A 234,635-nucleotide genomic window follows, 5' to 3' on the forward strand; every position below is an offset into this window, starting at 1 on the left:
AAAGGACCGCGTGTGAGAAGAGTGCCGATGGTAATTGAGGGTCTAGGCTGGTATAAAAAAAAATAGATTGGCAGAGAGTAGGGAAGAGGTAAAAGGTAAAAGAACGGGAAGAGTGGGAAGGACCGGCAAGCTTTGACTCCTCAGCCCTCTTTAGCTTTTAATCCATACTAGTGTGGGAAGAGTGTGTGGGGGGAGGGCCAGAGGAGATAGAAAAGAAGGTGAAAGTAGAGGCCTGTCATATAAACCTAGGTGCTGATGTAGCTCCATATTCAAAGCTGTATTAAATAGCCTAAACCACGTTTTGAGCTTTGTAATTTATTTGATATTTTCTGATTGTCAGGGGAGTTTGGGTGGATGCTGTCCCTCCTACAACCTTAATTGAAATTAAAAGGAGGAGGAACAACCTAGAGCAGATGTTAATAGATGGATAAGTTCCTCCGGACACTCATCTGACATCTTGTTTGTGAGAGGAAGAGCAACACAAAACGTTCATGATCTTGTTAAGGATCTCATCACTCAGTTGCCCCAGTGAGGTTGAACCTTTTGTTACAGAACTGGAACACTTGACTCATCAAAATCACCAAACCTTGAAATAGTTCCCCTTCAAAGCCAGTTATTTTATTGATGTGTTTCCAACACATGCAAGTGCACATAAATTAAAGGTATACTGTGTAAAATTGGGAATTTTCTAGATTGTGATACTTACTTCTGGTGGTGAACGAGGCAAACAAGAATTTAAAGAAAGCATACCTGTTATTTGGTCACTTCTGTGGTACTGTAGAAACATGCAAGATTCAAAAATCCAAGATGGTGGAGTCCATAGAGTGGACTCTCCTTAATGTATAGATAAAAGGCTTATTCTAAGTAAACACTGTACCAATAATAACAACACTAATCAACACTGTTTTTTTCATGAAAATATTTTATTTTACAAAGTTTGTTCAACTAAATGCTACTAGGCTAAAGATTACACACTGTACCTGTAACTTCAGCAGTTCTAATAGTGTTGGGAAATTGACTTTTTAATGTCATCTGGTATGAGTGTGTCCAAGTATGTAAAAAAATGTTCAGCCTTCTACTTTGGAGCAAAACAAAGTGCAACAGGTTCTTTGCAGATGGCGTCATGCAGCGGCAGGAACCTCCAGATGGGGGGCAAGTGGGGTTTTCTGCATAGAGAAATGCTACCAAAAGGCCATGTTTTGAGCTGTTTATGACTATGCCAGGTGTTCAAAGTGCAAAAATTAAAACATTTTTTAATTCTTAAGCTGCTTTTGTGACCTAAAAGCAGATGTAGAAAGTAATTCATTACATTCACTCAAATTATTGTAATTGAGTAGCTTGTCCTTTTTTGAGTACATTTCAAATTATACTCTTACTTACGTTAGTTTCAACCACAGTAATTGTACTTTTACTTTAGTACAGTAACCGTTAACTTTTTCCATCTCTGTTGACAAGACAGTAGCAAGTAGAAATGGGGTGCATGATATTAGAAGCTAAAATCAGTATCAACAGATATGAACATTTCTGTCATTATTTACCACCAATGCTTTGGCCATAAAAATCTGCCTAGATCAGCTGTAAATATCTACCATACAAATAAATATGTTGGGGGTTTTAGGATGGACTAACAAATCTATGTATGCTGAAGTCTTCTTCTTTATTCATCATCATTCCTTACATTTTAAAGTTTTTTAAAGACTGAAATGTGTCACTTTTTCCATCCTCAAACTTTAAATTGTGTGTTTTAAGGACCAAAGTTTTAGGTCTAATTTTAATACCGGTATCAATATCCATATCAGCTAAGGATCTTGGCAGAAATCCAGTATCATACATTCCTAATTGCGAGTGAATGATTCCACTTCACATCCCAAAACAGTTGTATTTTACTTTATCACTGAGGTTTGACTTAACTTGAAGAACCTGGTCAGAGATCCATTCTCATAGATCAGTTTTTGCTGTCCAAATCTGCAGTTTCTACTCAGTACTTAAAGTGAACTTTAAATGCTTTTTACTTTTAAAGTAATTTTTAACCAGTGTAACTGTACTTTACTTGAGTACAATATTGGTGTAGTTTTTCCACCCCTGCCCAAAAGTAGTGAAATATTCAGGCAAAAAAAAAGTTAAGAAAAACTCATGGTGAAACTGCAGTGGACAGAAGTTAGAAATCCTTCCTCTAAAGCCTGGACAAGTGGCGTCACACACTGTGTGATCCGTTTCCACAAAGCGGTCTGGTTTGGTTTAGTGCAGTTTTGCCATGGTTCAGCACATCAAACTCTGATCTTACTTGGATTTCCTCATTGGATATTGGCCCAGCCTTGCTCGTGTGACAGGAAATGCATCTCTTATGAGATCCAGATCATTTGACTCAGCTAAGTAGAGCTGGATGTTTGGCTTCCAAACTGCTCTTCATTTGCTACCAGTCTAACTTTATAAATGTTAATTGAGTAATGACAAAAATGGAGGAAAATTGGCGCTGGTATACAGTGCTGTGAGTATTTATCACACTTAAATGTTATTATCAAAAAATGGTATCATCAAAAAAATAATATTTCACAAAGACAACCAAAATAAATGCAGTGTCTGAATGATTCCTTGATTTTTTAAGGGGGGGGGGGAAATCCAAACTTATCTTGCCTTATGTGAAAAAATAATTGCCCCCCCCCCCCAGTTAAATCATGAGTTAACTGTTAACTACAGGCCTCAATGGCCTCAGTTAAGGTCAGAGTTCATGACTCAACCATAAGAAAGACACTGGGCAAAAATGGCATCCATGGGAGAGTTTCAAGGCCAAAACCACTGCTGACAAAAAAAGAACACAAAGGCTCGTCTCACATTTTCCAAGAAATATCCTGATGATCTCCAAGACTTTTGGAGAAATATTCTGTGGACTGACGAGACAAAAGTTGAACTCTTTGGAAGGCATGCTGCCCGTTACATCTGGTGTAAAAATAACACAGCATTTGATAAAAAGGACGTCATGCCAACAGTCAAACATGGTGGTGGCAGTGTGATGGTCTGGGGCTGCTTTGCTGCTTCAGGACCTCGACCACTTGCTGTGATTGTTGAATTCTGCTGTCTACCAGACAGTCCTGAGGTGGACGTCCAGCCATCAGTTCTTGCCCTCAAGCTCAAGCACTCTTAGGTTGTGCAGCAGGACAACGGCCTGAAACATACCAGCAAGTCCACCTCTTAGTGGCTCAAAAAAAAAAAATTAAGGTTTTGGGGTGGCCCAGTCAAAGTCCGGACTTAAATCCAACTGATATGCTGTGGTGTGACCTTAAATGGGCAGTTCATGCTGGAAAACCCTCCAATATGGCTGAGTTAAAACAATTCTGCCAAGAAGAGTGGGCCAAAATTCCTCCACAGCGATGCCAAAGACTCATCACCAGTTATCACAAATGCTTGATTTCAGTCATTGCCCCTTTAAAAATGAAATAATCATTCAGACATTGCATTTTTTATTTACTTGGGTTGCCTTTGTGATATATAAAAATTGGTTTGATTGTCCGAAACATTAAAGTGTGATAAATACGCGAAAACATCAGGAATCAGAAAGGGGGTAAATACTTTTTTACGGCACTGTAGAGCTTTAAAGTGCTAACTTTCCTGCATTTCTATTCATTCCTAAAGGCTGTCCCCTACTTCCAGACCCCCAATGGACATTCGCTCATCAGCAACAAGTGTCTGCAGAGAAACTCAAACAATACTGATTGATGATTTCCTTAAATTGTAAAATGCTTGCAACCACTGTGGGCTTGAAGCTGCAGCAGTGATTATGGCTCTTGTGTCTGTAGCCTCACATAACCCTGGTGCTGCTCTTCAAATCCTTCTGAGACCTTCGCACAGGCTCTCCCTCTGGTAATTCATCAGCTAAAGATGCTAAGTTAAGGTATGCACAGCTAAAATCTCTTATTCACACTTTTATAATTAGAGTTATACCTAATTATTGAACCACAAATATGCCTTGAAATAAATGTTCATGCTAAAGGAATCCTCTGTTAAATTAAGACTTTATGTGACAGTTTTTTTTTTTTACTTATGCTGATGGTGACATCTTTATAGCCCTCTTCCTGTTGGATGTTATGCTTCATATCTATACAGGCAACAGCCTCAGCCCAGAGGTCAACGTGAGCACCTTACATATGGAGCATTACTTAAAAAAGCATAAGTATGTGAGCTAGGGGCTGAGGTCAGAAGATATCTTGAGGTAAGCTACTGAAAGTCTGCTGTTGCTCTTTTGACCTGGCAGCCATTACAGCTGGAATTTAAGCCTTTTGAGAAAAGGGTGGGGGAAAAGGTGGCTATTTTTGGACACACATTAAAATATTAAAAATAAGATACAAACATGCAAATGTACAAGACAGCAATAGTATTTGGCTTCATGAGGGATACCTTGGGGTCCCCTTTCATACGCAAGTGTGATGATATGTTTGTTCTTGTTTGCCCTGTCTTGCAGATTGATAGCAGCCTTGTTGAAGTAATCAGATTAGACAGGTGAGGCTGTGCTAAACTGATCCGCTGCCTGCAAGCCTCTTAGTGACATGGCTAACAGCACTGACAGAGATCACTTCAAGCAAGGTCAGACATAGCCATCCCAGTTCAACACAGAACCAGCTTGGCCTACTGCAGAGGCAGCATCACTGCTATGCACAATGCTGACAGAATACGCACCCTTTTGACCTGTAATTTTCTTATGATAGTAAGCCTCAGGTAGCCTAGTTTTAGCATTACTTTAGATAAGATCAAAGATTATGCAAACCCACTGAGGTACTACACAGTGTTTGTCCAAAAGTATATATATATATATATGCTTGACATATTGGTCATTAATGGCATTTGAATCCTTTATTCGACATGTGACCCGGGCATGTGCATGGTCACATGACCTCAAAGACGTTTTTTTAATTCAGTGATTTAAAAGTATACTTCTCTTGGAATAATTTACTTTCTTTAGTGAAGCTTTTTGTCGAAATTGATTTATCAGGTACTGAGCAAATAAAAAAAAAGAAAAAACAAGTGGGAGGAGCAACAGAGAAGCTTAGACATTTGCCTCCTCCCTGACCCGACTTAATTGATCAGGTGAATTAATTTGGCCGCCTCCTACGTTTGACGTCACAAAGTCTTTTCTGGATCTCAGAGTCAGAGCTTCAGGAAACCAGGAAAACTTCCATGAAAGCGTTTGTGCGTGTTATTTACATTTGGTTGTTACATAATAGTTAACACCCTGTTGTGGTTACTTGAAAGTAAAGTAGTTATTTTATGCCAGAAAGCTGGGACCAGAAGAGCCATGTAAAGAATGCAGGTCCTGCAGATAACTGGTCACAATGAAAAGTACAGCTTAGGGGTGCAGGTGGCCTAGTGGGTTAAGGCGCGCCCCCTATATGTGGCCGCATGCAGGGTTCGAATCCGGCCTGTCTCACATGTCTCTCCCCTAGTCTCTCACCCCTGTTTCCGATTTTGTCCACTGTCCTCCTGTCAAAGGAGGCATGAAAAGCCCATGAACTAATTCTTTAAAAAAAGTACAGCTTTATACCATGGATGTCAGAAATAGGGTATTTCTTTTGAGTCTCCTGAAGAGTCCACTTCAGTGCACTTTAACATTAACCATTAAAATCAAAAAGCAATTTCCAGTTCTTATATATAGTCAAGGATCATTATGAAAAACTATTGTTATCAGAAAAATCAGAACATCAAAATTGATTAGATCAATTGCTAACCAAACCATCTGTATATTTCTTTTGTACGTTAGGAAAAACTCATCTGAACATATATCCCTGAAGAAACCTGTAACTGTCTGTCAAGTCCAGCTCCAGCTGTGGTCTATCAGAGGCAGCAGCACCCTCTGGTGGTTGAGGGGTTAAAGGTAGCAGAAGTCTCCTTAACTGACACAGGTTTACCTTCCTTTTGGAACATTTATTCTAGGATAATTTTCATATTTAAAACAACCACAAAATTGTATCAGGAATTAGAATTACCCCATGGCTAGACACTTAAGTGGAGCTCACAACACTATTAAATCTGAATTGTAATGGGCATTACATCAAATCTGACAGAATCCAGAGAGTCAGTCAAAGGAAAGCATGCTGGATCTGACTGGAGCCAACTTGGCTTTCATTAGGAGTTTTTTGCAAACTCCAAGTAGACTTTCATGCTTTTTTTCACTGAGGAGGGGCTTCCATCTAGCCACTCAGCCATAATACCAGATCGATGGAGGGCTGCAGTGATGGTTGTCCTTCTGGAACTTTGTCCCATCTCCAAACAAGATCTCAGTAGCTCAGAGTGGTGTCAAATTTTACATCTCTTACTGCTGATGTGTACGGACGACATATCAGCAGAAATTTTCATATCTGCTTCCTTCAAATCTACCTGGGTTTCCATTGATCTCTCTCCAGCATGTAACAGGTCGAAATGCCAAGAAGGTAGACCTACTGTGGTTACATCTGCATTTGATGTCAATGCACATACTAACAAGCTGTCAAAAACAAAAACAAAAGGCTCCAAATCACTTTTTTAAATAGGAACCACAGAAGAGTTTATTAGCCAGCTGGGGCTGTGCAAATTCTCTTTCTTAGTCCTCTGTGCTGTTCAAGGTAAGTAACATTTCCATCCATCTTCTTCCGCTTTTTCAGGTCAGGTTGTGGTGGCGGCAGGTAAAGGAAGTTGATCCCAGAAATCTCTCAATATTTTCCTGTCCTCCTGAGAGATTAAGAGGCACATCCCAGGCCAAATGGGATATATTAACCATCCAAAGAGTTCTGAGACTGCCCTGGGGTCCCCTACCAGTTGGACATGCCTGGAAGACCTCCACAGGGAGGCGCCAAGGGAGGCATCCCTATCAGATGTCTGAACCCCTCAGCTGGCTATTTTCGACGCAAAGGAACAGCAGATCTACTTTGGGATCCTTCCAGATGTCCAGACTCCTCTCCTTACCTCTAAGGCTGAGCCCAGACACCTTCCTTAGAATCTCTTTTCAACTGCTTGAACCAGCGAGGTCATTCTTTCGGTCATTACCCACAGCTTATGACCATAGGTGGGGGTTGGAACATACATTGACCGGTAAATCAAAAGCTTTGCCTCCTGGCTCAGCTCTCTCTTCACAGCAATGGGCCAGTAAAATGCCTGCAACACTGCACCAATCTGCCTGTGAGTCTTACTGTCCATACCACCCTCACTCATGAACAAGACCCTGAGATACTTGAACTCCTTCACTTGGAGCAAAGCCTTGCTCTAGGCTGATCGCTCCCTCAACAGACCCTCATGAACTGGACACCAAGGACTGGAGTTACCTCGCCAAGAAAGGGGAAACCGGGGTGTCCCCCTGGAGCCAGACCTGTGTGGTAGCACAGTTGCAAGTGTCTGGTGGCCCTCTTTCTCTCCATGTGGCCCAGTCGGGCTCAGCCCGAAAGGACAGCATGGAGCCGCCACCCTATTGGCTCACCACCCCAAGGATAGGCATGGGGGCATATGCAGACCGGGTGGCAGGAAAGGGTGGAAGCCTAGGCATAATGGAACATAAAGGCAACTAGGGACATAAAGACCCCAAAAATCTTTAAATTAACAGACTTTCTTCGCAATCATGGTGCAACAGATAGGTCACAACCCATGTATGTAAGCTATAGTGGACTGTCCAGGTTTGAGCTCGACCTGTAGTTCTTTTCCTTTACATAATTCCTCACTCTGACTTCCTGCTCTGTCCTTATGTAAGATAACACAAAAAGCCCAAAAATAAATCTTGGAAAAATTAGCTGACTATGGCTTAAGAGATGGATGTTCCACTCGAACAGCAGAACAGAGACTTCTGCATAGTTAATGTGGTAAAGCTTACATCAACAATGACTTCACGGGTTATCAGAGAAACACATTAAAATATTTTCTCTGAGGTGATAAGCAATTCATTTTCCTCACTGTCACTGCGCTGCACTGCATGAATGCAAAACTGTAACTGGTGAACTATCTCAAATATTATCAATGTGACGTTTAATCAACAGACATTCCAGTTTATCTTTGTGCAAACACTGATTTTACATGTAATGGTAGGACAGTTCCTGCTGATGTTAAACCTGAAAGACTATCTATAACCCAAATACGCACACTCAGAATTACGTTTCTGCTTTTATCTCTTTTGCAGCTATAGGAGGGATTATAACAGTGTTTTTGCTTGTGTTTGTGATTAGATGCACATGCCACACGTGTAATGGCAAAGATAGTGTGATAGAGTAAGAGAAGTAGCACAAACGGTTGTATAATGACCTAAAAGGTTGGAAAAATTTTTGGGGAATAACCCTTACAATGACACGGTTAGGTTTTTAAGGTTGGATGTGCTTTGCCTCGGAGACTGCAAGTGTAAACCGAAATATTATTTTGCAAATAGGGCCCACGATTGAAAGATGTAGGACCCTGTTGGGTAGGAAAAGCATCTTGTGAGTTGCTCATGTTTATGAGAAAAAAAAACAACTAAACCCCAGGGATAATTCCCTTTAACAGACATGCATTTATGCTTACTGAACTAGCTTAGTAGGTCAAAGATATCATTTATCTATTCTGTTCAACTTAGATAATTAAAGACAGCAGTCTTTTAGATATGCTGAAGAATAAAAGCATCCTTTTCTGGATCACTGAGGGTAAAAATCATTTAATTGTAGTCCTTAAACTCTTGGTTAAAGTACTGGCAGAGTGCCATGAAGCTAAACAGTTGCATGAATAAACAAAGTTCTCAAATGATCAAAGGGAAGTACCACAAGCAGTTGTGGTGGAGGAGGAGCAGCGTGGGAGGAGCACAGTAAATAAAAAGTCATTTCTGTGAAAATAAAAGAAGGAGTAACCATCTCTACAAGCCTTTATCCGTTGTACTACAAAGGAATCCTGTCCAGGAGCGAGTTCTGCTGCAGAATGCCTCTCTCTGATGCACTGGCCGTCATTGGGGGATTAACAGTTGTTTTCTTTGCCTGGAAAGTTTGGTGTGGATTTCGAGAATTTGTCCTGTCACAGTTTTGGCAGGAGGATTTAAGGAAATTTGGGCAATGGGCAGGTAACTTCAAATCACACTTATTTTTTCCTAAAGAAACAAAACAGAAAGCTTAAATTTATGCCAGTAATGACGATTTTACTGGCTAGTCTGTGGAGCTGTGTGGCCATGGATAAGTAAGTATATAAATTCAACATTTTTGGACCTGTAAATGAGAATTTGCAGGTCTAACAGAATTGTAGACTAAACAAAAGAGTGCAGAAAGCTAAGGTGTGGTAATGTTTTGGTTTTCTGTCATTGTAAACAGCATACTCCAGTCGTCCTTTCAGTGAGGGTAGGTTTAATAAGCACTCCACATTCCTTCTTGATGGGACATTTCCATGTCTTTGCTTGGAAAAAATGTAATCCCCTGTGTCCACATATCAACTTTGAGTCCCTCTTCACCAATCTTTACAAGTACTTTTCCACATGACAGTTTAACAAAAGTGATTTTTATATCAGCAAGTGAACCCTGAGTATAAATAAAATAAAATTGAGTGTTCTGGGATTCAGTTTGACCATGAATTTTAACCAAACATTTGCATAAGATGTTGTCTTCAGTTCAGATACTGTCAGATGTTTGGTGAAGCCAAGTTTTTACTTTGGTTAACCTTTCCCCTTGTGGGACTAATGAAGGAATATCTTATCTTTCTGATTACAAATTGTGGTTGTCTTGGCTAAAAAGGTCCCACAGTTTTTTAAACTGGAGTCATCTTAAAGTTTGTAATTTTTTTAATGCATGTATCAGATCCACAGGCATGGGCCTTCTGGATGTCCCTTGTTCCAATCATAAACTTAGAGGTGACTAAACTTTTGCAGTGAAAGCCCCTCAACTATGACTACTAACTATTTTGATTGATTGAGTGATGCATGTCACCAATGCATGTTGTAGTTAACACACAAATATTTTCATGTGTGTTGGATGGTGAACAAAAGAGCTACATGTGGCTTCCTGTAGCAACTAGATAAAGAAAGCAGCAGTCAGACACTGAACTGATGTAAATGAAATTTAGACAACACTGTGTAAAAAGTCGAGATCACTGGGTGGCTCTCCAACTATGACCAAATCCTATAACTCAACTAATTTTTGGCCGAGAGTGTCATCATGCAAGTGAAACTGGAAAAGATTGACTGTGGTATCTAGGCAATTGTACTGTTTCATTTAGTTAAAAAAAAAAAGGTGCAGTTGACCAGCATGGAAAACCTCTTGTTCTTAATACTTTTCAGGGCAGCCCCTTCCTTAAATGTGTTTAAGTTCAACCTTATTGAACCTTAAGCAAAGAAATATATCTACTTTCTGTTCTCTGGCGAGATATTATAGTTTTCACCTCCAAAGGTATACTTTTCTACAAAGACTCTCAGTCTTTACAATACATCATTTCTAAAGTCTTACAGCTCTTTTTATATTCAAACTAGATGTGTTCAATGTTGAGAGAGGAGTTCATTTAATTTTAGAACATCATTCCCTATTTACTCTGGGTGTCACTCAGACTATTAGCAAATATTTGCATTGGTTTGTGATTGGGCTCTAATAACATGCAAATTTTGTAGAGGATCAAACATTGCATGTAAGTTACAATACTTACTGATTTGTGGCAAATAACGGAAAACTTCTCTCTGACCTCTAATCATCAAGGTGTTTTCACCACACCAACCAAATTTGGAGGAGATAAAACAAAGCCCAAAAGCAGTGGTGTAAGATAATGTGCTATAAAGAATAGCAATAAAATAAAAAGGCATTATTTTGAACATTAATGAAAATTTCTGACTTTTTGTTGGTTTTTCACCATGACCACTTCGACTTTTTTTGTAGGCCTTGACCTGGTAGATTTGTCTGCCAGCTTTCATACATGTAGGTGATCCCCACCAAATCTTGATGTCTTTGTGCCTGCTATAGGTTGAGATGATGATGATGTCAGACAGCAACGAAGGACTTCAGCATAGAGGAACACTACCCAAAATGCTGTGTTTTGAGCTGTTAAACTAAAAACATTCTTAATTCTTAAAATACTTTTGTGCCCCAAAAATAGTGAAATATATTGTGGACAGGCAGAGTCACACAATGCTCGTGTATGGTCTGTTTCTTCAGAGTGGTCTGGTTTGGTTCAGTACAGTCTGTCTTGATTTAGCACATTAAACTCTGATCTTGCCTGTGTTTCCTTAGCTGATGTCTGTCCACTCACATCTGTTGTGACAAAAAAATCTCTATTTTTAGAGATGCAGATAATTTAGCTCAGCTCAATAGAGTTAGTTGTTTGGCCCCCAAACGGCTCTTTATTTTCGAACAGTTCGGCTTTTTAAATGTGCATCAAACAACAAAAAACAATGGAGAAGAGGAAAGCAGCACTCAAACAGGAGCTAGCCATCACAGATAATGTAAAAGAGTTGTTTTGTAGCACAGGCTTGTTCGTGGATGGCACATTTTTACTCGGTGGATAGTACATCACGGTTTCAGTTGAAAGCATGTTTTGACAAAACAAGTAATTTTTTATATTTCAGCTCAGTTAGCCTCTAAGCTCAGTAGTAATTTGTAATATTTATTGCTTGCACGGCAGGTAAATCCATTAAACTGTGGAAAAGAATCACTTTTTTGTGATGATAATTGCAGTGCATGGACCCATTTGGAGCTTCAAAGTCTTAACTTTCATCTGTTCTCATTCATTCCTAATTGCAGTCCCACTTCCCGACCCCTAACAGACATTCGTAACCACATGATTGCAAACAACCTATAGTCAGTACTGAAGGCATTATGTGGCAGGAGCTATCTTCTGATTTAAAGGCTCAGTGGTTTATATCATTGGCTCAGTGACAGGAGTCTGTCCATCCTGGGCATTTGTGTGAAATTGATATCTCAAGAGCACTTACAGGTTCTCTTCGAACTTTACACAAATGTCCACTCTGACTCAAGCATGAACAAACTAAACTTTGGAGGAAGAACGTCAAAGTTATTTTGGTCTTTAGTCTTGTAATCAGTGTTTCAAGAATGCAACAAGGGATTTTGTCAAATTTGGCAAAAACCTCCTCTTGGACTTGAAAGTGAACTGATTAGATCTTAGAAAACAAGGTTCCTTATTTTTAAGATTATTTTGGAGGCTTTTATTGACTTTATTTAGATAGGATAGCTGAAGAGAGACAGGAACTTTGGGAAAAGAGAGCAGGGGGAAGACATGCACCAAACAGTGCTGAGACCAGAATCAGTCCCATGACCAGTGTGTTGAGGACTACACCCTCTGCATGTGGGCAGCTACTCTACCCACTGAGCCAAAGTGGCTCCTAAGGTTCATTATTTTATGCATTAGTTTAATCTTTGTTCATTCACTAGATCTACAATCTAAAGTTCATTACAAGAACACATAAAGAAATAAGAATCTTACCAATGACACTACCACAACCGCTCCTCCAGCCTTTCTTCCTGACCCATCAAAATATCATTTTCACCAGGTCTGATGCATGCGTAGACTCTGTGAGTTTAGTGGCATGTTAAAGCCACAAATATGAGATTCACTGGGGAATCAAATAATCAGATTAACAGTTATAATGTCTTGTCTTCCAATGGGCCCCTCACACTGCTTCCAGTGCATGAACCTTATAAGACACACGAAGACAGAAAGAATAATGGCATCTTTTATAGAAGGACAGGGCACTTTTTAAACCAGAAAAGTTGGACTATAATATCTTGAGAGTAAAGTCTACATCTTTAAAAACTCTCTTGACTTGATTTATAAAAATGCACATTGTTTAAAAAAGTTTAGAATAGTTAAGAAATTATTACTTTAAGTGACACATCTCTTTCTCTTTGCATAGTTGTTACAGGTGCAACATCAGGCATTGGTAAAGCTTATGCCAGTGAGGTGAGTAACTTTCATATTAAACAATTTCTACTTATAGTTATAGACAGTTGGTGGTTTTCAGACCTACTGTATTATCTTTCACTGTATTGTATTCTTGGTTCAGAGAACTGCCAAACCTGTCTGTTCACATTTTTCTTTTAGTTGGCACAAAGAGGCCTGGATGTTGTTTTGGTAAGCAGATCTGCTGATAAGCTTCAAGCCACTGCAAAAGAGATAGGTGAGCTATGTCTAAATGCCGCAGTTGTACTGCTGTTTTCCTTTTACAGTTAACAGCATGCATTCTCATGCAAATAAGGGGAAATCTTAATGAAACAATCTGATAAAGCACCAAAAAAAGCAATAAACCAAAAACGGAAATACATGAAACTTGTTTCTCTTTCAGAGGAAAGTTATGGACGAAAGACTCGCACCATCCAAGTGGACTTTACAGATGGCCACAGTATCTATCCTACCATAGCGAAGGAACTACAAGGACTGGAGATTGGAATTCTGGGTAATGAAAACACCAAATACCAGAGTAAAGCAGAAATAGTAAACTAGGCTTCAGTATAGCAGAAAATGTTTCAAGTGTTGTACATGAAAAGAAATAAGAGAAAGAGAGTAAAGAATTCTGTTATTGCAAACTGGCTGGAAAAAGACCATCACCTGGGCACACAACCTGGCATGCCAGATGGAATGTTTTACATACCACAAGATACACACTTTACAAACAACAGTATTTGACCACACCTGTAAATTGTTTAATTCAGGTGTTTCAATCAGATCTGTTGCCACAAGTGACTAAAATCATGCACCTACACATGCAGTCTCCATTTGCGAACATTTGTGATATAGAATGGGTCATTCTGTAGAGCTCAGTGACTTCAAGCGTAGTACTGTGATGGACACCACCTTAGCAGTAAGGCGGTTTGTGATATGTAATCCCTGCTGGAATTCCAAAGTCAACTGTATGTGATATTATTAGTGGAAGGGTTCAGGAACAACAGCAACCCATGCTAAGTTGCATGGTGCTTAAAAGTCACCAACACTCTGCTGACTCAACACAATCAGCAGAGTGTTGGTGACTTTTAGCTGAAGGTTTCTGAAGTGGCATTAATGTAAACACAAAAACTGTGTAGTGGGGGCTTTACTGAATGGGTTTCCATGGCCGGGTAGTTGCATGCAATCACCATGTCCAATGCCAAGAATTGAAAGGAGTGGTGTAAAGCGCACAGACGCTGGACTTTGGCGCAGTGGAAACATGTTCTGTGGAGTAAAGAATCACACGTCTCTGTCTGGCAGATGCCAGGAGAATATTACTTGCCTGACTGCATTGTGCCAGCTGTGAAGTTTAGTGGAGGAGGGATAATGGTATGGGGCTGTTTTTTGGGGTTCTAGCTAGGTCCCTTATCTCAAATGAAGGGCAGTCTTAATGCTTCAGCATACCAAGACATTTTGGACAATGCTATGCTTCCAACTCTGTGGCAACAGTTTGGGGAAGGCCCTTTTCTGTTCCAACATGACTGCACCCCAGTGCACAAAGAAAGGACTATAAAGACATGGTTTGATGATTTTGGTGTAGACGAACTTGACAACACATCGGGTACCTTTGGGATGAACTGGAATGGAGATGGATGGAGATAATGGAGGCTGTTAAAAGGGAGGCCAACTCCATATTAAAGTACATGTATTTGACTGCAATGTCATTACAGACCCTGTTGGTGTAATGGTCATGTGGCCAAATACTTTTGCCCATATTGTGTATTTCCATCTGGGCAACAGGCCGCTGCTGGTGTTTGAAAGGGCATAACCTTGAAAAAACCTCAGAGTTATCCTGTCTATCACATTTATTGCAGGCCTACCAGAGCAACCAATCATATGACATAGCAGACATGCGCTGCCTCAGATTATTAAAGACATGGCCCGAGCTTGACATTATTGTTGTTTATTATCAGTGGAGCAAGTTGGTAAATTAAAGTCTTGCTGAAGCCAGACAAAGCAAGAGCAAAGAAAAGCTTTCAGTGTGGCTCTTTTCGCTTTCTTTACTAAAGAAATGTTCGGTTCTGATCAAATTACTGCTTTAGCTGCATCCAGGCTAATCTTTTCAACACTCTTCACCACAGGTCAGCAGCACAACTAAACCTCGATGACAGATTTCTTTCCAGATGACACTGACTGGTCCAGTCATTCTCAGATAAAGGACAAGGGAATCAGCTTGAAGCTTTGCAAGATATTCGCATGATGATTGAGATGGAATCTGGCAAATCCATCTGCTTTTTAAGGTTACTGGGCACTGAGCCAGTCACCACACTTAAAGTGACTGTTGACAAAGACAACATGAGGCAACCTTCCATGACTTAACTGCTGCCAGAAGAATTAGCTTTGGGCAAACAAAGACAACAGGGTGGACATGTAGCCTTATGTCTAATGATGAGCTTTAAAGTTCAATAATTAACACAATAAATTCTGTTTTATTCACATAAAAATGACACCACAGGTTAAAATAACTCCTGTGTAGAAGGCCTTTTCACCAGGCTTCTCTCCTCTTTCTGTGTTTTCTGCTGACTCTCTGTGGATTTGTGCCTCTCTGACTCTGGTGACATGTTACACTGCTGAAAGGACACTGCAGCGTGTTGGCGTGTCCATTAAGGGCAATGCTGCTTATGCCTTTGTCAGGCCCAAGCACCTACCTAGGAACATGCTGATCCTGCGTTCCCAGCTCTCACCATAGATCAGTAGCAGTCAGAGAAATCTGAATGCTGATAGATGTATGACTAGCTGCCTGACTTGTCCAATTTTAAAAGCCAGTTTTTCACTTATAAGGACATTGGGATTCCTTAAAATCAGGGTTCTGGATTTGGCTGGCTTGAGACTCATCAAAAATCAAGTAAAGAGCTTCTCCAGTCCTTGGAGGAGCCATCAGTGATGCTATTGTATATTAGGTTCTCCATAAAACATGGTGGCTGCAAGGTCTCAGAAAAATGCATATCCAAAAAGTTTTGCATTGACAGGAGAGATTAATGTAAATAGATACAAACACAGAAAACAGCTACAACATGAACACAAACACATGTTTGTTTGGTCTTGTCTCAGGGATCAGCGGAGGAACCCATCTTATTGGTTCTATTACATCCAGGCATGCTTGAAACTCATCCTTTCTGCACTGCAGTAGGAGCCTATCCCAGCTGCCATTGGGTGACATAACCTTGGACCAATGCTGGACTGGGAAGGAAATTTGGCCCTGGCATTTTTTATGCCTACCAGCCTTTTACTTCTGGTCAAACATGACATAACATGACTTTGACCCCTTTAATAGCACTACCCAGTTATTCCCAAAAACTATTAAAAAGTTGAGTATTAAATCCATTTCCCATCCATTTTCTGTACCACTTATCACATTGGTGGTCGCAGGGGGACTGGAGCCTATCCCAGCTGTCACTGCATGAGAGGCAGGGTACACTGGACTGGCCACCAGTCAATCGCAGGGCTGACATATAGACGCAGACAACCAGGCATGCTCACACTCACACCTACAATATAGAATCACCAGTTAACCTGATGAGCATGTTTTGGTGGTGGGAGGAAGCAGAGAGAACCCAAACATGCACAGGGAGAACATGCAGACTCTGCACAAAAAGGCCCTGACTGGGAAGTGAACCAGGGGCCTTCTTGCTGTGAGGCAACAGCGCTAATCCCTACGCCGCTGTGCAGCCCTGAGTAGTTGCTATTAACAAATAAAATTATGAGTTCTCACTCTAATTTTTCTGATCCTTTGGGTGTCAGAGGTGAACATAGTGGAAATTTCCTCACTCAAGTAGACAAACATAAAAAGTAAGCAATCATTACGACGACAAAATAACATCAAACCAGCCCCAGAGTGCATCATCCCACTAGGAAAATCCCCTGTGTGCCAGAGTACCAGTCCAACCCTGCCCTGGACACATTAACAGCCAATCACAGGCCTGACGTATAGAGACAAACAACCAGGCATGCTCATACTCATACTGTACCCATGGTCAATTTAGAGTCAACAATTAACCTAGTGAGCCTGTTTATGGGAAGGAAGCTAGATTGCCCAGAAAGAGCCTGTCTGACTGGGATTCAAACCAGGTACCCTCTTGCTGTGAGGAAATAGCATCAACCCTTTCACCAGTATGCGTAACCACAAAACCTGAGTCCTAAATTATATTGTATCTTTCTTGACTGAACATTAACGACATAAACCCTGAACTGCATTGTATCCCTTTTGATGTCCTGTCTCCTCAGTTGTACAACTAGTTGTATAGATGTAAAAATGATAGTATGAAGATAATAATACAGCTTAAAGCCCTGAATTTAGACAAATACTTATTAACAAGGTTTTTCTTGTTTGTGTTTTTGTCACCCACACAGTAAACAATGTCGGAATGATGTACTCTGACTCTGTCGACTATTTCTTGGATGTCCCAGATGCTGAACAGGTGAGTTTTTCATTCTAATATCATTTTTAAACAACTAATTGTTAAAAAAAACTGTTTAAAAATGTTTCTTCCTTGTGTTTTTATGACCAGAGAATCACTGAAGTCATCAACTGTAACGTGCTGTCTGTCCCTCATGTAAGATATGCACAAGTATCTCCAGTATGAATGTTATGTTCTTACATTTTGTTTTCTGTTCACTGCATTATAAAAGCTGTTTTTTTTTTATCATGCACACAGATGACCCGACTAGTTCTTCCAGACATGATAGAAAGGTATTGTGAAAAACAGCCAAACAGAAAAATGCAAATGTAGTGATGACTGTTGAAGGGCTGATAAATGGATGTTTATCTAACCTCTCTTTCTAAGAGGAAAAGGCCTGATCATCAACATATCCTCTCTAGTGGGCAGCCGCCCTCATCCCTTGGTGGCTCTTTATTCCTCTTCTAAGGTACTTTCTTCTCCAGCTTAGTCTGTTATGAGACAGTTTGGTTTGAGAGGCTGTATTTTAACACTCACTACATTAAAATGCTTTGCACTGATTGGTCAAACGAAGTGCAAGTCTCACATCTTTGACAACATTTTGGTTAGTTTGGACATTGCACTCTACAAGATAAGAGGAACCTTATGCCTCTGTGGTGTAACCAAACAATGACACAGCACAAGTTACAACCAAACTGGTTTCAGTGAGTGGCATTACATAAACTTGTGTATGTTGCTTTCCGTGTTTTATTGTTATTGTTGTTTTAAAAAGCACCATACAGTGCCGTGAAAAAATATTTGCCCCCTTTTCTGATTCCTGTGTTTCTTGCATATTTATCACAAATGTTTCAGATCATCAAACCATTTTTTATTTTCCACAAAGACAGCCCAAGAAAATAGAAAATGCAGCGTCTGGTTTGGGGGGGGGGGGTCAAACCTATCTGGCCCTTTGTGAAAAAGTAATTCCCCACCTCGTTAAATCAGGAGTTAACTGTGATTAACCACAGTTCTTGGAAACCTTAGTTCAATTTCACTGGCCACACCTAGACTTGATTACCACCAGATTTGTTGAATCAAGAAACCACTTTAATAGAACCTGTAAGACAAAGTGAAGTAGGCTACAAGATCTCAAAAAGAAACGCATCATGCCACGATCCAAAGAAATTCAAGAACAAATGAGAAACAAAGTGATTGAAATCTATCAGTCTGGAAAAGGTTACTAAGCCATTTCCAAGGCTTTGAGACTCCAGCGAACCACGGTCAGAGCCATTATCCACAAATGGAGATAACCGTGAACACTGGTGAACCTTCCCAGGAGTGGTCAGCCAACCAAAATGACTCCAAGACTGCAACGACGACTTATCCAGGAGGTCACAAAAGAATCCAGAACCACATCCAAAAAACTACAGGCCTCACTGGCCTCTGTTAAGGTCAGAGTTCATGACTCAACCATAATAAAGACACTGGGCAAAAATGGCATCCATGGGAGAGTTCCAAGGCCAAACCCACTGCTGACAAAAAAGAGCACAAAGGCTCATCTCACATTTTTCAAGAAACATCCTGATGATCTCCAAGACTTTTGGAGAAATATTCTGTGGACTGACGAGACAAAAGTTGAACTCTTTGGAAGGTACGCTGCCCGTTACATCTGGTGTAAAAATAACACAGCATTTGATAAAAAAGAACATCATGCCAACAGTCAAACATGGTGGTGGCAGTGTGATGGTCTGGGGTTGCTTTGCTGCTTCAGGACCTGGACCACTTGCTGTGATTGATGGAACAATGAATTCTGCTGTCTACCAGACAATCCTGAGGGCCAATGTCCGCCCATAAGTTCATGACCTCAAGCTCAAGCGCTCTTGGGTTATGCAGCAGGACAACAACCTAGATATTCCAGCAAGTCCCCCTCTGAATGGCTCAAAATAAACAAAATTAAGGATTTGGAGTAGTCAAGTCAGGGTCTGGACTTAAATCCATTTGATATGCTGTGGTGTGACCTTAAATGGGCAGTTCATGCTGGAAAACCCTCCAATATGACCGAGTTAAAACAAACCTGCAAAGAAGAGTGGGCCAAAATTCCTCCACAGCGATGCGAAAGACTCATCACCAGTTATTGCAAATGCTTGATTTCAGTTATTGCTGCCAAGGGTGGCACAACCAGTTATTAGGTTCAGGGGGCAATTACTTTTTCACATAGGGCCAGATAGGTTTGGATTTTTTCCCCCCTAAAATATTAAACTAGAAAAGCACTCAGAGAGCGCAGACCTCCGCCATCAGCCCTATCTCCCAATAGTGAAGAATCCTTTAAAAACATTTCTGGATTCACGGTGATCCGGATCACTCCCAAAATCTAATTCGCCGATTTCTCACTCCCCAGTGGGGAGGAGACACGGTGAGGCAATTCATTGGCTCCGCTACGTGTGGACCACATGGCGGAAGCACCCATGGTCTCACCGGACGACCAAAAGTTATGGCAGAGGGTGAATATTCCACTATTCCTCCCAGCATTGTGAGTATTCTCGCTACAATTCGCTGTCCTTCTCTCTGTTACACTCCGACTTGTCTCCTTGACCGGGCGTGTGTCTTTCAAACTCTCTAAACTCCAAAACTTTGACTAAGTTACTCATGTCCACCATCTCCTGGTATAAAGTGGTAACAGTGCAGACATCTCCCAACAGTACAGAATCCTTTAAAAAATTCCTGGATCCAGACAGTGATCCAGATCAGTCCCAAAATCTAATCAGTTTTTTCTTATGCAATTTCTGACATTTCCTGAAAATTTCATCAAAATCTGTCCATGACCTTTGAGTTATGTTGCTAACAAACAAACAAACAAACCCACCTGATCACATAACCTCCTTGGTGGAGGTAATAATCATTCAGATACTGCACTACACTTTGTGAAATACTTGGGTTCTCTTTGTGAAATATAAAAATTGGTTTGATGACCAAAAACATTTAAGTGTGATAAATATGCAAAAACATTAGGAATCAGAAAGGGGCAAATACTTTTTCATGGCACTGTATATGTTTGGGCATATAAACAGTACATCCTGTTTTGGAAATTTATCCTGGCATTGAGAAACCTGGTTCTGCTACCTGGAGAACTCAGAAAGAAAACAGGGTACCCCTTATCTGTAGTGTAATGCTGGCATTTAACAGTGCTGAGTCTGTAATAAGCTGTAGTGGTCTCATATTTCTTAAAAATTGCTGAAGTTTGTGTTAAAAACAGAATGAACATCAGATGCCTACACAGTCAAGATGTGGTCATCTGAAACTAGAATACATATTTAATACACAGTAATATAAAAAGGGATATGGTATTTCTGTACATATTTCTGTACACATTCCGTAAAACACTATATTCTGCATATAACTAAAACCGGGATAAGACTCATAACTGGGCTACTCAAGTCCATGTTAACCCACTCACTGTAAACACACTCACTCAATCATATCTGGTGCAACAGGCCACAGATACTGCCATCTGTATGTATCTACCAATTAATCCAGTCAGTACGATCACAAGCACAAATTTCCCTGGTTATTGCTCATCGTGTCTCTCACCCACTGGTCTGCTTTTTTGACTTACCCTGTCTTCTCTTTTCCTTAGAGTTTTGTGTCATTTTTCTCTCAATGTCTGCATGCTGAGTACCAGTCAAAGGGAATCACTGTTCAGGTAAGTTTGTAAAACCCTCAAAGGTGATATTCAAATATTAAGTCATCAAATAAGAGACAAAAAAGCCGACCACCACAGTTGATGTCGTAACTGCAGTCATCTTCTGAATGCAACAGATGCAGAGATTTGATCAAAAGTCCTGTCTCTGACAAGTCAGGTAGCTTTAGTTTGTGGCATTTGGTGGCCAATTAGTAGCCCCTGCAGTTTGAGAACCACTGATTTAAGGTCACTTCTTTTTAAGGCCTTTATAAGTCAACTCTCAGATGCTTTTATGTCTTTTATTAAGGCAGTGGGTAGACTAAAGCCAGAAACTGGGGAATGACATGTGGGAAAGGAGCCACAGGATGGACCCGCTTTGAGTACAACAGTCTATAAAAGTATGTTGGATGTTTTACCCTTTTATTGACTTTGTAAATCAATCATTATCAATATTATTTGCCTTTTTTGTTTAAAACATTACTGAAGTACTCTTTAATATTAAAATTAAAACAGACTTCTACAAAGTATTGTCAAAAAATACAAATATGTAATGTAAAATAGTAACTGTATAAATACTCAGTCCCTTCAAGTCAGTATTTAGTAGATAGACCTTTGGCTGCAATCACAGCGCTGAGTCTGTGTTGATAGGTCTTAGTCAGGCTTGCACATCTGCTGAAGCTCTGTCACGTTGCAAAGGGATCATGTGTGAACAGCCCTTTTCAAGCCCAAATTCTCTGTTGGACTGAGGTCTTGGCTTTGACTCGGCCACTCCAGAACATTCACCTTGTTGTCTTTAAACCTTATTTCGCCATAGATATTTTCATTTAATTGGCATTACTTTGTAGAGGTCTTTTTCACTTTGACATTTAAGAGTTTTTTGTTTGTTTGTTTTTTGGTCAAAAAGATATGATAATATTGACCATGACTGATTTGTAAAATTAATTAAAAGGATAAAACATCCAATGGGACGAGTGCTTTTTATAGGTGCTGTACTTACAGTGTTTTAGCAGAAAGGTGATAGGCATTCAGGGTGCTTTTGAGGTTTCTGTGTGTCCTGGCAAAAGCTAATTTGAAAAGTGTTATTTACTGTCTGAACAAACATTAAACAAATAGAATGAACCTTTACCCCATGCTGCTCTCATTGGCTCAGGTTGTACTTTTTTTTTACTCCATTTGAAGCTTCATTAGACACACTGTGGTTCTTAGGTAACAAATTCACTGATAAAATAAGTCATGCACATGTACTGATCAACTTTAACCTATCTGCAGTGTGTGGCTCCCTTCATGGTGTCTTCCAACATGACTAAACATGTGGAGAACAGCTTCGCGGTGATGCCTGCACCAGTGTTCGCTCGGAGGGCTTTGAACACCGTGGGTCTGTCCAGCTACACCACCGGCTGCCTATTCCACACTCTCCAGGTCAGAGATATAACAAACTGTGACCACTCCTAGCTATTTCTCTGCTGCTGTACCCTAACACCTCTTCTTCTCTCTCCCATCATCCCACAGAGCATGGTCCTAAGAGTACTCCTGCCTGACTGGCTTCGTCTGTCATCGTCCTTTATCAAAAAGCAATACGCCTTCTTAAAAGTCCTAAACAAAAAGTCAGACTAGTGAGAAAGATGGAGATGTTTCTGCACCTGTGAAGAGGATGGGGATCACCAAATGGAAGATGATCAACATAAACTGATTATTTTTCCAACTTTATTTATTTGTTGTTGATATCAGGAAACATTAACATGTACAAAAGAGACATACACTTCCATCGTTACAGGAAGGCTGGACAACCAAGAAAAAATATTTAAAAGACAACTTAAGATAAGTGAAAAAAGAACAAAAACAACAATAGGAACAGTAAAATGAAATAAGTTTATAAGGATGTATAAATAAAGAGTATATATATACAGATGGAATAAATATTGAGTAAAATGTATGACAAATAAGGGGCACATAGAAATAAAAAACACCTTCCAAGCAGATACTCACATAAATAGTTAAATCATTGCTGTATGTTTTTCTATACATCCATGTGACATAGTTTTACTGCAATTATTTGAAAGTTAAACAGGCTTATAGTTCAGCTTGTAAGGCTGCAATACTGTCTGATATTTAGAGTATAGGGGCTACAGTGATAAAGAGAAGACAGCTTGTAATGTGAAATATTAATTCTATTTTTATAACTTACTGTGACTCTCTCATTTCTATATTGTGTGCATGGTTTATGGCGCTTTTTAAATAATTATCTAACCAAACGATAAGAAACTCTAGTCACCAAGATGGTCACTTTAATTTTTACTTTTTAATGCCAGTTTGTAAATTTAAATATCGAATTGTAGGATACTGTAACCTTGCAAAGCAGATGGATACGCCCATTTCCTTGTTTTTCACTGCCGAATCCATCTTGTTAAGCTCCCATTTGAACCGTTTGAACCCGTTTAGAAAGTGGAAGGACCAATCAGCGACGAGGGGCAGTACTTTCAGGCACGGCAGAGTCGTGACGTAAACAAACAGCAACAAGAGGCCAGTGCAATTATGGCATAAGAGCTTAGCGTGGATGCTGCTGAAGCGTAAGTTTTATCAGAACTTGACGACATTTCTCTGTTAAAAGAAGAACAAAGAACAGCAGTGAGTTGTTTTGTTTTCAAAAATGACAAAAGTCGAGTACTTACATGTCTATATTCGCCATGTTTTGTGTTATTCCTCCATAGCTGCTACGTCCTGTGTTTTGTTGCTCTGATTGGCTTGTAGAGATGTGACAGAACGTTCATCCAATCACTGAGTTTTTTCAAAGCCTCTGCCTTTTCTCAAACGTTTCCTTTTGAAGCCTTCCCAGATGGATGTGTGAAACACATCCATCTGGCGTGTCAGGTTAAGGATACTGTCAATAGGAGAAAAAATGACAATAAGCATCTTTTTCCCTCATAAAAATCCTAGATAGGGCATCAGTATTAACACTATTATTAAATATGATACACACATGCACAAACTGCATCTGATGATCATGCACTAATGAAGAGAAATGCCAGGACCATTTTAAACTTTAGTCCTTACCAGAGACTCTGAACCAGAGTCCTCCCAGTTCCCATCCCAAGCCTCAATTTACAGCAGCCACTGTTGCCCTTAATTTACAGTTTTTCTCCATTGGTTTGGCTCATTTCTTGAAACCGAAATTACATTCTCAAAATAACATGGACAAACCTCCAAACCACTTGGCAATTGTTCACAACAGAATTGAATTTCTCAGCAAATGTCTCAGTACATATCTCAATGTCTCAGTACATCTCTGCAAATGATTAAGTACAGATAGCCTGCGTTTAGCATAATTCCCAAGTGAATAGACCTTGTTGATCTAAACTGATTGTTGACTTCTCAGCCTAATGGTTGTTCTCTCCAAAGCATGTCAGCATCATTTCATTGTATAAGTCATCACATGCACAATAGTCTGTTCAATTGTCAAAACTAGTCAAGAACAAACTGTAAAACCATGAAAAGCATACATGAATCTCTTGGAACATTGGATAAATTAATTAATTGACAGTCAGGTGAAACTAGAACTTGACTAACGAAGGAGGAGTTTCACACATCTCAGATGACCAATCAAACAGTGTGTTTAGTTACCTGATAGGTGCTGTCCATGATTGTGAATGCTTCCAAACATGTATATATGGAGCTTGTTTTTTGTTTATGTGTTTATATTACAGATTGTTATGCTGTATGCGTTTTCTTTTTACTCTGATGTATGGAAGTTACTTAATGTATGTGGATAAAAAGTTACAATTTCCTTGGCAGTATGAGTGCAATGTGTGATGTCAAACCTTGGAGGCTACTCTTACTGTGAAATCCTATTTTCTTTTTTTTCCCAGTTTTTCACACAATTGTATTATGTCAGCGAGACAAAAAAAAAAAACTAGCACAGTAACCATTGTCAATGAAGGACTGGGCTAAGACTGAGAGATGGACATGAGGGATATTTCAATGGTCATCTGCCATGGTGACAAAACATCAAAACATTTTGATTTGCAGTGCTTACACAATACCAAAGGGACAATGCATTTTGGGGGCACTGACTATTTATGAGAATAGGATTAAGTTTTGAAAAATGAGTAAACAGTTTTGGGAGAGATATGAGCTTTTGCAAGTGAACCATGGTGTTGTGCTGAACCATCCAGGTTATTTTGGCAAAAGCACCAAGAGTGTTGAGAACGTCCTGTCTGTTTTAAGAAATGAGCCAAAGCAACTGAGAAGGATCTTTGCATTTTTGGTGGCACTGGCTATTTATATGGGAAAGGAATTTAGCTTTGAAGCATGAGTGAACAGTTTTGGGAGAGATACGAGCTTTTGCAAGTGAGCTATGGTGTTGTGCTGAACTGTAAGACTGTTTTGCCAAATAATCTTAGAGTTTTGAGAATGTAATTTCGGTTTCAAGAAATAAGCCAAACCAATGGAAAAAAACTGTTATAAGGAGTAAATTTATAGCTTCCATTAGAACTGAGTGGCCTGCTTGGCTTTCATGTGAAGTTTTTGCAAACTCCAAGCTGGCTTTCGTGTGTTTTGCACTGAGGAGAGGCTTCCGTCCAGCCACTCTACCATAAGAACTAGAGTGCTGCAGAGATGGTTGTCCTTCTTGAACTTTGTCCCATCTCTACACAGTATATCTGAAGCTCGGTAGAAGTGACCATGGGTTCTTGGTCACCTCTTTTACTCCTCTTACGCCTTTCTCCTCAGATGGCTTAGTTTTGTCAGGTGACCAGCTCTTGGAAAAGTCCTGGTTGTGCCAAACTTGTTCTATTTGAGAATTATGGAGCCCACTGTGCTCTTGGGAACCTTTAGTGCAACAGAATTTTTTGTAGCCTTCCCTAGATCTGTGCCTTGCAGCAATCCTGTCTCTGCATGCAGTTCTTTTGACCTCATGGCTTGGATTTTGCTCTGATATGAATTATCAGCTGAGGCCTTCTTTAGAGGTATGTGTGCCTTTTGAAATCATGTCCAATTTAACTTACCACAGGGGGACTACAATCAAGCTGTAACATCTCAGCAAAGATCTAGAGAAATAAGAGGAACCTGAGCTAATTCAAGTGTTTTTGCAAAAGAGTCAGAATGCTTGTGTAATGTCATATCAGTCATTTGCAAAAATGTTTCAACTGTAGCATCAGGCTGCAACATAAGAAAAACAAAAAAAATGAAAGGGGTCTGAATACTTTCTGAATGCATCATACCCACTAGGCTACCAGCACCTCATTGGCGTGTTTTCTTCATGAATGCATGCTTAACTTTGTTAGTGATCTCCGGGTCTCCTCCCACTTGGTGACTCTAAATCGCTTGTAGGTGTGACTGTTAATTTACCTGTGACTGACAGGTGACCTGTCCAGGTTCTACCCAGGCTTTTACCTACTTTTGGTTCCAGCACCCCCAGGACCCAAAATGGGATTATTCAGAAGATTATGAACACATAGACTGCACACAATACACATATTTACTCCTTTGACAAACAGCCGTTTATTATGTACATCTACAGTAAAGACCATTAATAACAAATGTCAGTCCTTCAAGGCTTTCTCATTTACTATTAAATACAAGTCAAGGTGGAACATGACAAAAGTGCAGATGGATTTGTTTAGCAGCTATTTGTGATTTATCTAAGGGTCCATGTGATTGCTGCCACATGATAAGAGCACAGTGACATCTTTGGGGAATTGTATATGTAAATATAAGGAATTGTGTAAAACTTGCTCTGGTTTCTAATGTTTTTTTTTTTTTTTTTTAAATTTGGTCTGCATCGTCACTGGTCTGAGCCCTGACTGAGCGTAACAGTAGGACAGAGCTCACAGTAACTAGTACACTAACAGTAACTAGTACACTTCTTACAGGTGTACGTCTGACCGTCAAATATCAAATTGTTCTTTTTAAGTTAGCAAATAAAACAGCAAAACCAGCTGTTCATTATTTTGAGCTCAAATATACAAAACTGACATGTGACAAATTTAACAACAGAAAAAAGGAAATAAGTTTGCAGAAGTGCTTCAAAATGAGAATCAGTACAAAGCTCAGAAACAAAATGTCTCTGCATTGTTGGTCCTGACACCAGCAGAAATGTGTAAATGTAGAGGCAGGCAGAAAATGTACACAGAACAATTAGCAGTAGCACTAATTCATTTAAAAACTGAACCAGGACAGAGGTGTTCACTATGATGAATACTCAGCGTAAATACTACAAATTCATAATTTCATGCCTGCAAATTATATACAGACAACTCCATTTTTAATACCCTAAATAATCCCAAAGACTGTTTATCTCTGAAGGCCACTCTCCAAGACGGTTCATCTAAGATGCTGTAAATCTCAGAACAGAAACACACGCTAAAACTTTTGAAACAAAATTGGCTTAAAGTTCCGTTAAGTGTTAAGGAAAGGATTAAAGTAACAGTTAAGATACCAAAAGTAAAAAAAATCTGATAACAAAACATTTAATAAGGCAAAGTAAACAGTCTGCATACAGGAGCAAGCATAGCTTATGTAGCTCCATTAGCTGTGCCAGTTACGTTACAAAGCAGCTACATAGCCTCTGTATCTACATTATCTATGTAGTTAAATTAGCTTTAGTCAAGTTTGCTAAACCTCACATTGCTAAAAATAACTGAGCTATAGATTACAGAGCTACATAGCTAATGTAGCTAAAGCTAAGCACACATGAAGCTATGTCAGCTACAAATGCTAAATGTCTACATAGCTATGTTAGCTTTAGTTAAGTTTGCTAAAGCTGATGTTGCTAAAGCTTAGCTCACAAAGCAGCTACATTAGCTATGTATCTATGTAGCTACATGAACTTAAGCTAAGTTTGCTAAAGCTAACTTAGATGTACATAACAAAGCTATGTAGTTAACATAGCTAAAGCTAAGCAGACAAAGCAACCATGTAGGCTACACAGATACGCTAGCTATGTAGCTATGTTAGCTTTAGCTATATTTGCTCAAGCTCACATTGCTAAAGCTAACTTAGCTACATTGGCTTATGCTGTTACTTTAGTTATGTAGCTAACATAGCTACAGCTAAGCTCACAAAGCAGCTACATAGGCTGTTTATCTACATAGCTAGGTTAGCTTTTGTCGTGTTTGCTTAAGCTCATGTGGCTAAAGCTTACTTAATCATTAATAACAGAGCTACATAGCTAACGCTAAGCTCACAAAGCAGCTACATAAACTACATAGATACGCTATCTATGTAGCTATGTTAGCTTTAGTAACTTCTCTTAAGTTCACTCTGCTTAAGCCAACTTGGCTACGTTGGCTTATGTAGTATTGTTACCTATGAAGCTAGAGTAGCTATGTTAGCTTGAGTTAAAGCTAATGGAGCTATATCAAGCCACAGTTTGTACAACTTCTTCTAAAACAGGTCTATACAAAACTTCATCCTGAATTATAACACTGGTCTTTTTCTCTGTTAAATTAATGAAATGTTTTTTAGTCTGTAATGTTTACCATGTGGTTATATCATGGATGTAACTGCTAGGCTTTGTTTATGTATAAAGTTAAATTAAAAAAAAATCTAAAAACTGGAAATCTGTTGTAACAGCAAATTACACTTTCATTTCTGAGATATATGGCATCTCATATGAACGGTATGTGAGAGTGGCCATCAGAGATGTACAGTATGAAGCCAGACCCCTCTCAAATAATCCGTAATACTCAAAACAAACTTTGATTTTGTCCAACAGTCTTGGACACAGAATTACTACCTTGTGTTAAAAGGAAAGGCCTAAAGTTAATGAAAACATGAGATTACAGTGATGTTAATCAGGCAGACAAGCATATTTCCCCGTTCCTTGGCTTAATCGCCAAGCCAGTTCAAGTATTTGTAAACAGGACCCATCCTCACTGAATGCAAAAAGTAGCATTGAGTGGTGTATTTTTAAAAATGCATTCAAGTGTGGTCTGTTCTTAGCTCCAGTAAAACATATATCCCCTAGCATCCAGCTGTTGCTAAGTTTTGTGTTAATTTGACACAATAAAGGAGTTTATACAGCGCTAAAATGAGTGGACAGATGCAATGCTGTTTCGTGTACATTATCAAGTGATAGAACATGAAAGTTATGACTGCTCATGCTCACAGTCCAGTGTATGTGACTGGTGTGACACCATGAATCAGCAGTGTCGGCCCCAGATTATTGGTGACTGCCTCTAATTGAGCCAAATACTGCTGTGAGAGGTTACGTTGAGCAGGAGGCCGCGGCAGGTACAGGAAGCACACAGCAGATTGTGAGCTGTGCTCCAGCAGCATCGAGTTCACTGCAGACAGGAAGTCCTCAGACAGAGTGTCCTTTGGTTCTCCAGCTGGCTGAATGTGGTGCTGCACCACAGTGTCCCATGGCACGATCTTTATAGACGCCCTAATCCTCAGCTTCCTCAGCAGCTCTCTGAACGCCTCCTCATTTACCACCCAGCCTTGGTCGTTGGACTCTGTCTCCACATTCAGGAAGATTCTCATCCTTGCACGGCGCCACTTATTGGACATGTTGAGCACGCAGGCCATCTGAAGCAGGAAGAGGCTGCACACATCCTCGTAATCACGGCTGCCAGGCTGGAGTAGGTTGAGAGGCCATATGTCTATTGTCCGATCGGAGCCATCTACTTTGCTATCTTTATCCTCGCCCTCCAACTGGAAAAAGTAGCGAGCGAGACACACGTTCTTCCCCATTTTTAAGGCGTCAGAGACAATGCCGACATACTCCTCAGGGGACAGCGAGTGCGGGCTCTCAACATGTCGCACTGGCGGGAAGTGAGCCTGAAGAGAAGGCAGGTCAACTCCAAAATTATACTCGTCTTCACTCCCTCGTCCCATGGAAGAGTTACAGAAGGCCGTGTCCTGCAGGAAGAAGTCGTCTGGGGTGCAGCTGTCATAGAAACCCAAAATCAGGGTGTTGGGCTTCATGCCACCTTTGGGAGAAAATAATAAAAACTTTCAAGTCTTTGGGTGAAGCGAGAGCAGCAGCATGATGGGAAAAGAAATCAGAGGCTTACCTAGGCCTGTGATTCGCAGCAGATGCTGTGTTCCTTGTCTGACAGAAGGAGATAGTGAGAGGTCAACAAAGGCCTTCACATCCAGTTTATCAACCAGGCTCAACCAGAAGTTGTACTGCTGCTGCACCGGGTCTGTAGGCAGGGTGTCTAAAACAAGGGGGAGACAGACAGATGTTAGGAGTATGAAGGAGAAAAGTGGAGGAATCAGTCTTCAAGATCTTCATCTACTTTGGCAGCACAGTGTAACGCACATATAACATCCACCAATATCTTTAAGGGGGGGAATGTATAGCCTTCAGCATTAATAAAGGTACAATATGCAGAATTTTACACTGATACAGTATGTCCCTTTTAATCAAGAAATGACTGCCCCTATGATATTTTTGAGTAATTACACTATCTCAAAGATTTCCAATAGTTTTGAAAGCCAGATAAAACCTTAATTTTATAGTTGTAACACTTGTCTTATCTTGCTTGCTGCCTGCCATAACAGAGCCACAGTCACACACATGAAATGTTTATCATCACTGTTAAAACACTACATGTTGGACTGCTGTACAGGGATTTTTGTTTTGTGCTGTTCATTTGTGATGGACCATCACTATTCCCTGCCATCGCCTGTGTGTTCTGTCACTCAAATCCCCCCCAAAAAGCACTCCATACCCGCAGCCTCTGGCCCCGGTAAGATTGTTGTGGCCACACAAGACACAAACGAACCATGTAAGGACAAGTTACTCAGCGTCACCTTCCTCTACTGCTTTGTTTTTAATTTAACCAAGGACTCTATTAGTTAAAAAATGCCCTCCATAACGTACATTTATTAAACAATGAAAATACCTGTTTTTGTTTCATGGATGAATTTCACATAATGGGGGAGAAAATCTGTTAAAAGTGGCCTTCTTGGCGAACAATGTGAGAAATCCATCCATGAAAGGAAAATGGGGGTTTACTTTTCAGTAAGTACATCTTATGGAGTGCGGTTATTGATGAATTCAGTTCTCAGTTCATCACAGGAAGTAAACAGTAGAGCTGGACAGAGCTTGGCAGAGAGTCTCCACATCATATTCTGTTTTGGTTTTGACAGAGGGCATTCTGGAATTAACATATACTGTTAACAGAGTGTGCAAGATGCAGCAGTAAAATCATATTAACCTATACAGAACTGTACAGAACTTTCAGGATATTTGGGCCTAAAGTTGGCCGGCCTGAAGGCATGGGATAATAACTGGCTGAAAAAGTCCACACCTTCAGAGTGGAGTTGATGTGCAGACCTGGGTCAAGGCACATCGGGTCCCGTGATGAATCTTTGGCACCCTAAATACCTAAAATGTATGCACAAGACTGGACATAAATATAGAGATATGCAATAATAATTTTACTACACTGTTTATACTGATGTAGTGACAATAATCAACGATTAAAATCACTTAATCTACAGTTAGTGATTTGTTCTTCTTTTTTTAAACATCTCTGTCTTTTTTTAGAATGAGAAAAACAAAGTATACAAGATGTCAAATGAACAATTCTTAAGGAAAAAGAAAGGAAGTAATACAAAATACAATGAAAAAAAAAACACAGATCAGTAGTCCCACAGACATTTAACTCTCTTCATCAGTCCAAGCTTCACTTGATAAACCATTACTGCCAAGAAATCTATTAAAAAAAAAAATTCCATACATTCCAAAACTTGTTGAGTTCATTCTTTGTAAAATAAGTGAGGTTTTCAAGAGCAAGAAAAAGGGTCATTCCTTTCAACCACTGAGAGACACCACAGGTTGGTCGTTGTTTCCAAAAACGAGCAATACATCCTTTAGCCTCCAAGAAACACACATTAAGCAGTGACTTTAAATGGTTTGATACTACAAAATCATCTGGGTAGATGTTAAGAAGGCATAGTTTGGGGTTAAGAGGGACTTCTTTACCAATAATTTTGCTGCATATATTTACAACACTTTTCCAAAAACTAAATATTAATGGGCATTCCCACATGCAATGAAACAGAGACCCCTTCTGGTCACCACATTTAATGCACGTATCAGGAATATTTGGGTTAAATTGGTGGTCTTGCTGGAGTACTGTATTGTCTACTAAACCATTTATATTGCAGTAATTTGGACTGAATATTACCTGTTTGAGTTTGAACTAAAGAACATGCCTCTGACCATTCTTCCAGTGTTATGTCCACCTGTAAATCCTTTGTCCACGCCCGTAAAATTTTACCTGATGATGCATTGCAACTGCACACAAACATATCACACAGTCAAGACACCTGACCCTTAGCCTCCAGATTTTCAAAAGTTATGTCCTCTAAAGAGGAGAGAGGGGGGAGCGCTAAGCTATGCTTTTGCCTGGACATTATAAAACTTGTGTGTGTTTACTGGGAATTTGGTATACAGCTTGAAGTTCTATGAATGACATAAATGTATTTCCAGAATAAAGATCCAGTTAGTGATTTGTACCTGTTGGGGGAAAACAGCTGGTGACTCATGGGCTAAACCAGCGTTTCAGAACTTTTCTGCCAGCCCCCTCTTGGCAAATGAAAATATTTTCAAGCCTCCCCACACCTCTTACTATGCACATCAATCCATAAAAGTGCATCAATACTTACAGAAAAATCCACTGAAGACAAATTTTCTATCCCTACACTTGCCTGGAAGTCCACTCACAAAGCTTATCCTCCTCTTATAGTTGTGTGAAATAGCATCCCATATATTGTTTTTGTTTGGTCTTGATGCAGTCTTTGGTAGTAGGCTGTACTTTTAGTGTTACTGGATTGTCTTGTCTCAAAATCAAATCAAATAAATCAAATAAAATCATACAACTTTACATTTACTACAGTTTTAAAGCAGCCGTACAGGTGTAAAAGATGTTCTTTGGAAATGTCAAAGTAAAAAAAAGAAGTGAAAAAAGGATTTCTCTTTCTTCCCTTTCTACCTTAAATCACATGTACATGATCTTATTTCAAGGATTTAATGTTGTAATGCTTCAAACTAGACACCAGGAGGCAGTAAGAGAAACTGAGCTGGTGAGAGAGTTAGGAAAAACTGTTTGTGTAGCCTTGACTCTGTATATTTTCACAGAATTTGGTTGTAAGCAAATGAGAAGGAAGACATCTGTCAAGTGTAAACTCTCAGGTCTGGTTCTTTAAAGCAAACTTGCTATCTCATAAATAATGTAAGGAAGCAGCAGATGGAAAGTGAAAACCCAGGAGGAATCCTTCCATGAGGGTGCCTGCAGACCTGAGCTGGTTTATACTGTTATAGCAGTAAAATTAACTCTGTGTCTTCCTCTTGATTAGTTGCTAAAAAAACTATGTCTTGATTCCACGTTGATTCAATGCATACATGAAGAAATTACAATATCAATTCACTTATTCCCTGTACTCTGGTTGGAAATTTCAGAATTACTGTTTTCTATTTCAGGGATTTTTTTTTTGCCTTTGACTGTAAATCAAATGCTGACAGATTATCTAAAAGAAAGGCAGATTTGGGGATTTAATTTTCATCACTATGAATCTCTCTGCCCTTAAGGAGGTTTATAAGGAGCTCTATTTTTATATTTTCAAATCCAGATTATTATGAGACATTGTTCACATGTTTACTTGATCTTGGAGGGGTCTAATGTTAGTATTTACTCATAAACAAAATGAGAGAGAGAAAATTATTTTTAGCACTTCATTCAACTCAAATGCCCTGGCCCTCTGTAGCATCCTGAAAGAAGAAATTATGAATTACCAAATGACCAACTACAATAAGGTTGCTATTGTTTCATCCACACTTAAACCAGTCTGAATAAATGCTTTACATAGTTGCAGCCCTATTGAACCTCAACAGTTTTATGAATTTCTAAACCCACGCGTTATGACCAAAGGGGGATTCATTTATATTTTTTTCAAAAAATTCAAATAGAAGTACTTTGAAATGATTTACTAGAAGAATAATTACCTTTAACCCAACACTATTTGATGCATTTTTACCTTTTTTTGACTTGTTTAGGTCAGTTAATCACCAACAGCCTCCATATCCATCTCATAAGTATTGCATCATGTGGCAGGGTGGAGCTTTCTTTTCAGGCGTTCTTAAACACAGATTTCAGCGTCACACTTCGACCAAAGTGCAAAATATCAATTCATTAAAATTCCAGCACAGCCTAGTTTTTCCCCCTGGCATTGAGAACAACACATTCATTAGGTTCAGTGATGAAACAATTGTTCTTGATTGCAGTTTTAATTTGGCATTTTATAATTCCTTATTTCAGGCTCAGTTCAGCTGCATTAATGGGCACCAAGAATTGAATTTCCCTCATTTAAATGTGCATTTTAATGACTGAGGGGTAAAATGATCACACGAATAACAACAGTTTAAATTTAGCCTGGATATGATGCTATGTATTTTATTTAAGAAAAACAATAAATTTGTGTTTACTTTAACTGAATAAAGCATTCTTAAATTATTTGGTGAAGGAAATTTTACTAGAATGCAGAATAAATCTGATCCTTTATTTGACCGTTTTCATCTTATTGGACCATTTAGCTACCTTTGCTCAAGGGTTGTGTGTGCCACTAAAATCCCACTCCCAGAAAAACGTTGAGACACTGATTAAAAAGTAAATAACAACAGAATGTGAAGATCTAAAAATATGGGGAAAACATATTAAAATTGCACTTTCATTCATGCTACTGTTGTTTAAATTCATTTTCTCTCATTAATCCACAGCCAGTATCCCATAATGACGAGATGAAAAAAGAATTTTAAACATTTTTGCAATGTATTAAAAAATAAAAAAACCCTGAAATATCATGTTGACATTAGTATTCAGACCATTTGCAACAATATTTTAAATATTGCTCAGGTTCCCTCTATTTCTCTGGATATTTGCTGAGATGTTTCTACACCTTGATTTGAGTTCACCTGTGGTAAATTAAAATTATTGGACATGATTTGGAAAAATTCAAAATAACTGATGATAAACTAGCTAAATATACTTGTGTGCATTATCTGAGGCCATTTATTCATAATATCCTCTCATTACTTGATATTACAAGTAAGAAGATTGATCATATCATCTCGTTTGATGTCTGAAAGATGACATTAATACCAATTTTACCTCTTAATTACTCTAATAATTAGGATTAGCATCTTGTTGCTATTTATAATGTTACTCTGACAGAAGACACATAGAATTCACGCAAAGCATCATGGAGGCTAGGAATAAGGTGGAAACATGTTAGTGACATGATTTGGTGTGTTAAGATCATCCCAGAGAGGCTGAGTCTTCCTCTTTGAGGACCAGGACAAGTTCTGTGAAAGACTGCTCTGTCCCAGCCTTTCTGGAAGTTGCTGCTAGCATCATGCTCCAGATGCCTATACTAGAATTGACCCTTTGTCCAGCCATGCCTTCCAAACGTAATGATGCAAGGTCAGATAGAATATCTTGTGGCAGGGATCCTTCCCATTTGACACAATTGAAAATAACCTGGGATCTGAGTAACCACTAATTATCACATTCTGTTTTTATTTAAATTATCCCAAATTTTTGGAAATGGGTTTGCATCTATCAAAGCCCCCCTAACATAAGAGGCTAAAAGCAGCCCTGGTGGAGGGCTGAACCATGTGGGGAACATGATTCAAAGATAAGAATCTTTTAATATTGTTAGCTGCAAATTGCCATCACAGACCATCCAAAGAGAATTACCCAGATCTCCCAGCTGCACGTGGCCCAACACGAACAGTCCTCCCTTTTTTAGCTGGTTGACGAACAGGATGAGCTGACAGGAAGAGCGAGGGTTGGCCACCATTAACAGCACTTGTGGCCGCCAGAACTTCACATGGTCCTTCCTCACATCGAGCATCAACAGATACTTCCGCACCTGAGGAAAGAAAAAGATAGAGCTGCAGAAATACTGTGGCATTTGTTTGGATTCTTTGCAGGCATACTACCTGAGGAAGTAGGTACAACTCAATAATGACAGAGACTTTATTGTAAAAAGACCAGCACCTCTGACATTTTAAATTTTCTTGGACTCAGTAATGACCTCATGTTACAGAAATATAAAACTTGTCCAGCAGTTATGGTTACTCCCAGCAAAAATCTAACAAACCTCCATCAGCACCTGCAGCACAACCTGGAAGAACTGCACCATAAAGAGCAGAACATCAAGTTCAAAATGCCTATGCTGTACTGCACTTGTTTCATCTATAGGTTTTGTCATGTGTGGTAAATGTGTTTTTGGTTGTATTTTGGCCACAAAGGTGCATCACCACTGTCAAAACTGTTAGAATTATCTATCATCAAATACTTGTAAACCCGAGACTTTGTTAATCTGAATCTGACTCTAATAAGACAATTCTATTTCCTACTGAAGCTTTTCTCCATTTCCCTCTCTCACTTTTGATGGCTTATATCAGACATGTATGGTTTGTAAAACTATAAATGTTTGCAGAAGTTATACATTTGCTGTACATAAGTGCGCATAGTTTAGGAAACCTTAGTTTTGCAAACTATGGACACAGTTTCTGTACTCCTTCAAGCCTTAAGCTATTTTTTAACCATTTTGTCTCACCTGGACTTATTGTCTTAAAAAAACATCACTCCTGTGTCAACAGCTCTAAATGTCATATTTCTCACAGACAACATAGACAAAGTAAACAATAATTATTAAGACTTTTTGGCACAAACTTGTTCTCCCATCTCTTGGAGACCAAAACTGTAAACAGTATTCAGTGACAAAAAATATTTAAAATATTTACAAAAAAGTTCTTATGCTTCTTTGCATTAGCTCTATTTGTGCCATTATTCAAAGCAGTTCCTGTCTGCAGTGGTACATAAGGCCATATCACAGGCTCTGAGGGCCATATAACAGGCTCTGAGGGACACATCATAGGCTTACTGTCGCTCTTTCTCTCTATTCTGAATATTCTATTGCTTGCTAGTGGTGAATTCTCTTAGATATTAACTTCTGCATTCACACATCACTTATCTCAAATCTGAAGTCTTATCAAGGGGCTGGCATGAAAAACTTAAGTTAAAGCAGCTGATACCTGATGGAAAATGAGTGCCTGGCTGATGTATCCCCAGCTGCTGGTGGGCGATCTGTAGTGGAGGAAAAGCAGCAGCAAAAGAAGGAGGACAATACTGCCCGAGGAATATACAGGGTTAATGACGAACATCATCACCAGACAGCTCAGGATCCCCAGCAGGCAGGTGTGCCAGGAAAAGAACTGGAAGGTCGGTCTGGTACACAGAGAAAAAAATAAAGCTGTCAGACTGAGAAAACAGAGAGGAGGTAAGACAATCAATAACACATTTAATTTATCATAGAATATTTGATTAGGGATGGTAGCAGCTCAGTCAATAAGGATGGGTTGGAAAATAGAGGGTTGCTGATTCAAGTCCTGGACCAAGTATGGCTAGCAGCTGGAGAGGGGTGAGTTCACCGAGCATGGTAACAAACCAGACTGCTCAGGGCCTCTTTATCTGCCCCCTCACTCTGACATCTCTCCATAATGCATGTCTGTATGTCCTTTCAGCATGTACTGTGTAGTTAAAGTTGTTATTTCACTTGGGATTAATTTAGTAAATAAAACAGAATTTAAAAAAGGCATTTAGAAAAAAATCTAATGGCATTACTGTCATCTATGTGACAGTAATGGTATAAAAAAAATGAGAAAAAAATGCCAGACTTTTGGCTTTCTAATTCTACATTTTAAGCCGGCACTCACTGAACCAGAATACCTCAAGCTACCCCACCTTCCAAGTTTTTCTGGAACCACTGGGCCATTCTAGGGTTTTCTTCTTACATCTTAAGCCAGAGTGCATGACACATAATGCTGAAATACGAGTAAATAAGGGTAATTCCTTTTAGATTTTTACCCAGAATGAAGGATTTTCTTCTAAATTTTGTTCTGACAATGTGGCTTAATTGTTGGATTAGTGGACATTTTTTTACGTTGCAATATTCACTGGCTGACTGATTCTAAGATTTCATTTAAAGTCTTAAATGGCCAGTCTCTTACCTTTTCTAAACCAATAGGTTTGCTGTATTCTTTACTAGGTTTTACTGATACACAGCAACAACTCAGATCTGAAGCTCAGTTCAGACCAAAGATTCACGACACAAAGAGACTGTTTCAAAGTATTGCAGGGAACAGTTGCAGCCATTTAAATTAAGCCACTGTACCTTAATTCAGGCTGATGAATAATTCTGACTGAGGGAAAGTTAACGGAAAAGAATACTGAACTGCCAAACTGCGAGAAAAGAAAAAAAACTCTGCAGGTGTAGCGATGTAGTTAGTGCTGTCTTTCTTGTAGAGACACACTGATCACACAGTATCTTAAATAATTCACTTTGAACTGATAGACATAACTGTTTACACAGATGGAAACCATGCATTGTCTCCCCCAATGGCAGCAGTGTGAGCTGACAGGCTTTGAAAATGATGCAGCGCTGCCAGTTGCAAGCAGCTGCAAGTTTTGCTTTGTTTGGTCTAATTTCTGAGTTTAAATCAGTGCATTTGTCCAATTCAGTGGTTCTAAACTTTTGGATCAGGACCCAAAAGTGGGTGGAAAAAATGTGACACAGAGTCTATTCAACTCTATAAAAACATGCCAGTTTTTTTTGATTACCCATATTTTTTAAACTGTCTTAGGCTGAAATTGTAGTATTTTTCATTGAATAAATCTGACTGATTGAAAAATCTCATCAGGCTTCTTAATTGGCAAATTCTCATAGATGATGGTGGGTCTGAGGCTAGACCAGTTAAGAATCATTGGTCTTAATTCTGTCTTTAAATATTTCATTGTACATATCTTAGGCAGACTTCACCTAACAGATGAAAATCTTAAGCATGCAAAATAAACAGTAGATTGTCTACAATAAACAGGAAAATTACTGCTGGGGAGGAAATCATATTTTGCTTGTCTTGAAATGAGATGAGCTGTCACTACATCTTAATTTCAAGAAACCACGATAACTTCCATCTTCAACTGATATCTGCATTTATTAACAACAACACAGGCCTTATTTAGTGTGTTTTATATCCAGAAATATGATTTTTATGTGCAATTGTCAGCTGAATGTGGCTTTTGCGAAGGGAAATTAGTTATTTCTATTACACTGGCTAAGATTTGCTTTTTTGCAGTTTGTATGTTTGGAACTAATCCATCTGTTCATGTGGTTTTGTTTTACAATTTAACTAGTATGTGTGTGTGTGTGGGTGGGGGTGGGTGTGTGTGTGTGTGTGTGTGTGTGTATTTTACCTGAAATTTGGAGCAGATGCCCATTCCAGAGCCAAACAGGCCAGATCAACCGCAGCGTATGCGAGCAGGTAAAACACAGTCACCATGGCTGCTACAGAGTTCAGCTCACCTGCAAATACTACACACTGAAACACAGACACCACAAAATAAACCTCAGGATACTGCTTGTAGTTTAATATGATAGTGAGCTGCAGAAAATCTACTCACCTGTGCCAGACCCCAGGTGTACAGCACTGCCACCCATGGGTTCCCCGAGCTTGACGTGATAGCAGCAGGGGCTAATGGCAAACCTGTGAGGATATCAGAAGTCTCTTTAGAAATAACTGTAAGCTAAGAAACCATTATTGAGTGGAGTTGTATCTTTACCAAAGAGGTGATCCACAGCGAGTGCATGGAGGATACGAGATGCTCCGATTAAGGAGCACATAGCAGCTGAGAGAGAAGCACAGTATATCCCGATGGTGACGAACGGGGGCCAGATGTTTATTTTCTGCAGGAACCCGTAATCCTGAATCAACATGGTCCTGAAGGAAAAGAAAAAAAGGCTTATTTAAAATATTTATGCGTGTAGTAATATCAGCTCACGCTATAATGACACTCGTCATACCTGTCACAGGTGGCGCTGACCATGAGAAGTAGGAGGACGTACACTGTGAATGTGTAAAAGACTGCTGAGATGGTGCCTTTAGGGATGGCAACACTTGGGTTCTTCAGCTCCCCTGCAGAGATGTAGGGAAGAATAAATGTCAGAAAGAGCGTGTTGGTGTGTTAAAGCAACATAACAGTGCAGATGCATGATCAGCAAATTATATTTGATAAGGGACAGGCAAAATATCCATGCAGCAACACACTTTCCTGACTTGTGTGACACAATTATCCAGTTTCTGGTGCCAAAAAAGGCCTTTTTAATTTAGAAAAAACACCACCATGTCACTAACTCATGACTCTTTATTGTAAATGTGGTGACAGGAATAAGGGGAACATGAATGAAATTTGATAAACAAAAGAGGAAGAAATCTAATAGTAAAATTAAAGAAGATACAGGAGGAGGGAAAAAGATTAGGTGTGACAAATGGTTAAGTAAATCCATTAATCTTGTTTTTGACCTTTTTAGGAGCATTTTATGTCCTTCACAGTTATTAAAGAATAATGTATTATAACATAATCATAACATGGGCCACGTATCATGAACTGTATCATGTATTCCATTGCATTATGTAACAAATTTTATTGTTTTGTATTATACTGTATTGTAACATATAGTAATGTAACATATTGAACTGTATTGCATTAGAACATATCTTGACGTATTGTGGGGTATTGCATCACATCATATGGTGTTGAATTCCATCATCTCATCCCTCTGATTTGCATCCCTAATGACTTAGGTATCAAAAGAAATAGCATTTGTTCTTCAAAACTTCTCTTGAGTTGAAATAATGAAACATTGAAGTGGTTAGTTCCTACAAAGCAACTCAACTGGACAAGAGGCTGATAAAGAGTATGTATTTCTAACAGATTAAAAAATATCTTTGTCGGCACTATTATTAGCCTTTTAAATAGCTCACTATGTTTTCTACTTATCATATTAATTTACTGCTATTTTTCTCTCATGTATTATATTGCATATTTTATTCATTCCTTTAGTTCATATGATGGTTTATGTTGTAATCCCAGCTGTGAAGCAGTGTTATTTTACCAACTAAAACTATGACTGAAAATATTAGTTGCCTACCCTTTTTCCATGTAGATGAGACTAAGACGAGTTAAAAATACATATTTGATGACAAAAACTCTAATGAGACTAATAATGAATCAAATATCAAATGTATTTTAGTTTTTGTTGGATAATTTAAATCCACAATATGAGAGAGCACAAGCTGTTAGGTAGGATCAATCTGTAGCTTTTCTGCTTTTCAGATGTAGAAAGCAGAGATGCAAGCAAAGTTTTGCATCTGTATAGAAAAGTTTGATTTGGCACCAGATTCAAGCAATGCGAGTAAACGTTTTGACTAAAATGTAAGGACTAAAACTAGACTAAAATTATAGAGAGTTGAAATGAGTGTAACTAAAGCTAAAACATATTTTAATCTAAAGATTCTGCTTTTTTAAAATGCCGTTGCTTGACGGATATTAAACATTTCCTTTGATCCTTGAACTAAAAAAACTCGGCTTTAGCTGCTTTAAAAACTCTTAGTTAATATTAATTAATGAAACAGCAGGACACAGGTTCAGCTAAGTTTGTAAACAAGGTGCCCCATGTAAAGAGCCTGCAGTCTTCAGGTTTAACTCCCAATCCTGGAGCTATTTGGTGCATGCCATCCTACTCCAGTAGCTCTTAACCCGTTTCCTCTGAGCCCACTTATTATACCACCTACTGTATCTACAGAGAGCTAAGACCTTCAGGACCCAAAAGGAAAAGAGTCATATATTTCTGTCAACAAAATGCAGCACTTTTTTATTGTTTTTATATTTTACTCCAAACAAAATAGCCATCATAGAAGTGTTTTTAACAAAATATTGTTGTAAACTATTCATAAATGTTTCATCATTATTCTAGTTAGTATGAGTAAATCTAATTTTAACAACCTTAGAGCAGACAGGGATTCATGCCCCCTGAAATCACGGGTGCATCCCAAAATGCGTCTCGGACCCAGGTTAGGAACCAATGCCCTATTCCACCCCAACATAAACGCATTTCCTGACTATTTTCAGCTGCCCTGTCAGATAAAGGTTAAAAAGCCTGAGAATTCATATGATAAGGAAAATGTTTCAACTGTCTACATCTACATTTATCAGGTTGGTACCTTAAGTCACATGCTAACAATGCAACTGTCAACATACTCTTATTTCATGATGGAGAGAAATGGATTCATGTTTAAAATAGTGAGTAGCCAGTCTGCAATACACAAAGAAGAATGAGTGCAGGACAATTTGTGAGTGTTGGTTGAAAAGAGACTGTTTATAATCATGTTGGGGCGCTAGTTTTGATAGTGGAGCCAAATAAGTGATTAGCGATAACCTGATTTTACTTTTTACTACTTAATCCTGTCTCAAACCCGGTTTACCGTGAAAAGAGCGAGCTTGAGAAGTAACTCACAAGTGGATTTGTGTGATGAATCGAAATTAATATAATACCAACATTCAAACTCCTGCAGTGATCGATGTAAGACTAAGCTTTTACCAGACATATTGGCTCCAGCCATGATCCCGGTGCAGCTGGTGAAAAAGACGGCAAACACAGTGGCAAAGGACATGACCGTGTTGGTGCTGTAGTCTAAAGAGTAATCAGCTGCAAGAACATAAAAAGAGGAACAAAGACAAGGATTTAAATAGATGCTCTTAAATTTAAACCTGCCATGTTGCCTGTCTTGTAAAATCGTTATCATAACTACAACTCCCTCCCAGTGGTGCGTCACTTACAGTCTAGGTTTTTCCTCAGAGTAGCAGAGCTGAAGCCCGTGAAGCTGGCATTGTACTGGATGGTCCCATTGCCAGGCCCTGGATGGGTTATGATAAAATCAAACGGTTTGACTGCAACAGAACTGATGAAAATGGACAACAAGGACACAGTGACCACCAACAGGATGACGAAGGCAGTCCGTGAGTAGATGTGGGCCCCCACAAGACACACAATCAGACACAGTAGAAGGACTACTGAGGAGTACAGCACATTGTACCAGTAACCATGAGGGAGCAGTCGGTACCCCTCGGCAACATGTGTGTCTGTTACAGAGGAAAACACAAGAAAAGTAGTATTATTATTTTCTTGAATAACTGAAATGCGATAAAGGTAAACATGCTAAAAAAAAAAAAGGAACAAGAGACAGAACGTAAAAAAACCTACCAGGATTTGTCCCAAATACATCAAGTATGGCCTCAACAAGTCCAAGAACATACTCTCCACATGCACACACTTTGGCTAGGAAGAACATCAAACCAATGCTTCCTCCAAATTCTGGGCCCAGGGATCGGCTGATCATGTCTGGATTAGTTTAGTCAAGGTAGATGTTTCAAGTGAAATTTATGTAACTGTAGGTAGAGTTGTTCCATATACTTTGTATCGTATCGTTCATATCGTATCGTACAAACCACCCAGTGGCTGAAGTCAAAAGAGCCACATGATCCGAAACAAAGTATAGATGCAAGTCAGTGGAATTCATCTCTTTCCCATGGTTCAGCCTTGAGATCCTGTCCATGACACTCACAAGCAGAAATGGTAACAAGGTGTTGTTTTGGTGGAGGCCAACACCCAGGAGCTTGTTTGACTTCGTGCTCAGGATGCTCTCCCTTCAGTTATACAGGGAACACATGCATGGCCCTGAGCACAACAAGCAAGTGCAAAGACTATCCAAATCAAGGATGGAGTGTACATTACTCCACCAACATCCAAGGTGTGACATCTCACCAGAGTCTACCTTACAGCACCCTGGAATAAACGAGCCCTCCTCTTCTGAGTCTTCTGATGGTTTGCCAGAACTCCCATGAAAAGTCTTCCCACAGGACACTGTTGTTTCTACAACCATGGAAGCTACAGCCACTCTTTGCAACCAGGTACTTTTCTGTTGCTTCCGGAGTCCTCCTTCTTCAGTCTGCCATTACCTTTAAACAAGTTCTTAGTTTTCAGGAACCAACAGCTGCTTCTACAATGAAGGTTTGGATCATGGTCCACTCAAATTCCATGTCCCAAACCTCCTCCGTGATGCAAAATAAGTTCTGGGAGTTAAAGACCTGGAACACCCCTTACCTGTTCTAGGGCTGGTTTTAAAGCCAGTGCTTAATCTAGCATGAGTTTTTTGTTTTTATATAGCCAGGGAACTGGCTCTGGGCCAGAAAAAAACAGTTCCAGCATGGCACCAACTCCTTGCTGGTCCAGGGAAAGAACTGGTTTACGTCTGAGCCTTAGTGCTTGTGACAGGGGCTGGACGCTTATGTCTTCAGCTGGGGGTGGGTTTGGAATGTACAAATAACCAGGAAGAGCACCATCAACATGACAGCAAAGCAAAGGTGCAAAACACAAATAGATGCAAAAGCTCCGGCATGTGGATAAGCAAACCAGTTCTGAGACGTTTCTTAGATCCAACCAAGTCTCTACTGGCTCCATTACTAGCCCAGTGCTAGCCCTTGAAGTGGCTTGATGGTAAATGGTCAACAGACAGGGAGCTCAGTCAGATGTTCCACATTTACCCCCACTACATGTGTAGGTTTACCAGACAAGTCCAGCAGCCTCCCACAACTTCTAATCCAATTTACTGCCAAGTGATGACCAGTTTGCTTTACTGCACCTCCATTCATCCAAGTGTCTAAGACATGATACAACAATAATGTTGTCCAGAAGGTCAAAGATGGCAGCAGATGCAAGATAAGTTGAAGAAAATGAGTAGATGGAGGGCATGTTGGTTGCTATGTTGGATAGCTTGTGTGAGATAATATTATAGGCCTCTAAATACTTCCTGGAAATTTGTATCAGTAATTCAATACAGAATAATTTCTAATATCAGATCAGATGTTACACTAGTCATAAAATCAATCTAAAGCAACATTCTTTCTAGCACTCACAGAATTGACCACTTTTAACTAAGAACAATGATAAAGTTGTTTTTGTAACAGCTACAATTGTAGAAAAAATCAACTGTCATTAAGAACAATGTCTTGAATATTTGCGTAAGGATACAGTAGGCGCCACCACCCTGCACAGCCCCATTGGTTGAAATGGCGCAGATGGATAGTATTGTAAGAGATATAATGGTGTAAGCAACAAACACCATTAAAAGTCCCTGTAACATCCCCGCATGACCCACCACAAACCCTGCAGAGAGAGATCACGTCTACATTAGTCACAACTGTACAAATACAATGACTCATTCATAGTCAAACATACAAACACACACTGTCTGCAACCCAAATCAGCTTTTTGAATTAATAATCTTTCCATAAATGTACCACTCACCCATTCTCAGGAACAGAATGATGCTGAACATGGAGAGGATGGTCGGCACCATGACGCCAAAAAATGTGTCCAGTTGGCGGGGGTCTTTGGTGGGTGTTTCAGAGCTAGAAACTGGTGGGGAGTCTGACTTTGCGCCACATGCTGCTGCGGCCACATTCAAACCACAAACCCCTGAGGGGATAAGAGGGGTGCGCTCGTTCGGCATGGTTGCTCTGATTTTCCTGTGATAGATAAATAACATAAAGATGAAATGAAAAATAAGACATCAAACTTATCTCTTGAAATGGCAAAAATTCAAACATGCAACAGTTGATTTCCTGGTATACACGCTACATTTATGAGTGTTTCTTTGTGAGCTTTGTTTGTTTAACCAAAAGCTTTCCATCCTTAAGCCTTCATGGAAAAACGCATTGCTCAATTCAATTCTAAAGCACACTTTATTTCCACCAGGCGTGTTGTGGTGAATACAAGAGAGTCCTAAAGGTTAAAGTTAAGAAATGCATGCACAAAGTACACTTTTAATATGTTTTTTCTTAGTATTTAGTGCTTTGTGTAACATTTCCTCTTACTTCAGAGTCCATTTATTCTCAAGCTGAGGTCAGACTAAAAGTTTTCAGCACAATTATAGCTCCAAAGTCTTTGGGATTCAGGATTTGTTGGTAGGGTTGGGTTTTTTTTTTAAGTTGGCAGCTGAATAAAAGCTCTCTCTGTATCATTAATGATTCAGAAATAAGATGCCAATAGAACTTAAAAGTAAAGGGAACAGGTGTAACTTCTTTATGTAGCATATTTTCATGCAATTGTGCAGGGATCATGTTGCGGTGGCGAGGTACAGAAATGAAGCACTGAATCTGTCTTGTAATTGGTACGGTGGGTATCAAATATGTTGGTACCGGGTTTCAATTCTCATCTCTAGCTGCTGACCCACAAAGATCTGTCATTTTGTCTCATGAATTGTGTTTTAATGAACAACAATCAAAAATATGTCTAAAACATCTCCCCACCTACTCAAAGGGAGTCTACCATGTTTGATTTCTCTCCTGCCTCCTAAGATTGGTCTGAATACATCAGTAATGCTGACCAATAAGAGCACAGAGCAATCTGCATACACAGCAGTCACAAATGTCAACACCAAACAGCAAAGCATAAAAAGAGAGATGAAGTTGCTGCCATGAGATGTTAATGTTGTTAAGTTAATGGTTTACTTGAATACCGTTCTCCTCTTTCACCATGCTTTTCAGAGATATTCAGAAAATGCACACATTTTTAAGGGAGATTTTATTTAGGGGTGCACAATAATACTGGCATGATATCGTTATCTGCAAGACATTAGCTCAAAAGGTTAGTTATGAGCATCAACAAGTAAAGTTTTTCCTGATATATGCACAACCGCTTTATATTAGATGATAATATATCGGCCTACATCAGCTGTAAATATTAGATCAGCCGTAAAGATCTGCCTATACTCACCAGAAATATTGGTCTTAATCAACTGTAAATATTGGCTTAATGACCAATAAATATCAGCCTGTACAAGCTTTAAATATCGGCCTGCATCAGCTGTTAATACCAGCCTATATCAACTGTAAATATTGGCCCATATCAGCTGTAAACGGTGGCCTATTGGAGCTGTTCAGTTTGGTCTATATCCCCTGTAAATATGGGTTTATATCACCTGTAAATATCGGCCTATATCAGCTGTATATATTAGCCTATACTGAACATAAATATTGATTCCTTCGACTGCAAGTATTTGCCTATGATAACATTAAATAACAGTCTACATAAGCTTTAAATATACACCTTAATCAGCTGTAAATATTAGCCTATATCATCTGTTAATATCAGCCTGTATGCGCTGTAAATAATGGCCTATATCAACTGTAAATATTAGCCTATAAAAGCTTTAAATATCGACCAATATCAGCTGTAAACATCAGCATATATCTTCTGTAAATATCAGCATATATCTGCTGTATTCATTTTCCTAAATCAACAGTAAACCTTGGCCTATATTGGCTTTAAATGTTGCAAATTTTGGCCTATATCAGCTGCAAGTATGGGCCTACATCAGCTGTTAATATCAACCTATATCAACTGTAAATATTGGCCCATACTGACTGTAAATATTGGCCTGTATCAGCTGTAAACATTGGTGATATCGACTATATATATATATATATATATATATATATATATTTGCTGATATTTACGGTTGAAATAAGCCTTAATCAGCTGTAATTATTGGCCTTTATCATCAGTTAATATTAGCCTGAATCAACAGTAAATATTGGCCTAAACAGTGCCGTGAAAAAAATATTTGGCCCCTTTCTGATTCCTGATTTTTCTGCATATTTAACACTCTTAAATGTTTCGGATCATCAAACCAGTTTTCATATCTCACAAAGACAACCCAAGTAAATACAAAATGCAGTTTCTAAATGATGATTTTATTTATAAAAGGAAAAAAAATACAAACTTTTCTGGCCCTGTGTGAAAACGTAATTGCCCTCCTTGTTAAATCATGAGTTAACTGTGATTAACCATAGTTCTTGGAAAGCTGAGTTCAATTTCACTGGCCACAACCAGGCCTGATTACCACTAGATTTGTTGAATCAAGAATCCTCTTAAATAGAAGCTGTCAGACAAAGTGAAGTAGGCAACAAGATCTCAAAAAGAAATACATCATGGTTACAAAAAGGTTACAAAGCCATTTTCAAGGCTTTAGAACTCCAGCAAACAAAGTTCAGAGCCATTATCCACAAATGGAGATAACTGGGAACAGTGGTGAACCTTCCCAGGAGTGGTCAGCCAACCAAAATGACTCCAACAGTGCAACAATGACTCATCCAGGAGGCCAAAAAAGAACCCAGAACCACAGCCAAAGAACTGTAGGCCACACTGGCTTCAGTTAAGGTCAGAGTTCATGACTCAACCATAAGAAAGACACTGGGCAAAAATGGCATCCATGGGAGAGTTCCAAGGCCAAAACCACTGCTGACAAAAAAGAACACAAAGGCTCGTCTCGCATTTGCCAAGAAACATCTTTGTGATCCCCAAGACTTTTGGAGAAATATTCTGTGGACTGACGAGACAAAAGCTGAAATTTTTGGAAGGTGTGCGGCCTGTTACATCTGGCGTAAAAATGACAGCATTTGATAAAAAGAACATCATGCCAAAAGTCAAACATGGTGGTGGCAGTGTGATGGTCTGGGGCTGCTTTGCTACTTCAGGACCTGGACCACTTGCTGTGATTGATGGAACAATGAATTCTGCTGTCTACCAGAAAATCCTGAAGGCCAATGTCTTGCCATCAGTTCTTGCCATCAAGCTCAAGTGCTCTTGGGTTATGCAGCAGGAAAACAACCCGAAATATACCAGCAAGTCCACCTCTGAATGGCTAAAAAAAACCCCACCAAAAACAGTGGTCAAAGAAGTGGTCAAGTCAGGGTCTGGACTTAAATCCAATTGAGATGCTGTGGTGTGACCTGCTGGAAAACCCTCCAGTATGGCTGGGTTAAAAAATTCTGCAAATAAGAGTGGGCCAAAATTCCTCCACAGCGATGCCAAAGACTTATCACCAGTTATCACAAATGCTTGATTTTAGTAATTGCTGCCAAGGGTGGCACAACCAGTTATTAGGTTCGGGGGGGGTAATTACCTTTTCACATAGGGATAGGTTTGGATTTTTTTTCCTCTAAATAAATAAAATAATCATTTAGAAACTGCATTTTTTTAATTACTCAGGTTGTCTTTGTGATATATTGAAATTGGTTTAATAATCCGAAAAATTTAACTGTTACAAATATGCAAAAATCAGGAATCAGAAAGGGGGTAAATACTTTTTTTCACGGCACTGTATGCTCACTCCTAAGACAAATCTCAAAGTTTTTTCTATGGCCATCCTGTTGGGTGGTAACCCCTGGAGTCTGTTCCACAGACTTACCATGCTGACCCTCACATGTCCCACCCCAGTCTCCAGAGTCTCCACTGACTGTAAGAACCAGTGATGATTATGGAACCCCAAAAAGAAAGTAATTACATGATTGTGGACATTTTTATTCTTTTATAACCCCATGCTCAAGACATACTTTCTAAAATAGGACAAACAAGGGTTTGATGCAATTTGAATTATAACATGGAGACATGGAAAGATTCAACTATTGTTCACCAACTGTATCAATTTCCATCAGACATATTGAAATGTCACAAACACATGCTTTTTGGCCCTCTGAACCAGTGATTCCCATGCTTTCTCACCCTCTCCGGCCCTTTCTGAAGATCATGTGCACAGTACCACATGTCCTGCGATGCAATGTGAACGCCTCTTGCCTCAGGTAAACAATTGTTTACTGTAAAAAGTTTTGAGGCATTGGAGTAGAACATAATCCAAGCTTCTGGTCAGATAATATGTGCGACCATTTTTCACTTTTTTGGCTCGACACTGGCATGAAATAAAACAAGTTCAGCAGCACTCAGTCCCAGTCATCTGATGCTGTAAGCAGTTTTACCATTAGACTAAGGTAAATAAGTGTCTGAGACCTAGTGCTCCAAGAGGCTTCTACATACAGTCATTGCAGGTGTGTACCACATATGAGACATAGGTGTAAAATTAATTGCAATGATTACGGATTTTATTTTGAATATAAATAATGGGTCAAGAGTGACTAAAACAACAGCAAAATGGATTTAGAGATGATGCTTGTAGTTTACTAGCTTTTCTACCTGCAAAGAGATGCTTCAACAGATTTTGTTCAATTGCATCAGCTAAATGGTGTAGGGAATATATGCTGGTCTTTGCCTGGGACCCCCACATTAACTCAAACCAACCTTGCCTGACGCTACAATGAGGGATAGTTCCTCTGATCTGTTACATTTTTTCCAATCACTTTGCTTCTTTTTGCCTCATGACAGCCAAGCTAAGTCTCAGTAATTTCCCACTAGAAACAGTCTGTGATTGAAGTTTGAGTCTCTTAAAATGAAAGCTTCAGCTCGCACCTCACGCTGGTATTTGCAGTCAGCTGATTCACAGCAGTGTGTCTGTTTTTACACACGGCCTAAACCAAAAAGCCGACATCTCAATGATATGTGCTCAGGCACCTTGTCTGTTTAAGTTCACCTTTACATTGTCTCTTTGAAGGAGGCAGTTTCCATCAGTGAGGCCCTTTGCCAAAGCTGCTTTAGATCCACTACAGAAATCACAAGATCCCCGACTGGCACATTTTACACAACAAAGCATGATCGCACATGACGGACATAAGCCCCTAATAATTGTATGTTTCACACCCAGTAACTCATTTTTTGTCTACAACGGGTGTTAAAATTATTTTGACTGACTCTGATGGATTAATCCTTGGACAGAGCATTGATTTGTGCCTTGATCGATAATTTCCTCAATAAGAAAAGCACGTTTCAAGCAATTATTTTAAAGAATGGCCAACGCCAGCTGTTCAAGACTTGTGACTTTTCTTTGCAGCTTACCATATTCATCTGAAAATATTAAAGGCTTTTGGTCAGAAAGCTCAGTATGTTAAGACTAATTATAAGTGTAAAATTCAACAGATATTTGCACACTTCAGGTGAGCTTACCTTCTCGCTGTTCTGTCCACAGCTGGTTGACTTTAAAATATTTAAACACTTATTTTGAATATACACAGTGTGTGCAATGGCACAACATTCCTAAGTATTATGACATGAACATTTAATGTGAACATTATGATAAACGACTTGTTTGCTGAGTAATATCCAAACATTTTATAGAGATAATTCAAATCCCCCACTTATGACAGAATTTTGTTTACTAATCTCTTTGTATTTTACTTGAATTGCATATGTATTGTGCACTTGCTAGTCTTGGATATATGGAATAAATTGAGGTAGAGCATTGAATGAATTATGTAATTATGTTTTCTGTATGTTTTATATGATTCCCTCTCAGGGACAGGCATTGGAAATTAGCATAAGTTACAAATGCTGTGGTGTAGTACATGGAAATTGTTGTTCAATTCTCTGTGCATCTTTCCCTGCCAAATAAACCAATAAAAAAAATAAAATTAAAATTAATTGTAATTTTACTTTGTAGAAGTCCTTTTAAAGAAATATGTGTATCTAGAAAATACATACATAAAGGTGAGGCTAAATTTAAAAAGTTAATCATCCACAGTAACAGTGTTAGTCCCGGGTTAATGTCCTGAAGGTTTGTGATGCATTTAACAGATGTTCATGATGAAGAAGCAGACTGGCCCTCTCGAGGTCCGCGGACCGTACTTTTTTAACAAGTCGGTTACCAAAATAAATCACCGTTACCGTCGTAGTTACGCAGTATTGGGTGGAGTGACTGCGGCAGTCAAACTTTGCGTTTTTTAGGTCATATTTCTAAATATAATGCGACACATTTTCAGCTACATCCTGGGTAAACGTGTGTTTACGTTTGGAGGCTGTGTCAGGAAGTGCCCGCGCAAGCTGCTCGCGCGGCTCTCATAAAACCGGTTTAAAGTGCTCGAGCCTTGGAGTCATTCAAACAGCAACATCCAGGTTATAAAACGGCACACCCAGAGATGTTTCATATCACCGCAGAAACAATGACAACAGCCAAACTTACCCCGCTGAACCTGTCCCAGACAGTTTCACGCACTTCCTGCTTGTTTGTGCGTGTGCCCAGCTGTCTCTGCGTGTTTTCTCTGCGTGCCTCAGCGCCGAGCCTCCCGGAGAAGATGTCCCGGGTCTGATGCGCGGAGGACGTTGTGCTGTGACCGCAGCAGGCCGGTGGACGGGGCTGAGCTGTGTTTGAAGTTGGATGCTGCTGTGAAAGATGTGCTGCCCAATAATGACACCGCAGCCATGGCACGCCTCGTCCCACTGTTATTTGTTCTAAAGTGTCACGGGAGAGCTCAAACAGCCCATGTGACTGCTGAAAGGGGAGGGCGAAACCTCTCAAATATGAGCAAAGGTACTATTTGTCAAAATTAAACCCCGCCTCTTTACTGTAAGACAATCAAACTTCACTGACGCAGGATAACTTTGCACTTAGACATAATAGTGCATATTATCAGTTGTATGCACTGCGACCCCACTCGTCAAAACATAGTCACACATCCAGTGTGTAAACATCTGAAGCTAATGTAAAGTTGTACTGTAGTCTGGGATGTGATAATAGAAATACTCGCCAGGGGTCACTATTGTGATGTATTCAACAATGTGGAAGGCCTAATTTACAGTAAAATGAATCCTGCAGGCAGTTTGACTTGTTTAATGGCATGTCTTTTATATTGGCGTTGCACGAAGAAACGCTCTGAATACATTCACGAATTCACGTGTAGGCTGTCATTGCTGTATTATACTCTCTGGATAGTGATATCTAACAGTTGCATTTCCTTCCCATGCACATCTTTCTAATTGTACTCACATTCATCTACACTATAGGGACAAAAATATTTGGACGTCCAACCATCACACTAACAGGGACTGTAATATTTAAATACATACATACATTTTAATATGGAGTTGGCTCCCTTTGCAGCTATAACAGCCTCCACTTTTCGTGGAAGGCTGTACACAAGATTTTGGAGTGTTTCTGTTTGAATTTATGCCCATTCATTCTGTTGAGCATTTATGAGGTCAGGCACTGATGTTAGACGAGAAGGCTTGGCTTGGCATTCTCCGTTCCAGTTCATCCCAAAGGTGCTCGATGAGGTTGAGGTCAGGGTCCCAGACTGACCTATGTGACTGCCAAGCAGAGAAGGATTCGCCACTCCCCATGTTTCCACTGCTCCAATGCTTGGCGTTGGATTTGGTGACGTGAGGCTTGCATGCTGCTCAGTCGTGGAAATCCATTTCATGAAGTTCCAGCCAAACAGTTTTTGTGCTTCGTTAACGCCATTGGAAGTTTAGAACTCTTCAGCTGTGGAATCAGCAGAGTGTTGGCGACATTCATGCATCATGTGCTTCAGCAGTTGTTGACCTCACTCTGTGATTTTAAATGGCCTTCTGCTTCATGGTGGAGTTTCTGTTGTTCTTTAACGCTTCCACTTTCTAACAATATCACTTACAGTTGACAGCAGGATATTCAGCATGGATGCTAATATCCCAAACCGCCCTATTGCAAAGGTGGCATCCATCACAGTACCACGCTTTAAGTCCAATTTAAATTACAAATGTTTGCAAATGGAGACTACAAGATCAGGTGTTTGATATTATACACCTGGTAATAGGTCTGAAGGTCAGAAGAGTCACTGTTTTGTGTTTAATTCATTGGTTCTTTGATTAAGGCTTCTTATAACCCTTAAACTGCATGATTTTTTAAAATATTTTAAGCTTTTAAATCATATACCCCGTCTTTCCCATTTATTCCCATCCATTTTGAAGGGAATTGTTTAATGAAAAATCCCATCCTGCTTTTTCTTTTAAGCATTTAATGTATAACTGATTAAAAACCTTTGCCTTGAAAAAAAATTAAAAACGTGTCGCATAATCACCCTCCTACCCTCTGCAGCAGCTTAACCTCCTACATCCCAGCATTCTCATGTGGGGAAATTAAATTTTCCTTGCACAATTATTCTGAATTTTGCTGTTAGCCCTATTGGTGGACACTTTGTCTGCCTTCTTGTGGTCGCAAAAGCACATTGTCAGTGGACCTTCAGTTTGGCTGCCATCCTAACCAAAATGTTCTACAGCCAGTCTCAACACAAAATTGGTCAAGGTACAAATTTGATGATTGAAACTTGGTCATTAATACTTGGTAGTATTCATAGTTACCTCTTCCAAGGAGGTTATGTGATCGGCAGGGTTTGTTAGTTAGTTTGTTTGTTAGTTTGTCAGCAACATAACTCAAAAAGTCATGGACGGATTTTCATGAAATTTTCAGGAAATGTCAGAAATGGCATAAGGAAGAACTGATTAGATTTTGGGAGTGATCTGGATCACCGTCTGGATCCAGGAATTTTTGGAAGGATTCTTTACTATTCGGAGATAGTGCTAATGGCGGAGGCCTGCACTCTCCAAGTGCTTTTCTAGTTTTATATGAGATGCAAATTGAACAAACACTGTCAACAGTAACAAGCTCCACACTATTCAACAGCAAGTACTTGTATGTGGACATTGGGACTTTGTTATTATTTAATGCTCAGCATAGCTTGGGTAGGTTTTGGAAAGAAACCAACAGTTTACAAGTGAAAGTGAGTTAAAATGCTTGTTGCATGTGTTACAAATAAGTCTATATTGATTTTATTAGTATAAGGATACATTTCAAGGCATATTTCTCTGTCAAGAGTGGAAAGATTGCTGAATGCATAGAATGAGAAAAATCTGAGGTATCTCATTCAGGAGATACTTCATGTTGGGTTGTTTGCCATTTTAATTCTAAACAGCCATGTTCAAGAGTGTTCCTGCTGACAAAAATTACATTTAGCAGATTTTATGTATTGTATACATTATATTTTGGTGCTATATGTGTCTCAGCTAGGATTTCACATCTGGACACTGCAGTTTTACTCCATTCTTCTTTGCAAAACTGCTCAAGCTCTGTAAGGTTGTCAGGTGCACAGGGATCAGGTGACAGCCCTTTCAAGTCCAGCCACAAATTCTCTGCTGGATTGAGGTGTGGGCTTTGACTCGGCCACACCAGAACATTAACCTTGTTATCTTAAAACCATCTATGTGTTGCTTTCGCTGTATGCTTTGGCTTATTGTCTCCTAGAAAATAAATATTCTCCCAAGCTGTAGTTCTTGCGTGGTAACTCAGTTCATGAGGAGGATGATGGATTTATCAGGGGATGTTATGTGCCTTGGAAAATTTTGTGTATCTATCCCCTGACATTTACTTTTGAATATCTATATCTCTGAGATGCTTGGGGTGTTATTTTGACTTCATGGTGTAATGGTAGCCAGGAATACTGATTAACCAGTGACTGGACCTTCACAGGTATCTTTATACTACAATCACTTGAGACACATTCGCTGCACTCAATTATCCCCATTTCACTAATTGTGAGACTAGTAGCACAGGCTTGCTTTATATTGTGACACATTTAGGGGAAAAATCTTAGGAACCTGTGACTATACAAAGCAAGCTTTCAATATGCAGGCTTTAAAAAAATAAGCAATGAATACTTTTTTCTTTCAAGATATTTCCAAATCCATTTTTGCACCAATTTGGTTGAATAGTCTATTTTGTGCTAGATGATGGTGTTCTTGCTGTGTTTTACTGTAAGATAGACCCACTGTCCTCATATGAGGACATCATAAAAATACTACTTGTTGAGATAGTGTTTAGTTATAGGTATGTTAAAATCTATCAGAGATGCATTACAAACTAGAAGGGCACTCATAGAGCGCAGACCTCCACTATTAGCCCTATCTCCTAATAGCACAGAATCCTTTACAAAAATTTTGGATCCATCCCCACATGCCCCCCACCACAGCATTTGCCAATTACACCCTCCCCGATGGGGGTGGAAACATGGTGAAGCAGAACATTAGCTTCATTATGTGTGAACTGTCACGGCATAAGCATTGCCTGCTGATGCCAACAGATGCACTGACAGTCTCAACCATGGTCTCACCGGACAACTGGAAGTCATGGCAGAGGGTGAATATTCCTCTATTCCTCCCAACATTGTGAGTATTCTCGCTATAATTCGCTGTCTTTCTCTCTGTTATGCTCCGACTTGTCTCCTCAACTGGGCGTGCGTCTTTCAAACTCTATAAACTCCAAAACTTTGAATAGAAACACACCCAAAAATGCTGCTGGGATTGAAGTTACTCATGTCCACCATCTCTTGGTGTAAAGTGGTAACAGCGGAGACCTCCACCATTAGCCCTATCTCCCAATAGTAAAGAATCCTTTCAAAAATTCCTGGATCCAGTGATCTGGATCACTCCCAAAATCTAATCAGTTCTTCCTTATGCCACTTCTGACATTTCCTGAAAATTTAATGAAAATCCATCCATAACTTTTTGAGTTATGTTGCTGACAAACTAACAAACTATCTAACTAACAAACCCTGCCATCACATAACCTCCTTGGCGGAGGTAATAAAAGCTCTGGGCTCAGGAGGTTCAGACATGGGTGTAGCACGGGGGGGGGGTACTGATTACCCTGGCCTACAGTAGGGAGGTGCCCTTGAGGAGCCTGCAATGGAAAGTGTTTTTTTTTTAGTAATTAGTGTCATTATTGAATCAAAAGTGACTAAATGAATCAGTTAAAAATGTCCAAGTGCTGTATTCCAGTGCTGCAAAATAATGCAAGTAAATTTAGTCTAACCATAGTAAAAATACTGATCATAAATGGGGAAATTATGGCTGAAAAATACATCAAAATGCATAGATATCTGTAAAAAAAAACAAAAACCAACAACAAAACACAACATTTGTTGCTTGGCTGGCGATTAAGGGGGGCCCTGTGTAATATTCTTTCTCGGGGCCCAAAATCCATAGCTACGCCCCTGTGTTCAGACACTAAAAATAACAATATGGAGACTGTTAATGTGCTAATTGTCTTGTTTGATTTTGCAGGTCATAAAGAGGCATCGAAAATAATTTCAGTGTTTCATAACCAGCTAAAAACTCCTCATAGGAGCTTTAAAGTCCATGATTAGAGCATCCAACAACAAGACAAACTCAGTCTGCTTAGACGAAACAGTTGCCTAAATGTGTAACAATAAAGGGGCTAAAGCTCTACGTAGCCTGCAGAGCGGTGTGATCAGAGGGGGGTCATGGGATTTATTAGTATTTAAGAGATGGGTGTGGTTGACACATGCTTTATGCCCGGATTTGAGGATCCTCCTGCAAGCGCTCACCGCGTGATCTGCTAGCCTGATTCTCAGTGATGATATTAAAAAAAGGAACCGTGTGGATGAGTGACCGAGAGGGCAGCTTCTCTTTTAACTGACAGAAAGCCTAACTCAACCTTCACCGGCGCCGTTTGGTTGGATTTTTCTGCAGGTTTTTGTTCTTTGATTGTAATTCTTAGCTGTGTAAAAGGCTTAGCATATCTCCTGACTTTTCATAGTGGGCTTTGGAGGCGTCTGTCCTGATGAAGTGTCGGCAGGGGAGGGAGGAGGAAACCAGAGAGAGGAAGGAAGCGAGGATAACGTCACGAGAAGCATACTCGGAGTAAAACGGACTCTGTGCTGTTTAATGGACAGTCCTTGATGCGAGCCAGGCTCTGAGCTGCTTCTTTTTTGGGGGGCGAATTGTGTTTATTTACGAGGATGTTTTTGTGAACTTCCCGGGCGTGAAAAGGGAGGCTGATCGGAGAGGAAACGGGCAACCCAGCAGCAGATTTTCATCTCTTTCAGGAGCTCCACTAAAGCAGAGAAAATGGAAATGTGTGGAGCCCTCCTCCGTTTGCCTGCCTGCTGAAGGATTTGGTTTTAATCGTGACACAAGTGGACCTTCCCCGTTGCAGCTCCTTTTTTAATGACTGGAAGAGACGTTTAGATTAATCCTACGTGGGAGTTTCGAAGTGGACTTTTTTGACGGCGGAGGAAAAGCAGCAAAATCATCGGGAGAATTAACAGGTAGCCGCCCATTATCAAACGCAGTGACAGCAGCTGTAGGCCAGCCTATTGAGTGTAAGATGGCTGGGTGATGATGTGCCTATTCATGGCATCATTTCGACTAAATTCATGAAGCTACATCCGCATTTTATAGGGGCTGAAACAAGATGTGGCACAAGCCTTCATCAGCCTCTGTGCTGATCAATATGTGATGTAGGCTGCGTTCATGGGGCCTGAGTGCCTGTTTAGGGAGCTTTCAGTGCTGCAGACACAGAAATACAAGGCGACATTTGAATCCGGCTTGTGCTCGCTTTATTTCTCTCCCTGCGGCTTTTATTTCCTGCCTGTGTTTGTTAGTTAACCGAGGAGTGAGCAGCCTCTCTCACCCTAACATTTACTCTTGTCAAACACGCAGTGGATGGAGGCTGACTGAGCTCTGACTCTCCTCCAGCTGCAGCTGTAGCCGTGCCATGTCGGTGTAGCTGCACATCAGATGTGCATCCAAAAGGGGTGGGGCCACTTGTACACTTTGCATCCTGTTCTTTGACTTTATGTCTGCTTTGGTTGCAAAACATGCACCCCTTAAAATGTTCAGGCTCTGATGCTTTATTCTAATCCTCTTCTATAATTATAGCCTCTTGTATGCTGAGGCTATGCATCAGTGCAAGTAGGGCTGGGCAATATGGACCAAAAATCATAGCTTGATATTAGCTGAATGGTGATCAAAGACGAGTATTTAAATCCAGTACCAACAGGCAAGGCTGCCGGTTAGGGGGCATAGAGGGGAGAGTTTTCCGGGGCCCAGCTACACTGGGGGCCCATGGAGAGTTAAGCCGTGATAACCATATTTTATTTTCAACCTGAATAGCAACCACTTTTATCAAAGCAGAGAAAAAACAGATTTGCAGCCTTTTGTTAATGTAAACCTCTACTTATAACAAATTGCCATTTTATTGATAATGTTAACAATCTAAATGGGCACTGAAATAAACCATTAGGAAAGTAATGTTAGAGTTAAAAAAAAATCGATACATGGTTGAAACGTGGCAAAAATGGACAAAGAGCTGCAAAAATAGGTGAAAAGCGGCACGAATGGGTTAAAAGTGGCAATACTGGGGAAAAGCAGCAAAATGGGTAAGAAGGGGCATTAAGAGATGCAAAAATGGATTAAAAGTGGCAGAACTGCGCCTAAAGAGGCAAATGGGGTTAAAGTGGCAACACGCAAGGCAAAACATGTTGCACAAAAGAGGCAAACATGGATTAGAAATGGCAAAATGTAGGAAGAGTTTCAAAAATAGGTTAAAAAATTCAGTGATAAGCAGTACAGATGGTTTACAAGCAGCAAAAAAGTGGCAATAATTGGGAAAATGCATAAAAATGGTTGAGAACGGGCGTAATAATGTGGCAAAAAATGGAAGGATAGCAGAAAAAAAAGGGCAATAGTGGCAAAAACGGTTGAAATGGGTGAAATTGCATCACCAAAGAGGCAGCAATGCATTAGAAATGGAAAAGAAATAAAGGAAGAGTTGCAAAAATGCATCAAAGGTGGTAAAAAGGTGAAAAAGCAGCACTAGTAGGTTAAAAGTGGCAATAATGGGTGAAACAAAAAAAAAATGGTTGGAAGGGGCATTGGGAAGTGGTGAAAAAAGGATGGAAAGCAGCAAGAATGGGCAAAAAGTGGCAATAAGGGGCACAAATGGGTTAAAAGTGGCAATAGGAAGTGGCTAAATGGGTTGAAACAGATTTTGGGCAGGTTATAAAGTAGCATGAATATATATTTTTAACATCAGAACCCAGTACAGTTTCGACACACTTTTCATCTTCATGACTATCTAACATACATACATTGATATAATCAATAAATCACAACTGGTTAGGGGGCAAGCCAGTCCTTAGGGCAGGCCTGCTAACAGGTACCAGTACATCCGATACCTACCGCAGTGGTCCCCAAAGTGGGGTTTGGACCCATGGGGAGTTGGGAGATGCCTTCCAAAAAACAAAGAATACATTTAAATTATTTGAAATTGTACTTTTTATCAGTTATTGTAGAAATATATTCCTGGAATTAGTTCAGTTTAATATAAACCATGGTCATCAGTGATTTAATGCTAGAATTAAAGTAATGTTTAAAAAAATCCTAAATATTTAAGTCTGCATATGACTGTTTTTTAATGTGTGCTGCTGTTTACAAATATGTTTGAACCACGTCCAGGGATAGTGGGGGTCCTGGTATCTGGTATCATTATTTTGGGGGTCACATGCTTAAAAGTTTTCGAACCCCTAATCTACTGTACCAAATTACAAGACAGATTTCTGTGCTTCATTTCAGTACCCCTTCACTCCAAAGAAATGCACAAAATACATAATATAAAGAAATTAGACCTGTTTTTTTAAACTTTATTATCAACCTATTTCTTAGTCATGTACTCAGACAGCTTTAATTCAGGTGCCAACATTTATAACACTGTTGATTCACTGTTTAGGCACTTTTAAACAATATTGATTAAGCATCTGCATTGGTAAAAACCCAGATGATACCCAGCCCTAATGGTGATCAGTGTTAGGCAGTGTTACTTTTAAAAATACCTTGTTTGATTACTGCGTTACATACTGAGAAAAAAACTAGCATGTCAGAGTCCCTCTGTGTTACCAAATCTAAAAACCATTTAACCACTCGTTCCACTTGTTGGGTGTAAAACAAAACAACATATAACAATAGGGCATCTGCGTTTGAATGTGTCAACTCTACTGTCATTGTTCGGCCTGGTTTACGGCCATATTCTGTAACTCTACAGCCTGATAACAACACTATCAGAGGGATAGCCAGACTCCTTGTCTGACATCAGGCAAATCAGACTTGCAAGCTCTAATCTGAAAAATTGTACCCGGTCTATAAACGAATAGAGCATTAAGCGTCATTTAAGAACCAGGTGGGAGCTATGGGTGGGGCTTAGTTGTACAGCAAGCTGGTAAACAATGGCAACAGGTGTAGCGATTAGCTGGATGTAGCTGTAGTATAGGGGCAGTTTTTATCAGAACTGGAAAACATGTCTTTATTAAATTAAAAGAAAGAATTGCACTGAACGCTTCTGGGCAGAAAAGACCACCTTGGCTGTTCTCCTGACCGGCTTTCACGCAAATTATTTTCTCCAACTAGCTCCAATATTAGTTAGCAATGATAGCTACTACTGTATTTAGTTCACTCTGCAGCTGGATACACTTCCTAGGTCATATGTTTTGTTGCTCTGATTAGCCTGTAAATGATGTGACAGACAGAATGTTTGTCCTGTCCCCCTACCAAAAAGTTTCTGCCTTTCCCAACAACAGACTATGGTCTGTTGCTCACATGGATGTGAGATATATCCCATGCAGTGGAAATGTGAAACAGTCTATCTGGTGTAGCAGCTTAGCTGCTGGTATTCAGGATATCAAAATGGTAGATACTTTGATGCTATATGACACCCTAAGCTTTTAACCATACAATTTCATTTATTTTAGCTATCAACAGTCTCATAAGGTACTGAAAATTAAAAAAGATTTTTGGATATTCTGGTCATATTTTCAGCCACAAGAGGAAGAGAGTGCACTGGCTAAATAGCAAAAAAGCTTTTCCCATTGCATAGATGTTGCTAGTGTATTTGTACAAATTAGACAGTGTTTAGGAGTTTAGCAGCAAACTTTGCTATTTAAATCCAGGTAATAATTAATATTAGGTACCTATGACATATCTGTATTGCATGTATCAGTATAATATTGTACGGATATCCTACTGAAATTTAAATTCCATTATTGAGACGTCCCTAGCTGGTATCGATACTGAAACAACTCTAACTCACATGCATCAAAAATATGCATGTAAGCATCTGGCCGGACCCATCCAGGCCTGATCTCTGATGCATCACCCCCCTCCATGCTGGCTAAATGAGCAGCTGTGCCAGGAGACTGAGACCCATGATGATACACCCCTTTTGGCCTCCATTAGTGCCGTGTGATCCATCTGGTCGCAGGTCCCTCCAGGGAACAGTGACCTACTGTAGCTAATTGCTCTCTCTCTGTGCAGCATTCACTGTATGCATGTTTGCTGTGCCGCCTTATCGTGGGTTTGAATTGCCTCTCATATGCAAATAGAAGCTCCCTGTTTGAATGTGTTACTGTGCCCCTGACAGTTACAGGAAACGCTGCTTCCTTCTGAGGGTGTGATGTGATGTACGGTGTGCGTGTGTGTGTGTGTGTTTGTGTGACCTCAGCTGGCCCACAGCTAAAGGATCTGCTGCCAGCCTTTGGCATATTTGCATGTTATGCAAATCTTTCAGAGCCATGGTGCCTAAGATTACCAGACAACTGTAAAGATGTCTGTGTGGCGTTAGCACGTGTTTTGTCTTTGTACACAACCTGCCGTGGGTTCATGGTGTAACAAGTTCCCTCTGCTTTCAGAAAGGGAGTGTTCGCTCAGTATCTGCTGCTGCCTGGTAGCGATGCTGGCTGCTCGATAGCAGCTTAGTCAGATTATTCTCCTCTGTAAAAGCAGGCATAGCTGCACAGACATAAACAGATTACAAGTTTATTTCTCACTGCGTGGGTCAGTAAACCTCAGAGATTAATATGTGTTTTTAATTAAGATATTCTCTCACAAATCTGGAACAAATGGTATTTAAAGCAAATTATTCTTTTAATTGGTTCATTTTTGCTAAAAGTGGATTCCTGGATTACTGGATTATGAAAGGCATGAATCCATCCTAATCCTAGCTAGCCTCCCTGATACATATTAACAGTTATTTTTATGCATTTTTAGATGATGCTTAATTTAAGTCCATGCCTGTTTATTTTAACAGGTGACTGCAGAGACAAATCCAAAATGAGTGAGCTGGAGCAGCTTCGCCAGGAGGCCGAGCAGCTGAGGAACCAGATAAGAGTAAGCTGTATATTTTAATAGTTTGTTTAGTTTTCATCTGTAGAACGCAAATACTGATGATTATTACAGGTTGTGTTTGTTTTTCAACCTGTAATTCCGTCTTCATCAGGATGCCAGGAAAGCGTGTGGAGATTCAACCCTGACACAGGTAAGAACATCTGAATGTGCTAAGAGATGGGGTCTGATACTTGGCTTCAAAAACTGTCTTTGGTTTTACTATTTATTAGGAGTGTGCGTTTATACATAGCCATTGTTTCAGAGACCATCATTGTGGTAAGACAACACAAAACATGTGCAGGGATCATGATTTATAACCTTGTAAAGCAGATGGATGCAGACTCCCTGTCTGTTAGGCAAATCAATCCTTATGAGCTCCAATCCACAATGTTTGTCCTGAACCAAGCACTGTTCAGTCCAATCAGAATCAGAATCTTTGGCATGAGTTTATGACTGTAGTGTTAGCGGGTATCCAGTGGTTGCTGCTGTGGATGTAGCTGTCGGAAAGCGGCAGTTTAATCGAAACTGGATCACATTTTCTTTAAAACAAGAGCATAGAGCAGGGGTGTCCAAACTTTTTCCACCCAGGGCCACATACAGAAAATTTCAAGGATGGTGGGGCCACTTTCATATACCTCCCTGTTATGAAATCAAAGTAAGTCTGTCCTGTCCAATTTAGGTAATCTGATGTGCTTTAAAGTTACGTCATGAAAAAAAATACATTATGAATTGTTGTGTCAAAATGTTTGTTTACAGAATTAGCATGGTAGCCTTTCCTAGTGCTGAAAGTAAAACATACACTTATCCATATAAATTCATACTGTCTTCACAAATGATAATTTTTCTATGCTTTCTAACTGACAGACAAGTGTAGTTTTGTGTTACTTTCTCTTTACTTGTCTGTCAGTTAGAAAACAGATCAACTATACCCCACAGTAAAGCTCTAATGTGGGCTATTTTTCATTAATGTTTTACAATTTGCTGCAAGCCAATTAAAAATGGGCCAAGGGCTGCATTTGGCCCCCGGGCCATAGTATGGACACCCCTGGCATAGAGCCTTACCCAAAGCTAGTCTTAACAGAGAAGACATTTTTGCACATCTCCCGATTGGCCTAGCATCAATTTTATTCTCGGAGTAGTGCCACTATGAACTATCTGTGGCAGCGGTAACCTGTCAGCTCAAGAGAAGTGCATGTGTATGATGTCATTTTATCTTGTTCTTATTGGCCCGTCATGAATGTGACGGACCGAACCTTCCTCCACTCACCTTCCAAGAATTCTTTGAAAAGCCCCGCCCTTTCCAAATGCTTCCTTTGGGAGCTTCCCCACATGAATGTGAAATACATCCTTGCAAAAGTTATATGAAACAGTCCAATTGGTGTGTCAGGTTACATGATTTAATGACCTTGAAGTAAGGCTGTCAGAGTATGCAACACTTTATAATACTTAAAGATTCCTGTAATACATTCTAATACAGCAGGTTTTAGGGTCAGGATGCACACTATTATTGGTGTGATATTGGTAAAGGCAAATAATAGCGATAAAAGTGAATTATATGGGCGCGGGTGTTGCTCAGTCGATAGAGGGCCCCCATAAGCAGAGGCTATAGTCCTCAATGCACTGGTCAAAGGATCAATCCCCAGTCTCAGTGCATTGTTGTTGCATGCCTTCCCCCATCCTCTCCCCAAATTTCCTGTCTCTCTTTAGCTTTCCTATAAAAAGGCATAATGCCTAAAAAATAATCTTTAAAATAAACCTGAATTATCAGTTTTGGCAGATATGAACATTTCTGCTGGTGTTTACTACTAATATTTTGGCTATGAAAATCTGATTATATCAGCTATAAATATACGAACACATTAGTTAGTGGAGTTTTAGGCTGGACCAACTTTTTCTTTATTTGTCCTTATTTTTCAAACTGTAAAGTGTGTTTTGAGGACTGAAATTTGTTAATCTGTTTATCCTCAAACTTCAAATTCTGTGTTTTAAGGACTGAAGACTTAAGTCTGAACTACATTTAAATATCGGTATCTGTATTAACCCCTTAAAGCCTGTTGCATCATATTTGATACATACTTTTATGATGCCTCTGTCTAATCAATATGATCGTAAATTACTAAAAAAACTTCTGAATACAATCTGATAAATGATAAAAATGCCCTCAAGTGGATTACCAGTTACCAAAAACACCCACATGTATCAAATGAGATAAAAAAAAAATAATTTTAATGAAATTTGTTTTTTGGGGGGGTTTCAGTAGAATGTGAAATAAACATTTCAGTTCAAAAAATTCAAATTTTCTGGCTATAATGGGTTAATATTGGTATTGGCTTAAATTAATTTGTAAATATTGGTATATTGAATATCAGCAACGATCCAATATTGTGCATCCCTAATTTTTAATACAGTAAAGTCTCCTTTATATATTGACTAATATTAGGTTTAGAATAAATTTACTCAACAAGATATGGTGTCAATCAATCATTTGAATAGCGCCAACTCATAACCAAAAGTTATCTGATGACATTCGACAAAGAGGGCAGGTCTAGACAGTAACTTTTCATGTGGCCTATTATAATAAAGACCAGCATTAATCACCATGAGCTCAGCACTAGCAGTACTTAGCCTCGTTACAGTGGTGAGAAAATCTTGCCTTTAAAGGGCAGGAATCTTGAACAGAACCAGACTCTTGTCTCTTGACAGTCATCTACTGAAGCAATGCAGGGTTTGGAAAGGAGCAGTAGGACGGGTAGGGGTTGGTGAAAAGCAGGAAGAGAGGAACAAGAGAAACAACAAAACAACAAATAGAAAACAAATTTAAAGCTGCCGTGGCCGTAAATGTATCTCCCATTTTTAATGATATGGCTTTAACACCTATAATTAGGGTAGCAATATGTGAAGAATTAGCAGTGGGTTTCCATTAACTTTTTCCAGTAAGCTCTTGTTCATCTCAAACTAATTTTGAACCCCCAAAATTCAAAATATATGATACTCTTTAGACTGAACATTGAGCCCATTAATGCTTTGTTGACCACATTAGATGATGCAAACATTGAATGTGTCCAAAACATAACATACCTGAATATCTGGTTGGATCCCAATCTGTCTTTTATGTCTCACATTTCATTTTGAGTTGGGGAAAAAAGGCCTCAGCTGGGTTTTCTTTACAGGCTGAAGTCCTGCCTTACAGTGAGAAATAGAAAAAGTCCAGGACAGACTTTTACCAGTTTTAGGCTATGGGGACACTCTTTAAACACATGCAGCTGCTTCTGTCTTAAAGCCATTGGATGTCATATATCACGGTGTTCTTTGTCTTGTCACTGGGGATATTAGTCTTAGTCTAGTCTTTCTAATGGAAAAAGACTGTCAACAAACATTTTTAGTTATAGTTTTAGTGGATGAAATTAACACTGCTTTGATCTACCTATAAAAGCAGGCCTGTGTCCAAACAGGAAGGCAATTACCCTTGGTTTAAGCCTTTAGAAAAATCAAAAGTGCCAGCCCAAAAAACATTTTGAATGCAAAATAGTGGAATTTTTAAAAGTGTGGTTAATCACAATTAACTGCAGAATTTCTGAGATTAAGCACAATTAAAATTAAATCTTTTGACAGCCCTACTGAAAATAAGTGAGATTCACAGGCTCGCTCAGAATACAATGCAGCCCATGATAAAAACAATATGACATTACAGTGATTCTACAAGGATGTGTGTAATGAAAGAACCATTTAAAGGTGTAAATGATATCTGATGAACTAAAGAATATAAAATGTGCAGTATTACTGTGTCTGTTCACTTCAGCTTGGTGTCAGTTTCACCTCTGATTAGGTTTTATCTCCTCTTATTTCCACTGCTGTCTTCTTCTTTTATCTGTCAACTTCTTTTCTGAACCTACTTCAGTTCACATTATCCTCTTTCATGTCGCTGTGCAACTGTGAGGAGTCCTGAAATAGTGATAGTGACTCAAATTGGCAGGGAAATCCAGTTAGAATCTGTATTTTTTTAAGAAAATGAAATATTAGTATTTGACACCAGTGATTTGAGGATGTATCACGCGACAAGTTGATATTTTAGTCCACACCTGATCTCAAGAAGCGTAACCGCAGATCCCCCCATCACAGCCACAGTTATTAACTGAAGGGTGAATTTCCATTTTTAAGTTTCCTCTCTGCACTGTCTCAGATAACAGCCGGTCTGGATCCTGTTGGGAGGATTCAGATGCGGACGAGACGCACCCTCAGGGGCCACCTTGCTAAGATCTACGCCATGCACTGGGGATCAGACTCGAGGTGAGTTCATACTGGCTCAAACATTTTCATGTGTATCAGTATGTGTTCAAGCTTTCATCTGAATGTTTTGACCTTGTAAAATTTTGGTGTAATGCATTAGTTTTCATACATATGTATAGCATTCAGAAAGTATTCAGACCCCCCTCTCTTGTTTCAATTATGTTGCAGCCTAATGCTATAGTCCTTTAAACTAATTTTTTTCGCCTTAATTTACACTCAGGACCCTTTTAATGACAAAGTGAAAACAGAATTTTAGAATTTTTTGCAAATTTTTAAAAAAGAAAAACTGGAAAAATCCCATTTACATATGTATTCAGACCCTTTGCAGTAACACCAAATAGCTCAGGTTCCTCCCATTTTTCCCAGTCGTTGCTGAGATGTTCCTACATCTTGATTGGAGTCAACCTATGGTAAATTAAATTGATTGGACATGATTTGGAAAGGCACACACCTCTCCTCACAGCTGACAATGCATATCAGAGCAAAAACTAAACCATAAACCACCCTATTGAACATCTCTGGAGAGACCTGAAAATGTTCGTCCACCGACAGTCTCCATCCAACCTGACTGAGCTTGAGGGGATTTAAGAAAATGGCAGAGAATCCCACAATCCAGGTGTGCAAAGCTTGTTGCATCATATTCCAAAAGTCTCAAGGCTGTAATTGCTGCCAAAGGTGCCTCAACTAATAACTGTGTAAACGGTCTGAATACTTATGTCAATGTGATATTTCAGAGTTTTGATTTTGATAAATTTGCAAAAGATTCTGAAATTCGGTTTTACTTTATCTTTAAAGGGTCCCGAGTGTAGATCAATGAGAGAAAAGGAATTCAAATGATTGAAGCATCAGGCAGCAACATAATAAATTTGAAAAAGTGAAGGGGGTCTGAATACTTTCTGAATGCAGTATAACTTGTTATACCAAAGCCAACGGTTTGTAACTTTTGACTGTGTAACTGTTAAACGCTGTTTGCTTGGTCAACAGTAAGAGTTAGAGACAAAGATAAGATAAGGATGTTTGATTTTATTCTTCTGCAGGCTTCTGGTTAGCGCCTCGCAGGATGGAAAACTGATTGTCTGGGACAGCTACACCACTAACAAGGTAAGAGCTACTTCTCACCAGGTCATCGGATAAATAGTCACTTCATCTCAGCCTAAAATGAAAAGGTTATTAACTCCTTTTGTTAGAGTGTGTTTGAATAATAAAACAGCTTCCTTTGACTCATTGCAGCATTATCAGTAGAATGACCATTAGCTTCTCAGTGTAAAATGAACCTACTTTTATGTCCTTATTAAGCCTTTACCTTAGCTTCCCTTTTATTCCAAAGGTTAATTACGTGTCATTTCTGACACCTCTCCTGTTTTAGATCCATGCCATCCCCCTCCGCTCGTCCTGGGTGATGACCTGCGCGTATGCCCCTTCTGGGAACTACGTAGCCTGTGGAGGCTTGGACAACATCTGTTCCATCTACTGCCTGAAGACACGTGAAGGCAACGTCAGGGTCAGCAGGGAACTACCTGGCCACACAGGTGAGAGGACCTCATACTCTGAGCCACTTCTATTTGAGTCTTCCTGGGAGTCAGGCTGAGGACACGTTTCAGTTAAGCAGCAGTCGCCGGTCTCGTGGGAGACTCCTGCTCCCAAACCCCTGAACAATAAAGATTTCATTTACATGGTTAATTAATCGCAGGGCAACACAGTCTTAATGAGCTGAGACATCCACTCCTGTCTGTGTGACTGTGGCTGCTGTAAGTTTAACACAGGTACTGCGACTGATGTGAGCATGTCTGCAAAACAAAGTCCACAAATGTATAGAAAATCAAATCATACAATGAAATGCATCACACAATGCACAACATCCACTCTGCACCGGGAAGAAATCTAATTTTTTTACACATGCCTGAAATTTTCTAACAATTTTCCCTGTGAGCTAACATTGCAAAGCAGATGGATTTTCCTGTCTCAACATCTGTCAAGCAAATTGGCCTTTCAACGCTCCAATGCTGCTCCGAAAATGGTCTGGACCAATCAGCTTCATTTGAGGAGAACGGGGCGGTAGCTATGGGCAGGGGTTAGCTGTTCTGAAAGCTGGTAGCAATGTCTGCCACGCGGCTCCCATCCATGCCATTCATACACATTTTGCACAAGGAAACATGGGTTAAGTGTCTTACCCAAGGACACATTGACATGTGACTGGACCTACCACTTTGCAAGGTGATCCACTCTACCTGCAGATCCACAGTCATCCCTAGATCAGCCAACCAAGATTCTTAATGACTGGTGTCTGTCTAGTGATCTATCAATGGAAAGCTGTGATGAAGGCTATTTTTTCTTTAGTCACTAAGAATATATTAGATTGCATTTTTAGATTGGTTGTACTAACATTAATACAAAATGTTAGGTAGATCAAATGGCCCCGTCATCCTGATATTTTCCTGTATGTGGACCTCAGTGAAAAAAGTTTGGACACCCCTGGTGTTGACTGATATGTCTTTTTTTTTTTTTTTGCAAAACAAAGTATTTCAATCCATGTCTGCCATCAGGCAAATCCATCCTGCAAAGCAAGACACTGTTTGTGTCAGGCCAATCAGTGTTGTTTGAGGAGAACAAAGCAGCAGCTATGGGCAGCATTAAGTTGTACTGGAAGTAGGGCTGGGCAATTAATCGCAAATTAGATTAAATCGCAATTTGACATGCTGCAATTTTCAAATCGCAGACAGTGCAATATTCCTGAAAAGTGTCAAAATACCAATTTGATACAGTCTTTTTTCTTTTTTTGTGCTTTACACATTATTCAAACATTCATTTCAAGTGTTTAACAGTAGTTCTACTTTTCATCCCCTTCAATATAGCAATTGATATCAAATTGGTTATACGGGCCAAAATCGTAATAAGATATATTTTTGTTTAGTGTTTATCCCTAGTTAAACTTATTTAATATTGAGCTTGTTATAATATAGAATGATTTCTTGCTTTTGTTTGTCAAACAACACATAAAATGAGGAATCTAAATAATTGCATATTAAATCGCAATCGCAATATTGCAGGAAAAAGTTGTAATTAGATTATTTTCTCAAATTGTTCAGCCCTAACTGGAGGCTGTTAGTAGTGGCTGTGCCTAGTGCTGCAATTAGCTTGGATGTAGCTTTAGTATAGCAGCAGTCTCATCACAACTGTGCCGCATTTCTTTATGGAATAAAGAGCAAAGAAAAGCACTGGAAGCTTTTCATGATGGAAAAGGTGTTTTCACTCTTCTGAGCTGCTTTGGCATGAGTTTGCCAAAGTTACAGGGGTGTTTGTTACAGTGTGAATTGGTGCTGGTGGAGAGATTAGCTAATATGCAGCCACAGCGTCAGATTTATCACAATTAGACCATTTACTTATTAAAACAAGAGTAAAGAGCCATGCTTAAAGCCTGTCATGATGGAAAAGATGTTTTCGCTCTTCTTCTGACCTGCTTCGGCATGGGTTTGTGATCATTTCAGGTGGGGTAAAGTTGTTCTGTAAGCTAGTGTATACAATAGCTGGTACCGCTAAAGCTCTTAGCTCAGACATAGCTATGAAAAAGCATTAGTTTTATTGAGGGCTGGGCAGTAAATCGCAAATTAGATGAAATCGCAAATTTTTCAAATCGCAGAAGGTGCAATATTTCTTTAACCTGAAATTTGTGTCAAAACACCATTTTAAAACTTTTTTGCAGCAGAGACGTTTTGCATTACGTATCGTGCATTCATTCTAGTGGCATAATTTTAGAATAGTGTACAAAAAAAATCATATTTTCTTCTTTTGGATGTTTTTTTTAATTATATATTAGAATTTTATTAAAAATATCATTCCCTTTAATACAACAATTCATATCCAATTTGCAAAATGAGTCAAAATCATCACAATTAGATATTTTTTTTCAAAATTGTCCAGCCCTAGTTTAATCTAATATTGGGTTGGTTATAGTATAGAATCAATTATTGCTTGTTTTTGTTGGAAAATTCATGGGATGAGGAACTTAAGAAATATAGTAAATAATTGTATATTAAATCACAATTGCAGTCTTAAGTAAAAAAATCACAGTTTTATTATTTTCCCAAATCGTTCAGCCCTAGTTCTATCAGAATTGTGCCACTTTTTTTTTTTTTTCTTTTTTTTAAAGATTTATTTTGGGGCCTTTATTGATAGTGGAAGGACAGTTGATAGAATCGAAACAGGGATGAGAGAGCTGGGGAGAGACATGCATGAAAGTGCTACAGGCCTGATTCAAACCCGGGCTGGCCATGTACAAGGGACGCGCCTTAAACCACTAGGCCACCTGCGCCCCAGTGCCACATTTCTTTATTAAAGCAAGAGCAAAGAGCCACACTGTACACTTCTCTTGACAGAGAAAATGTTTTTGCTCTTCTCTCGACCGACCTCGCCATTAGTTTTATCCATATCATGTTCCAATGGTAATATATTACAGTAGTGTTGTATCGGAGCTGCGCGTGCATGCAACCTCATTTTATCTTGTTGTTCTGATTGGCCTGTAGTGACTGTGACAGACAGAAAATTCATCCAATTACCTACTGAGAATTTTAAGAAAACTCTTCCCAAATGCTTTCTGTGGGAGGTATATGTGAAATATGTTCATGCAATAACCCCTCTCCCTCTCATCAGCAGAGAGAGAGGGGTTATTATTATTATTGGATGGACACCTTTCCATGATGTAGTGTGCATCTACACAAAGGATCATTATTTTTCACCCCCACTAATCATATATTATACATTAAAATATCTAAAATATGATATGAATTTAATTTCAGATAATATGAAGTCAATATACGTTTAAAGACAAAGTTGGAGTCATGTAAATAAAAATGTCTTTGTTTGAGTACTAGGCTGCCACCCTTAACAAACAAACCCAGGGGAAACTACTCTGAATTTTACCAGGATCTGATTGTGAACTCTCTGTCACCTTCTCTTCTCTCAGGTTATCTCTCGTGTTGCCGTTTCATTGATGACAATCAAATAATCACAAGTTCTGGAGACACCACATGGTGAGCAGCAGAGAACAAAACACAGAGGTAAAAGTTAAACATGTTTTTGTTACCTGATCTGTGTCTTTACTCTGCGTTTTCCGCCCCAGTGCACTGTGGGACATTGAAACGAGTCAGCAGACCACGGTTTTCTCCGGCCACAGCGGCGACGTCATGAGCCTGTCCCTGTCGCCCGACCTTCGCACCTTCGTGTCGGGAGCCTGCGATGCCTCGGTCAAACTGTGGGACATCAGAGACAGCATGTGCCGGCAGACCTTCACGGGCCACGAGTCGGACATCAACGCCATCTGTGTGAGTGCGCTTGGGGCGACACGGGGGATATAATTAAACTACAACTTGTAAAATTGTATTCTTTTCTTTGAGATCACAGGCAGCTTAAAGGGTTATTTAGCAGTTTTCTATGTGACCTGCACTATAACATCAGCCTACAGCAGAAGCCATTTTTTTCTGTGGATGCTCTGCCTGGTCCTAAAAATATTTCTGATGATGTCATGGGGGTTATCTCTACTTGATTTATAAATTAATAACAGAAAATTAACTTTAAAAGCCATGAGCATTTACAGCATCAGACAGATCTAACAGCAAATGCCCTGGAGTTGCTTTATGGGAAGAGCGGAGCCTCCTTTTTTCTTTCTTTTTATAGATTTGAGTTGGAATCGCAGAGAATAAAAGAAGATTGGACAGCCATCTTTGCTTTGATAACTTGCACGGCGATCCCTCTCTTCTACTTCTTTGATTACAATCATAAAAACTAAGAGAAAAATACAAAAATAGAACATGAGGTGATTTTCCATTCATAAAAATACAGAAACACCAATGGACAAACAGGTGTTTATAACTGAGACAAACACATTTAAACAGAAGATGGTCATATAGGGGAAATTCCTCCATTTTTCTCAGCCTCAGCACTACAGTCATCATTCTGTACCTAAATTCATTCTATATATTCCATAAATTATTTCATATCCATCTTCTATGGATGGGGTGACCGGCTTGTTGTTTCCTTCCTGGCAGCTCTGATCAGTATCAGTATACTGGGTTTCAGACTGGAAAGGACATCACTTTGTCTCTGCTGTGCTTAATTTTTCCATTTTAAAAAAAATCTGTTTCTCATAAACCAACTAAGAGACTTCAGCCAAGATCATGATTTTCATATCTGTTACAGTGGTCATTATATCAGACTAGTTAAACAATGAGCCATAAATTCTAGATACAACAGATTATACTGAGATGCGCAATCAATCACTGCGACAGATGTGATGTGTTTGAGGGTCAAGGGGCTGAGATAGACTTAAACTTTTCCTGTCTGATACACTATACAGACAAAGTATTTGGCATCACCCGTTTATTGTTGAATTCAGGTGTTTCAATCAGACCCGGTGTATAAAATCCAGCACCTAGCCATGCAGACTCTGCGTGCAAACATTTGTGATACTAAACGGGTCGTTCTGAAGAGCTCAGTTACTTGAAGCATGGTATTGTGATGCCTCACATCACCAGGTCCAATGCCAAGCATCAGATGGACAGGTGTAATTGCCACCAGCACTGGACTGTGGAGCAGTGGAAACATGCTCTTTGGAGTGACCAATCCTGCTTGTCTGTTTGTCAGTCAGATGGGTGAGTCAGGGTTAGGCAGATGCAGGGAGAACATCACCTGTCTGACTGCATTGTGTCAACTGTGAAGTTGGGTGGAGGAGGGTTTGGGCTTGGTCTCTATCTCCAGTGAAGGGCAATCTTATACTTCTGCATACCAAGACACTGTGGACAATGCTGTGCTTCCTAATTTGTGGCAACAGTTTGGGGCAGGCCTAACCTGACACGCCAAATGGATTTGTTTCACACATCCATCAGGTAAACCTTCAATAGACAGCGTTTGACAAAGGACAGAGTGTTGGATGAACGGTCTGTCAATCTTTACGGGCCAATCAGAGCAACAAAATACTTGACGTCGTAGCCCCAAACCAAGGTCTGCACTACCAACGAGTAAAATCAATGCTGATCTTTGTTCTTCTTTTAATGCAGAAATGTCATCAAGTTCTGATAAAACTTAGATTTTAGCAGCATCCACACTAATGTCTTCCACCATACTTGTACCGGCCTCTTCTTGCTGCTTGCATATGTCACATCTCTGCTGCGCCTGAAAGTACTGCCCCTCAACACTGATTGGTCCTGCCACTTTCTAACCGGACCCAAACGGTTCAGATGGGAGCTTTGCAAGATGGATTTGCCAGTAAGAAACTCTGAAACGGGCGAATCCATCTGCTTTGCAAGGTTAGGGAAGGCCCTTTTCCATTCTAACATGACTGTGTCCCAGTGCAGTGGGTCCCAACCATTTTTCCTGGCGTCCCCCCTACTTATACCTAAGAAGAACCGAGCCCCCCTAAGAACCACAGGAATGAAAAAAATGATAGAGTACTGTCAAAAATCAACATCAATTTTTATTGTTTCATAGACAAAACCCAACAGAAGTAGGTTTATATATGTTTTTACACCAAAAGACATTTGTATAAACTATTTAAGCAAAAGTTTGCCATGATCTAAGTTATATGCCAATCTAATCTCAACAACCTCAGGGCAGACAAAGCCTCGCACCCCCCTAGGGTGTCCCAGGTTGGGAACCAATGCCCTAGTACACAAAGCAAAGACTATAAAGACATGGTTTGATGAGTTTGGTTTGGAAGATTTGACTGGCCTTCACAGAGCCCTGACCTCAGCCCATCGAGCACCTTTGGGATGGACTGGAACAGAGATTGCATGCCAGGTCTTCTTGTCCAGCATGAGTGCCTGATGTCATAAATGCCATACAGAATGAATGGGCCCACATTCCCACAGAAACACTCCAAATCTTCTGGGAATGTGTGCCCATGCCTTTCAAGTAGAGAGGAGGCAACCAGGACTCTTCCAAGAGCTGGTTGCATGGCCAAACTGAGCAATCGACAGATACGGGCCTTCGTAAGAAAGGTGACCGAGAACCAAATGATCACTCTGGCTCCGAATCATGTCCAAAAATATATTTAACCACAGGTGGAATCCAATCAAGGTGTACAAACATTCAGAAAGATCAAGAGAAACTGGAGGAAGCTGAGCTAAATTTCAAGTGTTTTTACAGAAAGTCTGAATACACATGTGAATGTTATACTTTAGTTTTTATCATCAATTATATCAAGAATGCTAAAATTCTGTGTTCACTTTGCCATTATGGGGTACTGAGTGTGGATTAATAAGAATAAAAAAAATAATTTTTGGATTGTAGCATCAGGCTGCAACATAACAAAACTAATGAAAGTTAAGGGGGTCTGAATAATTTCTAAATTAAATGCACTGTATCCAAGTGAAAACCAAATTTCACTGAATTGGCAGTGTGCTTGAGATCATTGTCCTGCTTAAGATGACACCGCTCACAATCAGGCACTTTTCAAAAGACATGGCATGATAAATTACCAAAAAACAACAGATCTCAAGGTAGCCTAAGACTTTTGCACAGTAACTGTGTATAATAAATAATTTGTTCTGCTTATAACAGATGCTTAGTTAGAATCATCCATTTCTAAAAGGGTCTGTGGATCTCATCTTCACAGCAGTCTTTAAGCCTTATCTGTCATGTCGGCTGTCCCCCTGTCCTGTGGTTGGTTTAATACACTATCATCAGAGCGGCTCCAGGATTTGTCTCGACAACGTCACACGCTGTCTTGTCTCCAGCTTTGGGAGGGATTTAACCTGGGAGCACACTAGAGGATTAACAAGATTATCAATTAACACCATATCTGAACATCTGCCATCAGTCCAGACTCCAGCTGAGACCGACTCATGCTGGAGTCTGGACTGAGGCACACGGCAGGTTATCTGATCAGTGGCACAGTGAAAGATAATCTCCTTCAATCACTCATAAGTTATTTATTCATCTGTCATTATCCTGGAATATCTAAAGAAATACTGTTTGATTCACCTCCTCTCCTCTTCAGTTCTTTCCCAACGGCAGCGCCTTCGCCACTGGCTCCGACGACGCCACCTGCAGGCTGTTTGACCTGCGTGCAGACCAGGAGCTCAGCGTCTATTGCCATGACAACATCATCTGTGGCATCACCTCTGTGGCTTTCTCCCGCTCTGGCCGCCTGCTGCTGGCCGGTTATGATGATTTTAACTGCAACATCTGGGACGCCATGAAGGGAGACAGAGCAGGTGGGTGGGACAGGAAGTGGCTGTGTGAAGGTGTGATGTCAGAAAGCTGCTCTATAGTGTGTTATAGTTGAACCTGAAGCTGAGGTAAGGAAGTAATTAATAGAGATTTATTTGATCCTCTTAATCTTTTTTGTTTTGTGTGTGTTTTTTTTAAAAACATTTTCATATGGTTGGTTTTTCCAAAAGAGACAGAAAAAGTTCTATGTAATAAATTTTCATAGCATTATACCATTTTAAAATGATAATTAAAGAACAAAAATATAAAGCCACAGCCATCAACAAAAACAAATCACAGAGACAAAAACTATTAACAGTCACCATAATTGATTTCATTTAATAATTAGTTCTTTTTCCAACGCTTGCAAATGGGGAGCAATTGAGGAAAAAAAATGATTGAAACTTTTTTTAACCTTTACAAATTACCCAATCAAGATTCAGGAATTTAAAAAAAGAGACCATTTATGGGCCTTTCGACTTTAATGGATAAGACAGCTAAAGAGTAAAAGAGAGAAAATATAGGAGAGAGAGCACCAAACAGACCCAAGATCCGGATTCAAACCTGTGACCAGTGCATCTAGGACTGTAACCTCTGTATAGGTTGTTTGCAATCATGTGATCCTGAATGCATGATGGGGGTCACCCATTAGGAATGAAGGAAAGCTTGTACTTTACAGCTCTAAATGGACCCCTATACTGCATTTATCATCATAAATTTCTACATACATGTGATTATTACCACAGTTTCACAGATTTACCTGGCATGGAGGCTATCAATATTGCAAATTACCCAGTCCTACAGAACTCCTAGCTTCTAATGTTGTCTAGCCACATGAAGGAAAAAAACAGTCTAGAGGAGTCTTGTGCTAAGATGCTAGCTGAGCCCCTCTGACATATGAAAAATAATATTCTGTCACAAAAGTGCTTTTAAAATGAAAGAGTGATGTACTATCATCTGAATAAACCTTGTGGGGCAACTGACCAAGTGTGCTTTATGCTCTTTCATATGAGCCACGGTAGTTAGCTTCCCTTTGAGTGCCAGTTTCCTTTCCTTCTCCTTGATGCTATTTAATTCACATTTAAAAGTACCAAATGAAGAGCTGTTTGGTAGCCAAACAAGTAGCACTACTGAAATTAGCCAAATGGTCTGGACCTTTAAAAAGAGACGGATTGGCTGGATTGGCATCCCACGAGGAAAGACGGGTAAGATCAGAGATCAAATGTGCTAAACCATGGCAAAATCAGACAAAAACAAACTTGACTATTTAGAGAAAACAGACTGTACACCAGTGCTGTTTGACACTGCTCATCCAGGCATAAGACAGCGTCTTTTTTACTTCCTGCCTGCTGCTGTTTCTCTGAGTTTTTTTCTTTTTGAAAACCTTTTTTTCTGCCTGAATGTTTCAATACTTTTGGGACACAAAATAGCTTAAGAATTAAAGATGTTTTTTATTTTCACATTTTAAATGCTCATCCCTTTGGTAGCGCTTCTCTATGCAGAAATCACATCTGCCCCACATCTGGAGTTCTCCACTGCTGCCTCACACCATCTTTAAAGAACCTGAACAGCGCTTGCTCTAGCAACTCGGCTAAACTGGCACCAGAACATTCATACCTGTTCAGTAGCCAGTTGCAGACAGAGCAGGTTTAAAGATAATTTATCTCTGTGTCTATAGAGCTTTTATCAAATCAGTCTTTATTTGTATAGCACTACTTCATAACCAAAGTTATCTCAAGACTCTTAACAATGAGGGCAGGCCTAGACTGTTCTCTCAGTTTTGATATTTATATAGACCCAACATTAATCATGATCATGACCTCAGCCCTGAGCATCATTTATCAAAGACAAGGAAAAATTAGGGATGCTCGATATTATCAGTCTAATGTCCGTATCAGAGATATTAGCTGAAAAAGTTAATCATCAGTATTGGCAGATGTGAAGAGCTCTGCAAATATTTTGTCTAATCAAATCTGCCATTATCAGCCGTAAATATTTGCTGTACAAAAAAAATAAGTTATAGGGATGCATGATATGGATTTTTTGCCGATATCCGATATGCCGATATTTACAGATTCATGTTAGCAGATACCAATATCGATGCTGTTATTTAAATTTTCTTTTCAGACAAGAAATATCAGTCCTTTTGGACATACTATAAGGTTTGAGGATGACCATGGAAACAAACTTTAGTCCTTGAAAAACGCTTTAAAGTTTAAAGAATGAGGATAAATAAAGAAAAAGACCTCAACTGACACAGGTCTTTAGTATATATGGACAAAAATGGACAATATATCTGCTGATACCAGACCAATAATATTGTGCATCCTTAATAAGATGGATAAGGATGTAGCTACAGCGGCAGTTTATCAGAACTGGACGACTTGTCTTTGTGCAAAGAAATGCACTAAAGCTTTTCTTGGAGATGCACATGGCTACCATGTCATATGCTCTATTACTCTGATTGGTTGGAAGTTAATGAGACTAACAGAACATTCGTCCAATCACCTTCTGAGATTTTTCCACCCTTCTCAAACTCAGACAATGCCTAGATGAATGTCTACTTGGAGTTTCATGTTAGATAAAAACTGTCCACAGGAACTTTTAAATATAGTGTCCAGAGTTGTCAAGCAGAAATCTGTCTTATGCTTTGCACAAAAAAAATGCTGTATTTTGATACAAAGAGCTTAAAGTGCAAAATAAAAGGGACAAAAAATGTTGTGGTTTATTTCTTGTGACTTAGTTTGGTGGATTGGAGCTCCATGGCGCGCTTACCAGTGCATACAGACGTCTCCAGTGCCTTTTTTAAAGGAGAGAAACAAATCTTTGTTCAAGCATCATACTCTGTGTTAAATGTAAAAGCAGTAATAAACACAGGGTGGCTTTGTGTTGTGTGAGTGTTTTGAAAGTTGGTTCATAGTCTGGAGTGCAAAACATTTGACAGCAACAAGTCTTCTTTTGTTTCTCCTGGTTTCTCCTGCAGGAGTCCTGGCCGGCCATGACAATCGTGTGAGCTGTCTGGGTGTGACGGATGACGGCATGGCGGTGTGCACCGGGTCCTGGGACAGCTTCCTTAAGATCTGGAACTGAGCCATGCACATAAACCGCACACACACCCACACATGCACACACTTTCAAACATGCACGCACACGTCTGACAAACAGGCACCACTCCCACAGCTCGGGACACAGTTTGCACCCTGTATTCACTGTATGTAAGATCCAATCGGCGACATTTTACTGTACATAATATATATGACTTAGGTATGAGTTTACACACATAAACACAATGCTGTATGCAGAACAAGCCCTGAACACGCACATACTACCGTCAAATGATTTCAGTTCAAGCATTAGTTCAATACACTCTCTTACTTTGGTATGATTTCACACAAACATTTGTAAAATTAAAAAAAAAAAAAGTGACCAAAAAAGTTTGATCTTCAGCTGCTCAAATGAAAACACAAATGCCACTTTTACCTGAAGCCTTTTAACACGTCAAACATGCTCATTCACACATAAAGACACACTTTTCCTGAGAGACACTGCTTCTCAAGTTAAAACGGGGGGAGAGACGTCATTGGACAATTCTGTCTTTGTTTACAATGAAGTCCAAAATGCACTTCAGACAAATTTTTTTCGTGACTATTTTTGTCTTGGTACCGTGCGTATCTCAGCGAATGTGAAGGAAGAACAGTGTTGTTGTCAGAGAATCATGTGAGTCCTTATACTGAAAACAAAACAACCACTGACAGACGGGCCGGGGCGATGATCACAGCCTGAGGGGGAAAAAAAAGTAAAAAAATAAAAAAATAAAAAAAATCATCTCCTGTTCTCTACTGGCTCCAAACAGCAGTCAGTGTTTTTATAGATATGTACCCCCTACATACAGTACAGTACATCTGCTCTTAAGTTTTTCTTTTATACTTCTTTTATTCATGTTCTCCCTGTGTGCCTCAGATACACTTTAAGGATTATTAATAGAGAATATTAATGAAGTTAAATTAAGGAAAAAAAAAGATTTGAGATTCAGAAGGTAGGTGAAAATTAAAGCATTGTAAGACGCATCTTAATAAAGCAGGAGCCAGTGATCATACTTTGACTTTGTCAATGTATTGTCCGGACATTATGATGGTATAATTGTACATAATATTAATAAACGAAAGCCTCTCCTGCCAATGCTTGTGGTTCCTTTTTGAAGCATTTGAATCCTTAGAATACTTGAGTTAAACATTTATGTATTAGTGCAAATCTAGTCCTCTGTTATGGGCTGCTCCAGCTATTCAGCATAGCATAAGTTCAACAAAAGTTCTACCTGAAGGAGTTTACCCGCTACTTATACTCTTTAAAGTCTATTGTATCATGTTTGAAACATACTTTAATGAGACCTCTAATCACCATCATCATCATGAAAACGTTTGAATATAATCTGTAAATGGTAAAAAAAAAAAAAAGCCCTCCAGTAGATCATCAGATGCCAAAAACACCTAATGTATGAAATGTGATACAAACAGAATATATATGTGTGTATATATATATATTTGATTTATCAGGCTAGCTTCTATGTAGGCTTAAGTTATAATAAAATCAATTTATGCTTCAGTTCCATCTTAATTAAAAGGCGTTGTCTTATAAAATATATACCTACAGCACTGTTTGAGGATTAACTAACCTGACAGGCCAGATGGATGTGTTTCACACATCCATCTGGGAAAGCCTCAATAGGAAACGTTTGAGAAAAGGCAGAGGATTTGAAAAAAACTTGGAGTGTGATTGGATGAACGTTCTGTCTATCACATCTCTACGGGCCAATAAGAGCAACAAAACACGTGACATAGCAGTTATCGAGCTGCGCGTGCACAGCTACTAAGGAATGATGTGAAACATGGCGACTATAGACATGTAAGTACTCGACCTTTTGTCATTTTTGAAAAGAAAACAACTCACTGCTGATCTTTGTTCTTCTTTTAACAAAGAAATGTTGTCAAGTTCTGATAAAACTGGTGCTTTAGCAGCATCCACGCTATTCTCTTCCTCCATAACTGCACCAGCTCTTGCTGCTGCTTGTTAACGTCACGACTCTGCTGCACCTGAAAGTGCTGCCCCTCGTCGCTGATTGGTCCTGTCACTTTCTAATCAGGCCCAAACATTTCAGATGGGTGCTTAACAAGATTGATTCACCAGTGAAAAACGAGGAAACGGGCGTGTCCATCTGCTTTGCAAGGTTAATGATTAACAGCAGCTGTTAGAAATTACTAGTAGCCCCTTATTTAAATGGACCTTAATTACCTAGTGATTTTATTGTAATAGGTGGTAATTATTTAGTGATCTTGCAAAAATAAGGTGGTAATTACCTAGTAATAAATTGGCAATATGGGAAAGAAAAAGGATCTCTGCTGCTGAAAAGCCTTAAATAGTGCAATGCCTTGGACAAGGTATGAAACATCAGATATTAATGAAAACGTAAGCGTGATCATCGTACTGTGAAGAAATTTTTGGCTGATTCAGAGCACAGATGGTTTTGTGTAGATAAAGGCATAATGAGGAAGGTTTCTGCCAGACAAATTAATCGGATTAAGAGAGCAGCTGCTAAAATGCTTACAAAGTAGCAAACTGGTATTTGAAGCTGCTGGTGCCTCTGGATCCTCCAGAGGCTTGCAGTCATGCATAAACCTACTATTTGGCCACCCCTAACCAATGGTCACAAGCAAAAACAGTTGCGTGGGCCTAGAAATACATGAAGACTCATTTCTTAACAGTCTTGTTTACTGATGAGTGCTGTGCAACCCTGGATGGTCCAGATGGAGGGTCCCTTTAGGGTCCCTGAAGGTATGAAAATGACCTCAACAAAGTATATAGAGTTTCTGACTCACCACTTTCTTCCATGGTATAAAAAGAAGAACCGTGCCCAGCCATGATGAGGTAATAATAAAGAAGTTTCTACTCATTGATAATGTATTCATGATCAATTAATTCCTTGTTATATTGTGATAATTCTCTGGTATTAGGTGGTATTTTACCCAAACCCTAACCCTTTCCCCTCGTAATTTGTGACAGCTCTCTTGTAATTAGGTTCTGGGGCCCAGCTAAACTGGGGGCCAGCAAAATCATGGTCCATTGTAAAGTTAAACTGTGGTGTTTTATATTTAACCTGAATAATAACCACTGTTATTAAAGAAATATATTTTAATTCACTTGTGTAGTAAGTAGTCCTCTTAAAAATGTAAATCCTTTTGTTAAAACAGAATTAAAATATGTTTAAAATAGCTAAAATGGGTTAATAATGGAAAAAATGGTGGGAAAGGTGGTGAAATTTGATTTTAAAACAAGCAAAATGGTTTAGAAATGCCAAAACTTACACAAAAGTGGCAAAAAATAACCAAAAAATGGTAAAAATGTGTTAAATTGGCAAAAATGGGAATGTTAAGTGGTAAAAGGGGATTCAAAATTGGCTGAAATGGCATGAAAGTGGCAAAAATACATGGAAATCCAGTGAAATGGGATGAAATGGATAGAAACTGGCAACAAAAAAAAAGGCATATCAAATTGGGAAATTTGGCTAAAAAAGTTTTAAAAGGGGTTAATAGTGGCAATAATGTGTCAACAGAGCCAACAATAGGCAGAGAATAGCAAGATTTGGTGTAGAGGTGGCAAAAACGGACAGAAAAAAAGTGGTGGAAAGGGTTTAAAATGGACAAAAATGGGTTTTAAGTTGTAAAAAGTGTTAAAATTGGCACAATTGGTGGGAAAAAGTAATTAAAAAATGGCTTAAAATTAGGCAAAATTTTGTGTAAAGTGGCAAGAGTGTAATTCAAAAATGTTCTGTTTTTTTTTAAGTCCCAACCCCAGCATTGAGAACCCCTGCTATATGAGATCATGTAGGATTATGGAAATATATTTTACTTCAAAAAAGCAAGCAGGATTTTTTGAAAAACAGTTAAAGTTTGACATTTTCGATTATAATTGTGGGGATTAAACTCCCTTTTTACTCATACAACCACGTCTTCACCATATAGAGTGTGTAAAAGGAAGAATATTTTACACAGAAACAGAAATTGCTCTTTAGCAGGACGGCAGTGATGCATTCAGCCATCAGAGGGTGCTGTTGCTCAATCAGCATTTCATCACATAGAAACAGCACATCAGAGCAGACTCCAGCACCACCCTGTGGTTAAACAACAAACTTAATTTTCCTTTACTTTCTTGTTAAAGACCCTGTAGGTTTATCACATGGGTACATTTTTCCCCTCTCAGGACTGAGCAGGCTTGTATAAACCTGCTTTATGTTCCTTAATGTACTTTTACCCATGATGCACTTGTTAAGGCAGGACACCTTATCACCTCAGCCTGGGAACAGATAATGACACAGAAATGGGCTTCAGAGCTTTTTAAAAATGAAAGCATGGATTATTGAATTATTTCAGAGTAATGCAGAAATGAAACATGACAGATTGAACTGAGATCAAGGTATTTATTTTCAAACAATTCTGTATTAAGACATGAATTCATCCAACACAATCTTTTCAAAGTTTAAAGTTTATCAGTCTATGAAATACAATCTGGAGTTAACCTCTCACAAGTAACACAGACGCGCGCACACACACTAAAACATTGCAAAGATGTTTACTGTTAAAAAAAAAAAAAAAAAAAAAGCTTTTGGAAAAAAAAATATTATATATTGTAGTCCTGTCCAAAGATCCATGCCGTTTTAGAGCTCCTGGTTAAGTTTGATCTGCCTCACTCTCAGCTACGACTACTAATCCACTCATACGTTATTGATTAGAAAGAAAAGTTAAGAGAGGAGCGCCTCATGAGATTATCATCAATCATTTCTATAGTCACACTCAGAGTTCATAAAGTAGGTTGTGGGATGCTTTCATGGCAAAACGAGAACAAGCATCCACAGTGTTTAAACTGTAGGAGAGAAGCAGTTACTTAACAAACATAATTGCAGGACTTCTTTAACAAGCGACACACAAACCAGCCTACATTCACTCTGCCTGAAGCCACTGAAGGATGTGGTTTGGGTTTTTCTTTAAATGCCTATATTGCTTTTTAAAAAGAAATGTCAAATCTTCTTAAATCATGGTAACACTGGCATGAAATATTCCTAAAAGTTGCGAGTTGTGAGGCTCAGATCATTAATGGCTCTTGGCACAAAATGAAACCACATTGAGATCTTAAGGGAAACTCAATAATCAGGAAATTACTCTTCAGTGTTTAAACAACACGTTAAGATTATGTTTGCTGAAGGAAATTAAAAGACAGGCTTAGTATTTGTAGGAGACTGCCTCAGTGTAATGAGTTACCTAACTCTCATAGCTGGAATCAAAAGGCTTTAGTTTGTTTTCAGTGTTCAGCTACAAACAATTGGAGCCTTAGTTTTAGTTATGGGTTTTAAAAATCAAATGAAGGGCTTCTTAAATCACACCTGTCTGTTTTTAGTCAATCAAGAAAAAAACCAGTCAAACAAGGCAGCAGAGATGGTTAAATGCATGTGATGTTTTAGTCTTGCTTGTGTAAAACAGCTGAGGTAGAAATACAGTGAAGTATCTCAAGTAAATCCTAATGTCTGTGATTCAAATATGTTTGTTAAAGGAGAAAGTCATCAGTTATTCACATTAAAGTCTGTTCACAGGGCTCAGGGGATACTTCTGCATGTGTGCAGATAGATAAAGCCCTTTATGGTCTTGTTCAAGGGAGTGCTACACTATCCTCAAGTGATGTCACTTGGGTCATTTCAGAATGGAGTAACGGTGATGTTAGTGGTCCTCTAAAGCCCAGTTCTCAGCATTGTTTGCCGAGAAAATAGCCAAATCAACTGTCAGAGATAACGACATGTAGATGCCGTATTGGGGTGTCTGAGATGCGTCTATGTGGGCATCATTTCGAAGAGGGGTAGTCTTGGCTAAAAATGAATGCAAGTCTATGAAGGTAGGTGGTTTATCCACGATTTAAATGCTCATAGCTCACTGAAAATCAAACATGTACTTATCATCTAAGGAATGTGATTAAATGAAAAACACAGGTTTCCTATAAGTCTACTGTGATCTGTGATCTTCTGGGGCCACGAAAACCTTTTAACACCTAAGACACAAGTCTAAAATATTAACCTTTTATTTGTCATATTTTTTCTTTCATAAACAAAGAATTTCAATGCAAATACTTCGCATTCAGTTACATTAAAATTACTCAAAGTGTTCATGGTGTCTCAAAGTACAATTAATGAGCTATTGCCATTTATTTTGTTTTAATCAGGCATCTGCAAAGTCACTTAAACTTTCTTTTTTAATATTTATCTCTGTAAATGTACTTTGCGGCCCAGAAAACTCTTTCTGAGTAAAATTAATGTCTCTGAAGATAAGTTTTTAAACTTGGGAACCAAACAGTGTAGAAGAATATTTTACACACTGCACATTTAAAGCCATGAACTTAGTATTTAATGGTTAATTAAGTAAATATTCTCTTTTTTAAATACATGCAGTAATAGATATGCATGTACTTTACAGGAATAAATACATCAAATGAGATCTCTTGTTTCTATTAAAGAACCAAATATAATTAAATGTAATCAGTGATCAAAGGTCATAATGGTAATGTTTTTATTTTTCATAGAAAATGTTGTCCTTTTTCTTTATTTTTATAAATAAATGATATTTGAGATTGACTTGTTGGCTGCCCAGAGTGAGAAGGGGGCACCAGCTGCCCAACCTCTGAGCTGAACAGCATTTAGGCTGGGCATGTGGTGACAAGTGTTGTGAGAAGATTGGGTCCTTAATTGGGAAAGAACCACATTTTTGTATTTCACAGTTGTTTTTGAGAATATCATCCTGTTATTACAGAAAAGCATCTCATCAGATTTACACTAGCCATCATTTTGAGCCATGACAACCGTTTCCTAAATTGGTGTCTGCCTCATCGATCACTCCTGAGCACCAGCAGCCCAGGCAGGATCTACATGTAGATGTCTCTGACGAACAATCAGCAGTTAAGGTTGAACATGTGTCATCATTTAAAACAAAAATCATGAACAAAAAATATGTTTAAACTAATTTTGATGCTTTGTTTAAAAATAGTAAATTATGAAACTTTCAGTGGAATACAAGAAACAATGATTAATGTTTATTGTCACCTTTAAGGACCTTGATACTTGGTGAGTGCATTGTGGGTAGGTTTTACTAAAAAAGAAAAAAAAAAAAGAAAAAATAAAGCCTTGAATCTAATATCAGGTAGGCATTAAATGTATGTTATTTTAAATAAAGAAAAGAAAAATTATCTTTCTACGTTTTTGAAATGCTATGATAAATTTGTGGGATTCACCTTTAAGGACTTTTATAACTGGTGAGGTGTACTGTGGGTAATGTAGGCATCAGGTTTCACTAAAAAACTAAAGACCTATATCTTATAAAGGGTAGAAGATAAACTTGATATGTTATTTTTTTAAAGTCAATTATGTTCTGTACTATGATTTAAATAAGATGTGATCAATTTGTGAGGTGCACCCTTAAGGACTTCAACACCTGGTGAGGTGTATTGTGGGTAATACAGGCATCAGGATTCAATAAAAAACTAAATGCTTGAATCTAAACTATGGTAGGCATTAATTCTGATACATTTTTAAGTCAATTATGAGGCCTAATACAGCTTAAAATCTATTATAAATCTGTTGGGTCTGAGTTAAGGACTCTTAAATGCATTCACTCAAAGTGGTCAGGAAATGCTAATTAGCATGTTTTCATCCAAGAGAACACGCTCTTTGAATCTTCTAAATGCTGCTTTTTTAATCCAAACTTAATGCCAAGAGCCAAAGACCTCACAACAAGGGCCCTGTTGCCCTTCACTTCACCTCTCCACCACTTTTGTGATGATCTCTGTCCACACCTGAGCGTTTTAACAGCCTGTCAACCCCATACTGACCAGACCAACCACAGCCATAGCTTTCTCTTCAGATATTGTCTGTCTGAATAGCTGAACAGAAATGCTGCAGTACTACTCACTGATCACTCACTGACAAGATCGACGACTGCTGAATGAATGAAGGAAAAAACAAACTCCATCTTTGTTTCGCTCACTTATAGCTCCAACCTCTCTGCTCTAAAATACATTGTGCTTTGATTAATAGAGCGGTACACGTTTTTATATAAATACAAATCTGTCTTATAGATGTACATTCACTTTTATTTCTCAATATAGACTAATTTACATATTTTATAAAATAGGCTTCTGAGAATATATCAAGCTAATTTCCCTACTACGAGATTACACAATCAACATCTTTGAAGAACAAGCGCTTTCCTTGTTGCGGCAAGAATCTACATTTCCAGAGCGGACATCACAAGTACTAAGTTTTCCTACAGACACGATTCATAGGTATGGCTTTTCTCTATGCCGGCTCCTGCTGTGAGTAGATCCTTTAGGTGACACTGGATTAATCATACTAACTTTATGTTATTGCATTTTACAGAATGGGTTATCTTTTCTCCTCTGATTACTTCGCTTTAATAGATATTCACTGTGCCAAAAAAGCAGTTCAAGTCCATCTACAGGATATTGTGGATTTGACTTAAGTGCACTTCACTGGCACAGGACTTGAATGTTTAGGAGGGAATAATCTAGTTGTGCCTCTTCTTACAGAGATTTCAAGTAAGAGACAAGTGGGGCAGGGGGCTCATAACCCATCGTTAAACCTTTCCAACTCCAAGGCACTGCTTAAACTGTAAACAGATTGATAAAAAATTACCATTTAACCATAAAAAGTATGAGTGCCAGAGCTCTTTGTGGATTGTACATGTGACATTTGACATGGAAGTCATGGCACGTAACATATATTTAAGAATAAAAAGACATTCGCTGAAGGGAAAAACAACTTTGATACAGTACTATTTACTCTATTTCAATGGCTCACATGCATACCAAAGTGTCTGCTTGAGATATATTTGTTCATGTATGTTTATAGTTTGCTTAATCTTACCATTAAAACCACCATCTATTTATATAATCTTTGTTTAGATGCCATCCGCCCTCAAACATATACTACATCTTTATAGCTTTCTTTGACCATAGAAAATATTACTCTGTAGCATAAAGCACACCTGTAAGCATATCATCCTGTTGAGCACCAACCAAGATTCCTTTCAGAAACCCTTGCCGAATTCTCTTTCACATGTTTAAATATGAGGATGTTTTGCCAACAACTACAAACTCATAAGATGTGTCATAAATCCTCAAAAATGTCCACCTGTTAATATCGAAGTGCTGCCTCAGCACGTTGTCGTGAATCACAGAAAAAAAGCCTGATTCATGTGCTGACTTGATTGCCAAGCTACTTCCTGATTACAGTGCCAACTACGTTCACCGTAATGTCTGGAGTATGAGGGTAAACAATGACTGTCATGGTACCAGAGCATTAAACTTTGGTACCTGTTTTGATACCACAGCAAAAAAAAATTGAAGTCCTAGGCAGCAAATTTTAAGTAATTTTTTAACTCCCAAATATTGCAGACAAACTCCTGTTCACTCTCTTTTTCTTTCAACAGCTTTGGATTAGAAATATGAAAGATATCAGGGTTTTTATAAGCTTCTTTATTTAATACTACGAATGATTCAATTCTAAAGCACAAAAACTTCAACAGTTGCCATTGCTATTTCCATAACAACAAATTGCTTGTTTTCAATCAGCAAAAATATAGGCAAATTCCTGCAAAGTGTCCTACAAGGACAAATTTTCACATGAAAATTTTTGGTTACTTCTTCCACTGTGACTTCCTCTTCTTTTTATTGGTTGTAGTCTTCTTTTAGGGATGGGCCAGATCTGATCTAATATCAGTTTCCAATTGCATGACTTATATATCGGAGAATGGACCAACAGAAACGATCCACGTCACCGATCCAAAATCCGACAGGACCAATGGGCCGTAAACACACCACAGGCAGATGCAAAGCACCAACATTAATGTGGCTTGTGTAGAAGTGTGCTTTTTGAAAGATAGCAGCTCAGTCTGGGTCCAGTCATCGACACTAAAAACATCACCTGTTTATGATAACGCAACACAAAGCAAGTGCACTCTGTCATCCTGTCCGTGGCTTTAATATGAGCTGCAGTGACTTATATTACAACAGCTGAAACACCTGTTAACAGTGTTTTAACTCATGACTTGCCTTTTTCAAGACCAGGATGATTCAAAGAAGCGGGCCGTGGCATTTGGCTAGATCACAGAACTCACTATAAACAGTGAGGCTGACTGTAAACATGCTGCTAATGCTAAGTTGATAAATGTAGTTCCTCCCAACAAATCCTTCAAAATAAAAGACTGGTTCTTGATTTCCCAAGTGCTTTTATTATGAATGCAGGAAATTTAATGCTTTCAGTAGCTGCTTGATTTTTGTGTCAATATATGGCTTTAAAAAACTCACATTGATTCTTCCTGCTGCAATAAACCCTAAATATAAGATTTAGTTGAATCATTTTTTTTAACTTACTTGAATTGTGTTTCAAATTTTTTGTTGATATCTATTTCTGCACACTTGCTTTTTATACAGAGTTACACCTACATTCTATTCAGTTTGCTGCAGTAGTGCTGTGCGGCTTTTGATTGTCTTCAATTGTTGCTGCTATTTTTACAGTGAAATGATAGCTGTTTCCATGTGAAGTGCGCAAAAAGATTGAATGAATTAATTAGAATAATATTACATTTTATGGATTTGAAATATGCGCATAAAACCACCAAAAACAATAAAAATATTTAACTTTGATTTAAAATATACTTCATATTGGATGTCGATACTAATGTTTTGAAGAACTGAAAAGAAGTGGATTGGCTCTTTTTAGTACCACTGACATCGAAATAACAGACAATGGTGTAAAACATGTGGTATCAAAACAAATGTTGAAATTTTGTGACAACTTGAAGCAAAATTATTTTAGGCAGCAGCAAAGACAGAACAGTTGGTTTACATCCGTAAAAAAGGCAAAAACAACACCTAAGGAGCAAACACACTGAATCAAGATTTTTACCATAAATTAAGTATGGAGTCAGCTGACTTCTTAGATTAAGAAACTGAAAGGAACACTGGTTGATGATCAATAGAAAGCGCTTCTCATCACATCTTTATTTGTCGTTAAGCTCTGTTTCCTTTGGCCTTTATTCTTTCTAATCTTGCAGAATCTGCTGTGAACTTTGGCAGAATGTACAGATATAAAATATATTAAGCCTGATTTGTTACAGCCTTGTTTTCCAAAGTGCAGGATGAGATTGAGTCCTCTGCTGTGTTACAGAGTCACCTATAATATACAGTATCTTTTTTCTGGTCTAAGACGAATATGAACTATACCACACCTAGACCTGTTCTACTGAGATCCCCTGGACAAACAGTTCTCACAAAACGATCCACACCAGCAAAATAGTCTAAGAACTGAAATATAATACAGTAGAATAGAGTCAAAGGACCTTGAAAATGATCTCTTATCTCAGTGACACCCTCCTTTCACATCTGTAATATCCTCATACTCCCTAAATCTACCACGTTGAATACATGAACTCCCCTCCTCAAAGACTCCACAAGAATAGCATATATTGCAATATAATGGCAATATAATAACAGTAAAATTAAGAATACCAGTAGGCTAATACCAATACAGAATCACTACATATAAATATCAAATTCTCGTATTTTGTAAATGTATGAAAACAGAAAGTTTAGATACAAGCCTGATGAGTCAAATAATGAATGTTTTTTTAATCTAAACCATAGAAAAAAGGCAAAGCAGGAGATTTCACTGCACTGATTCTGCAGTGCTGCACATTGGAAACTTCAGATTTTTTTTAATCCAAACTGTAATGTTTTCTCTTCTGAAGCGTTCAAGGCATATGTGCTGTGATTTAGAGATGAAACATCATTTTTGCCATCCAGAAAAAAAGCAAAAGCAGGACTTCAGGTTCACTTCAGTTCTTCTACGGCTCAAATGAGCTACTTCGTCCTGACTTCAACATGCCTTTACGATATTTTCTTCTAAATCCTTCCTTTAAAATATGATAGCCCAAAACTATGGAGATCCATAAGCTACAGCAGATGGATGCTCCAGCATGTTATTGTTTAAAATCCACACTGAATGGAGGTGGTATAACAGGCCTGCACATGATTGAGATTTATGTGTAAGGTGCTACCTATTTACAGCTTCATTTGGACTTACAGCAAGGGTAAATAATGCCTTCCTCAAAATGAACTGAAGATCCATCAAGGAATGTTTTTAACAAACTTCACAATTAGGAACTAAATCACGACTGAACACGGGTCCACTAACTAAATTAAATCAAGACGAGAATATATACATTACAAATTAAGAGATGGTATTAACATTTGAAGCTCATGTGAGATTTTCATGATGATTCGAGGGAGGATGTTATCAGGGAGCCTTGGTAGAAACTGTTTCTTAAGGAGTGTAGGCTGGAATGGATTCAGATCATTTTGTTTTTGTGTGTTTGTCCATGAGAGTGTTTGTGTGTCTTTAGAGATTGAGTGCATGAGTGAGAGAGAGAAAATAGAGAGGTGTTCACATTTGAGTGCATGCGTTTGTGGGGATATTTTTCAGATGCACTTCCTTCTCCAGTCCCCTGCTGGGATCCACTCACTGACCAGAGCAGCTGATTCACCAGTTCATGATGCAGTTTCTGTTCAGGGTCATGAAGTAAACCTGGCTGCTGCCTCCAGAGCGCACTGATGCGAAGAACACCTGAAGACCAGCACAGATAGAGAGCAAACAGTGTCAGTAACATCTTTAAATCCAGCTGCAGTTTCTGTCTTACTTGTTTCCCATGCTCCATGTGCCTGAAGCTATCTTACCTTGTCGTTTCTCTCACACAGGAACTTCAGCCTTTGAGCTCTTTTGTGCATGAAAACACCATCCAGGTGGCCGGTTTCCACAGAACGGATCTCAATGGCCTTTTCTCCCCATCCCATGATCTGATTTGAGCAGATATGAGCTGAAAAGCAAAAGTAAAGTTAGCTCAATAATCACAGAATGTGCATAATTCATTGACGTAACCTGATTGAGAACATGAGCATGGTCCACTCTGGAGATAGTGAATGACTAAGAGTCCAGAGGTACCAAGAGTTGCTGAACACTGTGGTTAAAATTCAAATATAGCTAATATGGCTAGTAACTCAAACTATGCATTTGCCAGTGCTGCTGAAGGCAGTTCTAAGGAAAAGAAGGAGCTTTATAAACAAATCGGTTCAGAATCTGATGGGGAAAAAACTCAGATTTTTATACAAATTGTGCCTGGAAGGTCTGAAAAACTCAACCAACCAACCAAAACAAACAAAACAAAGTCCTTTCATCAGTCACAGCACTGAAATATTCAACAATTTACATTTAAACTCCTGCCAGTCCTGGAAAATATCTGCAAGTGAATAATGATGATGGAAGAAAGAGAAGCTCTACGGAAAAAGATCAAATCATTACATTTTAAAAACAAAAAGAGAAATGAATAGAAAATTATGCATACTTTTTGGACTAGAGCATTTCTTCAAATTATAAAATTCTGAACTATAAATATTAACTAGTATATTTTAATCTATGTGAACCACAGATTCTATATAAACATGGACATAGACTTTGTGACATCACCCATTGGTTTCTGAAGTCAACTTTTGAACCCCATCAGTGGCGGTCGCTATGTGGGAAAAGCTGTCTCAAACTCACCAACGGTTAAAGAGCAAGAGTGAGATGGGTCTTATGCCTCATGGCTGAAAGACACACTTGTAGGAAAGTCCTAACAGTCCAAGTTTGCTATGACACAAAAGTGGTGATGTTTTGAGCACTGCTCCTCTTCATCAGACTAAAGTGGGAGGTGCGTAGTGCCTTATTATGACCAAGTGAAGGTAATCACACGAACAGTCACAAAACCAGATACGTAAATCATCACGAGCAAGTTTCAAAAGCAGATTCGGACCACGAGTCTCAAAAACTATAATCCAATTCCTTTATGTCACTGACTGTGTACAAAAAAGACTTAGAAACACTTTGAAGATAAACAGTGGAACAACAACCATGTCTGTAAGAGCTTTTCAACTGTTGTTTCCTAAACATCTTCGTGTATTTCTATTTTTGTAACCTTTCTTTCATGTGTTTGAATTACATCCCTGCATTTTTTAATGTGATGTCTGACATAAAGTACACTTTAGTGGTTTTTGTACGTCCTCTATATGTCTCCTGAGTATGGTTTAAATATGAGCCAATTCTTCTAATTGATCAAACACGGAAAAAAAGGGGAGGAGCTCATGTTTTATCTTGGTAAAATAAGGTGTATTTTTTTATTTACTGTACCTGTAGTAAAAATACAGAAGGGATGTTTGTGAAAAATTTTGACTTAAACAAAATCACCGTGCAAGAGAAAGAAAAAAGTCTGATCGGTCTTTTTTAGAACTTTCACTGAGCAAGACATTTTTAGGTGGCCATGGTAGTGACTTATTACTCACACGGCAGGAGGAACATTTGATGGAACCAGAATGCTCTTTTAAAAAGATGATATACTAGTGATTGTGAACAAACCTTCTTAGGAAAATAATAACAGAGGTAATACATGAGCTGAGATCATCAAATGTTTGATCACTTTCTCATTGATCTTGATCCAATCCCTCTTTGCATGATTACCACCTGCTGGCCATCAGAAAGAATGCAAGTCTAAGGGCACTTCCACATTTATTTTTTCAGACTCAGAAGCTACTACTAGTGCTTTTCCAGGGTCTAAGATCTTAGCCAGTAACAGACAATGCACCTTTTTATGTCAGTACAAGTTTTCATTGTTGACTCATACCAACAGATGTGGGCATCTCGCCCCACTGCAGGACCACGTCCTTGATGATCCGTCCGTAGGTGTTGACATAGACGCCTTCGTCCTCGTAGCAGAGCAGCATCTCCATGCCGTCTGAGCTGGGCAGGAAGACTATTGCATGTGGCGTGATGTGACTCTGGATCTGTAAAAAAAGGGAAATGCAAGAGATGAACTGTTGTAGAATCAGCATCTTCCTAAAAGACTGCTGTTTGAAAGCTGTGCAGCATACATGAACAGGGATGTAAATGTCATAGTTGTTTCCAGAGTCCACGTCGATGGCGTGAAAGCCAGCACAAGAGCCGTAGATGACTTTCAACCTCTGACCCTCTTCAACTGTCAGGTCCACCAGGACAGGCCGGTGTGGCAGGTCTGCGAACGACTGGTTAAAGGAGTGGGAGGAGGAGAAAGTGAGTGTAAGAAGATAATCAACTTGAATGCTTTTCTGGTTGATTGATCTGGCATTTTCTAATCCAGCTCAATAGAAAGAGGAGACTTACCTTGAAGGCCATGAATTTGTGATAAGGTTTGGGCGCCCAGGCATACACCTCCACTGCATTCTTCAGAGCAATCACCAGGAACTTTATCCTCTCATATTTCACTAGACAGGACAACCACAAGGCCATTGTAATGAATAATTCACTCTGCCAGATGCATTTATGAGGATTGGTCAGAAGGAGCTAAAAAGACAGCAGAGATAATCTGCGATCATCTGTCACTCACCCACTTTGTAGTGCACACAGCCCTCCATCTCTCCCACTGTGGTCCAACCCTGCTTCTTCTCCACCTCAGGGTCATTGTGGAGGATTTTGTTCCTCAGCCAAGCCAGGTAGTAGACACGCACTTTGTTTTTCTTGCCTTTATAAGCACAGAGGGACATCAATCATAAAGGAGACATATTTTCAGTAATTATCTAAACATGTTTAAGAACAAATCCTAACCAAGCTCATTTCAGGAGTTTTTATCTATAAATCTACTCACGTAAAAGTAAAAACTATTCAGTTTAAGGTGTACCTTAAGTACAGAGTAGCTTCTGAGGAGTAAAATGATCTTTCCTTATGGGCAAGAACAATAAGAGAATAGGGATTTCTAACCAGGTTGTTCAGTTAAAGTCACACCTTTATAATAAAGTTAAATATGCAAAAATATTGCTAGTGCTAATTAAACTCAAAAAGAGTTCAATTTAACATATTAGAAGTGTCTTTATGGGTCCACACTACAAAAACTTAAACATCTCTTCTGAAAGTTTGGGGTATTGTACCCAAGTAAAAGAACAGTTACTCCGGTTAAAATTACTTAAAGGGGACATATTGCGCAAAAATCACTTTTCTGGTTTTTCCAACAAAAAAATATGCCCCTGGCCCTTTCCACAATCCCCTCAAGTACCAGAAAAATCCATTCTCTCCTACCCTCTCTTTCTCCACCTTTTCAGAAAATGTGTGCTAGAAAAAGCCATTCTCAGATTTCCCCTCATGACATCATGTGGGGAATTAGCCCCGGCCCCAAGTTCGGTTGGCCCTCCACGCTTGGAAGACAGTTCCACCCTCCTCTCCTGATCCTCCTCTCAGCTGCCAGCTGAGATGCTGGATAGCTCAGTGGGTTACCCTGCTGACTGGGAGATTGATGGTTCAAATCCCAGTCAGGTCCTTAACTTTGGATAAAAGCATCTGTAAGACTGTAAAATCAGGAATGCCACATCTATTTCCTGAGAGGGGTGTGGTCAGGGGCGGAGTCAGACAGATCAGGAACATTTAAAGCCACAGACACAGAAACCGCACGTTCTGAGCAAGGCTGAAACAGGGGGTTTTTAGACATGCAAAAATCCTATGCTAGAGTGTTTTTTCAGAGACAAACTTTACAGACATGTTTTGGGGACCTCTGGGACCAAAATAATCTTGTCTTAAAAGGGTAAAATATGTCCCCCTTAAGTAGAAGTATATGTACTGATTTTGAAATGTACGCAAAAAAGTACAAGTTCCCAAAAAACTACTCAATTGCATTAATTTGAGTAAATATAATCAGTTATTTTCCATCAGTTATTGCTACATAGTAGTACACACAAAGTAAATTTCAGTACATCACTATTACCCTGTTAAACATATCTAAGTCTGACTATTGCACAAGCTATAGTTTTTTTTTTTTTTTTTTTTACAAAAATCAGGCCTGGCACCCTCCAGTCAGTTGTAGTCCTGTAGTTAACCAGAGAAAAACGTAATCGACTGAAATTACACCCATATACCGGCCAATCGATTGGTCATCGGGATCAAACTCCACGTTATCTCAAGGTCTATTTAATCAGTAAGAGGTTCCTCATTGCACCCTCCTGGCAGTCAAATTAAGCTAAAAAAATGAACATAGGCTTTTCAAGCTTTACTTACTTCATTGTGTTGTACTGAAATAACAACTGAATCAGAAACGACCAGGGTACACTTGCATGTGATCATAGACAACAATTTCTGTGATCACGGCACAATAACTATTTAGAATCATATAGCTTGCAAAATAACCCCAGGAAATTGTTTTATCTCAATGTACAATAATAACTATAACAAGACCATTTGTTCCAGCCAGAGTTATGTAATTTATATGCATATATCAGACAGTATGAAGCCTTTATTTAAATAGGTAAAATGAAAAAAATGGTTTGCAGCTCTGGAACATCCTGCATCTTTGTTTAAATTTGAAGATGTGCTGTTAATTTCAAACCCCTGTTGGCTGTCTGACCAAGGAGATTTTGGTCAAGCGAGCACTCATTGACCAACCAATCGACTGGAAGGTGTCAGCCCTAGTCAGTTGGTCGATAAGCTCTCGTCCAACCTCTGTCTTAGAGAGACAGAAAGAGAGAGAGAGCTGCCACAAGTGGAGGGAGAGAGTGTACACAGTGCTAGTCAATCAAGTAGAGGGAGTGAACACCACAAGTACCACACAAAACCTTGTAAGGAAAAAAGTTATCCTCTGATTTTTTCATAGCTGTTTCTTAAGAGCTTAGAAAAATGTCAACACAACAATGCAGGAAGATGCAGGGTTTGTTGTATCCAGCAATCAACAAATACATTTGTATTAAGTCCCTTTATTGTCCCTGTATTGATAGTTCTTGCATCAGTTTTTGCCTAAACTGTCGCTGAAATATTTATTTACAAGTATATACCATTTGAATTCCATCATGTGGAGGAGCTGTATATCCGTAATGACCACTCTTCTTTATCTTGTTCATTATTTGTTTCCAATGTTATTGCTTCAAGATAAAAAGTCATCCAATTTTCAGTAATAAAGTGTCGAAAAACAAAAAATAATTAGTTTAATATCAATACTCATCAACAGAAACAGAGGGATTTGTGTTTGTCTGAATCTTCATAACACCAAAATAAAATAGCTTTCTGTCAAAAGTGCAAAGTCAAAATAAAAGACACTGAAGGCATGAAAACAACTTGGCATCCAGTGTTTGGCTTCCCATTAAAGACATTAGTCTGATGCCAAAAGCACAAACAGCACTAACTGTAGAGAGAGCAGACTGGCGGCAAGCGGCAGTAATGACCTGATATCGTGATGAGCAGGTTGAGGCCCTCCAGGACGTCCATCTGTTGGAACCTGCGAGAGTTGATGAGGGGGTAAACTTTGCCCTGACCACTGCGGTCCAGCAGCTTCAGACCGTTCTCTGTGCCCACCAGCAGGTTCACACCTAGGACACACACACGCACTCATAAACAGCCTTTCAAATTGCAGAGAATCATGTGAAGTCTCCTTTCTTCTCTGTATGTTTTTTTTTTTTTGCATTACACTTGTATCGAAACAATTATTTGACTAATTTTAAGCTTCCACAATTCTTTCTCCATCATAACCTGTTGTAACCCTGCTGTAATACAACTTAAATTTTTACAAAGACAAATAAAAAAGGAGAGCTGCAATGGATAATTGATGTAACTAAACATGATTTCAATCAGAAAAAGTCATGAAGGAACATCAAATACTCATTTCTTTTCAAAAGCCGTTGAACAGCTTGTGAAAGAGTAAAAATTAAGAGTACACACTGATTTTATTAAATGTTTTAAATTTGTACACAGAGGAGTTATAACATCATGTTAAGTCAAGTGTTTTTCTGGGTGTTTTATAACTGTCATGTTTTAATTGTGTCTGTCAACACCTGAAGATGTAAATTAGCTTTAAGCTCACTCAAGTAGGATCCACCATATGGCGGCATTTATGTTCAGTATTTCACATGGTGTCTTTACAAATACAATCAATCGAACTGAATAAAATCTACATCTAGAAACCTGCAACTGCAGACAGAAATCTCTCTGGTCAGGATGTTGGGAGATACAGAAAGAGTAAAAATATACTTGGCTAAGACATAGCCTTAAATATCTAATTGATTTGTCAACACACCAAGTTCAATCATGCTTTGTCATAATTATCCAAAATACATAATTAGTTTGATTTGGAGTAATAAATTAGTTTATGGTTTCTAATCTTGTTAGCATTTAATCTTTTTGTGCTTAAGGAGTGTTCATTCAGTTCTCACCCCACAGTGCAGCACAAAGGATCTCGGAGTTGAACCTCTTCTTGTACTTGCGGATCTCCGGTGTGTCAGTGGGGGGGCGTGCATTGGTGGGATTTACGTTCACCATGGATCCTTTCCTCACTTCCATCTTCAGCTGCTCAAATCTGGAGCCTAGACAGAGACACAGAGGTGATACAGATTGAATTAAGGGAAAAACGCACTAAACCCTGTCACTCTCTTTAAAATGGGAATCAGTGTCATTTTAAAAGCTACATTTTTATGGATTGTCTATTGTGATGTCATTAAAAAAGTTTATCTTTCTTTTATTAATACTCCACCTAATTTAATTCCCAGGTTTATTCAATAATGCAATGCATAATGCTTTTATAATGTCAAAAGTTAATACAGTTAATACTTTCCAGAGGGCTGAGGCTATTTTTGGTTTAATGTTGAAGAAACTCACAGCAAGTGTTGCTCCTGAAAAGCTTCTGACTCACCAGTGACAGATATGTTATCCCCTGTGCTTCCTGGGGACTGGTACATACCCAGATCCACAAAGGTGGTGAAGGAGGACTTGCCAGATGCTTTCACCAAACCTCGGGATTGATACTGCAGGAGCAGAGAGGGTGCATGAGTTGCAGAACAACACTGAGTCTGTAGACACTTTTTCAAGTCTGCATTTTCAGATTTATTTTTAAGAAAGCTAGGCAAAACAGATCATGATAAAATTCAGCTTGTTATGGGAGGACCTAATTGCTGGAATGACTGCAGACAGGGAACATGTAAAAATAAACTAGGAATTTAGGCTTGATATATTTAGCATCATTGAACTCACATCATAAACAGAGTCCTTCCCGGGGGAGGAGTGAGAGGCTGAATCAGTGGGGGAGTGGGACGGCTGAACCACATCTGGCAAGTTAGTGTACCCATTATGGCTCCGCTTCTCAGGAGTCTTTGGGGTAAAAGAGAAACACACACACTTTACATAACATCGATTCATAACTTGGATCAAGGCTCAAAACTTGCTTTTAAGTCAGAATATAGCTGGAAACAAAGTATTTTTGGAATAAGGCCTCATATTGAAGCGGTAATCTCAGTCAAATAAATAATGCTGGAGATAGAGTGGACACTAGGATAACAATCATATTGCAACATAACAAATTTGAAGACTTTCTAAATGCACTGTATGTTGTAAATGCTAATCATGCAAGGATCTCTAACTACAATCATACAAATTTAATAATTTCCTGAGGATAATTTACATTCTCTGTTTTGTCTCAGTTTGAGCCACATTTTGCTCCCACTCTGTGGTAAATTGGAAGAATCTCATTTGCACAGCAGAATGAAACATAACTGCCTGAAGATAATATGAATTGTCTAATCTAGTGGGTGTCAATAATGTAGCTCTGCTACTGTACTAATATGATGCAGCTGAATGTCTGTGCCATCAAAGAGCATTGGTTTAAGAGAAAGACAATAAAAACACTCATATTCACATACTAACTGTATGTGTAAAAGTCATCTAATGTTGGCAGTCAAATTCTATCCATATCTCTCCCTGCTATTCAGTGGTGTAACTGCAGCTTGGAACAAATATCAGCACTTCTTTTCAAACACACACATACACACAAACACATAACCATACCAAACTATTGCACTTCAGTGAAGGTGACACTTCCCACATCTAACTCATCATCAGCCACCTGCAAGTCTGTCACTGAATCATATTGCTGTCTCTCCAAAAACCTCAGAGATTTATAGCAACCTAGCACAAGTAGATAAGGCAAGCTACATACCAATACAAATCTATAGTTTGTTCATCACTGGCACATGCAAAATTTTAAAAGAATAGTAAACAGTATTCCTGTACAATATGCTTGTGAAAGTTGTCATAGTAACTGTGGGATTAGATCCTGTGCTCACCAGCAGCACCATTTTGTCCTAACACTCTTCATATTACCAACAGCAGATGTTTAATAGTGAAGCTGTGGTCACATAACATGAATGTCTATTGATAGCAGACCTGGTACGCTGTTGTATGTCTGCATATCCTATGATTCATTTCTCCCAGGGTGCTTGTTGAACAATGGTGCAAAGCACTGAATGAACAGAGACTACTTTGCTTTGAGGGCATGAAACTAAAATGGTTAAAAGGCATTGAGCTTGTATTGTGCTTTTCTACTTGTTTGACAACTCAAAGCACTTTTTACACCACAGATCACACTCGCCCAATCACACACTGGTGGCAGAGGCTTCTATGTAAATTGGCCATCAGCATTAACCAATCCCATTCATACACAGTTGAAACCAGAAGTTTACATACACTGTATAAAAAGATACATTACCTTATTTTCTCACTGTTTCACATCAAATCAGACTAAACTTTCCCTGTTTCAGGTCAGTTAGGATTACCAAAATTATTTCTATTTGCTAAATGCTAGAATAATGAGAGAGAGAATTTTTAGAGAATTTTTTAGTACTTTCTTCAGAGTCCGAAGTTTACATACATTCCCTTGGTATTTGGTAGCATTGCATTATACTGTATGACTTGGGTCAAATGTTTAGACTATCCTTCCACAAGCTTCTCACAAGAGTTTGCAGGAATTTTGTCCTATTCCTCCAGATAGAACTGTTGGAACTGAACCCGGTTGGTCGCCTTGCTCACACATACCTCTTCAGCTATGCCCACAAATTTTCTATAGGATTAAGATCATGTTTTGCAGCCCCGAGCTCAGCAGCTGTGTTGCACGCTGACTTGACGTCAATGCAACCCCCTATTGTTGTGTGTGCAGCTCCACCTTTTTTGGGACGGATAGGTAAGATTGGTACCAATACGGAAGGGTGCTGAAAAATGGGATAGTAAAGGTCGTTTTTTTTGGGACCCTTTCCAACTTTTGCTATATGTAAAAGCAAAAAAATGCGTACAGTTACAAAACGAACTGAGCCAGACCGCTTGGTGGAAACGACCTATTAGAAGACTCATTTGTGCCCAAGCTCTAACTTCCTGGCTGATGTCTTGAGATGTTGCTTCAGTATTTCCTCATAATGTTCTTTCCTCATGATGCCATCTATTTTGTGAATTGCACCAGTCCCTCCTGCAGCAAAACACCCTCACAACATGATGCTGCCACTTCACAGTTTGGATGGTGCTCTCAGGCTTGCAAGCATCTGGAAACTGTGCCCAAGGATGAATCAGACTTGTGGAGGTCCACAATTATCTTAAAGTCATAGTAATCTTAGTATATGTAAACTTCTGACACTAAAAAAATTAATTAAAAAAATCTTGAGTCTGATTTAATGACAAGACAGAAAAAAGGGTTATGTGTCTTTCTATACAGTGTATGTAAACTTCTGGTTTCAACTGTACATTCACACTGGTATGGCACTGGGAGGAATATGGGTTTCAGTTCCTTGCCGAGGGACACATGACATGCGGCTGCCCCCCAACCTTCTGGTTAAAAACAGAACTGACTCCACCACTGAGCTACAGCTGCTGCTGACTGCCATCATTTATATTTAAGACATTATTGTCCTTTTCCTTCCTTTCAAACATATTTCATGTGCATGGAAACTGCTTCCCAATGACGTCACTGCTTCTGCATTTTGCTGTTATGCGTGTAAATAAAACAGCCATGTGACATCAAATGACAAAATGGACCCAGTACCCATTTGAATTACTCATTTATATGTACTGTTGATTTTTCCATCAAGTCACAATGCATTTTAAGCACCATTGCGTATACAGATGACTCACCCTCTGCACCAGCATGGTCTGATCCCCATAGCCTCCAGCCTGCTCTCCCTCACCAACCTCGCCTTCATCTTCATGAACCACCATGGTGTTGACTGAGTCTGTGTCTGCGTCCCTGTGACTGAAATTAAAAGACGAGTCATTATAGATGGCAGAAACTTAGCTTCATAGGAATTACTTCAGACCTATTCAAAAGCAAAAGCAGACAAAGTATGACTTCTCATTCTTAATTTTTCATGTTTGTTGTTGGCGTTACCGGTCAGTGGGGCTTTCTTCCTCCTCAACACCCTCTCCACTCTCGCTCTCTTCACTACTTTCACTGCTCTCAGAGGAGGAGGAGTAATCATTTGCTTTAACTGGGGGCCTTGGCTGCTCCTCAGTGCGCTCCTTGGCAAAGAGGCCATGATCCTAACAACAAAAACAATCACTGTTACAACAAGAATGACTTAAAATGTATAAAACAATTTCACAGGGTTTAGGACAGTAACAACATTACAGCGATGTAAGCAACTCTAGTATTAACGATCACTCAAACAGGACTGAATGTAAGGTGTCACTGGAGGAAGACAAAAAAAAAATCCACTCTCTAAACTCTTAATGATTACAGAAAGAAGCACTGATTATATTTTAGAATAAAACTGAATCGGGAGTAAAAGCTCTGTGGTTTACTGAAGGACCACAACGTAAGATAAGAGAAAAAAACGATCAAACACATCACATATGCTTTTAAATAAAGACTGGAATTTCATACAAAAACAAAACACAATGAACCAAATTAATCAAGACAGTGTAGAGCATGCATCTCAATCAATGAATGCATAAAGTCATGCATGGACACTGAGCATACACAGAGTCACAGTGATACTAACCTCCCCTATAGCTCTCTTGTAACTCTGTATATACAAGGTAAGGCAACAAACAGGGAGATTTAAGAATAGGAGAAAAGTGAAGGGAAACAGAACCAGTGTGTTTTCAGATAAAAGTTAGTGAGAAGGCAATGTGAAAGGAAAGCCTTTAGTTAGAGTATTGTAGTTACAGAGCATGTGTGTAAAGTGAGTTTGTGTTATTTCTTCTTCTCATATCAGATATACAGTGCCTATAAAGAGTATTCACCCCCTTAGATGTTTACCCTGAAATTGATTTTATGAATCAACCATGGCCAATATAATTTGGCTTTTGAAAAACAAACAAAAAAACCCTCTTTACTGTCAAAGTGATAATTGATCTCTAAAATGTAATTTAAATTAAATAAAAATGTGCAATGTAAAATAAGTGACTGCATAAATATTCACCCCCTTCAAGTCGTTATTTGGTAGAAGCACCTTTTGCTGCAATCACAGCACTGAACCTGTGTGAATAGGTCTCAATCAGGCTTGCACAGCTGGACACTGCAATTTTACTGAACAGTCCTTTTCAAGTCTAGTCACAGCCATTATTGGATTGAGTTCTGGGCTTTGACTCAGCCATTCCAGAACAATTACCTTGTTGTCTTTTAACCATTTCTGTGTGGCTTTCTCTGTATGTTTTGGGTCACTGTCATGCTTGAAAATAAATATTTCCCAAGCCGTACTTTTCTTGCAGACTGAATTTTGCTGCCTTTATTTTACCCTCTGCCTTTACAAGCCTTCCATGGTCAGCTGCCGAGAAGTATCCCCACGACATGATGCTGCTACCACTGTGCTTCGTAGTGGGGATGGTGTGTTCGTGTTGATGTGCAGTGTTTGGTGTCTGCCAAACATAGTGTCTTGTCTGATAGCCAAAACACCACTTTGGTCTTATTAGACCAAAGGACTTTGTTCCACTTGGCCATTGAGTCTCCCACATGCCTTTTGGTCAACTCTAGTCAAGATTTAGTGTGAGTTTTCTTCAGCAGTGGCTCTCTCTTTTCCACTCTCCCATTGAGCTTTGACTGGTGAAGATCAGGGAAAACAGTTGTTGTATGAAGTCTCTACCATCTCAGGTGCTAAAGCTTGTAATTCTTTCAGAGCAGTCATGGTGGCCTCTCTCACTAGTGTCCTTCTTGCACGGTCACTCAGTTTGTGAGGACAGCCTTATCTTAGCATATTTACACATTTGCCATATTGCTTTCATTTCTTGATGAAGGATCTAACTGAACCCCAGGGAATGTTCGGTGCCTTGTTTTTTTTTTTTAACCATTACCTCCTTGACTTATATTTTTCAATAACCTTTTCTCTAAGTTACTTGGAGTGTTCCCTTTGTCTTAATGGTTTAATGGTGTGTGTCTAATGGCCAGAAATACTGATTAACCAATGACTGGATGTGTCTTTATACTACAATCACTTGAGACACAGTCACTGCACTCAGGTGATCCCTATTTTACTGATCGTGAGACTACTAGCACCAATTGGCTAACCTGACAGGCCGGATGGATCTTTTTTCACAAACCCATCTGGAAAACCTTCCATAAATGGCGTTTGGAAAAGGGCAGAGCCTTTGAAAAAAACTTGGAGGGTAATTGGATGAATTTTCTGTCTGTCACATCTTTATAGGCCAATCAGATCAACAAAACACGTGACGTCGTAGCCCCAAACCAAGGTGCGCCACCACCAACGAATAAACTCCATGGCTAGCTGCATAATACAAACCATGGCGACTGTAGGAATGTCAGTACACGACTTTTGTCGTGTTTGAAAAGAAAACAACTCAATACTGTTCTTAGTTCTTCATTTAAAGAAGAAATGCCAAGTTCTGATAAAACTTAAGCTTTAGCAGCATCCACGTTGTCTTTCACCATACTTGCATCGGCATCTTCTCACTGCTTGCATATGTCACGACTCTGCCGCGCCTGAAAGTACTGCCCCTCAACGCTGACTGGTCCGGTCACTTTCTAACTGGGCCCAAACGGTTCAGATGGGAGCTTTGCAAGATGGATTTGCCAGTAAGAAACACGGAAATGGGAGAATCCATCTGCTTTGCAAGGTTACCAATTGGCTGGACTTCAGTTGAATTTGGCCAGTTACGTTACAGGGGGGTTAATATTAGTAAATACTTACTTAATTGTTCCTTAATCACATAATTACTTTGTAGAAACCTATTTTCACTTTGACATTAAAGAAGTCTCTTGTATTTTTTGGCCAAAAAAGCCAAATTATATCGACCATGACTGATTTAGGAAATCATTACAAGGGTAAAATATCCAAGGAGATGGGTAGTTTTTTTATAGGCACTGTATCATGTGTTGCATGCACATCTTCAGTAATGATACAACATCTGTTTTTGGTAGGGGTTATGTGAAAGTCACACAATGTTATGACTTTTGGAAGAAACACTTACAGCAGGGCGCCCTGGGCGAGAGGAGGTGCGAGATTCCCCTGGCTTATGACGACTGTCATGGGAGAGGATAGGGGACTCCATTTTGGAGGTGCCTGAAAGAGTTAAAACGTAGAGTGTAGTTATGACTCTGAAACAAGACTTACAGCAAAGACAGTCTGCAGCGAAAGAGCACTGGGGAGGCAGGGACTCACTGAGGATGCGATGCCTCTCTAGAGAGCCAGTCTGGGGCAGATTGGATATGATGCTCACACTGTCTCCTCTCTCCCAGCGATCGTTGCGGCTGAGATCTGGATTGCTGCCAGAAGAATATCAAATCAATTATTTAATGTAGAAATTCAAACAAAACATTTGGAAAACATTTATTTAGGGAAAAATCAGATCACAAATACCTGGCTCTTACTGGATGCCGTATACCAGAGGACAGGTTAGTGTTAAGAGCTGTGGCAATGGACGCCGTCCTCTGAGGAATCTGAGGACAGAAAATTTTTTGTTTCATGTTTAGAATTATTATATAAAAAATGTAGCAGAGAAAAACCCTTTCATTAGTTTTCTACTCCATAGTTAGGTTTTGTGTCCACTGAGGGCACTATTTTCTGTTTTTAAAATAAAAAACAATTAAGTTAAGGGTTTCAGTGCTCATCTTCTAAAGTGCAAAAACACTTAGTATCAGTTATTTTTGCCACTGTGCTCACAGGGCTGTGAGTTGAAAATAGTTCAGTTTTGGAATACTGCAGCACTGGTCAATGTTGCTTCCTCCTAAATGACCAATCACAATCAAAAAGGGGTGGAATATCTGAGATATCAACTTCTTCAACAATACTGGAAGAGAGGAAGCTGCCAACCTGGTAGTTATTTTACCTCACCTTAAAGGGTTGACTCAGATAAAAAGGCTTAAGCATGGAATGTTGTTTCCACATATGCTGGGATGTTGGACTGTGTGCACATGGGTGGATGCTGATACTTGGTAAATACTGTGCATGATGAAGTATATGCAAGATCTCATTTGTTTAATACTGCACTTTTTGTTCACATTTCTTATTTCTTCAACTCTGCTCTTCTAAATTTTTATCTTAGTTTTTTAGTACTCTACATATTTTTTCATAACGTGTTTCTTTGATAATCTGCCTCGGTACTTATAGCTTTAAAGCATTTAAATTCCTAATTTTTGTATATCTATTTACAATCTCATATAAATCACTGCTACTTGTCCCTTAGGCATAAAATTAAAGGAATTCTGCTTCAAATACCAGGGAAAATGTTTTTTTTATACATACTTTATAAGACAAACAAAAAAAGTCAGTTTAGCTCTTGCCCAATGACAGAAAGAATAAAAGAGCATATATTAGTCACAATAATAAACATAAACATGCACACAGCATTACAATACTAATAAGGTAATAATATAAACTGAGAAATATTTTTTTTGTAATTGATAAAACCAGCTATTCTCAGAGGAAAATGAGGTCAGCAAAACACTGACACTAGAGAGGTGGTGGGGTCTGCTACATATGCACCAAGTATAAAATGGTGCTTTTTTTTGTTTGGTTTATTCATCATGTGACTTCTGTGACTTTATTAACATAAAAGAGATACTTTCACAATTTTTCCACTCATTATTAATCCTTTAGTAAAACGGGGAGGGGCCTCATATTGTTCTTTGCCCTGGGCCTCCATGTGACTTAAACCGGCCCTGCCTCACGCCTGCAGCTCTCCAGACACATCGTTTCACCCTGCCTCGCTTTGGACCTTTAGTTTTATATTTCTGCTCTTTTGACAATATTTCTGATCATTAGTGCATTAAAGATCAAATAAAACACCCACGATTGGACGAATTTCACTAGATATGACGTTATCTCCACATGTGATCCATGTGTGTTATGCTCATTGATGACGTGCATTGGCATAATTGTCATAAGATCTGGGTATAAGAGAGCATCAGCGGGATGTGGCTGGAGAAAAGGTTAAAACGAGGAAACAGGAAGCTTCAGATTAAACACGACAGCACACCTCAATGAATGAGCAAACTGAAGTGACGCACCACCGACGGACTTCCTCTGCTCTCTTCTCTTACACACGCTCCTCTGTCAAGTGCATCCGTCAGTAGTAAAATACAGCTTTAAAATAATAAACGTTTAAATTTGGAAGTTAAAGATTGTCTTCTTTATGTGTGTTACAGATTTATTGATAAGACCTACCATGAATCTTTACTGATGACAGTGTTTACCTTTATAAAGGTTTTTAGTTCAAGTTTGTGCAGCTGTCTGTACGTCAGCAGACACGCTCAGTCAATGGAGGCTGCGACACACTGCATCTGGCTACATCTGGCTATTCGGGGGCTCCGTAGTAACAGAAACGAGAGGAAAATAATAAAATCAATGAATAGAGAAGCTCAGAGTACTTGTAACTTGTAACTTACAAGTTTTGCTTGCCCGTCTGCTTTTTGAAGTTGCCCCAGGCGTTCGGCTGTATTCTGTATAATATTATATACTGGCCCTCTTTGAGAAGATTAAATGCTCATAATTTTTTAGCTAAAACAAAAGTATCCAACCATGCAAGGGCACATTTCTGATCACAACTTACATTAGAACCTGTAGATTAGCTATTGATTGGTCAAAACCAAGGGAAGCTTAACTGTTGTGAGCCATCTTTTTTTTTTACCTAGTGACAGTAAGTGCCTGTGAGAAATGCTCTGAAATTAAGGTCATAGGTGCTACCAGCATTAAAAAAGCCCATTAGTAGGCACAGGCCTTTGATCTTAATAACACAGCAGCATTATCTTGAAGACTGGTCTGTCATTAAGGAGATGAAATGGTCTACTATTTCAACCAGTACCAAATTCAAGTCAGTGCAGGGGATCGATTTTCTACAGTCTAAAGTCATTGCATCTTTTTGTCTGTGTTTACAGATTTTAGTCCAGATTGAACAATTTCTAATGAGTTATAGCATAATCCAAGTAAAAAGGGTATACTTGGGCTATGTTTAAGGTTCTGACACATCACAATTTACCACTTTTACCTTTGGTGGGAGTTCCACATCTGGCAGGCGGATCCATGGCCCTCGATCCTCTCTGATTTGGTGCGATTGTGGTGCCGGGGTTTCAGAAGTAGGGTCTGAGTTCTGACGCACCAGTTCTCTAGAGTGGATGGGGCGGGGTGTGGGAGCAAGTGAGGGGTCCTGGGTAGGGAATGCGGACATTGTCTTAGTAGGCTGGTCACAGAGAGACTGGGAGCGAGGGACAGGGGCAGCGTAAGGCTTCAGTGGGACCAAGTGAGCCATTTGGAACTACAACATCAAGACCAGGGAGCAGCCAAGAAGAAGAGAGCACAGGAGAGCCAGAGAAGCCGAAGTCAAGAAGGATGCAAGATTGTGTTTGTATTCCAAGCAGTTTTTTAAGGATTGCAGATTGGTGGAAAAGGAAACAAGAAAAAAGAATGGAAAGAAGGGAAAGAAGATTTAAATTAGGTAGCAAAGAACACGATGAATCAAGCAACTTAAGAATTATTGGCAGAGAGGACTACGTAGATGTAACTATGGCTGTCAAAGACAGAAAGAAGTCTGGCTGCAGAACATTTATCTCTGACAGCCACTCTCACAGGCCATTTATCTGAGACGCCATACATCTCTGAATGGAAAAACACACTTAAACTTTCGAAATAAAATCAAACTTTTGCTTAGGGTAAGGGTTAGGATACCAAAAGTTAAAAGTTAAAAGCCTGACCTGCAAAACCAATGAACACACTGTTTAATAAAGCACAGTAAACAGTGTGTTAACAGGAAAAAAGTGTGTCCTACATCCACTGTAATGTAGAAAGCACAGCCAACATAGCTCTGTTAGCTGCTTAAGCACGTAGATAACAGCGCTAAAGCTAAGCTCACAAAGCAGCTGTGTAAGCTACATAGCTACATTATCTATGTAGCTAACTTAGCTTTAGCAACATTTGCTAAAGCTCACAGTTCCAAAGCTAACTTAGCCATAGATAACAAAGCTATGTAGCTATCAAAGCTAATGCTAGGCTCACAAAGCAGGTATGTCAGCTATGTAGCTACAATATCTATGTAGCTATGCTAGCTTTAGCTAGGTATGCTCAAGCTAATGTTGCTAAAGCTAACATAGCTACATTGGCTTATATGGTAACATTAATTACGTAGCTACTGTAGCTATGCTAGCTTTACTAAAAGCTTAAAAAGTATAAGTAAACACTGTTTGTGTAACTACTTCTGAAACGGGTCTATACATAATATAATCCCAGATTAGATCTCCGACCTTTGTCACTATTTTAGGTGAGAAATATTGCTAAGTCTAAAATGTTTGCAACATGATTATATCATGAATGAGACTTCAAGACTTTGCTTATGAAAAAAGTTGAATTTTACAAAAAATAAATCTAAAACTGTAAATACGTTGTAGGGGCAAATTATGACACTTCTTTTTTTGAAATACACAGTGTCTCAGATTAGCAGGCTGTGAGATTGGCTGTCAGAAATGTAAGGTTTGCAGCCTGACCCCTTACTCAAAATCTGATAATTTAGTGATTTAGAAAAACATGTGCTATAAAAAGATACCATCTCTGCTGTTATGTTTTACAGAGAACCAAAAATTATTAAAATCCTAAGAGAGCAAAGGAAAGAGAGAAACGAGACTGCCATGACACTTGCTAACAGTTGAATGACATAAAATGTAAATAATATTAAGAAAAATATGAATGACAATAGATTGGGGATATTTTCATCTATACATTATTTTTAAGGAATATCCCGATAAACTATCCCTTGTTTGTTAACAGAACATCAAACATGTGTAGGCCATGTGTTCAGAGACTGTTCCTGTGCAAGCACTGTTATTTCTAGGCTTGTAATAAACAACAAAAATCATCCACATTATTGGTGCCCATGGGTTCAGTGGTATTAAAACAAGTATCAACAGTTTTTATTAATATTTCATCTTAAGTGGTATCTTAACTAGGTTCAACATTCTGGTTAGACAGCCGTAGATGTGATATCCAAAGGACTGTAACGACCCACCTTTCCCTGACCCCCCTGTGGTTCAACAGGCCTCTGCATGGGTGGGGTCTGAGCAGACTGCCCCACTCCTGATTGGCTGATTGAGTCAGAACGTGACTGGATAGCTGTGTCAGAGACCGTGGTGCAGATTTTGGGTGAGCCCTGTCTGTTGAGCTTACTCCGCTCCTCCACCTGAAGAAGAAGTAAGAATTTAAAAAATAAGGTAAAATAAGTCAGCTGTGGTGTGCTAAAGTTTGACACTTGTAAGCAGTTAAGATTAAGCTAGTACTAATACCTCTCGGGCCCATGTTGGTTTGTTGTTGGGCTCCAGGTTTTTGTTATAGTGGTAGAGCTGGGGCTTCTTTTCCTGCTGCTGTTGCTGCAGAGACACCAGGTATGCATGCTCCTGCTGCAGTTGCCTCTGCAGCCGCTCTGACTGACGCTGCTCCTCCAGCTGTTTGCGCTTATACTCCTGAGCAAAAGAACACACCACACCTTAGTCATCACTCTCTTAGACTAGACAACAGAAAGATCAGACAGTTTATTGAAAGTTCACACAGAGGTTTGTGTATTTTTTAGACCAATGCAGGTTTAATCCACAAAGATAATAAATATTTGGACAGACTCTCACATCTCAAACATTCAAACAATGCACTCCGATTTTTAGCACAGCAGTCAATTACCATCCCACATCAAAAGAAAATTGAACAGCCTATGAGTGAACCTTTTTGTGCCATTTATTTAACAAGTGAGTCAGTTGACTTATTGTTTTTTTTTTTTTTTCATTGTGAGTTGTAGGCACAGATCTCCCAGCCTTTTGATGGCTGCTCCTTTTAGAAGAAATTACAGAAAAGTGAAGGGTGTTAAACATGACTCACTTAAATGTAGACTCAAATTCACATTACTTCTTATAACAGCAGGAATTAGAGTCTCATTCATGAATATTTAAAGAATCTGAGTGTTACAGAAGTTCATTTTGATCAGCTTTTAGATTTTAGAAACATAGGATCAAATGCAGCTTTCTTGTATATGTCTATTCCTGTAAGTATTGACTTGTTCTTCAACTTTATTCACTATAGTCCACAAAGTAAAGCCCTAGATACAAATAAAAACCTCAAGCATGAAACTCAGGCCCACACAAGAAGGAGTGAGAGAACAAGAGTGGATACAAATAGCTAAAAAAGTTTTAAAATGTTGTCCATAGTGAAAAGTCAGTGGAAATTTACTAATTACATTAACTCAAATTACTGTAACTGAGGAGTCTTTTGGCTACTCGTACTTCTTTGAGTACATTTTGAAATTGGATTTTAACAAGAGTACCTGTACTTTTACTTGAGTACAACATTCATGTACTTTTTCTACCTCTGCCATTATCATTAGCAGTGTAACAGTATTTGTATAGTTGTATAGTTGATGAAAAAAGGAAATCTCACCTGACATTATCTGCATGCCAAAAATCATCCTCAATTTAGTATGGAATGGTAAAAAAAAAAAAAAAAAAAAAAAAAAAAAAAAATTAAAAGTCTGGAACAAAGAGGGATTGCCCTGCTTTGAGGCCTGGCTTACAGAATTTTCTAGTACCTTATATATGGAGAGATATGAGTTATTGGGCAAAGCAACCAAGTTCAGACAGATATGGAAACCTTTTCTTGATTACATCACGGCTCTTAGGGCGCACTCACACTAGGCCATCTGTACCGTACCTGGGCCCGTTTCAGTCTAAAGTCCAGTACGTTTGGCCAGTGTGAGTGCAATCGTTCCGTGCTTCGGCGCGACCCGCTTCGCGGCCCCAGCACGGAAGGACTAGGTGGGCCTAGGCATGGCACGAATGCAAATGAAGGAGCACAAGCGCGGGAATGTGACGTAGCATGAAGTAACAAGAAGAGGAAGCCGCTTGAGAGCACAGAGAGCACACACAGCCGCATGCTAGAGACAGCAGGATCCCAGTCCAGTCCACATTTCTACCCAGTTTCTGGCAAAGTCAGGCTTTAATGACTGTGAGAGGTTTTTTAGTTTGTAAAATAAAGCTTCTTCCCTTGACTGAGTCACAAACAGCAGCTCACAGGATATCACACACCTTTCATCCTCCGTGCATAAAGGAAAGTGCCAAACATGCGGACAAGTGTGTGCCGGAGTTAATCTCATGGCTGATTTCACCTCTCTTATTATAAAATTATAATGCCAAACTATCATCCACTGAATTAACTTACCTCTAATTCCATATCATGTCATCAAGAAGTGAAATTGTGATCTTGATCGCTGACTTTTGAACGGAACATCGTTAATTAATCCTTAGGTGTTTTCACCTCCAGTTCTCATCAGAGGGTTAAAATTGCTCTAGTCATGATGGAAAAAAACTTTTAACTGAACATTTTTATCCTGCTCTAGACACAGGCTGTCCTGTGACATGACAGCTTGTTTGGTGCAGCAGGCATTCAGAATTAAGCATGGAAATAATACAGTTCATGATGCATAAAGGAATGCAAGGGTGTTCAGATAGTATACGGACACTCGGAGGAATGACTGTAGGGGCTCATACAAGTTAAAAAGTTGGCAGAAATGCCTGGAACTGATCAGACTCCAGATTATATGATGTGAGCGATAATTCTCTGCTACGAACCACTCTCTCTCCTCACTGGGCTCTGTATAGTTAACATAGCTACTGATCCCAGGTCAATTAAAATAACTTTGGTGTCAGATCAGATATTGTATAAATCTTTTGCTATTTTACAGCCTAAAAAAACAATACTTATGCATACTGAGTCATCAACATGTAAAAATTCATCAATGGTTGATGCTTCGTGTGATGATGTTGGCGCGTGACGTATCCATGCCCAGGCCTGGATGGGTTGAGCAGTGTGAGTGCGGGCCAAAGGGTGGATGGGGGGGGGGGTCAAATGGGCTTCAGCACGGTTAGAATATGGCACGGTACAGATGGCCTAGTGTGAGTGCGCCCTTAGAGGACCCACATGACAACCTCAATGCCTCTGCCTTCCAGTCACACAGTATAATTGCACAACAGGATAACCATAGCAATATGTAATTTAGAGTACTACACAGATGATGTTTTGTTTTGTCTTGTATATTTTGCATTTTGGGTACATTATGGGACATTAAAAGGGAATGGGGAAGGGGGTATTGTTCTTCTTTGTTAACCTTTTGAATGTTCTGTGTTTTGTAAAAAGGCTATAAATAAAGTACTATAAAAAAAAAATCTGCATGCCAATCTGGGTGGTAGCACCACTTGTACTCATTTGCTAACCACTATGAAACAGCAAAGAAGAGGAAGTAGCAGGCACAACAAAGCACACAAAGAAGATATGATGTATTCATTATTAAGAGCAGCAGAGCTACACAAGCTACAAGCTACTCATCCCTCCCCTCAACTTCTCCACACTGTCCTTAAAAAGCATGTGGATGTAAAAGCAGAGGATCAAACACATTTTTGATGGTAATACATTTTAAAGGCTATGCATGGATATAACGAATAAGAGAACACTGCTAAGAAGTGTGTATTAAAGTGCTCTGCTCAGGCTCCTTTACAACATCCCATCTTGGGTTTTACATATTATGATTTTGTTTAACCACTATTTACTAATAAATATGCAGCAGTGTCATGGCACACACTATATCTATTTTATCCTTTCAAATCAGAATATATTCAACTTTTCAGTCATATGATGCTTTTTTCTATTTTGCATCTTTATTTTGGCCAGTATTTTTGTTTCATATGGTAGTTCTAAATCACACTGGATAGAACAAGGTTTAAGTTTCACTACTGTCAGTGAAAAGTTATAAATGAGGTAATCTATAAATATAAATCCAGGACTTTATGCTGCCTTTTCGGGATGAACTAAACCTATAACGAATTGGGACACCAAAAGCAAGGTACAAACCGAACTGTGACCTAATGGATGTGTTACTGTTATCGTTAATACTGGCACTGTAGCCATATAAATGGAAATAAGATAAAGTTGCATTTAATAAGATATGATTAATTCATAATTTTTTGGTTGCACTGATTGGCTGTCTCATCCTCTTCTATCCCTTTACAAGCTCAACACTTGAATATAATTCTGATTCTGCTCAAGGTTTCCACTTATTAAAAGGAATTTATTCCCTGCCACTTTCACTTTGCTAAATGTTGCGTCATGCTTTGCTCACGATGGATTAATGATGGGTCTTTTCAAATGATATAACACAGAGTATAGTGTAGTTTAGATCTGCCCTCTGTGTAAAGTGTCTTAAAAATAACATTGGTTATAAATCAAATAAAGATAAACAGATTGATCGAAGGCAGGGCTATTCAATTACAAATCCAACTGGGCCACATTTTAAAATCAAGAAATGCAGCTGGGCCAGACATGTTCGGTGCCCAGTAAGCAGCTTGTAATGTCAAATTCAGAACCAATACAGATCAATTTGATGAAAAATGTGCACTTTATATCCCTAGTCTCCCTTTTAAATTTGGCAACATGACAAAAGCACATCAAAAAATGCATAAAAACATAACAAAAGAGCTGTATTTGAACATAACCTGAGCTAGTAGAAATGTTTTATTTCACTTGAATAAAAATAAAACAAATAGGATGAAAAAATAAAATGAAATTCTTTAAATAATAATTGTGGTCACATCTTACCCAGGCATATCTTAAAGTGTATAAAAACTACATTTACACAATTGTAGCTACAGTTGAAAAGGACACGTTTTATACTTGGTATTTTGGGGCTACTTCTGTCAGTATCGCTAGCCACGCTTCAAAACAACGCAGTGTATTGTAGGTAGACTGTTGCTAGGCTATGCAGAGTGTTGCATTCATGGTCTGAAATGCTGTGGTATTTTATGAAAACTTTCAAAACAGTTGCCCTCTGCATTTCTGGCATGACCACAGTATAGTAGTCTAGTATTCATAACCATGACAGCAAAAGTACAGTGGCACAACATTTCACAAACTGTTCGCACAGAGTCTCTACTCTTAGCTACTGTGGAATTGAACTGGTTAAACTACCAAACCGTGGAGATGTCAATTCTATGTTGTTGAAAAGGGAGGCCTTTTGGATTTATACTTTGGACACGCTGTCCCCAGGGGGGCTTAATGAGGACCTTGATCTTAGGCCTTTCCTCTGATGATTTTGTCAATGTGCTCACTGAGCCTATGGTTTTAATAAATTATTGTATGAATGTCATTCTCCCAGTCAATGGTTTAAATTGTGATTACACAATTACATTGTGTGTTTTCCATTTTCCATTTGCTGTGGGAGAGATATTTACATTTAGTCACAACTTTTAGTATGAATATTGCCATACAGCTATTGTGATCTTAGATTGTCACTTGTTTTTAACTGACAGGGGTAACTTCATTGTTTCTATATATTGTTGCATCTTGTCTCATGTTGTTCGCTGGTCATTGCATGTCACTATGATGATGATGGGTCTCACCCATTTCACTGATTTAATTTTGATCATAGATTGTGAATTCAATAATGTGCATTTCCTTAAAATGTGACTTGCAGTGTACATATGCACATGTATATAATTCTTGGTATGTCTTATCTTTACACTGAAATAATAATGTGACATGACTTGTCAGGTGATTCAGACTATACATATATGGAGGTGTACCCCCTGTGTCTGCTTATGTCTGATGAAGGGCTTGGGCCCAAAACGTCACATGTGGTGATAATCTTCATTAAATAAGCCTTTGGAGCAGCTTCTGGTGTGCGGACTTATTTTTCTGTCTTGCATGACCACAGGCTGGGCCACTTGGGTGTTGGTTCTGGGCCGCATGTGGCCCCCAGGCCACTAATTGAATAGGCCTGATCTAAGGGAACTTTCCTCCTACCATACCACTAAAATGGTACTTACGCCTATTTTTGTGCGAGTTCAGGCTACTGATGCTGCCGTTTGTTTAAGCTTAAATAGGAGATTATAAAAAGCCAAATTTCCTCATTGACAAATAACTGAGACCTGCCAAAGAAGAAAACAGCTAAGACTGTGTACCTTTAAATATCTAACTGCCTTGAAATATTTATCATATCAAAAACTGAACCAGTTTAATAGAGATTGAAACTCATTTTTATTCACCAATGAACTGTGCTAGACTACACACTTTCAGCTTCTGTCTGTCAAAGTGTTTCCTTTTCATTCTACCCAATGTTAACATTTCACCAGGTTCAATTTGACTCACATTTCCTTCTTCCCAGCTTCCTAACATTTGACAAAAGGCACAGTAGGTAGGCTTTCATGTGAATTTACTGTAGAAAATGTTTCAGTGTTGACTGATAGATTTGATTTAAACTTAAGGAAGAAAGTGGACTAAGATGGTTTAAATGAACTCAAAATCTGGAATCTAAATGGCACACTAGCTAGCAAAAAAGTTGGTCAGCTTAAAATACATTCCTGTTCAGGCTCCTGAGGCTTCAGCATTATTGGAGCCGATAATGATGAAGCCAAATAGCTCATTTCTTTTGTGATGACCTAAATGGGAAATAAGATGGCTACTTCAAAATTGCCTCATAGCTCTGGACTGAAAGTGAGCAGCTGCTTACACCATCTCTTCTAACGTTCCTTAAGCAAGGCACTAAATTAAAAAACTACCCTATAGCACTGCCTATACCAGACTCTCGGATCTGGTCCCTTTAAAGAAAGGCATTTATACAGGTATTATATGTTTGTGTTTTCCCTAGCAAGGATATGGGGAACAAATTATGATTACATCATGAATTCAGTCATCAGGACTGGATTCTTTCTCCTTTTCCAAAAAGGAACAAAGAGCCAAAACACAACAAAAGCCAGCTCAAACAAATGTGGCATGTTTGTGGAAAACATTCTCTTCATTGTGAGAAGGAAACACTCACTGTAACTCATTGAAATCTGCCCAAACTGCCCCAAAATGTAGGTCAGTACATGCTTTTTAAAGACATGCCATATTGTGGAAGATGCACCCACACTCTTCATGATGTAGTGTGTCTGCATCGAGGCGCTGCACATATAGAAACTCATTTTGCTTGTTTTGTTACACAGGGTTCCTACATGCCTTTATAATCACATTTTTAAGATATTTTTAAAGCTTTTTTTAAAGATTTGTTTTTGGGCCTTTTCATGCCTTTGTTTGATAGAGCAAGGACAGTGGATAGACCTGGAAACAGGGAAGAGTGGTAAAGGGTCACATTCGAACCCGGGCCGCCTGCGTACATGTGTAGCACCTTAAACCACTCAACCATCTTGCGCTCCCATTTGTAGACCTTTTTAAGGCCTGAACTAAGAAAAAATAACACCACTTTTTGCATGGCAAATAGTCAAAAATGAAAGGCGTGCGCGATTTCTCGGTACCCTGAAACAGGGCTGAATGTTTTTGTGAAATGTCCTGTTAAAGAATTTGCACATACTATCAGACAAAGACATTTTTTGGCCATTAATGCCCAAATTTGATGATTTCCAGCACGAGATACCTCTGATCTATCAATACACTATGTGGTAATATTGACAAATATTACAATTTAATGAATTATTACAATTTAATATAAAATATATAATCAGTTTTTAATGATAAATATTTTTTTTATTAACTTAATTGATTCTAAACAGTTTAATTCTTAAAAAGCAGAATCAAACACAGAACATCCAACACAGAATTCCCTGAATTAAGGAGAATATTTATGCAACAACTTGTGGAGGAGGAAGAGGAAAAGGATTGGATAAGGACCTGTCTTAGTTGTGCTTTCTAAGATTTAAGACCTCTCGCTTTTTTTCCAATGCTGATTGCTCGATTTCCTTAGAGGATATTGAAACATCTGCATTTAAGACAGGAAATGTAACATAGTAGTGAGGGTTTGTTACCATAAGCAGTGCTTGCTCCTGAAGCAGCTGCTGCTGAAGGATTTCTAACTGCCGCTGCTCTTCTTCTAACTTATGTCTGATAAACTCCTGGAGGAAGGGAGGAAAGTGGGAGTGATAGGCATTAAGGTGAGTATAGAGAGAAGAAGATAAATGTGGAGGGGCAGAGGATGGGGGCAGACAGCAGTTACGTAATATCATTTCAGTAAACAACACAAGCTATGTTATGTGCTGATCAGAAAAAAATCAACTATTCTAACAGAATTTACATAACTAAGCATACACAACCCTGTTAGAGACAAATATAATAAACAATAAAACATACATCACAGTCTAGCACAACCTAGAGATTGTAGATTTGCAATAATGATTATAATTAACAGAGATTATTGCAGGGTGCTATAGTAACATTAAATCAGTATTTTACACTAGTAGGTGATGGTGTTGTGAAGCCAGACTCTTGTGTTACTGAGGGTAGACTGGAAACTGCAAAAGAGACGCAGAGAGCTCACCCACAGAAAACTCATCTCTGAATAAATACACTAATTTAGACCCTTGCTGCTATGGCAACCTACTCATGGAATTTCACCACCAGAGCAACTTGCACAGTGTTGCTGCTGGACACGCCCCCAGTTCACACTGATTGGCTGACAGCAGCCCCATGTCTCCTGTGATTGGTTACCTGCTCCCTCTCAGCCAGCCTCCTATCTTCCTCCCGTCTCATATCGTCGAGTCTCCGGTGGGGACCTTTTTCTTGCTGCCTCACCATCTCTCGCTCCTTTCTCTGTTGCTGGGAGAGAAGGGTGACAGGAAAAAGAAAAATGAGCATAGAGGCTATGCTTGCACAGGGGAATTCATAATGGAGAGCCTGCTTATGACTAAACCCTCTCTTGTTTTTTTGTGCAAAGAGGTGGAAAAAACCCAGAAATAAAAGATAGCGGAAGTGCAGGGCAGAGAACAGAGGCTGTGAGTCACTCTCACTAACACACACCTAAAGCATCCTAATCATCGTCTGAGAGGGCTGCTTTGATAGAGATTTAAACTGACAGTGGCTTCTACAGGTAGCACTCTTTTCTGTCTTTTCCAAACAGACATTAAAAGAACAACATTTATCCCAGATGAGAACCTCCCACTTTGTAGAGGCACTAAACACTCAGAGCTTGTTTGAGCTCAGTCATTTGTTCAGCCTTTACTGTTCAACAGAACAGCCAAAGAGCTTTATTAAAAGACTTCAATCTTACTGCAGTGGAGCACCTCACTAATACAGCACAATGCTTAATAACAATATCAGTGTGATTATGTCTTCCTGTTCAAATCCCACATACCTCCTTAAGCATTTCACAGCTGATGACCCTTCTCACAGCCCACCAGTGAGCTGAGTTAGGTAAGACTGTTTCTGAACATCTCTAGCAGCACTGTACTGAACATTTCTGTGTGTTATGTCTAGAAGAAAGTGTTACCTTGACCAATGCAATTCAATTACAGAATGAGCACAACATTTTTCTCTAATTTATAAAGTTTCTTGATCCTATTTAATCTGAGAATAACAAATGAACAAAAAAAAGTCAGAGCTGTATGGTAGTATTATGACTGTCACAAAGCCAGAATGTTAAGCTTTGGTAAAATGCTAGTAAAAAATCAAACAATATCTATACCCATTTAGGTACCACAACAAAAAAATAGCCCTGGGCATCTCAATGAAGAAAACAAATGTAAGTAAACCCTTGCAGGTGTAGGACAATACTGACAAAAATACATTTGTAATGATTGTTTTAGGGATGCACAATATTGGATTTTTGCAGATATCTGTTATGAGGATATTTACAGATTCATTTTAGCTGAAACAGATATTGATACACATATTCAAATGTGCTTTTCGGACAAGAAATTTCAGTCCTTTTGGACACACTTTAAGGTTTGAGATGACCACAGAAACAAACTTTAATCCTTAAAAACACTTTAATGTTTAAAGAATGAGGATAAATAAAGAAATAGACCTCAAATGACATAGGTCTGTTGGTCCAGCCTAAACTCCACCAATTTATGAGTATATTGAACAAAATCTACAATCGACTTATGCTGAAATACACAGGAAAAACATCGGATTTAAATATTGGCAGGAATTTTGATTTCTGCCAGTAGCAATATTTGCCCTTTTAAGCTAACATCTGCCAACACTGATACCAGACCAATACTATTGTGCAACCCTAACTACATTGGCCACGCTTGGGTACTGAAATGTAGCCAAAGGATTTGTGTATTTCAGAGGTTATGCAAAAATTTACTTGCAGTTTCTAGTGGATACTTTCCTTTCCTGTACACCTATCTTATAAGATAGATATGCAAAATATATGTTTCTACTTGTTTTTAATTATCACCTTTTAAACAGCGCTGTAAGTAGGGATGCACAATATCATCAGTCTGATATTAGTACCAGCAGATATTAGTTTAAAATGTCAATAATTTGTGTCAGCAGATATGAAAATTGCTGCTGATATGATCTGTACACATCAGCAGAATGTAGGAGCAAATTTGTGGAGTTTTAGAAGAACCAATAGACCTACATAAAGATAAAACTGTTACTGGTATCAAGTAGGTCTGTGCGATATATTGGTTTTATTGATTAATTCAATTTTTTTTGTATAGGACGAATTAAAAACTAAAAATCTAGATTTTTCGATATTCCGCTGCGCTCCTCTTTCTCTCCCCCCGGGGCTCCCGTAGTTTACACCCTCACCCTCCTTCACCACAGAGACGCACACACAACAGCACAGCTAGCGACACAAATGCTGAGTTTCGTCCCATAAGAACTGTATACTTTTGTCAGCTGTTTGGACCTGGTTCAGGTTTGCAGCTTCGGACCATGAACACACCACAGCATGCTGCAATATTTGTTTAAATCTGTGGCATCTAAAGGAAACAGCATGGCAAACGTGTCAACATCTCAATCAAAGACATGCAGCCGAGTGGCGAAATTGTGTCTCACCACGGAATTGACAAGACCACTCCATCCATCAAACACACACTTAAAGCAGTCAATAGCACTGAAATCTAGTGGTGGGCACTGAGTAGTAAACCAGTATCTATACTGTCCATTTTAAAAATTCTGCCACGGAATGGACTTCTGCATCGCCATCATTACCAGTTTTTAAATGGGTGCGCTCAGCTGTAGAGCCCACACAAGGCATGCCATAGCCACTAGCTAGCAAAGTGATGGGAAACGGCTTATTTTGAGTCCTGCCAGCAGTAAGTTTTGCTCTAGCAGCAAAAGCAGCCATGTAACTAACTGAACGTCATTCACTTGTGCTGCTGTATTTAAACTATAATACAGTAAATAGGTTAAACTTGTGGTTTTCCTCTCTTAGTTTAATGTCTGTAATAATAAGGACTGTGTTCGCTTTGCAGAACCAACACAAGTTGGGTTGCCTCAGATTTTTAGCTCAGCGCTGCAGTGATTCCCTTTAAAGAACAGTTTGAAATGTGTTTAAACTCCTGGCTTGCTTAACAAATCCATGTTCAGTCCTAGAAGCGAGCTGTGGCGTTAGACAAGACGGAGATGTTTGAAGAGTTGCAGCTTTAAACACTGCACTTTGCAGAAAGTCACAGGTACCGTTGCAGAAACTTAGTTATACAATGATACAAAAATGCTACTTCTGACAATTCCACAGTTTCTCCTTTGTTTGAGCTGGCTTCCTGTTTCTCACAATAAAAGTCTGTAGCTGTTGATATTTATTAAGGGTTTTTATTGTGAAAGCCCCCAATAGGAAATAAGGTGTAGTCTATTGCAGCTTGACTCACCTCAGCATTACAGAAGTCAAACCTAAAACTATAGGAGCAGTAACACAATATTGAACATACAGAAATAAAAAAAACAACATTTTTTCATGTTATGCTCAGACATGAGTTTGTATGCCATCACAGGTTTCTGCAAATAATTGCAGCCATTCTGTGTTGATGTGAACTCTCCTTGCAGTACAAAGGTGCATTTTTGAGCCCAAATTACAGCTTAGTCTTACCCAAGAGGAAAATTCAGTTGGTATATGTTACATTTAATTCATAAAATAAAAGAAAAACATGCCTTTAAGGTTTTTGATCATTTGTGTGTTTTTTAAACAAGGATAAGAAAAAATCGTTTAACATTGTAAATTGAATTTTCTAAAGAAAATCAGGGATTAGATTTTTAGGCCATACCACCCAGGCCTAGTATCAAGGATAACTGTAATAAAATTTAAACACCGTTATCATACCATTTATATTTTGATTTTAACTGTTAGTGATAACCTTGCTTCAATATCACAGTTAATGATATTCAGACAGCATGCATCGTAGGTTTGTTTACTGAGGTGAATGAGGAAAAAAACAGTCAGGGAGAAGAAGGCATCTCTGTGTCTCTCCTCTGCTCCTGGCCTGCACTGCACACCATGTGTCTTTTAGCTCAGGGACATTAGAGTGCAGAGACACAAACATACAAGTAGGGCTAAGGGGAACTTTAGCCAAAGCCTAACCAACTCATAAGCTCAAAACATATTAGCATTATGAATTAAGTTTAACAAAATGCAGCAGTCAACCCTCGACTGACGGCTTGAGTAGAAAAAAAATCTTGTACTTCTAGAGAGTAGCATGCACTTATTACTCCTCATCTGCTTAGAAAGTCCTTGAAAACTACTCTTTGGGGCAAGTCCTGCTATTTAAACAGATCAATCCAATATTAATATCTGCGTTAAAATCGGTTTAAGTGGTTTAGCTCATTCAACAAGCAATACTTGAGAAAAATGTGTTTTTGTGTTGATTAAAGCACCCTGTGGGGAATGTGGTGGTGGTCCTTACAAACAATGGTAAGACGAAAACAAACTAACAGATAATATACGTGGTACACTAAAATAACCTCTTAAAAATGTTATGTTCTTAAATCAGCATCCACATCAGTATCAGCTAACATGAGTTTGGAAATATCATTATATTGGCAAAAATCAAATATCTTGTATGCCTAGCAGTAAGAAACATAAACATATGTTTTTGTAACTTCAAATGAATTTTCCTTGATTCCTATACTTGCCCACAACAACTTTTGGTGAAAACTATGACTATTTTTTTCTTTTAAAGCTTCTGCATTTTTGAATACTACTCGTCATATAATAATAGGCTGAGTCTTTTAAAACAGTTGTTATCAAAAACCTTAGTTTGTAAAGCCTCTTGATTTAATATTGCCTGTGTTGACATGACACATTAAATGCTTATCTGCTAATGACTGTAAGGCAGTGCTTTTCACAAGTCTCTTTTTCATAATAATGACTCTTTGAATGAAATAAAGTGATCTTTTAGGAAAGAAAATTACATTTTAATATGTGAGATACTGGCAATATTTTAGAAATATATTAGACTTAATGTCATGCACTACAATATAAAGTAGAGCTTGTTCTGGCAAATATCCTGAATACAAAAATCTACCAGGTCTTAATACATTTTAAGAATCATGAATTAACGCTGTATTTGCATGTAAAGAAATTATTTCTTCTTTCAACTTTGGTTGAGGGATGAAAAAGGATAAGTTCACTTTATTTCACTAGCATTCCAGAAGTAATCATCCTCATGCATTTCAGCATGTACTTTAAGACCATTATGTCTTGGTAACGATAATCTTTCAGTCTTACTACTGCTGGTATGCAAGCTGGCCTGCTTACATGCTTTATTTTGGCAGCCTTTAAAACAGATTGCAAAATAGACTTAGTCGGCGTGTGGTTTCTGTGCACTTCATTATTTAATTTAACATGTGCAGCCTCTGGGGCAGTTTCAAAGCCTCATAACAGGAAGATTAGTGTTCTTAGAGAAAGTCTGAATGTTCAGACACTAATACAACTCACTAATTTCTATTCTTCTTAAGGGTAAAGCTTCTTTTTTACAGTTCTTGTGCATCGGAAACATCTCAGTCTATGCTAAAGTATCATCTCAGTCTGGATGATATTTACAGACTCTCTAATACCTGCTTTTTTATCAAGAAGTTGGTCTTTCTTTCATTCTGTATAAGCTGACCTCCTTGCCGATATTTGACCTATTAATTCCTTATAAATGTAGTTAAGTTAAATGTTTGAGACGAACCGAAACCACTGAAGATGACTATGGCTTTTGTTTGTAACATTCATTGAGCATCAGCGTATGAGTCTTATTTACATTTATATCCTTTTATATGCATTCTCAGTTTATACATTTAACGTATTACATAACAATTTAAGTAGGGCTAACAATAGAAGCTAATCATAAATGCAGGGAACTCATGACCAAGTGAGCAATTGAAAATACTGACCTGAAGATTAGAGAGCATAAAAGGCCACAGCAAGTACTTAAGAGGCAGAGGCATAAGGACATTAGCAGACACATTACAGACAAGGAGCCTCATAATTTTGCTGCCTTGCTTTGAATTAAAAATGTACCTTCATGTTGCATATTGTATAAGTAGTCTGAGCCTCTGGTGTGTGCAGGAAAGAGTGCAGAATTAATTAGCTACAAAATCAAGGTTGATCTTTCTTCACTGATGTGTTATACTGATTCAAAACTAATCAACATAAAACTGAAAAGAATGATCATGATCAAATCAGGACAAAAACTCTTGGGTAGGTTTTGTGTTTTACTTTTTTTTAATGTATCTGCAAGGACGAAGACAACAGTTTATGTTTTTAATCCCTAAAATAGGGAGAGAATTCATGCCCCTTAAATTTTTTTTCAGTCTTGCTATGTTGCAGCCTGATTGTAACAGAAGCCTGTTTGGCGTTTATGTGGAGTTTTTTGCAAACTCCAAGCAGGCTTTCATGTGTGTTGTGTAGAGGAGTGGCTTCATCTAGCCTTTCTGCTATAAGCCCATACCTGTGGAGTGAAGCTTTTCCAAATCACGAACATTCAGTTTATTTTATCACAGGTGGACTCCAATTAGGGTGTAGAGACATCATTAGCAAAGGAGTAACCTGAGCTTAATTTCAAGTGTTGTTACAAGGGAGCTGAATACTTAAGGCAATGTGATATTTCAGCTTTTTATTTTTAATAAATTTACAACAACTTCTAAACTTCTGTTTATACCTTGTCTTTTTTGGGGTACTGAGTATAGAATAAATAGATTAAAATTGAGGTTTTTCTACATTAGCATTAGGCTGCAGCATAAGAAAATTGAAAAAAAGAATTATAGGGGGTCTGAATGCATTTGTACACAGGTGTGGTCTGAAACCATGGTTTATATTATTATCTGATAGAATAACACGGTTAAACATACAGTAAAGCACCCTCCATAACTGCTGAGTGAGTAATGTGAGGTTAATGATAGAAAACCTTTAGAACTGTTGAAGTTACTCCAAGATAATTTCGATTACTCACCGATGCTCAATAAACCTCTGATAATGAGTAAGCATTTGCCCTTTTAAGAAGTTCCATTTTAGCTGCTTTTTCTGTTTCATACAGGATCTAAATGAAAAAATATGTTACTCATGACACCAAGAAATCTAACAGGTCTCCATATGCCAGTCTGAAGACTGTCTTCCACTGCGTCACTGGCCTACAGTCAGTTGTTTTACCATTTAGCAAGTGCTGTAGTAAACTTCTGGGAATCATGCATAGATTTTTAGCAATTTGCAAGCTTTAAATACTGCTCTTTGGCTTTGGCGAAGAGGTTGCCACTGACACCAGTCAGATTAGCTGCAAGTGTATGCTTACCTCGAGGGTGACAGCTCAAACTCCAAGTACTCTGTCATATTTTAGCTCCGTCTGACAAAAGATGCATAATGTTTTTTTCTAGTTGTCAACTGAGCTGTTTAGGAGTTTATTAAGCTAAATGGGCCATTCAGTGCACAGTGGTGGCGTTTATTTCCATCACTATAGTGGTAGCAGGACTACGGCTTATCTTTCAAGAGCCAAAAGTGACAAACTAACAGAGTCCAATGAATGGGATTTAAAAACTTTAGACCTAAATCTATCTGATTTAATCCCTGACAACCCTTATTTTAAGGTGTTTTAATTACTTCTAAAGCATTAAAAGACTTAATCCCTGTTTAGATTTCAGAGATTCAACCTCCTCCACATAAGTACAACTTCTTAGGTCATCCAAACAGAATCTCCTACCTAGAACACCCACAAAATTATCACTATAGGTGACTGCTCCTTTACTGTTAAAGCTCACGAATCTGAATCGCACTCCCCCCGGCATTAAATCAGATGAATCTGTTGACTTTTTTCAAAAACTTTTAGAAAACCAGATTTAAACACTTGAAGTTTTGTCACTGCTTGTTTGAAAAGCTCTTAAGAGCTACTCTTTTATGTATTGGATCTCTTTTTGCAGCACATCTTTTAGTATTTATTTGAGATTTCTAATAAGATTTTTTTCTAAATGTTTTTAATTGCTTTTATCTGTTCTTATTTTGTTGCTGTGAGACACTAAATACCTGGGTTGTTAAAAGATGTTGATTATTACCTCTTCAAGTCGACGACGCTGCTCCTTCTGCTCTTCAATGCGTTTCTGTCGGTCATGCAACAGCTGCCTCTTGTGCTCCTCGGGGTCTCTACGCTGAGCAGCCAGTTGGGCCTGCTGCCTCTTGTGAGCCTCAGTTCGCTCTTTGTTCTCCTGCTGCAGACGCTGGAAGTCCCGTCTCAAGGTGGACTCGCCGGGCACATTAAGGATTGAACTGATGACCAAAAAGGAAATGAAATGACAGTAATGATCATATAGACACAGATAACAAGAAAAGGGGTTTTATACTGATTTATCGGCTTAACAAAATTAAATTACCTTGACTCTCTGTCATCTCCACGATTTTCATCCTCTTCATCACTGCCACTGTACTCATACTCTGTCTCTTCTGTATGAATATAAGCAGAAGACAAAGACTGCTTTAAAAACATTGTGACATAATAGCACCTATTATATTTCAGTTAACTAATGAAGGCAATTCATTTAGGTTCATTTACAACTCATCTGTTTACCTTTCTCTCCCCGTTTCTTGCGAGTTCGGTCAATGTGGTCTTTGAGCTGGATTCGGACTTGCCGCTCGGTGGGCTGGTCCCTGATGAAGGTGTGCTTGAGCAGCTGCTCTGTGGATGGTCGGCTGGGATAAGTCTTCACAAGACATCCCTCTATGAAGTCAATAAACTTCTTGGACCTGGAATAAAGGGGGAGAAGACGGAAATATTAAGAGTGGGTTCAGCCCAGGAGGTATAGCTAGGCTGATAATGCCGAAAAGTCCTGACCAAAAATAATCAGAGAGATTCAAGTGGCACAAGGTGTGTATCTTTTCTGGGTTGACAAGGTAAACAAACAGTACCTAAGAAAAGTTGTTTAACCTTAAATTGATTTTATAAATCAATTATTGTCAATATAATTTTTTTTCCACAATCTATAAATAAACCTCTTTAATGTCAAAGTGAAAAGCAAATTTCTACAAAGTAATGCCAATTAAATAAAATATGTCATGTTAAATAAGTGACTGCATAAATATTCATCCCCTTCAAGTCGGTATTTAGTAGAAGCACCAGTGGCTGCAATCACAGCACTGAGTCTGTGTGGATAGGTCTCAATCAGACTTGCACATCTGGACACTCCAATTTTACTCCATTCTTCTTTGCAAAATTGCTCAAGCTCTGTCCCATGGCATAGGGGTGTGAACAGCCCTTCTCAAGCCCAGCCACAAATTCTTGATTGTATTGGGGTCTGGGTTTTACTTGGCCACTCCAGAACATTCCCCTTGTTGTCTTTAAACCACTTCTGTGTAGCTTTTGCTGTATGCTTCAGGTCATTGTATTGCTGGAAAATAAATGTTCTCCCAAGCCGTAGTTCTCCGGGGTGTTCTAAGCAGATTTACACATGTGCCAAATTCCTTCCACTTCATGATGATGATGAATTTTACTGAACTTTTGGGGGATGTTCAGTGCCTTGAATTTTTTTTCTGCATCCATTCTTTGACTTATACTTTTCAGAAACCTTTTGTCTGAGTTGCCTGGAGTGTTCTGTTGTCATCATGATGATTACACCAGGAAAACTGATAACCAGTGACTGGACTTGCCAGACACAAGTGTCTTTATACTACCAACACTTGAGACACATTCACTGCACTCAGGTGATCCCCATTTCACTAACTGTAAGACTACTAGCACCAATTGGCTGGACCTCTGTTGAATTAGGTAAGTCACTTTAAAGGGGGTAAATATTTATTCAATCACTTCTTCTACCTTAGATATTTTCTGTTTAATTGACATTACTCTGTAGAAATCGGGTTTACTTTAACATAAAAGTGTTTTTTTATCAAAAGAGCCAAATTACTGACCATGACTGATGTATAAAATAAAGAAAAAGGGTAAAACATCCAAGGGGGTGGAATACTTTTTATAGGAACTGCAGCTAGAGTCCATGTTATTGTTGTCATTTTTTACTCCTAGTTTTGTATTTCCATAATTGCTCACACTGTAACACACATGCAACATAAAAATATCTTCATGAAGAGCTTTGCTTTGAAAATATAAAGGGGCCACTGGTTCTTCTGAGTTTGTAGATGAAGAAGAAAAGTAGCAGGAGTTAGAACAGCACATCTGCACTGAGAAATATTTTCCTGTAGTGCTGCATCACATCTCATAAAAACAGCATTCTTTCTATTTACTTCCAATAAAGAAAATTCAAAGCACTTAATGTAGTTACTGCTGCTCTGAAGAGCCTGAACTCTCAAATATCAAGTAAACAGAGGTACCACTACTTGCTTTAGTGCATGTAAAATTTCTGTTATGTAATGACCACATTCTTCTACAAAGGGGTATCATGATTTTGCAAGCAAAGGACTCCCATTATTTCAACGACAGTTAGCATGTTCAAATGCTTGCACGTACAACACATAATATTGGTTCCATGTAATGGGACTGGAAAAGAATACTTCATCTACCAGACAATGAAAAGCATACCTCTTCAAAGTCCAACTGAAGTCACATTTATTGAGGGGAATTTTGGTAGAGATCTCACATTTAACAGAAGTTCTGTTTTGTTTGATTGACAACAGCTAGCTAGTTGCCTCTACACTGGTTTATCAGCAAAACAAGGAACAAAGTTTACATACCTCTGACTTCACCTATGTCATTTACACATAGCATGATGTTGGCAGTATAGTAAAGGAACACATGACTAAAACCTTAATGTAGGAACTCAGGTGACATGCTTACATGTGCTGATGAAGAGTTAGTTTCTTTAACAAAAATAACTGAATAATCTACTTTGAAAATGTTTCCCCTAGAGGAGGACAGGACTAAGAAGAGCAAAACCGGATCTTTGATAATAAAAAAGTCTGACAAAAAGTAGGTTTATAAGTAGGTAAGACAAGACTAAATTGTAAGTGCTGGGCTGTTGGACATTCAACAGCCATGTTTTTTTTTCACTGTGTGTATAGTCTGTGTGTGAAAAGGTGTAAAGGCATGAGGGCTGTTTCTGTGTCTGTGTGCAGTCCTGGATGAAGCAGTGTGAGATTTAAGTGTCCATAGATTTTTGTCAACTAAAACTAGTGTGCAAATATAAAGGGTAGAAAAAATTTAAAAATGGCTAAAGCTAAAAGGCATTTTAATCTAAAGACTAAAATCAAACGAAGACTTTTAAAGACCTTTATAAGACCAGAACTGCAAAAAATTAATACCATTTTTGGCATAGTGAATAGTCAAAAATGAAAACAGGAGGTTTATCAGTACACCTTACCAGAGCAGAATTTTCTGCTTCAATGAATGGTTTAAGATTGATGGTTTCTGTCACCTTTAATGACTCCATTCTATCAATATGCTGTTTACTGATGTTTATCAGTATCACCAACACATCTGCTGATATTAAGCAGGTGTGTAGAGCTTGTGCTAAACTATTTAACTATTTAAAAGTAGAATAATGTTTTCTGTCTGGGGAAACCTTTTAAAATAAGGGTGGCCTGCAAAGATTTTCAAGTGGGCAACCTGGTAGCCCAGGTGTTTGAGCACTTAAAAATCATTTTCCAACAGTACAGAGTGTATTTAATCAAAGTGAGTCAGACAAAATGAGAGAGGGGTCTGGGGCTCTCCCCCAGGAAATCCAGAACATCCATCACTGAATTCTGGAGAATGATTATGCAACAATTTGTGGAGGATGATGTTTAAAATCGTAAAAGGTTGGCTAGGAAACAAAGATTGGATAAGAACACGTCTTAGTCAAAATGTCTTCTAAAATCTAAGACCCCTTACTAGGAAATTATAAATTTTTAAGACTTTTTAAGGATCTACAGGAACCCTGTAAAATAGATGTAACATTAAGCAGGTTAGCAGTCTGTTGCCTATTTAGCCTGACAACAGCAGTGCACATGTCCCACCTTCCCATGAATGTTTGTTTACTCAGTTGTGCAACAATCTAAGAAGCACGACAAGATTTGTGTCCATGTTTGTGGATAAAAATGAGACTCCACAAAAAGAGCTATTTTTATATCATTTTTGTAGTGTTGTTTGATGTGTAACAAATATAAGTAGAGTCTAGACCTGCCCTTTTGTAAAGTGTATGAGGTTCTAAGTGTTGTAATACAAATACAGATACAGACTGATTGACTGTTGTGTAGCAGACTGCGCTCTGACTGTCTGCACTGCCAATGAAAGAGGCTTATGTTTAATGCCATGTTTGATTTGCTGTATCAAAATAAGATTAACCTCTGACAGTAGATCATAACCTGGCAGGATTTTTTGGAATTAAAGCAAAGTACTAGTGCCATCATAGCATATAAACCGAGTGATTATAAGAGCTCTATCAGACAAAGTTATGAAATTTAACATCAGTTAGACATTTAACTCTTTGGTAGCATGTTAAGATGTTGATTTTCATGTATTAACATGTAAGTGAATCCTGTCCAGAGGGATATAAGTGAACAATGGATTCATGGAAACAGAAGAAGGATTGGCGACTCACCATTTTTTGGATTTAAGTTTGGGAGGGGGATTCCTAGGAATGAGGAAGAGGGCTCTCATCGGGTGCATGTCACACAGGGCTGAAGGAAAAGAGAATATGTTGTTACCAAATCCTTCCACCAATGCTAAGAGCTGCAGAACCAATAAGAACAAAAATAGCAGAACAAGATCTTTACAAGACATACAGTCATACTTTAGTAGTTTGTAAATACAATCCAACATTACACATTCTTTGTATCCACAAACATGGCTACAGCTGCTGTTATCCAATATTTCCTGGTGCCCTAGGCTCATTGTTGCATTGAATGTGAGAGCAAGGCCTGTGAGTCATTGTGTTCCCAGCGTAGGTAGGTAGCTAAACCTGACTGGTTAGCTTTACAGTCTTACAGTAAATAGGCTTTTGTAAAGCAGTCTTTAGGAACTTTGCAACGTGATTCAAACAGCCAAAGGCAAGAAAGTAATTTCACTTCAACATGTCGAGGACAACATTGTAACAGAGAGAGCACAGCTATTCTGATAACAATCCTGACACTTAATATGCATGTTTAATAAAAACAATAGCAGGTTAGAATCTAAGCAGAGACTGTGTTTACATAGCTGGTTTGAGTCATCTGAATTGTTTTTATGAAAGGAATATAACACCTGCTGACCTGAACTTGGTTGACATGTCAGTGGAAATGATTGAGTGCACAGATATCTATACTGCCATAATTTAGTGCCTCATATAATACCTGGAGCAAAAGTTCTGCTTGTTTAGACTGTCAGCTCAGTAAGTGTACAGATGGATAAATGATGGCCCATTATTCACCATAAAAGGAATTCATGCCATTTAGGTTTCCCAAGATTTCTAAAGTCATATATCATAGACATAGCCATCACATACCCCCTTTGTCCAAGTTCTACCATTTAGAGAAAGCTAGACAACATGGGACATTTTACATGTCTGTACCAAACAAACCTAAATACACAAGGCAAACTATGAGGTGGTATCCACAATGTTTTACGAGTACTAGTACAAGAAATTGGTAGGCTCGGTAATGGCACAAATACCCGATACTTGTATCGGTGCATCCCTATTTGTAGCAAAGACACCACAACAAAAATGCATTATTTATCAATCCATAGTCCATAATGCTTATCCTCTTCAGGGTTAAAAGAACCAATCTCACTCACACTCACACCTACGGGCAATTTAGAGTTACAAATGAACCTTGCGAGTGTCTTTGGATGGTGGGACCAAGCCGGAGCATCTATGCATGCACAGGGAGAACATGCAAACTCCACACAGGCCTTGTCTGACAGGGATTTGAACTGGGAACCTTTAAGGAAATAGCTCTGACCCCCACAAAGCTCTAAAGTGCATTAAGGCCAGAATTTTGACAGCTGAAAAGGGACATGTACTTCTTTTGTTGTCATAGGGAATAGCAAATAAGAAACTAAAAGTAAATAATGTAAATAGGGCTGAAAAACTCATGATTCATACTGATAAATCAACTAATTAAAGAAATTACACTTATCATTTAGTTCATGACAAATACTTGTTCTGGTTTTATGATCCTGTTACGGTGTCTTGACCCTGCGAAGCAAACTAATACGTGTTCAAAGTCCACTGACTGTGAAATAAACTGAATAACATTCTTTATTTTCTGCCAATTAACTCAATAAAATGGTACCAGTTCTACCTACTGGCTGCATACTGTTAATGTAGAAATGCAACCTTATTACTGGAGGAAAACATACTTCGGTATTCATACTGGTGGTGTGACTAAGTTCACACTGCATAATTGATAACAGTGCATCGACACCAGCTTAACAGTTGGCCTTCATGCCTTATGTCACTCACAGCAACCTCAACATGGTCTGCTAAAGCTCACCTCACATCAGTGAGGTTAAAATGCAAAAGTACAATAAAAGCATGCATTTAACTTGGAAAAGTAGAACGCTGTAGCGCTTTGTAGACTAATGACTTGTGTCTCATGTTTTTTCCACATAAAAAGTTGAATAACCTTTTGTTGCATTGTTAAAAATACAGCTACACTTCTCTTACTGGAAAATTAAGAACCTACTACAAGAGATAACTATTTCTACTGTATGCCCTAGAGGCTTACAAGGTTTCATATCAGCATTATTATTGCAGGTTAAGCTTTAATGAGCAAGTGAAGAAGCAGGAAGTAAAACTGTTTTGATGGGAGGAAGAGTAATTCTAACCACAAGTTTTATTCATGAGAGCTTAATGAGCCCCCAACTCTACAATAAACTGCCTGTGGCTGCAAACTTCAGGCAGTTTAAGCCCAGCTTGTTAAAATAGTGAGTTTCTACTCAATTTTAACATCCAATGCAATACCAGGCAAGCCATTGTGATAAAAGTGTAATTAGTAAGATCATTCTAGTGGCAATCTAATAACCATCAACTAGTCAAAGCAGCAGAAGGACAGTTATTGTACAATTTCTCCGCCACATCTAACTGAGGTCATTTCTTTTCCAAACATTTTCGCTGCTTTTCTAAAGTATTAAAGTATTAAAGTAGTAAAGATATTCTTTGGACTTGTGTAACCCTGTCCCTTTAACACTATTTTGATGCCAATTATCCACACAAATGTGTGAAAAACAATGGCGAAATGAAACCATTGTTTTACTGTTTTAGCCTGGTAGCCTGAGAATGAAGAATATTAGAGATGTTAACAATTTTACACAAAAAGTCATAAAAGCCAAACTATCAGAATGTCATAAACAAGTTTTTTTAAATGTGCTGCCTTTCTTTGTTTGCTTTTCAAGGTCAACATACAATACCAGTCTAGTAGAAAAATAAAAGAAAATCATTAAGTGGTTTAAATCCCCTTTCCATTGTCATTTTTACATCAAACAAAGCCTGATACATCTTAATAAACATCAAGACCACTTCTACAACAAGATGCTACTTTCACAAGTAAGTATCAGAGAGGGGACCAGACAATGTAAATTGTGCCATTTCCTGTGTAAACTGTTGAACAGCTTCTGATATCATTGTGACAACAGCAGCCATGCCTCTTTTAGGTGCAGCCCTCTATCTGACAGCTTTTTGTTTGCCATAAACCGTTAGGGTTTGATGGCTTTTTCAAAGAGTTCTATTCCTATCGTACCCAGTTATCAAAGCTATTATATGTAGAATTTTTGTTCTATATACATTTTTAAAAATGACTACTCCTTTGCTACGTTTATTTTTAGCTTTGCACTTACATTACATCAAAAAAGATGTCAACAGTTTTCAAAACCTGAGAAATTCCTAATCTTTATAATTCTAACAGGACGTGTATCATCATGGTAGTTGCCATTGGCTGTATTCATGTGCTCCATCTCACCCCCCTGGCCCTAATGTATCAATCTCCATGGATTACGTGTTATTTTTAATTGAGTACTCTGTTCATAAAAACTGCACTTTTATGAGATGCATTTACCAAACAAACTGACATTTAGGATTCTGTTTTTAATACTCTTCAGCCTTGCCAAAACCTTCCCCCAGTGGTGGGATGAATTACCAAACTCTATATAATCTGCAGAGTCCCTTTCTACTTCCAAGACAAAGCTAAAGACCCAGCTTTTTAAAGAACACTATGCACTTAGCTAGACTCTTCTCCACTGTTGTCCCCAGTAGTAGAATGAGTCTCCAGACTACTGTACTGTTGTCTTGCACTCTCCTGCTCAACTTCTGGGGGTTTTGAGCCCAGCTCTTTGTGAATGAACCAACACTTGGTACTTTAGTCATTATTAGTTGGTGAAGACAGTTTATAGTGATGATGTGATATCTTCTTACGTTAATGACTGGCTATTTCACTGCTGATGTTTATCATTTTAAAATTTCAAAAAGATTTCTATACAACATATGTTTTGCCTCTGAAACTGCATGGCAGCACCTGCATCTGCTTAGACTTTAAGCACTTTAAGACTCTTACTGATGTTGTTTCCTCCTGTCTAGTTCTTTGCTTGTGTTGTACTCTCACAGTTGTATGGTAGTGGTCAGATGATATTACCACAAAGTGTTTAAGAACCGCATTTTGCAGGTCAAAGAAGCACTTTCTTGCAGGAACAGCAACTGGAATACACACCTCTACTCGCGCTTCATTAACTCCTTTTAAAAATGCTTTGAGTCTCAAATAACCATTTATTTATTACAGGGATGTGGAAGTGATTTATAGTTGTAGAATTGTTTTCAGATTTCACAGGTAAAGTGAGTACTTTAACCTCTCTTTCTCTGTGCATAATACCACATATGCGCTCACTTTTCTCCCACCATGTCAAGTAAATATGAGAAATAATTATCCAAGCTTTTATCAGATAAGATCTATAAATATAAGTCATGTTTCCCATGTTTTTATGGATAAAAACAGGTCGTAAATAATATTTCTTTTCCTTTGTACATCAGTAACAAGCTCTGTTTAGCTGAAAGTTCACTGTGGCCTACAGGAGGCTCTTAAAAAGCTTACAGACTACTTCAGTGCTCAAAACCAAAAATCGACATTTACATACCCCATATAAAGAGTTAACATACGTTTAAACTTAAAAAAAAAAAAAAAAAAAAAAAAAGTTAGATGGTCATAATAGTCTTTTGTTGCAGGTTCTGAGATTTTGCTTGCTTTAAGTGTGCACAAGGTCCCATGAAATCATGTCCCATGTCTATATTGCCCAAAGAAAGATCCATTAACGTGTTTCAAACTAATATTACAACCAAATATTGTCAGACCCTTGTTTGAAAAACAGCCTGACATTATTAACAGGAGATCTGTCATCAGCTTTATAGCATTATCACACACATGCAGTGCTTCCTCTAACAGAAACAGACACACATTCTAAAGGCATTTATTATACATTCCTGCAATCACAGCAATATCTTCATTACAGTAGTTAAAGCAATAATGTGGCTATTTCTTACATCCTGGTTTATGGTATTACTGTTATTGCCCATTCCTTCTGATGTTTCAATTTCATTGTTAAATTCTCATAATAAGGGAGGAAAGCTGTTAAAAGGGGCCTTTTAGCTTTGTGCTGCAATCCCAGCTTGCTCTCTAAGTTGCAAACCTGGAAGGGAACTATTTACAGATTTTCTCCCTCATGTAAAATTGATCAGTGAAATCAAATTGCCAGTTCACTGTTTAGAAAATACACTGTATGGAGTACCAATTTAATAAACAGCATCAGCAGTTTAAAACATATTGTTATGTTAGTTTTGACTAGCAAAATAGTTTACATACTGTGCTTTCACTGCTAATTTATTTAAAAAATTGTAATGTTTTTCTTAAATTTTTCATTGATTTTTTTCTAAACAATTTGGGGTATTTTGATTATCTATCACTGTTTCCACTTTATCCTCTGCTTTTTTTGTTTTGTGTTACAGACAAGGGAGGATTGTGATTTTGCATGTGCAATAGCAATTTAGCCGATTCTGGTATTTTTTTCACCTACTTCTTTGTAAGTAAGTAAAATGAGCCATGGGGTTTGATGAATTTTAAATTGTTGTCAACAGCTTCTCCTGTTGAAATGTCTCTGGAACATTTCTTATCAACTGTATGTTTCTGATCTTTCTCAGTGATGGTATAAAACTCCCACACTGCCAACATTTTATTTCAAATTTGACCATGAAAACAGTTTATCCAAACAGTGACGTCCTCTGCTAAATAAGAACTGTCCTCTGAATCAGGAGTTAAGTATACCAGCTTACTAACATTGAATTGAAAAGACACAAAGATAAACATTAGTGACATTGGTGAATGTCACATTATTTGAAATGTTCAGCAAATGCATCTCTACTCATAATGTTCAAAAATCTCAAAATGTGAATATGTATTTGTCAAAAACTGGAGACTTCCTTTGCTTGACTGGGAATCTAAAGGCAGACAGATCCCACTTTCATGCAGAGAATTCTGTGCAATCAGCCTCCACAAGCCAACTGCTAGCTCACGACTACACTACCTTGATTACAGTGAGTCAGCTGTCCATCTGAAGACACAGACAACAAGGCTGCATATGCAAGACAAGACTCATTCACAAGGTCTTCCAGAATGGGCTCAGAGACGATGAGTAATTATCTGCTGCTGAATACAAAGACTATGCATGATATAACCAAGAACAGAGAACTTACGTGGAGCTCCCTCTGCCATCTCTATGGCTGTGATCCCCAGGGACCAGATATCACTCTGCAATTACACACAAGGGATTGTGTCAGACTGGTTTTTATATTATCTCACAGCACAGGGCTCTCACACATACAGTGCTGCTGTTACCCTGTAGTCGTAGGTGGAATCGGGGTTCTCATCACAGGCGATGACCTCAGGGGCCATCCAGTAAGGTGTACCGATGAAGGTGTTCCTACGCCCCACTGTCCGGTCCAACTGAGCGCTCACACCAAAATCAACTAACAAAGGAATCACAGGAGGTGAAAAGTGAGACGACTGGGAACAGAGTACAGTCATTTCTGTTTTGAAGCCTTCAACATACCCAGTTTGACCTCTGCATTCTCTGTTAGCAGCACATTCTGGCCCTTGATGTCTCTGTGGATGACTTTATGGGCGTGGAGGTGAGAAAGGCCCTGAACACACAAAAAGAAATCAAATTGGTCAGTAAGGAGTAGGCAGTGACCTCTGCTGCAGACTTGTGTGGTCTGATGAAACAGTGACTTCTCACCCTGAGGATCTCTCTGCAGATGTAAGCAATCCAGTCCTCCTTCAGAGAGCTGCCCTTTGTGTTTTTTACCAGGTCGGTCACTGATCCCGCTCCACAAAACTCCATCACCAGCTGCAGTCAGACAAACACAAATTCAGTAATCAATAAGGTGCAAAGCTTTTTTATCATCAGACCAGGTACAAAGACAAATACTACTAAGAAACATTCAGAAGATGGTTATTATTAATATTGGAAACTATAATTACAGTAGATTATTTGACTGTAAAACTAAGTTCATTTACAGATAGAAAATGTTTTTTGGAATTCAATTTCTACAGTTTACAAGTAGAACTAAGTCACTATCACAACATGAATCAGTTTAAAATTGGCAAAAAGACCTGATTTTTAAAAAGTACAGGAATGAAAAATGGGTTTAGCAATTTATTGTGTCTCGAGGCATGAATTAATTGAATTGCAGGATTTTTTTCTCTTTTTGATTGTAAATATCAATGAAAATCAGTGACTGGTTTAAAGACCCTGTAAAGGGAAATCCAAAGTTTTAGTCTTAACACACTAGATATGTTTGAATATGGTTGCTGTAAACATGCGAAAACACAGAGATCTACATGTGGCTGAATTCTGGATTTAGACTGTCAGAAAGTTTTTCACCTCTTTCCTGGCTTGGTTTAATTTGGGCGGGGCCAATATGTGGGCTCATGATACCATGAGTCCACGGTGGGGAGTGACCCCGCCCCTCTAACACTACAATATAAAATCACAGAGCAGTTCATCTCAGTACAGTCCGTTATTCGCTGATGTTACTGCCCTTACTGAAAGTTACCAGTCAGTTAAATGCTGTTTTTGTCAGAAGGTGGGAAATGGGACGCAATTGCGGACCCGGGATTTTTAAAGTTATCCCAGAAGGATAACTTTATGAATATAAAATCGCAAGCAATATTTGGGACAGGAAGAACAGGTTTCTTCCAATGAAACACTAAGGTCACCAGACCAGTGTAAAATTAAACTAAAGGACTGGGCAAAGGCCTCCAGCACTAATCCACTTCAACTGGTAAATCACAGATCATATTCTTAGGTAAGTTGTCATTTTTGTTTGTGAAAACTCTCCCTCAAAACACAGGAAAACACAAGGAAATGCACTCACTAACTCTGATGGTGAGGTAATGAGTCAGCACTGACCACTGAAACCCAGGAGTATATGTAAGCTTGCCACACCTGGCCACAATCAGGAGCAATCAGCTCACACACACCTGGCACTGCCACACCTGGCCACAATCAGGAGCAATCAGCTTACACACACCTGGCACTGCGCTGATTGATGACACTCATTGAGTGCCCTGTGTGACCTCCCTCACAGTTATTTTGAGAGGTACATTTGCCAAATCTATCAGCCACAGTGGCCTATAGATCATTTAAAGTATCATAACAGATTTGAGCCAGAAAATGGACTTCATATCATCTTCCAAGGTCAACAAAAGGTAAAGAGGCAGGCTAAATGGCTTTCCTCAATCCAGAATGTAGCTTTTTTTTTTTTTGAGAGGATCGTTTCTCTCCAGAGTGGGCGTGGCTTCAGCTCATTCAACAGACAAACCCCCAACATCCTAGAGCAGATTTTACTGCCTCATTTTTCATGATTTTGAGGCTTAATTTTATAAACTTACAGATTTTTTATTCGACTGAAGTTTGACCTGGGGCTTCATAACACATTGACCTGTCAAACAACAAACCTAAATACAGATTTATTTTCACTATACAGGGTCTTTCAGGATAAATGAGTGACAGGCATTCATGTATATATGTGGGTCAGACATCTATTTTGCTTTTAAAATAATTTAGATTCATGTTTCATTTTTGCCTTAATCTTAAGTCACTGACTTCTGTTTGGATACAGACCTGCTTTTATTTTGAAAGAAAATGAGGAACTTTGGGCAGTTTGAGGGTAATTAAAACAAATTACCATGATTATTATGAACTTTAACTTGTAGCATCAAATGAATTAATACATTTGATGCATTAATGCTGACAGCTCTAATCTATATTTATTTAAATCTGAAATTAATCCATATTTTAAATGAAGAGAGACTTGAGTCCTGATCCATGCTTACACTAGTATATTAGGTTAGGTTATTTGACAAGGGTCACACACAACACAACCAGAGCAACCTTTGAAGCTATTTTACATGAGTGGTCCCAAATGTTATTATAAAAGTTTGATAAAATAAACTAATTTATGAATTTACATATATAAGGAGGCAACATAGTTACCAATCAATGACTTATTGACATGGAGTGAGACTTGCCAACTTGTTACTTCTTCCTATATAAATAAAATCATAAATCTTTTAGCAGTGTCGTTACTTTATTATATTCAGTGTGGGTTTAAATGCCCCTATTTCCTTTCAAATTATTTTAGTTACATTTTAACGTGTTCATAAATAAATAAATTAATTAAAATCCTTACCCAGAGTTGGTCATCATGTCCCGGTGGACTCTTCTTGACAAAGGCACCGTAGTATGTGGCTATGTTTCGGTGGTGGCTGTATTTTTTCAGCATGTTGATTTCTGCTTTGATCTCCTCCTCTTCCTCCTCTGTAACATCCATCACTTTGATGGCCGCCAGCTGGCCCGTCTTCACGTGACGGCCCTGGATCAAAAAAACAAGTCAGAATATCACAGCAGCGGTCAGAAGTGTTTAAAATTAACCTGGAAACTCCAACGTTCTGGTACTATTTGAAGTGTGCCTTACAGTGTGGCTAATTCATCGAGTCTTATTTCACTTTTTCTTCTAGGGACACTCTTATCTTTCTGTCCCAGTTACTTTAAACTTTTCAGACAGCTGCAAAATGTACTGACACAGCAGTAAGATAAATCTGCTGTAATCTGAGAAATTAATGCACAGCACACTGAACAAAGAGTAGATACTTGATCCACACTCTAGCATGCTCAGTTTAACAGCATTTCATGACAGTTTAAACCCCTATCCCCCCACTGAATACAGTCTTCACATCTCACCTTGTACACCTGCCCATAGGTCCCATTGCCGACAACCTCAACCAGCTCAAAGATTCCTGCTGGATCCTATAGGACACAGAAATAGAATCTGAAGTTACACAACAAGCAGCATCACATAGGCCCTAGATACACTCCAAGGATACTCATGTTTTCAGCCTTGTTGTGCCACTTTAGCTGAACATTCTAGATACAAAACCCTCCTATAAATAAGGCCTGTCAATAATAAACAGACAGTCTTCTATGGGTTTTATAAAATTTAGGAACCAATTTAAAAATACTTCACTCAAAACAAGTCATATTTATTTCTGTTTTCAAGTGGTTGATGGTTGCTTTGCTCTTCTTGAATCATACACATGGACACTTTAATGCTGACCCCAAAGTGGAGGTCTAATTTTTCAAAATGCTGTTACACGAAACCTAAAATCCTGCAAAATGGCCCTTGTTTGAGGTTACTCCTGAAATATGTCTTCATGTTGGCTCAAAGGTCAAAATAAGACAGTGGAGGTGGAAAATAATGTTGAGACACAGGGATGTCACAATAGCAGAATTTTAAACTCTGAATGCTAGTAAAACTCAAACACCACTTCTGTTTCGATATCATCCAAAAGATCAGTCCAAGGCACATAATATTTGTTGATTTCTTGACTGTAGTTATCAAACATCCCAAACTCATCCTTCACAATTGTGCTTGTGCAGCTTAGACAGTGTCACCTCCTATGCTATCTTACTGCTATGCATATTCCCAGAGCTGGGTAGTAACGTGTTACATTTACTCTGTTGCATGTACTTGAGTAGTTTTGTTGAAAAATCCTACTTCTGAGAGCAGTTTTTGAGCAGAGTACTTTTTACTCCTACTCCGTTACATTTGTGATGAAAAAAACGATACTTTTACTCCGTTACATTGGGCAATACACTGGTCACTACTTTTACTTGTCTATAATTTATTTTCATTAATAATTTTTTTTACACTCAGCTGAGCTCTCACAGCAACGTGAGGTAAAATCCGCAGCACCACAAAGTAAATGGAGGAGTGACCCCTCCCCCTTAACTGTCAACAGTTGGAGATAGCTAATGGCTAAAGATGTAATATCTTTATCTGCGTCAGAGAAGCATGTTTATCCCTGGTCCAACATCAAGACTCTTTCTCTTTTAAACAACGAGGAACAACAGCCACATAAAGCGCTGCCTACTGTGTCTACCTAAAACGGTGGAAATCACAAGCTTTGAAAATAGCACGTCAAATCTAAGAAAGTGCGTTTTGGTAAGTAAGCTAAACAAGCTAATGACTGCACTGCTGGTTCGCTAAACGCATAAATTCAAATCTCTGTTTTAACTTGCAGACTGCACAGACACAGCTGTGTCAGTGAGAAATGATGTCATGTGTCTAACCACCTATGCAACTCTGCCACAAATGTGATTTTACACGCCATAATTTAACGTTACATCGTTAGGTGATACTATTATCATGTGCGTGTGGCATATCTCTGATATCAGTGATTATACCTAACATGGTTATAACGTGGGGCCAGTGGGTCAAAGTTGTCTTTGGTTTTATTAAGTTTCAGTTGAGCTTGCCAAATTTGTTGAGTGATAATCAGGATAAAAATTCATAAATTGGAGCTAAAAAGTGAAAATTACTTTAAAAAAAGGGCAAAAAGTCAGACATGAGGCCAGTTTATAAGATTAATTTCATAAATATGAGCCAAAAATCATTAAAACATGATAAAATGAATATAAAAAGATTAAAAAGTAAGAACTGCAAGGTATAAATTCATGTATGTGAGATTAAAATCATCATGTAGAAATAAGATAACTATTATGAGAGAAAGAGTCTTTTTTCTTTTTATATTGATTTTTTCATCCCATAGTTATGATTAACAAACATAACTTGACTGCTGCTTTATGTATTAAGTTATTTATTGCTTTTACTTTGGCAAGTTAGCCTATGCTTCTTTATTTATGACTATGTGCAGTTTACATTACTACCCCTGAATGTTGTAATGCAATACGTTTTAATAAATTGCACAAAATGAAGTTACTCATGAAGTTACTCACTACTTGAGTAGTCTTTTAATAAGGTACTTATTTACTCTTAATCAAGTACTTATTTTTATCAGTACTTTTATTTCTTCTTGAGTAATTGTTATTGTTAAGTAACAGTACTTTTACTTGAGTACTGTAACTGTGTATTCTACCCACCACTGCATATGTCTATGAGACATACTGTATATGTAATGCCTAAACCAAAGGGACTTGTAGTATTCAACAGCCTGTGGATTTTAATGTACTACTGCTGCTCACTCTATTTCAAGGTACTGAAGAGTGGTACTAAAAAAGTATCACGGCACCATCAATTCTGACAAACTTCCATCCATCCATTTTCTATACCGCTTATCCCGTTGGGTGTCGTGGGGGGCTGGAGCCTATCCCAGCTGTCATTGGGCGAGAGGCGGGGTACACCCTGGACTGGTTGCCAGTCAATCACAGGGTTGACATAGAGAGACGGACAACAAGGCATGCTCACACCTACAGACAACTTAGAGTCACCAATTAACCTAACAAGCATGTCTTTGGTGGTGGGAGGAAGCCAGATGACCCGGAGAGAACCAACGCACGCGCGGGGAGACGATGTAAACTCCACACAGAAAGGCCCTGACCGAGAATTGAACCAAGGACCTTCTTGCTGTGAGGCAACAGTGCTAACCCCTGTGCCACTGTGCAGCCCTCTGACAAACTTACTTTGAAAAGAATATTTAATCAGGCAAAAGCTATTTTACAAATCCTTGGTCTGTCTGTTTGATTTACCACATCAACAGAGCTGAGCAGAATAACAGATTTAATGTATTGTACACACTAGTTTTTGGTTGTCCTCTATTTCCATACATTGGTACAATTAGATACATTTTTTTAATATTGTGTCAACCTCTGCTGTTATAATGTTAAATTGTAACATTAATAATTATACTTTAACAGGCCTAAAACATGGAAAAAAAACTACTTTTTTGTATTTTTGCACTTATTTTGAGTGCACCAAAAGTAGGCACCAGAATTATGAGTCGGTTACACCAATTCTTTCTATTTCTATTCAGTGAACAGTGGCATGGCACCCCAATATCTCTCTGACCTTCTTACTGGCTATCAGATAATTAGACCCCTCAGGCATGGGCCTCCTGAATGTACCAAAAATTAAAACTAAATCTAATGAAGGTGTGTTTAGTTACTTTGGTGCTGTCCTCTGGAACTAAGTGCCTGCTGACCTGAGATCTGTCGAAACACTAGGTTCTTTTAAAATGTGGCCTTACAACACTGCTTTTCTCTCAAGCCTTTTGACTGATAGTTTATCTCTGTGTGCAAAATTGTGTATGGACATGAGTACGCGCCTTTGTAGGAAAACCAACATTAGCATGTGAAAGCTACACAGATTGGTGCAGGGTGTGTCCAAGATCACTGATTATTATGCCTTATTTTCATGTTTTTCTAGACTCATTTGTGTATCTTTGGTTCTGTCTGTTTGTTTTGTGTCTGATTTATCTTGTGTTTACATTGACTTTACAATTGTCTTAAATTTGCAATATAATTAGAATTGAACTGAATTGCAATTGCTTTCTACTCCCTGAACTAAACTGGCATCCAAATGTTTATCTGCTGTGTCCGAACAATTTTTTGCTGGCTTCTGGTATAGCCAGCTACTTAATCAATTAGGAGATTTTTCACAGAGCCAATATTTCAAGGAGTGTTAAGGCAAAAGAAATAATGAAAAATACTGGTATTGACATTGGCTAAATTCTTGCGTTGAGAATTTGACAGAGATTATCAGACATAATTTCCGCAACTGGTACATCTCTCGTACCTATAATAACTATCTTCATTATTGCGTTATTGAAAAAGGTATTGTTTTTATTTAACTTTTACCAGTATATTAATATACCAGTATATTAGTTCATATTAAATTTGAAAAATTCTGGTTTAGTGATGACCCTAGGCCTCAGTAGTGCTGCAATATATTTTTTTTCTAGCCAAAAAAGCTGAAGCAAGGTTAAAAGAATTGATCAGACAATCGCCATCTTTTAGGATTCAGTTCTCAAGAGTTGCTCTTAAAAACACAAAAAGTAGTGTTTTGACATTCATAAAAATAGACTTCCACTTGGAAGGATCAGCATTTTCATTAATGAATTAAAAAGAATCACAAGAAAGTATTAATGAGACTTATATTGAAGCATCGTGACAACCCTACTGCAGTATTCTGCATTAGTAAAATGATCAATGGCTGCACTTAAAATAATTTTCCTGACTAATAGAAGCTGTTTACATCAATTAGTGTGAGCACAGCTACAGATCTATTGACTCAAAAAAATAAGGTCATATAAACAAAGAAAAGGGCTTCTGCCTGTTCTATAAAATCATACATAAAAACCAATAAAAAGCAACCACAATGGGTTTTTTATCCTGCACACTAAGACCAATTCAAATCCTTGACTACAATTCCATATTTCCATACAAATCATCTGAGCTGGATCCTCCTGGCCACCTACTCACACACTCACTGTCCACCCACAGGAGGAAACAGACAAGCAAATACACTAAATATTGATACTACATTAAAGCTGAATTCAGACAACACTGACTTGACTTTTGTCCTTTTCTTGGTATGTTTGCTGTAATGACAAAATTTCTCACTGACACCAATAACGAGTAGGTTGTTTAGACGTGCAACCCCCTCCACAAGAGACAAGGGAAAAATGGCAAGCAGCTCCACTTTCATGCCATTTCAATATGGCTTTAAGAAGATGTGTGGGTGGTGAGACTGCTGCTTTGGGTTTAGAACGTACAGCATGACCTATCCTGCTTTCATCTGTTTCCAATGATGGGCTTTTTGCCTCCAACAAGGAGGGGGGAATTCTTTAGAGACACATTTATGGTAGGGGGGAAAGCAAACATATTTGTTAAAGTGAAAAGGGGAATTGACCACACATTTGATGTAAATACACATAGCTCATATGATGACATAAACATAGCCTCCAGATTCAGAAACATGATCTGTATGAGGACACAAAAGAAGGGGAAACCGTGACGTCAAGTAGGAAGAGACAGAATAATGTTATGAAGAGAATAATGTAACGATGGAGTGGGTGGTGAGGCAGGGGCGGTAGCTTCACCCACGTCCAGCGCTGAGAGTGGGATGAGAGGAACAAAGTGATAGAAGGGGAAGGGTACAGTTATGTTCAAGGAGTAGCACCACCAGAAGCACCCAGACAAACAAATTGTCTGCAATTATTGCAAGCCAAGGAAACAGTAAAACTACAGGGGGACAGGAGGAACAATCTACATTCAGTCCACTAAATCATATCAATGGAAAATTTGACTTGCATTGTGGATATCATGCTGACGTGTTAAGGAGTTCCTCAATATATTAGAAAACTTCAGGGAACAAGGCAAGCAATTTTCTTAAAAGTCAAGTTGCTTGAAGCCTGTTGTCAAAGCACTGTTCAACAGGATAAGAACACTAAAAGACACTTGTAAAAGGTCAATAAGGAAGTGGACCACACATTTCCTGCAGGAGAGTCGACTCAGCTGACAGAGGAGCTAAAAAAAAACACAGGCCTTTCTGTGGTTAAAAAGCTGCAACAATCATCCAAATAATACCTCAAACACTTGTACTAGCTGATTGTTATTTAAGTGCATTCTTGCTTCTAGCTCGTTTATAAAACATGGGTATACTTGTGTTTATTTCTGTATATTCCTAAATGTTTTCTGATGCATGTATATTTGATCTTATTTTCTATAAAAATTGTTTCCTTTGAGTTCTTTGCCTTGATTGGATATGATAGCTTAGGAGAGACAGGAAATATGAGTGAGGGAAGACATGCACCAAACATGCCCTGAGAGCAGAAATCAATTCTGTGATTGGTGCATTGAGGACTACAGCCTCAGCATATGGGTGCCTGCTCTACTACGCTAAACTGGCACCCACATTTTTTTCCTTTGCATTTTACGTGTAATTTTTATTACGACATACTCTGCAAATGTCATCAATATTTAATATTGACTCTTTTTAAATGGATCATACCTCCAAAAATCTGACACACATTTGTCCCCATATTTGGGTGACAAAACATTTATGAATCTTAAAAAGACAATGGCTTATTAGAAACCCCAGAGCTACAAGTAGACTTAAAATCACAATGAGGAAAACACAAACTATTTCAGTCAGTAGGGATTAGGAATGCGCACAGTTAAACGGTTACATTTGTTTATCAAATTAGCTGGCACAAGATTTACAAGTCAGTCATACTAATTTTACCTGTAATTTTTATAAAGACAGGATTGCAGTAGCTTCAGCTGCCTTCCTGTCTGAGCTTTCCTCACGCACTTCACCAGAGGTAAATATGAGAAGCTTATCAGTTAGCATGTAGAAGGAACAGCATGGAAATTAAGTAGTATGTAGGCTGTCGGGGGTTGATCTCACGTGTAACTACTAAACTGAAGTAAAAAGACCACAAAAGCGCGATTTAAATCTGCGAAGAGGAACAAGGTCTGGAAGAGCTAGCTGCTAATGTTAGTGGATGTGATGTGAGCCTGATATACTCTGTGCAACACACAGCAACCCTTCAAAGAATTTGAAGTTTTTACATTTTTCTGAGTATTTTCTTCTCTTAAGACTAGTTGGTTAAATGCAATTTAAATAAACGTTTATCCAAATGGAGAAACAGATGCATGAGAACATAACTTGTAGGGAGGAATTGTGGTTTTTGAGTATTTGAAAAGTCATCAGTTCATAACAAATCAAACCGTTAATCTTAACATTATCATATCTAAAATTGTTTTTTTCCCCATGTCTTATAATGCCTTGCTGTAATGCAGAACTACTAACAGATGATGCACAGATTAATCAACATCGGCCAATATGTAGCTGATATATTAACTTTTTTGCTGCGCGGGGATTCTGTTGCTCTGCTCCTGTTGCTCTGCTCCTGTGTGTCCCTGCTGAACTCAGCCCGAGTACCTGGCCCCTCCCCCTCACACACAAACATGCAGCAGCATCTCTCCCCCACTCACTCACTCGGCCGCAGCAGAGAAGAGGACTAAGACCAGAGAAACGGCGAGAGTAACTGCATTTTTTTTTCTCAATGGTAAGCTGTGACTTTATAAAATAACACTACACTTTAGTGCCCCATGACAATAACGTCCTCGCGGAAGCATGTTGTCAGGGCACAGAGAGCAAGCTAGTTTTTCATGCAAGTTTTAGAGAGCGTATTACAGCGTTTTAACATCGTCTAAGGTGCATCTTTGTGAAATAAACAATGATAAATGCAACTGTTAATTCACATGTCCACAATTATCTCATACAAGACTATAAAACAGAGTTTTAACATCGTCTAAGTTGCATCTTTGTAAAATAAACAATGATAAATGCAACTGTTAATAAACATGTCCATCATTATCTAATATAAGTATCTTATTTATCAGTGTGTTTACAGTTTACCTTTTCTAATTCATCAGTGGGTTTACAGTCCTTATGCTGACAGTGTTACTAATTAAAGTTCCTTATTTTAATCTAGTAGTGTTCTGCTTCTTTGTCTTGAATCATATTTTGGGTGTTAAAAGAATTTGTGTTTACGTAAAGTAGATATACTGTGTATATCAATGTTCTTATTTCATATATTGGCCGATATATCGGTTATCGGCTGATATATAGAATACTGGCTTTTTTTAGTCTCCAATATCGGTATCGGCATCGGCCCCAAAAATCCCATATCGGTTGTAGTTGAAAAATGATGTCGAAGCAGAAGTACAAAAATCACAACAAAAGAAGTTTTGGTCCACTTCAGGCTGAATGCAAGCACAGAAGTGTCATACAAACCCCATGTTAAAATGACTATTTTTACAGTGTAAGTACACTAATACCAACATCAGGTAAAAACTGTGTTAAACTGACTATTCTAAAGAAGAGTAATTACTTAGAAAAAAGTCAAAGTCATCACACGGACATTTGTGTCAGAAGGTGTGAGCCTGATATACTCTGTAGAGCATGGCTAACATTAGCAGCTAGCTCCGCCAGCCTTTGTTCCTCTTTGCAGATATATATCACACATTGATATGTGGCCTCACTTCACTTCACTTTATTTCGATTTTTCTAGTTAAAAATACTGCCATACTACACTGTTCCTATGACACTGCAAAATTACAAGCTAAGGCTAACTTCTCATATTTACGTGGTCCAGTAAATAACCGGGGGAAAGCTTTGACTGGAGGGCAGCAGCCATTAACTAAAGCTAAAGTGACTACTAGTGCCAAGAGGCCTTATTACAGTTTTATAAGAGCATTTGACTGGGATAACAGACCCATGTTTATAAAAAAATGATAGATAATCAGTTTAACCTACTCATTAATGTTGCGCCAGCTAATTTGATATATGGATGTAACCTTTTTAGCATGCCCATCTCTAGCCAATACCAAGCATCAGTACTGCTACTCATAAATATTGTAGATACTGTACTTGGTATTTTTTACAGCATGATGTTAGCACCTTATTATTTGTTAAGTTGGAGCCATGTCTGTAGTGGTGATATATGTATATATTTTTTAAAGGTTTGTTTTTGGGCATTTATTAGATAGAGGAGGACAGTGGATAGAGTCGGAAACAGGGTCAAGAGTGGGGGAGAGACATGGGTAAAGGGCCTCAGGCCGGATTTGAACCTGGGCAGCCCACGTACATGGGAAGCGCCTTTAACCACTAGGCCACCTGCTCCCCTGCAGTGGTGATATTTTAGCATAACTGAGGATACCAAAAGTGGAGCACGCTGCAAACTATGCACTGCTATGCTGTCAAGAGAAGAGCTAAGTAACATCTTAAGAAGGTAAAATGAATGTTCAAAATACTCTTAAGAAAAGTGATATTACGTATTTCTACCAGTACTTGGTATCAGTGAGTACCTAAATATAAGTACTCGTACTTGGTCTGAAAAAGTGCTATCGGTGCATCCCTATTACATTACAAACTAGGATGGCCGTCTGAGGCGGCAGACCCAATTTCAAATTCGGAGAAAAACCGAACGGGTGCACGGATCATTACCAAAATCTAATTGATTCTTCCCTGTCACTATCCCAACATTCCCTGAAAGTTTGGTGAAGATCTGACTTTCCGTTCTCGAGTTATCTTGTACACATTCAAAGAAAGAAAGAAACAAACAAACAAACTAGAATGGCTGTCTGAGGCGGCAGACCCACGCCTAAGCAGTGCCACCGAGGAACTAACACCGAGGAACTAACACCATTGATTACTATGGTGTTCAAAATTTCGAAGTCCAAGAAAAAACGAACGGGTGTGCGGATCATCACCAAAATCTACCTCATTCTTCCCTGTCACCACCCCAATATTCCTGAGAGTTTGGTGAAGATCCGACTTTCCCTTCTCAAGTTATCTTGTACACATACAAACAAAGATACAGAACCCTTTACATAACCCTCTGCCGATTTCATTGGCATGGGACACGTTTGGGGCACCGATAACCTAGTGGTTAGGTTGTGCCCCCGTGTTTATGGGCGACCCGGGCTCAAGTCCAACTTGGAGCTCTCACACACTCTCTCATTCTGTCCACTATACTCCACCAGCAATAAGACATTAAAAAACCCACAGAATTATCTAAAAAAACATTTTGGCCAGAATAATTTATGTCTGCATGGGCATACACAGTACAGTAGGATTGGGTGGTACCCAGTTTTTAATATCGTTAAACCTTTCCAAAATTTTCCAATGGTATATGGCATAGACTACCAGGTGTTTAAAAACCCCATTATGCAAGAAGCAGGTTGCGCCACAGGTCTTTCAATCAATCCTTCTACAAATGCTTCAAGTCACCTACGCCATTAACTCCCACTGTGAGTAATGGCATAGCTGCCGTCTTTTTGCCTCCCTCATTTAGAGGTGGTATGAAAAAAAAAGTATCCAAAACTATTATCAGAGAGGATCCACAAATGTAAAATCATGTTTTGTGTACTTTTAATTAGATAAATATAGGCCACAATATTATATATTTATGCATTGTGCAACAATGGTGAGCTCTGTACAGCCATAAGCTTCCCACTGTGTATTGCCACCCATTCCCACTGTTCAAGGGTTGAATTTTAACCATAATTCATCTGTTTTGGTTTTATAAAGGATATGAGTTTTTCAAATTTAGAGGCATGGCTGATATGACTACACACCAGCAATGCAGCCGTCTTTTACAAAACACTATGAAGTAAATGATCAATGACATAAAGTATATCCTTTTTTTAAAGTCTGTTTAGCCCATTAATGGTTAATGTCCATGATGTGTTGGTATCAAGTTAACAACCTAAGCTGTAGATCCCTGTCCGTATGTGAGAAAATGAGTCAATAGCAAAAATTTGGAGTAAAATTAGAAATACTACCAGTGTCTCTTGTTTATTTGTTTCCTTGAAATGCACATCCCTAACAGCAAATTTATTTCTCAGCATCCTCATAAAGTTTTTTATATCACAAAGGTCTGAAAAGTGTATATTTGCTGGACTGATGGATTATGCGATCACCTTAGTGCTGGAAAAGTCTGCAATGCAAATGAACTGCACTGCATCAATAAAAACCGGGAGAGAATATCCACAAAGACTAAGATTTAAAAGTTTTTCTGCATCATATATTTTTCTCTCTGTTTTCATGATTAAATGGTGAAGTCCTTGTCCTAAGATGACATAGTAGAAAGGCTAGTTCACTTTTTTTAACCTTTGGCATGTAACTTACGCTGATGTTTTCAATAAAGCTTTGTAAAGCGGAAACCAGCCTCAGTCAGAGTTCTTTTTAATATTATAGAATTCAGTTTTCTCTATCTCATGTAAGGTTATTTATTCCAAATACAACAAGCATAGATGACTTCACTGCTACAATATAAAATCACCAGACTGAATTTCTCATAAGTATCATGTCCAGGGGGCTGTTTCTCTATCTAATCTGCATCCAATATTCTCACCACGCTCTCTACATTTCTGTTTGAGAGATTTAGAGTGCTGGAAATAATCAAAGGTGTTGTTTACAATAGTGTTTAACACTAAAAACTACCAGACAGGCAAAATTCATCTGAGGTATCTTTGTGAATATGTGTAAGTCAGATTTCATTGTCTTTGTTCTTAAAGGGTGACTTATAATGATACACAATAAACATGATTCTTCTTCTCTTAGGTGACTATTGATATTGGAATAGAGGATTCTGCAAAGATGATTTTTTTGTTGCCTGTGTACAGTGGACTAGTGTTATGTAATCCTGGAGTCTGTACTGGGTTTAAAAAAATTCTTGAAAATGTTGCGACTGAGCCACTTAAAAGGCTCCCTGTGGAGATTTTCTCCTCCAGTAGTGCTATGGAGCTGTTTTTTAATGAGTGGGTCTCTATTTGGTGTAGCCTGGATCAACAAGGGGAGCTTACACCTAAGACAGGCTGCAATGCACCAACAAAGGTGAAGAAGACAATAATGGCTAGCTAGTTAAAACAATATGTCAGCTATTCTAAATTTATAGAACTGGGAGAAAAAAATCTCCTATTAAAGGGGAGGCAACACAATTAACTTATTTCCTTTACTACCCGAGTATCACCAGGTATAATCAGAGCTATTCTTCGTTTACAAGTTATCTCCATCTGGTACTTTTAAGAAGGCACTTCTGCCACCTCAGTCAAATGAGGGCACAGGGTTTCACTGTTGAAATAAACCTAAGCGTTACTCCAATTACATGTTCAATGCAAGGCCACAGGTTTTCACAAAGTATGCACAAACAAATGCAAGAGCAAATGACTGCACTGCTTTCAAAATTACAACATTAACTTTTATGACAATCATCTTTCATCATCTTAATCATTTTTTTTTTGCAAAGTAACAGATATCTTTTTATGTCAGATGTCATACTGTGCTGGGGTTTTCAGCTAAAGATTCTCAGGTGAGTGAGGAAAGAAGGTAACATCAGTCCAACAAAAAAGGATTTGGGAAAACTAGCCCTAATCTCCTGTTAAGCTCCACAAATCTGTTAAAGCTGCACCAGGGCAAAGGGAAATTGATTTTCCTCTTGGATGTTATAGGGACTAGCCTGTATGTTTTTATATATTACAAATACTAACAAACAGCACATTTTTGTGCCAGAGATGACCAAAACAACACTCATTATTTGGTAAAGCAGATTACTGTTAAAATGGAGAGGAAAACCACTGTTTTCAAACCGGCATCTGCATCTTATATCCAGTTTTTAAACTGCTTGATGATAGCCTACCAGATGCACATTTTAGGCAGCACTAAGACATTTTGACAGCAGAGATTTAAAGAAGTCCATAATATAACATTACAGTGAAACTAAGTCTAAGAATTAAGTTGGGAAAACTGGACTTTAATTCTTCTAATTTAAATAATGACTGAATGCATAACATTTCTCATATGTAGGTCTTTCTAGAGAAGATTTGGCAACACTCCTGTCCCTTCCAATTAAAGTGAATACATTTCCACTGTCCTTAAGGTAGAGCAATAAATCAAAAAGAGTGGTAATTGAAGCTTAAAATTATTGCCTTCCAATGTTTGGGAATCCTATGAAGCTGATTTGTTTTTCACTTTCTTTCCTGGCATAACAAGTTGTTCTAATAACCAAAACCAGCATATCAAAAAGCCAGAAAGCATTTCAGATTGAGGCCTTCCAGGCAGGCCACAGAAAATGCTTTACTGTTGGGGCAGTAGGACCAGGACTTCATTGTTTTATCCCATTAAGCCTAGTGGGTTGTAGTTTATAAATGTCAGTTATTATGCTGGTATACTGCTAACCATTACTGTTAAATAGTAGTTTTATTCAGTATTAGAATGTCAGTGTTCAAAATCTGTGTAAAATAAACAAACATTCCAGATCCAACATAAAGAGGGATATGGTTAAGGGATTTGCTATTCAAGAGGGATCACGCTCTCAAGCCTTAATAGGGGAAAGCCAATCCAAAACTAACAAAACAGGTTGTGTTTTTTTGTTCCCAACTTGAAAAAAACAGCCTAATTATGAGGAATGAAGGAAGTAATCTTGACTACCTGCTGTGTGTTAAAAAAAACAACAATGCATGGTAATCATGGTGTGTCAGGTGTTTTTGTGCAGCTTTGGAGACAGCAGCAACCATGATTTGATTTCCCCATTTATAATTTAGAGATCAATGATTAAAAGTTGCCAGGGGCTGAAAAGCAAGGTTCTTTATCAGTTTACTAAATCATAAATTATCTTTGATTCTGTGATCCTTAAACAGCAGATCTGTCTTGAGCCACTACAGGCCAAGGGATGTTTATCCCGGCTCAACTTTGTTGCGTGGGTGTAACATGGTCGTGCTTGTGTCAGAGACAAGCTGACACTTCAGTTCATATGACATAATATCTGACCAGACCGTCTGTCATAATTGTACATGAAATAAAGTGTAGCACACTTATCTTGTTATAATACTCACCCTCAGAGCTGCGAGGTCTATGTCATCCAGGCTTCGTGTGGGGGCGTTTTCAGACATAGCTGGCGAAACTTAGGACGTTAGCTAACAAGTTAGCCACTTATTTATTACGAAGTACTAGATGAAATCTACAGAAGCTGCTAAAACGAGCTTGAATTGGTTTGTCTAATGCAGTTAACAAACCAAACTGGCTGTCCTTAAAGCTCAAATTGTTGCAGAACAACACGTTAAGACTTACATTAGCAAACACATCGCAGATAGAGCAGCACAGGCGCACCCAGCTGACTAGCTCACATTAACTCCGGCCGAGAGCAACTGTTATCCGCAGTTGTTTTACAGAAATGCCAGTTGCAACAGCTTATCAAAACACGTTTAAGTTAAAATAATAGATTCAAATAAATTGTTAACGTCGGCGTTAGCCGGCCATAGGTACCGTTTTAACAACTGGCAGATTTTCAATGCGATGCACCTCCGCTGTTGATGAACACCTTGCTGCGTTCATTTTGACAAGGCGCCGCGTCTTTGATGCTGTACAACATCCCAGCTTGTGTTTTGGATGAGAAAAGGATGCCTGTTGTCGGGAAAAAAAACACCAAATGGGTGTGAAATATTCCTTGTTAGACTGACAAAGTACAAAATAACATTTAAGGCTTTGCAACGCAGTGGTTGCTTTTAAGGAGAACGCAACGTCTGATGTGATGGCGTCCGGGTCCGTCCGCACCGCACCAGAACCGACTGTCAGCCTGTCATTATCTGCCTTAAATACACGTCCTACCACAATAAAACTGCAGGATTGGTGCGGAAATGGAAACAATCGCCGTGATTGAAATACGATTCAATACGACCGCAGTTTTCAAACTTGTTCAGTCGACTTAAATATTCCTCAGTTTCGTCAGAAGGCAACGGTTAATACCGAGTCAGGTGCGCACGATCAATCTAACGTTAACGGGCAAGCTAACGTAGCTTAGCTAGCTGGCTAAGAGTCATTTCCAGAATAAACTTTCCGTCTTCATCCATTTTCTGTGTTGACAGTCGCGCCTAGTACTGCCAACCTTCCGGGGAAAACACAGGCAGAAAGGCAAGCACTAATGTCCTCGACAAACACCGTAATACTTGTAAGCTGGGGCCCTCGACTATTCAAAGTTTAGCGTTATTATCGTCCTCCCACGTCCAGGCTTTTCAAACTTGCAGTTGTAGTCCAGCACTTCATAAACCGTGCAGATTTAAACTGCGGGTAACGGCCAAACTTGTTATTTCGCCATGTTTTGCTTCCCAATTCCTCCCTCCCACTCCCAGGCTTGTAGTCTTGCAGGGTTGTTCTGACGATTGGCTGCACACAACACTCCTCAAGTGTTTTCGTCTGTTGGTTCGCTACGGTGCTTCATCAGGGACAAATTACCTGGGAAATTACAGTGGACGTTTTCAACCTACGCAATAGGCGCTGTCTGCTCTGGGCAGCACAGCTGAGGTCATCGTCTGACATACCTGTCCTGCACTGACCTAGATTATCACTTAACACCCCGAAGGAAGTTTTATGAAAGTTAAACATAATTCACACGACTCAATGTGTCTTTTATCATAAACAATTCTCCTCTCAATCTTTGATTGATTTTTTTGTTTCCTTTCGCCACTTTTGCAGTTACTTTTTTGATTGATGAAATAATACATCCAAGAAGACATGACAAAACATAAAATGATTCTTTATTTTCACAAGTAGAAATATAGTTATCTTCCAGTACATTTGAATGACCTATGACTATTAGAATTGAAAACAAAATGGTTATAACAGAACATGGAAAACCAACATTTTGAGCTGACATTTTTAGTTGATTAGACTTTTTAATTGCCAGCATACTAATTCAATTTCAATTAAAACAATGAAAACAATGAATGAAAAAAGTATAATACATTAAAGAAAAGGTGTTCACAACCATACTTAAGCAGTTGAGTACAAATATTCATGTTCCTCCCTCCTGAGTGTTAGTAACCTATACATAAAATATGGCCTACATTTAATGCATACAATAAGGTTTACAAATGGTGGCAGTTATGGGTAATAGGTACATGTTAAATACAAGTTTCTTTTAGTAATGTAAGTGATAAGTATTGCAATGCTGGCTTGTACTGTCATGAAAAAATGATTGCATAGAAATAGCATAAGGTCACTTGTGATTACAGATATTTCTACAGAAGTATTCAAGCAAATAAAAGGCAACCACTTTGTGCCATGTGAAAAAGGCCTGCCAGTTTACAGCTTCTAGTGTGCAAGGACCCATAGTGGCCTTTTAATAATTCCCAAAGGAAAACATTCATATTTCCGAGGCCAGCTTTATACCACTTTAAACACAGATGGCCTTGCGAAAGGTGCCTCATGTAGCGTAAGGCGGCATTCCTGTGGGGCACACAGGTAGTGTTGTTGACTTGTGGGCATGTCTCCAAAGATTATGAAGCAATCTGTTCACTTCCTCTTGCTCTGACATAGGTTCAACCAGTTTTACTTTAAGGGAGATTGAGCTGGATTATGTTACAGCCATCCACAAAAATACAGCATTCCAACACATTTATTTATATATCAGCCTTTCTAAGGACATTGGACATTTATTCATTTGATGTTATATATTGTTGATGTCCAGTGAAAACTACCCAAAGGCTCAGAATACAAAACAGGAATTTCCATTCACAAGGTCCACATACACACTGCTGACTGTCTCTGCTGGCAATTCACTGAAAACTTTGGTATGGAGCACGTGCTTCACTGAGGTACTGTTTAACTTTGAAAGACTACCATAAAACTTTAAATAAAAGCCCATCCTAATTTAAGGCCCTGTCTCTTTTACTAGTCAAGTGTTGCTGCACATTTTGACAAATAAAGGCAATTACAGGCCATTATCCATTTTGTTATGAGATTGTTCAAACACAATGGGAAAAAGCAGCAACACACAAAAAAATGAAGATACACTTCAACATAGTGCCAAGAAATACCGGGTAATAAAGGGTAACAGTGGGGAAAACAATGTAAGAGATGATCTTAGGATGCATATGAGTGTTTCTGTCCACAAAATATTTGCAATGCTTCTTCAAGTTAAAACCTAATGAAATTTAAACCCCAGGGATTGGCAGGCAGTGTGCTGGCTTTAGAGAGAAAATAATTGTGAAGTTATGAAAACATTTGTTTTTTCATCTCCTGTGCCAAATATTAATGCTATAGCATATACTAAAAGGAAGTAAAGACATTCTGATATATATACATTGCTCCGTAGGCTAGCTTAGTCTTGAGAGTGATATTAGTTACATTTTTTTTGTTGGTATACATTATAATAGTCTATAGTTGATAATTGTCCTATCTTTTCTGTGCATGAGTTTAATTACATAGGGCCTGTCTCGGATTGACAACTGTCCCAAATAAAGGCAATTGTAATCACGGATGCAGGATGTGCAATTACATAATGGCTAAAAGGCTGCTTTTACTTTATATTAACTAGTGCTTTAAAGGTTTACAGAAATACCTGCAGCAGTGCCACTATTGTAGTTGTATAAGTACTTTTTCTTCAGTAAAGAAAAACTTTTATTTTTTGGAAAATATGAAGCTTTGCATTAGTTCATGCAGGACACAGAAGCCATGCACCTAGCCTTGATCAGCTAAGCTAGCTGACCCCATTTATCACCTCCCAGCTCTCATGGCCAATCAAAGCTCTTAGCTCTTACATGACGTCCTTCTCATGAATCCCTGTTTCATCAGTGCTTATGCATCACACTGCCGCTGCTGTCAAAGCTCAACCTCCTTCACCCCAGCTTCCTCCTATATGGCAAAACACTTGCTGTATTCTCATAATCAGATGCAGGCTACTATGGATAAATTGCTTCTGAAGAAATTTCACTGTATTTATTATACATTTTCATGAATGTGAAAGTCAAAGTTCACTGCTTCACTAACCCATCTTTTGAGCATCCATTTTGCAATAAAAATGGTTAAATGTATGCAATGCCGTAAAAACTTGAGAAATGCACATTTCAACATTATCATCATTCTCTGCATTTTCCATGATAACGAGGCAGGTAGACTCATTATACCATTTATGTGTTATAACAAAATCACAATAACAAGCTGCAAACTGTCCAGTATAATCGCAATTGCACATTGATACCAAATTGTACAGCACTAACAGTAACGTTGCTGAATGTTGCTCAGTGCTGCACCCAAGACACTTAATGTTGGGTCTTGACCTCAGGGCATCTGGGGGTCTAAAAAATCCATTTATGGAAAATTCAGGCTTTAAAATGTATTAAAAAGTCTTACATGCACCCCTAGAGGGTCTTAAAATTTTTAGCATTTCATTTATATATTCATCAAGCATGGATGTAGGCTAGTTTTTATGCTCTTGTTTTTAAAGATACATACTTAGGACACATGATTAATGAATTTAGATGTGCCAGCATTTCTTTATTATATGTTGGGAAAATTCACAGCCTTTCTAGACACATGGTACTAAACTCTTAAACCTTTTAGAACTCAACTATAACGAGCTATAGCTTTAATCTGCAAGAGTGGCATGATTTCTACAACAACACTATGGCTATAATTTGCTTTTAGGCCGCTTAAGTACAAAAAACTAGATCTTCCATTGATAGCTACTTTGGGCTAACAAACTGAGGTGTTTTATCCTCATGGTCTATCTCAAAACGCGTTTAGAAAGATTGTTTCACATGCTACAACAAGACACAATTCTATATTGTTATATTTTTATCTTACGATCAGTACAAAACATATACAGTGTGTGACTTTAAAAGTCTTCAAATGCATGAACAGAGCCTTTAAAAGTTTTAAAATTAATGCAAGATTTCTGTTTATGCCCTGGTTTGTAAAGTGTCTTGAGACAACATTGCCTGTGAATTAGCACAATATACATAAAGACATATTTCATAAGTTGAAGTAAATGAGTAAATAACTTGGGCTATTAATTGAAGTTTTACAGTTTGTCTCATGTTTGAAACCTTAAGAAATTATATTTAGTGGTTTTAGAAACATTGCACTTGCTAGTTTGAAATTTTGGTCAAACTCCTCTGATGCCACCCATGTCTAAGGACACACAATTATAAAATGATGTAGTACATAAAGAAGGAATCCTATTATGCTTTCTGTTCAAATATATCATGATATTTAGTAAGTTTAAAGGGGATTATTTTTATCGCTAATGCTACATTTTACATCTTAGGACCTTTCTAAAATTCTTACTAGTAGTCACTTGGATGCCCATGGCTCAGTAAAGGGAATACATAGAATAAATGACATAAATTTATAAAAACAGCACAAAATTATTTGCATTTTAAAGTTAAAATCTGACTTGATAATGCTCCAAACTTGGGAGCTGCATCTTGAACTTAATACAAGTTATGTCATGTAAAACAAAACACGTAATCATTGGAATGCACCTGAACAAATGCTTTTTGTTCACACATTGTTATAGGGAGGATATTCTGGACATTTTATTGCACCTGGACGCATAACTGTGGAAATATAGAAAAATACAATAGGTCAAACAGTTTATGTCTCCACTCCAGACAGCTATGTCAGAGCAGAGTGGATAGAGGAATGTTCTGTTCTCGACTGCTGACAACACGTTGAAATAATAATTCTCCTGGTTGTCATGGTGACTTTGAAAAAGAAAATTAACAGTAAATCAACCTAACACCCTTTCATTATCTTGTCCTGCTTTTATTTCCCTCCCACAGTTTCCCACCTGATCTTTTATCCAAATCTACTCAAATATTTTCACAGAAATCTTCGGTGCTGCTCTTGCCACATACTGCCTCCTTTCTTCTGCTACATCATCCTGATTTACTAAGTTATCCCCATTATCAGTTCTCTCCTTTTTCTGCCTTATCCAGTTTTTGTTTCAGCTCCAATCCAGTCATCTCTTTATATCCGTCACCATAACAACCACAAATGTTCTGACAGATTTGCTGGCACTGCAGTGAGAGGTGAAGCCTCAGAGGGGGAGAGTGAGAGTGAGCGTGAGAGAGAAAGACAGTGAAAGAGAGAGAGACAGAGCCTCCCACCTAAACCTTGCACCAATAACTGTACACTATGTTCCCAGATCATGTGAGATGCTAGGCTTCCAATACAACCTCACATCCTCCCCTGACTCATACATTCATTTGTGTTATTCTTTTTTTCACTAGCATCCGTTCAGATTGTGCTGAAGAAGTTCTGAAGCAGACATGGAGAATGAACTGACAAGTACATGTTGTCTAATCTAATGTTCTAAAATGTAATCATCATAAAATCAACAATACAGTGGTTATGATCAGAATAGCTCATTGTCAGTCAAACACACATTACCCCTTTAACATAACTCCTGAAAATTCCAGAGAAGGGCTACATGTTGAACTAAAGTGGCAGCATTTTTCACTCTTATATTTTTGTGCACATTCTCCGCCAGCCCTTCTCTTAATTTCTGCAAGAAGTCAAGGTGAGTTGATGTGTGGATGCAGCAGGTAATCAGGAAATTTCACTGTGATGAGTGGGAGGCTGTGATGACGCTGATATTGTGGGACCAGTGCAATCTTGGTGCACGTAATGAAGCTGCTTCCTACTCCTTTGTGCTCACCAACATGTGCAGTCAGTATGTTTACATGCAATCAAAAAACTTAAATTACTGTGTAAGCCCAGATAAAATTAGATTTTTAAAATGTTGGTTAACATGTTCGTCCAACTAGTATTGTATTAAACAAATTTCTCAAAGTCAGACTAACAAACCAATTGTAAAATCTGGAATATAAACAGTTTTAGAAAAAGGCTTAGACATTTCTACAGCTTGGCGATTAAAATTTTGTTTGGTGAAGTCCACAACCTGCAGTTTCTGTGCAGCTGTTGCCTTTTTAGTAGCACCTGTTGGAGTCTGCACAACACTGTTCCCTCTTTGCCCATGACCTGTTGTTCCTACTTAGGGGTGCTTTCAGTCTCCAAACGGTATATTCCACCTTTTTCTTTAAATGCATGGTTATAACAAGGAGAAAAGTGGTTAAAAAGTGGCGCCAACCCCTGCAGGTGTAGTCTGTGCTGTTTTGTATTCCAGCACATTATGAGCAGTGAAGCTCAAGCGGCTGCATAGACTTACAGTGATGATAAAGCATGCCTTGGCGCTTCATCAGGACAAATACTTTTTAGATTAAAAAAACAGATTTTAAAAGTGTGGGTCATGCTCCAGATTTTAGGAAAGATGATGTCGATGGAGATCGATTTACTCCTGCATGCAAACACCTCAATCAGTCCCAAACTGGACTATGTGTTTTGCACATGCTCCCAGTGGTGATGTATGGCTTCTAGCCAGAAGTCAAAAGAGCATAATAGCATGTGTCCACAGCTGCTATTTTTTGCTTATTTTCAATAAAAACCAATATATCCCAGCTCAATATCCTTAATGCTCAAGTGTCCTCACCACTCACTAAACTATCGGTTGCTAGCAGTTTGCTAACGCTAACAGTTTAACTTTTGGAACAGGTTCATCAATGACTCCCTCATTAGCCAATTAACTTAAGGGGCAGGACTTATGATAACAGCTTTGTCAACAGCAGTGGCAAAGGAGTAACTGCTCTAACTTCCTGTTTTGAGGCATTGCTAATTTGGGCAGTTATTTTGAATATCATCTCAGTCTTTAGATTAGAATGCCATTTAGTATTTTGTGCACATTTTAGGCATTTTCTCTCTAAGGCTTAAGTCAAGTTTCGCTTCATGAAAACTTAATGGCTTTTTAGTCCAGTTTTACTAAGCAAAAATCCTACATTTCAGTCTTTAGTTCTAATCAAAACCATTATTTTCTTTGAACTAATTTAATAACAAATATCATTACATTACTTTAAATGTAAAACACTCATTTTAATGTACTATCAGTACCTTGAATGGGACATATTTTCCCTTTTTAAGACAATTTTATATTGGTCTCAGAGGTCCCCAAAACATGCCTTTAAGGTTTATTGCTGGAAAAAAAAAACACTCTAGTATAGGATTTTTGCATGTCTGAAAACCCCTTTGAGGGTTGAGTTTCTGGGTCTTTGCTGCAAATGCCGGGACAGAAATGCTTCTCATTGTTTTTCTGTTTTCCCTGTGATATTTTTTTGAATAAAGTGAAATATTATGCACCTGGTGCTGTGTAAAACAACGTTACAGGTGCTACCACGGAAAGCAAAATTCGACTTTTACATCCAACCAAGCAATATTAGTGTGAAGTGCTCTGACACTAAGCTTGTGTGTGCTGCTAGTGCGAAAAACAGCAGCTGTGGACACAAGCTTAAGTTGCATGGTAAAGCACGAGGAAAAGCGTGCATTTCAATATGCTAGAAGTATGGTAAGCGTATGTACGAAATCTAAAGTTTTTTCAAGTTTTTGCTATTTAACATACAGCTACTTTGTCTCTTGTTAACTCATCAGCAAGATCAGCAGGAAGGCCTATAGTAACTAGCTAAAAAAGGGCATGACTATCAACCATAGCAGAGGCGGAGTAGCTGTTGTCAATAAATCTGTTCTGCCCCAATGGATTTATAAATGAATCCAGTTAAACTGACTTACTTAACCATGCAAGTAAACGTACTGACTGTGAATATGTCCCATCAAAAAAAGCACTGCCATAAAGTCAAAAACTAATAGACACTATTGCTTTGTCGTCTTTGACATTAAACAGGGATTTCCACATCATCCTTTTTTCTGGGGCAGTCAGTCCTGAAATCATCTTGAAATTTTCAGGAGTGCATATGTAAAAGAGGCCAGTGAATAAAAAATGGTGATGTCATTCCTTCCTCATTGAAGTGCCAGTGCTGAAACTACTTTAGTGTGCTGTGCTGAACATGGTGATTATGGAGTGTGTGCTACAGCAGCCCTTTAACTGTCACATAGTGGTCAGACGTGGGCTTAGCTGTGGTTATGTCCACAGCCCTACAGGAGCCATGCCCTCTTTGGTGCCCAGAGGGGGCAGCAGGTTCTCCTCACACAGGAACCTGAGGGGGAAGTGGACCAGCAGCCCTCTAATTCCCTTCAGCTCCTCTGTGGCCTTCTCAGGGTCTGAGTCACAGAGTCGTTCCTCGCTGGAGTACTCCCTCAGCTCCCGCATGTTGTGGACTGTGTTGTAGGGCAGGCATTTGAAGACCTGTTTACAAGCAGATGACACAAGAAAGAGAAAGAACAAAGAAGTGATGGGTATTAACATCTTAGTATACTGATTAGGGACATCTGAATCAGAAACCAATCCTGATGTTAAAGATCCCAGAGCATCAGTCGACTGAGCCCTGGATTTGCCAAAAGCTAATACATACCAAGCAACAGTCCAATTTTAACGTTAGAAATCTGTAAGAACCTTTTTAGCTCAGCTCTCATGGATGTTCTCCAAACTCTGCCCAGCATTTTAACAAGATTGATGTAAAGCCATTACCTTTATCTAAGAATGACACGAGTGGTAGGGTGCTTGTTAGGTAGCTACAAGGAGAAAACAACTCCCAAAATCGCTACAGCATTTTACATATCTCAGCCTTTGAAATCAAGTCATGTGTACTTTATATGATGAAGAGTAAATTCCTCGGTCTGAACACTCCAAAAAACATTTTATCAAGGAACTCACATAGATCTATGAGGTTTAAGAAGAGATGTGAAAGAAGAACATGACAGTGATGAAAATGGAGATGCAGAGCACCTAAAGCTTTAGTTTAAAAAGAGAAATGAAGAAAGAAAGTCACCAGTCTTTTTAAATGTTGGCTAATCTGTAACCTTAGGAAAAAGGGGGTTTAGGACAACAGCAGTGAGACAAATCTCACCTGAGAGGACAGCAGGACTGAGGTTTACTGAGATACCAACTTTAGCTAGCAGCAGCACAAGTGTGTTAACTGTGAGGATTGTAAAAGCCTCAAAAGATCAGATATAAAAAATGAGAAGGTTGAAAACAGCAAAATATGAGCAAAGTGTTAGCTAGAGTTAATTATGAGAACTTATAGAGGTTTTGGAACCCCTTTTTGGCCAACAGCCTTGTTGGGAGGATTTTGTTAGCTACTGTAGATGCTAAAAATGTTCTTACTATTCACAGTTACCATGACTTTGAATATTTTGTGACAGGCAAAAGCGTTGCATTTATACCTTGTCATAAATGATGGCATTCTGTTTAGCCGGTGCATTCCAGGCCAGGGAGAAGAATTCATCACTGATTGGATCGTCAATATTGATGCTAGGGTCCGTAGAAGCTCCAACAAGGACACTGGAGGGGAGAATAAGTGCATTTAAACTACTCAAAGGTTCACTTAATAAGGCTGTTAGAAAAAGAAAAGTTGAATATGGCTAGGGTAACAATAAATTGGTATAAATATGAATTTTTCAACTCTTTGATAAAGCACTTGAATTTATCTGAAAGGTGCTATATACTGATAATACATATTGATGAAAAGTTTGCTTTAATTTATTTTGGTGGGAAAAAGTGTTTCATCAAAGATGCTGCACACTTTTTGCATGACAGCATTTAGAAGCTGATGCCTCCCAGTGCACAGAAAACAAAGCTATCTCCTCTCAAATAGCCTAGACATGCTTTAATTGTAGCTCTGTACATTATTTTTGCAACAATACCATGTGAGGTTGCATCTTAACTTTGAATTTGGGAGCACTGATACCTCTTTTTCCAGACCACTTTTTTCCTGCAAGTACAAGTACTCTGAGTATTCACCAGTACCAAGTACAAATAATGCAATGCAACAAATGTTCTTAAAATTATTTCAAAAGGTTTTTTTGTATTGTCTTCATTGACCTTCTTCATCAATGTCGCATAGCAGATTGATTTGACAGACTGCCAGCCAAATCCAGCTTGAAACGCTCCAATCCACAACATTTGTGAGGAACCGAAAATGGTTCGGACCAACCAGCGTCATATGAGGGGAACGAGGCAGTCGCTACAGGAGTGCTTTAGTTAGTCAATAGCAATGGCTGCCACCAGTGCAGCAATTAGCTTGGAAGTAGCCAAAATTAGAGGCAGTTCTTTCAGAACTGGACCATGCCTCTGTGTGAAAAATGAGGTGAAAAACAACAAGCTTTTCATGACAGAAAATATGTTTTTGCTCTCCTCCTTGCCTATTCCAGCATAAGTTTGAAAACTGTATGGTTGGGGTTGGCTGGTGTGTATAGTAGCTACCGATGTGGTAGCTATTAGCATGGATGTAGCTGTAGTAAAGCAGAAGTTTAATCAGACATGGACCATATTTCTTTATAAAACAAGAGCAAAGAACCACCTTAAAAGGATATCTTGGCAGAGAAGATATTTTTGCATGTCTCTCAACCGCCTTTGGCAAAAAAAATCTTTCTCTTCATACATAGCCCAGGTTTCCACTGAAGCTGCACATGCCCAGCTATCTCATTTTGTCTTGTTGTTATGATTGGTCTGTATTAAATTTTATGTTATTGGTCTGTATTAAATGTCCTGCCCTCTGAAATGCTTTGTATGGGAAGTTTCCCAGATGATATATATCCATGCAATGGATATATGAAACAGTCTGTTTGGTGTGTCAGGTATGTTCGACATTCCTCCTCTTGAAAATTTATCAGTGCATTGCTTTCATTCTCCTTGACCTTTTTCATCCTCGGTTATGTTAAAATACCAACAAACTTTGACTTCATACATGCATGTTTTATGAGTACGAGTACTTAGGCTTGGTATTGGCATCCATGGATACTGTAACCACACTGGTTACAGTATCTGTGAATCCCTACTTCTAATGTTGTTTATTACATTTTTGTTCCTGACCTGAAACACTCTTTACGCAGAGCGAGAGTGAGGGGTCCTGCCTGGTACTCCTCCCCTCCCATGACGGATGGGACCCGCTCTTCATCTTCCACAAACACCGCCATCTCACTGTCTCTGCTGCCCAGCATGCTGCGGTCATTGATGTTGGCTGATCCTGGAACACATATTTTAAGAATAGTTACGGGTAATACCAGCGATGTGTTCAAGTTCAAATGCAGTGTTGCACCAGCTGAGATAGCTCCAATGTAGACTTACGGTCCAGTGTTTCTGTGCATTGTTTATAATTTTCTCTGAAGAAACTACTTCCTGTTTCATGGCAAACAAAATTGCCATGACCACATTTTTAGATGTGATAAGCTTAAGCTGACTTGAACCCACCGACAGTCATAAAAAGGCTAAAACAAACAATAACCATAAACATCTAGTTTTTATGGTCATATTACATTTTTTTAAATAAGTGCAATTTTTACCTTCCCACAAATGTACTAAATCCCTGCACATGCAATAATTATACGCTTGTGATGTATAATATTTAGAGGCTGTTTGGTCTCAGCAGTGTGTCCTCTGAGATAGATTACATCCCTCAGAAAAGTACTGATCTTTTTGTTTTGAATAAATGGAGATAATTCAGCCATCCAACTAAAAAGTACTGTTAAATTACCTCAGGTCTCTTGGTAATTTCACCATTTAATGTCACTCCTTATATCATTATGACTTTTGGTTTCATTTGTAGGCTTTTACACCGCTTTCCACATTATTAAGCAAATGACATTTTTCTCTTATTTTCTGAAATATTAATGCAAATGACAGTCAGAGTATTTTTCAAGTCATAAGCCATTAGAGCATAATTCAGATGTTTTTAAACAAACTTCATAATGATAACTGTTTTTTTTTTTTTTTTTTTTTTTTAAATACTAACCCCAAATGCACTTTTCCACATTATTAAGCACGGCAGAGTTTTAAAACAGTTTTTGGTTGTAAAGAACTGAAAATGGTCATTTGTTGAATTTGCAGCATTAGAGGGTCATATTTACTGAAATCAAAGCTACTTCAATCAAAAACATCTTAACAGACCAAGTTCCATGTTAACATAGGAGCCCTTCTTTGATATCACCTTCGCTATTCTTGCATCCATTGAACTTGTGAGTTTTTGGAGAGTTTCTGCATGAATTTCTTTGCAGGATGCCAGAATATCCTCCCAGAACGGCAGTTTTGATGTGAACTGCCTCCCACCCTCATAGATCTTTAGCTTGATGATGCTCCAAAGGTTCTCAATAGGGTTGAGGTCAGGGGAGGATGGGGGCCACACCATGAGTTTCTCTCCTTTTATACCCATAGCAGGAAATGACACAGAGGTATTCTTTGCAGCATGAGACCGTGCATTGTCATGCATGAAGAAAATTTTGCTACAGAAGGCCCTGTTCTTCTTTTTGTACCATGGAAGAAAGTGGTCAGTCAGAAACTCTATATACTTTGCCAAGGTCATTTTCACACCTTCAGGGACCCTAAAGGGGCCTACCGGCTCTCTCCTCATGAATCCGGCCCAAAACATGACTCCGCCCCCTCCTTGCTGACATCATAGCCTTATTGGGACATGGTGGCCATCCACCAACCATCCACTACTCCTCCATCTGGACCATCCAGGATTGCACAGCACTCATCAGTAAACAAGACTGTTTGAAAATGAGTCTTCATGTATTTCTGGGCCCACTGCAACCATTTCTGCTTGTGAGCACTGGTTAGGGCGGCCGAATAGTAGGTTTTTCACATGACTGCAAGCCTCTGGAGGATCCTATACCTTGAGGTTGGTGGGACTCCAGACACACCAGCAGCTTTAAAAACCCGTTTGCTGCTTTGTAATGGCATTTTAGCATCTGCTCTCTTAATCTGATGAATTTGTCTGGCAGAAACCTTCCTCATTATGCCTTTATCTGCACGAACCCATCTGTGCTCTGAATCAGCCACAGATTTCTTTACAGTACATTGATCACAATTAATTTTCCATGAAATATCTGATGTTTTCATTCCTTGTCCAAGGCAGTGCACTATTTGACACTTTTCGGCAGCAGAGAGATTTTATTTCTTTCCATATTGCTTGAAACCTGTGGCCTGCTTAATAATGTGGAAAAGTGCATTTTGAGGTTTTTATTTAAAAAAAAATAACAGTTATCATTATGAAGTTTGTTCAAAAACATGTGAATTATGCTCTAATAGCTGATGACTTGAAAAATACTCTGACTGTCATTTGCATTAATATTTCGGAAAATAAGAGAAAAATGTCATTTGCTTAATTATGTGGAAAGCGGTGTAGTAATCTCCCAATCACAATGCTTTGGCATATTTCAAATATATTTTCACTGCGGTTTGTTCATTAATGGCACCTAACAGAAGCTATTTTCCAGCTGTTATTCTGCTCATTGACTTGGTTTGTGCTCTGCATTCTCTATGCATTATCAGCTGTAAGGCATTCTGTGTAGGGGGGTGTGCCTTTCCAAATCATGTTTAATCAATTTTGTTGTCCACAAGTGGACTCCAATCAACGTGTAGAAGCATCTCAGCAACTATCAAGAAAAATGGGTAGGTCCTGAGCTAAATCTCAAGTGTTTCCACAAAGGGTCAAAAAGCTTCTGGCAATGTATTATTTCAATGATTTTAATTTTATTTGCACATTTTCTAAAATTCTGTTTTCATGTTGTTGTTATGGGGTACTGAGTGTAGAGGAATAAATTAATCCATTAGGCTGCACCATAACAAAACAGAAAAAAATAAAGGGGGTCTTAATTTTTTCTGAATGTCGTATACATGTGTATGAACTGTTAACTGAGAGTTAAACAGAGTGTAACTCAGAGCAGACAGAACAAAAGGTTTTTGGAAATTTCAACATTGACAAAAAAGAAATGCTCAACAAAAGCTTTTAAGGTTAAGTGTCGCCCTTGAACCCTCTGTGGCACAAAAAAGTTTTAGGAAATGTTGGGCTTGTAGAAGAAGCCATTTAATAAAACTCTTAACCAGTTTTCTGGCGAACAGTAATTGGAAAGCTGACACCACTAAGATTCAATTATTGAAACTGATGCTGGATCTCATTTGTAACTTTCTTTGTGCATCAATAAAGTTAATTTGAATACAGCAGAGTCCTAGTCTGGCTTTAGAGAATAACATATTTAAGGCAAAGGCATCTCAGTTCATTGGTGCTGCCAAAATTTGATTAATTCTGATCATTTCATCAGAAAGGGAAAAAAATTGATTATCAAATGTAAGCCAAGTAATCGCACACTAATGTAATCACACAACTGTCCACAGTAGCTTAGTAAAGTTTATGAGAACTTGTGCCAAAATGCCCTTTGCATTTAATTTATAATTTCGTCCCAAAGATCAACACAACCTCAGTTTGATTAGTATGTTATCACACTGCCCTCAGTCTGTACTCCTTCTGTGCCTGTTAGTATCGACGAAGATACACAAATGTGCAGTCTCGTAATAATTCGAATATGTCTGATCAGTTCATCATTAATATTTTTTAAAATCAACCTCCAATGCAATACTTATATTAGTGGTAAATATAAGATTAATTGCAATTAATTAATCAAAAATCCTGTAGTTAATTAGATTACATTCTCAATTAACTGGCAGCACTACAATTTACTTCTACTACTGTTATGGTATTGTAATATTTACTTCTAATAAACTAAGATCTAAAGCAGAAAAGAGAAGCAAAATACAACAGGAAATATCAGCCTTTAAAATATTCATTCTTAAAACTCATTTCCATATAATTATAAGCTTGAAATTTTAAATGAAGTGCAGTTTAATTAAAGTACCATTAAAATATGGCTGAAATGAACTGATTAAAATGCACTTTAGTTTTACAGTTTTCCAACAACTATGAATACATCCACTGATTAATTGTTTTGTTTGGGAGCACTGATTACCTATTTAGGAGCAGAGATAAAAGATCATCTGTATATAAATGAGCTTTTCCTGGTTATGACTCACCAATAATATAACAGCGGTCATCAGCGATCAGGGTCTTGCTGTGGACATAGATGAGCTCTGTGACACGTGAGTCGGAGAGCTTGGAGTGAGTCCTCAGGCCACAGAGTGAGATGTACTCCGGCCACAGCTCCTTCACTAAGGCACCCAAACCAGAATCGTATTAACTGTCAGACATCATATTACCATAACAAATAAGATTCATTAAGAAACTCACAAGGATTTACGAGGTTTAAGGTTTAGGTTTAGGTGAAAGAAGATGAAGGTGTCAGTGATGAAAATGGAGACTAGGGAAGATACCAAGCACCACGAGCTTTAGTTTAAAGGAGAAACAGAGAAAGAAAGTGTTAGAGGAAAATAGGGGTATTTTGTGATCTCAGATAGATGAAATGAGAGCAAATAGGGCACAAAACTCACCTTCACTAAGTCTTGACAGGATTGAGTACTCCCCTCGGCACATGGTCCTATGTTAAAAAAAGAAACAAAAAACCCCCATTACTATTACAAAACAACCAACCACATAAAAAAGATGGACGATATGACAGCACTTTAAAAGTAAAGCCAAAACATTTGGCACTCCCCCTGCTGGCTGGTTGCAGTATAGGCCATAAGCTTTGCCTCCACCAAAAGATGTGGCATAGGTCAAGCTTCAGAACCTAAATATACATCATGCTATTATTTCTTCAAATGTTGTTTTTTCTTTTAAAAGTTAGTGCTAAGGGTGCTGATTTATGCCAGTCTTCATTTTTCTGAGTAGTGTAGGTTTAATAAGTTATTTCATGCTAAAAAAAGGGGGAAAATCAGATTTACCAGCCTACCTCATGTCTGTATTAATTTATAACTCCAGCACACTATCAAAAATCAAAACACAAATACTACTACTTAGGAATATTGACTAAAAACACAATAAATTATTCCAATGTGCAACAAAAAACACATTAGGCTGTAAACTTCCATTAACTTAATGATTTACATCATGTTCTTACTTTCTTTGATTGCATATTTTCTTTTTCAATTAACTTTATTAAATACCACTTCAACAGGCTAGATTCTCACACTTTTCACATCACCGGTTTCTGCAATGAACTCTGGGTAACTCCATGGGAACTCACAAAAAGTACATCATTTGCTGTTGAGTAGTCCACACCAGAGCCGTCAAGCATGATTTCACAGTGGGACAGCATTAAGCACTAACTCTGAGCGCCTTAAAGTCTGTGACAGTGAAGTTTGGGATTCAGCCCTTCTCTAACCAGCATGGCTCCAGTCATCACCACTTCAACATTGTCTTTTCTTTATGTTTTTGAACCCCCAAACTTCAGTTTAGAGGCAACCATGAGCCTCATGAGTCAACAAAAGCATCTCAAGGCTGCTTTTCTGTGATCTGACGTGCATTAGTGCAAACAAGGGACAGGGACAGAGAAAAATCTATCCACATCTCCACACTTCAAAAGAAGATGAACATTCAGAGGTTGCTTTTTTCCTGTCTGGGCTGAGTGCAGCGTACTAATGGGAGGAAAAAGGCTCTAACCTGTAAGTGAAGTGCAGAATAGCTTGGATGGCATTTCCACCTCCGGCACTGATGTCTCCCTCAAACCCAGGGAGCAGAGGAACCACCACGAACACTCTGTACTTCTTCTGCTCTCTGCAAGAGACCCATTGTGAACACAGAAATTGACATTCATGTTTATTTTCTATTCTATTAGACATGTCATTTTAACAACTGTGCAATACATATAACAAAGACCACAATAAATCTCAGATACCAAAGACAAGAAGATAAAAGTGTTATGTTGTGGAGTGTAAATGAGTTTTCAGTGATGTATGCTGAGGTGTACTTTTCTAATTTCTTGGTTAGCATGTTTTAATCCACTTTCAGAGTACAGATTATTTATAAAGCTGCTCCAAGGTTCAAGAATGTGTGAACAAAATGAACGAACTGCCTCATAAATCTGGCAGGAATTTTAAAACCAGACCTGTGTGCACGCAAGATTCGCTTCACGATTGCATCACCGATCCCATTATAGACAGTTTTCCCATCGCCACAGCTGATGAAGAACTGGTTCTGAGGGCAGAGAGAAGGCAGATGGTAGCTCAGTATGAGCTGAGGGCTTAAACAGGCAGGTAGCTGGCAGGAGAACTCGGGGCTGTGATTGAAATTAGACTCATGAAACCTCCTGACTGGACAAACACTGGCTTCAAAATGTGAAAATACTAAGTGTTGTGTAAGTGAGAGGGAGTCATATGCTGAGAAATTGAAGATAGCTGCAGGCTACTGTGTAAATTAAATCTAACCTATTTCCTTACCGTAGAAGGCTTTAGCAGCAAAAACTTAGAGCAGAGCAGGCATCAGTGACGACAGAGGGGCACTGATCAAGTCAGAAACAGAATAAAGGAGGAGCTGAGGTGGAGGAGGGTTACAAGAGCAGCTTCTAGAGAGCACAAAAGAGAATGGCCTGGCAAGAGCAGGGCCAGTGAGGGCTTGTGTGATTATGACAGTGCTTGACTCCTGAACAAACGCTGCATGCTCGATTCAATGGCTGACAAGGCAAATAGACAATTCCTTGTTTCTGGAGAGGCCATCAAATTTCAGGGGGCCCTGTTGCACCTTAACTACCACTGGCTCCGCCCCTGAAATAATATTGTTACTGCTATTTGCTGTCATAGCCCATCACAAAGTTAGAAAACAAGGCATTGATATTATTTTGGTGGGCAAAAAAAAAATCAATAATTTTTTCTTGTCAAAATGTTTTTTTTTTTACAGAATTAGCATGGTAGCACTTGCCTTGTGCTGAAACTACGTGTTCTAGATTTTAAAGCGGGCCGATTACAACTGGACCGTGGGCCGCATTTGGCCCCCGGGCCATAGTTTGGACACCCCTGTTGTAAATGCTCATATCCTATTAGGATATGAAACTAGGATAAATAACACCACCCTTATATTTGTGTAAAACCCTGCAGGGTTCCTGCATTACCTCGATGTAGATGTAGTGCTCGCTGTTTTCGATGGTGTGGATGTAAGCGTTCAGGATTGAGCTCTCACAGGTTCCAGTAGACCAACGATCAGCAGAGCGCAGCACCTGGAAACAAGCCATGAACACTATAATATGAAAACACTGTACATAGGTAAGCATATTTTATTCAAATTCATCCAGTATGACATAGACATAGACATATTTATTGTGCACATTTCAACACATTTTTTAAAATCAATTTTTCTTTCCTGGGTTTGTTAATTGTTTTTCAAAGTATACCTCTGTAATATTTCAAAAAAATAACTTACAACTGGTATGGAAAAAATGAAAAAGTTTTAAATAATTTTAAAATCATTTTTAGTGTTTAAAAAAGTAACATTAAAGGTACATGATCTATTTTCATGCACCATATAAACTTGCTCTTAACAAATTCAATAACATCCAAATGTAGCACACAAATGCTAGAGTGCAGGAAACATACTGTTGCAAGAAAAAGTATGTGAACCCTTTGGGATTTCTTGGATTTCTGCATAAATTGGTCATAAAATGTGTTCTGATCTTCATCTAGGTCACAACAATAGGCAAACACAGTCTACTTAAACTAATACTGCACAAAAAAATGATATGTTTTCATGTTTTTATTGAACGAAACATGTAAACATTCACAGTGCAGGGCGGAAAAAGTATGTGAACCCCTAGGCTGATGACTGGTTGACCCTCCTTTGGCAGCAATAACCTCAACCAAACGTTTCCTGTAGTTGCAGATCAGACCTGCACAACGGTCAGGAGGGATTTCGGACTATTCCTCTTTACAAAACTGTTTCAGGCCAGCAATATTCTTGGGATGTCTGGTGTGCATCGCTCTCTTGAGGTCATGCCACAGCATCTCAATCGGGTTGAGGTCAGGACTCTGACTGGACCACTCCAGAAGGCGTATTTTCTTCTGTTGAAGCCATTCTGTTGTTGATTTACTTCTATGCTTTGGGTTGTTGTCCTGTTGCATCACCCATCCTCTGCTGAGCTTCAGCTGGCAGACAGATGGTCTTAAGTTTTCCTGCAAAATGTCTTGATAAACTTGGGAATTCATTTTTCCATCAATGACAGCAATCCGTCCAGGCCCTGAGGCAGCAAAGCAGCCACAAACTATAATGGCCCCTCCACCATATTTCACAGTTGGGATGAGGTATTGATGCTGGTGTGCTGTGCCTTTTTTTCTCTACACATAGCGTTGTGTGTTCCTTCCAAACAACTCAATTTTGGTTTCATCTGTCCACAGAATATTTTGCCAGTATTGATGTGGAACTTCCAGGTGCTCTTTTGTAAACTTCAAACGTGCAGCAATGGTTTTTTTTGGACAGCAGTGGCTTCCTCTGTGGTGTCCTCCCATGAACTCCATTCTTGTTTAATGTTTTACTTATTGTAGATTTGTAAACACAAATGTTACCATGTGCTAGAGATTTCTGTAAGTCTTTAGCTGACACTGTAGGATTCTTCACCTCATTGAGCATGCTGCGCTGTGCTCTTGCAGTCATCTTTACAGGACGACCACGCCTAGGGAGAGTAGCAACAGTGCTGAACTTTCTCCATTTGTAGACAGTCTGTCTTACTGTGGACACATTAACATCAAGGCTTTTGGAGATACTTTTGTAACCCTTTCCAGCTTCATGCAAGTCAACAATTCTTGATCATAGGTCTTCTGAGAGCTCTTTTGTGCCAGGCATGGTTCACATCAGGCAATGCTTCCTGAAAAAAGCAAACTCAAAACTGGTGTGTGTTTTTTATAGGGCAGGGCAGGTTTACCAACACATCCAATCTCATCACATTGATTGGACTCCAGATTGGCTGACTCCTGGCTCCAATTAGCTCTTGGAGAAGTCATTAACTTAGGGTTCACATACTTTTTCCACCCTGCACTGTAAATGTTTACATGTTTCGTTCAATAAAAACATGAAAACATATCATTTTTTTGTGCGGTATTAGTTTAAGCAGACTGTGTTTGTCTATTGTTGTGACTTAGATGAAGATCAGAACACATTTTATGACCAATTTATGCAGAAATCCAAGAAATCCCAAAGGGTTCACATACTTTTTCTTGCTACAGTAAGTACCACATCTTTGTGGTACTCCATACATATCTCCATACATATTTGCCAAAGCTTTGTAGACTTTGCAGCAGAAGTTCAAGGTTTCTTCACTGCAATATTAACTTCTCCTTTGTATATGCAGGCACTGTAAAAGCACCCTGGCTCTTACAAAAGATCTGAAACCGGAGTAAGGAATCAACACAGCATGATAGGAGAGCTATGGCACAGTGAAGAGAGAGGTTTAGGGTTACAGGCCAGCACACAACAGAGTATGAAAGCACCTGCAGCAGCAGCTATTGTTACCAAACACAATGCCAGAACACCTCAAAACTCCAGCATGAGTCTAAAGTTGCGGATATCAAAGGTGAGAAAGATAGCCACGGACTAATCCCAGTTGTGCTGCCAATTCTATTTTTTGTTTTTATCTTGACTACATATCCCATGATGCCTACTGCAAATTAGATTCTTCCACTTGCCCTCCCTCTCCATCTCTGGCAGTGCATTTGTTTTCTCTGGCTTTACTGAAGAGGATAAACATGTTGGAAGTGTTTTTTGTCCTCCACAGGATTTGCTCTTGTTCCGCCATCTGTCGTTGCAAAAAACTGAATACTCTTGCTGCTCTTCAAAAGCCAGAACAGTCTCTCTTTGTTGTACTCAGAAACACATCTGACATCCTGCTTGATCTGTGCGATGTACAATGTATAATGTAGACTCAAGAAGGGGCTTAAAAACGTATCTTTTTTGTTGACAGTCATTAAAGTGACTTGACTAATCTTGCTAATTGTATGGGGAGTTGTTTGTGTTGTCATCATGTATGTAAAAAGGCTGATTTTCTATCCAGGGTGCAGGTTTCTGGCCGGCGTCTATTGTAAAGCCTTTTGTTATGTTCTCTTCAAGGCTTGGTGAGCTTGTTTTACAACTGGCCACTGTTCTCCAGCAGGGCTGCCACCCACGGTGAACAGAGAGTCTGATTTATCTGGCACACTAACATCACGTGGGAACAGTCTTTGTATAGGAGACTGTACTTATAAAGGCTACAACGCACTACATTGCCCAAATAAATGCACCTGGCAGGGCAGTGTTGTAGGAGAAATAACAATGCACTGTGACACGACAAGCACGACAACACTAGCAGCACAATTTGAACTTCTGTAGTGCATCTCATAAACACTTTTTCGTATGGGATCTACAATGCTTTAGCATGTTTTGCATGCAGAGTAACGTATTCTTTGATGAATGCTTGTTCATAAATACCTGCACTTTGGCCCTTGTGGAGCCTTGTATGGTGTAGGTGAGATCGTCGGCAGTACTGTGAGACTTGGGGAGAAGGTAAGGGTAGAAGTCATCCTTGTACTTGTTTTTGAAGAGCTGGAAAAGACAAAACAAAAAAGATAGCAATTTTTTTAACCTTCTTAAAGTGATTGCCATTTTACAAAAACAATATCTAGGGAAGTCTTTTTTACATCTTAATACCTGAGTCACACAAATGTAAGAATGGTAATTAAATCTATAAAATTATCAGACGATTGTAGAGACAAGGTTGCCAATAAACCATAAATTTTCTACTTTGATAAGATACTTGTTAAAATCACAATATTGATACCAGTTTTATACCACAGCAACAAAAACTTAGTTAGGGATGGAATAATGATAGTATCGAAAAGCACCAGGACTTTAAAAATACAAATAATTTTGTCTAAACTGCACAAATACGTTCACTGCTGTAGTTGCTCCAAAATGCAGTGTGCTAGATGTTGTCATCACTTTTAAACAGCTTTTATCCCCCAATATTGAAAATTCATCCATTAAACAGAAATGTTGGCTCACTGTTCAGTAAATATACATATGTGCATTACAAAGCGCCTTTTTTAATTGACTTTTCTATTCAAAAAAAGACGTCAGCAACACAAGTGGGCAAAACTGAGTGGTCCATTGCTGCATGGCTTGGACAGGTTTAGTGTTACAATTTTCCTTTTCTTGTTAAGCTTGGAGCTAAAATTATGTCAGAAGATTTTTTTAAACTCCTGCACGTTTTATACAATCATTACTAAAATAGAGATTATTGTTTTAAAACTTATTATCTTATATGCATGGTGTGTAAGATCTGCTGTCAGGGGGATCTCAATCAAAACAATACCAAAATATATGTGTTCTGTTCCATTTATGACATTATATCATCATGAGTATTTTTAAGCGAAGGTTTGAATGGTCTGTTGGTTTGAATGCATACTAAATTTTTAGTTTATATAAATCAGAAACTATGTAGTTGCATTTAAAATAACAGACCCAGCTGTATAACAAATATAAAAGCTAAAGAATCATTAGAAAGGTGATTCCTGCTCCAGTTTTTCTTATCGTAAGGATGGTTATCAATTGCTTAGCTTGAAAGCAGAAATGGAGAATATGCTGAATTTAAAAAACTTAATAAATAGCAAAATGAAAGTAGCAAGCAGGGAGCTAATGTCAGTAGGAAATATATACACGAGGAAACATTTGCACATTATGCATGTCTGTACTTAAATGTCTACATATATGTAAAAATAACTCCTATCATATATACTTTTAGTTGAGTAATATTGCCACGTATGTTCAAAAGCTTGGAAAATTCTTTATTTTAATAGATGTAACCATCACTTTCTGGCTGCCATGACAAAGCCATGATTGACACAATATGTTTACTGTTGTGATGGAAATGCTGGATGTTACAATCCAAATCCAAAGACTTCGACTGAGATTAAATATTCAAAATGCCAAAATCTACACTAAGAAGGCATGAGCTGCTACTGGAAGATACCATTCTATTGCTGTACCTTTGTCATGTTTTGTGCTGCCAGCTTGCAGTGTTAATTTTGTTGACTAAAACTAAAACTAAAACTGTTTGTCGACAGCCTTTTTTTCCATGACAAAACTAGACTAAGACCAACAAAAACAGATCTGTGATGACTAAAACTGACAAAAAGTAAGTTTAGTTTTCGTCAAAATGACTAAAACTAGACTAAAATGTAATGTAGTTTTCGTCAGACATTCAAAATCCATGATATTTCTCCACTGTGGTTAAATCTGTCAAAAAAAACAATGCAGCTGTAGCTATTCTGCTTGTCAGCTGCAGAAAGCAGGGCCCCCAGGTTTGGCAGGGTGCAGAGAACACACTACCACGATTTGGTGCCGGATTTAGGCAAGAGAATAGATGTTTGGACTAAAAGTAAGACTAAAATACGAGGACTTTTTATGGACTATTTAATAGTGTCATTGCTTGGTGGAAGAAGCTGCTCCTTGAATAGTTTGGTCTTGAATAGTGACATTTAGCTTTTCAGGCCAAATCTATGACAGTCCAGTTCAGACAGCTTTAAACAGACTGAAAGTTTGAACTTTTCCTTGGAGCCTAACCTTGGTGAAGTTCCAGCGCTGGATGAAGTGGCGGGCCACATCCCTGGCAGCTTTGCCATGAATTGCTGCAGAAAGATCACGCCACGGCATTCGAGGAACTTGAGTACGATCTATGTTATCTAGAAAAATGGAGAGCAATCCTTTTGAGCTCCCTGTGCAGATACTCAGTGAGTGTGATACCGAGAGAGATTTAGATAATTTACCTTCAAACGGCCTGTCCAGTTGGACCCAGTCTTTCCTGATAAAGTTGCTGTAGTCTTTGCCAAGCCACAGTTTAGTGTTGCCAGTCAGATCCTCAGGGTCCTGCTCTGATTGCTTATCTGGTTCAGAGGGGTTTTGACCATCCGCCGTGCCATTGTCCTAGTTAACAGAGACATCAATCAGTGTGAAGAGAGTAACATATTCAAGGCATACTAGAACCGTGGAAAATATATAACCAGAAGCATAAGAAAAGTTAAAAAGACTGTTTTAACTTATTCTTACTACTGTTTCTGTTGTGGTGGCCTCCTCTCTTGCAATGTCCACCTTCTCTCTCAAACCCAGGTCAGTTAGCCGGTACTGGCTATCATCCCACCTCCCAAAGGCCAGGTCAATCCCTCCCACAAAGGCCACTGTTTGGTCAATGGCCACCATCTTTTCATGGTGAGCCCACAGGAAGACCACAGAGGAGACGTGGTCAGGGTGACGCATCACCTGGAGACAACAAGAGGTTTAATTGAGAAGATGAAGTCTCTGTTCATTGTGTTTCTGTAGCTTGCAAATCAAATTATGTGGAGACGTGACCGACCTTGATGTTTGGGTGCATATTCATAAGAGTCCTCTTGCTGTGCTCGCTATTAATACCGAGTGCCAGCTCCACTTCTTTGTACAGCAGGATGCACACTTTGACTCCTTGTTCCTGCAGGACACAGATCAACATCCAAGGTTACAGGAAATTTCAGTCGTAATTCACTATTATTTCACCGAATGAAAATGAATGAGACAGAGAGCAACTTCACCGCTTTGCGTCTGAGAATCTGATCCAGGCGCCAGTAGATATCAGTAGCTGGTCTCTTCAGGAAAACTTCAGGGCTGAGCCTGTGAGCGAGGACAAAAAGTCTATAGTACATCTTATTCACAGCAAAAGGGGCGTTTCCAAACTGTTTTGACCCTGGTGGCCTGACTGGAGCACTCACTTATGTGCCGACACACAAATGAATTTAATTTAGTCACCCTTTGTATTCACTAATCATATCAACCCTAAAGTAACATCAGAAAATGGCAACATTCAAGTCTTAATTTCTTGATTCTTTAATTTCTTTATTATCAGGTGGTATCATCAGTGAGGTCACTAGTTGAAGATGGCAATAATAGAGCCTCAGTTCTGAACTGTAAATATGACTACATAAATCTCACCTTATCATACCTTTATGTATCACATTTTATTTGCATTTAACCCTTATCCACTAAAAACACCTGTAATACAGTTTATGTTTTGTATATCTGTTATATTTGATGCTCCTTTTGGTAGTGTAATATAGCCTCATCTTATTTTATTGCCTCAAAAAGAAGATGCATGTCCAAAGTCAAAATTTAAAATACTTACGTACGGTCTTACTTGTATAGATATATGTGTTAACAGTGGGGGCCCACTTCCCTGGAAAGGCTTTGCTTATTGGGGAACTGTATTTTTGAGCAATTCTAATCACAGGGACTACAGATGGAAATTAGCTAGCAAACTAAATCTGGTACAAAGCATTTTTCTCTTTTTGAGACTAATGTAATTTTGTACATTGTTCCTGACACAATAAATTTAACAAACTAAACTAAAACAAACAAATTCAGAGTTTAAAAGGCAACAAATCTTAACATCACTTGCGCAGAAATCATGCAGTTTGACCTGAAAAAAAGTCCTTCGGTGCTAACATCATTTTAAAAAATCTAATCACTTGCAACGTGTTTTTTTAAATCATAAAACACCATTTTATGTGTTTGTTTATTTTTTTAACTTACATTGCAGAGGCAGGGTAGGAATAAAAGTTAAGAATTATATCCATGCATTTTTAAAGACCATAAAAAGCATTTTGTGGAGTTACAGATATTGATTTATTAAGAAAAAAAAGGCTGAAAATTTTAAATTTTGAATTATATTTAAATTATGTTTATACTGCAGTCAGTGCATCAGTTATTAACTGTATAAAAGTCTCTCAGACCTGACAGGGGCTCCACCATTAACATCTTTTAAAGCAGGTTGAAACAGTACGTTTTGCATCAGTTTACGGTTACAGTTAGAGTTTTACTTCTGCTCAAAATTTGTTTATCGGGTTCTCAATTTGCTATACAACGATTCACTTGTTTTTGACTGTGAAGCACATCGTGTTACCCTGTGTAAGAAATGTGCTGTATAAATAAAGTTTGATTTGTTTTGATGTGAAGTTTGTGTGCATGAGTCTGCTTCCAAATTTCTATGGACTTCCTCCTTTCCTGCACCTCTGTCTTGTGATATAAATGGGAAAAGTATTTATTTACAATTTAAATACTTAAAAATGAAAATGTGCTACACTGAATTAAGAGAAAAGTACCATCAGCCTTTTGCAACACAGCCTAAAGAGGTGATTTTAACTTCTGACGAGGTAAATAATAGGGATGTGTGTGAATGGTTGGATAAATAATTACAGTTGACGCCCTTGCTAGTCTCTTAGTTCTCAACTGGTAGGTCGGGACCCAAAATTTCCTCACAAAGCCATTTACTTAGGGTCAAAGGACAAAAAATGTGGCAAAAATTCTATGAAGGAAATTTCTTCATCTTCTTGTTGTTACATCTTTTGCTCCATCTTAAGTCCAAACGTCCCCAAATAAAGTTAAAATGATTTAGATATGACTGAACATTTTCAGAAATTAGTGTTGTATTTTGCCATTAGGGAGGTGGCAGTGGGCCCGGGAACTAACCAGATGAGAACCACTTCGCTAGCTGACACCAAGAAAAGTATTCAGTTAAAAAAAAAAAATATATATATATATATATATATATATATTTTTTTAAATCAAATCATGTGCTTATTCAAATGCTACATCTATACTGTCTCTAACTCATGTACCTCCTACTAATTGCTACTATAGTTCTAGGTAATGGCTACTGTCATATTGTTTTAAAGCTCTACTAAGTGGATGTAAACAAGCAGAGAGCATGAATAGCATTGCTAGCATCTCATAGGAGCAAAGAGAGAGAGACAATGTTATATGTGGGCTGAGTCAGCTTACACTCACGTGTTACCCTTTAACTTGAGCAATGGATCACCAGCACAATGCGTGGAAATAAACATGCAAAGTACTAAAGGCAGGTGGTGCGAGCACATCTAATGTCAGAAAAACTAGGCAAACCTACTTCACATTGCCCACAGATGCTATGATCCTGTTAAAAGACTTTTTATTAGGGCTAGTTTATTTATTAATCGTGATTAATTAGAGCCCAAAATCAGTGCTTTTTTTTTAAAAATCATATACTCCCATTCAGTACACTATGGATAAGCCACTGCAGTGTCTCCATGCAGCCACAGCGATGTAAAAAAAGTCCACCACTACCCCTTAATGTCTCATTTCAGTTTAAAAACTCACAGACCTCATGTGTTCATATGGGCCTTATTCAGTTTAAGGTGGTATACAGGAACCATTTTACTAGAGCCAGACTGAAAAAGTTCTTCAGATGTTCCCTCTACCCAGCAGGTCACACATGCACACCTTTTTTTCCTGTGCAAAGCTCTTTTTGGACATCTGTTTTTAATACCCTCTCTAAAGTTCTTCATACCTGCTCTCACCTCATTGCCCTGGACTGTCATCTTTGGTGTCTCCTGCTGAAGGCAGGCTCAATAAATACCAAGCTGATTTGGCTGCATTCCCTGCCTTCATGAAACACGGTGCATATTATTATGCTGGAAAAGACTTAGTACCTTTTCTTCACTTAGAAAAAATTTAACACTCCACAAAAGGATCTGTGAAAACATTCCAAAATATTTAGGACCCTTTCCTTGCCTCTATCAAATCTTTAACCCAGAAAGACACTTCACATTGGCACCTGGGCTGGACAATCAGATATTAAGTGAGGTCCATGCAACTTCTGGCCACATAAGAAATACCCTTCAACAAAGCAGAAATATTCCAAGTTTACACTTCAAGATTTTGTTTACGCCTACCACCAATCTGTGATGAAGATTTCCTCCTTTGCTTGTTCCAGAGCATCAGCCAGGTCTGTGAAGTATCCACTTCCATTCACATACCTTCAAACAATAGGCACAAACCAGAAAAGGTTAGTAAATGAGGATTAGAACTTCAGACGGATGAGTGTAAATCTAAGGCTGGTAGCTGACCATTTAGTGAGCGTGTTTTCCCGTGGTGGAGCAAAGCCATCGAATCGTTGCACTTTAAGAAAGTCACAGGTTTCTGCCAGCCGGTTGATTTCATGACTCCACCAATGAGCCTGTCTGTAGCTGCTGCATTTGATGATCAGACTCCTGACAGAAAAACAAACAGACCAGGTATGAATCACAAATACGACAGAACCCCAGGCATAAATATAAGCAATATTCTGGAGCTCTCAAAAAAAACCACACAAGCGGCCTACCGAGTGAAGTTCTCTATACACACTCCATATTTGGTGTCTGTGTAAGCACGGCCAACTTTGACTTTGAACTCTGGGTCAAACAAAAGCACAAAGTTGATGCTGCCGTTGTCTCGGTTCATGTACAACAGGAAGGAGTCTTTCACAACCAGCCAGCGCCGTGACCAGCGAAAACAGAACTGATGGTGGCCAATGCAGTTCAGACCCTGAATCCGATGGCCTCCTGACCTCTTATGGATGGGCCCTTCCCTAAGACAAGTTAACACATGTTACACAACAAATCATCCTAACACATGTACCCATTTCCTTTTTCTTTAAAACACTCTATTTAGAGGTTTGCTTACAAGCCTTTGGGTCCAAGATCAGTGACAAAGGAGAGAGCACCCACGGAGAGGAACTCAAGCTGAAAACAGGAGATGAGATATGCAAAATGACATCCATTCTGTGTTGTCGTTTGTATGTTTTTGAAAGATTAACAGCCATTACCATGCTGTGATCATTCCTACAGAAGACGTTCTCCAGCAAACCGTTCAGGTACTCCTCAAGGTATTTCTGCAACATAATCAAAAAATTTAAACTGTTAGATCTAAGAGGAGTAGAGAATTTAAAACTTGTTCATTAAATCTGTCTTTTCATCTATTTTTTAAAAACCATCAACACTAATTCTGCACACATCATTTCCCTGTGCTCACAAGGGCTGTTCTGAAATACTTGATCTGTATCTGATAGGTTTGTATGACAATGATACCATTTTACTGGAGGTCCTTCTGGTGCGTTCAGTCCCATGCAGGCTGGGCATTTCCTCTGACATGGCTCTCAGCTGCTGCCTGTCCTTTGCAAACCTTTGAAAGAAATTTGAATATTCAAACCATTCGTTGCTGTAGAAATCTGACAACAAAAACTCAAAGCAGACCATCACTCAGATTTCAATTGCACGGCTGTCAGAGTGAGGGCTTCATTTGCATGATTAAGACAAACCCATGGGTACACCAACCTTCCCAGAGGAAGCAAGTGAACCATCATCTTGTGCTTGTAGAGGTCTCGATGCAGCTCCTGGAAGTGCTTGTACTTCCTTTTGACCGTCCAGTGGAAGTGACCGTGTGTTAGCCGTACTGTGTACAGGGTGCCAACATGGACCTAAAAATTTTTATTTAAATAATTAACATAACAATGAGGGAGAAAAATCATATCATGAAAATAACTAATGACAAATAATAATCAAATTTTGTTTTCCAATTACTTATCCTCTCAAAAAGCATTTAATCATCAGTGACTGAGTTAACCCATTTGTAATAGAGCCAAAAACATGCAGATTTCAGTGCTCTTACACTGTGTAACTCAGCTCACACTAATCCCTGTACATTCTTTAGTGTGTTTATAAAAAAACAACATGTGATGTTTCACTGGGTCAGAAGTGGTCAGTATGTGATTACACAGCATCTAATGCTGTTAAGCAGAAAAAAAGAAAAAATCTGTTGAAATGTGGCATGTACATCTTTCAGAAAGAGAGAGTGAAAATTTTGAAATTGTAAAGTGGACCCTTCAAAGCAATTAAAAAAGGGCAAGTCATTCTCTGTATTAAATATTTTTTGCAAAGATCAAACATTAATCTGTCATGAAAATGGCACTTTTAGCATTTAGCAAAGAGGCAGTGACAAGAGAAACTTACTTTCAACCAAAAGAAATCTCAAAAAGAGCCATATTCATGTTGTTGCAACTGTGCTAGGCTTACAGAAAGACCAAAAAAGGGACAAAGAAAGAATCAATAACAACTGCAGCAAAAAATAAAATAGAATTATAGTTGCTATGTCAACAGTTTTGATAGTACATGTGGCTTTAGTTGAACAACTAGAAGGAAAATACCCTGATCAGACCACTGTTAAAGGGTTGTTTTTAAAGTTTGGTTTGCTTGAGGTACTTGTCTTGTACTTGTGGTACTTGTGGTAAAATGCATTAACTCTTATGCACAGCAGCACTAATTAATGTAGAGTTTCTTAGATCATCTTATCTACCTCATGTAAATCTGCCCACATCCTTGCATTTTTAATACTTCAAAACATGTCTGGTCAGTGTTCTTGCACCCTTTGCACATCTTGCAAACGTACTATTAATGCACACTGACTTGTATATACTAGAAAAATACCTAATAAGAGCTTGTACATGCTTAATTATTATTTTATGTTTAATCTTTTTTATCTTATGTTTACCTACTACACTGAGAGCAAAACTAACAAGAGTCAATTTCCTAGTTGGGTAAGCATATGTGGCCAATTAAGCTGACTGATTATGATGCATTTCTAAGTCAAGTAGAGACCAGTCCCACTGCTTAGCACGCTATCCTCTGCAGCTTACTTATTGTTTTGAAATGAGGACACTGGTCAGTAAAAACAGCATTCCATATGGTGTATTTACTAAACAGTAAACCAATAGTATGACTTCTCTGATGAATTTCTCATAATGAGGGAGAAAGCTGTTAAAAGTGCCCTTCCAGGTTCAAGCTGCAAGCAATCCCAGGATTCTTTGTGAGTGGCTCACAGTGTGGTGTTTTATATGGTTGTGTTCCTGTGTTGCCGGGATTGATCTAGGTTATTCTGGGGTTTTTATTCTTGGTTTGGTTGGAGTTACATTGCTGGTTTTTCATGGGTTCTTCTGTTGTTGGGGTTTTGTCTTTCTTTTTGTGTTCTGCTGTTTGTGGTTGCTGCTCTGTCGCAATTGTGATTATGCTTATTGTCAATGCACTTTGTAAACCTCTGTTTTTAAAGGTGATATACAAATTAAGTTTATTATCTTTATAAACCATTAGGGGCATTTTTTCCCCCTCAATGCATGATATAATTGAATGAAAACAAAACATTGATGTACTGTTTAGTAAAAACATGGTATGGAAGGCCATTTTTGATAATAGAGTCCTAAATTCAAAACTAGAAAAGCACTCGGAGAGCGCAGACCTCCGCCATTAGTCCTATCTCCCAATAGTACAGAATCCTTTAAAAAATTCCTGGATCTAGACAGTGATTCAGACCACTCCCAAAATCTAATCAGTTCTTCCTTATGCCATTTCTAACATTTCCTGAAAATATCATCAAAATCCGTCCATAACTTTTTGAGTTATGTTGCTAACAAACTAACAAACAAACAAACAAACAAACAAACAAACAAACCCTGCTGATCACATAACCTCCTTGGTGGAGGTAATAACAAGTAAACAGCAATGCTGGACAGAGAGGGGCAGTGCTGGTCTCTTCTCTTCATATTGTTCTGATTGGGAGACTGTCGGGAGTGGAATTTACATTCTGTACATTTAAGGAGAGACTGACCGGAGTGCTTGCACAAAAGTTAAAGCAGTGAAAGCAGTCACATAACCTCACTTCTCTATAGCCAAGTCACCTTGTTTTTGCTACGTATAGCCAATCTTCCATGCTGGCACAATAGCCTGTCTCTCCTCACAGGGGCAAGAATGACAGCCATTTTTTGTGGCTAACATTCTTCCCATGTATACTTCTGACAAGTTCCTCATGCAACCCTACTTAAAAAATACCAAACAATTCTTTTTAACATGAACACCTATACTGAGAAAAGTGAGGGAACAGGAAATGTTGATTATAGTAATTGTATAGTAGTTGGACAGCAGTTAAAGGTGCAGTGTGTAATATTTAGCCTATTAGCATTTAGCAAAACAAGCTTGGTTAAAATGAAACATAACATTTATAAGTAGATTGATCTTAATTAGTGTTGACATCTGATAACACATTTTTTAAATTTATGTTTTAAATTAACTCAGAATAAGCCTTTTATTCATACATAGGGAGGGTCCCCTCCAAGGACGCCGCCATCTTGGATTTTTGCATTTTGCCTGTTTCTATGGCACCATAGAAGGAACCAAATAACAGTTAAGCATGTATTGATTTTTAAACCTCACTGGTTCCCACAGTTATCACCAGAGAAATGAGCATCACACTCCAGAATTGACTGTTAGATGTTGATAGTCCCATCTTTACACACTGTACCTTTAAGACAGATAGCACAGTAATGCTCACTTCTTCAAATTCTTTCATAAACACTCACCTGTTCTACTCTCACACTGCATCTACACCTAAAATTACACTCAAAACAAAACAACTCCACATGTAATTACCAGACTACCACTCTATTTGAATAGAACTGTGTTTTCTGGCTGAAAAAGAACATTATTTTCCTTTATAACAGAAAAGGTTAATATGTGCACCTTTGATCGAGTAGTGTATTTCTCTGTGTTGTCCACTCTGCATGTAATAGGAATACCAGGCATTAAATATGGCACACCTTCTTCTTTCAGCTCAGGAAGATGATGCACAACAAGGAAAGGACGGCCCTCTGTGAATTGAGATTAGATTATGTTAATGAGTATTCTTTGAGTTTAAAAGAAATATCACAAGGTTGATTTTGTAAAATCATTAAAAGACTTTTTTTCTCACCACTGCTAGACATGAGGCCATCAATCTCATCTGGACTCAAGTTGTGGATGTCTTGCATAAAGCGCCTCCTGCCCAGGTTCTGGGCTGTCGAGCTTTGAGCCGCTGGCTCGATCACATCCTCTGGACTCGCCATCGCACTGGTGTTGCAGGTAACAGCTACCCTGCTGCAAAACCAGAAGAGGAGAAAGCTTGAAATTCATAGCCCAAAATCTGCATTTTCCAACTGAGTTTACTGTTGATATCGACAATATCGTTAATATCGTTAACATCATCAAAAGTATTCAGCCAATTAAAACTGGTAGCAGAAGGAACCTTAATGCATGTGAACGACGCTAGTTAGCCGGCTGTTTGGAATTATTATCAAATGCTGTTTACACTTTGTTATAGCTCCTGAAATGCTATTTTTTCTTGCTAGTGGTTTTGCATAAATTGTAGTACTTAAGGTGCAACTGTTGTTTAATAAAAGCCAATGTCAGGTTTTTTTTCCAAGTGTTCATTTGTTTTTTTTTTTAAACCAGAATAAATACCGTACTGTGAACATGTTACTGATGTATTGTCGTACCATGAGAGTTTGATACTGTTAAATCCCTTAGTAATAAAATCTTTCTATCCTTTGAAACATCCATTAAAAACAACAATCCAACAATGGCCTAGCAGTGCCCTCTGTACTCAGGTAGCCTGGGTTCAGGTGCAGCCTGTGGCTCCTTTCCTGCATGTCATTCCCCACACTCTCACCCCTGATTCTGTCCTGTGTAAATGAAGGTATAAAAAGCCTGAAGCAAATTAAAAGGAAAAAAAGCCTCTTCACTCTTATAATTTTCATTTTTCCATTACTAAAGCATCATCTATCAAATTAAGCCTGCTGCCACAGATGCACTTTTAAGTTTGGGCTTTTTTCCAGCTTCCTACATTACATTTTGTGTTTATTTTCTACTATTTGAGATGAAGTATTTCTGAAATCTGTTAAATGCCCTTTCATAGATGAAAATCTGTACTTCAGCTGAAGGTAAAATGAAGGATGAAGGGCACAGTCTATAGAAATGAGTAACAGAAACATTAACAAATCTAAAAGAACTGTTTGTAGTTGCAGAGGAAACATTATTTAGGTGACTGATCTCAATCTCTCTGTTGTAGCATGCCTCTGTAGTCAAATGAGCAAAGATAGAACCAGATAGAGACCAACGATGGCACGGCAAGGTGCAAAATCTGACACGTTAGTGAAATAATCTGACAGGGTGGTGAATCTAATCCTGAAGAAGCGTGACATATCAGGATCAGAGAAGTAGAGGCATTCCAGTGGGACTCAGTTTCCCACCACTCAAACATTAGATAATGTAGTTTTAGAAGTGCTGCCGTTTAAAATGCCAATAAAATAGAGCATACGGGCACTGCAGGGATTTTGGGGATATTCACCTGTTGATTGGCTCATCCACTTTGTGACGAACATGAATTAAAGGGCACAGTGTGAGCATAGGGTGTATGTGTGAACCCGGTTGTGAAGTGTGTGGGCAGATATCTTTGAATGGCTGAATGTTTCCTGGGAAACGAAAGACGGAAAGGGAAGGGATAAAGCATAAAAAAATGCGCGTTTGTGTTAAGGAGGCCAAAAAAGCGTGTCTCTGGGGAATGGAGATAAGGAAGAAACACGGAAGAGCCACATTAGCAGCCTTTAACAAGGGCTGTACTAGATTGTAGTCAGTACTTCAAAGCAGGGGTTACCAAACTTCTCAGCCTGTGACCCCAAAATAGCAGTGGGGCAGGGGACTGCTTCCATCCTTGGAGGTGGTAAAAACATAGAATGATGCACACAACCACAGCCTCTCACTATAAGGAGGAATGAAGGATCAGCCTGAAATTTTTCATTGAGTTTTCTCTGTTTTTGGAAGACATCTCACAACCCCCCTCCCTTTGATGTTTTCCAACCCCCTCAGGGGTACCAACCCCCACTTTGGGAACTACTGCTTTACACAACAATATGCATCTTTTCCACCTTACAAATAGTTTCAGTGTCAGAACAATAACTTTCATTAGGGCGAATGACATTTATCTTATTTCCACAGAGTCCTGGTTGCCTGTTTTCAGTACTAACTTTGCAGTGGGCTGTGGTTCTCTCATAAGAAGTGCATATTGCTATAATTCACACACCAGCTTTAAGCTAAAAAGCAGCCGGGTAGCCCATCTCGGTGCTGTTTGATAGCAATGGCAAAGACTAGTGACAGATTGACTGGCTGAGCAGACAGTTCTTTTACTTTTATCCCCTTTAACCCTCCGGGCCCAGTGTTGTCGTATACAACAAGAAGAGGCACGTGTAAGTCAAAGTTAAATAACTTTTGAAGTTGGAGATGATGTCAGACAGCGCTGCCCTGGGTCGAGGGTGCCATCTTGAAAAGCATATCCCCTGTTACACGAGCAAGGGTTGGTACATTGTACTGGCTAAAGGCTGTTGGCAGCATCTAAACTGCAGGAGTGGCACTAAACACAAAAGATGAGTAAGGTAACTGTAATACAACAATCATCTGCTGTTCTGGGATCTTTTAGCACATTTAAGATGTTTTAGTGTTTTTAGGTGTCTTTTATGATTTTATTTAGACTTAAAGTTTAACTGGACAGCAGAAAACATCAACAGTATGTCCTGGAGAAACTTAAGGACATACTGTTGATGCCATCAGGAACTAAACACAAAAAGGAAAATTGGCAGTAACTGCATTATGTCTCTGATTTCACAAAAATATTCTAAAAGCCACTATTGTTAGGAATTAATGTTCTCTCAGCAGCCAGGTATGTGGTGAGTCTCTGCCATTGCCAAACAGCTTTTTCTGCTGTTGACTCTTGTTTGGTGGACCAGATGGTTGAAGTCTGAAGAAACGAGAAATACTGACAATTTATTCATTTAACAATCAGTAGCCTCAGTAGCATGTGGATGAACCATTCACAACCACAACAGCCTGGCCCCTCCTCCTCATGCTGGTCACTAGCCTGGTCACACACTGCTGTGGGACCAAGATGATCCCAATTGTTCAGTGGGGTTGAGATCAGCAACACTGGTGGGCCATTCCATCCTCTCCATCGGGGTCATTGCCTCCGATGGTGACAATCAGGCACCTGATTGTCAGCACCTGGGGGTACCAGAAGCTCTAAACAAGAGTCAATAGCAACAGTAGAAAAAAGCTGTTGCGCATTGGCAGAGAAGATCTGGCACATTTTTCAGGGGCGTAACCTACAAATGCATGTTTCTTATAAATGTGGCACCATTAAAAAGGGAAACTAACAGGCTTTATAAGATTTTTTGCAAAAAAAATATGGGTAGAATTGTAACCAAATGAGATAGAGCAACAATTCTTTTTGCAATATAAAACTGTTGGAGTAACACTAAAATATCACACGTTCAATGTGTTCCAGAGTATTGCTTCCTTCTGGAAATATCCTTCCTTCTTTTGCAGAAATGTAGTATAAAGCACACACATCAAAAACAATAAATTATAATATAATCTGGGCTATAATTGAGTTGTTTTCTTGCAGGTCATGAGTCACACTTATTATTGTTTCAACATGGTCTTTTTTCATTCCTGAATTGTTTTCTGCTAAAACAGTATTTTATTCAATTGAATTACTTTTCCAGTACTTTCTTTATTAATTTAACTGACAATCCTGGTTTATTTAGGTTATTCACTCCTTGCAGACATTAGCCTAAACACTTTTACATAAACTAATTCCTTGCTGTTTGTTGAATAGAGATATTAAATGCAAATGCAGGCAAAACACTGTATTACCAAATACACAGGTCTGTAACAGGCTGTAAAACCTGAATGTAGTTGGTTCTCTCAGTTCAGCCCCCATTGTGACATAAAAAAGCTAGTTTGTGACTCGCCTGTACCCATGCAAATGTGCAGCATAAAACCATTCATGAGAAGTCCTGATCAAACAACCTTGAACTAAGACCAGTCTTTTCATACAGTCCACAAGAGAGTGTGATTATCTGGAGACATGCTATGTTTACCCTTCAACGGAGAGACAAGATTTTCTTGTTTTTCGTTTGTTGGAGAGAAACTTTGTCCGCACTATTTACTCAGTCCTAACCTGCGAAATACTGCACTACACCCACTTAAGGGCCCCTACAGCATGAGCCAAGTTTGGCTACTTCATATGAAAGCAAAGGTGCATGTTACAAATCAAACAGCAACATCTGCATCCAAATCTTTCATTGTATCAGGGGTGATGGCTGAGTTAGCAGTTCAGGATTGGTAGCAGCTGTGAGTTTAAACACCAGGAGTGATTTAAAACACCCAGAAGTGGTACTTTTAAGATTTATGACATAGTGATGCAGATGCTTGATCTAAAAACACACCTGACAAACACAAAGACAATGCAGGTTGAAAGATAAGCTGCACAGACTTCATCAGTAATGTCCAACTTTTCAACAAATACAACCTATTTTATTAGAAAAACTGATCTCTTCAAGTTTTATTTTGTTGTGATTATGTCTAAGGGTGCACAGGGTGTGGTCAGTGGCACCTTTATGTCACTGCTGGGCATGGTTACATGTGAAACAGAGCACCTTTCTCTTATAGGAGTACTTGAAACTTTAGCCAGTGCAGGATAGCAAAACAAGGCTATTCAGCTTGGTAAAGTTACTGTTTGAAAAAAGTCCTTGGTTGCAGAAGATGATTTTTTCATGTGTTTGATCAAGGCTAAACTGATTCAGGTTAACAGTTAATTCTCCCAAGTTACCATTACTAGACTGGGACAAGCCTGGAAATCATGTTCATATTCGGTTATGATTGTAGTAGAACAAGCCTGTACACTGTAAAATTCTCCCATTATAGGTTTTAAATTTGGTTATCAAACAAGCTGAACTACTACAAGACTTGCAAAAGCAGACAAGACTATCAGTGACAAAATTGACTGTGTCTACATTGCTAGGCATTATTCTTGAATGAATATAATATGTTTAATGAATTTATAATCACATGCTAAAAGAGACTTTTTCTAAAGCAAAGAAGTGAGAAGACGTTCAAAGTGAGTAATCTGTTTCACTGTTTTCAAAAATCAGGATTTTTCTTTGTTTTACTTATGCATATCAGACAAAATCAGCAAACATAAGAGGTGTGATTTGTCCAAGGGGGCGCTAAAATCCTCAATTACCACAGCAGCTTTAAATCAAATATATTGCTGTAGAGGTGGAAAAAGTACACGACTATTGTACTCAAGAAAAAGTACAGTTACTCTGGTTAAAAACTGACTTAAGTAAAAGTAAAAGAACTATAAACCTATAAATCTACTCCAGTAAAAGTTGCAATTGTTTTAAGTTTACTGAAAGTACTGAGAAGCTACCGAGGAGATGCACGATAAAATATGATCTTTACTTTCCTAACAAAAAGAAAGGGATTGTTCAGGTAAATACACAGCAAAATCTACAGTGCTGATTTAAGTAATGGAGTGAAATCTTTAAAGGTGTCTACATTAGTCCACACTACATATAGATCAACTTAACTTTTGAAAATGTTAAATATTTTACAATGTGACAGAGGTGCATTTAATCGAGTGTACAGTGTTAGCTCAGGCAGGCCACAGAGTCGGGAGCTGCCATATAATTAAGATCAGCTGATCATGCAAGCCCTTTTGGCTAATTGAACTCATGCTGCCATATGTAAACTACTCTTACCTGGCTATGCTTTTTGCAACCCTTCTCCACCCCAGCTCCTCCTTTATGCTATATCTGCCATAATCGATGTCATTCTGCCTTCACTGGTGCCTGCTGTGTTTTGGGGTTTATTACTGCTTCACTCTCTCTGCCTCAGGCTCTCCCTGTAGGCATAGGAAGAGCAGGGACGTGTGCTATTGCTGCTTTTCACATAGGCTTGTGGAAGGGCAGGGGATCCAAGAACAGCCACACCGCCAAATATAAACAACAGCAATACAAACAAAATGAATAACTGTTAGTTAAGAGAAACATTCATAATCCCAAATCATGTGTGTTTTTTTTGGCAAAGTGGTCCTGACTGAACTCTTGAAAATCTGTGGCAAGGTGGGTCTCCTTGCAAAGCATAACGTCAACCTCATAGCAAGGCAATGCATACTGATGAAAACAAACAAACTATGCATCCTTAAGAAACACCTAAAGTCACAGATGGGAACTCTAGCATGGTAGATAACTTCACTCATGGTGCAAGAGTGTCTCACAGCAAAACAACAGCAACAACTGTTTAGGGATGTCATATGGACTCATTCACTCTTCATGTGCTACTGAGTAGTCTGCAGAAGTGGAAATGTACAAGATAATAGTACTCAAGTACAAGTACAGATACTCTACTTAAAAAAATACTTAAGTAAAAATAAAACTAGTGATGTCAAAATGAACTCAAAAAACTGCAAGCACCCTAAAAACTACTCTCAGTAATTTGAGTAGTTCCTTTCCACCCTTGTATTTCTGTTGATCAACACTGTCTTATAGCTGCTGATCTTTTATAATATGCATTGATTCATTAACTCATACTGAGCAGGAAAAGGGCACCAGACTGAGAAACTTCTTTCCTCAGTGTCAGGATGTGCCTATTTGTCATAAATTCCTCAATGACTAAAACAACAGTGCTGAGTCAACGATTGCATGTGCTGCTGCCCATAGGATGTCCCCTGAATGCACAGTGGTCGCTTATAGCCCTATTATTAACGCTTTGTAACTGATTTCACGTGTCACCACACTTTAAGTAACCTGATACTATAGAGAAAGACAGCCAATGTGCTGATAACACTCGAAAATGTGTCAGAAAACGCCTCGTTTAAAGAACTGAGTAAAGTTTTTGTAAGGTACACACCATCTTCCTTAGCAAATCAGAGTATGTATATGTCTCAACATAAACCATTAAGACAACAGTGTCACTGAAGTCGCTGTAACACTTCGGATATTAAGGTTACAAAGTGAGGGCTGGGGAAACTGGTGGCTAAGTTTTGTCGTCTCCACCCATACCCTGGTTTCCTACAACGCCGCATTCCTCCGAGAATCGACACCTAAATTTACGAAACTACGCCACAAATGCCACTTGGCGAAAGTGACCACTGCACTTATACATCAATCACATCGCAATTTTCCTGGTGTTCATCCCTCTGTGGGGGTATATGTGAAATCCGCAGCTGGGCAGTCTTGTGTCAGTCGGCTTTGCTGATTTAGCTCCGACACAGGAGTGAAAATATGCTTCAAAGTTAGGCCTAAAAATGTACTTACTCTCCGTTTACACGCCAAGCCGGCTCAGCACCCACAGCTACTCCACACTAGGCACAAAAAAGGTCAAATTCATTCAGGCTTTAGAGTAGTGTTTCATCATATTCCAGGCAGTGTGGTTTCTTAGAGGAGAGTTCATTAGTATTCCCCGTAGGTGATGCACACTTTAGTCCCTCCCATTTGGTGTCCAGTGGGACAGAGTATGGAGGAAAAACGACAAGCTTATATCTTGAAATGTACCAGCTTTGTCACAGAAGGACTGGTATGATTAGCACAGTTTATTTTCCTTCAGAAAACTTTATCTAATTTAAATAAAAAGGCGTGGTATATTACAAAATGAACCAGCATGCTTTACTATTTTTTGTTGCCGAGAAAGCAGAAAAAAGCCGGAAGTGATTGACTGTTCTTTTACTGAGCGGTTTACTCTGCTCTGAGACGAAACATTGACCTCAGTGACAAGGCAAGTCCGGACTGGTCCCCATAAGGAACAACACGAACACAGGAATGTAGACGGGTGATGGTGGAGGCGGTCAGTTGTGCTGCTGCGACCAATAACGCGATTCGCGTTTTATACCGCGAGAACTCATGTGAACCTTTTTCAAAATAAATCTTTACAATGTAAAGTCGTCTCGGTCTTTGACCTCCCCCTTTATTTTCTCTTTTTTTCCCCTGGTAATAAGAAAACATACATTTTCAAGGCTGGTTGTGTTTCTACTGTAAATTGCAGTGTTTCAAAGAAGAAATAAATAATCAGTGTGCAGCTTCCATCAACTTTTTGTGAGAGAGGCAGTGGGTCCATAAAGCTAGAGGAATAATGTCCCATCAGGAGCACATCCTGTCCACTTAATTTACTTTAATATCCTCAAGGTGCCCATTTATCACGCCCTGTAGGAGAACAAACCGTTATTCAAAGTCCTTTTGCCTTCAGGCTTTTTGTCTCATGGACTGAATACTTTGTATTATTTTGTTTTCCTTGTCTGATGTTTAATCGCATAGTACAGGGGTAATCAAGTACTTCTCACAAAGGCCAAATTTAATCCTGACAAAGTCTCTCGGCTCTGGACTTCCAAAATAAAGGAAAATTAAATCAATATTTAGTTCTGAATAACAAATTATTTTATTGGTATATGTATTTTCTTTTAAAACGCAGGACATTTTTAGGCATTACCAGTGAGATGTATCCTGATATATAATGCTGTAGACCACAAGCAGACAGGCATGCCAACAGAATTGGCTGGGCTCCTGAAAATTCCTGAGAACGGGCCCTCAACAAATAAGATTTAGCACCAATATGAACTCATGTCTCATGCTTTTCACAACTTCATTGCTTCATTCTGCTGTTTCTGCAAATTTTGGGCCACTTTTAACCCATTTTTTTTGCCACTTTTGGCTATTTTATCACTCTTTAACCCACTTTCCTGCCTTTTCACTACTTTGCCATTGGCTATTTTAACACCATTTTGATACTTTTTGCCATTTTTTTCCTCTTTAACCCAATTTTTTTGCCATTCTTTAACTTCTTTAAACCACTTTTCTTGCCTGTCTTATCCCTCCTTTATCCTTTTTGCCACTTTTCATCAATTTTTGCCACTTTTCATTCCTTTTCTTTTTCACCATTTTTGACACTTTTAACCCATTTTTGATATACCTTTTCCCCTTTTTTTCTTTTATGGTAATGGTTTGCCACATTTTAACCTCTTTTCGCCACTTTTCCTGCATGTTTTGTCCCTTTGTGCCACTCCACGACCCATTTGGACGCTTATTGCCCATTTTCGCCACTCTGTAACCCCTTTTCATCACTTTATTTGGCTATTTTATCCAGTTTTAACACATTTTTTATATTTATTTATAATGGCTGACAAGTGAATTTCTGTAAAACAGATAAAATGTGAAGTCATTCTTAAACTTTTTGTATATTAATTGCTTCGGGGTGGATTTAACAGCTGCAGACATTTAAAGCCATGATACTCTTAAAACCACAACATTTTCTTTTCCTGCTTTTCTGAATTTAATGACCTTCTAGGGGCCATAAAGGAAGCTTTGGGGGGCCTGATTTGGCCCCCGGACCACCAGTTGATGATCAGTGACATAGTAGTTTAAACTTTGTTCTTCTGTTGGTGGCTCTTACATACATTCTCTTAATGTAGACTAACAGTGTAACCTGCTTTGCACCTTCATATATCTTATTTATTCCCTTTTATCTGCTGTTGTGATTAAATGTGTGTTTAATCTTTGACTAACCCTGGGTGTGTCATCCCTAGGGGGGCCACAGGAAGGGGTGAATGTGCCAATGAGCGTGCCTGCCAATGCACTGACTACTTTGTTTTTTTACTAGCTATTGTTTTTAAATGTATGCATGTCTGGGTATTCTGAAAAAGCAGAATTTGGCTATAATAAATAAAGTTGTTTAAATCTGAAGTGCACACCTACTTTTAATTGTTAAACAGCAAACAGTCACAGTGAGTAATAGCCTACATGCAATATGATTTTTAACTGAAATCAGTAAAAACATAAAATGCACAATAACTTCTGATACAAACACAGTTTCATATTGAGCAGATGTAAACAAAATACATAGTCAGAGCTTTTGTCACTTTTTGTCATTTTTCTTGTGCTGCAGGTTAATGACACAATCAAAAAAAAAAACATTTTTTCTCGTTTATCTGCACTCAGTACTCCATAACGAAAAAATGAAAACTGTATTTTAGAAATTTTGCAAATGTATTTAGAACCCTGATATGCTTTGTCAGCTATGAAGACTTCTATACAGAGGTGTGTGCACTTCCGTACTATGTCCAATCAATTTGATTTACCACAGGTGGACCCCAGACAAGGTGTAGAAACATCCTGACAAAGATCAAGAACAATGGAAAGAACCTGAGCTAAATTTAAAGGGTTTTTGAAAAGGCTCTGAATTCTTGTGTCAGTGTAATATTTCAGTTTTTTTAAAAATTTCTATTAACTTTGCAAAAAAATCTGAAATTCCGTTTTCACTTTGACATGATGTAATATACATTAATGATAATAAAAAAAAATATTTTATTCTTTAGCATTATGCTGCAACATAGCAAAATTAGCATAAATATGAAGAAAGAAATGAATACATGTAAAAATAAAAGCAATAAAATAATATCCAACTGTTGTTTGGGGACATAATTAGTGTACACAAAAAAACATTCACGAAGGTTGAAGAGAGCGTTTAAATTTAAGGTAAGATATGATGAATCTTCATTTATCCAAAAGGACTGTGTTTCATAAAGTGTTAAGTAGATAGGAGATGGAGTTGTTCTTAAAAAAAAAATGTCCAAGAGCCATCGCATAAAAGAAAATGAGCTCACCACTCTTGCCGTGACCCGGATTCGAACCGGGGTTGCTGCGGCCACAACGCAGAGTACTAACCACTATACGATCACGGCCGCCTGCTTGTCTGGGAAACCATCTTCTCCTCACTGAATATTTTTCGGTTTAGCCTTTTGTGACTGAGAGGGGGTTTTCTACACGAGGAGGGACAAAAGGCAGTCTAGCTCCATGCATGGTTTAACCAGCATCGCTTGGTTTGTGCTTCCAGGACAAATTGTGTTTTGAGAGAATGAGGTACAGTGGAGGTTTCCTCATCGCGGTGTGTGGGAAAGAGCGAAGGGTTCATGGGCTTTTCAGAACTGGCAACGTAACTTTCAGCGGGCCCCTTCCAGCGTCAGAGAAGAAATACCAGGAGACGAACAGCTGATTTACAGGCTATAACGAGCAACGAGCGGGCCAGGAGTCGAAGATGGGTCTGGATTGCCGAGAGGACCAGACTCACCTCTGACAAGTGAAGAGGGGTGTGGATTGACTTCATATAAACAAGACCAAAAAAAAAATAAATAAATAAATAAAATGCAAGGGTTACAGTTACAATAAAAACACATTTAAAGTAGTATAAATGCCTACATTGAGTCGTAAATAAATTTAGTTTAGAAAAAAAGAGTTTATAATCATCCAGAGGTGGAAAGAATACAAGACAATAGTTCTCAAGAAAAAGTACAGTTTCTTCATTAAAAATGTACTCAATTAGAAGGGAAATTACTGGCCAATAGATCTACTCAAGTTAAAGTAAAACAGTATTTCATCTAAAATTTACTTAAAGTACTAAGTAACAACCAGTAGCTGTATATTGAAATATGATTTTATCACTGGCCATAAAAACATGAGAATATGAATTTCCAATCAGGATGTTTCTTAACACCTTCTTAATATAGTTTAATCAGGGTAACTAATTATATTTACTCATATTACTGTAATTAAGTAGCTCTTATGAGTACTTACTACAATCTCTACTTTTCTTAAGTATATTTTGCGAGGGTATTACACTTCATTGCAGTTTAAGTGCATAAAGTCCTGAGTAAAAAAATAAACACTAAAATGCCAAACAAGGAGGTCCAAGCTTTCTGCCAACAACAAAAAACTGGCCAGTTGTTTGCTTTGTGCAACCCATGATGGTCAGTATTGATTAGAAGAGAATGATCATACTTTTCTCCCCAAAACAGCTGTTGTATTTTACTTTAAGTAAAGTCACACCTTATAATGAACAACCAAGTAGCTGCTTAGTACTCAAAACTTAGAGTAAACTTTAAATTACTTTCTTTTTACTAGAGTGGATTTTCCACCTGTGAGTGTAATGCTACATCTGTTTTGGGGATGTGATAGTGAATCATTCTCTCTCTTTGTGCTGCTGAAAGTAAAATGTAGTCAAAGCCAGACAACAGGCCAGTTTCATTATGTCGACTGAAAGCTAAATTATCACATTACCTTATTCTCCATTTATAGGTTACCCTCCATGAAATTATTATAGGGTGTCCATATTTGGTCATATATATCCAGCTTTTTCCTCATTTTGTAAAACAAGTAATCAAGTGGGACATAACATGACAGTTCTGTCTTCTGTTGTGACATTGTTGAGGATGCTTCCAAATTTCCAACAAAACATTTTTAGTGGCTAAAAAGGCAAGATTACTGAATTTCTTTTGACAACAACCTGCAATTGACGCTCCTAAGTAGACAGAGTAGTGTAAAGGGAGTTAAATTGATTTTCAAGATCATTAAGAGAACATATTTCCTCCCAAAAGGGATAAGTTTACAGCAAGACTATAATATGAATGTAAGTCCCCTTCTGCCTTTTATACCCCCAGCAAAGGTTGCTAATTTTAGAGTTAGTGAATTAAAAAAAAAAAAAAAAGTTTGATCTTTGATCACAAAAGTACAGCCATTTATTAGACTAAGGTCCAACATTATTGCCAGTATATATATATATATATAGGTATATTACTGGATCAGACTTACTGTAGTGGACTTTTCCCTCAGGTCCTTTGTTTTTGGTAATGTCTCAAATTGCTGCTTACTATCTGATCAATAATCTCCTTCCTACATATAAAGCTCAAAAGGTAGGCTCTGACCATAGTTCCCCTCTCAAGCTATCTAACATTATTTCCTTATATAGCAGTTCTTTCTGCTGTGGTTTTATCCTCTTCCTCTTAATGACCTTGTTCATCTGTAACCTCACACATTTGCTAGATAAAGTGTGTCATGGGTTACTGACTTGTTTCTCATATAAAAGTCTGACAGGTTGTAAAATTTATCATTAAGCACAGAATGGATTTATGCTTTTACAAACAACTGAACAGGATGGTGAGAGTTTGAGCCCCAGCGTTTATGGTCCTTTGAGCCAAAAGAATATATATGTACCTAACTGCAGTACACTTTCACACCACATGGGGCTGCTAAACTCCACTTTGAGAGATTTTAATGACATAATCCTGTATTTTGTTTCAATTAAAACTGCTTCTGCTGCAAACATAAATTTTAAAAATAAAAAATGAATTTTGTTTTTTTTTCCCCATAAATATCTTACATAGCACTTCTTATATCATTTTTTTCTGAAATTGCCTTTAAACTCAAACGTACATAAAAACACCCCTGCCTTAAAAGAGAACAATAATGGACTTTAAAAGTTAAACATCTGGCTGAGAAAACAAAATGGATAGAAAACTTGCATTTATGACAGCATTATGATAACTTTCATTTATTTAATGTTTCTGAAAAATTCTGTCATCAATTTAAATATTTGCGGAGTTTATATGTACACGTCCAGATAAATGAACTTAAGTATCCTGGAAAAAGTAGAAACTAATCAATATCAGGACACACAGAGAGATTATATTAAGCAAAATAGTTGCTGTGACTGCTAATAAAAATAAGCCACTCGTGTAAATAATGTCTTCAAATAGTCTTGACACATAAAGCACAGTGTTTATTTTCAAAAATGGCACAATTATTTGGGATAACAAGAGTCAGCTAGCACTGACAGAAAGCTTTAATAAATAAGTATAAGAGTAAGAACAAGGCCTCAATTCAGAGTTTTCCATCTCATGTTACATGCACAGTTTCCTCACGTAAGACATAATAAATGCAGGAAAACATCCCCACTCGTTAGCAGAAATGTGACACTTGTATGTTTATTAGTCCACAAAATATAGGACACTCGAGTACATTGCAAAAATCATTAAGGCTGTCTTTATATCTTTTAATTCACCTCCATACAGAGCTTGTGATAACATACATGTAACGTAATGGCACTGTAGTTTTCAAAAGTTGTTCTGCTAGATCAAAAATTAGCCCTCTTACCTGATGTCTTCATAAGCTCATTGACATTTATTGCTCTTTAATGCAGAACATGGGAAATATTTGTACACAGTATGATATTAAAAAAAAAGATAAACACGTTGTAAGGGTTGGTTGGTGGTTTCAGGTGGAGAGGCTAGCAGCATTAGCAGAAGCTCCAGAATAGCAGGTTAGCTCAGACAAGCAAGAGGACAGTATGGGGATTTCCACACGGTGCTTTATTCTGCAGCTGAAAACAGACCATACAATGCCAGGTCTCTACGGCGCTATATAAGGACTACTCATACATGAGAAGTAAAATATAGACATAACCTTTACCAACTCATCACGTAGTTTTGGGAGTCCTCTTCACTGTTGTGCATACATGCAAGAGCGGCAGAGAGAGAGAGAGCCACACACTAGCTACCTTCTGGTTCATAGAACATAAACATAGCGAGGGCTCCGCCATGTGGCATAATTAGGTACTACAATGGAATTCTGACTTACAACGTTTTGAAAAAACTGCTTTTATCATGACCAGGGTTCCCCAAAGAATGCTTCTGCAGCTGGGATAGAGAGGGCCATCCTGACCTGTTTCTCTCTGTATGATTAATTTTTACCTCTGCTCTTTAAACAGTGTCTTTCAACAGTACATTATATAAAGATGCACAAACAACAACACTCTTCTTGTGAAAATTTTTACTCAGTATTCTGTAGTCATCGGTGGTGAGCTGCATGTGTGAAGGCATTTTATCGCAGGAGAACAGAATGATATTGTCAGCAAGAAACTGAAGGAAAATGTTGAAGCAACAGCATTTGAACCCCTTTTTTAACATTAGAGATCACACAAATGATGCATTTAAGGTGGGATATACAAGTGGATGTCTCTCTCAAGTGCAGATGGTAAATATATAAAAATTTACAAAAACAAACAAACAAACAAACAAACAAAAAAATCATAAAATAGACTTGATTGGCTTTAAATATACCTGGATCACCCACTGGATTATAGTGTGTTGGAAACATTGAAGACATAATTCGCTAAGACTTAGATGGATATCTTAGATATCAAGGATATCTTATATATATCAAGTTTAAATACCCGTTTTTTCCAACAGCATTTTTAGTGTAATGCAAGTTGACTTTCTTTGAAGCATTTTATATGCTAAGTATGTACTGTAGGTAACCTGGACAAGCTCTCAAGAGAAAGCCATCTGCAGGCAAAGTCAGTGCCCTGTTTGTTATTTGATATCCATTCCCATTAGTGCCCGTGTCAAGATGTGAATATGTAATACATTATTATCCTATTCTCATGCATTCTCAGTGGTGCCTGATGGTTACAATATGCTACCTAATCCACAACAAGCATTCACATTATTTAAATTAAATAGTTTGAAAGGTGAGTGATATTTGATTAGCGTCTTTATGTAAAATACAGCTGATGAATACTGTCAGAAACAGACAGAAAATAAAGACATGGAATATGGAGCCGGATGACCCCCTCTGCTACTCAGATGTAATATCATTCTGAGGGAAACATGGGAATTCTCCCACAAAGTGGTATAACAGTCATGATCTTAATATCATAATAATCATGATTATGAATTTTTTTTCTATAATTGAGCAGCCCATCTCCCAATTGTTTTTGGCATGCAGCTTTCCAGGTATTAAAAGCACAGTACCCTCTGATGTTTTAACAAAACTGAAGAATGAAGAGAATCAGTTTTTTATATCAAACAAGAAACTTGGCGACTTACATGTTTATGTCCATGTCAGATGTATGGTGATTTGTCAGATTTGCTTTAAGTTGCAGGAATCTGAGGTTAAACTGAAAAAGACTCAAAATACTGAAGTATGAAAACATTTGAGTCCTGAAATCTAAGCTTTGTATCTGTACCTGGGGCACTTTAGCTCTTAAAGAGGGTATGACGTACAGAGACTCTAGGAAAGGTTCAAAAGATTATGGTGTTTTTTTTAAATATTCAATAGATTATGGTGTTTTTTTAATCATCTGAGACATATTTTTTGTCCTCCCCAGGAAATGGAAATTCAGGCACCTGGTTGAAGTGTCCTGTAAAGAAGATCCACACTGTGCCAAAGATGAAGAGAAGGATGGCAGCCCAGAAGCACACCTTGTCGATCATCTTCCCAATCAGTACCCAGCTTTCAATTTCCTTCATTAAAGACAGTGAGTAGAGATTAGATAACTAAGATGGCAGTTTAACTCACAGAAGAAGATGAAGTATCACTCACAGATCCAGTGTCATTTTGTTGTCGTTTACTCTCAGCAATAAAGTTGCAGGCATCCACACATTGCTTGATCTCAGGTGCAGCTTGAGCCAAACTCTTGTAGAGGTTGGTGGTGCTGCTGACATCTATGCTGTCCACTAGGGGGAGCAAGACATTGATAATTAGACCACAACATGCAACAGCAATACCTGTGTTAACCACGGGTGTCTTTGACAGTGAGAAAATATTAAAATGTCATTTAAAAACAGGTTTTTTTTCACATACCAAGAGATTGTCTTATATGAAGGCTATGAGGAACAGGATGCATAAATAAGGCCTGCATCATGATGTTTTAGCAGAAGCATTAAGCATGTACAACCCGAAGAAGTTGGGCACTGTGTGAAATGTAAATAAAAACAGAAATAATGATTTGAAATCTCATAGACCCAAATTTTATTCACAATAGACGTAAGCAGCATATCAGATGTTGAAACAACTTTTTACCGTTTAATGAAAAATATGACCTCATTTTGATTTTGATGGCAGCAACAGAGCTCAGAAAAGTAGGGACGGGGCAACAAAAGACTGGTGTGGACAAGCCATTGCATTCTGTTTTTATTTACAAACTTTTCTGGAATTAATTATCACAGAAGGATTGTTACTCCAATCAAACTTGTTACTTCACTTGATAGACTAAGGCAAAAATATTTTTGTGTTTGTGAATCAATGTGGCTCTCAAAAGCAGGTCAGATTTTGGGGCTTTGTTTTAGAGACAGACCTCTTACCAATTGATTTCTTGCAACCGTGCCTCTTTCTTTGTCTTTCAAATATCATTTCGCTGCGCGGGGTTTTCAGAACATATTCCTCTGCTCTCTGCATGAGGCCGAAGGAGCTTCGCCGCCGTTCCCTCACGCCATTCATCTCTGTTGTTTCAGCGCTGTCATCCACAAGTGGTGACATGCCTAGAAAATTTGGCACCATCTCAAGGAACATCTGCAGGAAACAGTTAGGATTACTCTAGTTAGTTTGAGTAAAATATCCTTTGAATGGACTAAATCAACTTAGTTGTACAGGATGATGTGTGTATGTGTGCATGCTTATGCTTATTTCCACATAGATATGCACACACACACGTGCATTTGTATTATTGTGAGCAGAGATACTTGACTTACATGCTTGACAGACTGGGACATGGTATGGGTGCTGGGGCTTCGCAAAGAAAAGTTTAGCACCACAATTTGATTAGTGGCAATGAGAGTTGTGACACACATAACAAAGATGAGATACCTGAGAAGACATTAGAGAAAGTCTGGGTTAGAAAGGAGACTCGATCTGTTGGGATTCAAAAATAAACCAGCTCCAGCAGATGTCATCAGAAATCACACTCTGACTCACTTTCCAATGAGAGGAACAGACAGAGATGTCTCAGGGACCTTCTGAGCAATAAGAAAGAGGAAGACAGTCTGAGCCAGCAAGACCGAGATGGCTGTGGTCAGCTTTTGTCCCCCGGCTGTGAAGGGGACAGCAGAGATTTTGACCACTCTTACATACCAAAATTTAAGGCTGAACAATCAATCAGAATTTAGATTGAACTGCAGTATGTCCTACTAAAATTTTCAAATTGCAGGATTGTTTCTCAAACATCATCGTTCTGAAGCCATAAAACAACATGTTGAAGACCAACCATTTTCACTCTTGGCTCCTCAGAAATAAAGCTTATTACATTAGTAGCACATTCTCCATAGGAGGCAGTTTGCACCACACTGAGGCCTGACATAGTGATAGGGTCTGCAAGTAGGCTGTTGCTTTGTTTTCTGAGGAAGATTTTGTGGAGGAAGTATATGAAAGCAAAAGGCTAAGATATGGCAGATTTATGGGCAGAAGCTGAAGAATGGAAAGCTTGGATTTGTGTGGTAGAAGTGGGGTGCAGGAAGTTTATAGCAAGGTCAGCAGTTTCACTAATAACAGGGCTGGGAGTGCAGGAACAGTTTGCAAAAGACATTTGAGATGATGTCAGATGAAGCAGTTCAGACAGGTCAGTTAACTGGGTGAGGAAGAATAAAGCGAAACTGAGAGGCAAAATAAAAGTTGTAGAAAACCCCTCAACTCCTCTGTTCTCCTCATTTCCTACACTCTGATCCCCTCTTGCTTTTCACTTATGAGAATAAGGAAGAAGTTTAAAAAAACATTCAACAAGCCATTTTTTAAATGTCTTTCTTTAAATTTAGGCTACTAGGTAAAAAACTGGGAATAACACAAAACCGAAAGCAGAACTGTTTTTTTCTGAAAGTTTCACTCTTAGACTACAACATTTTGATAACTGCCATGCATGCAGCTTTTACAAAAAGAACAAAAAGAGGCATCTTACTGGCCTGTTACAAGGCTGGCAGTATACATGCCAGGCTAGTAATAGGCAGTGCTTCTAATGAAGCAAAACATGCATGCTTACATGCATTTTCTTTCACAGAGAGGTGAAACAGATAACAAAGGTGGAAGAACGCTAAATGGCTTCTGCATGAAAGTCTGTGTGGATGGACAGTTAGATGCCATTTCAAAAGACCCTAAACTGCAAAGTGAATAAATTTAAAGCAAGTGAAGACCAAGAGAGAGAACTCTGGGGTCTGCCATTGTTGTTGTAGTCCACCTAATTGCGCATGACAGTTGACATGGCCACAGAAACAGCACTGGTTTCAATGAAGTGCGCTAAGAACTCAAAATGCCTTTGTCATGTTAAAAAAAAAACTCCAAATTGCAACAAAAGGTTACTGTCTTTGGGTTTACAGACCTTGTGCAGGTAGGAAGTAGGCCAGTACAACCAGTGAGGAGATGAGGGAGCAGGGCAGGATGATATTGATGATGTAGAAAAGGGGCTTCCTTTGGATGATTATGTTGAATAAGATCTCCTGATACTCGAGGTCTTCTGGTGAATACTGTGGGTTGATCATCTTCCGGGCTGGGCGATGGACAATGGTCCACTCTCCATTTTCTGAGGTGTGAGAAATAAGATGATCCAGTGAAATTCTGTGTGTTTTAAATAAAAGGATAATGAAGATTTCTTGTACCTGTGAAAGCCTCAGGGTCGATGTCCACCCACTCTATAGTTTCGCCTGTTTCTCCAGTGGCTAAGATCAGGTCCACTTCTTTGGCGCTGTATGTCTGGGATCTAGGAGTTGATGCAGTCAGACTGAGTAATACAGAAAAAAAGCAATAATTCAAATGTTACTTTTTAGGGACAGGTTCCCACACCTGAATGCTAGTGTGCAGTTCTGGAAATCAAATGGGAAGAAGGTAATCTCAATGGCACAAGTGCTGCGGTAGATCGCAGGAGGCAGCCATTCTATCTCACCAGCATTGTTAATCAACACATTGGCATAGTAGGCAACGTCAAACTTGCCATCAATGCTGCAGAGATTTAAGATAGAAAACAAAATCAGTTGGCACAAGGGTTCATACCAGAAAAACAAAACAACACAAAATTTGTAGGATGGTACTGCATGCTGGGATAGCTGCAGGACATCATCTGTCCGTGCCTTACTTGTTTTCAAGGACAACGTCAGGGAGCCAAACAGTGTTATATGGGACACGAATTTTTTTTATGCCGTAGTAATCAGATACATTCCAGGAGAGACGATGATCAGTCCATTGCTGTAGATGATATTCAAGAGAGATGTCAACTAAACACAACAGTGACCTGATGACTTAGTGACTAAGACTTATGAAACATTGAGTCTTCTACAAAAAAACAACAAATAAAGAAAAAAAAACAACATGTATAAGGGGAGGAAAAACTCACAAGCCCAAGCCACACATTGGTCGTGAGAGTCTCTTCTTTTTCACTCTGTGGTAGAATAAAGAAATAGAATGATTATTAGAGCTGAAAGTGTTGGTTTTGCAGCGTGATATTTACGCCAAGTTAACATGTTTTTGGTGCTCATGTCTGAAGCTCTGACCGAAATGGAAGAAGGCTATTTTATCTCTGGAGCTGATAGTGGATTATGGCCATGCTCCTTTCTAAGGACGTCGTTTTCACACCTTACCTGTTTGCTCAGTTAAAACAAAGCTGTTATTCAAACCTCAGTAAAGACTAAAGAAATACACTGAGACTGCTTGTTAAGATGCAGCTTGTCTACCTTTTTTCTCCTGACCCTGGTGTGGTTTCTTTGTTGTAAGACCATGGAGCAAACTTAATCTGATGTACATGCAGGAAGCAGTTTTCTGGATTAAACATATACATTTTGCAAGCTAACATCTGCAGTTAAGAAACAGCCACTAGTGGTCCTCTCTGTAAATCATTGCTAAGCATAAGATTAACAACAGACCAGAGGCGTAACTGACGGATGTTCAGGAATAATTCTGGTGGATGAGTAATATCATAGTTCAGGAGGATCATTGTGCATCTTCTCCTGAACTTTCTTGATAAGTGCCTTTCCTGTTGCATTTGTTTTACATACTGTATAATTTGCCAGCAGTGATAGATGCAAATATTACAGAAACCAATGACCACAGGGCCACATCAATCTGTTGTTGTCCATCCATTGATATTGGAAGTTGGCTTTTGGAGCCACCTCAGTCATGGCATGAGTCAACTAGTCTTTGTTTACTTTCAATATTGTCCTCATACATCAAAAATTCAGTCTGTTTTAAAGTCCCATCAAACATTTCAGTTTGTTTTACAGTCCCCGTGTGAGTACAGACCAAACCTGAGGTTATAATGCAATAATTTAACAAACTGGTTCATGATTTAGGCCAGAGCAAACAAACTATAGGTGTGAGGGTGCCCTAAGACTCATACATATTTGCTTCTCACCAAGGAGATCAGGTTAGTGAGGGTCAGCTTGATCTGAATCTCTACTTTGTCTTCAGGATTAACCGCAGGTCGGGTTTTGTTGTCATAGTTTTTGAACAAGTCTTCCATCAGATGTAATTCCTCATTACAACACACTGCATTAAAGAACAGAAGAGACAAAGCGAGGGTTAACATACAAATCTGCTGAAATTGCATCTCATTGTCAGAATCAGTTTTCCCTATAATACTTACCTCTCCACCATGAGAAAACACTAAACAAGGCTCTGCCAGCCCCTGGTTGCTAATAATAAAAATAAGAAATGCATTGTTCCAGACCAGACAACTACCTAGTAAGCCCAAAGGGTCAAGTATTTGAATAAAGCGAATAAACGCTGGAGGATTTGTTCCCCTTTTGATGTGTATTGGTGCACCAGTGGTTTGATTAAATAACATGAGATGTTGCTGTAGGACATAAGAGACTTGATAGCAGTTTTGATGAGCTCAAATGCCATGGATTTTCTTGTTTAAAAATTAATGTAGAACTGGGTCCTTACAGAGCCAGGCTTTGATATCCATCCATAGATAGATAACTAACTAACTAACTAGATAGATAACTAACTCTCTCTGTTTGAATTGCTTTTTAATTCACATTGATCCATTGCATGGATATATTTCACATTCATCTGGGAAATCTCCCATAGAGAGTGTTTAGGAAGGGCAGGACTTTTTTAAAACATTTTGAGAAGGTGATTGGACTAATGTTCAGTCTGTCGCATTCATGATGGGCCAATCAGGGCGACAGGACGATATGGGGTAAGCATGTGTTGCTGACACCAGCACAAACTGGCCTGGTGGTGAAAGCCAGTCATGGCAGGCCTCCTGGCAGCCTGCAGTCTGTTCCAGATTGTCTGTGCAGAGAGCCGTCGGCCATATTGTCCTGCAAACCTTGACTGCAAATCTGTAGAAGACAGCCTATGGTTCCTAAGTGCTGACAGGGAGAAGAAACAGTATTCTTGGGGTGTAATCTTCTTGGAATGCCCACTTTGCAGCCTGTTTTTAACATCCCCTGTTATATTGAACTTGGGCTTCAGTTTGGAAATGGTACTAGAGCTCACTCCAAATAATGCCGCACCGTGGTATTGTGAAACACCAGCTTGAAGTTGCCCTATGGGCCCCGCACAGGTCAGTCAAATGTGGTATGCCAATTCTTAGACCAGACACCTACTGACCACTGTAGCAGGGCCCATGTTCACAGGTGCTGATGATCAGATGCCAGTCAGGCACCTAAGTGTCACCTGAGGGTACCAGAAGCTAAAAAAAAACAGGAGTCATCAGCAAAATAAGCTGTTTGGCATTGGCAGAGAAGATCTGGCATATTTTTCATGGACACAACCTATAGACTCGGCTGTGCTGCTCATCCCACAAATCATGATCCTTGTAAATTTGGCACCACTTTAAAGGGAAATAAAAAGGCTTTCCAACAGTGTAAGTTTTATTGCCTAGAAACATTGTTACAACAGAGAAATAATCTACCAAACATAAATGTCCTTACTTTTTGTACTAGGTTATATTTGTTAATGATACGCCTAATCTAGAACATTGCCTGCATTTTGAAATATGTTGATAAATACTCAATATGTTTGACTAGTGGTACTGAAATTTGGTGGGCGTATCTCTTGCCAAGACTCAAGACACAAAAAAAGAGCAAAAAAACCCCCACTCTCCTTAAAAGGCAGGCAGGGCACGCAGATGGTTGCATAGTTTAAGGCGTGTACCAAGGCCCTTTACTGCATGTCTCTCCCCACTCTCTTCCCTGTTTCTTAGTCTATCCACTGTCCTCTCTGTCTAATAAAGGCACTAAAAGGCCCAAAGCTAAAACTTAAAAAAAAAAAAAAAAAAAAAGCAGGCAAAGGTTATTTCAGACCCCCTTTTCTGACCCCTTTTCCTGCCAGCCATCACTATCCTATTGCCACTGTCACTGTCACTGTCCAGTTTACACAGCAGCAGGGGAACTCTAAACCCAGGCTTAAAGTCACTCTCAGGTCATCTGTGATGATCATACATATTATCTGTTAGCAAAAAGGTGATTTTTCTCTCATAGGACAATTACTGTAGTCATTGGTAGGGCTGAAATTGACAAATATTTTGCTAATTGACTAGTCGCCAATTGGTCAGATGCATTTTTGCACAATTACCTAATGACCATTATTAAATTCCAGCTTTGTTTTTGTCTTGGCTTTACACATAAACAATGATACCACAAGCTGGACGATGTATAACCTGATTTATAGTTGCATATAAGAAGCAGTCTATTGTTTTCAGGCAGGGACCCATGGCCTCAGACTTGGAGATGCTGACACTCATGCAAGATGGAGTCTTGTCCCTGCTTGCAACCTTTCACAGAGGGATTTAAATTTGTAATCTCTGCCACCTCTAAACAGTGCAGATCCCACCCTGGCTGTGGGACAGTGGAGCAGCTTTTAACCCTTACAGGACTTCTTAAGGGAGCATCATCCATCTGTGTGTTTTGTGAACTTGGAGAAGGGTTAATTGTGTCCCTCCCTATGTGGAGGAATGCTGGAGTACTGGGGCTGTTGCTGTTCCTTAATATAACAGTCCTTGTACCATTTTAAAAGTATCAATTTAGCACCAACATCTTAAAAAAATGCAAACGATACCAAACCGTACACCAAAGAACATTCAAGGAAGGCAACCAGCCAGCCAATATGCAAATGACACTTACCCTGAACAACCAAAACCCCGAGAATAGTTGCAGCGCCAAAGAATATCAAGAGATTGCGTGCTCCCATCGTATTCCAAGACCTTCTCTTTGCCTGGCACCGGACTGTGTATAAAAATTAAGTTTGAGCGAGTAAAAGTAAAGGCAGAGAGGAAGAGCCCATAAACCCACACCACCCAACACCGTGACTGTCGCCCACCCTGGCTGTCGCTGTTTACGGCTCCGATTACACAGCAGCTGGGAGGCACTAAAGCAGGACTTCCAAGTCACACTGATCACCCAAAAATAACCATCATCATGATCATTAGACAGCAGTCTTATTCTATTGGGGTTTATCTCTGGTAGGATATGACATCCATGCTTAATATCTCATAAATGCTTTATCTTCCGTACCCCATAATGATCCCATAAGTGATAGCAGTTGTGTTTTAATGCAATATTTCCAATATAATGTATCAGTTCCACACGATTATATTGAGCCCTCTGAATTAAATTCCAAGTAGGCCAGTCTGTGTCACAGCTTTTTTAGACAAACTTTCTTATTCACTAGGGGAGAATTCATCTTTTTCTGCTCCTTTACTGAGCATACTTTGACACACATTCAGGAGGTTACATGCATGCACATACTGGATCCTGGTCATGCACTAATAGATGCCAGAGACAGGGCTGCACACAAAAGACCATCACGGGGTTGGTGCCTTGCTCAAAGGCATTTTAGAAGTGCTCAAACAAAATCTGGCACCTCTCCAGCAACCAGACCAGTTTCCATATTTTGGTCCGTATCAGGACTTGGCAGACCTCTGGTTCCTAAACCAGGTGCCAACAGACCAAGACAATTAAACAATTAATCTAATGAGCATGTTTTTGGTGGTGGGAGGAAGCCAGAGTATCAACGCATGCACGTGGAGAACATGCAATTCTCTACACAGAAAGGCCCTGACAGAGAATCAAACCAGGGAACCTTCTTGCTGTGAGGCAACAGCACGAACCCCTGCACCGCTGTGCAGCCTGCTTCAAAGTCTATAATCTTAAAGTTCTCCCTAGTGGCTTTAGATTAAACTTATTTCTTTTAGGAGAGAAGCAACAGTATAATGTAGGAATAAACAGGACAGAAAAGAGCAGACAGAGACAAGCAGGGACCAACAACCTGTGATGATGTTTGAACCTGAAGGTGTTAAATGGCTTTGTGTGTTTGGTGTGCATGTGTACATGTGAGCATCATTGTGTGTTGAGGGACAACAGGAATTGTTTCAAAGATGAGTGAAGATTTGAGAATCACAATGTAAGTGGGGGTTTTGCAATGGACACCACCAGATTTATTCTGCCATGCAAGTCCACACTGAAAATGTCTTTGGGGATGCATTTTAGGCAAATATCAAACATGCCAGAAATCCATCCAACCAATCGGAGCAGCTGGTGGGTCTGTGATCGGTTGCCATATCCTCTGTTTCTGTTAACCTAAACAACTTGTTTCCTAATTTTTTTCTGATGACCAATCTCCTTTCTACATATTGCGCTGATTATTTCCTTAGTTCCCCCTCCAAGATTTCACATTTTCACATTTATTCCATCCATTTATTATATTTTATATTTGGTTTTGTAGTCTTCTTCATAAAATCACTGTTGGCCTGTAACCACAGTAACACATGTTGAATAAGATACAGGGTGTAATGGATAAACTGGCATGTTTGATACCAGGATTTTGATTGAGGTGTTTGTAAAATGCTTGAATATTTAGTTGATAGCCCTTTCAGCCATCTGAGACTTGTTAAAGAAAATATGTACCTAACTGTAGTACATTTTCCCACCACACAGGGGGGCTAAACTCCACCCAGAGAAACTAGTGAACCAACCCTATATTTTATAACTGCCTCTAGTACTTCAAACACTTGTATTTTAGCTCACCTGCTTTATGTTTTTGGAAAAGTATGTCAACACTCGACTATTTGAAGAGTTTGTATTATACACTTCCAGATTAATAAAATGAAGTGTCAAAGTAAAAGAATGAAATGACACAAAGAAAGTATATGCAACCACAAAGCTGCTGTGACTGCTTGTTAAAATAAGCCTTAAGATCCACATATGTAAATAATATGTTTTCAAAATACTTGATGCCCAAAATACATTTATTAAAAAAAAAACAAACAACATGGCACAGTAATCGGCATAACTTACCTTAGAGTCACCTACACCTAACAAAAAGCTCTAATAAACAAGTATTACAATAAGAATAAGGCTTCAATTCAGAGTTTGCTGGCTCAAGTTACACACACAGCTCCCTCGCATAAGACATAGTACATGCAGGAAAACATCTCCAGTCTTTAGTAGAAATACTATACAGTGTGACACTTATGCTTCTAATTATAAGTCCACAAAAGATAGGGCAATAAAGCATGTTTGAAAAATCTATTAAAAGGCTGTTTTAATATTGGTTAATTCACATCTTTACAGTGCTTATGGCAGCATGTTAAACATGATGGCACAGTAGTTTGGATTTCAAGGGTTGTTTTGCCACATAAAAATATTCCCTCTAACCTAAAAGTCTGAATAAGCTCACACTCACATTGTATGCAAACTGTTTGTATATGTTATGAAAAAAACAAGACCAATGCATATTGTAACACCGCCGTTACATGTAAGAATCCAAAGATCTGTAGTGAGTCTCACATGTATTTAAGGGACTTCTCTGTGGTTGCTGCAGCCTAGCATGCCTGTTTTCCCCAGCAGTATTTTTTGTTGTAATGTGAGTCGGACTGCTTTTAAAATCTTTATATGGTGAAATGTTACAACTGAGATAAACTGTCCAGAAAAGGGCATCTGCTGGTAAAATGAGTGTGCTCTTTGGTCTCTGATCACCCTTCTCATCAGTGCTCATGTCAAGATGTGTATGTGTAATACACTGAAAGTAGAGTACATTACCATGAACTCCTCATCTACTCAGAATAATCTACATTTTATTTATTAGATTTACACAGTTTTACTAGGCGTCTGAAATGATATTGTCATTTTTGAGCACTAGTTTGGTTCTGGGTAGTTAATAGTGCTTCTAATTCAATTTTTGATTCCTAACTTTTAATTTTGATTAAAAGGTGGAACAGTTCAGAAGGAGATGAATAAATTTTTTGAGTGTCCTTATACAAACTACTACTAATGATGAATACTGAGCAGAAACATACAGAAAATCAACACAGGGACTAAGATGGAGTGGAATGACCCCCCCTCCACCACCCAGGTGTGGTATTGTTCTGAAGGAAACACTGGAATTCTCACACAGAGAGCAGAATAATCATGATCTCACTATCATAACAGTGGTGATTATGATTTTTGCCATAATTGAGCAGTCCTAAAGTCCGGCTCAGAGCAAGAAAAAAAATCTGTGGTTGCAGCTTTCCAAAGATTAAAAGCACAGTACATCAAACTATCTGATGTTTTTACATAACCGAAGAACAAAGGGGCTCAGTTTTATATATCAAACAGGAGACTAGGTGACTTTTATGTTGATGCCCATGGGAGATGTATGGTAATTAGTCAGATTTGCTGATAGCTGCAGAAATTGTCTGAAAAAGACTTTTAATTCTGAGGTATGGAAACAGATAAGCTCTGAAATATGAGCTCTGAATCTGTAACTAGGGCTCCTCAGCTCATAAAGAGGGCATGAGGTACAGAGATGGGAAAGTTTCAATAATCTTAACTTGGGGCATATTTTTTGTACTCCCCAGGAAACGGGAATTCAGGTGCCCGGTTGAAGTGTCCTGTAAAGAAGATCCACACTGTGCCGAAGATGAAGAGAAGGAAGGCAGCCCAGAAGCACACCTTGTCGATCATCTTCCCAATCAGTACCCAGCTTTCAATTTCCTTCATTAAAGACAGTGAGTAGAGATTAGATCATGAGTTTAACTCAGACAATAAGACTGCATACAAATATTGGTAGGGGAGATGAAGTTTGAAGTGTCACTCACAGATCCAATGGCATTTTGTTGTCGTTTACTCTCAGCGATAAAGTTGCAGGCATCCACACATTGCTTGATCTCAGGTGCAGCTTGAGCCAAACTCTTGTAGAGGTTGGTGGTGGTGCTGACATCTATGTTGTCCACTAGGGGGAGAGAGACACTGATAGTTAGACCACAACATGCAACCTGTGGTAGTCACAGGTGTCTTTGACAGTGAAAGGCAATGAAGTATAGGTGAAGGACATGGTTTTTTTTCAAGTACACAGATTTATGTCTTATATGAAGGATAAGATTAGGAAAAAGACAGAACAGAAGGTACATAGATGACATTTTTTTCATATGGACATCTACAGAGGAGCAACCCAGAGACTTCAATAACTTTATAAACACTCAAAATGAACATCTGAAATTCACCATGGCACATGATCCCTACAAAATGAACTTTTTGGACATACTAATTATCAACAATAATGGAAGTCTAAGCACCAGTCTATACGGGAAACCAACAGATAGAAATTCTCTACTACTTAGACAGTTTTTCCATCCTACTGCTTTAAAGAAAAGCCTTCCTATCTCTCAGTTCCACCGTATACACAGCATCTGTAGTTCAGATGTCGACTTCAAAAATCAAAGCATTGATTTAGAAAATAGATTTCTGCAAAGAGGTTACAAAAGAGAGTGGGTACAAGAGGCTTCTAATCACTTTTCTAAATTGTCTCAAGTTGAATGCCTTTACAACACAAAAACTAAAACCACAAAAACCACTAACAATAGGATCACAATTGCCATCCCATACTCACCTTTAGCAAAAGACATGCCATCTATCATCAAAAAACACTGGCATGCTATCGCTACAGATCCAGCCCTTAAGGATCATCTAGCAAACCCACTGCAGATTGTTTTTGAGAGACCTCCTAATCTAGGTAACATGCTGGTGAGAGCAGACTGCCCCGTGACCCCCACATCTCTCCAACCCACGTTTTTGAGTACCTTAGGACCTGGCAACTACAAATGTGGTAATTGTCAACAATATAACTTTACTCACAAAACTAAAACTTTCTGTCATCCACACACAGGCAAAAGCATATCCATCAAAGTTACTATTTCTTGTAAAACTTCTAATGTCATTTATATGCTGAAGTGTCCCTGTGGACTTGCTTACATAGGTAAAACCTCCAGACCTTTAAAAGACAGGATTTCGTAACGCAGAAGTGCCATTAGAAACCATGACAAGAAAGTCCTGTGGCCTACCACTTTGACATGCTAAACCATTCAGTTGCCTCCCTAAGTTACATTGGTATCGAACATGTCACACTCCCACGGAGAGGAGGAGATACTGACAACATTCTCCTTCAACGTGAGGTATTCTGGATATATTCTCTCAATACGTTATCAGCCAAAGGTCTCAATGAAGAGATGGATATCTGCCCCTTTTTATAATGTGTTTGCTGTGATTTACCTCTGCCACTACTACTCAGACATTCTATAGTTTTATGAATTTGCACATTAAACTACTAGTTTGGAAAGTTGTGGAATATCTTGCTATCTATTATGCTTACATTTTTTTTTTTTGCTTACTTTGTCTCTTAAGAATACTCAGAGTAATAGCTTTATAGAATGACAGAATCCGATGTACAATACTCCTATTTACTTCCCATGATAGGATGTCTGTTCATCTCTGATTCATTAATAGCACCTACAGCACTTATAGGTGTCTCTCCAGTTTAATAATGTATTTTATGACTACTTCCAGCCTGATGCTCATTCCATTATACCATGGAGGTTCCCAGCCGAGTTATCTATTTGTCACTCTGTCCTTTAACAGAGTTAAACATTTGTTTTTGATATTTTGATCTACACTGTCATTATTTTCTTGTCCTTTATCTACCTGAGCAGAATGTGTTACATTTTTACTTATCTCTATAATGAGGTTGACAAGTAAGCACTTTATCTTGAACATTGAAACTGTAAATGTCGCACATAACCACTGGTTGTATGTTGACATGTGTTTTTTGTTTGTTTTTGAAACATGTTCACGTGATGACTCTCAGGTCAGATCATGTGATTGTCCATGTGATTACCTTCACCTGTATATAATGAGGCGCTTTGCACTTGTCACTTTAGTCTGATGAAGAGCAAATCTGCTCGAAACATCCCGTTGGTGCAATAAATGATTGTACTTTTGTAGCCCTGCAGTGTGCGAGACTTCTTTCTGTTCTTTATGGGTAAGATTACACATTCCACCTGCATCATGATTTTTTATCGAGAAAGGTGGTGGTAGTGTGTGTTGCAGAATTATTATTTCTTTGATGACAGATTAAGGCAAAAAAAAAAAAAAAACTGTGTCAGATACTTGTTTGTATTCATGGATCAGATTGGGTCTGAAAAGCAGGTCAGATTTGATTATTAGTTTTAGAGGCAGACTTACCAAGCGATCCCTTGAGACTATGTTTCTCTCTTTGTTTGTCAAACATCATTTCACTGCGAGGTTGTTTCAGAACATATTCCTCTGCTCGCTGCATGAGGCCGAAGGAGCTTCGCCGCGTGTCTCTCACGTTATTCATCTCTGTTAGCTCATCACTATCATCCACCAGTGGGGGCATGCCAAGAAAACGTGGTACCAACTCCAGGAACAGCTGCAGGAAGCAGTAAGGATTATTTTAGCTAGTTTGAGAAAAACATCTGTTGAATGTACAAATTAACCGAGCTGCACAGGATGTACTTACATGCTTGATGGAGTAGGACATGGTATGAGTGCTGGGGCTTCGCAAGGAAAAGTTTAGCACTACAATTTGATTAGTGGCAATGAGAGTTGTGACACACATAACAAAGATGAGATACCTGAGAAGACATTAGAGAAAGTCTGGGTTAGAAAGGAGACTCGATCTGTTGGGATTCAAAAATAAACCAGCTCCAGCAGATGTCATCAGAAATCACACTCTGACTCACTTTCCAATGAGAGGAACAGACAGAGATGTCTCAGGGACCTTCTGAGCAATAAGAAAGAGGAAGACAGTCTGAGCCAGCAAGACAGAGATGGCTGTGGTCAGCTTTTGTCCCCCAGCTGTGAAGGGGACAGTAGAGATTTTGACCACAGAGGACCACACAGAACAAAGGCATCATTTATGGACCCAGTACTTTCTGGGTACCAGGGTAAAAGATCACATACAGTCACTTGTTGGTGTGCACTCACACCAACAAGTGACAAGCAGAGTACACACCACCATTAGCGTTTCATGAAATCCTTTATCAAAAGACTTCAGGTCTAAAAATAACTTTTTTTTATCAGGCAAAGTTTACAAGAGCGCTGGAAGTGTTTTATAGTTGAAGAATTGTTCTTACACTTAGTAAGTAAACCAAACTATGTCAGGATAGAGGAGCATACAAAGTTCCTCTCTTTTTCCTCTCTGTCTATGGCACATTCCCTGATTTGATATGAGAAATGATAATCAACAATTATTATTTAGGATCGGGGAATGTGAAGTAATATTCCGTGTGCTTTTAAACAGGTGATGATAGGCCTTTATTGTTCATTTTTGTGTTGAACTTCAATGGCGAGTTCCACCCAGCAGCGGTTTCCCATAACAGGAAGCTTATAAAAGATTACAGACTACTTCAGTGCCTAAAAAAATGACCAAGTATCAATAAACTTTTTCTACATATAACAAGTTGAAACATTTAAATAACCTTTAATGGTTTTAATTGTGCCTGGTGTTGCTGCGGCAGGATGCAGCACACAGTATTATTAATGAACTATCATTTCTCATCACTGATCTACACCAAGAAAGAAGAATGATAATGTTTTTAATCTCATGTTTTCTTAGACAGTCACTGGTGCACATGTAACAGTTTGGCTTGAACAGTTTGACTAGAAACGACCATACCACAGTGCCAGCCTTGCTGCGCCATTGGGCGTAAGGATATATGTGCCAGCATATGTGCAGCATTCATCATTTGCCAAATCAGCCCAACATCATTAATAGCAGTTATTTAATCACTGTAAAATCTTCACATACAGGCAGTGGGACTTCAGGTGGAAATGGACACATGGTGTTGATAATAATAAAATTAATAATTAGCACCATCTTCATGGCGGTAATTATTTATTTAAATGATTTAACCAGGAGAGCAAGATCAAGATAAAGAATCTCATTTACAAGAGTGTCCTTGCCAAGACAGGCAGCAGCACAATCACCGACTTTCAGGCATAGAACAGAGAAACTATTATGAACACAAATCAAAACTAATCCATGTCACAGAGCAACAAGTCAATTAAGGCAATGCCGTGGCTATTTTTTAATACTGCAGGATACGGTATTACTCTATCATCACCCATTCCTACAAGAGAGTATTTTATAATAATAATAATAATAATAATAATAATAATAATAATCTATTTATTTATTTATTATTTTATCTCTGAATTTGATTATTTGGATGTAGAAAATTGGCAAGTCCAAAGTTGTCAGGGAGCCAGACAAGAGCCAGATTGTGATGGCTTGACCTCTCAGTCATATCAAACTCTGAGGTTTTGTGGATTGTTTCTGGTCTGCAGCAGTCAAACATAGTCCAAGGAAATAAAACTGGTGAACCAGCAACAGAGTCATGACTCGGTGATGCACATGGGAAGTAACTGTTGAGTTAACACTGGCTCTACAATGGTGCAGGTTCATCCTGAGCTGACAGTCCACAGCAGAAAATGCAGAACTGGACCATGGAGAAATGGAAGAAGATATTCTGAAGTAACGTGACAATGAGCTTAAGATCCAATTCTAGAATCTGTGGGGTGTGCAGAGTAAATAATGTCTTGGCCCACAGACTGGCAACACTCCCAAGTGTGATCCTGACCAATTGTTGTATGCTGTCACTGTGGCAGTCTTCATAACATCCAAATTGCAACAAAAGGTTACAGTCTGTGGGTGAAAATTGTGTGAACATGGACTTAGATGTGGCTTTACAAACCTTGTGCAGGTAGGAAGTAGGCCAGTACAACCAGTGAGGAGATGAGGGAGCAGGGCAGGATGATGTTGATGATGTAGAAAAGGGGCTTCCTTTGGATGATTATGTTGAATAAGATCTCCTGATACTCGAGGTCTTCTGGTGAATACCTCGTGTTGATCATCTTCCGGGCTGGGCGATGGACGATAGCCCATTCTCCATTTTCTGAGGTGTGAGAAATAAAATGATCCAGAGAATTTTTTGTTTTTTAAAAGTGTAAGGTAGATTTCTTGTACCTGTGAAAGCCTCAGGGTCGATGTCCACCCACTCTATAGTTTCGCCTGTTTCTCCAATGGCTAAGATCAGGTCCACTTCTTTGGCGCTGTATGTCTGGGATCTAGGAGTTGATGCAGTCAGACAGAGTAATACAGAAATAACAGTTATTTAAATGTAACTGCAGTATATACTTATTTTACACAGTCAAATTTCCACACCTGAATGCTAGTGTGCAGTTCTGGAAATCAAATGGGAAGAAGGTAATCTCAATGGCACAAGTGCTGCGATAGATCGCAGGAGGCAGCCAGTACATCCAACCATTGCTGCTGATCAACACATTGGCATAGTAGGCAACATCAAACTTGCCATCAATGCTGCAGAGATTTAAGATAAAGAAAAAAAAAGCAGCTGGCACAAGGGTTCATACCAGAAAAACAAGACAACACATAATTTGTTAGATGGTACTGCATGCTGGGATAGCTGCAGGACATCATCTGTCAATGCCTTACTTGTTCTCAAGGACAATGTCAGGGAGCCAAACAGTGTTGCATGGGACACGAATTACTTCAATGCCATAATAATCAGATTCATTCCAGGAGAGACGATAATCAGCCCATTGCTGTGGATGACATTTAAAATGAAAGGTCATCTTAATACAACAGAGACCTGATTAAATGACTGTGACTTAGATGAATTAAACATTGTTACAAAGAGTCTTGTACAAACAAAACAAAAGCCCAAGTATGAAGGGGAGAAAAACTTACAATCTCAATCCACACATTGGTCGTGAGAGTCTCTTCCTTTTCATTCTGGTTGAATAAAGAAATCTTATGATTATTGGAGCTATAGTGGTTATGCACAACTTAGTTTATGGTCTGTTAACATGTTTATTGTGCTCATGTCTTAAGGCTAACTGAAATGTTGATGAGGGGGAGTGATGGTGGCCTGTGCTCGTGCTTTTCTCTAAGGGCGTTTTCACACCTAACCTGTTTGATAGGCTAAAACAAATTTGAAATATTGTGAAAGCTGTCAGTCACACTGTGGCATGGACCTAATGAATGCACTGACCGCTTACAAAGACGGGTCTCAACTGAAATCGATTTGCCATAACATCAGGAAACGTTGCACACTTTTTTGGACCAAACCAACTTCTGTGAATTCCATTAGTCAGTATCTTCAGCTTATTAAACAGCCACTGTGGGTCCTCTCTGTTTATCATTGCTGAGCATGTGCTAGCATAACAACAGATCACAGGCATACCTGACTGATCCTCACAAACGATTTTGGTGGCGGAGCATGAGAAAGCGATAGGTTGAAGAGCACGAAGTAGAGCCACCGCTCCTTCCTGAATCACATTGAAAGGAGCCAGTTGAAGTGGTTCAGGCACTTAATCAGGATGCCTCCTGGGCGCCCGCCTATGGAGGTCTTCTAGTCATCTTGAATTATCTTGATAAATGCTGCTGTCTCCAGTACATCAGCACACATTTTTTTCTAGCTCTGCCTAATTTGTAGAACTGTATCATTTGCCTACTGTGATAGATGCAAACACTACAGACACCAATGATCTGAGTAGTTGTCTGTCTATTTCTAAACCGGAAAGGTGGCTCATCATGACAGATGTCTGCTAGTCTGCAGGTGCTATTTGAAAGGAACTTTCCCCAGACCTAGAGAACTTTGGAGGAACTCTATCCTTTTGTTGACTGCAGGAACCAGGGTCTAAGTTTAGTTCTAGGGTAGAAAATCCACCTCTTGAAAAGTCCTGACCCAGGTGGTGCTTTCCAAAGGCCCAGGAACTATCAAGGGTGGGACTGGAGTGTTCAACATTTATAATTTACTAGTCAACAACTCAGCCAATGACTCTTACACCCAGATCATTAGTACTCTAATAGTTGACTGACATGTCTCTCTGGGCCCAGCCAGCTTTAGAGCTGAAACCTTTCAGAGGAGGGACGGACTGTCTTGAACAACCTGAACCAAGTCTATTTGCAGTTTGGATCGGACTTCAGATAACCTGAAATCCTGCACAGGCATTTGACTCTAATTACAGAGAGTTCATCGAGACTATGCCTGGTCCCCAAACCAGACAATTCATTACAATACATCCAACTGTTGGAGAAAAAAAAAAATGTAAATCACAAAAAAATCTAATTAGGATTAAAACTGCAAATTGATTTTCAACAACCAAATCGGACAATTACATTTAGTTAGTTAAATGGAATCTTAATCTTAATTAGAACATGTTCCAATGCCACATAATCATATTGACTTACTATCTCTTCCTGGCTGTATCAGGATGCTGTTTTGAATAATCTTTTGGTACTTAAGAGAGTGTTGAAAATGCAGACAACAGTGCACCACAGGAACTTTTTAGTCCCTTCAAGAGAAGGTCCTTGAACCAAAAGTTCTGAGTGTTGTTGGTTGGAAAGCACCTTTTGTTTACTTCCAGGTCATTCCTGCAGAAATTCCAACCAATTTGAAAGCATCTTCTTCATACGTAACATATTTTGCTCTGCCTTGAATAGTCATGAAAATACAGACCAAACTTGAGGTTATAATGTAACAATTTAACAAACTGGTTCATGATTTGAACCAGAGCAAACAAACTACAGGTGTAAAAAAACGCCCTTAGAAACATACTGTTGCTGTCACAACAAAAGGAAAGACTGCATTCTCTCACCAAGGAGATCAGGTTAGTGAGGGTCAGCTTGATCTGAACCTCTACTTTGTCTTCAGGATTAACCACGGGGCGGATATTCTTGTTGTAGCGTTTGAACAAGTCTTTGATCAGATGTGTTTCCTCGTTGCACTGCACTGCATGAAAGAACAGATGAGACAAGGCATGGGTTGATACACAAATCTGTTGAAATTACATCTCCTAGTTAAAACTAGTTCAACAAAAAATACTCATCCTTCATCAATTCTAGCATGCTCATGAGTCTTGCACCTTGTGTTTTTATTTCTTGTGATCTGGTACAGTCCATCTCGGCGAAACTATTACACTGTGGTCTTGCGTTCACATTCATGTTATCTTGTACATTGTGAAAGTGCATCCTTGCTGAGCTCAAGATGCTCAAGGGATTTTCTGCTAAACCTTTTCTATGACTATGTATGGGAGCAGAATTCTCAAACTTCAAGCTCACTATTGCAGTGCTGCATAATCATACTATGCTGCCGGTATATGGCTTTCATTGCTATAGCTACTTTTGCTGTTAGTTACTCTATGTTAACATAAGAGCTATAAATGTCATGAACTAATAGAACCCATCATTGTTTAACTCATCACACTTTAGGGTTCTGTTACTAAAGCCTTTATTGATCTGATATTTGAGCCTGTGATGGCTCTTGTTGATTAATGTTCACTAGTTTAGATAAAGTTAAGTTTGTGGCAAGTTAAGTTTAGTGTTATAGATACCCTTATAAATATTCGTTAACAATCCAAGCCCTCATCAATACCACTAACTATGCTTTTCCGTTATTTAGTGAAAAAACAGATGACCATACTTTTTCTTTTTTTTTCAAGATTAATTTTGGGCCTTTTCATGCCTTTATTAGATAGAGGAAGGAAGTGGATAGACTCAGAAACAGGGAATAGAGTGGGGAGAGACATGCGGTAAAGGGCCACTCCTGTTCTGACTATTATTGAACTATCCACAGAAGATTAGGATAACACAAACCAAAACAAATGAACTCCTAATATCCTTGTAGAACCAAAGAAACTCTCCACATGAACCTGTCATGATGTATGATCGATATTGACATGTCTCACTGTCTTAATTTTCCTCACCACTGTAACAAGGCTAAATACTGCTAGTGCTGAGCCCATGGAGATTCGTGTTGGATCCTCATAATAATACATGAGAGTACAGTCTGGACCTGCCCTCTTTGTAAAGTGTCTTGAGATAACTACAGCTATGAATTGGCACTATACTAACAAACACTGACTGATTAACTGGAGAGATGGCTGGCAAGGATATTAACTGAAAACAGTAAGCAATCATGCTTCAGTGGATATAAATATACCTGGAAGGCCCACCCAGGTATGATCTATTTATCAGAAACGCTTCCCTCAATACACATGATGACATGTGATACTGAAATGTCACAGTCATATGCACCTTTAAAATCCTACAAAAAAACGTGATCCATTTTGTTGACAAGACAAAGCAAAGGTTATTTCAGACCCTTACCCTCTCCTGCCAACTGTCATTATTCATAACTCTGGTTACACAGCAGCGAGGTAACTCTAAACCCAGACTTTAGGTCACTCTCAGGTCATCTATGATAATCATCAATATCTTTCTTAGGCAAAAATGGTGACAGCAACACATACAGCAGGGCAGTAAAGATGTCAGCCCCTGTGATCGATTTATTCTCAGGTCCGTCTGGTTCAATCTTGCTTACATATGTCACATAGTTAAGAGCTGTAATCATAATTCTCCAATGGGACAATCAGTGTAGTAGGCAGTGTAATGACAGTAGTAACGTGTTTCACTTCCCAAGAGTCTTACTGTTGTAAATAATTAGATACTGTTAATTTATAGTCCTAAAACAGTGAAAGTGCAGTAAAGCTGAAGGGTGTGCCATTTCCTTGTGTTCTCAGCCGTACTGAACAATCCCTTCAGGCCACTACCCTTTAGGCTTGTAAACGGATCCCTTGCACTTCCATTGATTTTATTTCAAGGTAAACAACTGTTTCCTCTAAAAGTTTGTCTAGTACGGACTCAAACAGTGCATTTCAACAGCATAGTTTCATCACAGATCAGCAGTTAGCTGTTTCTAGTTGCCACACAAATGATTTAAAAGCAGCAGGGGCCTCTGTGGCAGTTTCCAGTTCAACATCAGACTCCGTCACGGTGGCTGCTGCTCTGTCTGTGTACTGATGTCACAAGACAGATTTCTTTGAGCCCTAATGAGAAATCTTCTGATGTTTTAATCCAGGGGTGTCAAACTCATGGCCTGTGGTACAGTTACGCCTAGCCCACAAGATCATATCTTATTTCTGTTAGAACTTGCCCACCTGTATGAAGACTGCAGACTTTCTCCAGTATAAAAATGTAAATTTAACCATGAGGTTTTAAAATATCCTTGTTAAGTTGAAAAAAAAAAAAAGAAAAAGCGAAGAGTAAAAAAGTGTAAGACAAAAACTCTGGATGTGGAAAAGAAATGTATTTGTGTTTTTATTCCATATTTTGAATTTTGCATCTCACAATTTTGACTTAAGCTTTTAATTTTGACTTTTCATCTCATATCTTGACCTTTTGGGTTCAAAAATTTAAGTCCTTTTAGAACTTTTTAACTCATTATATGGAATTTTATCCTATGTTTTGACCTTTTCAACTCCTAACTTGACTTTTAATCCCAAATTTTGACCTTTAAGAAACACAATTTAAATTTAAAACTCATATTTTGACCTTTTAAGCTCATTATTTCAAATTTTATCTCTTTTTTTTACCTTTCACACACCATTATGACTTTCTGTTTCATATATTTGCCTTTTAAAAACATCATTTTGAAATTTTGAAGTAATAAGTTTGACTTTTTGTCTCAGATATTGAGCCCTTAAAGTATGATTTGACTTTTTTAGATTTCAGAATCATGTCCCATCACTTCTAAGTTTCTTTCCCCATAACTTTTTCCTGTTGAAAATTAGATTGTCAGTTTGTGGTTTAATATTGACCCTCTTAGGCTCTCAGGTTAAACCTAAATTCAGAATCTGGTCCTTGCTTTGATTGAGTTTGACATCCCTGTTTTAATTGCAAGTCTTTCTTGAATCTGGAAAAAAACATGCTATCTTCCTGCTGGTGGTCATATTTGCTTTTGTAGGTCACAGACAGGCATCGACTTTGTTCTCTTGTCAAAAACTCCTCAAAGCAGCTTTAAAATCAAGAAATCTATTTTTGTGTTTGCTAGGATATGGTTCTCCAAAGGATGGGCTCAAATCTTAGGTGTCAATAAGTAGCTTTAAGTCAAAATTGTTGTCTAAGTTTTGCCATTCAGCTGACCTGACACTTTAAGGTCAGAGTAAAGCACCCAGCAAATCAGGGTCAGAACAACATCACCACTAAGGTAAACATTGCAACATCACTGCTGACTAAGGTCAAAACAAACCAAGCTGACCCTATATGACCGTGTCTCTTTGTTTAATACAAACTTCTGCTGAAAGGAAACAGCAGAATCAAAGGACAACTCAGCCTTATTGCAGTACATACACCTGTTCTGATTATCTAGTATCAATGAAAACCATCAAGCATAATTCCCAACATGATACCTTACATCACAGCTCAGCATCATTTTATTTCACGCCAAGATTAGAGGTACAACTGTCGACCTAAATGTATAGACACTTAAATGCTATATCTAACTCATTTTCACCAAGATAATCATAATCTATCCATGTATCCATTCCCACTCCAGTAAACAGGAAACTCCAGGCTGGAGGATGCAGAAGCAGCCTGAATGGGCTCTGGGTCTCCCCTGAGGACTCCTTCAAAATGGAGGTGCCTGCCAACCCTCCAGAGGGAAGTTCCCAGGAGGCGTCCCAATCAGATACAGTGGCCTCATGTTAAAACCACAACCTAGATATATTATATTGAGATTTGGCACATAATTGTGAGATGGAGGGAAAATTATACATAGCTTTTAAAATTTTTACAAATGAAAATCTGAAAAGTGTGATATGCGAAAGTATTCAGCCCCCTGAAATCAATACTTTGCAGAGCCACCTTTCACTGCAGTTGAAGCTGCAAGTCTTTTGGGGTGTGTCTCTACCAACTTTGCACATCTAGAGACGGAAATTGTCCCATTCTTCTTTGCAAAATAGCTCAAGCTCAGTCAGATTTGATGGAGAGCGTCTGTGAACAGCAATTTTCAAGTGTTGCCACAGAGTATCGATGGGATTTAGGTCTAGACTTTGACTGGGCCATTCTATCACATGAATATGCTTCAATCTAAACCAGTCCACTGTAGCTCTGGCTGTATGTTCAGGGTCGTTGTCCTGCTGCAATGTGAACCTCCACCCCAGTCTCAAGTCTCAAGATTGCCCTGTATTTGGCTCCATCCATCTTGCCATCAACTCTGACCAGCTTCCCTCTCCCAGCTGAAGAAAAGCATCCCCACAGCATGATGCTGCCACCCCCATGTTTCCCAGTGGGGATGGTGCGTTCAGAGTCATATGTAGTGTTAGTTTTCCGCCACACGTAGTTTGTAGTAGTTTGGTGTGTCCCCCACATGGCTTTTGGCAAACCGCAAACGAGACTCCTTATGTTTTTTTTTTCCAACAATGGCTTTCTTCTTGCTACTCTTCCATAAAGGCTAGATTTGTGGAGTGCATGGCTAATAGTTGTCCTGTGGACAGGTTCTCCCACCTGACCTGTGGATCTGTGCAGCTCCTCCAGTTACCATGGGCCTCTTTGTCCCTCCTCTGATCAATTCTCTCCTTGCTACTAATTTGAGCTGCTTGTACCTTTTATCTAATTTGCTCAGTCACCACCTAATGCTCTAAACATAGGTGAAGATTAGGAGTGAGACTCACTAGTGGCCCCACGATACAATATTATCACAATACTTATGCCACGATTGGATGTATTGCAATTTTAAACATTTTGCAATACACAGAGTATTGCAATACCATATATTGCGATATCTTACTATCTATATCATTTTTTTAACTGTTTAACTGCTTTAAACTGCTAATTTAGAATTAGTGGAAGATATGACACATTGCCATTCGAAGTATCACGATGCTATGCTGTATCGTTTTTTTCCCTGACCCCTTAGTGAATGTTGGAACAAGGCTCAGGTACTCCATCACAACTCTCATATTAGTGCTGATTCTGCACCAATTAAGCTGTCAATCTCTTGATCAATTTTGCTTTTTCCATGCAGGACAGCCAAGGCTACTCTTGTCCCCTCTGGCCACTTTTCACTGACTTTTTGTAACCTCTGCCACAGAGATTGACTCGAAAGTCCACATGTTCTAAACCAATACACCATCCAGAGGGACTTTGGGTTTGAAGAATGATTAAAATGACACTCTGTTGATCTCTTTCAGATATACATAAGGTTTAGTTTTTCTTTTCTGCTTCCACTGCTTTGGTCATCTGTCAGACCTGATGTTAACCTGCTGTTAGAGAACTTCTTCAGTGTTAACCATGGCAGCCTCAAATATTTCAGCTCTGCTGTTCTTTAGACAGGGCACATACATCTCTCCTCACTTAAGGATTAGTTGGAAGTAACTTGATGAAACACATGTGCTCTACTCAACAGAACAGATGGTTTTAGATTGAATATTTAGTATCGTATTCAGATAAGTCTTCTCGGACATTTGCAATTTTTAAAAAAAATCTACACACATTTAATAAATCACTTACAAATATACATTTTAAAATTTAAAAGTCAGTGAAAATAAAAGTTTCAATGGCATGCAATCAAGTTCAAGTTTGAGAGTTAGATATCTCTCTGAACTGTTATCTTCTAGCTGCACATAATCGGCCAAAGATCATCTTGATAACCATAAGGCAACCAGCCAGCTGATGTTAATGTGCCAAACGTCAGCCACTCCACCACTTACCCTGAATTGTCAAAGTCCCAAGGATAGTTACAGCTCCAAGAAAAGTCCAAAAACTGCGTGCTGCCATCCTGTTCCTAGACCTGTTCTCTGCCTGGCACCGCACTATATATAAGAATTAAGTTTGAGAGAGCGAGAGTAAAGGCAGAGAGGAAGAGCCCATAATCCCACGCCACCCAACACCGTGACTGTCGCCCACCCCGGCTGTCGCTGTCCATGGCTCCAATTACACAGCAGCTGGGAGGCACTAAAGCAGGACTTTAAGTCATACACCGGTCACCCCCAATAACCATCATCCCGATCATTACACAGCAGTTCTATTGGGGTTTATCTCTGGCAAAGCATGACATCCAAACTCATTATCTCATAAATCCTTTATCTCCTGTAAACCGTAGCATTCCAATAAGTGATTATAATCATGATTTAATACTGCCAAATATAAAATAAGATGCTTAGTGATTGAATCAGAAATAGAACATTTTCAGTGCAGAATATTTCACCCTGTACATTTGTATGTGTGAAAATAAATGATCATCACATACACCCATGGGTACTGCAAGGTGAACAGGTGACGGCCTGCTAGGGCCTGCAGCCCCCTTGCTATGTTTCCAAAGTATTTATACACACAGTAAAGCCTAACCAGCTCAGCAGTCGGGCTCTCACTAGTAAGAGAGTGTCTGGAGGCAGACAATACTCATAAATTATATGCAACCATGGAGACCAGACCATTTAGATCTGGGTCAGTCAGATAACTTCCTCCAAAAGAAGTTGATCATAACAAGAGCGCAGCTTGGAAAAAATACAAACATGCTGACAGGACGTCTTACTTCCAGAGGCTTAATTGGCATTTATAATAAGGCCTGTGAGTAATATAAGTTGTGTCACAGTGTAGTGACAAGGGCAACACACTGATTTCTGGAATGCACCATGTGAGTTGCATAGTATGTGATGTACTTCTAAATATATATTTAGAGAAACAGAGATGAGCTTCTTTAAGGTAACTGGAGCCTCCAGAGGGCAGATTATGTGTCTCACACTCAGGCTCAGAGGCAGAACACAGGCTCGGTCTGTCATTTCACAGAGGAGAGCTGCAGGATAGTGTAGCAAAACAACATTCACTCAGGTGTAGTGAAACAAGGGAAGCAAGGGAAACCAGATTTAAGAATTCAAGGAATTGAACCATCCACCAAGCAGTGTGTCATATTGAAGTTTGGTCTAGTCTGTTTTTCCAGCTTCTTCACTGCAGCTGAATCCAAGATTTTTTCTCTGAGTTCCACTGGATTATATTCAGTCTTGTGAATTAAGTTCCAAGTAGGCCAGTCTGTGTCATACAGTTTTTTTAAGACATACTTTACTAATCCCCAATGGAGAATTAATTTTCCCTCTCTGTTACTGAATGTGCTACAAAGACATGTAGGTCAGGAATACACACATGCACATACTGGATCCCATGGTCATGGTCCTGTGGTTTGAAAGGGTATTGCCACCTCTCTAGCAACCAGACTTATTCCCATATTTTGTTTTGACCAGGACTTGAAATGGCAATGCTGCAGCTCCTGACCCAGGTGCCAACAGACTGATCTGCTGCCCCCTAAATGTTTGTTTTACAAGTTGTGTTCTAAATATATCCATATCCAGGTATGCTGGGCCTTCAAACCACTGAGTAAATGTGGTTAGAGCAAAGTCTGTGATTAAGCATGCAATGACAATATATCTATAATTGACAGCCTGACAATCATGGGTACTGTTTCAGGTCAGCTCAAGACTAACACGTTAAATTTCTCATTAAGTCAAAGAAGAAATCTAAGTACTGTTACTGATTACTTTTTAACCCAATACCTCCACCAATGGATATATAACATACCTAACCATACCATACCATACCATACCATATCATACCATACCATGCCTATACAATACCATGAAGGCACTCATGAAGGCCGCTCTAATTCAACCCAAAGGTGTTTCATTAGGTTGAGGTCAGGACTCTGTGCAGGCCAGTCAAGTTCATCCACACCAAACTCTCTCATCCATGTCTTTATGGACCTTGCTTTGTGCACTGCTGCACAGTCATGTTGGAACAGTAAGGGGCCATCCCCAAACTGTTCCCACAAAGCTGGGAGCCTGGAATTGTCCAAAATCTCTTAGTATGCTGAAGCATTCAGAGTTCCTTTCACTGGAACTAAGGGGCCAAGCCCAGCTCCTGAAAAACAACCCCACACCATAATCCCTCCTCCACCAAACTTTACACTTGGCAAATGCAGTCAGACAAGTACAAGTACCGTGCTCCTGGCAACAACCAAACCCAGACTCCATCAGATTGCCAGATGGAGAAGCGCAATTTGTCACTGCAGAGAACACATCTCCACTGCTCTAGAGTCCAGTGGCGGCGTGCTTTACACCACTGCATCTGACACTTTGCATTGCACTTGGTGATGTATGGCTTGGATGCAGCTGCTCGGCCGTGGAAACCCATTCCATGAAGATCTACGCACTGTTCCTGAGCGAATCTGAAGGCCACATGAAGTTTGGAGGTCTGCAACGATTGACTTTGTAGAAAGTTGGCGACCTCTGTGCACTATATGCCTCAACATCCGCTGACCCCGCTCTGTCATTTTACGTGGCATTTTTTCTTGGCTGAGTTGCTGTCATTTCCAATCACTTCCACTTTGTTATAATACCACTGACAGTTGGCTGTGGAATATTTAGGAGTGAGGAAATTTCACGACTGGACTCGTTGCACAGGTGGCATCCTATCACAGTACCACTCTGGAATTCACTGAGCTCCTGAGAGTGACCCATTCTTTCACAAATGTTTGTAGAAACAGTCTGCATGCCTAGATGCTTGATTTGATAAATCTGTGGCCATGGCAGTGATTGGAACACCTGATTTCAATTATTTGGATGGGTGAGTGAATACTTTTGGCAATATAGTGTATTTTGTTAGAAAAGGTGTATTTTACAAAGTATGTGACCTTTAATGTATACTGCAGACATAAATGTCACATGAAATAGTGTAGAAAAGAAATTCTGAAACTCATTTGGCAGCTTAGCAGTTAGTGAGTAGTAGAAACAGTGCAGTACGGCAGTTTTTTAAAGCAGAAAATGAAAATAAAGTGATTAGAAGAGGTCACATATCAAAGCACAATATTGATCTGCAAAGAGGAACAAAGGCGGAGCTAGCTGCTAATGTTAGCCATGCTCTACACAGTATATCAAGCTCACACAATGACTGCTGACACAATGTCCCTGTGATGAGTTTGACTGTTTTCTGAGGATTTTATCCTCTTAAAATAAATAGACTCCTGGGAACATCCTTAGTTTGGACTTGAATTGGAACAAAAGATGGGTTACTTTGCATTGCTATTATTACCTTTGTATATTCTTTACAATTTTTTCTTCACTGCCATTACTTTTGCCAGTGATTGTATCACAGTGATCAGTGCATTATCTTTTAACACCATTCCTACTTTTATGATCAATACTAGAACAGTTTCATCGAATCCAAGAACAAAACTACTTCACTGCTATATTCATTAATGATAAATCAACGCTGGTCTTTATTGTAATAAGGCATGGGTCATCAAATACATTGGTGCAATGGCCAGTTTTTACTTGGAAGACACTGAAGGGGCCAAAAACTAAATTTAACTAAATTTTGTTGTTGCCCCCTTTTTCTTGACAGTGAGATCAGTGCCAATCCCCTAAACCACAGCTGCCACTAGGGGGCGATTGTGATATTTTGGCTTTACTGGATATTTCTGAGGCATGTTGTCATCACTGGGTTTGATGCTAAAATGCTGTGTTGTGATTGGTGGGGAAATGGTCAGAAAAGCAGTCTACTGTGGTGGTTCTCTGGCAGGAAAAAAAAAAATTTCAAAGTACCTCAAGTGGAAAACAACCGCTTTAATCAAGAACAAATTCATGAGTAATGCATCATATTCACTAATAATGACTGATGGGTGGATTTCTGTAGAATGGATCAAACATTAAGCCAACGTTTAAAGCTGATTGGGATTTTTTAAAATAACATACCCTAAATACCACAATATATTTTCTGATTTTAAAATTCTCCTGGGGGCTGTATGGGAAGCTGTGGCAGGCCTGTTGTGGCCCCCGGGCAACCAGTTGGTCACTGTAATAGGGTATAGTCTTTTTTATACTATTAATGATTAATGTTGGTCTATATAGATAGGTCACAGTGGAGGGTGTGGTCTGCACCTTCCCCTCTTTGGTTATTGGCACTGTAATGGCCTCACAACCCACTTTAGGGTCCTGATCCACCAGTTAAGAGCCAAGGTTTAGGGCAGGGATGTCAAACTCAGTCACAGCAGGGGCCGGATTCTTGATTTAAGTCTAGCCTAGAGCCTAACAGGGCCAACATTTAATCATAAACTGTCAACCTCATTTTCACCAGTAATAAAATAGGGAAAAAAACAGTAATAATAAATCATTTTGAAATGTGAAAAAGTCAAAACAATAAGTTTAAAGCTCAAGAAAATAGTTTTAAAAAGTGAGCTAAAGGGTCAAAACAAAATAAAAAGGGAAAATTGTGTTTTAAAGGCACAGTCAAATTCATGAGTTTGAAAAGTCGAAATTCGAGGTAAAATTTTAGAGTGTGAGGTTAACTGGTAAAAATATTGGATAACACAGCCAAAGTTAGAGATTTAAATGGTCAAAATATGACGAAAATATTAAATAATGGGTTAAAAAGGTCAAAATATGACAAAAATATGAAATAATGGGTTAAAAAGGTCAAAATATGACTTAAAACTTGAAACTATGAATCTGAAGGCCAACATTTGATATGAAAAGTAAAAAATATTAATTGAAAAGGTTGAAGTATGTAATAAAAAGTCAAAATCATAAATGTTAGTCATAATTTTGAGATGCAAAATTGAAAATATGAAACAAAAACACAAATTTTCCCCCAGTATTCCTGGTTTTTTATCTCTTGATTTTCAGTCTCCACTTTTTAAGATTTTAATGACTTTAACAAGGATATTTTAAATCATCATGGTTAAGTTGTACATTTTTATACTGGAGAAAATCTGCAGACCTCATACTGGAGGGCCACTTATAATGGAAAGGTGCTCTTGAGGGCCGGATATTACTGTACCATGGGCCAGATTTGGCCCCCGGGCCTTGAGTTTGACACCCCTGGTCTAGAGTGTGTGTCATGCTTCAAATCTGTAGATACTGTCATCGTGTCTGTGGTCTGTTATGTTTTAAGAATCAGGATTTGAAAATTGTCCAGTGTGTGGCCAGCTAAAAATCAAATACCACCGTAATAAGCCATCAGGGGTTCTGCTGACAAACAATGTGTCATAATCATGCAACATTTGTTTTCTTTAGAACATCTGAACTAACAGCTCTAGTAATGTCCGTCCATCTTAGATTTCAACTTTTTAAAGTGGTGGAAAATACACATCTTCTCCTAGCGCCGTGGTTCAATGTTTTCACTCTCCTGATGGAAAATCCAGTGTGGAGGGGGGTTGACAGTGACAAAATACCTCTTTCCTGCTCTACTGAACCTCCATACATAAACATACTCTCACAGTGTGAATGCATACCATGCGTTTCAGTCCACCAGCCTGAATTTGCAGCTGCTTCCTATTTTAACACTGGCCAACCTACATTTTTGAGAACAATATCTGTTTTAAAGTGTAGGTCATTTTGCTGGACGTAATTAGAGAGCAGCAGCTGTGTGGAGTCAATCAGTTCACGTCCCCAGAAAGGGTCACATGTTTCCTC

General features: G+C 38.7%; 7 protein-coding genes and 1 non-coding gene across 17 annotated transcripts; 2 read left to right on the forward strand and 6 right to left on the reverse strand.

The window, feature by feature from the left end:
- The first annotated feature begins 8,817 nt into the window (after positions 1 to 8,817).
- On the forward strand, positions 8,818 to 22,910 carry hsd20b2 (hydroxysteroid (20-beta) dehydrogenase 2). The gene is made up of 11 exons (XM_041800586.1): positions 8,818 to 9,028; positions 12,809 to 12,855; positions 12,997 to 13,072; positions 13,238 to 13,348; positions 17,227 to 17,294; positions 17,385 to 17,429; positions 17,532 to 17,566; positions 17,661 to 17,742; positions 20,887 to 20,952; positions 22,201 to 22,350; positions 22,441 to 22,910. Exons 1-11 carry the CDS (start codon positions 8,890 to 8,892, stop codon positions 22,543 to 22,545), a joined length of 924 nt encoding a protein of 307 aa, XP_041656520.1. The 5' UTR covers positions 8,818 to 8,889; the 3' UTR covers positions 22,546 to 22,910.
- Positions 22,911 to 23,716: 806 nt separating this feature from the next.
- Positions 23,717 to 52,006, reverse strand: slc12a9 (solute carrier family 12 member 9). The gene is made up of 14 exons (XM_041801098.1): positions 51,755 to 52,006; positions 45,154 to 45,374; positions 44,878 to 45,012; positions 43,051 to 43,188; positions 42,627 to 42,929; positions 42,388 to 42,495; positions 39,811 to 39,922; positions 39,570 to 39,727; positions 39,411 to 39,493; positions 39,204 to 39,328; positions 36,986 to 37,178; positions 35,640 to 35,814; positions 29,946 to 30,092; positions 23,717 to 29,861 (listed from the first exon to the last, which is right to left on the reverse strand). Exons 2-14 carry the CDS (start codon positions 45,356 to 45,358, stop codon positions 29,032 to 29,034), a joined length of 2,712 nt encoding a protein of 903 aa, XP_041657032.1. The 5' UTR covers positions 45,359 to 45,374; positions 51,755 to 52,006; the 3' UTR covers positions 23,717 to 29,031.
- Positions 52,007 to 57,007: 5,001 nt separating this feature from the next.
- On the forward strand, positions 57,008 to 80,245 carry gnb2 (guanine nucleotide binding protein (G protein), beta polypeptide 2). The gene is made up of 10 exons (XM_041801921.1): positions 57,008 to 57,671; positions 62,483 to 62,562; positions 62,672 to 62,710; positions 66,740 to 66,846; positions 67,884 to 67,947; positions 68,213 to 68,375; positions 71,807 to 71,873; positions 71,963 to 72,164; positions 75,836 to 76,052; positions 79,031 to 80,245. The coding sequence occupies exons 2-10, from the start codon at positions 62,506 to 62,508 to the stop codon at positions 79,135 to 79,137; spliced, it is 1,023 nt and encodes a 340-aa protein (XP_041657855.1). The 5' UTR covers positions 57,008 to 57,671; positions 62,483 to 62,505; the 3' UTR covers positions 79,138 to 80,245.
- Positions 80,246 to 83,676: 3,431 nt separating this feature from the next.
- On the reverse strand, positions 83,677 to 155,599 carry mink1 (misshapen-like kinase 1). Of its 9 annotated transcripts, XM_041801188.1 has the most exons (32): positions 154,302 to 155,599; positions 140,838 to 140,903; positions 140,287 to 140,469; positions 137,829 to 137,939; positions 137,643 to 137,733; positions 137,429 to 137,559; positions 137,287 to 137,341; positions 131,176 to 131,254; positions 127,218 to 127,393; positions 127,024 to 127,093; positions 126,709 to 126,919; positions 118,942 to 119,049; positions 118,263 to 118,349; positions 110,718 to 110,894; positions 110,444 to 110,614; positions 108,437 to 108,703; positions 105,811 to 105,890; positions 105,613 to 105,716; positions 105,422 to 105,513; positions 102,997 to 103,020; positions 102,384 to 102,535; positions 102,131 to 102,248; positions 99,212 to 99,328; positions 98,874 to 98,985; positions 98,398 to 98,547; positions 97,414 to 97,557; positions 94,602 to 94,736; positions 94,379 to 94,479; positions 94,111 to 94,260; positions 93,864 to 94,023; positions 91,888 to 92,027; positions 83,677 to 91,777 (listed from the first exon to the last, which is right to left on the reverse strand). In XM_041801188.1, exons 1-32 carry the CDS (start codon positions 154,356 to 154,358, stop codon positions 91,694 to 91,696), a joined length of 3,903 nt encoding a protein of 1,300 aa, XP_041657122.1. In that variant the 5' UTR covers positions 154,359 to 155,599; the 3' UTR covers positions 83,677 to 91,693. The 9 variants fall into 9 exon arrangements, with proteins under 9 accessions (XP_041657122.1, XP_041657126.1, XP_041657120.1 ...); XM_041801192.1 differs by lacking the exon at positions 118,263 to 118,349; XM_041801186.1 differs by having other exon boundaries at positions 93,864 to 94,260; positions 110,718 to 110,891.
- Positions 155,600 to 156,033: 434 nt separating this feature from the next.
- Positions 156,034 to 194,938, reverse strand: pld2 (phospholipase D2). Of its 2 annotated transcripts, XM_041800989.1 has the most exons (24): positions 194,764 to 194,938; positions 187,545 to 187,708; positions 187,316 to 187,443; positions 184,085 to 184,227; positions 183,839 to 183,932; positions 183,577 to 183,642; positions 183,435 to 183,493; positions 183,094 to 183,339; positions 182,840 to 182,983; positions 182,666 to 182,749; positions 179,495 to 179,573; positions 179,284 to 179,394; positions 178,980 to 179,189; positions 178,700 to 178,856; positions 178,497 to 178,615; positions 176,364 to 176,477; positions 173,026 to 173,130; positions 172,027 to 172,115; positions 171,582 to 171,695; positions 170,471 to 170,517; positions 170,057 to 170,191; positions 166,064 to 166,217; positions 164,416 to 164,533; positions 156,034 to 163,438 (listed from the first exon to the last, which is right to left on the reverse strand). In XM_041800989.1, the coding sequence occupies exons 2-24, from the start codon at positions 187,675 to 187,677 to the stop codon at positions 163,214 to 163,216; spliced, it is 2,874 nt and encodes a 957-aa protein (XP_041656923.1). In that variant the 5' UTR covers positions 187,678 to 187,708; positions 194,764 to 194,938; the 3' UTR covers positions 156,034 to 163,213. The 2 variants fall into 2 exon arrangements, with proteins under 2 accessions (XP_041656923.1, XP_041656924.1); XM_041800990.1 differs by lacking the exons at positions 184,085 to 184,227; positions 187,316 to 187,443; positions 187,545 to 187,708; positions 194,764 to 194,938 and having other exon boundaries at positions 183,094 to 183,334; positions 183,839 to 183,930.
- A 3,166-nt stretch (positions 194,939 to 198,104) lies between these two features.
- On the reverse strand, positions 198,105 to 198,176 carry trnah-gug. The gene has a single exon. It is a non-coding gene; the product is annotated as a tRNA-His (tRNA).
- Positions 198,177 to 201,070: 2,894 nt separating this feature from the next.
- LOC121518935 (acetylcholine receptor subunit gamma-like) lies at positions 201,071 to 211,290 on the reverse strand. Its single transcript, XM_041801640.1, has 12 exons — positions 211,155 to 211,290; positions 208,433 to 208,566; positions 207,419 to 207,463; positions 207,161 to 207,270; positions 206,872 to 207,027; positions 206,688 to 206,788; positions 206,411 to 206,611; positions 205,021 to 205,135; positions 204,798 to 204,912; positions 204,411 to 204,618; positions 203,650 to 203,783; positions 201,071 to 203,570 (listed from the first exon to the last, which is right to left on the reverse strand). The coding sequence occupies exons 1-12, from the start codon at positions 211,219 to 211,221 to the stop codon at positions 203,400 to 203,402; spliced, it is 1,557 nt and encodes a 518-aa protein (XP_041657574.1). The 5' UTR covers positions 211,222 to 211,290; the 3' UTR covers positions 201,071 to 203,399.
- A 1,980-nt stretch (positions 211,291 to 213,270) lies between these two features.
- Positions 213,271 to 229,086, reverse strand: LOC121518439 (acetylcholine receptor subunit gamma-like). The gene is made up of 12 exons (XM_041800747.1): positions 228,885 to 229,086; positions 222,993 to 223,126; positions 221,080 to 221,124; positions 220,825 to 220,934; positions 220,534 to 220,689; positions 220,336 to 220,436; positions 220,064 to 220,264; positions 218,051 to 218,165; positions 217,828 to 217,942; positions 217,530 to 217,737; positions 215,111 to 215,244; positions 213,271 to 215,006 (listed from the first exon to the last, which is right to left on the reverse strand). Exons 1-12 carry the CDS (start codon positions 228,949 to 228,951, stop codon positions 214,839 to 214,841), a joined length of 1,554 nt encoding a protein of 517 aa, XP_041656681.1. The 5' UTR covers positions 228,952 to 229,086; the 3' UTR covers positions 213,271 to 214,838.
- Between the last annotated feature and the right edge of the window lie 5,549 nt (positions 229,087 to 234,635).

This window comes from Cheilinus undulatus, linkage group 12 (assembly GCF_018320785.1).
Source record: "Cheilinus undulatus linkage group 12, ASM1832078v1, whole genome shotgun sequence".
NCBI lineage: Eukaryota > Metazoa > Chordata > Actinopteri > Labriformes > Labridae > Cheilinus > Cheilinus undulatus.

Coding starts and splice junctions, on each gene's coding strand:
- hsd20b2 (XM_041800586.1), top strand. CDS start 8,890: ATGCCTCTCTCTGATGCACTGGCCGTCATTGGGGGATTAACAGTTGTT. Junction 12,856..12,996: donor GTAAAGCTTATGCCAGTGAG/GTGAGTAACTTT, acceptor TTTTTCTTTTAG/TTGGCACAAAGAGGCCTGGA. Junction 17,295..17,384: donor ATGTCCCAGATGCTGAACAG/GTGAGTTTTTCA, acceptor TTTTATGACCAG/AGAATCACTGAAGTCATCAA.
- mink1 (XM_041801185.1), bottom strand. CDS start 154,358: ATGTCTGAAAACGCCCCCACACGAAGCCTGGATGACATAGACCTCGCA. Junction 137,940..140,286: donor GACATGATGACCAACTCTGG/GTAAGGATTTTA, acceptor GTCTGACTGCAG/CTGGTGATGGAGTTTTGTGG. Junction 137,560..137,642: donor GAATGCAGAGGTCAAACTGG/GTATGTTGAAGG, acceptor TTCCTTTGTTAG/TTGATTTTGGTGTGAGCGCT.
- pld2 (XM_041800989.1), bottom strand. CDS start 187,677: ATGGCGAGTCCAGAGGATGTGATCGAGCCAGCGGCTCAAAGCTCGACA. Junction 172,116..173,025: donor AGCACTACATCTACATCGAG/GTAATGCAGGAA, acceptor CTCTGCCCTCAG/AACCAGTTCTTCATCAGCTG. Junction 166,218..170,056: donor TGACCGCTGTTATATTATTG/GTGAGTCATAAC, acceptor TATGTGTTCCAG/GATCAGCCAACATCAATGAC.
- slc12a9 (XM_041801098.1), bottom strand. CDS start 45,358: ATGCCGAACGAGCGCACCCCTCTTATCCCCTCAGGGGTTTGTGGTTTG. Junction 43,189..44,877: donor GCAGGGTGGTGGCGCCTACT/GTATCCTTACGC, acceptor AAACTAATCCAG/ACATGATCAGCCGATCCCTG. Junction 29,862..29,945: donor GCTGCGAATCACAGGCCTAG/GTAAGCCTCTGA, acceptor TTTCTCCCAAAG/GTGGCATGAAGCCCAACACC.
- LOC121518935 (XM_041801640.1), bottom strand. CDS start 211,221: ATGGGAGCACGCAATCTCTTGATATTCTTTGGCGCTGCAACTATTCTC. Junction 208,567..211,154: donor CGGGGTTTTGGTTGTTCAGG/GTAAGTGTCATT, acceptor TCTTTAATGCAG/TGTGTTGTAATGAGGAATTA. Junction 206,789..206,871: donor AACTGCACACTAGCATTCAG/GTGTGGGAACCT, acceptor ATCAACTCCTAG/ATCCCAGACATACAGCGCCA.
- LOC121518439 (XM_041800747.1), bottom strand. CDS start 228,951: ATGGCAGCACGCAGTTTTTGGACTTTTCTTGGAGCTGTAACTATCCTT. Junction 218,166..220,063: donor CTACTTCCTACCTGCACAAG/GTTTGTAAAGCC, acceptor TCCCCTTCACAG/CTGGGGGACAAAAGCTGACC. Junction 217,943..218,050: donor TCTGTTCCTCTCATTGGAAA/GTGAGTCAGAGT, acceptor ATGTCTTCTCAG/GTATCTCATCTTTGTTATGT.
- gnb2 (XM_041801921.1), top strand. CDS start 62,506: ATGAGTGAGCTGGAGCAGCTTCGCCAGGAGGCCGAGCAGCTGAGGAAC. Junction 66,847..67,883: donor CACTGGGGATCAGACTCGAG/GTGAGTTCATAC, acceptor ATTCTTCTGCAG/GCTTCTGGTTAGCGCCTCGC. Junction 68,376..71,806: donor GGAACTACCTGGCCACACAG/GTGAGAGGACCT, acceptor CTCTTCTCTCAG/GTTATCTCTCGTGTTGCCGT.